At 46.0% G+C, this 246,502-nt stretch overlaps 21 protein-coding genes, 4 non-coding genes and 3 pseudogenes across 51 annotated transcripts; 12 read left to right on the top strand and 16 right to left on the bottom strand.

Moving 5' to 3' along the window:
* The first annotated feature begins 2,267 nt into the window (after nt 1–2,267).
* On the top strand, nt 2,268–13,193 carry LOC118080949 (uncharacterized). Of its 3 annotated transcripts, none has more exons than XM_088662685.1 (3): nt 2,268–2,774; nt 5,398–5,488; nt 7,356–13,193. In XM_088662685.1, the coding sequence occupies exons 1-3, from the start codon at nt 2,715–2,717 to the stop codon at nt 8,720–8,722; spliced, it is 1,518 nt and encodes a 505-aa protein (XP_088518811.1). In that variant the 5' UTR covers nt 2,268–2,714; the 3' UTR covers nt 8,723–13,193. The 3 variants fall into 3 exon arrangements, with proteins under 3 accessions (XP_088518811.1, XP_088518812.1, XP_034962893.1); XM_088662686.1 differs by having other exon boundaries at nt 2,268–2,987; nt 5,202–5,488; XM_035107002.3 differs by having other exon boundaries at nt 2,270–2,987.
* Nucleotides 13,194–13,958: 765 nt separating this feature from the next.
* LOC118080947 (histone H2A-like) lies at nt 13,959–14,689 on the bottom strand. Its single transcript, XM_035106999.2, has one exon. The coding sequence runs from the start codon at nt 14,687–14,689 to the stop codon at nt 14,213–14,215; it is 477 nt and encodes a 158-aa protein (XP_034962890.1). The 3' UTR covers nt 13,959–14,212.
* Nucleotides 14,690–17,924: 3,235 nt separating this feature from the next.
* On the top strand, nt 17,925–18,398 carry LOC118080948 (histone H2A-like). Its single transcript, XM_035107000.2, has one exon. The coding sequence runs from the start codon at nt 17,925–17,927 to the stop codon at nt 18,396–18,398; it is 474 nt and encodes a 157-aa protein (XP_034962891.1).
* A 4,738-nt stretch (nt 18,399–23,136) lies between these two features.
* On the bottom strand, nt 23,137–23,720 carry LOC118080945 (histone H2A-like). The gene has a single exon (XM_035106998.2). The coding sequence runs from the start codon at nt 23,608–23,610 to the stop codon at nt 23,137–23,139; it is 474 nt and encodes a 157-aa protein (XP_034962889.1). The 5' UTR covers nt 23,611–23,720.
* A 2,801-nt stretch (nt 23,721–26,521) lies between these two features.
* LOC118080939 (E3 ubiquitin-protein ligase TRIM39-like) lies at nt 26,522–35,810 on the bottom strand. Its single transcript, XM_035106987.3, has 8 exons — nt 34,109–35,810; nt 33,216–33,314; nt 31,100–31,288; nt 30,449–30,471; nt 29,883–29,980; nt 29,337–29,366; nt 28,191–28,232; nt 26,522–27,611 (listed from the first exon to the last, which is right to left on the bottom strand). The coding sequence occupies exons 1-8, from the start codon at nt 34,550–34,552 to the stop codon at nt 27,091–27,093; spliced, it is 1,446 nt and encodes a 481-aa protein (XP_034962878.2). The 5' UTR covers nt 34,553–35,810; the 3' UTR covers nt 26,522–27,090.
* Nucleotides 35,039–35,147, bottom strand: LOC118081619 (U2 spliceosomal RNA; annotated as a pseudogene).
* A 2,163-nt stretch (nt 35,811–37,973) lies between the features above and the next one.
* Nucleotides 37,974–49,273, bottom strand: LOC132591600 (E3 ubiquitin-protein ligase TRIM11-like). Its single transcript, XM_060270855.2, has 7 exons — nt 47,713–49,273; nt 46,387–46,482; nt 43,794–43,964; nt 43,199–43,221; nt 42,560–42,666; nt 39,768–39,803; nt 37,974–39,316 (listed from the first exon to the last, which is right to left on the bottom strand). Exons 1-7 carry the CDS (start codon nt 48,589–48,591, stop codon nt 38,799–38,801), a joined length of 1,830 nt encoding a protein of 609 aa, XP_060126838.2. The 5' UTR covers nt 48,592–49,273; the 3' UTR covers nt 37,974–38,798.
* On the bottom strand, nt 48,695–48,805 carry LOC118081617 (U2 spliceosomal RNA; annotated as a pseudogene).
* Nucleotides 49,274–50,907: 1,634 nt separating the features above from the next.
* On the bottom strand, nt 50,908–61,494 carry LOC132591599 (E3 ubiquitin-protein ligase TRIM39). 4 transcript variants are annotated; one of them, XM_060270851.2, is made up of 8 exons: nt 59,786–61,494; nt 59,335–59,424; nt 57,355–57,537; nt 56,682–56,704; nt 55,377–55,483; nt 54,414–54,482; nt 53,529–53,585; nt 50,908–52,946 (listed from the first exon to the last, which is right to left on the bottom strand). In XM_060270851.2, the coding sequence occupies exons 1-8, from the start codon at nt 60,227–60,229 to the stop codon at nt 52,426–52,428; spliced, it is 1,494 nt and encodes a 497-aa protein (XP_060126834.1). In that variant the 5' UTR covers nt 60,230–61,494; the 3' UTR covers nt 50,908–52,425. The 4 variants fall into 4 exon arrangements, with proteins under 4 accessions (XP_060126834.1, XP_060126836.1, XP_060126835.1 ...); XM_060270853.2 differs by having other exon boundaries at nt 53,544–53,585; XM_060270852.2 differs by having other exon boundaries at nt 54,414–54,479.
* Nucleotides 61,495–62,525: 1,031 nt separating this feature from the next.
* Nucleotides 62,526–76,375, bottom strand: LOC118080098 (E3 ubiquitin-protein ligase TRIM39-like). The gene is made up of 7 exons (XM_035105027.3): nt 75,956–76,375; nt 74,536–74,631; nt 72,456–72,686; nt 69,362–69,384; nt 67,419–67,537; nt 65,571–65,627; nt 62,526–63,698 (listed from the first exon to the last, which is right to left on the bottom strand). The coding sequence occupies exons 1-7, from the start codon at nt 76,373–76,375 to the stop codon at nt 63,181–63,183; spliced, it is 1,464 nt and encodes a 487-aa protein (XP_034960918.3). The 3' UTR covers nt 62,526–63,180.
* LOC118080936 (zinc finger protein RFP) lies at nt 76,297–89,864 on the top strand. Of its 5 annotated transcripts, none has more exons than XM_035106983.3 (8): nt 76,297–76,434; nt 80,937–81,372; nt 81,961–82,056; nt 84,251–84,481; nt 85,768–85,790; nt 86,482–86,600; nt 87,881–87,910; nt 88,228–89,864. In XM_035106983.3, the coding sequence occupies exons 2-8, from the start codon at nt 80,950–80,952 to the stop codon at nt 88,734–88,736; spliced, it is 1,431 nt and encodes a 476-aa protein (XP_034962874.1). In that variant the 5' UTR covers nt 76,297–76,434; nt 80,937–80,949; the 3' UTR covers nt 88,737–89,864. The 5 variants fall into 5 exon arrangements, with proteins under 5 accessions (XP_034962874.1, XP_034962873.1, XP_060126837.1 ...); XM_035106982.3 differs by lacking the exon at nt 76,297–76,434 and adding an exon at nt 78,240–78,394; XM_035106984.3 differs by lacking the exon at nt 76,297–76,434 and adding an exon at nt 78,318–78,510.
* A 953-nt stretch (nt 89,865–90,817) lies between these two features.
* Nucleotides 90,818–105,392, bottom strand: LOC118080940 (butyrophilin subfamily 2 member A2). Of its 11 annotated transcripts, none has more exons than XM_060270864.2 (9): nt 105,210–105,392; nt 105,078–105,134; nt 100,929–100,998; nt 99,676–99,821; nt 98,907–99,188; nt 97,079–97,183; nt 94,921–94,941; nt 93,862–93,894; nt 90,818–92,372 (listed from the first exon to the last, which is right to left on the bottom strand). In XM_060270864.2, exons 4-9 carry the CDS (start codon nt 99,740–99,742, stop codon nt 91,858–91,860), a joined length of 1,023 nt encoding a protein of 340 aa, XP_060126847.1. In that variant the 5' UTR covers nt 99,743–99,821; nt 100,929–100,998; nt 105,078–105,134; nt 105,210–105,392; the 3' UTR covers nt 90,818–91,857. The 11 variants fall into 11 exon arrangements, with proteins under 11 accessions (XP_060126847.1, XP_088519487.1, XP_088519486.1 ...); XM_088663361.1 differs by having other exon boundaries at nt 105,083–105,134; XM_088663360.1 differs by having other exon boundaries at nt 105,285–105,392.
* A 936-nt stretch (nt 105,393–106,328) lies between these two features.
* On the bottom strand, nt 106,329–118,441 carry LOC148687010 (vespryn-like). 2 transcript variants are annotated; one of them, XM_088663383.1, is made up of 5 exons: nt 118,299–118,441; nt 115,337–115,437; nt 114,711–114,806; nt 112,599–112,619; nt 106,329–107,632 (listed from the first exon to the last, which is right to left on the bottom strand). In XM_088663383.1, exons 2-5 carry the CDS (start codon nt 115,410–115,412, stop codon nt 107,148–107,150), a joined length of 678 nt encoding a protein of 225 aa, XP_088519509.1. In that variant the 5' UTR covers nt 115,413–115,437; nt 118,299–118,441; the 3' UTR covers nt 106,329–107,147. The 2 variants fall into 2 exon arrangements, with proteins under 2 accessions (XP_088519509.1, XP_088519510.1); XM_088663384.1 differs by having other exon boundaries at nt 117,516–118,377.
* Nucleotides 118,442–122,912: 4,471 nt separating this feature from the next.
* LOC148687009 (uncharacterized) lies at nt 122,913–123,890 on the top strand. Its single transcript, XM_088663370.1, has one exon. It carries the CDS (start codon nt 122,913–122,915, stop codon nt 123,888–123,890), a length of 978 nt encoding a protein of 325 aa, XP_088519496.1.
* A 4,177-nt stretch (nt 123,891–128,067) lies between these two features.
* Nucleotides 128,068–128,990, bottom strand: LOC118080944 (histone H1t-like). The gene has a single exon (XM_035106997.3). It carries the CDS (start codon nt 128,925–128,927, stop codon nt 128,298–128,300), a length of 630 nt encoding a protein of 209 aa, XP_034962888.1. The 5' UTR covers nt 128,928–128,990; the 3' UTR covers nt 128,068–128,297.
* A 1,978-nt stretch (nt 128,991–130,968) lies between these two features.
* On the bottom strand, nt 130,969–131,041 carry TRNAV-CAC (transfer RNA valine (anticodon CAC)). Its single transcript has one exon. It is a non-coding gene; the product is annotated as a tRNA-Val (tRNA).
* Nucleotides 131,042–133,012: 1,971 nt separating this feature from the next.
* RACK1 (receptor for activated C kinase 1) lies at nt 133,013–143,413 on the top strand. Its single transcript, XM_035106995.3, has 8 exons — nt 133,013–133,217; nt 135,158–135,329; nt 136,190–136,337; nt 137,046–137,141; nt 137,776–137,886; nt 140,331–140,471; nt 141,872–141,982; nt 143,269–143,413. Exons 1-8 carry the CDS (start codon nt 133,109–133,111, stop codon nt 143,332–143,334), a joined length of 954 nt encoding a protein of 317 aa, XP_034962886.1. The 5' UTR covers nt 133,013–133,108; the 3' UTR covers nt 143,335–143,413.
* LOC118081632 (small nucleolar RNA SNORD95) lies at nt 140,000–140,070 on the top strand. Its single transcript, XR_004692099.1, has one exon. It is a non-coding gene; the product is annotated as a small nucleolar RNA SNORD95 (small nucleolar RNA).
* A 2,493-nt stretch (nt 143,414–145,906) lies between the features above and the next one.
* Nucleotides 145,907–157,028, bottom strand: TRIM41 (tripartite motif containing 41). The gene is made up of 6 exons (XM_060270846.2): nt 154,371–157,028; nt 152,991–153,086; nt 152,355–152,585; nt 151,687–151,709; nt 148,877–149,004; nt 145,907–147,787 (listed from the first exon to the last, which is right to left on the bottom strand). The coding sequence occupies exons 1-6, from the start codon at nt 155,328–155,330 to the stop codon at nt 147,264–147,266; spliced, it is 1,962 nt and encodes a 653-aa protein (XP_060126829.1). The 5' UTR covers nt 155,331–157,028; the 3' UTR covers nt 145,907–147,263.
* A 316-nt stretch (nt 157,029–157,344) lies between these two features.
* On the top strand, nt 157,345–157,417 carry TRNAV-CAC (transfer RNA valine (anticodon CAC)). Its single transcript has one exon. It is a non-coding gene; the product is annotated as a tRNA-Val (tRNA).
* A 671-nt stretch (nt 157,418–158,088) lies between these two features.
* Nucleotides 158,089–158,161, top strand: TRNAK-CUU (transfer RNA lysine (anticodon CUU)). The gene has a single exon. It is a non-coding gene; the product is annotated as a tRNA-Lys (tRNA).
* Nucleotides 158,162–160,500: 2,339 nt separating this feature from the next.
* LOC118080937 (uncharacterized) lies at nt 160,501–167,108 on the top strand. 3 transcript variants are annotated; one of them, XM_088663350.1, is made up of 3 exons: nt 160,501–160,621; nt 162,601–163,746; nt 166,615–167,108. In XM_088663350.1, the coding sequence occupies exons 1-2, from the start codon at nt 160,612–160,614 to the stop codon at nt 163,716–163,718; spliced, it is 1,128 nt and encodes a 375-aa protein (XP_088519476.1). In that variant the 5' UTR covers nt 160,501–160,611; the 3' UTR covers nt 163,719–163,746; nt 166,615–167,108. The 3 variants fall into 3 exon arrangements, with proteins under 3 accessions (XP_088519476.1, XP_060126851.2, XP_034962877.2); XM_060270868.2 differs by having other exon boundaries at nt 166,611–167,108; XM_035106986.2 differs by lacking the exon at nt 166,615–167,108 and having other exon boundaries at nt 162,601–165,601.
* A 48-nt stretch (nt 167,109–167,156) lies between these two features.
* LOC118080097 (zinc finger protein RFP-like) lies at nt 167,157–180,870 on the bottom strand. The gene is made up of 7 exons (XM_035105026.3): nt 180,357–180,870; nt 177,373–177,468; nt 176,257–176,487; nt 174,582–174,604; nt 172,794–172,912; nt 171,696–171,752; nt 167,157–168,650 (listed from the first exon to the last, which is right to left on the bottom strand). Exons 1-7 carry the CDS (start codon nt 180,780–180,782, stop codon nt 168,133–168,135), a joined length of 1,470 nt encoding a protein of 489 aa, XP_034960917.3. The 5' UTR covers nt 180,783–180,870; the 3' UTR covers nt 167,157–168,132.
* A 4,559-nt stretch (nt 180,871–185,429) lies between these two features.
* Nucleotides 185,430–199,389, bottom strand: LOC132591598 (E3 ubiquitin-protein ligase TRIM39). The gene is made up of 7 exons (XM_060270850.2): nt 198,837–199,389; nt 197,074–197,169; nt 196,581–196,799; nt 194,892–194,914; nt 193,437–193,552; nt 192,323–192,442; nt 185,430–187,157 (listed from the first exon to the last, which is right to left on the bottom strand). The coding sequence occupies exons 1-7, from the start codon at nt 199,251–199,253 to the stop codon at nt 186,649–186,651; spliced, it is 1,500 nt and encodes a 499-aa protein (XP_060126833.1). The 5' UTR covers nt 199,254–199,389; the 3' UTR covers nt 185,430–186,648.
* A 2,191-nt stretch (nt 199,390–201,580) lies between these two features.
* On the top strand, nt 201,581–216,121 carry LOC118080935 (zinc finger protein RFP-like). 2 transcript variants are annotated; one of them, XM_088663341.1, is made up of 8 exons: nt 201,581–202,003; nt 209,583–209,678; nt 210,897–211,127; nt 211,594–211,616; nt 213,386–213,501; nt 214,228–214,260; nt 214,644–215,096; nt 215,994–216,121. In XM_088663341.1, exons 1-8 carry the CDS (start codon nt 201,581–201,583, stop codon nt 216,071–216,073), a joined length of 1,455 nt encoding a protein of 484 aa, XP_088519467.1. In that variant the 3' UTR covers nt 216,074–216,121. The 2 variants fall into 2 exon arrangements, with proteins under 2 accessions (XP_088519467.1, XP_034962871.3); XM_035106980.3 differs by having other exon boundaries at nt 214,644–216,121.
* On the bottom strand, nt 203,069–203,865 carry LOC148687008 (endogenous retrovirus group PABLB member 1 Env polyprotein-like; annotated as a pseudogene).
* A 2,164-nt stretch (nt 216,122–218,285) lies between the features above and the next one.
* On the top strand, nt 218,286–232,353 carry LOC148687007 (zinc finger protein RFP-like). The gene is made up of 7 exons (XM_088663337.1): nt 218,286–218,733; nt 221,545–221,640; nt 223,211–223,441; nt 224,735–224,757; nt 225,162–225,286; nt 227,396–227,452; nt 229,341–232,353. The coding sequence occupies exons 1-7, from the start codon at nt 218,314–218,316 to the stop codon at nt 229,856–229,858; spliced, it is 1,470 nt and encodes a 489-aa protein (XP_088519463.1). The 5' UTR covers nt 218,286–218,313; the 3' UTR covers nt 229,859–232,353.
* A 1,683-nt stretch (nt 232,354–234,036) lies between these two features.
* On the top strand, nt 234,037–245,274 carry LOC118080096 (E3 ubiquitin-protein ligase TRIM15). 4 transcript variants are annotated; one of them, XM_088663326.1, is made up of 8 exons: nt 234,037–235,099; nt 237,904–237,999; nt 239,025–239,255; nt 240,778–240,897; nt 241,130–241,152; nt 242,393–242,508; nt 243,598–243,654; nt 243,894–245,274. In XM_088663326.1, exons 1-8 carry the CDS (start codon nt 234,176–234,178, stop codon nt 244,472–244,474), a joined length of 2,148 nt encoding a protein of 715 aa, XP_088519452.1. In that variant the 5' UTR covers nt 234,037–234,175; the 3' UTR covers nt 244,475–245,274. The 4 variants fall into 4 exon arrangements, with proteins under 4 accessions (XP_088519452.1, XP_060126994.2, XP_088519454.1 ...); XM_060271011.2 differs by having other exon boundaries at nt 243,891–245,274; XM_088663328.1 differs by lacking the exon at nt 240,778–240,897.
* The last annotated feature ends 1,228 nt before the right edge of the window (nt 245,275–246,502 follow it).

Raw genomic sequence — 246,502 nt, 5'->3', positions numbered from 1 at the left:
GGTTAGGGGTGGTGCTACGTCAGAGAAGTGGTAGATTTGTCCTTTGCAAAAGGGTTTGGAGGTGGCAGCGGTGAAGAGACCTTGTCAGACGGGTCTGCCTGGATGGGTCTGTTTGCGTGAAGAGGGCTCTTGTTGACACACCCGCCTCTTCTTTGAGAATGGCCTGGAGCATCTTTTGTTTTGTGGGATGCAAGAACCAGCTGTTCCTACCTAGACACATTATAACAAACAGCCTCCACACTGGGGGGCGCCTGTGAACCATGCAGACCCAAACAACCCCACCCTCCTTCCTTGGTATCATTTACTGGTATCTTCTAAGCATTTCTGCGTAAGCATTTCTGTACTGAAAATTCAGACAAAAAGCTTCACATCCCCCACGGCTGCCAGATGAACATGGCACTACAAGACCCATCATCCCTAAGGTAGGTGGTGTTGAAGTCCAGTAACACCCCGAAGCCTACAGGTAGGGGAGAATTCCTCTCCCATGAGTGATGGGATGATTGGTGGGAGAATTTGTCTCGGAGCTAAACATTTATCGCCTGCTACTCCTGTCAAAGGCACAGCTACTGCAGCCAGTTGAAAGCCACACGGGAGTGTGGTGTGTTGCTTGGCATCTGTGAGCTTTGGGAGACTTGAAAAGAAGAGACTTGAGAAGGAGATAGGATAGCCCATCTTCCAGTATCACAAGGCCTGTCACATGAAAGATGGAGCAAGCTCGTTCTTTCCTCTCCGGAGGGCAGGATTTGAACCAATGGCTTCAAGTTACAAGAAAAAAGATTCCGACTAAACATCAGAATGGTCAGAGCTGTTCAAAAGTGGAATGGACTCTTTTTTCAGGTGGTGGACTTACCTTCCTTGAAGGTTTTTAAAGCAGAGGTTGGATGGCCATCCATCATGCATATACAGTTGAACCTTGGATCCCAAATGCCTTGTGAGTTGAACGTTTTGGCTCCTGAACGCCGCAAACCTGGAAGTGAGTGTTCTGGTATGTGAACGTTCTTTGGAACCCAAACGCCTGACGCAACTTATGCAACTTCCAGTTGGCTACAGAAACTTCCTGCAGCCAATCGGAAACCGCACCTTGGTTTTCAAACGTTTTGGAAATCGAATGGACTTCCAGAACGGATTCCTTTCAACTTCCGAGGCACCACTGTACTTTAGTTCAGAATCCAGCATTGGAGAGGGTTGGATATTTAGATTACCTTCCAGTTGTCTTCCATCTCGCCAATTTTATGATTCTATGGAAGAGTGTACCTTGGGGGGTAAAGTCAAACCGCTGGAGAGTCACAGCGCCTGCTGTGGCTGTAGAGACTGATGTAGGAGAGACATGTTTTGTTGAAGGTGGGGCAGATGAAGGTATCCAGTTGTGCCGCTGCAGATGCCCCATGGCGTTTCTTCTCTCTGGGCTCCTCCCAGCAGTCATTCCTCCTCTGGTCACTGCTGTGGATGCCTGACCCATGGTGACAGGGCACAGTCATGATGCCTAAGTGTAGCAGGAAGAACTGCATCGCAGGCAGGGCCGGATTTAGGTCTGATGAGGCCCTAAGCTACTGAAGGCCCTAAGCTACTTTATATGTCCAGCCGTCCTTTGTCAACAACAAAGGGTCACTGTTTTTGGTGTTGAATATACCGTATGCTATAAGGTAATTTGTGGGACGCGGGTGGCGCTGTGGGTTAAGCCACAGAGCCTAGGGCTTGCCGCTCAGAAGGTCGGCGGTTCGAATCCCTGTGAGGGGGTTGCTCGGTCCCTGCTCCTGCCAACCTAGCAGTTCGAAAGCACCTCAAAGTGCAAGTAGATAAAAAGGTACCGCTACAGTGGGAAGGTAGGCATTTCCGTGTGCTGCTCTGGTTCGCCGGAAGCAACTTTGTCATGCTGGCCACATGACCTGGAAGCTATACGCCGGCTCCCTCGGCCAATAACGCGAGATGAGCGCCGCAACCCCAGAGTCAGTGATGACTGGACCTAATGGTCAGGGGTCCCTTTACCTTATAAGGTAATTTATGGACCTAACAGGTATCTAAAGCCATTTGCACATGTTGCCATGCAACCAGTCCATGCAGAATGTAGGCACCCTATATCTAGAAAGAGCAAACCTGTGATATTTTAGGGAGCAGGCTAGCTTACTATATGTAGCTTTTATTTGTTTTTTATCTTATATTTTGGAAATGTACACCCAGGGTGTTTTTTTTTTTTTGGCCCCCAAGAGAGTGGGGCCCTAAGCTATAGCTTAGATTTATAGGTAAATCCGGCACTGATCGCAGGCACAGTCTTGGTGAAGAAGCCGACCCAGAATAACAACTCCCAGAAGCAGGCGGGCTTTAGGACCCTGAGGGGAGCTGACACGTAAGAGATCTTCGGGCGCAGCCGCCACAGGAAGAGGATCTCCTCGGCCCCGTGGCTCTCGGAGGAGGGTGTGCTGCCGATCCTGGATTCGTGTCTCTTCTTGCACGCTGCACGCGCGTTTCCTGCGTGCATTTGCAGAATCCGCGAGACCTCCAGGAAGTGGGGGATCCCAGGAGATCCCAGTCTTCTCTGCTGCTTACAAGGCGGAGGAATCGTGCGGGGGGTGGGCGGATTTAAGAAACCCAACTTTGCCCGGAGAGCCGAGCCGATCCTGGGGGTGAATCTGAGATCTTTTCATCTCCCAGATGGAGCGACCAGGATGATTCCTGTGGTCCGCAGCTTGCGATAAAGGAGCCTGGCGCCTCCCTGAATGCAAACGGGAGGATGGGATAAGGAAGACGCCGACAAGGCTGGATCAAGTGGGAATCCGTAGGCGGAAGGTGGCTCGAGATCTGGATGGTTTGCAGTAGATCGGCAAGGGCTTCCAGCGCTCGGTCGTCCCATCAGCAGTGAAGAAATGATATTCTCCACCTAAACATAAATTCCTGAACTGCGGGGGGGAGGGGGATTCCTGCGTTAAATTCAGCTCCGGCTCAATTCCTTTCTGGCCCTGGAAATAAATTATTGCTGCTCAGAACACAAGGTAACTCCACCGGCGCCCTTAAGCCGCTTTGGATTATAGCTCCCATTGTCCCTGACCTTTGGGAATGCAGGCTGGGTCGTAGTTTGAAGTATCAGAAGCCCCACACTGGCTGCCCCTGCCCTAGAGCAAGGTTTCCCAAACTTTGGTCTGCAGCTGTTTCTGGACTACAATTCCCATCACCCCGACCCCTGGTCCTGCTAGCTAAGGATGATGGGAGTTGTAGTCCCAAAAAAACCAACCACAGTTGGCGACCCACCTTTGGGAAAACCCCGCCCTGGAGGCATGCCTTTTGCATCTGGCTCTGGTTGGAAGCTCTTGGTCTTCTAGGTAAAAATAAATAGGATATTAGACAAACCGGAAGACTGACTGCCTCTGATTTAGCTATATATTGTCTGCAGCTGCAGCCAGTGGCAAGTCTCCAAAGTCCTGGCACTGTGGGACTCCAGTTCCCATCAGCCACAGGCAACGTAGCCAGTGACCAGGGACGGTGGACGTTGTTGCCCCCAGCTATCCTCCCCCCTCATCCCTGCCATAGCCAGGTCCCAAGCCTTCTCAGGCTAGCGGCCTGAAATCCTGAGGTCCCTGGGATTAAACCTAAGACCTCCTCCACCGCAGAGGAGTGGCCACCTTCCCCAATCCCAGCCCAATCCTGTGCATGTTTCTTTTGGAGCAAGTGCCAATGAGTTCAGCGAGACTGACTTCCCAGGAAGCTTGTTTAAGGGTCGCTATTTTAAGTTGGCAGCCGCCTGCACAATTTCCTAGAAATGGGTCCAACACAGACTTCTTCTGCACTATACCATTACTGTAAACCAGCGTCATGACACTTGAAAGGCTGTGGTTTACCCCCAAGAATGCTGGGAACTGGAAACAGTGTTGTTTAACCCCAGGGAACTCTGGGAATAATGTCTCTGCAGGTGGAATAGGGGTCTTCTACCTGCCTCACTAGGGACGCAGGTGGCGCTATGGTCTAAACCAGAGCCTAGGGCTTGCCGATCAGAAGGTCGCCGGTTCAAATCCCCATGAGGGGGTGAGCTCCCGTTGCTCGGTCCCTGCTCCTGCCAACCTAGCAGTTCGAAAGCACGTCAAAGTGCAAGTAGATAAATAGGTACCGCTCCGGTGGGAAGGTAAGTGCCGTTTCTGTGCACTGCTCTGGTTCGCCAGAAGCGTCTGTCATGCTGGCCACATGACCCGGAAACTGTACGCCGGCTCCCTTGGCCAATAAAGTGAGATGAGCGTCGCAAGCCCAGAGTCGTCCGCGACTGGACTTAACGGTCACGGGTCCCTTTACCTGCCTCACTAAGCCAATGGCTCATCCAATGGCCTGTGGGGAGGTTTGCCAGCAGGCTGGAGCACAACAGTTGCCCCGCTGCACTTCCCAGTGACTGGTAGTCAGAGGCATGCAATGACACTCGGCACCTTTAACAAACTACATTTCCCAGAATTCTTCGGGGGGAAGCCATTAATCTTTTTTTGAACGGAATGATACTGCTTTAAATGTACAGTACAGATGGGGATGTGGTGTTGCTGTGGGGTCTGGTGGGCATTAAAATAGCGGATAAACCACAATGCCTGGCACTGTTCAGAGCGCTGGGTAGATCTGCTCTGATGCCCAAGGATGTGAGGCACATTGCCCCTGCTCAGTATGGTCATACAGAGTATGTGAGTGTCTCCAGTCTCTTGATGATTTTGGTTCCATTTTTCTGGAGCTTTTTCAGCTCTACCAGGAAACCAAGCTGTAATTCCTGCATTCGAATCATAGAGTTGGAAAGGGACCACACGGGTCATCTAGTCCAACCCCCTGCAATGCAGGATTCTTTTGCTCGAACCCACGACCCTGAGATTGAGAATCTCATGCTCCACCAACTGGATGACGTTTGAGGTCCCTTCCAACTCTACAATCCTATGAAAATCTGTTCCAGACCCTACTCTGCTCAGCACATGCTTGGATGATTATCATCTTTTTTATTTATTATTATTATTATTATTATTATTATTATTATTATTATTATTATTGATACACCAAAAGGGGGGGGGACAAAAATACAAATCTAAACAGTGATAAAGACAGTATGAATTACAAATCAATAAAGCAAAAAGTGGTCCTTGAACTATAGACCCGACCTCCCGTCTATTCCTTATTTCAGTTATATATTACAGTATTTGTTGCCAGTACCCACTTTTATCATAGATTAACTAATTATTGGTTTATCTTAGGTCTCATATCTTTCTTAAAGCTACTACTGAAATTATTCAGATGCTGGGAGGATGATTATAATCTTTGGAGCTTCTCATCTTGTAAAGGCAGCATCTTGGCGCAGTAGGAGCGGCAGGCCTTGTTGGGATCTGCCAGCCCCTGGCGGTTGCCTTTGTTCTGGCTTCTCTTTCCTGATTAGGTTCTCCTTTCTTAAAGCCTAAGGTGAGGTTGAGGATGGAGAGAGAAGATGAAACGTGGAACCTCCAGGACCCTGAGAAAGAGGAGATGCCAAGGAATAGCAGCTCAGGTAAGGACTCGGACAGAAAAACTAAACAGAAGAGTATTTCAATGGCAACCATGTGAGTCATAAGTTTGATTTCATCAGGTGGGAGGTGGATGTGCTTTGCTGGCTTTTGCGTCCCTTCTGTCTGGTGTGCTTTTGAAGTACAGTCGTACCTCGGAAGTCGAACAGAATCCGCTCCATAAGTCAGTTCGACTTCCAAAACGTTTGAAAACCAAGGCGTGGCTTCCAGTTGGCTGCAGGAAGCTCCTGCCGCCAATCAGAAGCCGCGTCGGACGTTCGGGTTCCAAAGAATGTTTGCAATCCGGAACTATCACTTCCGGGTTTGCAGCGTTCGGGAGGCGTTCAGAAGGCGTTCGTCAACCAAGGTATGACTGTATATCTAAACTAGGTATCCTCTGCCCACAATAAGTTGCTCGTTTCACAAAGCAGGAGAATAAGCTAGCGTTTTTGTTTATATTTGTAACTCTCGCATAGCTATTGAGAGACTTAAAAGATGCGTGCCTAGGTACATGTTCATAGAATTAAAAGAGGGTAGGGATTTTTTCTTTCTTTTTTTAGTTTATTAGATTTGAGAATGAGGGTGTGTGACCAAGAAGAGCCTTCAAGGGCTGCTGTGAAGGGTGTGCATGCGAAACTGATAAACAAGGCAGTTTCCACTTCCTTCTCAGGCTTCCAAGAACATACCAGTCCGGCCCTAGCTTGTGCAAACTCTTGTAGTGCAAACTCTGGGATGTTTTCAGCTTTTGAGAGATTAAACCAACATGTCAAGGTCGGTTTTTACTCTCAACGGCTGGCAAAACACAAAAGAATTTCAGCATTTCCTGCTACAAGCAGGAAATCTCTCTCTTTTTAATTCTATCCTATTCAATGTAAAACAACAACAAAATCCTGGACCTACAGAAGTAGCCTGGCCTTTTCCATGACTGCAAGTTTCAAACGTGGAAATTCTCCTTGTACAGGAGGAAGCATTCAAATATTTGGGAGGGAGGGCAGGATCCAGGGCCTGAGCTTAACTGGGGGGGAAATTGAGATAGGGCTGAAAAGTAGAAGCATAGCTGGATGGCACTGTGCTACAGTTAGAAAATTGGGGGGGGGGGGGCAGCAGGGGACAAAGAAGGGAGAGTGGTGGATAGGTGGCAAAAGAGTGGGAATAGGGTGAGGAGCAACAATAGGTTATTTTCTGATTGATTAAGATCAGGCATCCCCAGACTTCGGCCCTCCAGATGTTTTGGACTAAATAAATTTAAGGAACTGCAGAAAGAGGGAAAAGGAAGTCGAGTTTTGAAATGTTAGAAGAATTGTAAAATTATTGAAATGTCAAAAACTGAAAATCATTTTTTAAAAACCATGCACTGCGTGAAAAAAACCCTTTCTTTTAGAGGCCCCACCTAATCAGCAGGATAAGGTCCAGTTGTAGAATGAGGCATAGCTGCCAAGTTTTCCCTTTTCTCGCGAGGAAGCCTATTCAGCATAAGGGAAAATCCCTTAAAATAAGGGATAACTTGGCAGCTATGGAATGAGGTGACCATTTCTATTGAGTTGCAATATAAATAATAATAATATAAATAATAATAATAATATAAATAAACAAATGCCACTGAACACTGAACCTGGCCTAAAATGCAAGTAAAGTCCATTTCTGGAAATGAGGAGGTCTGTAGCTTAGCCAGAGAGAGGCTACTTGGCCTGTACCTTCAGCCTCAAGCATCTCCTGCTCAGGCCAAAGCTGGTGTGAGGCTCTTCCCCACTGAGGCTCCTGGGACCCACTGCCTAAAAGACATGGAGCTCCATCGCCAGAATCTCCCCTAGTACAAAACAGCTAATTCCTGGTGTTCCCAAAACAGTCTCTCTTGTCTTTCCTCTTCTCCAGAAAGCGATCAGATGGTGTCAGCAGCTCTCGCCGCCGCCACAGCTGCCGTGGCTGCCATCACGACCGTCGTGGGGGTCCAGTCGCGCATCTTTGCACGGCTGGCAACACGCCGGAAGCTTCTGCCGCGAGGGCGCGACGACCTGGCCGAGCTGGAGGAGATGGTGGAGAACGCTGCATCGGTGCGCCTCCGAGCGGTGGTGGAGTCGAGCATCGACTCTCTGAAGGCTATGATGTGCTCGTGCCTCTTCCAGTCGCCGGCTGTCCTGGCTGGCCTGATTGACGAGCTCTACATCATGGAGAGGGCCTTCTGGGTGCAGCCGGGCCGCTCCGAATGGTGGGAGAAAGTGGTCCTGCCCCACTGGGACGACCATCTCTGGCGAGAGAACTTCCGGATGAGCAGGAGGACCTTCACGGAGCTGTGCGATCGGCTGAGGCCCGTCCTCGAGCGGCAGACCACCAACATGCGCGCTCCGATCACCGTCGAGAAGCAGCTGGCCATCGCCGTCTGGAAGCTGGCCACCCCGGATAGCTATCGCTCGGTGGCCGAGTGCTTTGGGGTGGGCCGCTCCACGGTCTCCAGGATCGTCATGGAAGTCTGCCAAGCGCTCTACGACGTCTACCACCACGTGGTCCAGCTGGCCGGTGCCCAGGAGGTGATGAAAGGCTTCGCTGCCAAGGGCTTCCCTCACTGCATCGGGGTCCTCGACGCCACCCACATCCCCATCATCGCCCCGGCGCACAGAGCCACCGAGTACATCAACAGCAAAGGCTACTACTCCATGGTCCTGCAGGTTCTGGTGGACCACAGAGGCAGGTTCACGGACGTCTATGCAGGGCGCTCCGGGAAGCTTCCCGGCGCCCGGATTTTCCGTGGGTCGCCCATCTTCCGCGCCATGAACCAAGGCACATTTGGTCCCAGCGTGACCATGGACATGGGGGGCGAGCAGCTGAAGCCGGTGATCCTCGGAGACCCCGCTTACCCGCTGCTGGCCTGGCTGATGACTCCGTACGGCGGGCACTTGGATGCCCGCCAACAGTGGTTCAACAACGCCCTCGCCAGCTGCCACGCGGTGGCAGAGTCCGCCTTCGAGCGCCTTCGGGGCCGCTGGCGCTGCCTGCTCTCCCGCCTGGACGTGAGGGAGCGCTACGCCCCCCGGGTCATTGTGGCCTGCTGCATCCTGCACAACATTTGCGAGACCAGAGGGGAGCCTCTCCAGGAAGGCTGGCAGGAAGTGGTCAGATCCGTCTCGCGGTCTTACCAGCAGCCAGAAAGGCAGCCAGTGTACGCAGCCAACCCCCGAGCGCGGGAGATCAGGGATCTTTTGAGCACGTACATGGAAAGGAAAGAGCAGGGGAAGTCGGACTGAATCTGTTGCTTTCCCCTAAAGGAACCCTCATGGCAGGTCTTGGGAAGAACGGGCCTTCTCTGCAGTGGCTCCCCGTCTGTGGAATGCTCTCCCCAGGGAAGTTCGCCTGCCGCCTTCATTATACACTTTTAGGCGCCAGCCAAAATTGTTCCTTTTGTTGACCTGATCAACATACTTATACCCTTTTAAAATGCAACTCTTTTTTGGGCGGGTGTTATTGGGTCATTGTTTTTATTTTGATTTTATATATTGTGATCTTTGCTGTGAGACCTCCGGGCATAGGGCGGTATATAAATTCAATAAATAAATAAGAAAGAAAGAAATAAGAAGAGACCCTCTCTTCTGTCCCCATATGAAATAAAAATAAATAGCCTCTTTTGACGTCAGCTATGAAATATGTGGGTCCCGGCTGGCTCTTATGTAGAGGGAAAGGATGTCATAGCATAATGGCTGAACACCTGTGCTACAAATTTGAGAGTTGCCCTCTCCTCTCTTGTAATGAGTCCACTCAGGTAACCTAGACAAGCTTCTCTCTCTCTCTCTCTCTCTCTCTCTCTCTCTCTCCCTCCCTCCCTCCCTCCCTCCCTCTCTGTCACCTCTGCTATTTGCAGCCTGCCTTGCAGGCTTGTTGTAAGAATTGCAAATGTATGTGAAAGGTTTGAATACGAGTACAGTGGCACTTTGGTTCTCAAACTTAATCAATTCTGGAAGTCAGTTCCAAAACCAAAGCGTCCCAAAACCAAGGTGTGCTTTCCCCTATAAAATAATGCAAAACGGATTAATCTGCTCCAAACAACCCCTAAAACAGCAATTTAACATTAATTTTACTATCTAATGAGACCATTGATCCATAAATGAAAGCAAGAACCAATGCAGTGTACTATAAAATAAATAAGACAGTATTGTAGATGATAAAAATTTAAAAATAAAAAATTATTACCTGCACTGATGATAGTCATTGTTTGGATGGGTTTGGTTTTTTTAAAAAATCCATTTCCGCAGTCACACAATCAATCAATCAATCAATCAATCAGTAGCTGAACTGGGTTCCACATAGTCACAAAAACAAATTAACTGAAAATGCCTCAAAAACAAAAATGCAAAATAAATTGCAAAACAAAAGCGCCAAACTTAATCTGTTCCGAAAGTCCGTTTGACTTCTGAAATGTTTAAAAACCAAGGTGCAGCTTCTTATTGGTGCCCCGAAACAATAGCCGAGAGCAACATCAGATGTTCAGCTTCCGAAAAACATTCGAAAACTGGAACACTTCCGGGTTTTCAGCGTTTGGGAACCAAGGTACCACTGTACAGCATGGATATTCCTATAATTATACAAAGCTGACAAGAGGAAGCAAATTGGGGGGAGGGAGGGGGGAGGGCAAGCAATCTGTGGCAATCGATGCCCCCCTCGATATTCCCAAAGTAACTTCACCTGCAATTGTCAAAACTTTTTTCCACAGGTAGACACTGTGCCACCAATTGCAGAGGCCCGTGTGGCAGGAACAAGTCTGTTTAATTAGGGGTTGGATGAGATTAACTTCACATATACCCAATATGTATTACCTCACCATTATCAATTATGTTTAAAGTAAAAATTAAGTTCAATTGACTCATTTTCTCCTCCCTTAGCCCACTCCCCACCACACATAAAAATTAATGTGGGGACCCTAATATTCCAACCTACCTCGCAGTGTCATTAGAATTTCTAAGAGAACGTATCAGTGTGTTTTCAGCAATCTGTTGTTGTCGTTTAGTCATTTAGTCGTGTCCGACTCTTTGTGACCCCATGGACCAGAGCACGCCAGGCACTCCTGTCTTGCACTACCTCCCGCAGTTTGGTCAAACTCATGTTCGTAGCTTCGAGAACACTGTCCAACCATCTCGTCCTCTGTCGTCCCCTTCTCCTTGTGCCAACATCAGGGTCTTTTCCAGGGAGTCTTCTATTCTCATGAGGTGACCAAAGTATTGGAGCCTCAGCCTCAGGATCTGTCCTTCCAGTGAGCACTCGGGGCTGATTTCCTTCAGAATTGATAGGTTTGATCTTCTTGCAGTCCATGGGACTCTCAAGAGTCTCCTCCAGCACCATAATTCAAAAGCATTAATTCTTCGGCGATCAGTCTTCTTTATGGTCCAGCTCTCACTTCCATACATCACTACTGGGAAAACCATAGCTTTAACTACCGTATATCGACCTTTGTCGGCAAGTGATGTCTCTGCTTTTTAAGATGCCGTCTAGGTTTGTCATTTCTTTTCTCCCAAGAAGCAGGCATCTTTTAATTTATTGACTGCTGTCACCATCTGCAGTGATCATGGAGCCCAAGCAATCTGTAGTGCTGTATAAATGTTTAGAGTTATCATTATTAAAATCTACTCAAGGTTGTGAGCTCTCGTTGCCCAAGACTCCATTCCTTTGAGGGCTCCAAGTGTCTGGAACTAAGGAGGCAGAACATTTATACCTCTCCCCGTACTGGAATTTGCTGGAAAGAAATCCCATCGAGGTAAAGTAACATCTTCCCCACATCTCCCTTAAAAGAGGCGCTCCTTATGATCATTTTGAAAAAAGGGGGGGGGAACGAGGGGAAAGCTGTAGTGGATGTATGGAAAATACGGGAAGGAGAAAAGGCAGAGGGGCAGTGTGGTGTAGTGGTTAGAGTGCTGGGCTAGGACCTGGGAAGCCAGGGTTCAAATCCCCACTCAGCCATTTAACTCGGGGGGGGGGAGGTCGGACCTTGAGGTAGACTAAGCTATGCTGACACCTAGATAGGGTTGCTGCATTTGGTCAGCTTTTCCATCTGAGATTGAGCTGAGGACCATTGTACAGAAGCTGCTGCTTTTCAGCATGGTAATGCAGAGATGGGAAAGCCATACCTATTGGATTTTTTTGCCTGTGGAGGAGCTAATTCAGAGACTTAATCTTCACTTATTTATCTGCATTATTATTATTATTATTATTATTATTATTATTATTATTTATATACAACCCTTCAATCAGAAGACCACAGACACTTTACACCACACAACTACATAACATAATATCAATGCAACGTAGAAATCAAAACAGTTATATTAATACATTTATAACGGTAATATTTGCATATATTACCTGATTTGCCATAGAGGCTGCTGCTTCCCTGTCTTCTACCATCCACCTTGTTTATTAGGATTGTTTGCTGTTCAGCGAAAGACACCTGCCTGCTCCTGTCCCTTTAAAGCGGCCTGGTGTGCAGAAACCAGCAAATGAAGCTTTTCATGGTATGAGGATGAAACATCATCTCCTGCTCATTGCTGCAGATCAACAACAAAAGTGAAAGCTGTGGCCACTGGGATTGTGACTCTGCCTTACAGCAAGCAGGTGACACACCCGTGTCCTGAATAGGTGTCTTGTTTTAAGGTGCGGCAATCAACTCTGTGCAAGGTCTTTGCAAGCGGTTGTAGACAAAACAGTGGAAGCTCCATTGTGTAGATCAGTAAGTGCCCATGGCTAGGAGTCCGTCTACGTCAGGACCTCTTGGCCTCTATGGGATGTGGGCTAGATCAGCTTTCGCCAACCTGGTGCCCTCCAGAGGCTTTAGCTGATGGGAGCTACAGCCCCCAAACATCTGGAGGGCTCACCAGATTGGTGAAAGTTGATCTAGTCCACATCCCAGGGTGAGGCCACCAGTCCAATCTGCCTAGAGATTCTTAAGGAGCCTGTGATTCTGGACTGCAGGTGCAATTTTTAAAACTGCTTGTATTATCTGGTGCTGGCAAGGCTCTTTCAACCTTTCCAAAGAGATACTTCTGCCTTTTGGCCACTAGGTGGCAACCACATACACATTTCTTGCAGTATTTCCATACTACTGTACAGTATAGGAAAGGCTTGACCTGTTGGGTTTCTGCCAGCCACACAGCTGTTAGAGGCTAAAGATCCCTGGCCACGTGCCCAAAGGCTAAATTGTGCTTTTGCTAGTACTACTACTACTACTACTACTAAATAATAATAATAATAATAATAATAATAATAATAATAATAATAATAATATTTTTTATTATTTATACCCCAACCACCTGGCTGCATTTCCCCAGCCACTCTGAAAATCTCCCAGAAGAATAGTAAAAATACAATAAAACATCAAACATTAAAAACTTCCCTAAACAGGACTGCCTTCAGATGTCTTCTAAAAGTCAGGTACTGTAGTTGTTTATTTCCTTGACATCTAAAGGGAGGGTGTTCCACAGGGAGGAAGTGACTACTAAGAAGGCCCTCTTTCCATTCTTCATCCTGCTGAGATATGGAGCCCAGATGAAATTATGTACCGGTACTTAAAGGTCTGGACTGGCAACCGACTTACTAGAGAGGCTAGCCAGTCTAGTTAAGTTTTAGAGTTACGCTGTTTACTGGGTAATGTTTTCATAGGATTGTATATAAATCTCAAAAGTTGTACATTTTCCTCCAAAGCTAAAAATTAATAAAGTACTGAAATATTTCTGAGCTGTTGTGTTTTCTTATGCCACTAGACCCCCCCCCAGGGGTGGGGAAGAGATGAAACCACTGACAAGTACAGGGTGAGTCCTTTAAAAGGGGCCCCGTGGATACAGAGTACACATGTTCCACGGGGCCTCCTTAAAAAGACTCACCCTGTATAAGATACATGGCTTCTCCTAGACAGAGGTGAAGCTTGTCAGTTCTACTTTGGTGAATGTTTGGATTCTCACAGAATGCTGATCCAAAACAGTGACCTGAGGCTGGGGGCAGGGAAATCGATAACACTTGTTCAACCTGTGTATTTGTTACCAGAAGAGCTTGTCTTTCCCCACAATACCCTCTTAGTTTACTCCAAGCTGTCACTGTTTCAGCAACCTGCAAAAGGGGTGGGTTGGGTTGAGAGGCCTTGCTGCTGCTGCTGCTGCTGCTGCTGCTGCTGCTGCTGCTGCTGCTGCTGCTGCTGCTGCTGCTACAAAGTGAGTCAGAACCCTTTTCAAATCCCCCAAGTGTACAGTTGGACAATAGCGCAGGGCACTGGAGGCAGTGCCTTTTGGTGCAAGTTGGTATACAAAATAGTTGGAAAGCTGCTAGTATAACTGACTGCAGGCTGTATCCGACCATACAGCTAGCTTCACCAGTTAGATAAGAAATCATCAGATAGTGACCCATTTTTGAGTTATGCAACAGTTTTCCTAAAACATGGGGTGCTGGTGCTCATATGGATGTATGGTGCATGCAAGCATTGGTCCCCAATATTGCTAATGAGTCACAAAAAGTTGGGATTTAAGTGTCTAACCAAAGCAAGGGATGCGACCAGCTTAAATGTGATTTTATATCCTAAAATGACCCTGAAACCTAATTTCCCAGGAGTCTTAAAAATCAACGGGCCAATTGTCCAAGTTAACACCTGAATTTATTTACGATAGTGGTTTCGTTCTTCTAGGAGCGTCGTGGGTGGCTCTGAAAAGAGCCTTTGGGTCTGGGTATTTGGTCGCCCTGGGCAGGACTATTTTGCCATTTGCTCTTTACTGAACTGCAACGGGCGCGGTGCTGGCCTTAAGGGCCACTTTGGTGCCTTTGGCCGCCTTGGTCAGGGGCTTGGACGCGGCCTTGGCGCTGGCCGCGCTATGCAGAGCTTCGGTCTTCTTGGGCAGCAAGACGGCGTGGATGTTGGGCAAGACTCCGCCCTGCGCGATGGTCACTCCGCCCAGCAGCTTGTTCAACTCCTCGTCGTTGCGCACCGCCAGCTGCAGGTGCCGAGGGACGATGCGGCTCTTCTTGTTGTCCCTGGCTGCGTTGCCGGCCAGCTCCAGGATTTCTGCACTGAGGTACTCGAGCACAGCGGCCAAATAAACGGGCGCTCCGCCGCCGATGCGCTCGGCGTAGTTTCCCTTGCGCAACAGCCGATGGACTCTGCCCACGGGAAACTGCAGGCCGGCCCTGGAAGAGCGGGACTTGGCCTTGGCCCGCGCCTTGCCGCCTGTCTTGCCGCGACCGGACATCTTCAAAACCTCCTGACTTCTATCTCGACCAAAGAACGAAAGGAATGCAGGTGCTTGGAGTGCTTGGAGCCTTTTATACGTTTCTTGACCTAGCTGCGATTGGTCGAAGACGAACAGGCCAATAAAAGAAAGGATTCTATTTCTAAACCAATGGGCGACGAGTGCGCGCGGGTGTGGTCCTGGGAGAGGGGAACGGTATATATTTATTGTAGAAGAAAAGAACAAATACTGTCTATCTCTGCTTTCTGTTCACCCGACCCTTCCCGTACAGTTTTCTAATGGAAATATTGATGCTCGTGGGTTGTTGTGTTTTTTGGGGTTTTTTTACCCATACGATGTTTTGTGAGAACGGGATATTTTGCTAGTTTCTCCCGTCTATACAGTTTCTAGCAGATTCCTTTGCTTCTACATTTCCAGCGCGTGAAAGCTACAACGGTCCGCCAAGAAACCTGTTACGCAGTTTACGTTAGACAATTCCCTGCGATACTTCGTAAAAGTGCACCTCTAACCTCTAGTCTAGGACTAAACAGGCCCAGGCTGCGGTAGAGAAAGCAGAGGGGGGCGGGGTTTGATGCTCCTGAGCAGTTGGCGGAAATGGCTGCCAAGCGCTTCAGATTTTCCCGCCTTTTCCCCTCCCCGGCACCTCGCTCGCCTGCCTGAGGGAAATGTTGAGCCGCTCAAAAAGACACTTATTAGAGACGTTGTAAATGTAATTAGTCTTGACGTTCACATAGACAAAAGAAGGTTACCAATACCAACAAATAACATCTCATTTTAATCTTTTCGTTTAAAATATAATCCCTGTGCGACATAGTTACCTTTCATGAACTCAAATTATATTTCAAAAACTGTTGGTTTTCCGTAATAATTACCCATATGTATAATCTTATAAGGGGATGAGGAGCCACCTTCTCCTCACAGCAGTCTTCATGGCAACTTTTTTTTATAAAAAAACAACTAAGAAGTATATTCCGGCAGCAGCTTTTTTTGCACTGTAGTCCCACATTTATCTTACATTTTTTTAATTTACAGATGTTAAGGATTTACAGATTGTGTGTCCTCTTACCTGTGAGTAAGCCACTGAATATAGTGGGACACACATAGGATATACCACTTCTTCCAGGTATCCGAGGAAATAGGAACATCATACTGAACTGCGTTTGTGTTATATTTTGGGTGCAGTGCTTCATTTTTAGATTTGATTCTATTTTTAAAAATGTGCACAGAAATATTCTGGGCATTTGTATTAGGTGGCAAATAAATTGAAATAATAATAATATTACTCTGTATGTATATAGTGCTTCTGATTTGGTTATCTCACAAGCGCAGCCTTAAATTGTTCCTGGTTAGTTCACTGAGAGTCTGAAACCTGGAAAAAGACTTCAGATCTATGTCATTTTATTCATTCATTCATTCATTCATTTGATTTATATACTGCCCTTCATCATAAGATCTAAAGGCGGTTCTTGCCAACTAATGTCAGAGAGGCAGATTGAGCATGATTTTTGTTAATTTCTGTAGCAGTCAAAGGTTTTACAGTAGCAGCAAAACAATTTTAGGAATTTCTGCATTCACTTCACATCAGGACCGGACTGAGATGTCATCCACTGTATTTTCCAGACAATTCCAACATTTTTTGTCGTTTAGTCGTGTCCGATTCTTCGTGACCCCATGGACCATAGCACGCCAGGCACTCCTGTCTTCCACTGCCTCCCGCAGTTTGGTCAGACTCATGTTCATAGCTTCGAGAACACTGTCCAACCATCTCGTCCTCTGTCGTCCCCTTCTCCCCAAACCCAACATCTGGGTCTTTATTAGCCATCGCCATAAAGAGTCCCTAGCTATTATTGTATTCATATTACTATCCACTATCAAGTCTATTTCATGTACCAATTGCCAAATCCGCACAATACCATAGAACCACAGAACATCCTGGCTTCCTTTCACCTTTCAATCATCCCTTTTTTTTTGTAAACATTTTTGACACCACACAAAATCCTTCTTCTGTTCCTGGATGTTCAAATTAACGCCTGAAGTTTTGTTGGCAGATTCCGCCCCGCCCCCCTTTGGTACTTATCCCGTCCTTTACTCAGTGGGAACAGTCTGGCTTAAATACATGCATGCATTGACCTTTGTTACTAACTTTTAGACCAATCTGCAGAACCTACTTTTTAAAAATCCAATGTGTATTAATCATCAGGATGAATAGTAAACAGAAACCGGAGTTTGTGTATGTGCATAAAAAGGCTGACATCAAGGCACCTTTCCCCGCCTCTCCCTTCGCCTTTGCTGTTGTTACAGAAGAGCTTTGTAAACACAGCTTGTCCCTTCGTTTTGTGACATTTTGGCTTCTCCTAATAAATGCATTGTGGAATCATGCACTGAAACGTGCAAAGCTGTGGCAAAACAAAATCAATTTCAAAGAATCCACGATCCCCGCGTCCATACCACACATACCAGATGACGCATCTCAAGTATGTTCTCGCTAGGGAAACTTTTTTTTGTTTTGCTCAGACGTCTTTTGCATTGGTAGTCGCAGTTATAAATTGCCTCCAGGTTTTATTTTATCTTTCCTTTCCTGATTCCACTTTGGTACGCAAATATATTTGCCCTTCAAACAGCGCGGGGAACACAAGATTGATCGGAGTAAAGATAATAATCTCCTATCTGAGATTATAAATCACTGCGAACCACCTCCAGTGCGCGGAAGCAAGAAGAAACAGAAAATTAAAAGGATTGGTTTGGGTTGCTGCGTGAAAACAGCCAATGAGGCAGTCTACATTAAATATATTATAAATTAATATGATATCCAGCTTTCACGCGTTGGAAATGTATAACCAAAGGAATCGGTTAGAACCTCTATACACAGGGGAAACTTGCAAAATAGGCCCGTTCTCACAAAACATCGTAGGGGTAAAAACAAAAACAAAAAACAACCCACGAGCATCAATATTTCCATTAGAAACCATTCGGGAAGGGTCTAACGAATAGAAAGCAGAGAGAGACAGTATTTGTCCTTTCTTCTACAATAAATATATACCGTTCCCCTCTCCCAGGACCACACCCGCGCGCACTCGTCTCCCATTGGTTTAGAAATAGAATCCTTTTTTCTATTGGCCTGTATGTCGTCGGCCAATCGCAGCTAGGTCAAGAAACGTATAAAAGGCTCCAAGCACTCCAAGCACCTGCATTCCTTTCGTTCTTTGGTCGAGATAGAAGTCAGGAGGTTTTGAAGATGTCTGGTCGCGGCAAGACAGGTGGCAAGGCGCGAGCCAAGGCAAAGTCCCGCTCTTCCAGAGCCGGCCTGCAGTTTCCCGTGGGCAGAGTCCATCGGCTGCTGCGCAAGGGAAACTACGCCGAGCGCATCGGCGGCGGAGCGCCCGTTTATTTGGCCGCTGTGCTCGAGTACCTCAGCGCAGAGATCCTAGAGCTGGCCGGCAACGCAGCCAGGGACAACAAGAAGAGCCGCATCATCCCGCGCCACTTGCAGCTGGCGGTACGCAACGACGAGGAGTTGAACAAACTGCTGGGCGGAGTGACCATAGCGCAGGGCGGAGTCTTGCCCAACATCCACGCCGTCTTGCTGCCCAAGAAGACCGAAGCTCTGCATAGCGCGGCCAGCGCCAAGGCTGCGCCCAAGCCCCTGACCAAGACCGCCAAAGGCACCAAAGTGGCCCCCAAGCCCAGCACCGCGCCCGTTGCGGTGTAGTGAGGCCAAAAGGCCAAATAGCCCGGACCAGGGCCGCTGACAAAATACCCAGACCCAAAGGCTCTTTTCAGAGCCACCCACAACGCTCCTAGAAGAACGGAAGCACTACCGCCGAAAATATAATTAAACCTCTCCGCTCGCTCGGACACTTCCCCCATTGCTTCGAAAACGCCTCCCAAATGTTGGCTGAGGCTCCCTGTCATTTTACGCCTTTCTTAAAAACACCTTAAGGCTGCTGCTGCTGGTCACAAATTTATACACACACACCCCTGCTTGGTCGGCATACTTTAATCCCATGCGAATGGAAATCCAACTTTTCATCTGACTGCCCGCTTGCACAGAAGATTATTACATCTTATTGAGTCCATGACAGCTATTTTCTGCTGGCATCCAGAATACATCAGTATGAGCAATAGGACCCCATGTTCTGTGAAAAGCAATGCATAACCCCAATCGGGCACTAAACAACCCAATCCCCTAAATTTGCAGCCTGTAGCCAGGAATACTTAGTAGCTTTCCAACTTTTCATTTTGTATACCAACCTCGCAAAAATACACTGGCAATACACTGGCTCCAGTGTTCTGCCCTGTTTTTCCACTTGCGGTTCGAGGACCCGCCCCCCCGCAAGAAATAAAGACACAGTGACACGTGGTATTAAGGTTAATGGGTAGAATAAGGCCACAACTTTATTGGTTAAAGCAAGTGAGTGGTATTGGCTTAGGCATTGGACTCCCTAGCAAGCGTGACTCCACCCCGCTCGGCGGGGGGTCATATCAGGTTAACACCCCAAGGAGCCTGTTGATGCAAATACAACTGAAAGCTCCCCCTGGTGCCACCGGGGTCATGCCATGGCCCTAGCCACCCGCAGGGCGTAGGACGGGATCCACGACCGCTGGATCCCTTAAGGCACGGGTGTCAAACACAAGGCCCGGGGGCCAAATCCGGCCCGCCAGACCTCGTCATGTGGCCCGCCGAGCGCCCCAGCCAGCGGGACCCAGCAGTGGGACCTTGCTGCTGAAGCGCCGCGCCGACAAACAGCTGGGGCCGGGGGGGGGGTAGAAAGGCAGCTGGAGCAGCGCTGCGTAGAGTGCCCCGAGCCACAGCAGGAGAAGGAGGAGGCAGCTTGCCGGGTCGGTGCCCGGCAGCGCCGCACGGAGAGTCCCGAGCCTCTGCGACACAGCAGTGCTCTGTAGCACTTTGAATCCTCCTCCTCCTGCCACGGCTCGGCGCCTGGAAACAGCTGCTGCTGCTGCTGAAGCACAGACAAAGCACCCAGCAGTGCCGCGTGGAGGAGGAGGAGGATTCAAAGTGCTACAGAGCACTGCTGCGTCCCAGAGGCTCGGGACTCTCCGCACGGCGCTGCCGGGCACCGACCCGGCAAGCCGCTGCCTCCTCCTCCTCTTGCCTCACCTCCTCCTCCTCCTGCCGCGGCTCAGCCTCATGAACGTGAGCTCAGCAGCGGCTCAGCCTCACGAAGTGTAACTCTGAGGCTTTACGCACTTCTCCTAAAACGGACACCCGCTGCCTCACGCTGCACGGGAAATGCTTTTTGCCCCTGGGTCCCTTCGCGCTCTTTTCTGGCGCTGAATCAAGGCGGCGACCCCCCCTCCCTTTCTTTCTTCCTCTCTCTCGTTCTTATTCTTTCTTTCCCTCTCCTTCCTTCCTTCTTTATCTCTGTCTTTTCTCCCTCTTTCTTTTTCTTTCCTTCTTTATTCCTTCTTTCCTACTCTTCCTCTCTCCCTCCTGCTGCCTCTTTTCTTTCTTTCTTCCTTACTTCCTTCCTTTCTTCCTTCCGTCCTTCCCAACTTTCTTCCTCTCCCTCATTCTTATTCTTTCTTTCCCTCTACTTCCTTCCTTCTTTCTCCCTTTCCGTCTTCTCTCCCTCTTTCTTTTTCTTTCCTTCTTTATTCCCTTCCTTATTTCCTACTCTTCTTTCTCTCCCCTCTTTCCTTCCTTCCTCTCTCCCTCCCACTCCCTCTTTCCTTCCTTCCTTCCTTCCTCCCCTCCCCTCCCTCTCCCTCTCCTCAGAAACATAGGATGCTGCTTTATACTTCTGGCCCTTAAACCCTGGAACCAGGAGAGCAGCTTCAGTGAGTCAACCTCAGCCAGTCCCTTGGTGAAGGGTGGTGGCTCACTGGCAGAACATCTGTCCTGCATGCAGAAGGACCCCAGCATCTCCAGGTACTAGTAGCTCTGCAAAGGTCCTGCATGAAACCCTAGCGAGCCTCCACCACCCAGTGCAGTTACCAAAAATCATTTTTCAATAAATTGTACAATAATTGTACATTTGAATATCTACTTGCCATTATTCTGACTATGTTTCTGCTTTCAGAGCTAGTTATTACTTACATTATTACAAAAACAGTAATAATTGAATGCAGTGACAATAATTTATGATAATAAAGAGTGGACACATAGTCCTACAGATACAACCGGCCCTTTGAGGGTGACCAAACTGCTGATGCGGCCCCCGATGAATTTGAGTTTGACACCCCTGCCTTAAGGGGATACCCCTATACGAGGAGGGTTGGATGATGGCCACAACCAGTCCTCGAACACACCAGACAACTCCATATTCCATTGCCTACCGCCAAATACCGAAGAAGAAGTTGTGACGAATTGCTACGAGGTAGGCGAAAAAACCAAGAGGCCGGTGCCAATTAGCCAATTGGAGAAAAAACTCCTACCCGGACCCTTTGGGCCACCAAAGGCGACCCAAAGGCGACCAACCGAAGTCCATAGCAAGGTCAAAATGTACCTGACTAAGGGACGACCTAAAGGGCGGGTGGGTGGGAGATCCGATGAGGTGCAGGGGCGAGAAGGGGCGATCTGGAGCCTGCCGCGCTATTTTAAAGACCTCTTAGCCCCGCCCCCCCAGCTGGCCCTATTGGCCAGCCCTAAGCGCGGCAGGTAAAGGTGGAGCAGGGGGCGGACCCCGCCCCCTGCTTGCTGCGTAGAGCGGGTCCCGCCCGCAAATTCCCCCCTCTCTGAAGAGGAGGGGTCTTGCTCCAGAATGCTAGATCTGGGAGATGTGGAACTAGCATCAATACATTGCTATATATATCCCTGCATTTATACAGGTATCTACTTAAAGTTAGGCCCCAATCAGAAAGGATATGGTGTTGCCACAACTATTATGCAGTGCACTTGAGAGCATACAAATAACGGAAAGTGATGGGAGGAGGGCCCCAAATAAATATTTAAGAAGCTTACGTTTTTCTTTGCTCTGGGCTCCGTATTACCCAGTCTGCCCCTAGCCTGGACTTGCCTCTAATGTGGATTTGCTCTGTTCTTCCATAAGCAAATCTGACGAAGGGTCCAAATAGTGTGCATCCACACCTAGTGCTGTTTGAAAATTGAAAGTGCATGAAGCATGGCTCTCTAACTACCTAAATGTATTTTGATTCGGTTGTCTGTGCACTGTGCTGTGAGGGCTTTGCCTCAGGGAGGCATTACTGGTAGGTAGCGATAATTTTGCGGGGTGGGCGCTGGGCTGTGGGTGTTGCTATGGAATCTGTCAAAACGATAGGTGGAATTGCAGTGGGTCTTGATAGGGGATCTGGGCTCTGAAATCAGATCTGTTTTCTGCCTTGGGGGACATAGTTCAGCAGAATCCGTGTTTATCAGGACTGCGAGGGTGGGAGAATAGCATTTTTTGATGCCAGTTCCAGTAGTTTGATTACCACTTTCATGGCAGTTGCTTTTGCTGGGGAGATAAGTTTTCCATTATTCATACTGCTGATATATGGAGCCCAGATGTATTTGAAGGCTCTGAATTGGACTTCAAAACTTTACCATTCCTCTGTCTGTAGCATGGCTAGCTGTATGTCACCCAGTCATATTGCAGAGGAAGGATAAAGCTTTAACAAACAACAGGGGTGGGGAAGAGATGAAACCACTGACAAGTACTGTATAAGACACTTGGGTCCTCTTAGATAGAGATGAGTTTGTCAGTTCTGCTTTGGTGAATCTTTGGATTCTCACAGGATGCCGATTCAAAATATTGGAAGCGGGGGTGGGGGGGGGAAAGCAGGGCAATATATAGCACCTGCACTACCTGTGTTTTGGTACCAGAACTAATATTGTATTTCACCACAATCCCCTCTTTTTGCCAATTATTTCTTTATTGTTTTTCTAAGTTATTAACACCCCATAAATTCCTCTTGGTTCACTCCAAGCTGTCACTGTTTCAGCAACCTAGGAAGGGGGCTGGGTGTGTTTAATGCTTTGGCATTGCTGCTGCTGGTAAGTCCTTTAAAAAATACGATTCATAACTTTTTGCAAATCCTCCAGTGTCCTAGCATTATGTAGCAGGTGGAGAACAGTGCAGAGCCTTGGAGTGTCTTTTGGTACGAATTGGTTTACAAAAGAAAAATGCGGACAGCTACTAGAATCATTGGCTGCAGGCTGTATCTCTGCTTCACCAAGCAGGGGATAAAGTCCTTGGTCGTCGTGGTGCTTTTATAGATGTGCTGTGGGTGGCAGGAAATAGCTATCAGGGGCACAAAAAGGTCGATTGCCATTCAAGGTGTTTTTAAGAAAGGCGTAAAATGACAGGGAGCCTCAGCTAACATTTGGGAGGAGTTTTCGAAGCAATGGAGAGCCGAGAGGTTTAATTATATTTTTGGCGGCAGTGTTTCAGTTCTTCTAGGAGCGTTGTGGGTGGCTCTGAAAAGAGCCTTTGGGTCTGGGTATTTTGTCAGCGGCCCTGGTCCGGGCTATTGGCCTTTTGGCCTCACTACACTGCAACGGGCGCGGTGCTGGCCTTGAGGGCCACTTTGGTGCCTTTGGCGGCCTTGGTCAGGGGTTTGGGAGCAGCCTTAGCGCTGGCCGCGCTATGCAGAGCTTCGGTCTTCTTGGGCAGCAAGACGGCGTGGATGTTGGGCAAGACTCCGCCCTGCGCTATGGTCACTCCGCCCAGCAGTTTGTTCAACTCCTCGTCGTTGCGCACCGCCAGCTGCAAGTGGCGCGGGATGATGCGGCTCTTCTTGTTGTCCCTGGCTGCGTTGCCGGCCAGCTCTAGGATCTCTGCGCTGAGGTACTCGAGCACAGCGGCCAAATAAACGGGAGCTCCGCCGCCGATGCGCTCGGCGTAGTTTCCCTTGCGCAGCAGCCGATGGACTCTGCCCACGGGAAACTGCAGGCCGGCCCTGGAAGAGCGGGACTTGGCCTTGGCCCGCGCCTTGCCACCTGTCTTGCCGCGACCAGACATCTTCAAAACCTCCTGACTTCTATCTCGACCAAAGAACGAAAGGAATGCAGGTGCTTGGAGTGCTTTGAGCCTTTTATACGTTTCTTGAGCTAGCTGCGATTGGTCGAAGACATACAGGCCAATAGAAAAAAGGATTCTATTTCTAAACCAATGGGCGACGAGTGCGCGCGGGTGTGGTTCTGGGAGAGGGGAACGGAATATATTAATTGTAGAAGAAAGGACAAATATTGTCTCTCTCTGCTTTCTGTTCACCCGACCCTTCCCGTACAGTTTTCTAATGGAAATACTGATGCTCGTGGGTTGTTGTGCCCCCCCCCATACGATGTTTTGTGAGAGCTGGGGATATTTTGCAAGTTTCTCCCGCCTATACAGTTCCTAGCAGATTCCTTTGCTTCTACATTTCCAGCGCGTCGGCCAAGAAACCTGTTACGCAGTTTACGTTAGACATTCCCTGCGATACTTCGTAAAAGTGCCCTTCTGGACTCCAAGGCTAAATAGGTGCAGGCTGCGGTGGAGAAAGCAGAGGGAAGAGTTTGGATTTGGATTTGATATCCCGCTTTATCACTACCCGAAGGAGTCTCAAAGCAGCTAACAGTCTCCTTTCCCCTCCTCCCCCACAACAGACACCCTGTGAGGGGGGCGGGGCTTGACGTTTCTGTGCACTTGGGAAAAATGGCAACCAAGCGCTTCAACGGGTTGAAAGGATTAGACACATGCGAGTTCTCTCTGTACTAGGAGAGCGGAAATAATGTAAATGCTGCACAAAAGTAAAATAAAAATAAAAACATTAGGAGATCAGGATTCTGTTGAGAGTAGGGTTGAGAGATGGAGTCTTCAAAGCAGTGTGATGAGTGTGAGGCGTCCCTTTCCTGAAGCTGGAGGGAACAGGGGAGAGGGAAGGATTTGGCCTCTTTCAATGCTGGGCTTTGCCAGTACTTGAAAGCAGCAATAATCCCTCTTCCTGCTTCCTAGTGCCTTCAAAGCATGGGGTGGAGAATCATAGAATCTTAAGAGAATGAAGTGACCCCCATGGGTCATCTAGTCCAACCCCCTGCAATGCAGGAATCTCAGCTAAAGCATCCATGACAGATTGCCATCCAACAGAAGGCTGACCTTTCTGCCTACCTGCAGATCTTTTGCATGTGCCTAAGAAACTAATGGCTGGCTATTGGAGTCACTCAGAGTGTGTGGGCACTTGGACTTGTGTGGAAGGGGTGTATGTCATAGATTAGAAGATGGTTCTGTTACCAGAATCTTTAGAGAGCCCGAAATCCACTAGATGAGATAATTAGCTCTTTTGCTCAGCGTTACTCTGGATTGCTGCCAATATCTTCTCTTGCAGGTTTGCAGAAAAGTCCCACTGGCCATGGCTTGAACAATGAAGATTTCTCAAAAACTATTGAGGGCAAGCAAGCTAAGGAACAAGAGTGCCCTGCAACAGGCTCATAAACATACTTCTAGCCTTCACAAAGCCAGGCTGCGTAATCTGAGATGGGTTGATGAGCTTCTGATCTTGAAGAAAGTGCGGGTGTTTTCCCCCCATGAAGAAGTGACCCACTGTGATAGTCTGAAAAGGAAACATCCCCGTGTTTCGTACTGGAGAGCAACCGTTACCACTCCAGGGTCAAGGCTCATGGGCAGAAAAGTCTTAGTGGAGCTGTGCACCCAGTAATCGCCACCATTAAAGGAGATGGCCCAGATCCCCTCACTGGGCACATGCGATTCGGCCCCTTCTCTATTGTAAACAACCTACGTAGCTTCTTGCAGTTTCTGGAAATCTCACACAGATTAATATACACAAGCTGTTTCTGTAAATGAATGATCTTTATACAACATGTGCCTCATTGCTACAAAAGGGAACACAGGATTTAGGAAGGTGTGGGTGGTTCCCCCGCAGAGGGCACCAAGCCAAGGGGTTGAAAAAAACAATAAGGCATTATTGTGGAAATAAGAAATACTTAGTGGGTGGCATCAAATGTTATTCTTGTTCAGGGTGCCATATTACCAAAGTCCATCCCTGGACAGACCCTGGTTAGCGCGCCTGCAACCCCATGAATTGCACACCACTCACGCAGATTCGGGTGACGTGTAACAATACATTGAAAGTAATATACATAAGATACTTAAAACAATACAAAATAGTGACAGTAGCCTAAAAGATATATAATATTCCACTAGACGTTTCGTAGCACTCTTCCATTTTGCAGCTTGGTCAACTGCCCAATATTCAAAATAATAAAACTTTTCTTTTTTAAGTGGGAGGGACAGGAGATTGGGGCGTCACACAAAATACCTGGGGGTCAGGACGCTGGGCCAGGCCTAGGCAAACTCTGCCCTCCAGTTGTTTTGGGATTACAACTCCCATCATCCCTAGCTAACAGGACCAGTGGTCAGGAATGATGGGAGTTGTAGTCCCAAAACATCTGGAGGCCCGAGTTTGCCTATGCCTGTGGGCCTGGGCTAACCCCAAACAATACTCCACCTTAAACACATGTATCTTAAAACAAAATATTGGCACCAACATTGCACAATGTTAAAGTGTTCCTTTACTCACAGGCATTTCAGGGGACAGGATGGGATGGTTTTAAACATAGCCCTAGTTAATTGGTAAGACTAGTTTTGTTATTTTGCTGGAGTGGTGGTTTTTTTTTAAAAAAAAAATAATTCTTACACTATGAACATTATCTGTATGTATCATTTTTGTTCAGTATGGTACTTAAAAAAAAGCTTTTAGGTTGCCTTCAATCTTTAAAGAAAAGCAACAGAACAAACTAAAATTATCCTAACAGAAGTGCAGCATAAAAATTAGTTGAGTCAAAACGAAGGTTAAAGGATTTTTTTAAAAAAAACTTTATTAAAGTTTAAAAAAACTTTATTAAGATTAATGAAATGATTGAAAGACTGCAATGGCTACATCAAATCACAGGTTTATTAAAAGTAAAATCCTACAGTTCTACGCTAACAAACAGTACAGTTAATATAGGGGAAGACTAAGGGTCAAAAATAGACAATATTTGTTTTAGCATTCAAAATGCAGGTTTGTAAAGCTGCAAAATGCTGAGAGGAGAAGCTAATGATTACTGTATTAGAATCCCAAAAAAGGTGGTGGGGGATTTAACCCTTTCCTCCTTTGCTTTGGTCCTGAGTATAATCCCTCCTCTGAAGCTTCTATTTGCATTGGGAGGAAATCCCCCATTGGCACCACTAAGAGGGTGCAACAGTAAAGGAACATTATTTGCAATATTATAGTGCTTCTTTGCTGTACTGAATTATAAAGCAATCATCTGCAGAGTCAACCCAAAACACCTTGGTCCTTTGTTGAAGGAGAATGTGGGACAGCAGCCTGGGATGGAAACTGCAGCCTATGCAGACTTTCAAAGACAATGTGCACAGAAATGATATCCGCTGCTCTATGGGACTAACATCTGGACTCGTCTGAGCACCCAGGAAAGGCAAAGCAAAGGTCAAGGACCATGTGCTTTAGTAGCACAGCTGGAGGCAAGCTGATGGATCTACAATCCGGAAAAAGGGGAAAACTTCCTCCTCTTCAAAATCAATTGACTCGAAAATAAAGAGGCGGGTCTTATCTTCAGCATCATAAAAAGCCACAGTCCCTGCTTCGTAGTTCAACGAAACTTGGATTTGTGTTGGGCCCTCTTCTGGGTCCAAATAGGTAGGTGGTGAAGTCAGAGCTTTGAACTGATCATTGCGGCGAAAGCCCACTGCCCAGATCCCTTCATCAGGTTCAAAATTAATTTCTCTATCCCTCTCCACAGACTCTCTGGCTACGCCCACAGCCCAATGATTGACACCCTCAACATCCACTGTCCAATAATGTTTCCCTGAGCTGAATCCCCGCATTCCAAGTAGACAGCGGGCGTATTCAAACCTAATTGAACTGTAGGGGTAGTCCTGGCGTACATTTCCCCACCATACTGATTTTCCATCTGAAGACACAATATATCGGGGATGGGCTGTTTCCGGATCAAACACCACGTTTTCTGAAACACAACAGGAAGCAGAGTGGTAAAACACAGCAAACAAGACAAGCGCTTAACAGAATCCGTAACTTCCGTAAGGTAGTGCTCGCAAATTGCACATATTCTTTAGGAGGAGAGGAATGGAGAACCAAAGTAGGCCAATTCATACAATCAAATTTGCATGGCGAGGATACAGGGTGAGAGTTGCAAGCTGGAGACTGTGTGTGCAGAAACAAAGATGAAATTTACATTCGCTGCTTCACCCACTTCTGCCTCTGTCCCCACCATGGCATGTGGCCCTTGGAAGGCTGCTTAGAAGAGAATGTGGCCCTTGAGCTGGAAAATGGTTAATGTAACCCTTTCCACAACACTATTTCCCCCCTTGAGCTATTTACTTGCTGGGGTGGTGGTGGTTTAGACTTGAGTGACAGCGCAGGGACTAACTTGCTTCCTCCGCCCCTCAGCACTGCTGCCAGGGCCTCAGTCCAGTTGGATCTCCCCCTGCAGCAACTTTTATCTCAAGAGAGAAACATCAGGACATCAAATGCGGAAACTCTCCAACACCTGGCCTGTTTTCGCTCTCCGGAAATAGCAGCTTACTTCTTTTCCATTTTGATTTCACCGTGTTGGCATGAACATAGTCTAGGAGTAGAAAAGAGAATAGGGTAAAACGTCCACTGTAAGGCTAACAAAAGAGACCTTGCAGCCTGCTTAATCATGCACCAATAAATTTTGTTGCTAATTAAACTACAGTCATACCTCTAGCTATGTATGCTTCAGGTTGTGTACAACATGGGGTACGTACGCGCCGAACCCGAAAGTAACTGAACGGGTTACTCCCGGGTTCGGCGATTCGCGCATGCGCAGACACGCCAAATGAAGTCACGTGTGTGCGCAGAAGCGCCAAATCGCGTGGGGAGCATGCACAGATTCGGCACTTCAGGGTAAGTACTGCTCTGGATGCATACCGGGCTGTACAAGAATCATTCACAATAATTATTGACTAATGCATGAATCATGTTCTTAAGGCTAACTGTCAGATGAACAACTGTTGTTTCTTTGCCTCCTTTCCAGGGGGCAGGAGAGGCATGGCATGCATTTGTTTAATTCGCCCCATTTGACGACCCAGTGTTGTTAGACCTGCAAACTTATCATCAAAAACTATCATCAACGGTCAGGGAAAGACCCCTAGGCTCTGGCAAAAGAAAAAGAGGAGCCATAAATGAGGACAAGAGTTACGCTCAGGGCAAGAATGTACGTTACTCGTATGTAGGTCATTGGGTTAACTGCCCAAAGGTAGTAGTAAAGCAGGCAGTTTGTCATGGGATGGGCCAAGCGAGGGGACAGTCTCATTTTGTTGAATAGCTTGGAACTCGGGGATGGGACACCTGGAGCCTTCCGGAAGTTGCTAGATTCCCATCACCACTGGCCACCCAAATATTTATCCCCATGCTCTCCCAATTTCCCTCCGTCTGAAAGCAGGCACCTGCGGCTCAGAAGCAGTGCCCAACCATGCCAGCCACTGGGGCCTGGCTTTCATATCCCACGGAAGGTTCTAGACCAGGCACCCCCAAACTGCGGCCCTCCAGATGTTTTGGGACTACAACTCCCATCATCCCTAGCTAACAGGACCAGTGGTCAGGGATGATGGGAATTGTAGTCCCAAAACAGCTGGAGGGGCGAGTTCAGGGATGCCTGATCTAGACCAAATGCTTCTCTCCCATTCCGGGATGGATGCAAACTCACCTGCTCTCAGACTGGCCGGTTTTGGATGTTCTGGGGAGAGAAAGGTGAAAGGGAAACTCAGACAAAGTTTCAGATACCATATATGTTAAAAGAGTTCACTACTGTATATACCGGTGTGTGTGAATGCTCTTCATTTTTGGAGGGAGAAACCAGAAAAGCTGCAATATTTAACCGCGGTCCCAATCATGCAGGTAAGATTTTAGCTAGTCATGCTGGGAGTTAAGGGGATACTTGTTTAATATTTACTGCTTCGTTCCCTATGACGGAAAGCAGTCTCGGAAAGAAAGTTTGAGTCTCCCAATACTGAGTAGTAGCTTTGGTTAAGCTGTCTTGTTATTGTGACTCACTACTCTGAATAACTCTACAGACTTTTTATACGGATCTGCTCTAATTACTTGAGGGTTAACCACAAACACATATCAAGACCTGGCTTTGTGAACTGCCAATGTTGACTCCCATATATATAACTCTGCAGTGTCCCTTTTGAGCCTGAGCCTGACTGTCTCATGTCATTGTTATTATCCTAGGTAAAACATAATCTGTTACCTGAAAGCTGACGCTGCACCAGCTGTAGTTTTTCATTAAGCAACTCAACTTTCTTATTCAGATCAGCTTTGGGTTTCCCAGATATTTCTATGTTGCATCTGGAAAGAACATATGACTTAAAATAAAGCATTGCCCTGTATTGCTCCCCGATTCCTTTCCTGTTGAATGAACTAGCAATTGCTTCACTTTCATGGCATAATCTAGGGGTGCCCAAACTTTTTTCAAAGAGGGCCAGATTTGCTGAAGGCCGACCAAAAATTAAAGTTGTTGAGCTTTTTTTTAAAAAAAATTGCCGCAAGACATATACTACCACGGGGGCCGAATTAGGCCCCCAAAATAGACCTTGGGCAAACCTGGCATAATCAGCTGCCCGAGATGGCGGCCTCGATCTGCCTAATGGCAGGACTGTCCCAATCTTCCAAATAGCTCAGTTGGTTAGAGCATGGTGCTGATAACCTCAAGGTTGTCAGTTCAATCCCCATATGACACAGTTGCATATTCCTGCATTGCAAGGGGTGGATCCTTTCCAACTCTACAATTCTACGATTCTGTAAACAGGGTCTTACCTGCTCAGCAAGGGATCCATATCCTGGGGAAAAAGATAAATCGATCAGATCCACTTTTCAAAGTTCATTACAGTTCATTAAGTACTAACTCTTAATGCATTTTGCACATTTACAGCCCACCTTCCTTTCAAGACGGAACAATGAAAACGGGACAGACCATCAACACTATAGGAAAAAAAGAAGAGCAATATTATGGGTTGTATTCAAATAGTCTACCAAGAGTAGACCCATTGAAATTAACGAACAAGTTGACCATGTTCATGAGCTCCAGTGGGTCTACTCTGAGTAGGATTTAGCACGGACTACCACCCTATGGCTCCTCCAGTGTCAAAAAGGGGGGTGAGGGGAAGAGAACAAGATTCAAAAACATGAAAGTCTCTCTCTCTCTTTTGCATTATCGCTATCAGTTTCTGCTTCTTCGTATTTGCCATCAAATTTATCATGGGCTTCTAAAAAAATGAAGGTTAGACTGGACTGAAACAAATCTGCTGTACCCTTTTCACATATCATAGTCCAACAATTTTTTAAAATTTTTCCCCATTTTTTGTTTGTTTGTTGGGGAGGGGAACAACAACAAAAAAGGCTTCGGGAGAGGAATGTCCACCCACCCCTAATTTCCCTGGGCTTTCACATCTACTAGTACGATCCTACCTGCAGGAGTTCAAAGGCAGACTTCAGGCACTTCTCCTCTACCTCTTTAATCAGTTTGGCGAGATGAGAGCTGCGCTCTGAGAATTCACTGGCTATTTTGTCGATTGACTGCATGAGCTCTGCACAGTTTCCCACAACTTGTAGTTCCCAGTTTCCCGCAACTTGATCCCTGATGCTTCCCAGACGATTCTGCAAAGAGCAGAGGACAAGAGAGACCAAATTGAGTGTGCTGTTGTGATTCCATCCCCGGGGGGCAGTTGTGCTTAATTTCACCAGGGCTTAATTCACTCCACCATAACAAGTAGGAGGTGTAACCTAATGCAAAGGTCCAGAGAAGAACATTACTTCCTCCTGTTTTTCAATCCACATATTTCCAACGTTGTCCCACTATCTTATCTGATACCTTCAGTTAAGCTATACTAGTAATAATAAAGGTAAAGGTAATAAAGGTAAAAAGTGGAAGGGCGTGTGGATCCAGAATTGGCCTCCACAGTCACTTACGGACCCATTGTTAAAACCGTGTTTATGGAAGACAATCTTACTTGGATACGAGTGATCGCCAAAGAAGAAGAAAAAGAAGACTAGTAATAATCCTATATAATAATGTGCAAGTGTCTCTGCGTCCAGATTCCCTGTTTCCCTGTGTCCGCGCTACTGCGCATGTGCCCCACGGACACAGGGATTGGACGCAGAGACAATATCTCGGTCGCCACGCCCAGGACACTCTCATGCGGTGCCGGAGGCTGTGCTAGCGGGCCGCTCCAACGCCGGCCTCCATGGGCGCCTAGAGGATCCCCGCCCCCTGCCGCCACTGTCCCGGCTTTGGCCCCGAGACAGCCATGGGCGCCCCCAGAGCCACCTTCGTCACCAGCCTCCGTTGTTCTGGCGAAGGAAGGAGGCGGAGGCGGTAGCAGCAGCAGCGGGAGCAGCCCGGCCCGAGCGTGCCTCACCTTCCCTCTGCCCGTCCTGAGCTCCTCGCCCTCAGGGGGCCGGCGTCCATGGGCGCCTAGAGGATGTGGAGCAGCGACGGAGGAGCCCGTGAGAGGAGCGGCGAGGCCGCGGCCTTCCCTCCCTCTCTGCGCTCGGCCACGGGGCACAACACGAGAGCGAGCACAGAGAGAGAGGTAAGGCCACATATCTTCTAGCGCCTGAAACACACTAGTAATAATAATAAAAAAAATTATATCCCGCCCATCTGGCTGGGTTTCCCTAGACACTCTGGCCATAGCTGCCAAGTTTTCCCTTTTCTCGCGAGGAAGCCTATTCAGCATATGGGAAAATCCCTTAACAAAAGGGATAACTTAGCAGCTATGACTCTGGCCGGCTCCCAATCGAATATTAAAAACACAATACCTAGGAGGTGTCAACTCCTAGGGGTTTTCACCCCCCAAGAAAGGATTTCAGGGGGCTGCCCCCACCCCAAAGTTGATGGGCATTGCCATTCAAATGTGTGTGTGTGTACTGCGTCATGTGATCAATTATGCAGGGCGAGGCTTACCTGTCCCCCCTCCAATGTTTTGTTCAAGTTGGCACCCCCACCAGTGAAAGGTCTTTAGCTACACATTTTGCTCCAGAAATCTATAATGTAACCATATTCACTACTGAAATCCTGTGTTCATCCATCTCTATATCTTAAATGTTACGAAAGCATTTTGTAGGTGCCTTGATTCACTTCAGCTTATGTTGTACAGACCTATCTGCATTTAGCTGTGATTTGCTGTTAGTCCCATGCATCCATTGCCCATATAACCTTGAACATTTTTTATTTTCCCTTAGCCGCACAATGATTTATCAACTATACGCCTATATGAATATACACAGGTTATTTTAGTCATTTTAGTCCCATGAGAGCACACAGATATCCAGGGCTCCTGAACTTGATGCCCTCCACATGTTTGGGATGGCAACTTCCTGTGAATCTCAGATGAAGATCGGTTTATACATTTAAAAAACAACAACAACAACACCTACTCCTCTAACTGGCCTGAGAGGAGCTGCAGTCCAGAATAATAATACTACCTTTATTGTCAATGTACAACCTGTGTACAATAAAATTAAGTGAGCACAAAAAGGAGGCAGCTACGTTCAGTGGATGGCAAACCAGGAGCCTGCCTACCTTCATTTCCTGAATTTCTCTCTGACTGCACACTTCAATCCCCTTCAAAATTTCATCTCTCTCCTCCTTCAAGGTTGTTAGGCAACTTTGGAGCTGATCCTTAAAGATAAAAATTGGCATTCAGCGCTTATACCATTAATTAAAAGATTTAGAAACCACTCTTTCACTAAAGAGCTCTCACAGTAGTATACAAGTAAAACTGTAAATAAAATCCTGGGGATGGTGGCACCTGAAGACCAGCATTATCTGGAGCAGACATAAGCAAACTCGGCACTCCAGATGTTTTGGGACTACAACTCCCTCCCCCCCCCCATGTTTTTAATTAATTTTATAAACATCTATTAGAAACAAAACACTACATCCACAAATACAAAACAGGAAAAAACAGAAACAAATAAACAACAACAACAAAAATGCAAAATTTCATAAACTTAACCTCTTTTCTAATCATTTTAAGGTGACATCCTCAAGCCACCCTTACTGCGATTCACTGCAAATCCTCTTTAGCAATTTCTATTTCTTAATCTATTATCATATTTTCTATCTATACTTATTTTTAATTCTAAACCATTATCTATCATTTTATCATATTTTCCTTGATCCTAAAAGAAATTCCTAAACTACAGCATTATATGTATTTTGAGATCCCTTTCATACTAATTAATATTACAATACTTCTTCAAATAAACTTTAAAACTCTTCCAATCTTCTTCCACCTACAATTCCCATCATCCCTGACCAATGGTCCTGTTAGCTCGGAATGATGGGAGTTGTAGTCCCAAAAACATCTGGAAGGCCGAGTTTGCCTATGCCTGATCAGGAGGGTCACCCTTTCCCCAACCCCTTCGTGCTCCAAATTCTCCCCAAACGAAGGGCGATATCGCTTACGGTACCTTAGCATCCTGGGAAGCCTCGTTGATGGGGAGGGTGGCGTGCGCTTTGTGCGCCCGGGATTCCCTGCAGACCAGGCAGATGAAGGCGCGGTCCTCTTGGCAGAAGAGCCGGAGGGCTTCGTAGTGCTTCCCGCACAACTTCGGCGCTTTCTTCTTGGACTCCCCTTGGGCTAGGCTTAGGCGCTGCTGGCGGAGGCGCTGTATCGCTTCGGCCATATTCGCCAAGTGCCTGTTGGGCCGGAGGTTGCCCCGGGGAAAAGCTATCCTGCACTGGGGGCAAGAGGAGAGGTCGCGGCCCGGCCCCTCCGGGCACTGGGCGATGCAGGGTCGGCAAAAGCTGTGCCCGCAGTCGATGATCATCACCGGGTCGCGGAAGTAATCCAAGCAGATGGAGCAAGTCGCTTCGTCCTGGAGAGTTATGGAGGGGTCTCCGGCAGCGGCCATGGGTGTGCCTCCTTGCGCGCAAAATGCGCGGTCTGGGCAACGCGGGAGAAAGAGAGTCCCGCCCCGCAGCGGCAGAGGTAAATATGGGGTCCAAAGACGGAGGATCCCTACTGTCTTCGCAGCCTGGATCCCTGCAAACCGAGGAGAAACGGAAAGGAGGACACGGGCGAAAGCGTAGACGCGGCACAACACCGAGACGAGCAAGACGCCAATCGGTCTGAAGGGGGCGTGGCGCTGAAGAGAATTGGGGCGAGGGGACAAAAAAAACAGAATACAGTAATGCACTTTTCAGGAAACGACTCACACCCATGAAGATATGCTAATGGTAGTGCTTAAATGCCCTTTGATTGCACCACTTGTCTTTCTTACATTTGCAAGGTGGCATGTATCCGCCCTTCATCCGAAGATTTTACAATATAAAACCATGGGCGTGGGGGGAAATAGCATAGTAACGACTAAACGCAATGACCCGCCCACCCAAAGTTTGAAAGGTCAAAGGTTGTATTTGTATTTATTGTTTAGCAGAGGACATGCCAGTTATTAAACTGGTAAGAGCAGATCCTACGTTTGATCTTGGCCAAAAAGCAGAAAATCTTCTCCCTTTAACCCTCACAACAATGGCAACACTCTGCCACGTGGGGATGGGAACCCAACCGTGTCCAAATTTTAAGAAGTGGTACCTGTGTTTGCCTTTTTCCTGCTCTCTGCTTCCTCTTTCTTAATCAGTTTGGGATCCAGTTGACTAGAGGACCAGGAGTGATGGGTGTCTGGGATCTTGTTAGGATATGTTTTATTTATATACTGCTTTTCACCCCCAAAACTCCCAAAAGTAGTGAACAACATTAAAACATGCTAATACAAAAGAAATATACTGTTTTGAATTGGGGGAGGGAGGAGCAGACTCCCCATAATTCCTTGATTTAGGAAAAGTTTATCAGGGGTGTCCAAACTTTTTCAAAGAGAGCCAGATTTGATGAAGTGAACGTGTGATGGCTGACCAAAGTTGTTGACCTTTTTTTAGGATTGAAGTTGAGCTCTCTTTTTTAGGATTTTACCCCAGGAAATAAACTGCCACAGGGGCTGGATTAGGCCAGTGAGCTGGATTAGACCCCCGAAACGGACTTGGGACATGTCTGGTTAAAATTATCACGATTTGATTAAACATTGTGAAATACATGGAGGAGACCGTCTGGATTTAATTATGCTAATGAGCTATTAAGTAAAGGTAAAGGGACCCCTGACCATGAGGTCCAGTCATGACCAACTCTGGGGTTGCGGCGCTCATCTCGTGTTATTGGCCGAGGGAGCCGGCGTACAGCTTCCAGGTCATGTGGCCAGCATGACAAAGCTGCTTCTGGCGAACCAGAGCAGCACACGGAAACGCCATTTACCTTCCCGCTGTAGCGGTACCTATTTATCTACTTACACTTTGACGTGCTTTCGAACTGCTAGGTTGGAAGGAGCAGGGACCGAGCAACCTGCAGATTTAAACCTCCGCCCTTCTGATTGGCAAGCCCTAGGCTCTGGCTAATGGGCCATTAGCGCTAATGTGCCATTTGCAGGGGACAAAGGGATGTTTCATCTGATCTTTGCTCTCTTATAGTGTGAAATGCTCTGGCAGCTTTTAGCCTGGAGCAGTTTGAACTGAAGGGATCTGATAGATTATTTTAGTTTTAGTTACAGGTAGGTAGCCGTGTTGGTCTGAGTCGAAACAAAATTAAATTACAAAATTAAAAAATTCCTTCAGTAGCACCTTAAAGACCAACTAAGTTTTTATTTTGGTATGAGCTTTCGTGTGTGTGTGCGTGTGCATGCACACGAAAGCTCATACCAAAATAAAAACTTAGTTGGTCTTTAAGGTGCTACTGAAGGAATTTTTTATTATGATTTTAGTTAGTAACCATTACGCTCAAGAATGACAGTAAAGGACTTCTTTCTGTATTGAATTGTTTCCTGTGATTTATTACTTCTGTCTGTATTGAATTGTCTGTCTGACCAAACTGTGGGAGGCAGTGGAAGACAGGAGTGCCTGGCGTGCTCTGGTCCATGGGGTCACGAAGAGTCAGACATGACTAAACAACAACTGTATTAAATTGTTTCCTGTGATTTATTTTTACACTCCTTCGCCAGACATGGGACTCCTATGCTACCGGTATTGGAAGCTGTGTGATACTCTGGTACAAAGGGGCCTGATACTTGGAAACCTGGTACTGAACCCAAGGGAATAGGAGTTTTGGTTGGCTAGGGAAACAGGTCTTTGGGGCTCTGACAATCCCCAACAGGTTCTGATTGAACCCAACACAGACGATTCAGGTTACAGACTCCGCTAACTCAGAAGTAGTACCTCGGGTTCAGAACTTTGCTTCAGAATGAGAACAGAAATTGCGCGGCGGCAGCGGGAGGCCCCATTAGCTAAAGTGGTACCTCAGGTTAAGAACAGTTTCAGGTTAAGAACGGACCTACAGAACGAATTAAGTTCTTAACCCGAGGTACCACTGTAATTGAGATCTATGGGGGGCACCAAATTTTGGCCCTGCTCAAGGTGCCAGATTACCAAGGTCCTCCCATGATGCTAGTCCTCATTGTCTCAAAAGGGTACCCAGACCACTGCCCAATTTAGGGGGCGCAATATGTTTCCCCACCCAGGGCACCAAGCTGAGGGGGTGCAAAATAGTAATAAATAAATAAGGAATTATTGTGGAAATAAATATTTAGGGGGCTGGTACCAAATTTTGTCCTCACTCAGGGCGCCAAAGCCAACATGAAAAAAATATGGTATTCCACTAGCAGTATCCCAGCACTCCTCCATATCCAGCAGGGGTCGAACTGGGGTTGCACTTAGCAGCATGCTCAACTGCCCAATGTTCAAATAATAAAACATTTCTTAAAAAGAGGGAAGGGCGAGACAATGGACAAGAGGTGGGGCCTCACACAAAATACAATACTCCATCTTGAAAACATGTACCTTAAAACAAAATATTGGCACCAACATTGTCATTTTTCTGGCACAATGGTAAGATGTTCCTGTAGTTGCAAGCATTTCATGGGATGTGAGGTGATGATAGGCCTGGTTAATTGGCTAGCCTGGTTTTGTTATTTTTCTGGGGTGGTGGGTTTCATAGTTAATTCTTACACTATGACTATGAATGTTCAGTGTGGTTCTTTTTTAAAAAAGAAAAAGGGTTAGGATGGGATGGCTTTCAACATAGGCCTGGTTAATTGGTTAGTGTACTTTTGGGGGGGATGGTAGTTTTTTAAAAAAATAATTCTTACGCTATGAACATTATCTGTATAATTTTTGTTCAGTATGGAATTTTTAAAAAGTTTTTAGGATGCCTTTAATCTGTTAAGAAAAGCAATTTAATAAACTAAACATATAACAGAACTGCAGCATAAAAAATTAGTTGAGTCAAAACAAAGGTTAAAAGGAATTTTTTATAACTTTATTGACAGATTAATGAAATTAGTGAAAGACTGCAACGGTGACATCAAATCACAGGTTTATTAAACGTAAAAAGCTAAAGAAAGAAACCTGAGGAGTTACATGCTAATAAATAGTAAAGTTAATATAAACTAAGGATCAAAACCAGACAAAATATGGCCTTGCATTTAGCATGGAGGATTTTAAAACTGCAAAATGCTGAGTGAGGGAAGAAGCTGATGATTATGAGAATCACAAAATTCGGTGGAGGATTTAACCCTTTCCTCCTTTGCTATGGTCCCAAGGAAAATCCCTCTGAAGCTGCTACTTGCATTGGCAAGAAATTCCCCATCGGCACCACCAAGAGGGTGCAAAATTAAAGAAACATTATATGCAATATTATTGTGCTCCTTTGCTGTACTGAATTATAAAGTAATCGTCTGCACAGTCAAACCAAAACACCTTTGTCTTATGCTGAAGGGAGAAGCAGGGACTGGAGCATGGGATGGAAACTGTAGCCTGTACAGCAGAGCTTTCCAGAATTTCCATATTGGTGACATGCTTTTAGACATGCATCATTTCACGACACAATAATTCAGTTTTACTAGCAAAGCACAGGTTAAACCGCTTCCCAGTCCCGGGAGGAGCGCGGGGAGCGTTTGCGCGACACACCTGCACACTGCAGCTGACACACTAATGTGCCACTACACAGTTTGGAAAGCTCTTCTGTACAGACTTCCAAAGACAATGTGCATAGAATGGATATTTTCGGCACTAACATCAAGCACCCAGAAAAGGCAAAGCACAGGCCAAGGACCATGTGCTTTAAGAGTACAGCTGGAGGCAAGTTGATGAATTGACGATCCGGAAAAAAGGAAAAACTACCTCCCCTTCAAAATCAATTGACCGGAAAATAAAGAGGCGGGTCTTATCTTCAGCATCATAAAAAGCCACAGACCCTGCTTCATAGTTCAACTTAACTTGGATCTGTGTTGGGACATCTTCTGTTTCCAAAGGGGTAGGAGGTGAAGTCAGAGCCTTCAACTGATCATTGCTAAACCCCACTGCCCAGATCCCCTCATCAGGTTCAAGATCAATTTTTCTATCCCTCTCCACAGACTCTTTGGCTACGCCCACAGCCCAATGGTCGACATCCTCAACATCCACCGTCCAATAATGTTTCCCAGAGTAGAATCCTCGCATTCCTAGTACACAGCGAGTGTATTCAAACCTATTTGAACTGTAGGGGTAGTCCTGACGGACCTTTCCCCACCATACTGATTTTCTATCTGAAGACACAATATATCGGGGATGGGCTGTTTCCGGATCAAACACCACGTTTTCTGAAACACAACAGGAAGCAGGATGGTAAAGCAAACAAGACAAACACTTAACAGAATCAGTTACTTCCATAAGGTAGCCTACCGAGCTCGCAAATTGCATGCATTCTTTAGAAGGGGAGAAATGCAGAACCAATTAGGCCAATTCATACAGCCAAATTTGCATGGCGAGAATACAAGCCACATGCAGGGTGAGAGTTGCAAGCTGGAGACTGCGTGTGCAGAAACAAAGATGAAATTTACATTCCCTGCTTCACCCACTTTTCCTTCTGGCCCCACACACCATGGCATGTGGCCCTTGGAAGGCTGTTTAGAAGAGAATGTGGCCCTTGAGCTGGAAAATGATTAATTTAACCCTTTCCACACACCATGTCCCCCAATCTAAGTCCCCCCTCAGCTATTTACTTGCTGGGGTGGCGGCGGCCTGTTTTTGCTCTCCAGAAAAGAAGCTTACCCTTTATCCATTTCGCCGTGTTGGAATGAGAACGGTCTAGGAGTGAAAGAGAGAAAAAGGTAAAATATCCGCTGTAAGGCTAACAGAAGAGACCTTGCAGCATGTTTAATCATATACGAATGAAGCTTTGTTGTTAATTAAACTACAAAGAGCGAACACCCTTTCCCCCTCATTCAAGGTGCACGAGTTGCACAAGGAGGACTCCATAGAAATGGATAAGAATGTCCCCACTATTAGAGATTGGCAAGAGAAATTAATTAGCTATATTGATCTGGCCAAATTGACAAATTCGATAAGGGGTGGTTCAAATAAAAAGTTTAATAATAATTGGGAAAAATTCGGAATATATTTGAAAGAACTTGGGTTTAAAACGAATATCTCGTAGAATTCCAAGAGGAAAATAAATGGAAGCAGTAGGAAAGTTAAAAACTTTGAAGCCAGGGAGGAAGTGAAGGGGAAGTCGATCTGGAAAAGAAGATGTGAATATTGATATTGAAATGAAGACGTAGAAGTTAGGCTGACAAATAAGGTAGAAGATAGGGTAAGTTTTATTTGAATGTCTTTGGTTGTTTATTTGTGTATTTCTTTTGTTGTTGTGTATTTTTGTTGGTATTTTAGTTGAATATGTTTTGTTTTATATTTATTTTAAATTCAATAAAGGCTATTTTAAAATTTTTAAAAAGAAGAAGAAAAGAAATGGATAAGAATGAGGAACTGGCCAGATTGACAATCCACTGATGTGATAATGATCTCAGGTGACCCTTCTCACCCCCACTTCATGAGTCTAACAGAAAGCTTTGCAAGGGGAATCACAAGGCTAGACTCACAGCTAATCACCAGGCCTTGCAAGGTGCTCAGTATGTCATATATAATTTGAAAGGTGTCAGTCCTGCACGAAAAATTATCTTACTTCGTTACAATCCAAACTCTGGGGAAGGGTTATATAGTTCAGTGACAGATCATTTGCCCTGCATGCAGGAAAGTCTTGGAATCTGGGAGAGACTCCTCCCTGAAACCCCAGAGCTGCTGCCAGCCAGTGCAGACAATATTGAGCTAGATCAGGCACGTCCAACAGGTAGACAGTGATCTACCAGTAGGTTACTGGTAGATCACTGGCTCCCCCCCCAAGAAGCTCTTTTTTAATGTTTAAAAATAGCTTTATTGAAGTTAAAATGCATATACAAAATAGAACGTTAAACTAAACAACAATAACAAACATTAATGGTAAATAATATCAGTTAACCAAATAGCAAAATAGCAAAATAATGATTACAAAATATAAACAAAAAATTAAAGAGACAAAAATGAAACCCAAATATATATGAATCATAGTAAATCATAATAAATCATAAATAAATTATAAATAAATCATATATAAATGTGTATGTATATATATATATATATATATATATATATATATATATATATATATACACATACATCATATATAAATCATAATTTAACAAAACTTTGGCTCCCCTAAAAAAAGTTCAACATCTTTGCCCCTCACCCCCCAAAATGGGGCTTTCCTCCTTCCTAACAAATTCTGTGAGTAGATCTGTCTCTTGGGAGTTGGCCACCCCTGAGCTAGATGGACTAATGGTCCAAGTCAGTAGAAGGCAGCTTCTGATGTTTTCTACACATCTTCTCAGAAGAATGCCCTGTCTAGTTCATTGGGCCTACTCCGAGGTATTAAGAGTTAGACTACAGTCTAACTCTCTCCTGTTGAAAATCTCCTCTCGGTCAGTCCTAAATATACATTTTCGCTGTTTCTTTGCCTCCTTTCCAGGGGGCAGGAGAGGCATGGCATGCATTCGTTTATTTCACCCCATTTGATGACCCAGTGTTGTTAGACCCGCAAACTTATCGTCAAAAAACAAATGTCAATGGTCAGGAAAAGACCCCTAAGCTCTTTGCCGACTGAGGTGCTGTGGTACACCACCAGCATTCAAAAACACAACAGTCACCCCATTCCTCTTTGATCAGTTAATTTCAGTCTAACACGCACGTCTCAACATGCACATGAGGCCAAACACCTCCCAGTTTCCCTCCATCTGAAAACAGTCTTAGCAGCAGTGCCCAAGCATGCCAGCCACTGGGGCCCAGCTTTCATATCTCATGGAAGGTTCTAGACCAAATGCTTGTTTCCCATTCCAGGATGGATGCAAATTCACCTGGTCAGTTTTGGAGGTGGGGAGAGAAAGGTGGAGAGGAAACTCAGACAAAGTTTCAGATACCATCTATGTTAGAAGAGTTCACATTTGATGTATACTCTATATACCGGTGTGTGTGTGTGTGTGTGTGTGTGTGTGTGTGTGTGTGAATACTTTTCATTTTTGGAGGGAGAAACCAGAAAGGCTGCAATATTTAACTGTGGTCCCAATAGTGCAGGTAAGATTTTAGCTGGTCATGCTGGGAGTTAAGGGGATACTTGTTTAATATTTACTGCTTCGTTCCCTATGAGGGAAAGCAGTCTCGGAAAGAAAGTCTGAGTCTCCCAATACTGAGTAGTAGCTTCGGTTGAGCTCTCCTGTTATTGCAACTCAGTACTCTGAATAATTCTACAGACTTTTTATAAGGTTCTGCTCTAATTACTTCAGGATTAACCACAGACACAGATCAAGACCTGGCTTTGTGAACTGCCAATACTGATATGCACTGTGTGAGGTGGGGAAGGACTCCCATATATATACGGTAACTCTGCTGTGGAAAATTCTGTCTCTTGGGGGGGGGGGGCGAGCCTGACTGACTCATATGATTGTTATTATCCTAGTTAAAACATAATCTGTTACCTGAAAGCTGACGCAACTTGGTCTGCACCAGCTGTAGTTTTTCATCACGCAACTTAACTTTCTTATTCAGATCAGCTTTGGGTTCCCCAGATATTTCTATGTCGCATCTGGAAAGAACATATGACTTAAAATAAAGCATTGTCTTATACTTCTCCTTGATTCCTTTCCTGTTGAATACAGTAATTGGTAATTGCTTCACATTCATGCCATAATCAGATGCCTGAGATGGCGGCCTTAATCTGCCTAATGGCAGGACTGTCCCAATCTTGCAAAATAGCTCAGCTGGTCAGAGGATGGGGCTGATAATCCCAAGGTTGCATGTTCATTCCCCATATGACACAGCTAGGGTTGCCAGACTCAATAGAGGACAGGACTTGTGTGCCTTTAATTGCCCTGCTCTCTTTTGAGTCTGGATACCTTAAAGAGAAACCAGCAGACCCTTCGCTTGGAAATTAAACAAAGGGTCTGCTGGGTCCTCTTAAGGTTTCCAGACACAAAAGAGAGCAGGGCAATTAAAGGCACAGAAGTCCTGTCCTCTATTGAGTCTGGCAACCCTAGACACAGCTGCATATTCCTGCATTGCAGCGGGTGGGTCCTTTCCAACTCTACAATTCTACGATTCTGTAAACAGGGGCTTACCTGCTCAGCAAGGGATCCATATCCTGGGGGAAAAGATAAATCGATCAGCCCCACTTTTCAAAGTTGATTACAGTTCATTAAGTACCAACTCTTAATGCATTTTGCACATTTACAGCCCACCTTCCTTTCAAGACGGAACAATGAAAACAGGACAGACCATCAACACCCTAGTAAAAAAGAAGACCATTATTATGGGTTGTATTCAAATAGCGTCTACCAAGAGTAGACCTATTGAAATTAACAAACCTAAGTTGACCATATTCATTAACTCTAGTGGGTCTACTCTGAGTAGGATTAGGACTGACTATGACCCTATGGCTCCTCCAGTGTCAAAAGGGGAGGGGGGGAGAGAACACAAAAGTCTCATTTTTTTGTGTTATCGCTATCAGATTCTGCTTCTTCATATTTGCCATCACACCTGTAAAAAAACACACACAAAGGTTTGTCTGGACTGAAACAAATCTACAGTATGCTTTTCACATGTCGAAGTCCAACATTTTTTTGTTGCGGAGGGGTACACAAAAAAATAATAATGAGAGGAATGTCGATCCACCCAATTTCCCCCGGGCTTTCACATCTAGTAGTACAATCTCACCTGCAGGAGTTCAAAGGCAGACTGCAGACACTTCTCCTCTACCTCTTTAATCAGCTCGGCGAGATGAGAACTGCGGTTTGAGAATTCTCTGGCTATTTTGTCGATTTCTTCAAGTGCTTCTAGCAGTTCCCGCTTTCCCACAATTTGATTCCTGATGTTTTCCACACCTTTCTGCCAAGAACAGAGGACGAAAGACACCGAATTCAGTATGCTGTTGTGATTCCATCCTCAGGGAAACAGAGGCAGTTGTGCTTAGTTTCACCAGGCCTTAGTCATTCCACCATAACAGAAAGTGTCACCTAACAAAACGGTCGGTGAGGTCGGCATTTTTCCAGTGGTTTTTTTTTTAGGGGGGCTTTCCCAAAGGCATCTGTTCGGTCACTGTGAGAATAGAATGCGCACTCCCAGCAGCCAGCTTGGGGTCATCTCTTTCTGATTCATTCCCAACCCCCCCCCCCATTAGTCTCCTGGCGATAACCTTTCACCCACTTCTTTGCTCTTACTTTTTTAAAAATATATATATATTTTTATTGAGAATTTTTTTATAAAGAAAAAGAACAATGACATATCTTCCCATAATCAAACATTCAAATCATCCACACAAGAAAAAAGAAAACAAAAAATATGTACAAATCAAGATGATAATCAATTCTAACTTAATTTCACTCATGGACTTCCTCGTGCCCCCTGTTTAGCGGTTCATTGCATATCCTTTCACGCAGGTTCTATTCATATTTTATATCTATAATTACCATTACCCCATTTTCTTTAATCTTTAACATCCATTATATAATTCTAATCTATATTTTAAAAACCTCTCCCTTAATTCTCAACCTGCAACATACACAATTGCTTATATTTCTCTTCATATATCAATTTTACAATATTTTTTTATAATACACTCAAAATTTCTTCCATTCTTCTTCCGTCTTCTCCTCTCCCCGGTCGCGTAGTCTTCCAGTCAGGTCATCAAGTTCCATATAGTCCAACATTTTCATTTGCCATTCCTCTACTGTAGGTATCTTCGGTGTCTTACAGTATTTTGCTAACAATATTCTAGCTGCAGTTGTGGCATATAGAAACAGATTGGTATCTTTAATAGGCAATTATTTTCCCACCATGCCCAATAGAAAGGATTCTGGTTTCTTTGCTCTTCTTTGCTCTTCCTGACCTGGACAAGAACATTACTTCCTCCTGTTTTGCAAACCACGTATTTCCAACCTTGTCCCACTATCTTATCTGATTCCTTCAGTTAAGCTATACAGTCATACCTTGGTTTTCAAATGCCTTGGGAGTCGAACGAAGCATTTGTTCTGGTTTTCGAATGTTCTTTGGAACCCGAAAGTCCTGCAGCCTATCGGAAGTTGTGCCTTGGTTCCCGAACATTTTGGAAGTCAAACGTTTGACTTCCAAAGTAACACAGTAAAATATTTGAGGGGGCTGGGCATTGCCATTCAAATGGTATGTGTGCACTGCCTCATGTGATCAATTATGTGGGACGGAGCTTAACTGTCCCCCCTCCAATATTTTATTCAAGTTGACACCCCTGCCAGCGAAAGATCTTTAGCTACGCATTTTGCTCCAGAAATCTATAATGTAACCATATTCACTTCTGAAATCCTGTGTTCATCCATTTCTATATCTGAAATGTTAACAAAGCATTTTGTAGGAGCCTTGATACACTTCAGCTTATGTTGTACGGGCCTACCTGTATTTAGCTGTGATTTGTTCTTAGTCTCGTGAATCCATGCCCATATATCCTTGAGCATTCTTGATATCCCCTTAGTCATACAATGATTTATCAACTATACACCTATATGAATATACACGGATTATTTTAGTCCCATAAGAGCCCACACAGGTATTCAGGGCTCCTGAACTTGATGTCCTCCACATGTTTTGGATGACAACTCCCTGTGATCCTCAGATGAATCATAGAATCATAGAGTTGGAAGAGACCACAAGGGCCATCCAGTCCAACCCCCTGCCAAGCAGGAAACACCATCAAAGCATTCTTGACATATGCCTGTCAAGCCTCTGCTTAAAGATCTCCAAAGAAGGAGACTCCACCACACTCCTTGGTAGCAAACTCCACTGCCGAACAGCTCTTACTGTCAGGAAGTTATTCCTAATGTTTAGGTGGAATCTTCTTTCTTATAGTTTGAATCCATTGCTCTGTGTCCGCTTCTCTGGAGCAGCAGAAAACAACCTTTCTCCCTCCTCTATATGACATCCTTTTATATATTTGAACATGGCTATCATATCACCCCTTAACCTTCTCTTCTCCACGCTAAACATACCCAGCTCCCTAAGCCGTTCCTCATAAGGCATCGTTTCCAGGCCTTTGACCATTTTGGTTGCCCTCTTCTGGACACCTTCCAGCTTGTCAGTATCCTTCTTGAACTGTGGTGCCCAGAACTGGACACAGTACTCCAGGTGAGGTCTGACCAGAGCAGAAGGTTGATATATATATTTTAATAACAACAACAACAACTTCTCTACCGAGCTTGAGAGGAGCTGCAGTCCAGAACATCTGGAGAGCACAAAAAGGAGGCAGCTGCATTCAGTGGATGGCAAACTGAGAGCTGCCTACCTTTGATTCCTGATTTTTTTTCTCAGTGTAACTTTTCTGCTTCATAATATCATCTCTCTCCTTCTTCAAGGTTGTTAACCAACTTTGGAGCTGATCCTAAAAGAAAAAGAAAAAATGCACTCAGCGCTCCCAGTACAATTAAAAGTGTTGGTGCTGACCTTTAAGGCCTAAACAGCCTCGGTCCAGTATACCTGAAGGAGTGTCTCCACCCCCATCGTTCAGCCCGGACACTGAGGTCCAGCACCGAGGGCCTTCTGGCAGTTCCCCCACTGAGAGAAGTGAGCTTACAGGGAACCAGGCAGAGGGCCTTCTCAGTAGTGGCACCCGCCCTGTGGAACGCCCTCCCATCAGATGTCAAGGAGATAAACAACTATACGACTTTTAGAATACATCTGAAGGCAACTCTGAACGTGCCAGCCAGTGGGGGAGTTTCATGCTCTGGCACCGGGGGCGGGGCTGACGCCCGTTCTGGGGGTGGACGCAGCTCCCAGAGGGGCAGGACACATGTTCCGGGGGTGGGGCACACGTTCCAGGGCTGTGGCAGGCCTCCCGGAGGGCCGTGGCGCGCCTCCCAGGGGTGGGGTTGCATCTCCCGGAGGGCCGTGGCATGCCTCCGGGGGCGTGACACGCCCCTACCTTCCTACGCCCCTGGTTCCAGCCCCCACACAACCAGACTTGGCCCAGTCCGGGAGCCACACAGGTGTCCAGCGATCCACCTCCTGTGGAGCTGTGGGCACGCTAATGCATCAGCAGAGTAACAGCAAGAAGCAAGGCTGTAGAGGCATTGGCATCACAAAAGTTCTTTATTTACAACAAATAAAAAACAACAACAACATGGCTAGTGTGAGCAGCAGCTTCACACGTCTGCTCTGTCCGAAAGCAGCAAACAAAGAGAAGAACACAAAAGCACACAGGATGGAAGTACAGTGTATGAGTTCTGTTCCCACACTCCTATCAGGAATGTCAACAGTGGATGCAACAGCAATGGAGATGCAACAGCAATGGAGAATGAAAATACTAACAAACCCTGTTTAGGGAAGTTTTTAATGTTTGATCTTTTACCGTATTTTTAATGTTCTTTTGGAAGCCACCGGGAGTGGCTGGGGAAACCCAGCCAGATGGGCGGGGTGTAAATAATAAATTATTATAATAAATTATTACTATTATTATAATATTTTGATTTAATCAAAGGGTTTAGAAACCACTTTTTCACTAAATAAAAGCTTGGAGATGTTGGCACCTGAAGACCAACAGTATCTGGAGGGTCATTTCCCCCTTCCCTTTAGTCCTCAAAATTCTCCAAAAACGAACGGCAATTTCGCTTACCTTAGCATCCTGGGCAGCCTCGTCGATGGGGAGGACGGCGTGCGCTTTGTGCGCCCGGGATTCCCTGCAGACCAGGCAAATGAAGGCGCGGTCCTCTTGGCAGAAGAGCCGGAGGGCTTCGTAGTGCTTCCCGCACAACTTCGGCGCTTCCTTCTTGGGCTCCCCTTCGGCCAGGGAGAGGCGCTGCAGGCGGAGGCGCTGTATCGCTTCGGCCATATTCGCCAAGTGCCTGTTGGGCTGGAGGTTGCCCCGGGGAAAAGCTATCCTGCACTGGGGGCAAGAGGAGAGGTCGCGGCCCGGCCCCTCCGGGCACTGGGCGATGCAGGGTCGGCAAAAGCTGTGCCCGCAGTCGATGATCATCACCGGGTCGCGGAAGTAATCCAAGCAGATGGAGCAAGTCGCTTCGTCCTGGAGAGTTATGGAGGGGTCTCCGGCAGCGGCCATGGGTCTGCCTACTTGCGCGCAAAATGCGCGGTCTGGGCAACGCGGGAGAAAGAGAATCCCGCCCCGCCGGGGTATAGGTAAATTTGGGGTCCAAAGACGGAGGATCCCTACTGTCTTCGCAGCCTGGATCCCTGCAAACCGAGGATCCCTGCAAACCGAGGAGGAACGGAAAGGAGGACACGGGCGAAAGCGAAAGCGAGGACGCAGCGCAACACGGAGACGAGCCAATCGGTCTGAAGGGGGCGTGGCGCTGAAACGAAGTGGGAAAGTGCCGCGAGGGGACAGAAAACAGAATACAGTACTGTACTGTAATGCACTTTTCAGGAAATGACTCACACCCTTGAAGGTATGCCTGATGGTAGTGCTTACTTGCGCTTTGATTGCACCACTTGTCTTTCTTACTTTTGCATCTCGTTTTTCCCTTAAAGGCGGCATTTATTAAAACTCTACTCCACCCTTCATCCGAAGATTTTGCAATATAAAACCTCGAAAAAATAATATAGCATAGTAATGACTAAAAGCAATGACCCGCCCACCCAAAGTTTGACAGGTCAAAGGTTGTATTTATTGTTTAGCAGAGGACATGCCAGTTATTAAACTGGTAAGAACAGATACCAGTTTGATCTTGGCCAAAAGGCAGAAAAGCTTCTCCCCTTAACCCTCACAACAACCCTGTTTGGTAGGTTTAGGCTGAGCAGCCATGGCAACACTCTGGCACGTGGGGATGGGAACCCAACCGTGTCCAAATTTTAAGAAGTGGTACCTGTGTTTGCCTTTTTAAGGTCTTAGTTATATAATAAATGTTCATAAATGTATAAGGCAAACACGTACATAAAAATATAAAACCAGTACATAAAAATATAAACCAATGACTGAAAGAAGGCTGATCGCCAAAGAATTGATGCTTTTGAATTATGGTGTTGGAGGAGACTCTCGAGAGTCCCATCTCCCATGGACTGCAAGAAGATCAAACCTATCCATTCTGAAGGAAATCAGCCTTGAGTGCTCACTGGAAGGACAGATCCTAAAGCTGAGGCTCCAATATTTTGGCCACATCATGAGATGAGAAGACTCCCTGGAAAAGAGTCTCCTCCAGCACCATCATTCAAAAGCATCAATTCTGTCAGTGCCAGATTTAGGGTTGTTTGGTGGTTCCTGAGGAGGCACAAAATTGTGATAAGGAATACGGTGGTACCTCAGGTTACAGATGCTTCAGGTTACAGACTCTGCTAACTCAGCAATAGTACCTCGGGTTCAGAACTTTGCTTCAGGATGAGAACAGAAATCGCGCGACGGCAGCGTGAGGCCCCATTAGCTAAAGTGGTACCTCAGGTCAAGAACAGTTTCAGGTTAAGAACGGACCTCCAGAACGAATTAAGTTCTTAACCCGAGGTACCACTGTAATTGAGATCTATGGGGGGGCACCAATTTTTTGTTAGAGATATCAAAGTGCCTACGTGCAAAAAGGCAGCTCTCCACTTCAGACAATTAACTTTGGGCAGAAAGCCAGTATCTGCTTGCTCTCTCTGTGCATGGTAACAAGAGCCTTAGTAACAACTCTGTGATTGGATAAGGAGTTCCTAAAAGATAAGCTCTTGTGTGGTGTTATGTGAGTGAGTGAGTGAGTACAGTGAGTGAGGAAAGGATTTGTTTTATTTCATTTACTTTATGATGTTTTGTACAAAGCAATTTCTGGATACAGTTTGTTCAATAAATCCTGTATATAGTTATCCTGTGTCCAGACATCTAGTCATTGCACTACAGCCAGAAGCGTCCGGAAAACCTGCGCGAGCTCTGCTGTGTCCAGGTATATGTTATTCCTGGCACTAAAACTCTAATAATTTTGGTCCTGCTCAAGGTACCAGATTGCCAAAGTCCTACCATGCTGCTAGTCTTCATTGTCCCAAAGGGTACACAGACCAGTGCCCAAATTAGGGGGTGCGAGATGTTCCCCCGCACAGGACACCAAGTTGAGGGGGTGCAAAATAGTAATACGGAATTATTGTGGAAATTTAGGGGGCTGGTACCAAATTTTGTCCTCACTCAGGGCGCCAAAGTCCATCCTTGGTGAGAACAGCTACAACTCCTGGAATCTTCTGCTCGTGCAGATTAAGATGGTGTGTAATATAGTACATTGAAAATAAAATACATTAAATATTCAATCAAAACAATAAAAAAGTGACAGGAACTTTGAGTAGCCAACCTGAGAAATATATGGTATTCCACTAGCAGTATCCCATCACCCCTCCATTTCCAGCAGGGGTCTAACTGGGGTTGCACTTAGCAGCATGCTCAACTGCCCAATGTTCAAATAATAAAACATTTATTAAAAGGGGGTGAGGGACAGGAGATTGGAGCCTCACACAAAATACCTGGGGGGTCAGGACCATGTGCTAACCCCTAACCATACCCCACCTTTTACACATATATCTTAAAACAAAATATTGGCACCAACATTGTCATTTTTCTGCCACAATGCCAAGTTCCTTTAGTTGCAGGCATTTCATGGGATGTGAGGGGGTGATTTTAAATATAGGCCTGGTTAATTGGCTAGCCTGGTGTTGTTATTTTTCTGGGGTGGTGGTTTTTTTAAAGTTAATTTTTATGCTATGAATATGAATGTTCAGTATGGTTCCTTTTTAAAAAAAGAAAAAGTTTTTTTGACGCCTTTAACCTTTAAAAAGCAATTGAATAAACCAAAAATATCGTAACAGAACCGCAAAATAAAAATTAAATGAGTCATAACAAAGGTTAATTTTTTAAATAACTTTATTGACGGATTAACGAAATGATTGAAAGACTGCAATGGCAACATCAAATCACAGGTTTATTAAATGTAAAAAGCTAAAGAAAAAAACCTGAGGAGTTACATGCTAATAAACAGTATAGTTAATATAAGCTAAGGGTCAAAACCAGACAAAATATGGCTTTGCCTTTAGCATGCAGGTTTTTAAAACTGCAAAATGCTGTGAGGAAAGAAGCTGATGATTATTAGAATGACAAAAGGTGGTGGGGGATTTAACCCTTTCCTTCTTTGCTTTGGTCCCAAGTATAATCCCTCCTCTGAAGCAGCTATTTGCATTGGGAGGAAATCCCCCATTGGCACCACCAAGAGTTGCAAAATTAAAGGAACATTATTTGTAATATTACAGTGCTTCTTTGCTGTACTGAATTAAAAAGCAATCATCTGCACAGTCAAACCAAAACACCTTGGTCCTTTGTTGAAGGGGAATGTGGGACAGCAGCATGGGATGGAAACAGACAGGCTAACCCCAAACAATACTCCACCTTAAACACATGTATCTTAAAACAAAATATTGGCACCAACATTGCACAATGTTAAAGTGTTCCTTTACTCACAGGCATTTCAGGAGAAAGGTGGGGATGGTTTTAAACATAGCCCTGGTTAATTGGTGAGCCTAGTTTTGTTATTTTGCTGGGGTGGTGGGTTTTTTTTTAAAAAAATTATTCTTACACTATGAACATTATCATCTGTATGTATCGTTTTTGTTCAGCATGGTACTTTAAAAAAAGCTTTTAGGTTGCCTTGAATCTTTTAAGAAAAGCAACAGAATAAACTAAAATTATCCTAACAGAAGTGCAGCATAAAAATTAGTTGGGTCAAAACAAAGGTTAAAGGATTTTTTTTTAAAAAAAAACTTTATTGAAAGATTAATGAAATGATTGAAAGACTGCAATGGCTACATCAAATAACAGGTTTATTAAAAGTAAAATCCTACAGTTCTACGCTAACAAATAGTAGTTAATATAGGGGAAGACTAAGGGTCAAAAATAGAAAATATATTGTTTAGCATTCAAAATGCAGGTTTGTAAAGCTGCAAAATGCTGAGAGGAGAAGCTAATGATTGCTGTATTAGAATCCCAAAAAAGGTGGTGGGGGATTTAACCCTTTCCTCCTTTGCTTTGGTCCTGAGTATAATCCCTCCTCTGAAGCTGCTATTTGCATTGGGAGGAAATCCCCCATTGGCACCACTAAGAGGGTGCAACAGTAAAGGAACATTATTTGCAATATTATAGTGCTTCTTTGCTGTACTGAATTATAAAGCAATCATCTGCAGAGTCAACCCAAAACACCTTGGTCCTTTGTTGAAGGAGAATGTGGGACAGCAGCCTGGGATGGAAACTGCAGCCTGTGCAGACTTCCAAAGACAATGTGCACAGAAATGATATCCGCTGCTCTATGGAACTAACATTTGGACTCGTCTGAGGACCCAGGAAAGGCAAAGCACAGGTCAAGGACCATGTGCTTTAGTAGCACAGCTGGAGGCAAACTGATGGATCTACAATCCGGAAAAAGGGGAAAACTTCCTCCCCTTCAAAATCAATTGACTCGAAAATAAAGAGGCGGGTCTTATCTTCAGCATCATAAAAAGCCACAGTCCCTGCTTCGTAGTTCAACGAAACTTGGATTTGTGTTGGGCCCTCTTCTGGGTCCAAATAGGTAGGTGGTGAAGTCAGAGCTTTGAACTGATCATTGCGGCTAAAGCCCACTGCCCAGATCCCTTCATCAGGTTCAAAATTAATTTCTCTATCCCTCTCCACAGACTCTCTGGCTACGCCCACAGCCCAATGGTTGACACCCTCAACATCCACCGTCCAATAATGTTTCCCTGAGCTGAATCCCCACATTCCAAGTAGACAGCGGGCGTATTCAAACCTAATTGAACTGTAGGGGTAGTCCTGGCGGACCTTTCCCCACCATACTGATTTTCCATCAGAAGACACAATATATCGGGGATGGGCTGTTTCCGGATCAAACACCACGTTTTCTGAAACACAACAGGAAGCAGAGTGGTAAAACACAGCAAACAAGACAAACGCTTAACAGAATCCGTAACTTCCGTAAGGTAGTGCTCGCAAATTGCACATATTCTTTAGGAGGAGAGGAATGCACAACCAAAGTAGGCCAATTCATACAATCAAATTTGCATGGCGAGGATACAGGGTGAGAGTTGCAAGCTGGAGACTGTGTGTGCAGAAACAAAGATGAAATTTACATTCACCCACTTCTGCCTCTGGCCCCCCACACCATGGCACGTGGCCCTTGGAAGGCTGTTTAGAAGAGAATGTGGCCCTTGAGCTAGAAATGTAACCTTTTCCACAACACCATTTTCTCCAATCTAAGTCCCCCTTGAGCTATTTACTTGCTGGGGGGTGGTGGTGGTTTAGACTGGAGTGACAGCACAGGGACTAACTTGCTTCCTCCGCCCCTCAGCACTGCTGCCAGGGCCTCAGTCCAGTTGGATCTCCCCCTGCAGCAGCTTTTATCTCAAGAGAGAAACGTCAGGACATCAAATGCTGGAACTCCCCAACCCCTGGCCTGTTTTTGCTCTCCAGAACTAGAAGCTTACCTCTTTTCCATTTACCTCTTTTCCATTTTGATTTCACCGTGTTGGCATCAACATAGTCTAGGAGGAGAAAAGAGAATAGGGTAAAACGTCCACTGTAAGGCTAACAGAAGAGACCCTGCAGCCTGTTTAATCATGCACCAATGAAATTTTGTTGCTAATTAAACTACAGTCATACCTCTAGTTACGTATGCTTCAGGTTGTGTACGACACGGGGTACGTACGCGCTGAACCCGGAAGTAACTGAATGTGTTACTCCCGGGTTCAGCGATTCGAGCATGTGCAGACACGCCGAATGAAGTCACGTGTGTGTGCAGAAGCGCCAAATCGCGCAGGGAGCATGCGCAGATTCGGCTCTTCAGGGTAAGTACTGCTCTGGATGCATACGGAGCTGTACAAGAATCATTCACAATAATTATTGACTAATGCATGAATCATGTTCTTAAGGCTAACTGTCAGATGAACAACTGTTGTTTCTTTGCCTCCTTTCCAGGGGGCAGGAGAGGCATGGCATGCATTTGTTTAATTCGCCCCATTTGACGACCCAGTGTTGTTAGACCTGCAAACCTATCATCAAAAACTATCATCAACGGTCAGGGAAAGACCCCTAGGCTCTGGCAAAAGAAAAAGAGGAGACATAAATGAGGACAAGAGTTACGCTCAGGGCAAGAGTGTACGTTACTCGTATGCAGGTCATTGGGTTAACTGCCCAAAGGTAGTAGCAAAGCAGGCAGTTTGTCAAGGGATGGGCCAAGCGAGGGGACAGTCTCATTTTGTTGAATAGCTTGGAACTCAGGGATGGGACACCTGGAGCCTTCCGGAAGTTGCTAGATTCCCATTAACCACTGGCCACCCAAATATTTATCCCCATGCTCTCCCATTTTTTACCTGCGTCACATACTGGATAGTGAAAATCAGAAGTATATCTGTGCTGATTGAGCTGCTGTGGCACACCTGCTGGATTCAAAAACACAACAGTCACCCCATTCCTCTCTGATCAGTTAATATCAGTCTAACACGCACGTCTCAACATGCACATGAGGCCAAACAAAAGGCCTGGCAGGCTGCCTCTCCCAATTTCCCTCCGTCTGAAAGCAGGCACCTGCTGCTCAGAAGCAGTGCCCAACCATGCCAGCCACTGGGGCCTGGCTTTCATATCCCACGGAAGGTTCTAGACCAGGCATCCCCAAACTCGGCCCTCCAGATGTTTTGGGACTACAACTCCCATCATCCCTAGCTAACAGGACCAGTGGTTAGGGATGATGGGAATTGTAGTCCCAAAACAGCCTTTCTCTCCCATCGGACTGGCCAGTTTTGGATGTTCTGGGGAGAGAAAGGTGGAAGGTGAAACTCAGACAAAGTTTCAGATACCATATATGTTAAAAGAGTTCACTACTGTATATACCGGTGTGTGTGAATGCTCTTCATTTTTGGAGGGAGAAAACCAGAAAAGCTGCAATATTTAACCGCGGTCCCAATCGTGCAGGTAAGATTTTAGCTGGTCATGCTGGGAGTTAAGGGGATACTTGTTTAATATTTACTGCTTCGTTCCCTATGAGGGAAAGCAGTCTCGGAAAGAAAGTCCGAGTCTCCCAATACTGAGTAGTAGCTTTGGTTAAGCTGTCTTTGTTATTGTGACTCACTACTCCGAATAACTCTACAGACTTTTTATACGGATCTGCTCTAATTACTTGAGGGTTAAACACAGACACAGATCAAGACCTGGCTTTGTGAACTGCCAATATTGATATGCACAATGGGGATTCCCATATATATAACTCTGTAGTGTCCCTTTTGAGCTTGACTGACTTATGTGATTATTATTATCCTAGGTAAAACATAATCTGTTACCTGAAAGCTGACGCAACTTGGTCTGCACCAGCTGTAGTTTTTCATTAAGCAACTCAACTTTCTTATTCAGATCAGCTTTGGGTTTCCCAGATATTTCTATGTTGCATCTGGAAAGAACATATGACTTAAAATAAAGCATTGCCCTGTATTGCTCCCCGATTCCTTTCCTGTTGAATGAACTAGCAATTGCTTCACTTTCATGGCATAATCTAGGGGTGCCCAAACTTTTTTCAAAGAGGGCCAGATTTGCTGAAGGCCGACCAAAGATTAAAGTTGTTGAGCTTTTTTAAACAATTCCCCCCGCCAAGGTACTTGGAAACCTGGTACTGAACCCAAGTATAAGAGCTGCTGGAGGGTTAACAGCTCTGCTATGATGCCTGGGGCTGGGAGGAGGGAGCAAGGGGGAGTTCCTACATCCGGGAATCTGTCTTTGTTCTCTGTATACTGTTGTTGGTTTCGTTTTTCAACCGGGGCAGCCATGGAATGCTGCAGTCCCGGGAAGGTGATTTATGCTTGTAAATAAAGACTTTAGCTTAGAAGAAGAAGCTGTCTTGTTCTGATTTATCAGTGTGCTTGCTCCTGCATGTCTACACACCTTCACACTGCAAAAGAAAGAGGACTGCATTGTTTTGCCAATACAAACAGAGCTGTGCAGATAAGGAAGCGCACTGGACTTTTGTAATGATTCGGCAAAGCCTTAATGAGGCAATTAAACCTCATTAAATCATCATACAAGGGCTTTTTTAGGATTGAGGTTGCTGAGCTTTTTTAAGGATTTTGCCCCAGGACATATACTGCCACGGGGGTCGAATTAGGCCCCCAAAATGGACTTTGGACAAACCTGGCATAATCAGCTGCCCGAGATGGCGGCCTTAATCTGCCTAATGGCAGGACTGCCCCAATCTTGCAAAATAGCTCAGTTGGTTAGAGCAGGGGTAGGCAAGCTAAGGCCCGTGGGCTGGATGCGGCCCAGTCGCCTTCTCAATCTGGCCCGTGGGCAGCCTGGGAATCAGCATGTTTTTACATGAGTAGAATGTGTCCTTTTATTTAAAATGCATCTCTGGGTTATTTGTGGGGTATAGGAATTCGTTCATCCCCCCCCAAAAAAAATATAGTCTGGCCCACCACATGGTTTGAGGGATGGTGGATGGCTGAAAAAGGTTGCTGACCCCTGGGTTAGAGCACGGTGCTGATACTCCCAAGATTGCAGGTTCAATCCCCATATGACACAGCTGCATATTCCTGCATTGCAGGGGGTGGATCCTTACCAACTCTACAATTCTACGATTCTGTAAACGGGCTTACCTGCTCAGCAAGGGATCCATATCCTGGGTGAAAAGATAAACCAATCAGCCCCACTTTTCAAAGTTTATTACAGTTCATTAAGTACTAACTCTTAATGCATTTTGCACATTTCCAGCCCACTTTCCTTTCAAGATGAAAACAGGACAGACCATCAACACTATAGTAAAAAAAGAAGAGCAATATTATAGGTTGTATTCAAATCGTCTACCGAGAGAAGACCCATTGAAATTAACGAACAAGTTGACCATGTTCATGAGCTCCAGTGGGTCTACTCTGAGTTGGATTTAGCACGGACTACCACCCTATGGCTCCTCCAGTGTCAAAAAGGGGGGTGAGGGGAAGAGAACAAGATTCAAAAACACGAAAGTCTCTCTCTCTCTCTCTCTCTCTCTCTCTCTCTCTCTCTGTGTTGCATTTTCGCCATCAGTTTCTGCTTCTTCGTATTTGCCATCAAATTTATCATGGACTTCTAAAAAAAATGAAGGTTCAGCTGGACTGAAACAAATCTGTTGTACCATTTTCACATGTCATAGTCCAACAATTTTTTAAAAATTTTTCCCCATTTTTTGTTTGTTTGTTGGGGAGGGGAACAACAACAAAAAAGGCTTCGGGAGAGGAATGTCCGTCCACCCCTAATTTCCCTGGGCTTTCACATCTACTAGTGCAATCTTACCTGCAGGAGTTCAAAGGCAGACTTCAGGCACTTCTCCTCTACCTCTTTAATCAGTTTGGCGAGATGAGAGCTGCGCTCTGAGAATTCACTGGCTATTTTGTCGATTGACTCCATGATCTCTGCACACGCAAGTAGCAGTTCCCAGTTTCCCGCAACTTGATCCCTGATGCTTCCCACACGATTCTGCAAAGAGCAGAGGACAAGAGAGACCAAATTCAGTGTGCTGTTGTGATTCCATCTCCAGGGAAAAAGGCACAAACGGGGGGGAAAGAGCCAGTTGTGCTTAGTTTCACCAGGGCTTATTCACTCCACCATAACAAGTAGGAGGTGTAACCTAGTGCAAAGGTCAGTAGGGTGGACATTTTCCCCCAGTGCTTTTGGGGGGGGGGCGCCTTCCCAAAGGCATCTGCATCCCAAGGCCAGCTTTCTGATTCATTCCCAAACCCCCCATTAGTCTCCTGGCAATAGCCTTTCGCCCACTTGTTTGCTATTACTGACCTGGAGAAGAACATTACTTCCTCCTGTTTTTCAATCCACATTTTTCCAAGGTTGTCCCACTATCTTATCTGATACCTTCAGTTAAGCTATACTAGTAATAATAAAGGTAAAGGTAATAAAGGTAACAAGGGTAAAAATAATAAAGGTAAAAAGTGGAAGGACGTGTGGATCCAGAATTGGCCTCCATATTCACTTACGGACCCATTGTTAAAACCGTGTTTATGGAAGACAATATTACTCGGATATGAGTGATCGCCAAAGAAGAAGAAGAAAAATAAGAAGACTAGTAATAATAATAATAATTTATTTATATCCCACCCATCTGGCTGTGTTTCCCTAGACACTCTGGCCGGCTCCCAATCGAATATTAAAAACACAATACATAGGAGGTGTCAACTCCTAGGGGTTTTCACCCCCCAAGAAAGTACAGTGGTACCTCGGTTTACAACACAATTGCTTCCGGAAGTCTGTACAGGTTACATAGGAAGTCTGTAACCTGAAGCGTACTTAACCTGAAGCGAACTTTCCCACTGAAAGTAATGGAAAGTGGATTAATCCGTTCCAGACGGTCCGTGGAGTACTCAACCTGAAGCATACATAACCCGAGGTATGAGTGTATTTGGTTCCGGCAGTCCGTACTTAACCTGATGCATACTTAACCTGAAGCGAACTTTCCAATTGAAAGTAATGGAAAGTGGATTAATCCGTTCCAGACAGGTCCGTGGAGTACTTAAACTGAAAATACTCAAACCAAGGCATACTTAAACCAAGGTATGACTGTATTTCAGGGGGCTATCCCCACCCCAAAGTTGATGGGCATTGCATTCAAATGGGTGTGTGTGCACTGCGTCATGTGATCAATTATGCAGGGCGAGGCTTACCTGTCCCCCCTCCAATGTTTTATTCAAGTTGGCACCCCCACCAGCGAAAGGTCTTTAGCTATGCATTTTGCTCCAGAAATCTATAATGTAACCATATTCACTTCTGAAATCCTGTGTTCATCCATCTCTATATCTTAAATGTTACGAAAGCGTTTTGTAGGTGCCTTGATACACTTCAGCTTATTTTGTACGGACCTATCTGCATTTAGCTGTGATTTGTTGTTAGTCCCATGCATCCATGCCCATATAACCTTGAACATTCTTGAGTTTCCCTTAGTCGTACAATGTATAGCATTGTATATGAATATACACAGGTTATTTTAGTCATTTTAGTCCGATGAGAGCACACACAGATATTCAGGGCTCCGGAACTTGATGCGCTCCACATGTTTGGGATGACAACTCCCTGTGAGTCTCAGATGAAGATCGATATATACATTTAAATAACAAGAACAACTCCTCTAACCAGCCTGAGAGAGCTGCAGTCCAGAATAATAATACTACCTTTATTGTCAATGTACAACCTGTGTACAATAAAATTAACTGAGCACAAAAAGGAGGCAGCTACGTTCAGTGGATGGCAAACCAGGAGCCTGCCTACCTTCATTTCTCTCTCACTGCACCCTTCAATCCTCTTCAAAATTTCATCTCTCTCCTTCTTCAAGGTTGTTAGGCAACTTTGGAGCTGATCCTAAAAGGAAAAAAAAGGCATTCAGCGCTTATACCATTTATTAAAAGATTTAGAAACCACTCTTTCACTAAGAGCTCTCATAGTAGTATACAAGTAAAACTGTAAATAAAATCCTGGGGATGGTGGCACCTGAAGACCAGCATTATCTGGAGCAGACATAAGCAAACCCGGCCCTCCAGATCCTTTGGGACTACAATTCCCATCATCCCTGACCAATGGTCCTGTTAGCTAGGTATGATGGGAGTTGTAGTCCCAAAACATCTGGAGCGCCGAGTTTGCCTATGCCTGATCAGGAGGGTCACCCTTTCCCCAACCCCTTCGTGCTCCAAATTCTCTCCAAACGAAGGGCGATTTCGCTTACCTTAGCATCCTGGGCAGCCTCGTCGATGGGGAGGGTGGCGTGCGCTTTGTGCGCCCGGGATTCCCTGCAGACCAGGCAGATGAAGGCGCGGTCCTCTTGGCAGAAGAGCCGGAGGGCTTCGTAGTGCTTCCCGCACAACTTCGGCGCTTCCTTCTTGGGCTCCCCTTCGGCTAGGCTTAGGCACTGCAGGCGGAGGCGCTGTATCGCTTCGGCCATATTCGCCAAGTGCCTGTTGGGCCGGAGGTTGCCCCGGGGAAAAGCTATCCTGCACTGGGGGCAAGAGGAGAGGTCGCGGCCCGGCCCCTCCGGGCACTGGGAGATGCAGGCTCGGCAAAAGCTGTGCCCGCAGTCGATGATCATCACCGGGTCGCGGAAGTAATCCAAGCAGATGGAGCAAGTCACTTCGTCCTGGAGAGTTATGGAGGGGTCTCCGGCGGCGGCCATGGGTGTGCCTCCTTGCGCGCAAAATGCGCGGTCTGGTCAACGCGGGAGAAAGAGAGTCCCGCCCCGCAGCGGCAGAGGTAAATTTGGGGTCCAAAGACGGAGGATCCCTACTGTCTTCGCAGCCTGGATCCCTGCAAACCGAGGAGGAACGGAAAGGAGGACACGGGCGAAAGCGAAAGCGTGGACGCAGCACAACACGGAGACGAGCAAGACGCCAATCGGTCTGAAGGGGGCGTGGCGCGTGCCGCGAGGGGACAGAAAACAGAGTAATGAACTTTTCAGGAAATGACTCACACCCATGAAGATATGCCTGATGATAGTGCTTAATCGCGCTTTGATTGCACCACTTGTCTTTCTTACTTTTGCATCTCGCTTTTCCCTTAAAGGCGGCATAAAAATACACTATAAACCAATGACTGAAAGAAGGCTGATCGCCAAAGAATTGATGCTTTTGAATTATGGTGTTGGAGGAGACTCTCTAGAGTCCCATGGACTGCAAGAAGATCAAACTTACTTATCCATTCTGAAGGAAAACAGCCCTGAGTGCTCACTGGAAGGACAGATCCTAAAGCTGAGGCTCCAATATTTTGGCCACATCAGGAGATGAGAAGACTCCCTGGAAAAGAGTCTCCTCCAGCACCATCATTCAAAAGCATCAATTCTGTCAGTGCCAGATTTAGGGTTGCTTGGTGGTTCCTGAGGAGGCACAAAATTGTGATAAGGAATACGGTGGTACCTCAGGTTACAGACTCTGCTAACTCAGAAATAGTACCTCGGGTTAAGAACTTTGCTTCAGGATGAGAACAGAAATCGCATGGCGTCGTCGTAAGGCCCCATTAGCTAAAGTGGTACCTCAGGTTAAGAACAGTTTCAGGTTAAGAACGGACTTCCAGAACGAATTAAGTTCTTAACCCGAGGTACCACTGTAATTGAGACCAATTTTTTGTTAGAGATATCAAAGTGCCTACGTGCAAAAAGGCAGCTCTCCACTTCAGACAATTAACTTTGGGCAGAAAGCCAATATCTGCTCTCTCTCTGTGCATGGTAACAAGAGCCTTAGTAACAACTCTTGTGATTGGATAAGGAGTTCCTAAAAGCTCTGTGTGGTGTTATGTGAGTGAGTGAGTATAGTGTGGAGAAAAACTGTAACAGGTGGTTGTGTGAGAGAGGGACAGAGAAGAAAGGATTTGTTTTATTTCATTTACTTTATGACGTTTTGTACATAGCAATTTCTGGATACAGTTTGTTCAATAAATCCTGTATATAGTTATCCTGCGTCCAGACGTCTACTCATTGCACTACAGCCAGAAGCTTCCGGAAAACTTGCGCGAACTCTGCTGTGTCCAGGTGTATGTTATTCCTGGCACTAAAACTCTTAATAATTTTGGCCCTGCTCAAGGTGCCAGATTACCAAAGTCCTCCCATGCTGCTAGTCTTCATTGTCCCAAACGGGTACACAGACCAGTGCCCAAATTAGGGGGTGCGAGATGTTCCCCCGCACAGGACACTAAGTTGAGGGGGTGCAATATAGTAATATGGAATTATTGTGCAAATTTAGGGGGCTGGTACCAAATTTTGTCCTCACTCAGGGCGCCAAAGTCCATCCTTGGTGAGAACAGCTACAACTGCTGGAATCTTCTGCTCGTGCAGATTAGGATGGTGTGTAATATAGTACATTGAAAATAAAATACATTAAATATTCAATCAAAACAATAAAAAGTGACAGGAACTTTGAGTAGCCAACCTGAAAAATATATGGTATTCCACTAGCAGTATCCCAGCACCCCTCCATTTCCAGCAGGGGTCTAACTGGGGTTGCACTTAGCAGCATGCTCAACTGCCCAATGTTCAAATAATAAAACATTTATTAAAAGGGGGTGAGGGACAGGAGATTGGAGCCTCACACAAAATACCTGGGGGTCAGGACCATGTGCTAACCCCTAACCATACCCCATCTTTTACACATATATCTTAAAACAAAATATTGGCACCAACATTGTCATTTTTCTGCCACAATGCTAAGAAGTTCCTTTAGTTGCAGGCATTTCATGGGATGTGAGGGGATGATTTTAAATATAGGCCTGGTTAATTGGCTAGCCTGCTTTTGTTATTTTTCTGGGGTGGTGGTTTTTTTAAAGTTAATTTTTATGCTATGAATATGAATGTTCAGTATGGTTCCTTTTTAAAAAAGAAAAAAATGTTTTTTGATGCCTTTAACCTTTTAAAAGCAATTGAATACTGTAAACCAAAAATATCGTAACAGAACCGCAAAATAAAAAATGAGTCATAACAAAGGTTAATTTTTTTATAACTTTATTGATGGATTAACGATATGATTGAAAGACTGCAATGGCAACATCAAATCACAGGTTTATTAAATGTAAAAAGCTAAAGAAAAAAACCTGAGGAGTTACATGCTAATAAACAGTATAGTTGAGTTTGACCAAACTGCAGGAGGCAATGGAAGACAGGAGTGCCTGGTGTGCTCTGGTCCATGGGGTCACGAAGAGTGAAGAGTCAGACAGGACTAAATGACTCAACAACAACAAAAGGGTGATGATTATTAGAATGACAAAAGGTGGCGGGAGATTTAACCCTTTCCTTCTTTGCTTTGGTCCCAAGTATAATCCCTCCTCTGAAGCAGCTATTTGCATTGGGAGGAAATCCCCCATTGGCACCACCAAGAGTTGCAAAATTAAAGGAACATTATTTGCAATATTATAGTGCTTCTTTGCTGTACTGAATTAAAAAGCAATCATCTGCACAGTCAAACCAAAACACCTTGGTCCTTTGGTCCTTTGTTGAAGGGGAATGTGGGACAGCAGCATGGGATGGAAACATACATCCAAAGACAATGTGCACAGAAATGATATCCACTCCTCTTTGGGACTAACATCTGGACTTGTCTGAGCACGCAGACAAGGCAAAGCACAGGCCAAGGACCATGTGCTTTAAGAGCACAGCTGGAGGGGAGTTGATGAATCTACAATCCGGAAAAAGGGGAAAACTTCCTCCCCTTCAAAATCAATTGACTTGAAAATAAAGAGGCGGGTCCTATCTTCAGCATCATAAAAAGCCACAGTCCCTGCTTCATAGTTCAAAGAAACTTGGATCTCTATTGGATCCTCTTCTGGTTCCAAAATGGTAGGAGGTGAAGTCAGAGCTTTGTACTGATCATAACTAAAGCCCAACGCCCAGATCCCTTCATCAGGTTCAAAATCAATTTCTCTATCCCTCTCCACAGACTCTCTGGCTACGCCTACAGCCCAATGGTCAACATCTTCGACATCCACCGTCCAATAATGTTTCCCAGAGCTGAATCCCTGCGTTCCAAGCACACAGCGAGCGTATTGAAATCTCTTTGGATTGTAGGGGTAGTCCTGACGGACATCTCCCCACCATACTGATTTTCCATCAGAAGACACAACATACCGGGGATGGGCTGTTTCCAGATCCAACACCACATTTTCTGAAAGAGAACCAGAAGCAGGGCAAGACAAACGCTTAACAGAATCAGTTACTTCCGTAAGGTAGCGTACCGAGCTCGCAAATTGCATGCATTCTTTAGAAGGGGAGAAATGCAGAACCAATTAGGCCAATTCATACAATCAAATTGGCATGGTGAGGATACAGGGGCACATGCAGGGTGAGAGTTGAAAGCTGGAGACTGCGTGTGCAGAAACAAAAATGAAATTTACATTTGCTGCTTCACCCACTTCTGCCTCTGGCAGGGGCAAAACTTGGATTTATTTCACCAGGGCCAAAGGCTCAGTTTGACTGGGGGACTGGGAGTCTCAATGGTGCCCCTCCGAAGGCTTCATCTCGGGCAAAAACCCTGGCTAGCCCCCCTGTATGGCTCTGCCTCTGGCACCACCCAGCATGGCCTGTGGCCCTAGGAAGGCTGTCTTGAGAGAAAAGAAGGGGGGTTTTGTACGCAACAACAGCAGCAAGGATGCTGCTTGCCAAGGGGTAGAAAGGAGATAAAATCCCATCAAAAGAGGAGTGGCAAGTAAAACTGCTTGAATAAATGGAACTAGCGAAAATGACGGAAAAGATCAGGGATCAACCGACCCAAAAGTTTAAAAAGGAATGGGAGATTTATAGGCTATATTTAAAAGAACATTGTCCCCATATTAAAACTTTAGAATGCTTGTTTGTTTATTATATTCAGTGGATATAAGGAATAGCAGGTAAAAAGGTAAAGGGACCCCTGACCATTAGGTCCAGTCGTGACTGACTCTGGGGTTGCGCGCTCATCTCGCATTATTGGCCGAGGGAGCTGGTGTATAGCTTCTAGGTCATGTGGCCAGCATGACAAAGCTGCTTCTGGCAAACCAAAGCAGCACATGGAAACGCCGTTTACCTTCCCGCTGTTTATCTACTTGCATTTTGACGTGCTTTCGAACTGCTAGGTTGGCAGGAGCAGGGACCGAACAACGGGAGCTCACCCCGTCACAGGGATTCGAACCGCCTACCTTCTGATCAGCAAGCCCTAGGCTCAGTGGTTTAACCACAGCGCCACCTGGGTCCCTTAAGGAATAGCAAGTTAGGTGTAAATATTAAGGGAAACGATATACAAATGGTTGGAAATAAATTTTAAATTTTCTTTCTCATTTTTCTTTTCTTTTTCTTTTCTCCTTCTTTGGTATTTATGGTTTGTATTTGTATAAGGATTATAATATTTGTTTTATATGTTTGTGTTTTTTACAAAACTTAAATTTATAAAACTTAAGTTTTACAAAACTTAAATAAAATAACCGTAAAAAAATCAAAACTTTAGAATGCTTTGAATAACTCTCGGAACTCCGTAAGGGATATAATGCAGGCTATGTTTATTGAAAAATAGAGGAAAGTAACAAGGAAACAAAGAACCCACACCAAGGAAGTCAGAAGTCGATGGCTGAAATATTTTTGTGTTTTCGCATTGCACTGTTTTATTTCATTTTTGTTATTTGTGAGTTATGTGCTGTGTGTTTTTGTGTGTGTGTTTTTTGTGTGTGCAGTTTATAAACCATTTTTTTATTTTTAAGGAAGGCTGTCTTGAAGAGTATGTGGCCCTTGAGCTGGAAAATGGTTAATGTAACCCTTTCCACAACACCATTTCCCCCAATCTAAGTCCCCCTTGAGCTATTTACTTGCTGGGGGTGGTGGTGGTTTAGACTGGAGTGACAGCACAGGGACTAACTCGCTTCCTCCGCCCCTCAGCACTGCTGCGAGGGCCTCAGTCCAGTTGGATCTCCCCCTGCAGCAACTTTTATCTCAAGAGAGAAACATCAGGACATCAAATGCTGGAACTCTCCAACACCTGGCCTGTTTTCGCTCTCCAGAACTAGAAGCTTACCTCTTTTCCATTTTGAGTTGACCTTGTTGGACTGAGAACAGTTGGGCTCAGAACAGTCTAGGAGGAGAAGAGAGAGCAAGGTAAAACACCCACCATAAGGCTAACAGAAGGGACCTTGCAGCCTGTTTAACCACGCACCAATGAAGCATTGTTGTTAACTACAATAACCATTCACAATAATTATCAACTAACGCATGAATCATGTTCTTAAGGCTAACTGACAGATGAACAACATCTATGATATGACGAATGATTCTGTTAAAGTGAGGGCAGCCGTAGTGGTAAGAATGATAAAACAGGGTGATCAAGTGAATTCTGGGTAGCAAAGAGTGAACACCCTTTCCCCCCCACACTTACGGTAAGGTGCATGAGTTGTATAATGGGGACTTGATAGCAATAGAGAAGAATAGAGATTATTCTCTCCTCCACCCCCGATGTCATAATGATGTCAGGCGACCCTTTCCCCCCTCCCCCCACTTCATGGGTCTAACAGAGAGCTTTGCAAGGGGCTTCACTAGGCCAGAATCTCAGCTAATCGCCAGGCCTTGCAAGGTGCTCAGCAAAGCTGCCTTTTTTTTAAGAGTTCTTTGCGCAGGGCTTCTCAGGCACTGCTGATTAGCTTTCAAACCCCTTTTCGACTGAGCCTGGTCATTATCTGCCCTGCTCTTGATGGCGGGTGCAGAGAAGACGCTCACGGCATAGATGGGGAGGCCTGGTGCAGGAGATTGGACGAGATTACCCTCATGGTCCCTGTCTGTACAGGGGGAGAGAAAGGGTTAATAGGTAGACCAATAGAAAAGCCCAGAGGCGGAGCCTACCTGCTTTTAAAAGGCTTAGCCAGAGGTTTAGAGAGTTGGAAATAGACAGTTAGTTCGGTTGGTTTCTTGTGGGTGGGAAGCATAGGAGTCAGAGTGGGTTAGAGACAGAGGGAAGACAGAGAGAGTCAATCTGATTACAGTGGTACCTCTGGATGCAAACGGGATCCATTCTGGAGCCCTGTACGCACCCAGAGCAGTACTTACCCTGAAGCACCGAATCTGCGCATGCTCCCTGTGTGATTCTGCACGACATAATTCGGCACGTTTGCGCATGTGCGAATCGCCGAACCCGGAAGTAACCAAACTTCTGGGTTTGGCGCATATGTAACCCGTGTTGTACGCAACCCACACAATTCGTATCTAGAGATATGACTGTGCAGTAGGGTGATGACTTTTGCATTTTTTTTCTCAAAAATTATTTCCTGTAGCACAAATGGATGAACTTCTGCCTATTAATGACTAAAATGAGGTATAGTCCATTCAAATATTTAAAAAGGTTACGCACAAACAGTTTTTAATTTTTTTGTATGCCGTTTTACCATTTCATAAAATTGTATTAACAATTCTATATATATTTCGTATCAAATTTGGACACAACACCACATTCCACAATGGGGAGTGTTCTTAGCAACATAGGGTATACAAATGTCACACCTGCGCAAGGTAAAAGCCCCTTTTTGGGACCTCAAAACTCAGCCAGCAGACCCTGCTGGGCATGCTGGGAAAAGAACCTACAGGAGAGGTAGCAAAACATCATCCTCTAGCGGCGTCTATACTGTTACTGCAGCTGAAAAAAACGCTTCCTTGTGTGTTTGATGACCCTAGTTGCCCCTGGTCTTAGTCAGACCTTTTATCTAACCCACCAAACCACACAAGCACAAAGTCACTCGCTTTTTCTAGTAATGAGCACCATGGGGAAAAGCGACGCTGCTGGCATCACTCTGCTACGCTTCTCTTAAAGGTACAAAGCTGCTGGCCATAAGGGCCTGTTTCATTCCTGCAATCCGATTTAGGGTTCTCTCATACAAACCTCTGACTCTCCTCAGAGAACTCGTCAAAGATGCACTTTCTTGAGAGAATTGCCTGAGCCTTTCCTTCATGTCTGTAGAAGCAGGTGTAGCTGGAAACTGAAACTTCTCTGTCTCACATCTAGTGGGAGAAAGCGAGATATTCAAAGGACCACCCTCAATCTATTTGTACAGTCCCTTATTTTAACTGCCACCTTTTTTGCTTCACAAAGGCTCGCTAGCAGCCTCATCCGCCACTTGATAGCATAGGGGTGCTATGATGGTAAAAAGTTTAATTTCGGCCTCATAGTTAATGGGATAAAGGTGAATGCTTAAGTGTAGGAGCCTTATAGCTGTGGCCCCTTCAGCAAGCTTTTGAGTTCTCCAGTAATCTTTGGCCATTTCTAGATTACCTGCTTATTGAGCATACATACATGCCGATTTGCTTCAAAGGAGATTGGATGACATTGGCTATTTAATGAGCTTTCATCCCAATTCGTTTACAGGGAAGTGAAGTCAAAGCAAGCATCACTCCACACTTTATAAGTACATCTCCCTGTCCTTATCTCAATAAAAGTCTGATCTTTTGAGGAAGCAGCTACATTGTGCAAAACCTTGCAATCAAATTGCCGGTATGTGACTGAAGTAGCATCAGTCTGGAAAGCACTTTTAATCAAGCAAGAAGTTATGCTAAGCAACAGATTGGGCACCGGGAGAAGACGGGGTAGGCAAGGAAAAACAAAGCACAAAAATTGTGCTAGATCTTGTAGTCACGTCGACTGAGGTCCGGTGGATGGTGAACTAGGCAGAGAATCGATTACTTATTCATCCCAGAATCCTAGGTGTAGCTGTACCTGCTATCTGTAGCACCTGGGAGAGTTCCAAGGTGGAGACTGCAGGCTGAATAAGGTCTCTTCTTGGTGCCACGGGGATCAGGTTACATTCCTAGGAGTCTGGGATGAAGTAATGATAGGACTCAGCAAATACAGTGGTACCTCTAGTTACGAACTTAATTCGTTCCAGAGGTCCGTTCTTAACCTGAAACTGTTCTTAACTAGAGGCGTGCTTTCGCTAATACGGCACGCGATTTCCGTTCTCATCCTGGGGCATTAACTTGAAGTAATTATTCCGGGTTAGCGGAGTTTGTAACCTGAAGCATTTGTAACTCAAGGTACCACTGTAAAACATTTTAGTGTGTTGTAAAGTGCAATATACAAATGTGACACTGGATGGCGACAGTGCGGTGTTTTTTAATTTTTTTTTTTAAAAAGCATTTTCACAGGATTTTTAAAAAAGAAATATGTGTGTAAATTCCACCATGGCTTCTTTACCTAGTTCAACATCCAAAATTTTAATCCCTGTTTTTGCTTACACAAAGGCACCACTGTTTCTTTTTACTTCTGTGCTCCGCATAAAAAGGAACCCTGAGTTGCATGCCACAAGGGCTGTATATCCTCAGATATGATGAGACGGAGGTCTCAAGAGTGGCATTAGGCTCCCCAAGCCTGGGGATCCCCTAAATCAGAGGTGACAAACCTCTGCCCTGCCATTGCATGTAGCTGTTGAAAACGGAGAGCACTCAGGCCTGCTGGGAGATGGGGATGACGACTCACAGTCATCGCAAAAGAGATAAAGAGCCCTGGAACTCTGGGTCCTCCCTTTGGGCTAGGCTCTATGTGTTTGGTTTTACTAATCAGGACTCCCTTGTCAATCCCAATTTAAGACCTATAGGAATAAAATAAGAGGGTGATGTATTCAAAATTATTGGGGAGTGGGACTGAGGGCAGGAAGGCCCTTAATGAAATCCAAAAGCCCTGCCCCACTGACTTGCCCATTGTGGTCCAATGATGGTTCCCTGCAGCCTCAAAACAGTAGCTAAGATGCCATTAAAAGGGTTGTTGGGGAGGGGAAAGAGGGCCACAAGTAAGCCAAGCATTGTTACAGAGCAAAAGCAGAAGGCAGGTACCTGTCCAGTATGCTTCCGATACCCTAGAAGTGAAAAGAGCAAAGACAATTTAGCTACATTTTGCACACGGTATAATTTCAATTTAATGGGTGACATCCAATGTTAATAATACTCAGCCATTGGTTTCAATGGGTCTGCTCAGAGATTGACTTTGCAGGACGTCAACTATATATACCGTGTTTCCCACATTTTAAGACACCGTCTTATAATTTTTTTACTCAAGAAAATAAGCCTATGGCTTATTTTCGGTGTGTGTGTGTGTGTGTGTCTTAGTATGGTTCCTGCCTCCTCCTGCCGCGACCGGTGTTGCTGCTGCTGGGCTGGCAGCACCCTGCGAAGGCAGGAGAAGCCGGCCAGACCGCTGGGGGGGTGGGGTAGAAAAAAGTTCGGAGTGCGTCCCAATGGCAGCACTCCTCATGCGCCACAAAAGCTACCAAACAACTGGGGGGGGGAGCTTAGAAAGGCGGCCGCTCCTCATGCACCTGATGGCAGCGCTCCTCATGCACCACAAAAAGGACGCAGAAAGCCGGCAAACAACTGGAGGGGGCTAAAAAGCAGTGAAGCGGCGGCCGCAGCTTTAAATGGCTCACTAGGGCTGCCGAGGCTAGATCGCGCCTTCTGTCCCGCGCCTGCGCTGCGTGCCAGGTTTTGCCCGATCCGTCGGGGAGCAGGGAGCGCTCAGAATCCGGTGAGGGGGTCTTTCTTCCTATTCGGGCGCCCGAGCATCGCCGCTCGAGAGGCCGGAGGCTCTCGGCGGGGTGGTCTGGAGGAGCGATCGCGAGCTCTTGGCTGGCTGGCTGGCTTTCTTTTTGTTGCTCACGGAAGGCGGAAGGGGCCAGCAGGGCTCCCGCCACCGTCAGTCGCCCCGCCGCCCCTCTGCCTCGGGCCATGCAGCCCACAACGTTCCGGCAGCGCGGCTCCCGCTGCCGTCAGTAACCCCGGCGGCGCGGAAGGGCTAGCGGACCTCCGGCCGCCGCTCTGCCTTGGGCCATGCGGCCCACAATGTTCTGGCGGCGCAGAAGGGGCCAGCAGGGCTCCCGCTGCCGTCAGTCGCCCCGGCGGCGTGGAAGGGCCAGCGGACCTCCGGCCGCCGCTCTGCCTTGGGCCATGAGGCCCACAATGTTCTGCCGGCGCGGAGGGGCCAGCAAGGCTCCCGCCGCCGCTCTGCCTCTGGCCATGCGGCCCACAACATTCTGGCGGCGTGAAGGGGGCCAGCAGGGCTCCCGACGCCGAGAGGTTTCCCCGTCCGGGCGCTCGGCCCAAGTGGAAAAAAGTCCTGGGAAGAGCGGGGAGGCTCCCAGCGTGGCTCGCCTGGCGACGGGCTCAATTCATGCACCCCCTCCCATCTGGTCTCAAGCCTCTCTGAGGCTCTAAAAGAAAGCAATATGGTACGTCTTATTTTCGGGGTATGTCTAATATTTCGCGAATGCATAAAGACCCTGCCATGGCTTACTTTCTGACTACGTATTAAAAAAGGGGAAACACGGTATATATACTGTGTATATATATATATATATATATATATATATATATATATATATATATATATGAACTATTGTTTGTCTCTTTGCTATGTTCCAATGCCCTTTTATTGATTTTACACTGCTTTGTGCGGCTTATACTGCTTTGTGCGGCTTTGTATTAATTTCTGTGCTAGGCTGCTACTGCATTGATTGTTTTATCCAATTATATTTGTTTTTAATTTATTTTAAGTTGTGAACTGTGTAGAGTGCAGTTAATTGGGTGGTATGTAGTTACAAAAAAATGGATGAACAACGCTAGGGTCGGGGAAAAGCCGGGTCAATTTCACCAGCATACTTGGATCTCCAATTGTAAACTTACCCTACATGACTTCACAATGGAGAACTGAGGTCACGAGCACACTATCATTAAAGCACACAGCTTCAACCAAAGAATCCTGGAAACTGTAAGCTAGTTTCCTCCCTATGGCATATATCTAGCTAAACTCGAAGTCCCTAAGCACTGGAGGGCCTTGGGCTGATGTCATGGCCTCCCCTCAGCTGGCAGATGCAGCAGTTGTGCTATCGTATAATAGAAGGGCAAGGAATGTCAGTTATATGACAGTCATCAAAGTCTCTTGTCAGTCATAGAAACCTCTTGTCTTCAGTGCCAAGATTACAACTGCTGAATTTACATGGTTCAGCATTCCATCAATTACCTCATCCATTTCAGTCTGCTTTACATAACTTGGTTTGCATTTTATGTTTGTATATAAAGGGTAGGAATAAAGTGATAATCAATTACAAAATAACTTGACAGTCACATGTCCACTAGCTTCTTTGGCTTCAAAAAACATGGGATTATAGCCAACGCTATAGTCCAGAGGTCGGCAACCTTCGGCCCATGGGCCGTATCCAGCCCACGGAGGCCGTTTATCCGGCCCATGGGCTGCCCGTGAACCGAGCCGCCTGCTTGGCGAGTCCCCCGTACGCTGCGCTAAACCGGTGCAGCATGGCGTGGGGACTCATCAAGTGGCACCGGAAATGGCGCCTGTGCCAAAAATCGCATTTGCGCATGCCCAGACGCCGAAAATCGCTTAGCGCAGGCACCATTTCTGCCATCTGTGCAGCCGCAGAAGCGATTTCCAGTGCTGTGGACATGCGCAGATGCCATTTCTGGCGTCACGCTGTGCCCGTCCGGCCCATGGCCGGATAACCTTGTCAGCGCCTGCTATAGTCATTCTACCCTTTGCTGTTGTTCAAGAGACATGAGACTTTGAAAGTGGTGTCATTTCACACACACACACACACACATACCCCTTTGCAATTCCAACTCATTCTGAGAAGGATGAGGGATGCCTACGCAATGAGAGCAACTTACTTGCAAAAAAATCAACCATCAGTGGCCATTTTTCTTATTAAACCATTACGTATTATCACACATGCAGTGAGTTGCTGGCCAGCCGCCTCTGCCAACCAATTTGTGCTGGCTATGAATCAATATCGGATTGGAATACCAGCTCCTAAAAATTCATTTGCTGCTTGGCCACCCTTATCTGCCATCTCAACAATCAAGTCACCGATGCAGGATATTTCTGTCATGAACACATTCTGGTTCAGAATACTAGACCTACCTCCAAGAATTCATCTGCTGATTGATTGCCCTTCTTTTCTATCTCACCAATCAGATCGCTGATGTAGGATATTTCATCCTCAAATTTGTTTGCATAATCTTTTCTTCTCTTCTCCACCTCTCTTTTTATGTCTTCCAACCTCGCCAGCTGGCGTTGCTCTTGTTCCTCCAAAAACTGTCGCTGGTGTTGGAATTCAGACACAATCTCCTCCCTCTTGGCTTCTGCCTCTTTCTACAAATGACAATGGGATGTTCTAACAGATTGCCCAATCCAGATCCTAATCATATCACATTGGAATACATATCACGTACTCAGTGGGCGGTTTTCCTGGAAAAATAGGTGCGGGTACTCACCATGAAATTGTTATAGCGTCACACTTTTTAACAACAACAAAAAGAGGTGCCGGTACTGCGTACCCCCCTGGGGGGGAAAGCACTGCACGTACTTGGAATTAATCAATTAATCAATTAAAGTCTCTTTCAGGTGTTCACATCAGATGTTAAGAAAACATATGAGGAGGGTGTTAAATGAGCACACCAGCCATTCATTGAACAGAAACTAAAATGGGATATAGGAGAACATTAAAATATTTCAACTCCTGTGACTGTAATTTTTAAACTTACGGAAGACGGAAAGGGAGAAAGAAGGAAGGAAGTAGAGAGGGAAAGAAAGAATAAGAATGAGGGAGAGGAAGAAAGATGAGAAGGACGGAAGGACGGAAGGAAGGAAGGAAGGAAGGAAGGAAGGAAGGAAGAAAAGAGGGAGCAGGAGGGAGAGAGGAAGGAAAGAGGGGAGAGAAGGAAAGAAAAAGAAAGAGGGAGAGAAGACGGAAAGGGAGAAAGAAGGAAGGAAGTAGAGAGGGAAAGAAAGAATAAGAATGAGGGAGAGGAAGGAAGGAAGGAAGGAAGGAAGGAAGGAAGGAAGGAAGGAAGGAAGGAAGGAAGGAAGGAAGAAAAGAGGGAGCAGGAGGGAGAGAGGAAGGAAAGAGGGGAGAGAAAGAAGAGTAGGAAAGAAGGAAGGGAATAAAGAAGGAAAGAAAAAGAAAGACGGAGAGAAGACAGAGATAAAGAAGGAAGGAAGGAGAAGGAAAGAAAGAATAAGAACGAGAGAGAGGAAGAAAGAAAGGGAAGGGGGGGGGTCGCCACCTTGATTCAGCGCCAGAAAAGAGCGCGAAGGGACCCAGGGGCAAAAAGCATTTCCCGTGCAGCATGAGGCAGCGGGAGTCCGTTTTAGCAGACGTGTGTAAAGCCTCACAGTTGCACGTTCATGAGGCTGAGCCGCTGCTGAGCTCACGTTCATGAGGCTGAGCCGCGGCAGGAGGAGGAGGAGGTGAGGCAAGAGGTGGAGGAGGCGGCTTGTCGGGTCGGTGCCCGGCAGCACCGTACGGAGAGTGCCGAGCCTCTGCGACGCAGCAGTGCTCTGTAGCACTTTGAATCCTCCTCCTCCACGCGATGCTGCTGGGTGCTTTGTCTGTGCTGCAGCAGCAGCAGCAGCCGTTTCCAGGCGCCGAGCCGTGGCAGGAGGAGGAGGATTCAAAGTGCTACAGAGCACTGCTGCGTCGCAGAGGCTCGGGACTCTTCATGCGGCACTGCTGGGCACTGACCCGGCAAGCTGCCTCCTCCTTCTCCTGCTGTGGCTCAGGGCGCTCCACGCAGCGCTGCTCCGGCCGCCTTTCTACCCCCCCCCCAGGCCCCAGCTGTTTGTCGGCGCTTTGTCAGCGCGGCGCTTCAGCAGCAAGGTCCCGCTGGCTGGGGCGCTCGGCGGGCCACATGACGAGGTCTGGCGGGCCGGATTTGGCCCGCGGACCTTGAGTTTGACACCCGTGCCTTATAGGGTTGCCACACTCAATAGAAGACAGGACTTCTGTGCCTTTAATTGCCCTGCTCTCTTTTGAGTCTGGAAACCCTAAAGAGAAACCAGCAGACCCTTTGCTTGGAAATTAAACAAAGGGTCTGCTGGTTTCTCTTGTAAGGTTTCCAGACTCAAAAGAGAGCAGGTCAATTAAAGGCACAGAAGTCCTGTCCTCTATTGAGTCTGGCAACCCTAATGCCTTAAAAGGAGGAGTCGTGCCAATTCTTACCAATAGCTCCTGGCATGGCTTCTCACCATTTGATTTAACCGACAGAATCTTGTTTCTTTCTTTTTTCAGTTCCTTTAGATGTCCAAGTAGTATACCCTAAGGACAGACAATGGATGATACGGTAGATTTAAAGTTTCTGCAGACTGAGAATGTTTTATTTGCAACAAGCAGCAGACTTGAAAATGTTTAGGGTGGGGCAGAGGGAGCCTGCAGCTGACCAGAAGTGGCTGGGCTCTCAACTTCCATCAGCGGCAGTGGCACAGGTCCGAGTAGGGTTGCCAGACTCAATAGAGGACAGGACCTTTGTGCCTTTAATTGCCTTGCTCTCTTTTGAGTCTGGAAACCTTAAAGAGAAACCAGCAGACCCTTTGCTTGGAAATTAAACAAAGGGTCTGCTGGTTTCTCTTTAAGGTTTCCAGACTCAAAAGAGAGCAGGGCAATTAAAGGCACAGAAGTCCTGTCTTCTATTGAGTCTGGCAACCCTAGGTCCGGGAGAAGTGGCCAAAACACACCCAACTCCCACACCCTCCACACAAAAAGCAGGACGGTGCTTAAAACACACACCACACAATACTGGGGATCCATCCAGGCTCTTTTATAAAGTCTGGATTTTTTTTTAAAAAAAAAAAGTTGTCCTTTTTTAAAATTAGCACTTCATGTGGCAACCTGCAAAAAAATATATATCCAGAAAACGAAAAGGCAACCATTTCACTATAAATGCTATGTGCAAGGAAGACCCTGAGACAGAAACAGCTGTGGCTGCTTAAGACAGGAATTGCCAGCCTTTGGGGGCCAATGGACACCTTGGAATTTTGAGGAAAAATTACTGTAAACCCCAGTCACAAAATGGCTGCCAGACTTGAAAGAGGATGGCCCACAAAATGGTGGGGGGAGGCTGCCCACTACTGGGGGCGAAGGGTGGGTCTCTCTGGAAGTACCAAAGATCAACCTTGGCAGAGAGCTCCGTGAACCACTATCACGTGACGTTTCAAACAGGATTGGCACAGTGTGGTTTGAAGCTAACCCTGATTGTAGATTTGAAACACCAGCTCTGAAAAGAGGAGAAATATACTAAGTAAGCTATCTGAAGAAGTGTGCATGCACACGAAAGCCCATACCAATGACAAACTTAGTTGGTCTCTAAGGTGCTACTGGAAGGAATTTATTTTTTATTTTGTTTCGACTAAGTGAAGTGTTCACCTTCTTCTGGGGGGGGGGCGCTACTCACCTGTGACCCTCAAGGTGCTGCTACGCTACAACTCCCATCACCCCTGGCTGGGTTTAATGGGAGTTGGGCTCAAAACACTTGGAAGTCCACAGGTTCCCTTTCCCTGTTGTATATCATCGTTATATCACAACTGCACCAGCCATACACATCACGCTACTGCATTCTTTGCTAAAATGCACCAAGTCATTTTACCTTGTAATCTGCAGCAGCTGTTTCTGCAGAAATAACACGGTGGTTTCTGTGAGCCTTGGATCTCTCGCAGAACATACAAATAAGGGTATTTTCTGTTTTGCAGAAGAGACTCAGAGGCTTCCTGTGCTCCTTGCACATTTTCTCCCTTCCTGGACTTTGCTCCAGCTGCAGGCGGAGCTGCTTAGCTGCTTCCACCATGTTCGCCAGGCGCCGGTTGGGTTTTAGGCTTTGCCAGGAAGCTTTTCTTCTGCAATCCGGGCAGCAAATGGAAGCTCCCGATCTTTTCCAATACTTAGTGATGCAGGATCGGCAAAAGTCGTGCTGGCACTCCGTGATCATTACTGGATCCTTGAAATAATCCAGACAAATGGAACAAGTGACTTCATCCTGAAGGTGTTTTGCAGGATCCGCGGTAGCCATGATCGCCGAAGCAGCAACAGCAGCAGCTGTTTTCCGGGAGCTGGAGGAGAAAAGGGAAGGTGAGTTTCGCTTTCGTGTTCCTGCAATCGGGCGTCTCTTTTCCCCAGGCAGACTCACAAGCAGGAAGCCTGGGCGAAGAGGAAGGAGTACGTTTATGTATTTTGACCCTAGTTAGCAGATTACTAATTAACTCAAAAGTATGAAGTCGCTTTATTGGGTCACAGCTGCTGGCCAGGTTTCAGTCAATAGTACTCTCTTGCAAGATGCAGCCCAAACACTTTCTCCGTTTGAAATATCTAGCATTGTGATAGTGGTGAAGGAAAAAAACTGCAAAGCTTGCTTCGTTAGCACCGTTATGTATCTTTAAGCGCCAGGCGGTGAAGGGACAGGATCTCGCTCCCGCTCTCCATGGGCTGAGTGTAGCTTTGCAGTTTGGGCCAGCGAGTCTGGCTGTTAACCAGAAGGTTGGTGCACAAGGGACGGCTGTGGGCAGGATTCCTACATTGCAGGGGGTTAGACCAGATGACCCTTGGGGGTCCCCCTTCCAACTCTTCAATTCTGTGACTCAATCAAAATAATATAAAATAGTGGCAAGATTTCAAAGTGGCCAACCTGGGGGGGGGGTAGTTCTACTAGCAGACTCCTAGCACTCCTCCATTTACAGCAAGGGTCTTGCAGGGATTGACCTCTGAAGCATGCTCAACCGTCCCATATTCAAAGTAATATATTAAATAAATTTGAAAAGGGAAAGGACAGAAGAGTGTGCCTTCACACAAATACTCCTATCTTGAAAACATGCATCTTAAAACAAAATATTGCCACCCACACTGTTATTTTTCTGGCGCAATTTTAAGATGTTCCTTTACTCGCAGGCATTTCGTAACGTGAGGGGGGTGATATAGGCCTGGTTAAGTGGTTGTCCTGGTTGCGTTATTTTGCTGGGATGGTGACTTAAAAAAATTATTATTATTACGCTATGAACATTTTCTTTATCATTTTTGATCACAATGGTTCTTTTGATCTACAATTTATCTATAATGTTTAGCATGCATGGAATCTTTTAAAGAATCCTTGTTAAAATTCATCTTGTTTGCTTTCGCCCAGTTGTCTAATCTGTTAAGGTCATTTTGAAGTGTGATCCTGTCCTCTGGGGTATTAGCCACCCCTCCCAATTTGGTGTCATCTGCAAACTTGCTCAGGATGCCCTCAAGCCCATCATCCAAGTCATTGATGAAGATGTTGACTAAGACTGGGCCCAAGACAGAACCCTGTGGCACCCCACTAGTCACTTCTCTCTAGGATGAAGAGGAGCCACTGATGGGCACCCTTTGGGTCGGTCAGTCAGCCAGTTACAAATCCACTGAATGGTAGCATTGTCTAGCCCACATTTTACCAGCTTCTTTACAAGAATATCATGGGGCACCTTGTCAAAGGCCTTGTTACTATTCGTTCCGCACCCTTCCCAAGCTCCTGCGCCTTTAAGTGTTTCCCGGCAGGCAGGAAAAGAATAGTCCAGTAGTATTTGCCAGCATTGTATATCCAGGGTGGGGTAAAGTGCACCTGAACACCCCCCCCCATGCCTCTTAAACACATTTATTTATTTAAAGTATTTCAGGAAAAGCTTGCAAAGCAGTGGGCATAAAATTGCTGCAAGCAACACCGATATAACGACGACGACGACGATCAGAAAACAGCTGTTTGCTTTCTTCTCCCTTAAGGAAACCACCTGGTGGTTGTGGCAGCAAACCCAGCTCATTTCCTTATTTCCAGTTTTTTTAAACGCCCCGCTCCCTTTTTTTCTGTTGGTTGGTTATAATCCAGATGGGTGCCTTATTGGAGAGCTGACGCAGCCGGCAGAGATCTCCCATTGGGAGCGCTGTGCGGGGCGGAGTTAGGCCGCTGCTGAGCTCTCTCCTTATGCTGGGCCGGGCCGGGCTTTTGCCTTGCAGGTCGGCTGATGATTCCCGGGGGTCGGACGCTGTATTTTAGCAGGCGAGAGCAAGAGGGGAGCAGAGCAAGGTAGGTGGGCGGGCGGGCGGGTGGAGAGAGAGCTGCAGGCGACATGGGCGGAGATGGGGCAGCTGAAAAGCCATGGAAGGAACCCCGGGAGGTCCGAAGCGTGGTCTGCTTAAGAGGTTTTGCTTTTCTAATTTAAACTGGTGGCAGTGTGGCGTAGTGGTTAGAGCGCTGGGGGGGGGTAGGTTCAGAAAAGAGCAGCCAGAATGATCAAGGGGGTGGAGGAGTGACTCCCCTAACAAGGAAAAGCTGCAACGTTCGGGGCTTTTTAGTGCAGAGAAAAGGTGACGTGAAAGAAGCATTTAAAATTGTTAATGGCACGGAAAAATGTTTTTCTCCCTCTCGCACAGCTCTAGAACTCGTGGGCATCCCGAGAAAGAAGGTTCAGGTCCAGCTTTAGGATTGGTCACTGTTTGGAGCCGTCACAGTGTTTCAGCCTCGCCTACCTCGCAGGGTTGTTGTGAGGTTAAAATGGGGGCATAGCTGCCAAGTTTTCCCTTTTCTCACGAGGAAGCCTATTCAGCATAAGGGAAAATCCCTGTAAAAAAGGGATAACTTGGCAGCTATGAATGGGGGTGGGATGGGAGAGAGGAAGCACGTGTGTCACCTTGTGCCCATTGGAGGAAGGTGGGGTCAAAAAGTACTATAAATTAATAAAACAATTAAGGGGGGGAGGCTTGTCTAAGGGATACACATTGTGTGGGTTTTTCCTCTATTGAAGCATCCCTGTAGAAAAACTATAGACTGCAAATGCGCCATGCATTTAAAGTATATCCCCCCCCAAAAAAAATAGAATCATGGGAACTGTAGTTTACCCCTCACAGAACTACAATTTATTAAACTACATTTCCCACCATTCTTTTGGGGAAAAGAAATAGGCAATGTGTGTGCTTTAAATGCAAGGGGTGTACACCTAGAAACAAATTGTATTGGGCCACAAATAAACCAAATGAATAATAATGTTTTCCTATAATAATAACGTTTTGGCATTTTTGTAGTTTTTGCTTGGTGTAAATGCTGCAAGACAGATTCAAAGTAATTAAGACAGGCTCAACCCTTGACAATAACTTCATCAGCCCAGTAGTTTGCAACAAAGAAGGAAAAGGAACCAACTTTGTTCCACTTTATGAAAGCGTTCCTGCCAGGGTATTTAGACTCATCCATCCTCTTCTACTCCCCCAAGCCCAGGAAAATAATTATTTAGTGCTCAAATTTAGTGCTGGGGGGGGGGCGTTCCCTGGGAAAGGAGCAGGCCTAGAGGAAAACTGCTCAGTGTGGATGAGGCCTTATTAGAGGCAGTTCTGCCAGTTTATAATCCGCCTTTAACCGTTTGCAGATGGCTTTAGTGTTAATGACTTCGGGTACTTTCGGATGGCGGCTTTGCATTGCAAATGAGAATATTCAGATATTGCACCTAGGTTATTGGCAGCAATGTTTTAAGCAACATCAGATTTCCTCCTTAAAAGTTAAATTTGGATTAAAGGGAAGTGGGCTGGCAATTATATGCTGATGTTGCATAACAATTTGTTGTATGTTTTTATGCCGATGTTGTATGAACTCTGTAGTACCCGCCCCCCCCCCATAAACACCCATCCTTCATCCTTAAACAGCATACAGTATGATAGGGCACATTGGGCTGCAACCCTGTACTGTACACACAATAGGATCAGGTTGCTTGAATAAATCTTTAATAGTGCGTCCTTCATCAGTATGGCCAACCTGCTGAATGCAGCGAGAGTCTGCATTTATTTTACAATTATTGTCATAAAACTTGTAAGCGGCTTACAAAAAGAATAAAGTAATAAGCAGTAAAAAAGTGTAAAAGCAATTAAAGGTAAAGGGACCCCTGACCAGTCGTGGCCGACTCTGAGGTTGCGTGCTCATCTCGCATTATTGGCCAAGGGAGCCAGCGTATAGCTTCCAGGCCATGTGGCCAGCATGACAAAGCCGCTTCTGGCAAACCAGAGCAGCACACGGAAACACCGTTTACCTTCCCGCTGTAGCGGTTCTTATTTATCTACTTGCATTTTGACGTGCTTTTGAACTGCTAGGTTGGCAGGAGCTGGGACCAAGCAACGGGAGCTCACCCCGTCACAGGGATTTGAACCGCCGACCTTCTGATCAGCAAGCCCTAGGCTCAGTGGTTTAACCACAGCGCCACCTGGGTCGGTGCAATTATTACACTTAAAAAAAACAAAAAACTTAAATCAACAGTAAGCTAAAAACCAGATTAAAGCACATGTCAACTTTCTGCATGTCAGGATAGGCTTCCCCAAACAAATATGTTCTGAGCAAGTACCGAAAAGTGAAGGCGCCTGCCTGATGTCAATAATTTGCTCCGTTAAATGTTTCAGGGAAACTATTCAACACATACGTTTGTCCCTCTAAGAGTTAAAACCACCTTCAAACACAGCTGTTGGAACTTCCCATCACTCCCTCCATCGCAATCTAGTTCTCCCATAAGGCAACCACTTCCTGGTTGCAGAAAGGAGACGCCCCTCTCTGTAAGCAAAGGAAAACTAAACTTTGTTCCTCTGCGTTGCAGCTAGAAGACGCCAATGGCTGCGCCGAACCCAGAGAAAAGCCTCCAGGATGAAGCCACCTGTTCCATCTGCCTGGATTATTTCCAGAACCCGATGATGGTCATCGACTGTGGGCACAACTTCTGCCGGGACTGCATTGCCCAGTGCTGTGAAGGGTCCATTGCCAACGTGTTCTCCTGCCCGCAGTGCAGAAAACCCTTCCCTTGGCAGAACCTGCGGCCAAACAGGCACCTGTGGAATATCGTTGAGCTGGCCATGCAGTTCAGCATGCGGCGAGCCAAGGAGTCGGGAGAACAGAAGCTCTGCAAGAAACACCAGGAGCCCCTGAAGCTCTTCTGCGAATACGATCAAACGTCCATCTGCGTGGTTTGTGACCGGTCCAAGCTGCATAAATATCACAATGTGATTCCTATAGAGGAGGCTGCTCAGGTTTACCAGGTAACGTGGGTGGCTGAGAGGGGCTCGTAATTTTGGGGGGGGGAGGGGGGAGATTTTCAATCATGTTTTTCATACAGTGATTGCTAAAAACAATAATGTTTGATTCCCAAGGGAGGGTCAGTTAACAGCCGAGCTTGTTGCCAAGGTGACAAAATGAAGGTTACAAATGCAAAGGATAAGTGAAGGGTTGATATAATTATGTACAAAGTGGAGGCACTGCTTATCTCTTGGCTACTGCAAACTTTTTCAGTTGCTGATTAATGGGAATTTAGATGAAGAAAAAAACTTTAAAACCTGCCTGGTGTTTGAGCACCACAAATACAGAAAAAGGAACGGCATCTATTGTATCTCAGCGAGTGGGTGGCTGGAAGAAAGCCGGTCTTATTTGAAGATTGTGTGTGAAATATGCCAGAGGAGCGGTTTTAGATTAGTTTAATACAGCATGGAATGCAAATTAGCAATCTGATGGTATTTAGATGTTGTTCCAGCACTGAGCTTAAATAATTTTCTCTCGCATGTACTGTAGCTGCTTATTTGAGAAGGACATGGTGAATGGCTCAAAAACTGTGTTATTTGCATCTGTCTTAGGAGAAAATACACCACTGCTTGCAAACTTTGAAAGAAGAGAGAGACAAGATTTTATCATTTAAATTAGATGCAGAGAAGCCAAGCCAGGATCTGCTGGTAAGTGCAAGCACAATCGGAAGTTGGTTTTTAATTTGTATATGGTGTTTCTACATTTCTGTGTTGGGAATTTCAGCTTTGCATGTGTTATCCATGCAGAGTGCCAGTTTTTAAAACCCCAAGACTACCAGTTTATCACCTTTAGCTGTTTGATCCAATTCAGTAAAGTGTACACCTGGAATTGATGTGAGTTCAGTTCAGGTTTTGTATAACAGCAATTAATCAATTTGTATACAGGAGAGAATCTTTTGAGTATCTATTTTTATTAATGTTTAACTGTTTGGCGTTTTATTATGTTTTTGTATGTGCTGGAATCTGCCCAGAGTGGCTGGTAAAACCCAGCCAGATGGGTGGGGTACAAATAATACTATTATTATTATTGCTACTTTTAATAATACATGCATATATACACTCTCACAAGACATATAGATTGCCTAAGGTGAGCAATAATAGTACTTAAACTTTTCTTGTTACAAAGTCTAGATCAGGCATCCCCAAACTTCGGCCCTCCAGATGTTTTGGACTACAATTCCCATCATCCCTGACCACTGGTCCTGTTAGCTAAGGATGATGGGAGTTGTAGGCCAAAACATCTGGAGGGCCACAGTTTGGGGATGCCTGGTTTAGATTCTTAAGATTTCAGGAACGGATTAAATTCGTAAGTCGAGGCACCACTGTACTATGTTATGGTTTCTAAACATCCCCACAACTTTTATCTATGTTAAAGCTTGTTCATGCTCACTAAATAACATTCCCTATACTTTCGTAATATGCTTGCTTGGAGACATACACATTTCATCTGGATAATGCCGATTCTCAATTTGCTTTGATGAACCCATCCTGACATTAGTACATCGGCTTATGATTCTTCTTATCGTGACAGCCATATAACCACCTCATCATGTTTGGAGATTCCATCATCCAAAACTTACAGGCCGCTGAGAAGATGAGCAAAACTTTCAGTACCTTTATCACTCACCTCACATGACAAATTTCAGCTAAATGGGGGTTTCCCAAACTTGGTTCCCCAGCTGTTTTTGGGCTACAACTCCCATCATCCCTAGGCAGCAGGACCAGTGTTCAGGGATGATGGGAATGGTAGTCCAGAAACGGCTAGAGACCCAAGTTTGGGAAACCCTGGGCTAAACTTTAACCTCAGACATTAGAGTTATAAGTTCCAACGTGGTTCTGTGTTTTATAAAAAAAAAAACCTTTCAACCTGGTGCATTAAGTTGATACCTGTTGCCCCCCCCCAAGTGTTATGAGCATGCTTCATGCACCTGTGAACTAGCCCTTGGCAGCTGGATTCTGAAAGTAGCGACTTTACAAGAGCATCTAATTATAATCTGTTCGATGAGTTTCAGTTTCAGCTGGTGTTTCACAACACCAGCTTCTCTTTCTGCAAAAGAAGACATGGCAACACACATCTACAACTCGGTGCAACACCATTTTGCTTTATATCAGGGGTCCCCAAACTACGGCCCCCGGGCCGGATGCGGCCCAATCGGCCTTCCAATCCGGCCCGCGACGACTCCCGCCGCCCGCTGCCGCCGCCCGCTCTCACGGCGCGCGGCGCAGCGACGATCTAAAAAATCGGCAAAAAATCGCCGAAAATCCTTTGTGCGCATGCGTATGGGCCTCTCCCGACCCGGAAGAGGTCATTTCTGGTGCACTTCCGGGTCGGGGGAGGCCCATACGCATGCGCACAAGCGATTTTTGGCGATTTTTTTCCCGTGCGTGTGCGCATGCGCACGGGCGCGCACTCCCCCGCCCTCCGGCCCGCTGCGCGCGCACTCCCCTGCCCTCCGGCCCAGCGCGCGGTCGGCGCGGCGGGCACCGGCCCGCCGCGCAGAAAGTCTGGGGACCCCTGCTTTATATGCAATGGAAGCAGCCTGGGGAACAGCTGGATTTTGACATTGCAAAGCAGGTGAAAGGACCTTTTAGCCCTGCAGGGGTTGCTGAGCTACACTTTCCATCAACCAGCGGGCCAGGGATGTTGGGGGTTATAGTTCAGCGACTTCTGGCAGGCCAAAGGACGCCCGTGCCTCTCGCAGAGACATTTGATAGCGCGCTGGAACACACAAAATGGCGCGTTGTGTGTCAAGGTGCTTTCCAATGGGTGGGTAAGAAATATTATGAATTAAAAAACAGTGTCGCCGTCCCCCTCCCCACTGTTTGCACCTGTCCCAATCAGGCAGAAACCGAAGCCGAGAGGCAGAAGCTTATGTTGGAATTTCAGCAGCTCCACCAGTTTCTAGAGAAAGAAGAACAACTCTTGTTAACCCAGCTGCAGAAGCTGGAGATAGAGATAGAGAAGAAGAAGGAAGAGCATGCAGCTAAATTTTCCGAGGAGATTTCCCATATCAGCACCCTAATTGGCGAGCTGGAGCAGAAGGGTCAGGAGCCGCCAGGTGGGCTGATGCAGGTAACACTGTAAATCAATAAATGCCATTATTTAAGGGCCGTAGCACAGTGATAGCACATGCAGAAGAAAGTCTCGGGTTCAGCTCCCGGCATCTCTGTGCCGGAGGGGAGGCTTTGCCTGAAATCTTGGGAGAGCTGCTGCCAGTCAGAGTAGCCAATACTGAGCTAGATGGACCAATGGCCTGATATGTTCCTTGTTATTTCCCATTTTGTTGCATCCTCCTCATTTGGCCTTCTCGCTCCTCTCGCCGCATTCCTCCAGTGGCGCATCGTTGCGGGGTTAACACCTTTCCTGATCTCTGGAAGCCCAGTATTTTGAACCTGGGGGGAAAGATGACCTGAGTTTCTGCTGGTGTTGTGTGTCCAAAGCAGGGCCTTCTTCCCCCTCAGCAGAGCAAGATCTTAGCCTGTACTGTGTGGTTTGTTGGCATCCATCTGCCTCGAGAGACAATGGAGTGCGTCTCCGGGGGGTGAAGTCAAACGGCTGTATTAGTTACCTCCCTGGGATACAAGCCTGGGCAGGGTGTATGAAGGTCCTGGGCTGCCTAGACGACAAGATCCCCCCACTCTCAGCCTCATGGATGCTGTTGAAAGGAAAGCAGAGCAATACATTTGGCACCTGCTTGGCTGCAGGAGTTGCCAGAAGGAGGTGTACAAGGTGACTTAGGGACTCCACTCCGGATTTGTGTAGGGTTTACTCCAGGGGGTCAGCAACCTAAGGCCCATGGGCCACAAGCAGCCCACAGGGGTCATTTAACCGGCCCATGAGCCGCCTCCAAACCGAGCCACTAGGTGAGCCCCCACGCGCTGTGCTAAACCGGTGCGGCACGGGGACTCGCTTCCGCAGTGCCGGAAATTGCGGGCTCACGTGCGAGCGCAATCTGGCCAACAGAGGGATGGATCTCTGCTGGAGTGAAGCGGCCCGGGCGAGGTAAAGCTTGCCGACCCCTGGTTTACTCCTTAGGCTTCTCTTCTCCCAAAGATATCCCGCAAGGCATTAGGTATTGTGCTATGCATCCACAAAAAGACTTGAATTGGTTTGTTAATGCCGCCAAACTGAAACGAATGCTTTGCGGGTTGAAAGCAAAATGAGCTGGGAAGGTAGCAGGTAGTTGATGCAGCAACCTTTTGTCTAGGCCTGGTCAGTCCCTGGATTAGGGGCCACCAGGGAAACCTATGAATGCCGTTTCGAGTTTTATGATGTAAGCAAAGGATATAAGATGAACCCCTGTAGAAATTAATTGGACAACCTAACCTCTCTGTCTTGTCTCCTCTTTTTCTCGCTAGGATATTGGAAGTATCTTCAACAGGTATGAGGCCGTTCTTCCTGTTGCCATTTCTCCACCCTTCACAGAAGGCCATTCTAGTAATGTTCTGCATGCGTGCCAGGATCAAAAGCAGTATGTCTGAGTGGGAGAGTGTGATTTTCAGTCCTGGTCCTGGTGGCAGGCTTTTCAAAACCATCTGCTAAGGAGGGAATGCTGTACTACGTAGGCCTTTTTTATATATACAACATTTTTTATTAATTTTTTTCCCAGTTTGTACATCTCAAAATAAACATTTTACATCATGCCATGAAACAATGGACTTAACCTCCTTCGCTTTTCATGATTCTTCTTGCTCTCTTATTCTATAAGTTAAACCTACTGCTTCCGCAAATTCTATCATCTTAAAGTTGCCAACCTTCCTTACTAGAGATCTTGCTCACTTTCCATCTTTGGGCTTGGACTACGTCGGCTGTTGGTCTGATCCACCGGGATGCTTCTTGCATCCTTCCCCTTCTACCTAGATTTCTCTGAATTTTCACTAGCATGTGCCCCTACCCCACACCCTACCCCACACCCAAAGTTGCAAATCCATTGGCCAATGTCCTAGTTCACCTTCGTTCAGCTTGGCCAGCTGTTTACAGTATGTAGATACATTCTGCGCCTGATGTTCTGAGAAGCTGCGGGTTTAATAAAGATTTCTTTTCCTGCGGCTTCCTGTTTGTTAAACCTCTAGGTGCAAGAGGGGCAAATTTCAGTTTCCTACTCCACCTGATTCTTCGGAGCTCAGTACAATGGTTCAGGAATTCTCCAAAGAGAGTGCTTCACTGCAGGGCAAACTGAGGAAATTCAGAGGTACTAAATGGGTTTCTGAAGCTGATCGCTGGGGTGGGAATTTTACTATTGTTCTTATTTAGCTCTTTATCTAGGCAATCAGTGAATGCTTGTGCAAATCACATTGCACCTTTGTATAATACCTATCATTAAAATACAGGGGGCTGGATTCAGAATAACTTGGTGATTCTTTAATAATAATAATAATTATTATTATTATTATTATTTATACCCTGCCCTCCCCAGTGAGGGCTGGGCTCAGGGGAGCTAACACCAAATATAAATTACAATAAAACGTAATAGAAAACAACGACAACAACAAACAGTTAATTAAAATACGGCTTAAAATGCAGCCACATTTTAGTAATAGCCCATAAATCAAGACCATAAAGGGAGGAAACATCAGATATTCACCTGAGCCAGCTGTCCATGCTGGTCCTACATGGGCCAGCAAAAAAGCCAAGGGAAAATTTATATACCAAATCCCATATATGGGTTCAGAGTGAGTCTAAGCCAAAGGCCAGACAGAAGAGCTCCATCTTGCAGGCCCTGTGGAAAGATGTCCTGCAGGGCCCTGGTCTCTTGTGATGGACCGTTCCACCAAGTCGGGGCCAGTGCTGAAAGGCCCTGGCCCTAGTTGAAACCAATCTAACCTCCTTGAGGCTTGGGACCTCCAAAGTGTTGTTATTTATGGACCTTAAGGTCCTCCGTGGGGCATACCAGGAGAGACGGTCCTGTAGGTACAAGGGTCCTAAGCCGCATAGGGCTTTAAAGGCCAAAACCAGCACTTTAAATCTAATCCTGTACTCCACCAGGAGACAGTGCAGCTGGTAAAGCACTGGATGAATGATCCCGCGGCAAGGACCCCGTAAGGAGCCTCGCCACGGCATTCTGCACCCGCTGGAGTTTTAGTGATTGAAATTGTTGGGATTAGTTTGTGATGACTAACTTGTCCCTTTGATTTCAAGGATCTTAATGTCCTGGATCCATCCCAGTGGTATAAAACTCTGTGCATGGTTGTTAGGGTTACAATATTGTGAGCCTGATGGTTTTATTGCTATCTAATAATAATAATAATAATAATAATAATAATAATAATAATAATAGTTTCATTGCTGTAAATGTGTGCTCCAAGGCTTGATGCTTACAAAGGAGAGAGAAATGTGTAATACTCCTAAGGCTTTAGAATGGTGCATGTAAATTGATGGTGTATTAATATACAAAGTTCATTTGTTGCTAAATATAACACATTAATGAATCACAGAAGTTTGCATATGCTTATCCGCCTTTTCTTCCTCTAGAGACTTTGGATGAACAAAAGTGGATAAATGGTAAGTCCCTACAGATTCTGGATATCTCACGGTAAAGATAGATTCATGCTTTTTTTATTTTAAAAAAGAAAAGAGGCAGCGGGGCCTGGGCAACCTGTGGTTTTCCATATATTGTTGGACCATAACTCTCTTCGTTCCCAGCCATGCTGGCTGAGACTGATGCGAGTCTCATATCAGGAGGAACGCTCAATAAAGAGGCCGCCTTCAGAAATGACCACCCGCAGCAGATGAACAGTTACTTGTTTTTTACATTGGTCTTTGGGAAGGGTTCTTGGAGCTTGGCTCCATGCCTGACCGTTGCATTTGATCTCTTGCAGAGAACGTGAAACTGGACCCCATGACGGCTCACCCTCGATTCATTGTGTTTGATGGCCAGAAAGCTGTTGCATGGGGATCTGTCCGCCAGGAGCTGCCCTACAGCACCGGGCGATTTGACCCCACCCGCTGCGTGCTTGGCTGTCAGGGATTCACGTCCGGGAAGCACCATTGGACAGTAGATGTGAGCAAGGGAACTTTCTGGGCTGTGGGTGTAGCCAAAGAATCTGTGAAGAGGAAAGGACAGCTGAATATGGTCCCTGAGGAGGGAATCATGGCTGTGGGTTTTAACAACGGCCAGTACAAAACCTTAACGTCGCCCCCGACTGTTCTGAACCCAAGTAAACACCCCCAAAAGATTCAAATCCGTTTGGACTATGAAGGAGGAACGGTGGGGTTTTTTGATGCGGAAGAAAAGAAGCGCCTTGTTCTCTTCAGTGTCAAATTTGTGTCCAAAATATTTCCTTTCTTCCGAGTTGGGGACATGAACACTGTGCTCCGCCTGTGTTAAATTATATCTGTTCTCCTGTTGGACTTGGGTCTTTGGCCCTTCCAACAGTGAAGTAGTGTCAACAGAACTCTCTGGCTGTAACACACAATACTGAGCTTCAGCGCGGTTAATACGGCGGCGGCTTTTGACGTGCCTTAATTCTGTGATCAGGTTACTATATATTCTGAATGGAAACTGGAGCCTAGGCTTAAAGAATGTGGGAGGCCCAAATGCATACACCATGCAGCCCCAAACTTCGGCCCTCCAGATGTTTTGAACTACAATTCCCATCATATCTGACCACTGGTCCTGTTAGCTTAGGGATCATGGGAGTTGTAGGCCAAAACATCTGGAGGGCCGCAGTTTGGGGGTGCCTGCCATAAACCATTTAAAACTACTTCGTAGGTATAGCTTCTAGTATGTTTTAGCAACCTCTTTGTCTCTCCCGGCTATATTTGCTCTCATTTGGATACAGATTCCAAAGTACAACATTTGTAGCCCTCATATCAGCTGCGAGTGGTACATCTCTTTTAAACTGCAGCCTCTCAGAAATACACAGAAATGGTGATTAGACAAGAATGGAGATCCAGCTTGTGGACATATTGTGAAAAATGGGAACTGAAAGTGTGTGTCTGTGTAGGTACAAAATCGATATGAGGTGTGTGTGTGTACAGGTATTTTGCATTTGAATATTTGTGCCCAAATGAAAGCAGTATTGCAAGATACAGCCAGTAGTTAACGGTTGAGTGCAGTCAATTTATCCAAGCCAAGCTGAGACCAAGAAAGACGATGAAAATGGATAAGAAAAGTGGTGTTTTGTAATTTTAACATGGTATATACAGGGATACAGGAGATCACCTTGGTTTTCAATTGAGATCTGTTTAGGATGCCTTGTTAATGTACCTTGCAATTTTTTACATTCTGGAAAATATTTTTTTTTAAAATTGCAGACTTTTAAAAAAAAGTAGAGTAAAAGTTTATCCAAATCTGCGCATTTTAATAATTCTTTTTACTTTTACTTTTTTATATAGAATGCTGGAATGAAAAAGCACAGATGACAGGAAATGTTTAGGTACTGGGTTGTCAGAATTATTTGCTCAGCCCTGTACCTGTTTGCCAAAACTTAATAAATGCTGACATCTCCTTAAATACGTTGCCGTCCTTTACTCTATAAATACAATATTGGTCAACTTAAAAAACCATTCTGCAACCTTCTATAATCAGCTCCATTTCATTTGGAGGCTGTTTCAGTTCTTGCCACAGTTAAAACACTTGCCATTTTCTCTTTCCTTGAGTGGTTCAGTCTATAACTCGCAAATGCCAATCCAGAGGAAACTTGATGGATGTTTGCTGCAGTTTGGTGGCAAACAGCGGGTTTTCCCAGGGGAAAGCAGCAGTGTGGGTATGCCCATGGTTAGAGTCTTCCAGTGTAGGTAAAGGTAAAGGGACCCCTAACCATTAGGTCCAGTTGCGGACAACTCGGGTTGCGGCACTCATCTCGCTTTACTGGCCGAGGGAGCCGGCGTACGGCTTCTGGGTCATGTGACCAGCATGACTAAGCTGCTTCTGGTGAGCCAGAGCAGTGCACGGAAAAGCCGTTTACCTTTCTGCCGGAGTGGTACCTATTTATCTACTTGCACTTTGACGTGCTTCCGAACTGCTAGGTTGGCAGGAGCTGGGACCGAGCAATGGGAGCTCACCCCGTTGTGAGGATTCAAACCGCCGACCTTCTGATCAGCAAGCCCTAGGCTCTGTGGTTTAACCCACAGCGCCACCCATGTCCCTATAATGTAGGCTTAAAGGTAAAGGGACCCCTGACCATTAGGTCCAGTCGTGACCGACTCTGGGGTTGCGCGCTCATCTCGCATTATTGGCCGAGGGAGCCGGCGTATAGTTTCCAGATCATGTGGCCAGCATGACAAAGCCACTTCTGGCGAACCAGAGCAGCACACGGAAACGCCGTTTACCTTCCCGCTATAGCGGTTCCTATTTATCTACTTGCATTTTGATGTGCTTTCGAACTGCTAGGTTGGCTTAAGAGTACTTAAATGAATTAGGTAATTAATGGAACACGGAACCATGTATACCGAGTAGATCTCACCTTAGCACTTGAAGAGGCTTTTATTTATGTTCATTTAAACAAATATTCAATAATAACGACACAAAAGCAGCATGAGACCTGCAAGCCAACTTCCACTAAAATCTTGGACATAATTACTTTAGGCAATTCAAGAATGCCACAATATCATTGTCTGCCTTCTCATTTCTCTGGTCCCCGTATGACTCTCAGTAGGTCTTGTTGTGTTTGGTCAAACAAATTGCTTCAAAGTCAAAACTACCCCCACACAGTGAATCCAGTCAGTGAAGGAGATTTGAACTGGTAAACACCAAGGGTGCTCTTGAATGCTTTTACCCGCATGCAATCCAGGGGGAGGCCAACCCACAAATATTCTTCCTTGGCTATCGCATTTGAAGGCAGTGGCGCATAATCAGAGCAACGCTTCCTTCCGTGGTTAACACTTGCTCCGATATTGCTGCTGGTGACATCACAGAGCGAAGGTTGTCCCCTGGTTTTGATTGCCTGGTTTATTCATGCTCAAGGACACCTTGCATTTCAGAGAGTGCCAGCTTCATCCTGTCCATTTGCTCCTCTGCGAAGGGATAGCAGTTCGCTAGCTGCCCATGCTTTTCCTGCTGAATTTTGATGATGGCGGTGATTTTATTTGTATGACTCCCACCCAGCTTGCTTGCCCCAGACACTCTAGGCCAGGCATCCCCAAACTTCGGCCCTCCAGATGTTTTGGACTACAATTCCCATCTTCCCCGACCACTGGTCCTGTTAGCTAGGGATCATGGGAGTTGTAGGCCAAAACATCTGGAGGGCCACAGTTTGGGGATGCCGGCTCTAGGCGGCTCCCCACAAAATATTAAAAAGCACAGTAAAACATAAAATGATAGATGCACACACACCACCCCCGGTGCATAAGCAGCGGCTGGATGCCCACCTCTCAGGGATGCTGTAGTAACAGATACCCGTGCAGATACCAGCAGGGGGTTCAACTAGATGACTTCTGAGGTGCCTTCCAAGTCCGCTGTGTCATGGGGGCCTTGCTTGCGCATTAACCCTCACACAAAGAAGGTCTCAGGGGCACACTCGAAGCCAGCATCCCACCCCGACTTGCAGGAAAGGGAAGACCTCCTCCCCGTTGAAAGCAGCGGAGGGGAAAGTGAAGATGGGTGTCTTGTGGTTGACGTCATGAAACGCCACTTGCCCCATCTCGTAGTCCAAGTAAACTCCAAGTTTCCTGGGTCTCTTCCTCAAAGACAGGGGGGTCTCGGGGACGGTGAGAGCTTGGTACTGGATCCGGCACTTCTCCATGGCCCAGATCCCTTCGCTGGGGTCAAGGCTGAGGCACTCCTTCCTCCTCACGGAACCCCTTGCCAACCCCACGGCCCAGTACCCCTCCTCGCCCACCTCGACTTCCCAGTAGTGCCTTCCTGAGGAAAAGCCCTCGCTTCCCAAAATGCAGCGCTCAACGCTGAATCTCAGGGGGCTGTCAGGCAGGGTGTGCCACGTGAAGCCTTGTATGACGTTCTTCTGGTCCGCAGACAGGATGATCTCGTCGTGCGCTGTGTCCGGATCCAGGGTTACATTTGCTGCAGGATGGAGAAGATGAGAAGGAGGGAGATCACGGAAGGAAGGAGGGCAATATCAGTGTTAACCAGACAGTGTTGCGGCTGAGGGCCAGCATAACCAGTTGCACTGGAACATGCTATCTGCCTGCCACCTCCTTGACTTATTGGAATATTCTAGAAAGAACTTGAGAATTGGTCTTGAACAGGTTGCTAGGCAACAGAAAAATCTCGGCAGCAACAGGTGCCTTTATTAAGGGCATGTGGTCAATAAAGGTCAGAGTCAGTGTGTAAATGAACAAAGTTGTGAATGAGCAATTGAATCTCAGAACTGGATGGCTAGAGGAGAAGGAATTATGTTGTTTTATTTGACCAGTGTAAATTTGTGTAAATAATAAATATTTTCTTTAAGAAAAAACTCTGCTGCAAGTTTGAATTAAAAGAATACACCCAAGAGGAGATGCTCATGTGTCAACATTATGCACAAGTAATACTATCTGGAAGGGATACGGGTGGCACTGTGGTTTAAACCACTGAGCCTCTTGGGCTTGCCAATCAGAAGGTCAGCAGTTCGAATCCCTGTGACGGGGTGAGCTCCCGTTGCTCTGTCCCAGTTTCTGCCAAGAAGTGCAAGTAGATAAATGGGCACCGCTCTGGCGGGAACTTAACTGTCAGGGGTCTTTTACCTTTACCTATACCTTTTAATACTATCTGGCAGTAAAGTGGAGGAATTGCTTTCCCCCCTAGAGATTTGAAATTTATCCACAGCAGCAGTGTTTCCTTACATTGATTCATTCATTTCATAAGGTTGATACACTGCTTGATTGTAAAATAATATCAATAATAAATAAATAAATAAATAAATAAATAATCCCTCAGGGGTTTATGAAAAGAAGGAAACAATAAAATCTTTAATCAAAACTTATCTGAGCATTAAAACAATTGAAACCAGCAGCAAACTAAAAACACACCAGCATTCCAATATCTGAGTGGGCTTGTCTAAACAAAATTGTTTTTGCCAGGGATATCAACAGGCAGGGAGTTTCAAAGTCCAGGTGCCGCCACACTAATATATAATTTATTTCAGATGCAAAACAGGTATTCTGTGGCACCAATAACAATTAATGGAGGACAAGGTTTGTAAAACGCGTAGAGGTTTTCTTGTTTTTTTTTTAAAAAAAACCAAATCAAGTGTATATAAATCTTGATAAACAAACAAACAAAGATTCTGGCAACCGTTGAGAATCCTTCTGAAGTCACTATTAAAAAATGTGACCCGAATGGATAACCAGACTCCCATCACATGGTGAGTCCTAAATCTCACCACGGGAAAGATATTCACCTCACAGGTGCCCCTTCCCTGCCCCCACTCTCTATGGAGTAAAAACCGCACCATGGTAATTTTATTGCACCCTAAATTAGTGTCAAAAATTCAGCATCAGGGAGTGGCGACAGATTTCATGCCTGAAATAATGCATTGTGACACGCATACGAAAACAGGAGAGCCGTTTACCTTTTTTGATTGGCATCACCAAGTTCCTCCAACCTAAAAGCAACCACACAACGACAAATCAACATTGGCATGGAAAATCTTGATCTTGGGTGCTTTGCACATAAAAAGAACACCAATACTATTTCAGTGCTGACAGCTATGTAGGCCTGGCACAAGACAAGGGGCCACCTCAGAGAGATGTACTGACTTCAGCCTTCTCTTCTGGTGTGCTGACCCTCCTCTGAGGCCTGTTCTGAATAGTTTTTGGTGCCATTAAATGGTATGGGCCCTTCTACGCTCTCCTGGGTTATTTTGCCTCAGAATAGGTCACTGGACATTGTACAGGGAGTGCCTGTGCTTTGTGGCAGTTATGGGAACTGTAGTTTACTCCTCAAGAGCTTCAATTCCCAGCACCATTAAACAAACCACAGTTCGCAGGATTCTATGGGGAAAACAATGTTGAATATGTTTTAAATCTATGGTGTGGATGTAAAATCTTGTGCATTGGGAGAGTCCCCTCCTATAATTCAAACTTTTTTTTTTTTAAGGAACTGAGGCTAAATGCCTCAATTTTATGAATTTCACCTGTTCTTGGAAACATGGAGAAAAAACACCCAGTGTCCTGTTAGTGTAGAGTTGGCAGTTTTGCTACCTAACAAGCCTTATTCTAAACTGGGGGAAGTTTTTTGAAATATTTTTTACGGTGGAAATTCTGAATCAATTATTTTTACCCACTCAAGTTGTTTGCGTTGTTTCAGCCATCAGTTTTTGCTATTGGCTTTAACTGAACCAAATATTTACGTCTACAGTACTTAAAAAAAAACACCCTAATTTTAATAAAATATTCTTCCCTCCGTTTTTAAGGCCACAATCCATTACAGAGTCAGTGCAATTCTATGCACAATTACTAGGGAGTAAAGCCAAGTGAAACCAGTGGGATTTCTATCTGATTAAGCAACAAGAAATGTACTCTTAGGCATGGTTAAGTTGATTGAAATTAATGGACTTAAGACCGCCTCCCTCTGCACAGGACTGCGGCCTAAATGTGTTTTTCTTCTCAAAAGAGGGAGAATGACTTACTCAGTTCTGCATAAAGCTTTCCTAGAAGAGAAAGGAAAGAAGAAATAATTATAACTGCTGTAAACATTTGAGTGTACAATATTGCCATCCGTTTTTTCTGGTCCGAGTAAGGTGTGCTGATTTTCCTCTGGTATTATGATTAATTAAGAGCAAGACTGAAGCAGATGGGACCTTTTCTTTTTGGCGATGCAAATTATGTCTGGAGGCAACAATGTGGATTAGGCCCACACTGGGGGCCAGGAGTTAAAGCCATGGCTTCTCATTCTGGGGACCCTGCATAGGCTGCTTTTCAACAAACAAAACCAGCACTTAGGGCCAGAGCTACTGTATGTAGGCTGGGCCTGAGACCACCTACAGTCAAAGAAGACAATCCTGGCCTAGATCAGGGGTGGGAAGTATTATTGGCCCAACGGGCCTGATCTTTATCTCCCGCCACTGCCACCCACCTGTAAAAGTTGGTCTGTGGGGATGGGGGGGGAGAGAAAGAGTATAAGTAGGACTGAATACCCCATTGAATCCTTCTATCTACTGGGTTTGGGTCAGCGAGGGAGTTCCCAATGGGGAACCCTTGTGCGCTCCAACCAATCCAGCCACATGTCCACCTGTCTCACACTTTATACCTGAAGGAGCGTCTCCACCCCCATCGTTCTGCCCGGACACTGAGGTCCAGCACCGAGGGCCTTCTGGCGGTTCCCTCGTTGTGAGAAGCCAAGTTGCAGGGAACTAGACAGAGGGCCTTCTCGGTAGTGGCGCCCGCCCTGTGGAACGCCCTCCCATCTGATGTCAAAGAGAAAAACAACTACCAGACGTTTAGAAGACATCTGAAGGCAGCCCTGTTTAGGGAGGCTTTTAATGTTTAAAAGATTACTGTATTTTATTTTTCTGTTGTAAGCCGCCCAGAGTGGCTGGGGAAACCGAGCCAGATGGGCAGGGTATAAATAAATAAATTATTATTATTATTATTATTATTATTATTATTATTATTATTATTACTTTATATCACATATGATGTCAGTTGTGGGGAGGTGAGCATTGTTTGGAGGAGAAATGGGGAGGCCTGGTGGGGCAAATCTGGCCTGTGGGTCAGACATTTCCCCATCCCTGGTCCAGATGCCCTGACTGGAAACAAAGCAGAATGTCTGCTCTGAAACATTTGCAGATGCCAACAGTCCTAAAGTGGGGTCTCGTGTAACTGCCCCAATAGCATCGCGAGCACAAATCACAAATGAACAAACAATTAGATGGATACTCGCTTCCTCCCAAATCTAACCTCTGTGCAAGCAAATCAGGACGAATGCTGAATAAACAGGTTGTCTGGAGGAGAGCTGTGAAGACACACCCGTCCGGAGGCTAGAAAAGAATTTTGTAAGCCTCTCCCTGGGGTGCAGGTGGCGCTGTGGGTTAAACCACAGAGCCTAGGGCTTGCCGATCAGAAGGTCGGTGGTTCGAATCCCTGCGACGGGTGAGCTCCCATTGCTCGGTCCTTGCTCTTGCCAACCTAGCAGTTCTAAAGCACGTCAAAGTGCAAGTAGACAAATAGGCACCGCTCTGGCGGGAAGGTAAACGGCATTTCCGTGCGCTGCTCTGGTTCGCCAGAAACGGCTTGTGATGCTGGCCACATGACCTGGAAGCTGTATGTCGGCTCCCTCGGCCAGTAAAGCAAGATGAGCGCCGCAACCCCAGAGTCGTCCATGACTGGACCTAACAGTCAGAGGTCCCTTAAAGCCTCTCCCTAACAAGAACAGAACTGTAACCCACATGTTTAGAATCACAGTATTGTGGAGTAGGAAGGTATCCCAAGGATCATCTAGTCTAGTCCAATGTTTCCCAAACTTGGGTCTCCAGCTGTTTTTGAACTACAAATCCCCCTGACCACTGGACCACTGGACCTGCTGGCTAGGACCATTAGTCCAGTGGTCAGGGGAAACTGTAGTTCAAAAACAGCTGGAGACCCAAATTTGGGAAACACTGATATAGTCCAAACCCCTGCAATGCAGGAATCTTTTGTCGAACATGGGGCTTGAACCCACAACCCTGAGCTTGAGAGTCTGATGATCTACAGACTGAGCTAGAAGATGCTACACAGTGCACCTGGTATCAAAAGCACATAATGACACCATTTACACACTGGGCATGAGGCAGCTTCCTATCTACTCACTGTTTATATTAAACAGGTAAAGGAGGAGGAGAATGAAGCCGAGCAAAGCCATGAGGGAGACACACAAGCCAGCTATCCACTGAGAGATCTTTGGGAAAAAGTCATCTGTGAAAACAAAGCAAATTACCAATAATGTTATAAACCGGGTTTCTGAATCAAATAAAAGGAAAACAGACGCCGAAGATTTGGCAGTGCCTCCCCCTCCCCACCGCTGTTGCGTTCTCCATGTTTAATTCCCCTTCTGACCATGCTGCAGGAATTTTTATAGGCTTCTGAGCTGCATGCTGGTTCTGCACACTTGAGTCACTGAATATTGCCCTCCCTATCCTCCAAGCACTGAACTTTTAATAAGCCTCCTGTTCTGCAGGAAATTCCTGATCCTGAGAGGAGCTTAAAATGCGCCCCTGCTGTTGCAGTAAGAGCTCGCCATTGCCTAGATCCTGAATTGATAGTGATTTTAATTTAACGTATTATAATATAGCACTTCTTCCTATCCTCTAAATAAATAAAATTGGGTCCCTGTGTCTTCCCCACTCCCTTCATGGATCAATGCCTTGTCGTGGCGAAGGGGCTTGAATAACTCAGAGAAGCTATGAGCTATGCCATGCTGGGCCACCCAAGATGGACAGGTCATAGTGGAGAGTTTTGACTAAACGTGATCCACCTGGAGAAGGAACTGGCAAGCCACTCCAGTATCCCTGCCAAGAAAACTCCATGGACAAAGACAACAGGCATATGAATTATGGTGCTGGAGGAGACTCTTGAGAGTCCCATGGACTGCAAGAAGATCAAACCTATCCATTCTTAAGGAAATCAGCCCTGTGTGCTCACTGGAAGGACAGATCGTGAAGTTGAGGCTCCAAGTTGAGGCTTCTCATGAGAAGAGAAGACTCCCTGGAAAAGACCCTGATGCTGGGAAAGATTGAGGGCACTAGGAGAAGGGGACGACAGAGGACGAGATGGTTGGACAGTGTTCTCGAAGCTACGAACATGAGTTTGACCAAACTGCGGGAGGCAGTGGAAGACAGGAGTGCCTGGCGTGCTATGGTCCATGGGGTCACGAAGAGTCAGACACGACTAAACGACTAAACAACAACAGACTTCCCCATCTCTCTCCCTCTCTTCCTGTTGATCAGGCTTCCTTAAACTTGGCCCTCCAGATGTTTTGGGACCACAATTCCCATCATCCCTGACCACTGGTCCTGCTAGCTAGGGATCATGGGAGTTGTAGGCCAAAAACATCTGGAGGGACGAGTTTGAGGAAGTCAGCTGTTGATGAAAAGTAACATGGAGCTGAGAAAGTGGTGCAGCAATAAAATTGCTAGCACATTTGCAAAGCTCAGCAGCTTCCAGTATGGTTTCAAACTGGATGGGAGACTAGATCAGATGACCATCAAGGTCCTTTCCAGCTCTACAATTCTACGGTCTTGTGAAATCATCTTGGTGTACATTTCAACAGCGAATTTAATCTGCCACTGTCCCTAGTGACCTAGTTGGGAAGAGAGCCTGCTAGAAGTTCTCACTGGTTCTCTTCTCGAGTTCCTTCTCTTTAGAATACGTTGGTGTCAACGCTGGTTGACTTGAGACGTCTCCCCTCACTCGTTCACTACACATCACTTGAGGATCTAAGGCTGTGTATACCTTCGAAGCACATTCAAAGCGCATCCTTTCCCTCAAAGGATTCTGGGCACTGTAGTTTAGCCCTGACCCTTAACCAACTACATTTCCCAGAATTATTTGAAGGAAAGTATGTATTTTGAAGGCATACTTTGTACAAAGCCACAGCCCCAAAATACAGAACCGTTATCAAGAATTCTGGACAGCTTACCTGCTATATGAATAGTTGATTCCTTTTCCTGGTTGAGGAAGCTGTTCCGGACCACACAGGTTAGGCTATGATTTGAACTTCCTGTTAGGATGATGTCGTTCTGCGCCTCAAACAACCCATTGCCCTCCATGGAAATTTTTTGTCCCAGTGAAGGCAAATGCCTTCCATTGGGATCTCTCCATAGGATCTCAGGCTTTGGGTACCAACCACTGGATCGGCAAACTATTCGGATCCCTTGGTCCTGATAGCCTTTGATGGAAATAAGGGGAGCAGGGCCTGTTGCTGAATTGGGAACAAACAGAAATAGTGGAATAATTCGAAGTCTTTCCGGAATCTATTCAAAAGAAGCTTTAAAAACCCAGCAATAACAACTGTTTCTTTAAACCACTTTGAGGTTTTCTTTTCTTATAATCAGTCAGTATAGTTTATGAAATAAATAAAGTGGTATCAGAGTGCTCTAAATGTATGGCATGGTTGTGACTTAATAATCTTCCCCAAGACCTGGGTTTGACCACAGCTGGATCCTGAGTTAGATGGACCTAAATATGCCACAACAACTTACAATTTCATGGTACTTTTGGTACGTATGAGAAGCCTGTATCTAGGCTGCTGGTAGATTTTTTATTTATTTATTTATTTATTATTATTATTATTATTATTATTATTATTATTATTATTATTATTATTTGCTCCCTTCAGAGAAAAATAAGACACTTTAGCCACGAACAATTACATTTCTGTGAGAGATACTACGTAGTGAGAGACTTACCAGGGTCCACATTATTTACAGTTGGAATAACAAAGAAAATGGTGAGAATGAACAGAAAGAAACACATTTCTGGGTCACAAGAGAAGATGGGAGCTTCCCTTTTCTTTCTTTTCTGGCCTCCGGGGATAAATCAAATGGTTCAAACCCTGGAGAGAGAGAGAGAGAGAGAGAGAGAGAGAGAGAGAGAGAGAGAGAGAGAGAGAGAGAGAGAGAGAGGGAGAGGGAGAGAGAGGGAGATTTACAAACTGGTTCTCTCTGTTTTCATAAAGTTTTGTAACTTAAGGTGCAAGCTTGCGGAATGGTCCATGATGACCACAAGAAGATGCTGGGAAGATGTTACTTTGGGATTAGCTCAAGGATGGGGAGCCTCAGGTCCCCCAGGAGCTGAATATGGCCCTCCATGCCTCTCTATCTGGCCCTTGGTGCTCTTCCAATAGATCAGCCTTTACTAATTTACTTTACAGCAGTCACGAAATTAAAAGACGCCTGCTTCTTGGGAGAAAAGCAATGACAAACCTAGACAGCATCTTAAAAAGCAGAGACATCACCTTGCCAACAAAGGTCCGTATAGTTAAAGCTATGGTTTTCCCAGTAGTGATGTATGGAAGTGAGAGCTGGACCATAAAGAAGGCTGATCGCCGAAGAATTGATGCTTTTGAATTATGGTGCTGGAGGAGACTCTTGAGAGTCCCATGGACTGCTAGAAGATCAAACCTATCCATTCTGAAGGAAATCAGCCCTGAGTGCTCACTGGAAGGACAGATCCTGAAGCTGAGGCTCCAATACTTTGGCCACCTCATGAGAAGAGAAGAATCATTGGAAAAGACCCTGATGTTGGGAAAGATTGAGGGCACTAGGAGAAGGGGGACGACAGAGGACGAGATGGTTGGACACTGTTCTCGAAGCTACGAACATGAGTTTGACCAAACTGCGGGAGGCAGTGCAAGACAGGAGTGCCTGGCGTGCTATGGTCCATGGGGTCACGAAGAGTCGGACACGACTAAACGACTAAACAACAACAACAACAACAACAACAATTTGGTTCCCTCCAGATGTTTTGAGCAACTACTGCCATCAGTCCCATCCAGCTCACATGCTGGGGCTGATGGCAGTTGCAGTCCAAAGCACCCAGGGGGCACCAGGTCGGCGACTGCTGTGATAGGCTTTTGTGATGGTTTGCAAGAGGACTCTCTTCCCATTTGCTTTGCCTCCCTGACACCTGCAGTCAAACAGGATTTTGAAATTAGAAATACCTTTGGCTGTGTTTACTCTGCATTAGGGCTGCCATACATCCAGGATTCAGGCAGCAGAAAGGTGGAAAACCTGGATGTTTAGCAAGAAAGGTTTTTTTAAAAAAATAAAATAAAAATGCTTTACAAATCAAAGAAAAGCCCCAAAACAGTCAACATCTCCCCAAGAAAGCTGAACCATTTTGTCCTGATTGTCACTTTTAGGAATATGGCACCCTTGCTCTGCATCCAAGGCACTGGTCTGAGAAGTGGCATAAAGCACATTAGCCGCAATCCTCATCTATCCTGTCATAGAATCATAGAATCATAGAGTTGGAAGAGACCACAAGGGCCATCCAGTCCCACCCCCTGCCAAGCAGGAAACACCATCAAAGCTTTCTTGACATATGCCTGTCAAGCCTCTGCTTAAAGACCTCCAAAGAAGGAGACTCCACCACACTCCTTGGTAGCAAATTCCACTGCCGAACAGCTCTTACTGTCAGGAAGTTCTTCCTAATGTTTAGGTGGAATCTTCTTTCTTGTAGCTTGAATCCATTGCTCTGTGTCCGCTTCTCTGGAGCAGCAGAAAACAACCTTTCTCCCTCCTCTATATGACATCCTTTCATATATTTGAACATGGCTATCATATCACCCCTTAACCTTCTCTTCTCCAGGCTAAACATACCCAGCTCCCTAAGCCGTTCCTCATAAGGCATCGTTTCCAGGCTTTTGACCATTTTGGTTGCCCTCCTCTGGACACGTTCCAGTTCGTCAGTATCCTTCTTGAACTGTGGTGCCCGGAACTGGACACAGTACTCGAGGTGAGGTCTGACCAGAGCAGAATACAGTGGTACTATTACTTCCCTAGATCTAGATGCTATACTCCTATTGATGCAGCCCAGAATTGCATTGGCTTTTTTAGCTGCTGCATCACACTGCTGACTCATGTCAAGTTTGTGGTCTACCAAGACTCCTAGATCCTTTTCACATGTACTGCTCTCAAGCCAGGTGTCACCCATCCTGTATTTGTGCCTTTCATTTTTTCTGCCCCAGTGTAGTACCTTACATTTCTCCTTGTTAAAATTCATCTTGTTTGCTTTGGCCCAGTTGTCTAATCTGTTAAGGTTATTTTGAAGTGTGATCCTGTCCTCTGGGGTATTAGCCACCGCTCCCAATTTGGTGTCGTCTGCAAACTTGCTCAGGATGCCCTCAAGCCCATCATCCAAGTCATTGATAAAGATGTTGAATAAGACTGGGCCCAAGACAGAACCCTGTGGCACCCCAGTAGTCACTACTCTCCAGGATGAGAGTCCTTTGGAACGAATCACTGTTACTCCACAGGATGCAACCTTGGCATTATCAGCACCATGCTCTAACCAACTGAGCTCTTACTTTCCCTTCTATCTTCCATCAAGCTATTATTTATTTTTAAAGATGTGTTTTCAAGCCATCCAAAGTCAAAAGCCCTTTTAAAGTTGAAATCCTTTAACCACAGAGCAAGCCTTGCTCCCGTGCTGGATTCGACAGGACTTTGAACACACACCTCTCTGTCGTGGAGCTGTTAGTTCCACTTAGTTCCACTGTAATCATTGAGATTTAAGAGTGTTTAACTTAGGCTGTTTACTATCTAATTACAGGTAGGTAGCCGTGTTGGTCTGGATCGAAGTAAAATAAAAAAATTCCTTCAGTAGCACCTTAAAGACCAACTAAGTTTTTATTTTGGTATGAGCTTTCGTGTGCATGCACACTTCTTCAGATACAGTGAAATGGAAGTTTCCAGGCACTTATGTAGAGAAGGGGTGGGGAGGGGTGGGGATGGGGAGGGGGGATCACTCAGAAGGGTGGTGGAAATGGGTGATTGACTGACTGATAGCTGTTGATGACCGCAAACGACTGCAAATGGTTTTGCATGAAAAAGCAAGGGTTGAGATGGCTGAAGATCGCTTATCATGTATAATGAGATAAGAACCCGATATCTCTGTTCAAACCAGGTCCCTCCATGGTTTTGAGCTTGGTGATAAGTTGCAATTCAGCAACTTCTCTTTCCAGTCTATTTCTGAAATTCTTTTGTAGTAAGACAGCTACTTTGAGATCTTGTATAGAATGTCCTGGGAGATTGAAGTGTTCTCCTACTGGTTTTTCTGTCTTCTGGTTCCTGATGTCAGATTTATGTCCATTTATCCTTTGGCGTAGGGTTTGGCCTGTTTGTCCAATATAGAGAGCTGAAGGGCACTGTTGGCATTTGATGGCATACACAATGTTAGAGGATGAGCAATTAAATAGTCCTGAGATGGTATGTTGGATGTTGTTGGGGCCAGTAATGGTGTTGTCTGGGTGTATGTGGCAGCAAAGTTGGCATCTGGGTTTATTGCAGGCTCTGGTACCAGTGTCCATGTTAAGTCTGGTGGTTGTATTATTGTGGGTGAGGAGTTGTTTAAGATTGGGTGGCTGTCTGTAGGCAATGAAAGGTCTTCCTCCCAGAGCTTGAGAAAGGGAGCGGTCATTGTCCAGGAGAGGCTGTAGATCTCTGATGATGCGTTGTACTGTTTTAGCTTGGGAGCTGTATGTGATGACTAGTGGTGTTCTGTTATTTTCTTTTTTGGGTCTGTCTTGCAGCAGGTTCTCTCTAGGTATCTGTCTGGCTCTGTTGATCAACAGAGCCAGACAGATACCTAGAGAGAACCTGCTGCAAGACAGACCCAAAAAAGAAAATAACAGAACACCACTAGTCATCACATACAGCTCCCAAGCTAAAACAGTACAACGCATCATCAGAGATCTACAGCCTCTCCTGGACAATGACCGCTCCCTTTCTCAAGCTCTGGGAGGAAGACCTTTCATTGCCTACAGACAGCCACCCAATCTTAAACAACTCCTCACCCACAATAATACAACCACCAGACTTAACATGGACACTGGTACCAGAGCCTGCAATAAACCCAGATGCCAACTTTGCTGCCACATACACCCAGACAACACCATTACTGGCCCCAACAACATCCAACATACCATCTCAGGACTATTTAATTGCTCATCCTCTAACATTGTGTATGCCATCAAATGCCAACAGTGCCCTTCAGCTCTCTATATTGGACAAACAGGCCAAACCCTACGCCAAAGGATAAATGGACATAAATCTGACATCAGGAACCAGAAGACAGAAAAACCAGTAGGAGAACACTTCAATCTCCCAGGACATTCTATACAAGATCTCAAAGTAGCTGTCTTACTACAAAAGAATTTCAGAAATAGACTGGAAAGAGAAGTTGCTGAATTGCAACTTATCACCAAGCTCAAAACCATGGAGGGACCTGGTTTGAACAGAGATATCGGGTTCTTATCTCATTATACATGATAAGCGATCTTCAGCCATCTCAACCCTTGCTTTTTCATGCAAAACCATTTGCAGTCGTTTGCGGTCATCAACAGCTATCAGTCAGTCAATCACCCATTTCCACCACCCTTCTGAGTGATCCCCCCTCCCCATCCCCACCCCTCCCCACCCCTTCTCTACATAAGTGCCTGGAAACTTCCATTTCACTGTATCTGAAGAAGTGTGCATGCACACGAAAGCTCATACCAAAATAAAAACTTAGTTGGTCTTTAAGGTGCTACTGAAGGAATTTTTTTATTTTACTATCTAATGTATTAGTTTTATATAAAGCTCTCCCGTCAATAATTGAAGTGCTACAGTAATAACATGAGTTTGACCGAACATGAGTTTGACCAAACTGCGGGAGGCAGTGGAAGACAGGAGTGCCTGGCGTGCTATGGTCCAAGGGGTCACGAAGAGTCGGACATGACTAAACGACTAAACAACAACACAGTAATAAAATATTTACATATCTATCATCCATCCATCCATCTAATCATGTCATTAAAGGGTCTAACAAAACAGATATATTAAAGGTTTAAAACAAAACATTTCAGTTCCCCTCTTTCTTTAGCTGCTCTGGTGTGAAAACGGTTCACATCAATGTAGCCAGGAATGCAGAAACCGAAACATTTCACCTCAAAACTTTTAAATAACTCTTTAATGTTAGTCACTGCAATAGATATATGGTTTTAGGGATTAACTACATATTTTTCGGTCCATAGCAAATTTGCCTGAATGTTCTTTTGTTGCTTTAAAGCTGACCTGCTGCAAAATCATGCTATAGCACTTTCTTTTACCTTACATGTGAATAATATTTGTCACCGATGTCCCAGGTTGCCTTCAGCTTCCATCTCCTGAAAACCAAAGAATTCTGAGTGATTCTTTTCCTCTCGAATCTCCCCTAAGTTAGAAGGCCCTTTTTTTCTTACAACATCACAGCTGGACTTCAGCAATCAATGGAAAGATGAAAGAGGTTCCAACCGTTCTTATCAGTCAGCTGGTACCTGTCAGTCATTTCCACGTTGGATGGTCCTCAAGCCAAGCTAATGTGAGGTGGAGAAAGAGAGGGGGATCTCTTTTTGTAAGGAACGCAGCCCCAAATCTCCTTGTCTGACCGATGTTACGTTATTCTTCTAAGGTTCCCCATCTGTCTCCGTCTTATCAGCTGCCAGCAGATGACAGACGAAACGGGAAGAAGGCCAAGTTTCGAGCCCACGTCATCCGCAGCTAATCACCAGCAGTCAACAGTCTACTCCCAAAATGTTTACAGAAACCACAGCATACGTACTTTGTTTGTATGCCTATGGAATCATGGAATCCTAGAGTTGGAAGGGACCACAGGGGTCATCCAGTCCAACCCCCTGCAATGCAGGATTTTTTTGCCCAAGGTGAGGCTGTAACTGATTGTCCAGAAGCATTGCCTTACTTTGCATAATGATTACTCTAGGTTGGAAATGGACAGCAGTTTTAAGAGCTGAAGATGGAATGAGAGAGAGGCATTGTCCTTTTTGTCTCAAGGGTTAAACAGGTTTGGCAGGTATCTGAAGCAATACACAAAGAAACCCTCTGCAAACCTGTTTATGAGAGATGACTTATGGCAGTGGTGAGGAATCTTTGGTCTTGGCCTGCTGAAGGGTCCAATGTGGCCTGTGAGGCTCTTTCCCTAAAACCACACCTAACTGTCAATCAGCTAATATCATTGTGTGATGTCAGCTGATGGATGGGACTTGGTCCTGCATTGGCTGCGCCCGCCAGCTCCCTATAGGGAACTGACACACACAGAGAAAGCAGAAGACTTTAATCCTGCACTCATCAGCTGATGAGCAAAACGTTGAATCCATTCACCTGTCAAAGCTCGTCAGCAGTGATGGTGGTGGTGGAAGATCAGGATCTGGCCCACTGCGCCAAGAAAATTCCCTGTTCCTGGTGAACAGGGTATCAAAAACGATGCCTGTTTCTCACACCACCTTCAACTCTACAACATTTGAATCTGAAAGGTTGGAGTTGAGGAATTTCAGCCATACCGTTCCCCATAAAGCCAGAGACTCTTTTTTTTTAATTAAGAAACTTTATTATTATATTTTGGTAATACAGAAAAAAACAGGAGGAGGAGGAGGAGGAGGAGGAGGAGGAGGAGGAGGAGGAGGAGGAGGAGGAGGAGGAGGAGGAGGAGGAGGAGATACAATCCCCAAACCCTTGAAAACAAACATTACATACTTATTATCTAGAATACCCACCTACCCACCCGCAGCTTACCTCCGCCACAATTTGACTTCTTTAAATCTCTATCTCCACGTTTATCTTTGCATTCTCCAAATATATCATTCTTTGTGCATCTAATATTGCTTTTCTTTTCCAATTCATACATATACTTTACATTTTTATTCTAGGCATATTAGCACATCTTTCTTATAACAATATTTTAACATGTAGTCTTCGAAACATTTGCATTCCTTTTTTAATTTTTGATTTGCTTGATATCTTATAACTGATGTTAGCTTTTCCAGTTCTAAATATTCATTTAATTTGCAAATCCACTCCTCTTTTGAGGGCAAGATTTGAGATTTCCATTTACAGTAGAAGCAATCACTACCCTAACTGCTGTAATTGCATTTGGAAAAATATTTTTTTCACTTGCGGTATATCTTTCCCAATCAGACCTAGGAGATATGACTCTGGTTTTTTTTTTTAACAATTGGGATTTTCAACATTTTCTTTAATTCCTCATGTATTACTCCCCAAAATTTCTTCATCTCCTCACAACCCCACCACATGTGTATTGTTGTTCCTGCATCTTTACCACATAAAGCCAGAGACTCTTAAATCCTTAAAAATGCATGGTGTGGCTCTGGCGGGCAATTCTCCGCTCACTCTCTCAAGTCGTGCAGGCGGAGTGAAACACCTCCACCCAGATAGAAGAAAGCATAAACTACCTCTCCATTGCGGGGAACATTTTTCTTAATGACTTTACCAGCCATGTAAAAAGTCACGGTGTCTTTATCACAGTCCAGAAGAACCCCAATGGTTCCAGAGCCTTGGGGAGGTGGGTGGGGGTCGCTTTCCCGACGCCGAAGCCAAAATAAACCTTCCTGCACAATCCCCTCCTCTGGGGTAAGGGAGAGGTAGACATCCCTTTTCACACCCTGCCGCGCTACCCCGACCGCCCATTCCCTCTGGTTTTCGTACACCACTTCCCAGCAATGCTTCCCAGATTTAAACCCTGGAGAGCCCAGCACGGCAGGGCTTTTAGTGAACCTCCTGGGGTTGGGAGGCACGGCGTGGTCCACACCTTCCGATGTCACTGTCTTCCGGTCGTTAGACACAACAAGTGCCGGGTGGGCAGTGTCCGGGTGTTATGTACTGAGCTGAATCCTAGAACAATAGGATTCAGAATCAGCGGGAGCTACCCAATCCAACTCCAGGTGGAAGTGAATCCGCAACCTGATTGGCCTGCTGGAGCAGCCAATCAGGCGGCTGGCAGAAGTGAATCTGCTACCTGATTGGCCTGTAGGAGCAGCCAATCAGGCTGCAGGCAGAAGTCAATCCACAATATAATTGGCCCACAGGTGTAGCCCTGAAGTAGCCAATCACGCAAGGCCCATTGTGTAAATAATGTATATAAGCAGATGGTTTTGGGAAAAGAGCCATTCGTCTTCTCTTCTCCTCCTTGATGACTATGAGCTGAATAAAGAGCATGAAATTCACTCTCGACTCCGAGTATATTTCACTGGCGACGAGGATGGGATCCTGCTGAGCTGACCGCCACCACGCACTGCACCGCAGCACCGCCACCTGCTGCACCGCTGCATCGCACCGTGCATCCAGGCTTCAGCTCCAGGACCCAAGGAACCCAGAATGGCAACCGACAGCAGCTTCTCGCCATTCAAACCAGCATCAGGAGACTGGGAAGGGTACGCCGCCCGTTTCAACTTCCTCCTGCAAGCGAAAGAAGTCACCAACGATGCCATGAAGAGGGCGACATTCTTCAGCGTCTGTGGAGAGGAGACGTTTGAAATCGCCCGGGCTCTCCTTGCACCTAGAGATGTCGCTACCGTCTCTTACAAAACAATAATGGAACGGCTGAAGGAGCACTTCTCACCACAGCCCTCGGTGGTAGCTTGCCGAAATGCCTTCTACGCAAAGCGGCAAGCCCCGGGGGAAACCATAACTGGGTTTGTGACCTCCCTCCGCCAAGCCGCCCGGTTATGCAACTTCTCAGAATTGGAGAACATGCTTCGTGACCGCCTCGTCGGTGGCCTGAGGGACGAGATGTTGCAACGACGCCTCTACGCCAAAAAAGACCTCACGTTCCAGATTGCTCTGGAGGAAGCCCTGGCAACCGAAGCCGCCGAGAGGTCAACGCAAGAGGCACGACCGGCCCCGCCATCCCAACCGAGGGTCTACCACGAAGACCTCACCGACGAATCCGAATCTGACAGGGAGGAAGTACACCGAGTACAGCGGCGCACTCAAGCAGCACACACACCACAGCAGCCTCGACGAGAAGGAGGGAACTGTGCAAGCTGCGGGGAGAACCACGAGAGGAGGACCTGTCGTTTCCGCAACGCAGAGTGCAGGCAGTGCAGAAAATTGGGACACATCGCCCGGGTGTGTCGGGCTCGACTCACCCGTCGACAAGCATCAGATGACCGACCCAGGAGCCCCAGGTCACACGGCACCATGCACCAAGGCAACTCAACGGAGATCACGGACTACCAGGTATTCCAGTTGCCCCATCCCAGCACAGAGAAAATTTATATAGAGGTACAGATAGAGGGAGCCCCATGCCGCATGGAGCTGGACACGGGTTCAACTCTATCCATAATCTCGGCCCGAACATTAAGGGAACTGTGCCCTAATGGGGGTCCCAAACTAAGGCCGGCCCCATTCACCCTCCGGGACTTCCAGAAACGTAAGGTCCCTACTATGGGGGTGGGGACCTTCAGGGTGCAATATCGAGGGCGAAAGCAACAATTGGACTTGCTGGTAGTTAAGGGCCCCTACGTTAGCTTACTGGGACTGGCATGGTTTGGACCTCTGGGGCTAGCCGTTACCGGGGTGAACCGCACTAGCTTACAAGTGGACGTGGACGCCATATGCAAAGAGTTTCCAGGGGTTTTCGATGGGGCATTGGGACGATATACAGGACCCCCCATTGCCCTACAGCTAGACCCCGCTGTACGACCCATCAGGCACAAGGCCCGCCGGGTCCCGTTCGCCCTGAAACCCCGCATAGACGAGGAATTGGACCGGCTCGTGGAGCAAGGAGTGCTGGAGCCGGTGCCCAACGCCCCCTGGGAAACTCCAATTGTCACACCCGTCAAGCCTAACGGTTCGGTCCGCATCTGTGCAGACTACAAATGCACCATAAACAAGGCTCTCACGGCCCATGCATACCCAGTGCCAGTGGTCAGCCATGTCCTCGCCACCCTGGCTGGGTCAAAAATCTTTGGCAAACTGGACTTGGCCCAAGCGTATCAACAGTTGCCTGTGGACGAAGCCACAGCAGAGGCTCAGACGATTGTGACGCACAGAGGGGCATTCAGAGTAAAGCGGCTGCAATTTGGCGTTAGCGTGGCACCAGGCATATTCCAGAATCTAATGGACTCTCTCCTTAAAGGGATTCCTGGCGTCACCCCCTTCTTCGATGATGTACTGATCGCCGGGCCCACACCAGAGGAATTTGAGGACCGCCTCCGCTCCGTCCTGCACCGTTTCCAGACGGCGGGCCTCAAGGTGAAACGGGAAAAGTGTTTACTGGGAGTGCCGCAGGTGGACTTTCTGGGATTTAAGGTGGACGCAGAAGGGGTCCATCCAACCGGTGACAAGGTACGGGCCATTTGTGAGGCCCCAGCGCCCAAGAGCAAGTCCGAACTTCAGTCATTCTTGGGACTATTGAACTTTTACCATGCCTTCCTTCCCCATAAGGCAGCGGTAGCGGAGCCCCTACACAGACTCCTAGATAAAAGGGCCCCTTGGGTGTGGGGCCAGCGACAAAGGGCCGCATTCCAGGCAGTCAAGGACTTGCTCGTCTCGAACTCGGTCTTAGCACACTTCGACGAGAGGCTGCCAGTGGTGCTGGCATGCGACGCCTCTCCCTATGGCATCGGCGCTGTCCTGGGACACCAACTCCCGGATGGAAGAGAGGTGCCGGTGGCATACTTCTCCCAGACGCTTGCTGCAGCCGAACGAAACTACTCACAGATTGACAAGGAGGGTCTGGCAATCGTGAAGGGCGTAAAAAAATTCCATGATTTCTTGTACGGGCGGCCCTTTACCATAGTGACTGACCACAAGCCGTTGCTTGGCCTGTTTGCCCCTGAGAAGCAGACCCCCCAAGTGTTGTCTCCACGTGTCCTCAGGTGGTCAATTTTCCTTGCCGGCTACCAGTATGCACTAATCCACCGCCCTGGGAAGGCGATGGGCCACGCAGACGCCCTCAGCAGGCTACCACTACCAGAAACAGGCCCCGACCCAGCGCCTGCGCAAGAGGTTATGACCCTGGAGCTGCTTCCCGACCGACCCATTCAGGCACAAGAAGTTGCGCACCATTCCACAAAAGATAGGGTCATCTCCCGGGTCCTGGACTGGGTGTGGCGAGGATGGCCCAGCAGCAGCCCCGGGCCAGAATTCGCTGGCTACACAAACCGCAAACATGAACTGTCGGCCCACAAGGGGTGCCTGTTATGGGGAAGCAGGGTTGTTGTTCCCCAGCCCCTCCGCAAAAGGGTCCTCACAGCCCTACACGAGACACACCCAGGGGTAGTGAGGATGAAGGCCCTTGCCAGGAGTTATGTGTGGTGGCCGGGGATTGACAGAGAGATAGAGGCCTGGGTCCAACACTGCCAGACCTGCCAAGAATCCCGCCCGGATCCCCCAAGGGCCCCAGTCCAGCCCTGGGAGTCCGCCCGACATCCATGGTCACGCTTGCACGTGGACTTCGCTGGCCCCTTCCAGGGAAAAACATTCTTCATAGTGGTGGATTCCTACACCAAATGGCTGGAGGTCGCACTGGTACCATCCACTTCTACGGCGGCAGCCATCCGGGTACTACGTAAGCTGTTTGCGACCCACGGGCTCCCTGACACTCTCGTCTCGGACAATGGAACCGCATTCACGTCAGAGGAGTTCCAGACCTTCACAGCGCAGAACGCCATCCGCCACATCCGCTCAGCACCATTCCACCCTGCCACCAATGGCCAAGCGGAGCGCATGGTGCGGACCACCAAGGACAGCCTCCGCCGCATGACACAAGGGGACTGGGAATACCGCCTTGCCGCATTTCTTCTAGCACAGCACAGCACCCCAAGCACAACGACGGGCCGGAGCCCAGCTGAATTACTAATGGGCCGGCGCCTTGCAACTAGACTGGACCGACTTCACCCCGACAGAGCTCAGGATGAGGTAGTGGTGGGGAAAGGCAGGAACCCCCGGACATTTGTGGCCCAGGACCCAGTGTATGCAAAGAATTTTGGGGCAGGCCCAGCATGGGTACCCGCCACAGTCACCAAGGTGACCGGTCCCGTGTCGTACGAGGTACTAACGGAAGGGGGGCAATGTTGGCGCCGCCACTGTGACCAGCTACGGCGACGATTCCCAGGAGGAACCCGGGAGGAGAGCGGGACAGAGGGGTCCCAAGGGGACAGCAGGGCAGTGAGGCCTGTAGAGCGAGAGGGGTGGGCAGGGGAAGCAGAAGCAGTAGGCACAGAGGGGCGCCCCGAGGCTGGAAGGACACCGGAACCAGAGCTACAACCTAGTGGTTCAGTGGCGCCAGACCAGACAGCCCCGGCACAGCCAGCAGCCTCGGAACACGAGCCAGAACCAGAACCCCTGACCAAGGAACACCCCAGGCCACAACGCACACGGAGGCGGCCAGCAGACCTTGGGGACTACGAATGCAACTTCCCGAGCAGGACTGGAACTTAGAGGGGAGGGGTGTTATGTACTGAGCTGAATCCTAGAACAATAGGATTCAGAATCAGCGGGAGCTACCCAATCCAACTCCAGGTGGAAGTGAATCCGCAACCTGATTGGCCTGCTGGAGCAGCCAATCAGGCGGCTGGCAGAAGTGAATCTGCTACCTGATTGGCCTGTAGGAGCAGCCAATCAGGCTGCAGGCAGAAGTCAATCCACAATATAATTGGCCCACAGGTGTAGCCCTGAAGTAGCCAATCACGCAAGGCCCATTGTGTAAATAATGTATATAAGCAGATGGTTTTGGGAAAAGAGCCATTCGTCTTCTCTTCTCCTCCTTGATGACTATGAGCTGAATAAAGAGCATGAAATTCACTCTCGACTCCGAGTATATTTCACCGGGTCAAAGGTCACTTTAGCTGCAACTGGGGGGGGGAGAGAGAACATCAAAGCATCATGGGCCCAACCAAGTCCTTGCAGAGGAGGGGTTGGGCCAAGCCTAATCCCCCCACCGGCTGTGTACACACCATCTATTTAAAGTAAATAATACTAATAATAATAATAATAATAATAATAATAATAATAATAATGTATTATTTATGCCCCGCCCATCTGGCTTGGTTTCCCCAGCCACTCTGGGCGGCTTCCAACGAAAGATTAAAAATACATTAAAACATCAGTCATAAAAAACTTCTCTACACAGGTGTCTTCTAAACGTCAGATAGTTGTTTATTTCTTTGACATCTGATGGGAGGGTGTTCCACAGGGTGGGTGCCACCACTGAGAAGGCCCTCTGCCTGGTTCCCTGTAACCTCGCTTCTCGCAGTGAGGGAACCGCCAGAAGGCCCTTGCGCTGGACCTCAGCATCTTGGGTGAACGAATTCTGGGAATGGTAGTTTGCCCCATCACAGCTCTGTAATTTCCCGCACTCTCAGCAAATTACAATTTTTTATTTTACTTCGACCCAGACCAACACGGCTACCTACCTTTAACCAGACTTAATTTGTGTGTGAGAGTTTTGGCTAGAAGCTTCTCTTGTTCTGCACTGGACCCAGAGTTATGGCTTGGGGATCTCCCTGGGAACCAAATACGCAGGCAAGACCAGTAGAGTGCTGATGCTTTGAGCCCCTCCATCTTATGATCAGGTTGTGTATATACAGGGCAGCTGTCTATCAGCTCCATCTGGTACGCAGGCTGAGACCCTACCTGCCCGCAGAGTGGTGCATGCTCTAGTTATCTCTTGCTTGGACTACTGCAATGCGCTCTACGTGGGGCTACCTCTGAAGGTGACCCGGAAACTACAACTCATCCAGAATGTGGCAGCTAGACTGGTGACTGGGAGCAGCCGCCGAGACCACAGAACACCGGTCCTGAAAGACCTACATTTGCTCCCAGTACGTTTCTGAGCACAATTCAAAGTGTTGGTGGTGACCTTTAAAGCCCTAAACGGCCTCGGTCCAGCATACCTGAAGGAGCGTCTCCACCCCCATCGTTCTGCCCGGACACTGAGGTCCAGTGCCGAGGGCCTTCTGGCGGTTCCCTCACTGTGAGAAGCCAAGTTACAGGGAACCAGGCAGAGGGCCTTCTCGGTAGTGGCACCCGCCCTGAGGAACGTCCTCCCACCAGATGTCAAAGAGAAAAACAACTACCAGACTTTTAGAGGACATCTGAAGGCAGCCCTGTTTAGGGAAGCTAAATTAATACTTCTGTTGGAAGCCGCCCAGAGTGGCTGGGAAAACCCAGCCAGATGGGCAGGGTATGTATGTATGTATGTATGTATGTATGTATGTATGTATGTATGTATGAATAAATAAATAATAAAACCATAAATCTTAAAGACACCACATTCTTTGTTGACCTTCATTCCAAGAAAACGGAACCCTGCCTGGCTAAGCATAGGCACCCCTGGAGTCTTTTGCCGCTTGGAGGTTGGGGTACTCACAAGAGCACATTTCTGTGATGGTCCCTTCAGCAGAGGTGCTGCATCTGACACCCTTGAGTGCTGCTGGACTACATGCTGGCTGGGTTTGATGGGGCTTGTAGTCCAACTTTTGGAGGGTAGCTGTATCCCAACCTCTGAATTTAACACAGCTAGGGGCTAGGGCTCTCATATGTCTGGAATTTCCTGGACATAGCAGTCAGAACAGTGCCCAGGTAGAAATCGCTGAAATGTCCGGGAAAATCCGGACATATCGCAACTGATGTCAAAAGCCTAGATTTTGGTGAATTTCCTTTAAAATAGTTCGAAAACTTCACTTTTCTTATTTTTGATATTCCCCCCCCCCCACAAAAGCTCAACTTTGTCAAAACTTTTGTGTCCAGAGCCTCACTTTTTGAAATGTGTCAACCCTAACAAAGCCCCAAAGTGCCTTGCAACATCGCCAGCTTTCAATGCCCAGGGCTTTTCTAGCATTATTTCCCAATTCAGCCAGAATGACTTTTAGAAAGTTGCATCATCATCATCATAATCATCATTCCAACCCTCGTCCCACAGTCTTATTTTACTCATCATTTACCTCGGTAGCATCCCTTTGGTAGTGAAGCCAGGACTTTCCCACCACCTCTCTGCTCCGCGAGAAAGCACAGCATTAGCCACAGGATACAATAGAATCCTAGGGAGGCACAAAGGGGGAAAGATAAGGAAACAAAAAACAAGATGCTTCCATAAATAGAGCCAACACGGAGTAGTGGTTAGGGTCTTGGACTAGAACCTGGGAGGCCAGGGTTCAAATCCCCACTCGGCCATAAAGCACACTGGGTGAACTTGGGTCTGTCTCTATTGCTCAGCCTACCGCACCTCACAGAGTTGCTGTGAGGAGAAGGTGGGATATAAATGTAATAATAATAATAATAAACTAGGATGCAATGGGGAGTTTATTGTGGTACTTCTGTGTCCTTTATACAGGATGTTCGGTATTTTGCAGAGAGCTTTATGGTCTTTGCTGTGTTTGACCTCAGAGCATCCTTGCAAGGTAATTTTCCTCTATATTACCAGACCTGCCAAGGAACACATTGGGTTTAAGCCAACCCTGACTGACTTGGATGATGGCCCGAATCTACAAATGTAGGTCCAGCCTTGCCTTATGATATCCAACGGGTTCTGAGAGAAAACGAATACAGTAGCAGCAGTTGTAGCCATTACCTTTGAGCGTCGGCTGAACACTGCTTCTCGTTGGAAAGTTCCGGAAGCTCATCCGAGAGACCAGAGAAAACGACATGGCTGCCAGGGCCTCTTCCTTCTCACTGAGGGTGGCCACAAAGTAATAAAAACAAATGAAATATAATAAATATTTGTTTTTGTTTTTGTTTTAAAAAAATACAATCAATAGAGACTTTTAGGGGGGAAGTTGTTACTGGTTTGTTACATTGGAATCAACACAAAAACACAAAGCAGTAACCATGGAGCTATTAGATATGATGCATTTAACTGTATATCTCTATAGGTTTGTACGGCAATTATATATTTCATACTCATGGAATTCGGGGGGGTGGACAGTATTAAAAACCAAAAGAAATACTCTTTGTCCAGCTGTTAATCCCACTGTGAGTGGGAGATTGCGATCAGGACTACACTGATAATAGGATCCATGGAGCGGAAGGTGGGAAGTCTAGAGATTCGGAGAAATCTCTCAATATGGATATTTTATTTTGTACATTCATACCTCAGAAGTCAAATGTAATCTGTTCCGGAAGTCCATTCGACTTCCAAAACATTCAGAAACCAAGGTACGGCTTCCGATTGGCTGCAGGAAGCTCCTGCAGCCAATCGGAAGCCGTGTAAGCCGCGTCGGACGTTCGGGTTCCAAAAGAACGTTCGCAAACCGGAACACTCATTTCCAGGCTTGCGGCTGGAACGTTTGACTCTCAAGGCATTCGGCTTCTGAGGTACGACTGTTTTATTATAATTCTACACTTGTAAAAACAAATAAAAATATTTTGAAAGGCATCAGGACTACACTGCAATGGGAGAGGAGCATAAACCAGTGCTATTTTCATAGAAAAAGAGGTGCTAGAACTCACCGTGAATGCCTCCCTTGTTCTGTTAAAACGGCGCCCACCTGAGAGGTGCTGGAACTGAGCTCTGGCTGAGAAAAAGCCCTATGTAAACCCTTTCCATTGCTGTTCTTTTAATTAAACCACCTCCACAAAAGCTATTATTTACCTCATGGAGCAAAGCCTACAAAAACCTGTATTATACTTCCCTCCCCAGTTTCTCTATCTCGGTAGTGGTGCCCGCCCTTCAGATGTCAAGGAAATAAGCAGCTATCCTATTTTTAAAAGACATCTGAAGGCAGCCCTGTTTAGGGAAGTTTGTAATATTTAATGCTGTATTGTTTTAACACTTGATTGGGAGCCGCCCAGAGTGCCTGGGAAGACTCAGCCAGATGGGCAGGGTACAAATAAATTATTATTATTATTATTATTATTATTATTATTATTATTATTATTATTATTATCTCCAGCATGCAGGAGGACCTCTTTCAAGGCCATGCAAGACCCTTGAGCAAAACAAGAGAACTGAAATCCAGAAAGGTGTCCTTTCCTCTGGCCGGCCAACGACACAATCTCTTGCACAAGGTCTTGAGGTGCACAAGCCAACACACAGCCTCTTTTTTTCTGTTTTCTTTTTAAGGCCTTCCATAATGAAGCTTGCTAGCAGAAGACATGCACTAGGTCATACCACTTGTCTTCCACTAGCCCTTGCACCACAACTCACAGAATTGCAGCACTTCCACAATTTATTCAGTTTATGTATCACAGTTTCATGGAGATCAAGGGGGGGAGCTGAAAACTAGGGTGGGTGTAGGATTTCCAGCTGTGAACCCTTTTAATTTGGGGTCAATAAAAAGTCCAAAAGAACCAAGTTAGGCAAGTCAAGACTTGTTTTAATCATCAGGGATCACGATTTACGGTGAAGAAGCAGTCTCACATTTTCAATCAGCATAGCATTCAGGTGGCAGATCATCACATCCTGACATATGTTTGGAAAGGCATACCGCTTAATTTTTATTTTCGACAAAATTTCGACATGTTTCTGCACAAAGTAAAGGTAATTGTGCTGGGCCGCGAGATTTGTGAATGAGAAATGTTCAAAATGTTCAAAAAGCCAAATTCTGGTAAGCTGTTAGTTTTTGGATTTCAGCCATCATCATTGACAGATTTTTTAAGCCATGTAACCCATTCCGCAATGAAATGAAACACATGAAATATTCCTCTTGGCATCATATGATCCTGTACAAGATGCTCAATAGATGTTGCATTGCATTTCACAAGCAATTGTTCCAGCAATCAACACTTATACCCACATCGTAATGGCTTACCTTGTTTTCCAGAAAGAAATGTATTTTTATTTGCGCTGACAGTGCCCAGAGTATTCCAGGGAGCTGGCAGGACTTCTCTGTGGTTAATGACTGGAGCTCACTTCGCTGAGGGCTTTTAAATGATCCAGCAAGGATATGGCAAATCTTCCAACAAGGATGTGGGGACTCATCTTACCCTTTCCTAAATTGCAAAACAACCTGTGGAGCCTGTTCTATAGCCCTCTCCAAGTGGCTTATAGGGGAGCTAGTAAGTAGAAGTTTATTCTTTCTTTTTGAATTCTATAAGTTTTAGCTGATGCAAGTTCAGGAAACGTTGCAAGCCACCAGGAAAGACTTCATTTAGGAAGAGAACGTCTTTTTTTAAGCCGTTGTACCACATATTGAGAAATGATATTGTTGCACACTCAGGTGGTAAGAAGTTCTTGCAGGGGTCAGCAAACTTTTTCAGCAGGGGGCCGGTCCACTGTCCCTCAGACCTTGTGGGGGGCCAGACTATATTTTGGAAAAAAAAAAAAGAACGAATTCCTATGCCCCACAAATAATCCGGAGATGCATTTTAAATAAAAGGACACATTCTACTCATGTAAAAACATGCTGATTCCCGGACCGTCTGCGGGCCAGATTTAGAAGGCGATTGGGCCGCATCTGGCCCCCGGACCTTAGTTTGGGGCCCCTGTTCTAGAAAGTGTGCTGCCTGGAATTGGGGTTCCTTTAGAAGAAAAAGCACCGGACACTTGAGGCACTTAATATACAAATGTACAGGGAGAGGATAAGTGTTCCTACCTTGTAGATGATCTGCTGTCTCCCGCCAGACTCCCAGAGACAGAGAGAGCTGTTCACAAGCTGTCTTTAGGTCTGTCTAACTCACTGTCTGTTCCCAGAAGTGCCCCAAATGCCATTTCTGCACAGCCCAGGGTTGGACGCCTCCCTCATCATTACCACTCCCAACCTCTGAAGGCTTTCATATTTAAAACACAAGAGAGAACTTCAGTTTCGGTCCCATTGATGGAGCCATCCTGGCAATGAACCAGCAAGCTGCTCAACAAAGGCAATTGTTTGTGCCAGTATCACTTACGCTTCCATGGGGCCCAGGAAGTGACGCACAACAATCAAAAAGGACAATGAGACGTACAACTGGTTCCAACACACGTTGTACCTATTGAAGCTTTTCTTTTTTTCTTTTTACAAATAGGAGAGAGAGAAACGTCATCAGCTGACTTTTTAGCAAGAATAGCATGCCATCGAGCCTGACGTCAACATTAATTGCTTTGCGTTACATTGATCAATGATGTAAGCCAGGGGTCCCCAGACTTACCGGCGTTTGGGCCGGTTCCCACCGCGCCGATAGCGCGGCGGGCCGGAGGGCGGGGGAGCGCGCGCCTGTGCGGGCTGGCGGGCGGGGGAGTGCGCGCCCGTGCACATGCTCACGGGCGCTTACTGGCGTGGCGGCGCGCTTCCAGGGTGGGGAAAGCGCCGAAAATCCGTTGTGCGCATGCGCATGGGCCTCCCCCGACCCGGAAGTGCACCAGAAATGACTTCTTCCGGGTCGGGAGAGGCCCATACGCATGCGCACAAAGGATTTTCGGCGCTTTTTTCCCAACCCGGAAGAGCGCTGCCACGCTGCGCGCCGTAAGAGCGGGCGGCGGGCGGCGGCGGGGGTTGTCGCGGGCCGGATTGGCAGGCTAATTGGGCCGCATCCGGCCCCTGGGCCGTAGTCTGGGGACCCCTGATGTAAGCCTTACAAAAATTATATGGGCAGTCCATACATCCAAGTAGGTATTAGAGTGATGATTATACACTATGCAGTCAAACATATAAAGGGCAGGGAGACCTTCAGAACACCAAGAAGTACTTGGGCTTGCCCTTGAAGATTATTATTATTATTATTATTTCTGACTTTTAGAAGACATCTGAAGGCAGCCCTGTACAGGGAGGTTTTTAATGTTTGAGGTTCTTAGTTTTTTAACATTTTGTTGGAAGCCACCTAGAGCAGGCATCCCCAAACTGCGGCCCTCCAGATGTTTTGGCCTACAACTCCCATGATCCCTAGCTAACAGGACCAGTGGTCGGGCATGATGGGAATTGTAGTCCAAAACATCTGGAGGGCCGAAGTTTGGGGATGCCTGACCCAGAGTGTCTGGGGCAGGCCAGTCAGATGGACTGTTTAAGAGCTGTTCGGCAGTGGAATTTGCTACCAAGGAGTGTGGTGGAGTCTCCTTCTTTGGAGGTCTTTAAGCAGAGGCTTGACAGGCATATGTCAAGAATGCTTTGATGGTGTTTCCTGCTTGGCAGGGTGTTGGACTGGATGGCCCTTGTGGTCTCTTCCAACTCTATGATTCTATGTTGTTGTTGTTGAAACATCAATTGGTCAAAAACGCTGTGGTCAGATTCCTGGCTGATATTCCGTCGGGGGTTTTTATTATTATAAAAACTATTAATTGTTGAATATTGAAAATAACGAACGGAACACCCCCCCTCCCCCCTTCTTTACACAACCTGAAGGCATAGTTCAGATCTAAATAATAAGAGTAAAGATCCTATAAGCACTGAGGTGGAGAGAGTCTGAAAGTTCCTGGAGTCAATATAAAGGAAGATGTTGATGCAGCCCAATATTACAGAAAGCAGCAGGTACTGTTTCTCTGCAGAGTTTTCGCTTGTGTGCTGGATGAATGGCCACCAGTCCACCATGAAAGTCTCTCAGGTTTTTTGCCCTCCATTTCTTGCCTTTGTCTGGTGGTTTCTAGGCCTGGGTCCCAGAGGTTTTTCTTTCGTCCTGCTGCTTTTGCTGGGAAAACCCCTGGTTTGCTCATGACTCGAAATTGATGTCAACACGCAGAAAACTAGATTGATACCCACCCACCCCGATTCAGCAGTAAACGGCAGGTTCTCTCAGGGAAAGAGGCGGGGAAAACGTCTCAGATCCATACCTAGAAATCCACAAGTATGGATGAGCCCTGAGACAAAGATTAACAGAAAGAAAGCAGAAAAAACATAAGTAAAAGGATTGCAGGGATGGAGTATCTCCTGTGAGGAAAAGTTACAATGCTTGGGTCTTCTTACTTTAGGGGCAAAGGTGAAGAAGCGGGGACATGACAGAGGTATATCAAATCATACATGATGTGGAGAAAAGGGACAGATATTTTTTTTCCCTTTCTCCCTGATCATACTAGGACCTAAGGTGATCTTTCTTACATAATTCTAGAATGCAAAGTATTTGATTAAGCTCATTATTGTGAGATTCAAGACAGACGAAAGGAAGTACACACTAAAGGAAGTGCAGCACACAGCTAAACTCTAGATTTCGCTTCCGCAAGATGCAGCAATGGCCGCCAACTTGGACAGCTCATACCCTCCTACATTTCTCTGATGAAAACCCATTCCATAATGATAAGTTTGCTATTTATACCCCACACATCTTACTGGGTTGCCCCGGCCACTCTGGGCAGCTTCCAACATATATAAAAACATAACAAAACATTAAACTTATATATATATATATATATATATATATATATATATATATATATATATATATATATATGCAGGATTGTCTTCAGACGGCTTGGGGGTAGGATATCCCCATACCCTCCAACATTTCTCCAATGAAAATAAGGACAGCCTAAGGGAAAGTGAGACATTCCGGGATCAAATCAGAAACCGGGACGTTTTCTCTAAATCATGGGCATCCCTGGAAAATAGGGGGGTCTGGATTTGGAGGGTCTGATAGCTTTCAAAAGGGAATAGACACATGCATGCAGGGTAAAGCTATGAGTGGCTACTAGCTGCAATGGCTGTGCTACATTACAAGAACACAAGCTTCTGAATATTCATTTCTGTGATTCACAAATGGGGAGTGGACTGTTGCTTGTGGGCTTCCCATAGGGATCCAAAGGGCCACAGTGAAAACAGGATACTTGACTAGGATACTCCGGGAGTTTCTTTTTATGTTCTTCTGACATTAGAAGCCTTCTACTGTGTCAGACTTTTTAACCATCTAGTTCAATATATTCTGCAAGGCAGCTCTCCAGTGGTCTTCTGGCCATGATTCTTTAAGGGGGAGTTGCCAGAGACTGAACTCCACCCAGATCCAATAGGTTTTTTTTTGTTTTCCTCCAAGGAAGAAATCCCTCTCCCGTTTTATAACCCTTATCTAGTCCTGAACACACCAAAAGCCTAACTAAAGTAAGCGAGGCTTCTGCAGAGCTCAGTTACTGAACCATGTGATAGTTCTGTAGGAAGCCTGGTCACATGGTTGCATCACAGAACAACATTGTGATGACACAACTCACAGAAATAAGGCAGGGTACATCCCATAGATGTACTCCTTTTTAAATACGATCATCAACCTCCCCCTTTTTATTTTGATTATCATCGTCTTGTCACCCTGATCAATGGACCAAGCGGAATAGTAAATGTGGGTTAGGGGTTGTGGGGTTGTACCTGCTAGTCCCATCCCTGACCTCCATTAGTTGATTCTGCTCTTCTGTGCTGAGTCAATGTGTCTACCACATGCATATGCAAAGACCCCGTGAAGAAGAGATGGACCCACTCACGCAGATCAGCATCAGGACCAGCGGTCAAAATGTTGTATCTCACACATGCCTGCCCCTTGTCTTGGCCAACTTAACAGGGCTTATAATTCCTTTACAGCACCTTGAGGGGCCCTGTGTGGCGCTCCAGATACTGTTGGCCAAAAGCTCCCATCACTCCGATCATTGTCTCTGCCGGCTTGGACTGGTGGAGTTCCATCAACATTTGGGGGTGCTACTGGTTCCCTAGCCCTGTTTCAGAAGGCAACAATGGGATGGAACATTTGTAAAAAGCCTGCTCTGGAGAATGTGAGCTGCTGGGAAATGGAGGCTCTTTAGCTTCCCTTCCCATTCACACCATGCCTCCTTTGAGCAGCAGGCAGGAGAGGCCATTGTTAAGGGAAAAGGCCAGTGGGGCTGTTTCTTGCAGCTCTGGTGGCCTCTCTGGTGTGTAGTGCCTTCCATCAGCTCCGACTGTTAGTCCAAATTAATAATAAAGTAGGTGCTCTTGCTTTTTGCGGTTTTACGAAGTAGCAATCTAGTATTGAAAAGAAAAGGAAAAAAAGCTTTTCCTGACATGGAGATGTCTAGTGGGGGAAAGTATAACCTGCTAAATTTCCATGCCAGGTCTACTTTTTTTTTAATAGGACAAGGGGGATGAGGTAGTGAGGCAAGTTTATGAAAGGTGAGTTCTCAAGAACAGAATGGAGGAAGGTGATTGGCTGTTGGGAACAGAAGCAGGCTGGGATTGATTCCGTTCCATCTATAAATACTTCGGACAGGAGTCATGCGAGTCAGTCTCATCAGAGGCTCCATGCAGTGAGTAACAGAGTACCAAAGAAGGGCAGCAACCCCACAAGAAGTGACAATGACTGAGGTTATGATGCCTGTAGGAACACAGGCCCCAGTTCCTAGGAGAAGGAGGCCAGGTCAGGGCAAGAGAGGAGCGACTCGTTTTCTCGAAAGGTCGTCGATAATTACGAGGTCAATGCAAAGGAAGAGAAGCTTGATTCCTCGTAAGACCATCAAGTCCCTCCCTAATATCTCAGGGCTCATTGTCCAAGCGATTGCCGCAAGTGTGTCGGACAACGGCCTCACCTTCAAAGAGCTGAAGGAAGTGCTCAGCGCCAAGGGCTACAATGTGAGGAGGCAAAGCCCCAGAATTCAGAGGAAAATGCACGCCTTGGTGTTGAAAGGCGCCGTGGTGCGCATGACTCACGGCGATGGCTCCAAGTTTTTCGTCATCAGGAAGCACCAGAGCAAGGCCAGCAAAATGTTTGAAAGCCCCAAAAGGACTGCAGGGGCGAGGAAAGTCCGAGTTGGGCGAAGGTACGGCACCAGCACTGGCACAAAAACAAAAGGAGCAGCGGAGCACGCCAAGAGCTGTGCTGGTAAGACGGGAGAGGCTCGCCAGAAACTCCGAATTCCCAACAGGAGGAAACGATGCCCCAGGAAAAATGCCCGGAGGTCGCAGAGGCTTGCCCAAAAAGCTGCTTCTAGCACATCTGATAACTTGGGTAGAAAAGCTGAAGGTCGGCACTATTCCGGCAGGAGACCTACATCTGCTTTGAAGACCACCATGAACCTCAGGAGCAGGGCTGCATCTGCGGAGAAATCAAAAAGGGCTAGCAGCAAAAGCGCTTCGGAAAGGTCAAGGTCTTCTAAGAACAACAGCACAGCCTGCCCGAAAGGTGTGGGAAAGCTCCACAGCAAGGAAACAGCCAGTGCAAAGAAAACAAGATTCTGCAAGAGCAGAGATGTTTCCTCTGCTAAAGAACAAAACCCCAAGGGGAAAGCTGCGTTTCCCCCGCGAAGGCCCAAGCGCAGAGCTAGGCGAGGGAGATAGTGGTACCAAAGCCCAAGGCAGGAAGGGCCTTAGAAAGGTTGCATTTTGCTAATATAGATGTGTGTCTTTTTTCAGAACTACGTAAAATTCAATAAAGATGACTAGTAAGCCTGCAATATTGATTTTACTGTCTTATGAGCCAGAGTATTTTATCTATTCATAGGTTTCGATTCAAAGCCATGGCCACTTCTTAAGAGCTCCCCGGATCAGGCCAAAGGTCCATAGAGTCCAGTTCCCTGTTCTCACTGCAGCCCCACAGATGCCTGCAGACCTTCCAAGTGTCCGTTTCTCCCAGGGACAGTCCCGGATTTACAGAAGCCGTCCCGGTTTCTGATTTGATCCCAGAATGTCCCTCTTTTCCTTAGGACGTCCCTATTTTCGCCTGATAAATATTGGAGGGCATGGAAGGACGTCTCTATTTTCATCGGAGAAATGTTGGATGGTATGGAGTCAAGTGACCTCCGAGCCAAGGAGATAAGTAACTATACAACCTTTAGAAGACATCTGAAGTAAGCACTGTATAAGGAAGGGTTTTTTTTAAAAAAAAAAGAAGTTTAATGTTTTATTCTATTTTTATATACCATACGTTAGAAGCTGCCCAGAGTGGCTGGAGCAACATAGTCAGATGTGCAGGAAGAAAATAATAATAATAATAATAATAATAATAATAATAATAATAATAATTCAATAGGATGCCCCTATTTTCACCAGAGAAATGTTGGAGGGTATGAAAATCTCTCTCTCTCTCCCTCTCCCTCTCTCTCTCCCTTGCCCTCACTTTCTACTGGACAGACCAGTCCCATGCAAACCCCTTCCTCTCACACTTCTGTCTCAAATGCCCCCCCCCGACAACCATGTTTGTCTAGGGGCAGGTGGCAGCCCTACGGTTAGCCCACACCATTTTGCGGTCCTGTCTCCCCTCCTCCTCCTCTTTCAGAAGTGGCAGCCATTTTGTGCTATGCCACACGCTCCACAGCAGCCATTTTGTGGCTGCCGCCCATTGCGCTCTCTTGACATTCCAAATGGGCACACTGGCCCTAAAAGCTTGGGGCTTACCATCTATCAGTACTGAGTTTCCGTGCTTTTATTATTGCAAGGAATGCCCCTCTGCCCCCACTGTTAAACATGCCACAGGTTTAACAATGGCAGCTGTTTGCGGGAAGGAAACGGAGGGAACACATCCACTCAGATTGCTTGTTTGAAAGCAATGAGCTATAACGGTGTTTAAGGGTTCCTGAGTTTCAGGGATTTGCTGCGAATCCTTCCAACACATCCTTCTTGCCCTGTGTATTGGAGGTGCCGGCAACTTCCTTGGCTGGTTGCAATAGCACAGGTACCTTCTAAGTGAGTTCGGTGAAATGAGAGAGGTGAATATTTTCCCCGATACTGAGGAATACTCCCTGTTGCTATCAGTGTGTGCACATTTCTGCCATTGTAGCAAAATGGTTAGAGCAATGGTCAGCAAACTTTTTCAGCAGTGGGCCGTTCCACTGTCCCTCAGACTTTGTGGGGGGCTGGGCTATAATGGGGGGGGAATGAACAAATTCCTATGCCCCACAAATAACCCAGAGATGCATTTTAAATAAAAGGACACATTCTACTCATGTAAAAACACGCTGATTCCCGGACCGTCCGCAGGCCGCATTTAGAAGGCGATTGGGCCAGATCCAGCCCCTGGGCCTTAGTTTGCCTACCCATGGGTTCGAGTGTCAAAGACCTGGGAGACCATGGTTTGGATCAACAGCCATGATGCTCGCTGGGCCATTCCACAAGTTAGCAAGGCTAACCTCATAGTTACACGAAACTGAGTGACTTGAAACATTGGCCCATTCCTGTGGAATATTCTTCCAACAGAGATTCAGCAAGCGCCTTCTGATTTAACCTTTAAACATACGCTGAAAACTTTTCTATCCCACCAAGCTTCTGCAGACAATTAAGAAAATATATTCCTGCAATAGCTGAAGATCTCTGGTTTTAAATTTCTAGGGTTTTTTTTAAAAAAAATCGTATATGTGCATGGTTATTGTAATCTGCTTTGGGTTTTTTTAAAAAAATGAAAAGCAGTACACTGTGTAAATGACTTTACAGTATAAATAAATATATGAACACAGATTTGATAGTTCTCACTGGGAATAATATGCCCTTTTTTCCTTACTGGATAAATCAGAATCTCGTTCCTTATTGGTTTACAGGCCTTGACCAATCAGATTTAGGCAGGCTTATTCCCTCCCTGCCCCACTTCAGTCTATGAATGAGATCACAAGGTGCTTTTGCTGTAGAGCAGGATGGAAAGCAGAATTGTGTCTGCTCGTGGCAAGACTAGTGGGGAAATGAGAGTCAAGACAAGGACTCAGTCCACAAGGGCAAGGTTGCAGTTTCCAGTGGTTAGAGTACACAGGCTGCTTCAGAAAGGGAAGTATGCAAAGCAAATTGGAGCAGGAGCCCCTGTCTCTGGCTGCAGTCCTGGAATACCTCCGTGCTGAAATCCTGGAGCTGGCTGGCTAAAGGTAGTAAATTATCCTACACCACATCCAGCTTGTTGTGCAGAATGATGAGGAGCTGCAGAAACTGGTAGAAGGAGTTGCCATTGTGCTGGGTGGTGTTCAAGCTTTGCTACCATCAACAAAACTGAAAACAAGCAGTGGCGAAGCTGCTGGATCTTCCAGTGCGACAGTAAAATCCGGTTGTGTCCCTGTCAAAGGACAATGAAGACATTTCTCTGCATGATGTCAGAAAAACTAGAGGCTCTTTTCAAAGCCAATCCAAAACTTTCTACGAGCTGGAACAGAAGTAGTGTTGAAGACTCATTTTTCATAACTGATGAGTGAAAAGTCCATTTAGCTGCAATTGTCCACTCACTTGCTTGGAAGTTCCATTGAAATATTTGCTTGTATGTACTGTATAGGATTCTGCTGCTGCACGTGTTTCATATTTTATGGATATTGTAGAGTTGGAAGGGATCACAAGGGCCATCCATTCCAACCCCCTGTGATACAGAAATTTTCGCCCAACATGGGGCTCAAACCCATGACCCTAAGATCAAGAGTCTCATGCTCTACCAGCTGAGCTAAACCTTGTAGTTAATTATAAAATATTTGGAACAAAAGCACAGCACTAATAACTTAGTCTCCTCCCCACTTCTCTAATTGTATTTTTTTACTTTTCTCTACAGCTATAGGGAATGACCATTTTCAAAAGGTTGTGGCTTGGAGTGGATTTTTTGGTTGTCAGAAATAAAGACAGTGGGTCTTAATTTCATGGGTGTAGCCACGGAGGGCAGGGGGGACATCCCTCCCCAAGCCAAGTAAATAAAAAAATACTTAAAAGTAGATATTCTAGCAAGATTTTCAGATTTTTCTGAGCACTTGGGGGGGGGGGTCAAAAGACCATAATTTAAAACAGTTGTTCAGACATTTCATTCCAAATCTGCTAGAGGATGACTGGTGGGTGTCCTGCCTCCCATCCCCCAACATAAATCCTGGCTGTGCCCATGCTTCATATTACAATGTTGTGCTGAGATTTTGATTTATATTTAAATGTACAAATCACTATTTTGTTAAAACTGAATTGAGCTGAAGCATCTCTGTAACCCAGACCTTAGTTTAACAGGCATAAATTGAAATAAAAAAATTCCTTCAGTAGCACCTTAAAGACCAACTAAGTTTTTATTTTGGTATGAGCTTTTGTGTGCATGCACTGTCAGATACACTGAAACAGAATCAACCAGACCCTTATGTATATTCAGAGGGTGGGGGGGTGGGCTGATAGGAGTGGTGAACCTGTTGATGGCTAGGTTCACCACTCCTATTAGCCCATCACCCATGCCCACCCTCTGAATATACATAAGGGTCTGGTTGATTCTGTTTCAGTGTATCTGAAAGTGTGCATGCACACGAAAGCTCATACCAAAATAAAAACTTAGTTGGTCCTTAAGGTGCTACTGAAGGAATTTTTTTATTTTGCTTTGACTCAGACCAACACGGCTACCTACGGTACCTGTAACTACGGTAGGCATAAATTGGATAGTGGCTCTCTGTTTTTTTTTTTCATTTGGTAGAATGTGTAAAAGTAATGCAATAGACAAGGTATTTTTATGGATTAATACTAGATTAGCCAAACTTTCAGTGTTTTAGGTCCCGAGTTTCCACACCACAGCACTCTCGGTTTTTATTACCTGTACCATCATCCTATTTAACCTTTCGATTACACCTAATCTAAAACTACCGAAGCGATAAATCCAGATGTCAGGAGACAAGCAGCACTAATAGGCAAAGCACTTCAGAGGTCTTTAAGCAGCGCGCTTTTAATCTGGAAATGCAGCAGCTCTTTCAGCGAGTCTTGAGTGGCTCTTAAAAGAGCCTTTTTAAAGATATTAAAGTAAACTGCTGGGCTTTCTTTGTACAGTATTTAAGAACCTTTCACCGTTGAATGCTTGTTGAGCTGCCGTCTCCTGACAGGGACGGCTGTCTTTCTACTACTTCGGACACCTTTTGGTTTAGAAACTGCCGGCTGTTTCTTCGCCTTCTTTCTCGGATCCCTGCTAGCCGACGCTGGCCTTTTGTTGGCAGCCGCCGTTTTCTTCACTTTCCTCGTTTCAGGCTTGGCAGATTTCTTCGGCAGGGCTTTCCCGCCATGCTTGAAGGATCCCGAAGCGCCGCTGCCGGTTAAGCGGATCAAGACCCCATTCGATACCAGTTTATGCAGCTCCCGTTTGAGGTGGCTATTTTTGTTCCTGTTCAGGTTGTACCCTCCTTCCCTGAGGAATTTCTTCAAGGCTGCCAGCGACACGCCTTTCCGCGAGCTGGAGCCCTCGAAAGCCTTCAGGATAAGCTGAGATAAAGGGCCGGAAAGGCGCTTCTTTCCTCTCCCAGAGGATTCGGAAGTGGACGGTTCAGGAATAGTTGCAGACGGAGGGGCGCTCGAACCTTCTGCCTCGGAGTGAAGCACGGAGCTTCCCTGCCGGCTTCCTTGACGCCTTCCCTGCCGGCTTCCTTGACGCCTTCCCTGCCGGGATCCCTGCCGGCTTCCGCGAACCATCCTTCCACCCTCCCGCGAGGGCAGCGCGCTGCCAGCTGTCCGGAGCGCCACTGAGAAATAAACCGGGCATCAGGGTATATATAGTGTGGTGAGGCTGACGTAAAAGAACAAATTTGCATATGTCCGTCTCTTCTCCCCCACCCCCCCGCCTTCCTTCTGTCACACCGTTGGAGACGATCTTAATAGTTACAGTTTTCACTCAGGTCCGATATGGAACTCGCCGACTATGCCTAGCTTCAATATTACCACCGCGGTGCGGGCGGGGGGAGGGAGAAGAGAGGGGGAGTGTTTTTATTGTTATTTTTACTATCTCGTATCTAATCATTTAAATGTGCTGGTTGGTTGGGGTCTTTTTGGGGGGGTACCCCCCGCACTTCCCAGGTGCGAGGAAGCACAGGAGGCGTCTAAGGGGGAATGGACGAAGGTAACATTCAGCTAACGCTTAGAACAGGTAGTCGCCGAGCTGTATGAGAGCTCCTGAAATTTGATTCCGCGATGATGGAGCTGCATGCATACTTAATTGGTAGCCCCTTTGTATTAGGCATTCCGTCCCCACACGTTAATTATTGGGCAAATGCTGCATGAAAACTACCTACAGTGCTATCCTGCACATATTCGAAGAAGGTCCCACCGAGTGCAACGGATTTATTGTTTATTTAAAACGTTATAATGCAAGAGGGGCAAGTCTCTCAAGGTGGCTTCCAGAAAACACTCATCTGCAATAGCCAGAAATCAAAAATATTAATACGCATGTGAACCATAAAGCATCCAGCCTGGTGGCAGGACTTTAGAAGGGGCATCATTTCCAGGGCAACAAGGTAAACTGCCTTATACTTAGTTGGGCCACTGGTCTTTATTGCTCCAAATTATGAACACTGGCTGGCAGCAGCTCTGCAGGTTACTGCGATGTGGACTTGGAGGCTTAAACCACATATAATTTGTACCTTCATGTCCTGGAAATAAAATGGGGTGGGGGGGGGGAGGAGAGAGAAGCCACCTTTTTTTAGCTTGAAAATTACTGATGGGGTACTTGTTGTCCACCATATGTTGTTGGACTCCGAGTCTCCAACATTTACTTGTTTATCCTATATTTTATTCCGTGAAATGCCCTGAAAACTTATGATTAAGGGTGGCATATAAATCTAATAAAATAAAATCCCTATCAGCCCCAACCATCATGGCCAATGTTGAGGGATTGAAGAGAGTTGTAGTCTGGGGTTTCATCCAGACCCATCTTTATTGCAAGAGGCGCAGGTGGCCAAGGGTATATTTTATCAGTTTGGGTTGGTAAGATAGCTATGGCTATTTCTGGAACAGGGATAGTCTGACTACTGTTGTCAATGCACTGGAAATCTCCAGACTGGGTTACTGCAATGTGCTGCATGCAGGACTGCCCTTCAGGGTGACCCAGAAGCTGAAACTGGGGGGGGGGGGGATTGTCTAGCAACATCTGGAGAATCCCATATTCCCCATCCCCATTCTAGACCAGAGTTTAATGAATAACGTAGCCTTTCAGCACAGTCCTCTACAACTACTCTAAAGTAAATCCTATTGATTTCAATGAAGTTTTATCTTCATTGAGTAAATGGGACTTACAAAATATGAATACAGTAGTACTGTTAGAATACGGTTGTCTGAACAATGAGTGATCACCTGAATGAATGGGCATACCTGCCAGATTGGATATAATATTCAAACTTGATTGTGAACAAGCAATAAACCTACAGGTGAAAGTTTGTATGATTTTATGTGTCTTTTTAACAAAAATAAAAAAAAATCAAGTCACACACTTTATTTAGTTTTCTCTGAACTTCTCCAAAATTTAATGGGCTTGCAAGATGCAAGCATTTCATTTCTCAGTATCAGCACAAAATCCTACAGTACTTTGAAACAAAACAGACTTATTTTGTTGGTTAATGAATTTACAAATAAATACCAATGGGAGGTGGGAGATAAAACAGACTATTTTTAACTTATCAATTCAATTGGAGTTTTGATCTGCAGTCTCCATTAATGTAGAAGGAAGGTAAAAATGTAAGGCTGTTTCTGCCCGGTTTCGAACCAGGGACCTTTCGCGTGTGAGGCGGACGTGATAACCACTACACTACAGAAACTCAGCTGTATGCCTTCTCTGAGCTACTGTGGCTGATTGGGAAAGCATGACTGGTATGAAAGCCATGGCAGTCAAAAGGAATCTGCTGACACATCATTCTTGGGTCTGAGTCACTCTAGTCTCAGTGGGGGTTATTGCCTGTCATTACTGCCACTGCTAAGACCTTCAGGCTATAAATTGAACTTAGTGAGTGTATAGGATTGCAGGCAGAGTTTACCGGTATTCTCCCAGCAGCTCAACAGCATCTGCAACCTCTGAATCCACAGCAGCAACATGCATAGATTTGTGTGCAAAAATGTACAGCATTTAGGTTCTCAAGAAGAGGGACTGTATATTGGTTCAGGTCATAACCTCCAGCCAGTTGCCAAAGGGAAAACACCATGGAGTGATCCTTTGGGGAATCTGAGCCAGATCCCCATAAACTCTGCTGTGCTGGAGGGTAGCAAGAGACTTAGCAACAGGAAAATATTACAGTACTGTATTGCTGTTCTTGATATTATATTGAATATGTGATTTCAGCATTTTTACATTGCATTTCTGTTGCTTTTCACTATAGGCCACTATGAGGGTTGTTTTAATAGAAAAACAGGGAATAACTATTAAATCCCCATCATCAATATTTCATGGAAAAATCAGCAAATGCAAGTTAGCAATTGGGGAAGGGGTGGAAAAGAAGGGGGAGATGGACGTCAACCGGTTGTTGTATCTAGCTTTGAAAGAAGGAGCTATGATTCTATCAATAAAGGATATTAAGTGGGTCCAATGGTCACACCCTGTACAGAGAAGTGAGGAGCAGATGGGGCTCATCAACCTGGGAAGGCTTGTGGGATATTTTCAGGAGACGAAAAGGCGAAAGAGTAAACCCGACACAAATCTGGAGTGGAGTCCTTAAGATGGTTGGATGGCATCTTGTACCCCTCCTTCCAGCAACTCCTGCAGCCAAGCTGGTGCCAAACGTATTGCTGTGGTTTCCTTTCAACCACATCAGCAAGGGGAGGGGGGTGGTCTTGTCATCTGGGCAGCCCAGGACCTCCATACACACTGTTCAGGCTTGTGCCCTGGAAAGGTCACATTGCTGCTGCTTGTGCAGCCGTTTGACTTCACCCCTGGAGGCACAACTTAATCGTTTCTCAAGATATATGGATGCCAACAACATCAGCTTTCACAAACCTGGTGCTCCAACTGGATAGCTCAGTCGGTTGAGGACAAGACACTTAATCCCAGGGTTGTGGGTTTTGAGCCCCATGTTGGGCGAGATTCCTAGGTGAAAAATTTCTGCATTGCAGGGGGCTGGACTAGATGATCCTCATGGACAATTCCAACTCTACTATGATTCCAGGTGTTTTGGACTACAGCTCTCAATAGTTAAGGGTCCAAAAACATCTGGAGAGTACAAAGTTGGTGACGGATGTAGTACATCAAGGCATTTATAATGGAAATGAATGCCATCTGCCTAAGACTTCTGTGGAATTTTGATTATGATTTTAATGGATCTCCTGGGAATACTAAACTAGACTTGTATTTAACAACGGGCCTGGTTGCCATATGCAACATGGATTTTCACGCGGGAGAATGAAGTAGCTTGCAAGGGACAAACAGATTGATTTTTCCCTCAAGTCTACAGCCAGCAGGGAAACATGGACGGAGAAGTTTCGTCGCAAGATATCGCGAGATGTAAAGCGCCAGGGCGCCGCCATATTGGCTGCTGGTGGGGAAGCGGCTGCGGCAAACAATATTTTGTAAGAAGCGTGCCGCCGCGTCTTGTACTTATGGATTCGCAGCATTGCGCGTCGCAATTTGCCTCCGCGAGGCTGAGGGAGCGGGGCCCAGCGCAAGGCGCTCTGTCGGGTCGTTCGTACGGTTGACGTGAGGGCCGCCATGTTGCTGTACGTCGGCGCCGCCGCCGCGAGAGGGCGCCGGGAGAGGTTATTTCCGCTTCCGGAAGAGGCCGCCGCTTCCTTTCTCTCCCTGGGCCTCAGCGAGCTGGCAGGTCCGGGCTAAGGGCCGCCGGTGAATCCGCCTCCATCCTCCGCCTGCCGCGGGAGCTCGAGCCTTCTCAGCCGCCGCCATGACGGAGCAGATGACCCTGCGTGGCACCCTGAAGGGCCACAACGGCTGGGTGACCCAGATCGCCACCACCCCTCAGTTCCCGGACATGATCCTCTCCGCTTCACGCGGTAACGGAGGGCCGGGCCGGGAAACGCCAACTTGCGAGGCGGCGCGGGGGACGCGGGGAGGAAAGCGTGGAACGGGATGGGAGAGACCACCGTGTAATGCGGGTGGGAAGGAGAAGCGCTCAGTTGTTGCGTGTGAGGTGAAGGATGGGACCATGCAGCCCCATCTACATGTAATTGGGAATGGGGCATAAGGAAAGAGACAATCACGTGTTAGGCAGTGTGAGGGTCTGGGGAGGCTCCTAGGCCCATAGGGTTTTTTATGGGGGGCGATTAAAGTAAGAGGATAGGGGAAACCAAATGAATAGCAAGGGGTCAGCCACAGAATCATATGAGTGGGAAGGAACCACGAGGGTCATCTAGTCCAACCCCCTGCAATGCAAGAATATTTTGTCCAATGTGGGGCTCGAACCCACAACCCTGAGATATAAGCGTCGCATGCTGTACTGACTAGGCCGTCTGAGCAGATTCAGGCAGAAAATGAGGTGTACAGTATGTAGCAAGGCCCACCTGCTTCTCTTTCTTCCTAGCCCTGATGATTAAATTTGACACTAGTCTGCTGATCTTCATGAGGTCTGAAGACATGTCCTGCAATTATGATGGGGCAGGAGAGGATCTGTTCTCGAAAGGGAGCTTTCGGCCTTCGAAGCCAATCAAAAGTGGCCAGGAGCAAGCCTGCAATTCAGGAATGAGGCTCTACAGCTGATCATTCATACTTGTGGGTTAGAGGGGAAGGGCAGTGAATTTCCACCCATTAATTAACAGCTCTTGCTTAGGAAGGCTGATTTCGGACTTTAATTTCTGTACTGTTAGTTTATACCCCACCTTTACTCCAACACACTCAAGTTGGTGTGTGTGGCAGCCTGTTTAGTGTCACACTTTGTAGGGCAGGTGAGGCTAAACAATTCTGTCGCTGGCCCTGTGAGCTATGTTGCTTAGTGGGGATTTGAACCCTGGGGTCTCTCTGGTCCCAGTCTGACATGCTAACCCAGGGGGGGGGTAGCCAAAGTGGTACTCTCCAGATGTTGTTGGACTACAGTTCCCATGATCCCTAGTGGTTGGTCCTGCTGTTGGTTGGCACCTCATGGGTGTTCTCTGCTCTTAACTGCTATACCAGGCATTACATCCTTAGCACATTGTTTGAAGGGTGGTTGCTTTCTGAGCCTAGATTATGCCAGAGAAGGAGCAAGCAACCTATTTGGTGATGTGAGCCAATACTAACCGAGGATAGCTTTCTCTGTGATATTAGTGCACAGGTGGATGTCTAAAAGGGGTTAGTACTGGGGTATTACAAAGGATACCTCGTATTTGGATCTAGATGCTGAGACCTACAGTTAATTCCTGGTAAAGCTGTAAAAGCTGGGTCATAATTGTGTGTATTTGAAGGCAATCTCTGGTTTGAGAGGACTTTTCTCTCCAAGGGAATTGTGGTTAGGAACTGCATCTTTATCATGTGGTTTCAAGTGAGGGCATGTTAAGAGTTTGCAGGAAGCCTTGGCTAGTCCGGTCTTCACTGAGATGGTAAAGCAGAGTCTGGATTGTAACACTTCAGAATGCAAGTGGGGGCTGGTATAACTTGAGTGCTCCTCCAGCCACACACTTCCCTTCACATGGAAAGCTAGATGTTGGGGAGAAGTATTATAACCTAGCCATCTCCCTGAAATGCTAGCTTTCTGTGTGCAGAAAAGTGTTTGGCAAGGTGGCGCATTCAGCTAGGCAAGTGCCCACCTCCAGTCTGAAGTGGTACAGTCCAGGCATGACTTTACTCCCTCACTAGGAACTTGGTCACAGTGGAGTATGGGATTTTAGGTGCAGCAGCCTGATTCAGGGAATGAGTAGTAAAGGAATGGGATGCCTCTTCCCCCCCCCCCCCCCGGGTAATATCTATCTCAGTTTTGAGAAAATCTGTGGAAGAACCATTTGCTATTTTTCCCCTTTTACAGACAAGACGATCATTATGTGGAAGCTGACTCGAGATGAAACCAACTACGGGATCCCCCAGAGAGCCCTTCGGGGCCACTCCCACTTTGTCAGCGATGTGGTTATCTCCTCAGATGGGCAGTTTGCCCTCTCTGGCTCATGGGACGGCACGCTGCGCCTCTGGGATCTTACCACGTGAGTGTAGATTGGGGAAACAGGGTCTGTGTTCATTGAAAAGGATTGTCCTCAGCAGATTGATTATATGTTTCACTCTGCCAAGTTATCCCGTGGCTTCCCATTTTCTTCTAGGTTTTTATTCCAAGTACGGTTTCCTGTTTTTATCACTGGTTGCTTTGGGATCAGGGTTTTTTGAGCTTGCTTCCTCCTGTCCCGATGATTAGATCTGACACATAATCTACAGACTCCACTGGGGTTTGATGATACGTCCTGCAATTATGATGGGACACTACAGGAGAGACTGAGAAAATGGAAGCTTTTTTATTGGAAAGGGGAAGGGAAGGGGAAATCAGTTGGAAGGGGACATCTGTTTCTGGCGGGTTTTTGGAATTCCACATTTCCCCATACAGGACATTTCAGGTTGCCCTTGTCATGGTTCCGCAGTGAGGGTGCTGAGAAATTCTCAGATCCTTCATGCCCCTTTCATTTCCCAAAGTTTGGGGAATGGACTCGGTTCAGTGTAGATCAAAGGGGAAACCTTGTTGCTGGTTGGTTAGTTGCTCACCCTATGAGAGCTACACAAGGTGGTAGGAGAAGCTCTGCTTCCCTCTATTTAGCACTCATTGGCTACTGAAATTGGAGTCAGGGACGTGGTCCTGTCCCATCTCCCGGAAAAGTTCCATTGAAGCAGGAGATCCTCTTTGAAAATTAACCTTAAGGGCCCTAGGAGGAGATCAAAACCAGAAGGGGAGGGTCTTTGCAAGGGAAGGGGGTTACAGGAGATAGCATGGCAAGGCAGGGGGAAAAGATTTGGTCTGAGGGGCTTTTCCTTTCCTGTGTTGCACTGGGTTTGTAATGAAATGACATCTCCCTTTCAGAGGCACCACCACCCGGCGTTTTGTGGGCCACACCAAGGATGTGCTGAGTGTGGCTTTCTCTTCTGACAACCGCCAGATTGTCTCAGGGTCCAGGGACAAAACCATCAAACTCTGGAATACCCTGGGAGTCTGCAAGTACACTGTGCAGGTGAGCCTCCCCTCCCTCTCAGATCTGGGCACTGAATACCACTAAAGTTCACCTCCCTTTGTTTTAGATTTTTAAAATATATATCACCCAATCAACTGTGTCTTGTGTGTGGGTCACAAATATAAAATAAATCAAATACAATAAACAGTCTTTTAAAAGCAACACCATGATATAATTTAAATGAAGCACCAAATGTATAAAAGCCTTGGTGTGCCTTTAGCAGCTGTTTGTCCAGACAGTTGTTGCAGGTGCTCAGAAAAGGGAAAACTTCCACTGCTCGATTTACGCTTGTGGAGAAAAGACGGGTTGGATCCTGCTTCGGTCTGTGATTTACATAGAAGTAACATTTTTATCCCACCCTTTCAGTGTCCATCTCATCCTTCTAGAGGGCTGGAGCTGCAACGCTAAAAGCCTGATTTCTAGTACAAACTAAGCACGCTAGTAAGTCGGTGCCCCATGCAGCTTACAAGCAGGAGGTGGAGGTGGAGATAACAGAAGGCAGGGAAGAATGGAGCCAAAGAGAATGGGGAAGACATGTGGAAATGTAGTTAGATGTGCTCAGGCTTCCTTACCCGGTATTGCTAAGGAGTTAGAACTAGGCGGTGAAGCATGTGCTTAAATGTTAATTTTCAGAATGGTGGTTTCTCTGTAACAACCTGTTACCAGCTTGTACTGAGAGCTGTCATACCTTCTTTTTTCCCTACTCAGGACGAGAGCCATTCGGAGTGGGTGTCCTGTGTGCGCTTCTCCCCCAACAGCAGCAACCCCATCATTGTCTCCTGTGGCTGGGACAAGCTCGTGAAGGTGAGTCGAATATCAGCCTTAATCCTCAAATCTCTGTCTAGGGCCTCCCCCTGGAAGTGTCTAAATGATGCACAAGCATTCTCTTTCCTGTCCTCTCTTGATAATCTGGAACCAGCCCTTCAGATCTTCTGGTAAGGAGGGGCAGGACTTTGGGGTGCACTGGAATATCGTCACCTCTCTATTCATCTAGTGAAGCAAAAGTCCTAAAGCCAAGGTGTGGGAGGGGTGTTGGAGGGAGAATTGGGGCCACAGGGGTCCATCAGATTTGCAGCAGCTTGTAAACAGTAGGGTGTTCTCTTGTCCTCTTAGCATAGGCGACTCAATGTGTAATACAGTCTCTTCGTCGGTGCCCCGATTGGAGCAGGAGTAGAATTCTGCTTAGGCAGTCTTGCAAAGAGAGGAGATATGTTGGAGGACTGCTCTTCACTAAATAGGCCTGCATCAAACAGCCATGTTTTATTATGTATCAGACGTTCAGTTATACTTCTATTACACAGGCACCGGTTTTGTTAGGCAGGCTGTAAATTACCCGAAGGGGTGGGATGCTTTTCAACAATCTCTGGATCAGGAATTTGATCACACAGCTAGAGCATCAGCGAATCAGTTTTGAGTTTCTACTCTCCCCATCTTGCAGGTGTGGAACTTGGCTAACTGCAAGCTGAAGACCAACCACATTGGGCACACTGGCTACTTGAACACAGTGACAGTCTCGCCCGACGGCTCCCTGTGTGCTTCAGGTGGCAAGGTAAGTCTCTGTGGCAAGCCTCCCCTCAAGAGGTTGAACCCGTGCAAACGTACTGTATAGCCGTGTGCCTAAAGCTTACTTGCTCAGACAAGCTTTCCCCAGTAAGTCATATTACCTCCACACACAAACATCAAATTGGATTGTGTATGAATTCATTATTATTATTATTCATTCATTCACTCATTCATTCATTTTATTTATACATACCCCGCCCATCTGGCTGGGTTTCCCCAGCCACTCTGGGCGGCTTCCAATAGAATATTAAAATACAATAATCTATTAAACATTAAAAGCTTCCCTAAACAGGGCTGCCTTCAGATGTTTTCTAAAAATCTGGTAGTTGTTTTTCTCTTTGACATCTGGTGGGAGGACGTTCCACAGGGCGGGTGCCACTACCGAGAAGGCCCTCTGCCTGGTTCCCTGAAGTATGGTTTTGCATTGATTTATTTTCTTCGTTGCGTTTTATAAATTCTGCGTTATACATTGCTTTAGATACTTTCAATACAAAGCAGTGTAACTATTTATTTGTTAATAATAAACCAGACGGGGTGGAGAGGAACTACTTTTCTTCTTTCCCTACACTTCTGCTTATCTGGTAAATCAGTAAGCCTTCCACTATAAACTGGCCAGGTGTATGGTTTATTAGGGGGAGAGAGAGAGAGAGAGACACCAAAAGAAACCTGGGCAGTCGTTGTGAACGACTTAGCTCAAGGTACTTGGGAGTTAGCTCATGTGTGTCGTGTTCTCGCTAGAAGCATCTAACCTAGACTTGTAAATAAGTTACTAGTCCGCTAGGGTGGCTAGTATCATGCATTTCCATGCTTGTCATGGAGGGAGGGGGAAGCCCTCTTCCATTTCCAGTAAGGAAATCCAGGATTCTAGCTCCAAAATGAAATGCATTCTTCCTTTTCACCAGCCTTCTAATTGCTGACAGAGGGGAGTTGGAGCTGAGGGTCTGTCTTTCTTACCTGCACACCTCCTACAACAGGAACACAGGGAGCTGCCTTATACAGAGTCAGACCATTGGTCTATCTCGCACAGTGTCATGTATGCTGAGTGGCAGCAGCTCTTCAGGCAATGGTTCTTTTTCGGCCCTAACTGGAAGATACTGGGTACTGATCCTAGGAGCTTCTGCATGAGAGCAGGTGCTGTACCACTGGGCTATGCCGTTTCCCTGAATCGATGGAGAGCCTCAGGCTTGGGGGCCAAATATGGTCCTCTGGATCCTCCCCAGGCCCCACTTGCCACTGCCATTTATCTGCTAAGCGTGGTCCTCTCTGTGGTGAGGAAATGGGTGTCTCTGCGTAGCAGGTAGCGGTTACAGAAACAAGGCACAGCTTTTTCAGCTCTTCTAAGTATCGATCGGGGGGGGGGGGCTTTTTCCAGCCCAAGGAACACTGTCCCTTCTTCTGATACATACCCTGTTTTCCCCAAAATAAGACATACCAATAAAATAAGCCATAGCAGGATTTCTAAGCATTTGCGCAATATAAGTCATACCCCCCAAATAAGACATGGTGATAGGCGCAGTTCTGGAGGGTGCCAAGGAAGAGGCGAGGCTGGACGCGTAATAAAAATAAGACATCCCCTGAAAATAAGCCGTAGTGTGTCTTCTTGAGGAAAAATAAATATAAGACAGTGTCTTATTTTCGGGAAAACATAGTAGAGAGTATGGCATCAAAACTGTTAAAAACAGTTCTGGAGTTTGTATTGTGGACATATCCTCAGAATAGACTGCAGAAATAACTTTCTGATTAAAAGCAATCTAGGAGCAGAGGAAGCTTCTCCAGCTAATTCAGAATTGTAGAGTTGGAAGGGATCCCAGGGGTCATCTAGTCCAACCCCCCACCATGCCAGAAGCATCAGTTAAAGCATCCATGACAGATGGCTATCCAACCTCTGCTTTAAAACCTTCAGGGAAGGAGGAAATCTCATTTGGGGGAGGTTTTCTGGGATGCTTGATCTACATGAAATTATGCTTTTAGAATGGAGCATGTGAGCAAGATGGCTTGAAAGGTGCTGCCCCCTTTTCTTCTGCCTAGCTCAGCGCTCTTGCCTGCTTAGTGACATTTAGCACTTTACCATCCTGTCGAGATCTAGTCAGAAAATCCTGACTGCTGTGATGAAACATACATGCCATCTGACTTACTACCATGCTGATACTCAGAGGCTGTTTCTGAGCTGTCAAACATTGGGTGGGGGGAGATCTGTTGCTTTGGAGAAAGGTTCCTCCCCCCCCTCCCCCGGACAATTTCTGTTGGAGGGATAGGGTGTGCATGAATTAACAAGTTCAATGCCACAGCTTTTTAGCGGCCTTGAGTAAGTGCTGGGAGGAATGGGGAGGCTTGGACACATTACGATTCACAGCCTATTGCCCTTTTCCATTGCAAAATCATTCTGGACTTGGGGGCTTTAAATCCAATGTCTGCTTTCTTCCACCGCAGGACGGCCAGGCTATGCTGTGGGACTTGAACGAAGGCAAGCACCTGTACACCCTGGATGGTGGAGACATCATCAACGCCTTATGCTTCAGCCCCAACCGCTACTGGCTGTGTGCAGCCACTGGACCCAGCATCAAGATATGGGTAAGTTAAGAGCTTGGTGTTGGCTGTTGAAGGTTTGGGAAGAATGCACGAGGTTAGCTCTTCTCCCAGCTTGGGTCTTGTTTTCCTTATCAGAATTAAATTGGTGTTCCCTTCCTTGACATTTCTTCCTTGGCAGTCCTGGGAGAGCTGTGTTAGGCTCCTGCAGCTGAAGTTCCTTGAATTTATACTTTGAGCTTCTGAGATCTCAGCAGGCCAGAGCAGGATGTTCAGGGGTCAGGCTGGCATAGCTCCTTATATGGTAAAAAGAAACTTAAGTTATGCAAAGCATTGTACACAAATTAATTGGTATGGGCTGCGGAATGTGCCTTTCTTTGGCAGGTAATGACCATTTCAAGGCTAAATGTGGTTTACCCATTCTGCCATCTAAAGAGCAAAGGGCCTTTCTCAATATCTAATATCTTAATCTCTATCTTAATATCTAAAATCAGATTCAGTTGCCTGGATGTCTGCTGCTCCCTGCAACTCCCTTCTCATTTTTGAACAGAAGATGCAAATCTAATTGTGGTTGAATGTGTTTGCATACTTCTATTCCAAGTTGAAATCTGAACTGCCATGGTGGTAGAGGATACAGAGATTCTTACTTATGAAGACATAGCCTCTCTGGTAAGAGATCTGGTACTTGGCAAGCAGGCAGATAGTAGCAGTGACGATATTCAGGGGGTTGGACTAGATGACTGTTAGGGCCCTCCCAACTCTACAATTATGTGAAGCCAAGAAGCAGCAACAGCTACCAATGGCAATGGAAGGGAGTGCATTGTGAGTAGTGATTTCAGGCTTGAAAGCGAGGGGTCTGACGTGCTGTGATGAAACACACTATGCCGTCTGATTTTGCTTCCGTGCGGAAAACCAGAGGCTGTTTCTGAGCCTGTTGCCCAAACTACATACAGCATGCAAATGGCAGGTGGAAATTGAACAAACTGTTTGGCGTAGAAGTCGGCAACTGACCATCTAACCCAGGGGTGTCTAAACTTTTTTCAAAGAGGGCCATATTGGATGAAGTGAAGATGTGTGAGGGCCGACCAAGGTTGTTGACCTTTATTTAGGGTTGGGGTTGTTGAGTTTTTAGGATTTTACCCCAGGAAATAAACTGACCGACCCCGAAACAGACTTTGGACATGCCTGATCTAACCCATGGGTAGGCAAACTAAAGCCTGGGGGCCACATCCTGCCCAATCATCTTCTAAAACCAGCCTGTGGACAGTCTGTCCTTTTATTTAAAATGCATCTCTGGGTTATTTGTGGGGCTTAGGAATTCGTTCATCCCCCCCCCCAAAAAAAATATAGTCTGGCCCCCCCACAAGGTCTGAGGGACAGTGGACCAGCCCCCTGCTGAAAAAGTTTGCTGACCCCTGATCTAACCCCTGCTTTCTTAACATCAGGACCTGGAAGGCAAGATCATTGTGGATGAGCTCAAGCAAGAAGTGATCAGCACCAGCAGCAAGGCGGAGCCACCCCAGTGCACCTCATTGGCCTGGTCTGCTGACGGACAGGTAAGAACTGGGCTGTACAATCAATCAATCAATATTGCAGTCAAAGTCTAGACAGAAAAGTTTAACAACAGCAACATATGCCACAACCACAAGAATTGGATGTACGGTAATTAAACATCCCCTATAAACTTATTTACATTAAAAATTATACTCCTTCAGCTAAAATCTGTATTCCGGAGGTTAAAATCGGTACTCATTCGCCGGCCATCACTGTCACCACAGCCTGTCTTGTCCTCGTTGCTCTTAAACAGCATTTTGGAGCAGGCTGTGCAAGATGCCCAAAGGGCCATGCAGGAAGTTAAAAAGAGCTGCTGCTTCCTCCAGCCAAGGGAGAAGTGGGAAAGCGGGATTTGTCCAAGTCTGCATTTTTGAGCTTCCACCTTTGCCATACAGGGCTTGTGACATGTTTGGGTTTTCTTGAGGAACCAGAACCTTTCACCCCAACTGCAGCTGACAGTGTCTTCCTGATCAGCACTTGAAGGACACCCAAGGGAAGAGGTGTTAGCAGGGCTGTGGCTAATCCTGGTTTCCCGGGCTCCTAAAAATTTGACACCGACACAGAGTTTTTTCCCCAGTCAAATTTGTTACATATAAAATACATAGATACACTGCCCAAGAAGACTGCCAATAATTTGAGCTGACAGATAAACGGTGTATTAAAGTATGCAAGTTGTGGAGTTTGAAGGAATGACAGCTGACCTTTCAAGGTGGGAATATTCAGGAGTGAGTTTCCCCCTGGTAAATTTTTCATTTCTCATTTACAACTCCAGTTACAAAGCAGGAAGTGATAGAATTTTATCCCTTCTGGTCTTCCCGTGGACCGGATGCTTCTCATCTCCCAATACAATAAAAAGTGAACACCTTGGGTTTGTCACAATCTGCTGTTCATTCATTCAAGCCATTTTTACCCTACTATTCAGCCATAAGCAACTGTCAGAGCAGCTTGCAGATCACTAAGGAAGACTTTGTAAGCCTGGGGGCAGGAGCTACCTAAAAAGAAAGGACACTAAAGGAGAATGTGATTGGTAATGATCTTGGTTACATGTGTCTAGAGAAACTCAAGCAGAGCAGGTTCCAGAAATTGCTGTGCCAATGTGGGGTAGCCCTGCCTCTTCTCTCTCCCCCATCCCTTTCTGCTGCATCCTGAGGAACCTGGCTTCTCAGCAAAGTCCCCCCGTTGACTTTCTATCCAACAGTAGGTTTATGCAAAGTGCTTGTTGCTCCCTTGTCAAAAAGCTGTCACCCAATCACTTCCTAACACTGTTTCTCCCTCTCTGTTCCATCAGACTCTGTTTGCCGGCTACACCGATAACCTTGTTCGCGTCTGGCAGGTCACCATTGGGACCAGATGAGAGAGTGCAGCTGACCACAAGGCACAGACTTATAATTATGTACAAAACAGAAACAATAAACTTTTTGTGCTGAACGTTATCTCTGGGTCCTGCTTCTCCCCCCCCCCCAGATATACCTGGAAAATGAGAATTGCTATTCACTTACCTGTTTTTTACAGGCTTCTCTCCCAACCCACTGCTGTATTAACACTCAGCTGTTGGAAGCTCCCATAGCTTCAACCAGGAATAAATAAAACGCCTTGTCCCCTTCGATCAGGAATGACAAACCTGTGTGCCAGGGGCAACCCAGAAATTGCAGGAATAGGTCAAAGACCCCTGCAAGCCTCAGCCTGATCTCAGCCTGATGGGGTGATAAAATCCTCTACAGAACTCTTTAGAGATGAAGAGATGAGGAGTAAAAAGCAGCATATTCCCCACCAGGGTGGATTTGATTTAAATCACTAGTCAGTAAGACTTGCTTTAAATCATTTTTTTTACAGAAAGACTTCATTTTTGGAGTACTGTAGTAAATTTTCAGAGTAGTTTTTACAGTTATATCAAACATTACTGATTTGGTTAAACTATTAGAAATACATAGATAATTATGAAATTATTGTCAGGTTTAATAAGTTAACTGCTTGTATTTGGATAACTTCTGTACTTTAACGGAAGGAGAAAAAAAATCATTTCCTTAATTACAATTTAAACAATTTAACTAAAACAAAAACATTATAGCATGTTTGCGGCGCTCATCTCGTGTTATTGGCCGAGGGAGCTGGCGTACAGCTTCCAGGTCATGTGGCCAGCATGACAAAGCCGCTTCTGGCGAACGGAAATTTTATTTATCTACTTGCACTTTGACATGCTTTTGAACTGCTAGGTTGGCAGGAGCTGGGACCGAGCAACGGGAGCTCGCCCCCGTCGCGGGGATTGGAACCGTCGACTTTCTGATCAACAAGCCCTAGGCTCTGTGGTTTAACCCACAGCACCACCCGCGTCCCTCTGTAGTCATTACTGGGCCTTTAAAAAAAGAATCTGGTCTCTGTTATGTATTAATTTCTGCAGTTTCAGCTGCCTTTGAGGGTTCTTGTCAGGCAGAATGTGAACGTTTTGATATGGCAATTGTCGATATTTTCTGAAATCTCCCTCATTAACATGAGTAGTCACTCTGGCATCAGAGTGATTAAAAACTTTAGAAAGGTGTTTTTTTGAGAGAGAGGTGGGGGAGACATGTAAAAATGCACTCTGGCTATTGGCATACGTGTCAGGGGATTGTTGCGGCTACTCTCTAGTAAAGACACTCCAGTCCGCTCTGTCTTTCATAGTTTTACAGTGCAGAGATATCAGAAAACATGACTGCCTGGTCTGATTCAGAACATGGCAATGGCTGCTTCCGGCTCTTCAGCCAGCATAAAAGCCTGGGCACCCCAAAGCACCTCCCCCCCCCAGCCGTGTGTGGGCGTGCGCCTCAGTTCGGGTGCCAGAAGGGGCCACGTTCCTTCTCCCGTCCTTCGGCAATGCACCTCGCTGCACTGTCCTTCCTCCTCTGGCCAGCTGGGTTGGTGCCTAGGCTCTGAGATGTCTTGAGAGCCATTCCCTCCTCCTGACCCGCTGCCCTGACCCGCTGCTCGTGCTGTCACTGGGCGAAGTGCTGGTCAGGATGACTCGGGGAGGGTCCCTGTTTAGGGATTTCCTAGTCCAATCCAGCAGTCAGGTCTATGCTCACACAGTGCCTGTCAGATCACTAGCTTGGAAGAAGAAACAGAGGGATCCATGGTGACAATGCCAATGATGTGGTTAGGGCTAAAAGCACATGGCTCAGGTATCTACTGACAGCTAGAAAGATACGTTTTCCAAGAAAGCAGGTCCCAGTTCCAGATAAGGCTGGGAGACAATATAGTGCAGCAGTCCGACTTACCGATGGCCTCGGTCCAGTATACCTGAAGGAGCGTCTCCACCTCTATCGTTCTGCCCGGACACTGAGGTCCAGCGCAGAGGGCCTTCTGGCGGTTCCCTCACTGCGAGAAGCAAAGCTACAGGGAACCAGGCAGAGGGCCTTCTCGGTAGTGGCACCCGCCCTGTGGAACGCCCACCCAGCTGCCCAGAGTGGCTGGGGAAACCCGGCCAGATGGGCGGGGTATAAATAAATTATTATTATTATTATAACCCATCAAGAGGTCAGAGAGATAAACAACTACCTGACATATAGAAAATACCTAAAGGCAGCCTTGTTTAGGGAAGTTTTTAATCTGTGATATTTGATGTATTTTAATGTTTGTTGGAAGCCACCCAGAGTGGCAGGGGAAGCCCAGCCAGATGGGCAAGGTAAAAATAATATTTTTATTACCATATAGAATACATTCTCTCTCTCTCTCTCTCTCCCTCTCTCTCTGTGTGTGTGTGTGTGTGTGTGTGAGAGAGAGAGAGAGAGAGGTGTTGCCATATTTCAAAGAGTAAAAACCAGCATACACCGAGCTTTTCTTAGGAAGACCCAGAGGTTATGGCAACTCTTAAGAGAGAAAGAACACACTACTACACCATGCCATTTCTCCCCATCCATTTTCAATATTTGAACAGACCAAAACAACAAGACTTCACTTTTAGAATTGTATTTATTTACTCAACTTTCCCCAAAAAACTAGATCTCCATTGTAAGTCTTTTTTTACATATATAGCGAAAAATAGTTCAAAAGGAGCTCTGTAATGCCAAAAAGAATTGAGGGGGCGGGGGAACCAACACATAACAGCTGGCACAGCTAAGGCCGCCAGTGTCTTGCAGTCAGGAGAGAAGAGAGTCCACACTGCAGATCCTGGGGCGTGACAGGGAAAAGCAATTAAAAATAAGTTAATTAAGTCCTACAAGGGTGAGGGGGTGTGTGTGAGGCAGCAGTGATGAAGTTCGATCACCAAAGCTCCTAGTGGGATTACATTCACCCCAAGAGCCACAGAACTCCAATGGTGCCCCGGAAAACAACAACAGCCCTCGGATCTGTCATTTCTCCACCCCCACCTCCAAAATGGCCTTTATATCTATATTTCTATCACACTAGTAGTATTGATGAATTCCTCCCTCCAGGTAAAAGAGATGGAGATAACATAAAGGAAAGAGGGACAAACTGGGGCATCCAAACCACACCTGGAGCAGAGGAGCAAAACTGGCTCCTATGCATTCCTTAAAAATAAAATGAAATCTGATGTGTGTGTAAACACAGAGAAAAGATGCAAAACAGGAGATCATCAGGAGAGAAGACACTGAGGAAGTTGAACCAGGAGGGACAATTATGTGTAGAGTTTAATTTAGATGTACTCACCACCATTAAGTGGTTTCAGGAGGTCACTGGTGCCTTGGGACGGCAAGGCAGGGCGGCAGGGGGGGGGGAGGGAGAGAGAATGAACTGATTGGCAGCATGGATTGGATACAGCTCCAATCTTGTCTTGTCTGGGCACCAGAAGTTAACACAATCCACAAGACCCGAGTGCCTGGCGTAAGACAGTTCAAGTGTCTTTGGAATGTCAAAGATGAGCCTCCGACTACTCAGCTACCACTGTGCCATTTTGGATTCCACCAAGCACGCAGTCAGAGAACCATGCTGAATGAGATCCAGGGCACAGAGATCTTGGAGGACAGGAGGAAAGAGAACCCTACATATGAAGGGGGAAGAGAAAGAGATTCTTGCTAGGGTGGAAGTGAGCTACAGGAGGGAATTAAAAATTCATCTGGCCGAGCACCAAAAAAAGGTTTATCTGTGCAATAATCATGTATAGAAGTGGGGGTGGGAATCCCTGCTCAGAGCGAACCCACAAAAAGACAGCAAGGTAAGGAATCCTCCAAGGTCCAACACTGAAACAGACCAGGGATCTTATCAGGGACAATCAGCTGTGACAGGAGGATTTATCGCTAGGGAGGGGGTTGCATTCAGCTACGTGCAAGAGAAACAGCAGCAACCGTATCAATTGCAGATTTTGATGCGGGTCCCCTTAGAAAGAATGCGGAAGAAGGGGAAGATGCGCTCGCGGAACGAGGCGTTGAAGGTATAGATATGGCCCATGCTCTCGGCATTGTAGAAGCTTAGCTGGCCCCGTTCATAGTCCAGGTAGACGCAGAAGCGGCGGAGCTTCTCGGATGGGGAGAGGGAGGTCTGCTCAGTGGTTGTCAGAGCCTGGTACTTCTTGCCGTTGGTCCCCACGCACCAGATCTCGCGCTTCTGGTGGGAGCCACTGCTGCTGGGCTTCTCTTTGCGCCGGGCCGATTCGCGGGCCACCCCCACGGCCCAACCCCGCCGGCCCCCCACCTCCACTTCCCAGTAGTGGCGGCCATAGGTGAAACCCTGCATAGCCAGAACGCAGTAGTCGGAGTCGAAGCGCTTGGGGCTGTCAGGCAGGTCCCGCCAGCGCTCTCCGAGCCGGACGCAGAGGCAATCCGAGGAAAGGGTGAGGCGCGGGTGGGCCGTCTCGGGGTCCAGAATCAAATCAGCTGCAGGCAAGAGAGGGAGGGGGGGAAAGCAGATAAAAAAACAAAATGTCAAAAGAGGAGGTTGCACATTTGGTTCCTTATACATTTAGTAGGGCCCAAGCACGGAATTCCTTCGATTCGCAGCCTGCCCTATCCAAATGGCTCAGGGCAGGTTAATAGCAAAGTTACTCTCAAGAGTTGAATGGAATCATGTCCTTAAGAAGGGCTCTGGCATGGCACTGACCACATCTCACAGAACAGGACAGTTGGTTGGCCTCTGCTCATTCCCATACAACATAGTGGATGTCTTATGAGAGCAGAATCACAGCATAAAAAGTGGTTTTCCAGAATTTCACTAGTTCATACAGAATGTGGAGGGGAAATAAATAAAGACATAGCCCTAGCACACCAGCCTATTGGTCAGCTGCCTACTCAGGCCAACTCTGATATGTCAGTGTATGAAATTCTGATGATGAGTGGAAACAAACTCCTATCTATATTGGTGTTCCCAGAACTTTCCCCTCTCTTCAGTGCATCTGAATGAATGAATGTTTATCGCTACAGCCAAACAGTCAGCACAGCAAAACCAGAATTTCAGTACAAACACCAAAACGGTCAAAGTGGAATTCACCAGCCAACATGCCAATTAAAAAGATCTAAAATATGTACTTCAGTACATCTTTCCCAGAACCTCCTTGTACGGAGTCTCCCACGTACACCACAAACAGTTCTTCCCCCACTCACAGCTCGCTGGCAATTCCCAACCTCCCTCTTCTCCCTGCTCAACAGTTTATAAGCCCCTCTAAGCAAGGGCATCTCTGCAGAATCAGCTGCTTCCTGCAATTTGTTAAGGCAACTGCACAAAAGCCAATTCCTAACCTCCATGAAGCATGGGATAGACAGCAGCCCTACACGAGGCAAAAGAAAGCCCATCCACATCCCTTAAGCAGCTGCTTCAATTGACTACAGGACATAGCTGCCAAGTTTTCCCTTTTCTCGCGAGGAAGCCTATTCAGCATAAGGGAAAATCCCTTTAAAAAAGGGATAACTTGGCAGCTATGCTACAGGAGCAGGGAACACAGCAGCAAGGAGGAGCCAGGCACCTTTTACCTTGAGGGACTTGGCAGAAGATCTTCTCCATCTTCTTCATTAAGACGTCTATAAGGAAGTAGTTTCGATATTTCTTTCCTGCATCCACTGGCACCATCTCTGGATCCTGGAACTTAATGTTCTCACACCTGGCAAGTTGATAATTTAGAGCACAAATACGTTAAAGGTGGGCTTGGCAACCAGGGGATAAAGCATTGGGTCAGAAGAAGGGAACACGGCCGCCCACAGCACAATGGGACATGGGGCTATTCCTAGCTCAGCTCTTCCAACCTCCTCCATATTGCTGCAGTAGCACCTAACAGTCCACTTCAACCCTCTGCTTTTAACACAAGAACACTGCACACTGAGAGGGAACAGAAGCAAGGAGATTAAGTTAACAAAGAGGTGAGACGACAAGGTGGCATTTCACACTTTTTGGTCCTCACCTTCAAGAACAAGGTTCAATGAATTCTGCCAAGATTCCAAGCTTACTTCTCATACACTATGCTCTCCGTAACAAGCTCAGATATTGATCCATAGATTTGTGAACTTGTTAACAGTTTTGCAGCAAAAAAAATGAGAACATAAGAAGAGCCCTTCTGGATCAGACCAAAGGCCCATCTAGTCCAGCATCTGGACATCACAGTGGACCATCACAATGCCCCAGGAAGGTCCACAAGCAGAACCTGAATGCAACAGCCCCCTCCCCACTTGCTGTGTCTGCAGCTCCTGGCAACTGGTATTCAAAGACTTGGAGGTTAGGGGAGGGGAACCTCAGGTCTAGGGGAGCCAGACTGTTAGGCAAAGTACCAGGGTGGATTTGATTTAAATCACTAGTCATCAAGACTTGTTTTAAATCATACTTTTTTTTACAGAAAGGCATTCCTGCCAGTATAATCTTAATATTTACAATGAGATGAAGGTTTCGTTTTTGGAATAATAAATTTTCAGAGTAGTTTTTTACAGTTATATCAAAAATTTCTGATTTGGTTATACTATTAGAAATACATAAACAGATACAGTATATTCCTGCGTATAAGACTACTTTTTAACCCAGGAAAATCTTCTCAAAAGTCACGGGTCGTCTTACACGCCGGGTCGTATTTCTTATATGGCGAGTATATCCCAAACACTATATTTTAACTGGAAAAGTTGGGGGTCGTCTTATACGCCCAGTCGTCTTACACGCCGGAATATATGGTAATTATGAAATTATTGTCAGGTTTAATAAGTTAACTGTTTATATTTGGACAACATTTCTGCTGTACTTTATTGGAAGGAGAAAAATAACCATTTATTTAACTAAATTTATTTAATAAATCCTTATTTCCTGATGGCCTTTGGATTATAATGTAACTTAAATAGAAAACTATCTTTAGAAAGATTTTTTCCTCCAAAAGCATTTTATTTTAAAAATCCAATTTAAATTAAAAAAAATTGATTCAAATAAAAAATCTGATTAAAATTTTAAAAAATCTGACGTTTTTTTAAATCATTTATTTTTATCCACCCTGCAAAGTACTGTGACTTTGAAAACATACACCAGTTCATGGGGCCTTATTTCCAGCAGTTTGATAGCAAGCAGTCACCTCCACTTTTCTTTCAGCTCCTTCTAGAAACATTTTTGTTTAGACAAGCGTACCACTGATGTATTTTTCCCGTGTTTTTAGTTTAGCACATATTGAAATAGCTGTTGTTTTTTTTACTGATAATCTTACTGTTTTATTCTTTTTGTAAACTCCTTTGAGGGTTTTTATAAAAACAAAAAAACACAAGCAGTAAATAAATTCTACGAAATGAATAAATAAAACAAAATGTTAGTGGTGCCAGGAAATGTCTCGGGATAGCTTACACAAACACCTGTCTGTTGACTCAAAGGGGAAATTATTGGGTAAGATGTTACTATGTGTTTTAACAAAGCTTCTGAATAGCCACACTGTAGACATTTAGCCTTTCAAGTTACTCTGCCTTCCCTTGATTTAGGAGAGTGAAACACAATTATAGACTTCAATTCAGTGTTAGAAACTGAGATATGAAAGCTAGGAGCTATGGTAAATGGCACATTAAACCTCGGTTATGGGCGCAATTGAATGTCTAGGCACGCTTTTTTATAACAATACAAAGCTGAAAATGAATGAACTGCAGCTAAAATATTTTGTTCATTTTTTACATGGTCTAGTCCTTCCCCTGCCCACCCCCCTAATATTATTAAGACGGTCTCTTATAGAGACTTCAGAGAGTACCTGGAAGTGGGGAGGCAGTATAAGGCCCTCCTTTCCTTCCACTCTGCAGTTTTAATCTGAAATCTTAGGTGCAGTGCTGCACCCGCAGCTCAGAAACTGCTCGCGCTCATGAAATTCCCTGTCGCAAAATGCGCTTAGAACAATGGGAGTTTCAAACACTGCTTCAATTAGACTAAGTCAGTGAAAAACATTTTATGTAGATCTGGATTTTATGATGCAGTAGCAGCTATGCCACACTTCACCAAAATACTGCAGCAGTTCCAAGGGCTAACCACCCCCAAACCTGCTTTGCTTCAAGGTTGGTGCATGATGTGCCTTTAGATTATTTCCTCAAACGTGTTTTTCCCTGGGGATGGGCAGTTGATGACAAAAATTGGAGAACCTCGGCTCAGAAAGCAGAGGCTACCTTAAGATGGCCTTGAGACACCAGTGCCAGAGTTTTATGGACTATGGGAGCAGCAGATCTCTTATCATTCATGCAATTTTCAAATGAGCATATGGAAAACTACCAAATATCTCAAGGCCTTTCAGATACACACAGGATAACCGTCAAGGAGAAATGGAAAGCAAAAACCAAGTTCAACCAACCTGACTAAAGTGCCTTTGAAGTCCTAGAAAAAGAGAAAAAGAAAAAGGTCAGAAAGACAGGCAAATGTGGGGGAAACAAAATGTAAGAGTCTGTAGCCACTTAAGATGAAGATTTGATCTCTTCCAGTCCTACTGAGAGGGCACATGCAGCAGTGACTTCCTAGTACAAGGAAGAGCTGAATGTTCATACATAACCCCTAGGAGGACTGAATATAATGATTATTTGCCCAGGGAATTTATGAAGTCAACACCCTTAGAATCTCCAAATCTTCAACATTATTGTTTCCTGCACAGGGTGGTCTTATTCATGGTGGTGGTCTTACATAGACTTTATAAGCAGAGAAAGAATAGTGTTATCTTCCAGACATCACTGGACTCCATCAGTCTGCCAGCATGGCCAACAGTCAGAAATGATGGGAGTTGTAGTCAAGCAACATATGAAAGGCCACAGATTCCCCACCCCTGCATTGGAATCATCAAAGACAAGTCTGTCTCATGGAATTAGAGCTACTCGAATTCCATATAGCAAACTCACACTTAAAAAACACAATCCTACACTAAACTCTTTGTGTCCAGGATTTGTACGACTTGTAAACCACTGTGGCCCCACAGCTGGGCAGATTCTTGGCCACTGGTCACCCAGGCAACTAGAAAAGGGAATCATTCACCTTGATCATCTGCAAGCCATTCTGCTTGCTCTTGTCCTCCGCTTCTGCAATGAGGCGGCTGAGGGCGGCACCTTGCTCCTCCAGGTGGGAGACGTTGTTACTCTGGCTGGCAAGCAGCACCTCATAGCGGTCCTCCAGCTGGTGCAGCATCAGCGCCTGCTCCCCAATGAGGAACTGGTGCAGCCGCTCAAAGTCTGCCTCAAAGTCTTTCATATCGAGCTTCATCTTGTTCTACAGGAGGATAGAAAAGGGTGAGGAAAGCAAGCGTAAAGGTGGCGAAGCACAGTGGAATTATGCACCTCTTTTCTTAGCAGGAAAGGCCCCTTATAAGCTACAGAATTCACATAGGCATGGAGTCACAGTACTATCCATGGGAACAAAGCAACCAGTCCACAAACATTAATCAATGGGAAGCATTTTTTAAAAAATATGAAATAGTAACTTTAATGTAACTTAGAAAAAATGTGGATGAGAGGTACTATCTTAGACATTTCCCCCCTTTCTCTCATGGGTAAGAAAAATGCCTCTTCCAATATTCCACCTGCTGCAACATGTGCATCCATCATCTGAAAAAAACCCAAGCTCTTTCTTCTTTTCAGGTGGTTTGCGGGAGGATAGAATAAGATTGTCACTTACCCTGAGGTCTGCTATTTTCTCCTGTTCGACCGACTTCTGCTTCATAACGGTCTCCAGTTTCTTCTTCAGTGGCTCCAAGTGACCTTGAAGTTTGGCCTGAAAAATAAAATACTAGAACCTTGGAGAAACAGCCATTCAAGTTGCTTCAGTGTCTAAATTCTAAAGACACTGCAAATAGAATAAATGGTGCAATTACATTTTACAAAGCTTCCTATTCATACATAAGGAGTAGGAGCTTGGGAATAAACCTATCTTGTTACTCAAACACATTTTCACTTTTTAAAAAAGAGTGTATATCATGCCTCCACTTTTCATATCATTGCTTTCTGGCCACCTATTTGTCACACTTGGATGCAACTGGTATAAACAGTTGTAGCCTCCACACAGCAGCTTCCACAAATCCTGAAAATCTCAGCTATTGTTTAGAAAAGGGAGCACAAATTTCTAGCCCCTATAGTTTAAGGATTTTTTTTGGGGGGGGGGGTTAAACTGGAAAAGTTTATTGCCTGTTTTTAAGTAAAGGAGCTGAAATCAGATAGTGTCCAATAGAAAATTTTTGCTTAATGTATCTCTCATTCCTCTGTTCTGCCCCTCAGGGTCTTACTGACCTAGCTGCATGAAGAAATACATACAAATGCATCATGTTGAAGGAGATTGAGCTTTCTGTACTCCACATCAATGTTTACAGATGGAAAGCAAAGTGCAAAATTTAGCTTCTAGAAGTAGTGATAAAACTACAAAAAAGCTACATGCAGCATTAAAAAAAAAGTTTAACACACATCTGCATGCCACTCGCAAGTGGCATACCGAAGTTTGTGCCACTGGGGTGCATAAAGTGAAACATAAAATTCATGCATTCTTCATACAGGTTTCCTAGATATATAACTAGATGTTAGGCGCAAAATACAAATGAAATGCTTTGAAGAGTAATAGAAGTTAAACAATAGAACATTTATCCCTTGCTATTGTTTCTTGCTGCATGTCAGCAATTATCATACTAATCAACTGACTGCAATTGTTACGGAAGAAAACCCCTAAAGTGCCAATCCAAAAATAAAAAAGATTTTATGAATATAAGGCTGCCTTAAATGGACACACCCTAGGTCCATCTAGTCCAATATTGTCAACTCTGACAAGAAGCAACTCAGTCAGCGGACTATCCGAGCCTTGCTACATAAAATGCTTTCACTAGAAATGTTAGGATTTGAACCTGGGATGTTTTGCATAAGTTCTAGCACAGGCCTATACCCCTTGCCTCTTTGCCAGTAGCACGACACACACAACAAATGTTCCCCTAAGCAAGAGGGCACACACTAGAGGTTCAGACTGTAATCTTTTGTTCAGTCCTAACATTCACATTGCCCCCAGCCTCCTGCATACCTTGTATTCTTGCACAACCTCTTCCAGCGGCATGACGCTGTGGTGCTTATGGGCTCGTGATTCTCTGCACACAACACAGATGGGCTCCTCATCTGCCTCACAGAAAAGCTTGAGGGGCTCCTGGTGCTTCTCGCACAGGGTTCGCTCAGCACTCAGAGCTCGTCCCGCTACTGACACAGAAGGTGATCCAGATGAATCCCCTGCTGCCGCCAGCTCCACGGCCTCCGTGGATGCCACCACCGAGTTGAACGGCTGCGGGTGCATCTGGCGGATGATCTGCACCATATTGGCTAGCTGAAGGTTGGGGCGGAAGCTGCGGCGAGGGAACACCTTGCGGCACTGGGGGCAGCTAAAAGCCGGGCGCATCTGGGGGGTCGGTGGGGTTGCTGGCACAGTATACTCATCCTCCGGCTCCTCTTCCTCATCCATAACCTCCTCATCGTCATAATTGTCGAACAGCAAATCGTTCCCCATGTCATCGTCCCACATCTCGTCCGACCCGGGGCCCTGGGTCCAGTATGCTCTCTCATCTTCATCATCCCACACGTCATCCTCTTCGTCGTCGAACTCCTCCTCTCTGGACACGGCATCCTCCTCCTCCTCTTCCATGTCCCCGCCATCATCCAAGTAGTCGTTGTCCTCGAGGTCGTCTTCGTCGTCGTCGGCGTCCTCCTCCGGCCCCAGGTCGTCGACCCCTCCGTCATCCGCGCCCGCGTCGGAGCCGGGCCCGTACCCTCCGTCCGAGCCGGAGGCGCCCGCGTCGTCCCCTTCCTCCGAGCCCGAGCCCCACAGCTGAGTGATGCACACGCGGCAGAAGTTGTGGCCGCAGCCGATGGACACCGGGTCGATGAAGTAGTCCAGGCAGATGGCGCACACGGCCTCCTCGTGGAGGGTAGCCACCGGGTTGGGGGCGGCCCGGGAGCTGCTACTTGCGGGCGCTGCCGCCGCCGCCGCCGCCATGGGGACCCCGAATTCCTCCCAGTCGCCCCACACACTTCCCTAACCGCCCCTTTTGAAGGGAGGCACCTTCCTCCCGCTCACAAGGCCGCTCCCCTCTGCACTGCTGAGCAACCCCCACGCCCGGCCCTTCTCCTCACGGGGCCTCAGAAATGGGGGCGCCGCCCGAGGAGCACCCCCCTCCCCCACCCCACCTGGTCGCAGGCCCAACCGCCCGAGGCCCTTCCGGGCTCCACCGCCCCGCCGTGAAACAAGAAGCCGCCTCGGCACGCGCAGAGAACGCCCGAGCGCGCGCTCCACTCTCGCCGCCGAACTGGCAACACCGAGGCGCCACCGCCGCCTGTGTCTCTATGGCGGTTAAATGTTCCTCGGCGCCGGAAGAGAGGGGCGGGGCTACGGCGCCGTTCTAGCAACCCCGGGGGGTTTCTATGATGCGGCGTGGGAGGGGGCGTGGAGGCCTTTCTACCCGCAGCCGAATCCTCTGAGCTCAACCGAGTGCCCGGCTGGCTTCGCGGCGCTTGTTTTACTTATCGAGTTCCAGGTTCAGAGAGACGCGAAGCCACCGCTCTAGCGTTACTGCGGCCGCTAAACAGGAAGGCCCTTTTATCCTTCGAAGAAATGCGCCGGAAACCGAAAGCCGCTCTACGTTGTTTGCGTCTCCATGGTCGCCGAGGGTGCCGCTTGCGAGATTGGCGGTTGAGGCGGGGTTGCTGCCGTTCTTGAAAGGGAAGTGGGTGTAGATTGGGTGAAAGAGCCACTGGGCGGGTTTCTGGTCCCAGGAAAGGCTTAGGCTGCTTGCGCCCAGAAGGACCCATATACAGTATTGGGACTGGGCACCAGCTGGGCTCCTGGGAGGGTCGCCACAGAGATGGACTTGAATGCAGATTTCCAGAAGGAATTTTCTGAGTAGGGATAAAAAGTGCACCAGCCTTGCGATTATGGCCGCAACAGTTGCAAGGAAGGAAGGAAAAGACGAGTGATAAATCGAGTATTTCAGGGTAGCTGAGCGGTATCACGCAGCAGATGCAAAATGCCAAAGATGTACCAGAAAGGAGAGGAGTCGCATACCAGAAAGAGCAAGATCTTGTTTCATGTGAAATAGTTAATTTTTGCTGAGTTTTCAAATTTACAAGAACAACGCTGTCAAGATGCAGGATGCAGCCGAGGAGAGGCTTTTAAGTGGACAGCTTGAGTAGAGTAGGCCTTTGTTGCATGCAACCAGATGAGTGCTTTGTGTAGGGGGAGTTGTGGCTGCAGATTTAAGACAGCCCCTGATTTGTAATATTTAAGCTGTTCTGCATCAGTTCAGCCTGCAATAGGGACAGAATATGACAGAACTACACTGCACTATAAACCACTGTCATCTAGTGACTTCACTAGGGCTCCAGCAGACAAATAGGATCACTTCCAGCATCAGCTTTTCTCCCTCCTTCCTCTACCTGCCCCCCCCCCAAACCCTGCCACCAATGGTCATGATTCACCATGCAATCCCACAATGGCTTTTTCAAACCATTGATGTCCAGTGAATTCAGGCAGGCAATTAATTCTCTAGGACGGCTTCTGATTTTGTGCTGAGCTTTCCCTTTTCCATCCCTAAAATAACTGTGTTCTTAGGGTGTTCCTAAGGACAAAATAACAAAGAGGCTTGTGTTACCTTAAACATTGACAACATACCATTTCATTTGATTAAATATTATCCCAGTATGCAAATTCACAATGTGTTTTTATTTCGCTACATGTTTTAACTGACTTACAAACGCCAGGATGTCTGTGTTATCAACACTTTTTCTGTGTGCGAATTACCACTGCTAATGTGTAAAATTGCAATGCAATGTAAGATCTCAGGCGCTGATGCTTTTCACTTATGTTTTTGTTCAGAACATTATGAATCCCTTCTACTGATCAGCTTTGTTCCCATGTAAAGATGCAACAGCAAAATTTCCAAAACCTTTTTTGTTAAGCCTTTCTTTCTATTTTCAGAGTATTGTAGCGTATATGAAAAGTTGGTAGCCAGCTGGTTTCTGTAGTGTAGTGGTTATCACGTTCGCCTCACACGCGAAAGGTCCCCGGTTCGAAACCGGGCAGAAACAGCAATTGATTTTTTTCCCCCTCCTCTTCCGCAGACTTTCCAAAAAACTTCTCTTCTTTGTCTATTTTGTTTTTTTGCAGTTGTTAACACTGCCCACTTTATAAATAGCTTTTTCCACAAAAATATCCATCCGGATACACACAATGGGAATATACGTAAGTCACATCCTTAAACGTGCAAATCTTCAGAATAAGGTGACGTTTGTAGTGGCAGTGAGAAATCTAATAGTAAGTGCTTTTTTGTGAATCTTTGTACTTTTGTCTATTTACTGTATTCATTTTCCCCGATTTGAACTGTAAAATGATGATTTTCTTGAGTCAAAATGAGAGTACCCCTAAAGATTTTTTTAAAGAAAAAAACACTTCTAATAGTTAATAATAAATTGTGAGTACATGATAAAAACAACGGAAAATAATTTGGGATGTTTGAGAAATGGGACTTTACTATTTTCTATGAGAGGCAACTCGTTTAATTCTTATTTTTAAACCACCAAACAATGTGTCATATGCATATTTGAGGCATTGCTTAATTCCTGCACACTAGAGTAATATGCTAAGCTAGTATTGTCTGTATGATTCGCAGTGAGCGACATATTTAATTCTATGTTGAAAAAGTTCCGAGAGGGCAGAAATTGCATATTAACTAGACTAGTTGCAGCCAAAAACAGCAGCCGCCCGGCTAGCTCAGTCGGTAGAGCATGAGACTCTTAATCTCAGGGTCGTGGGTTCGAGCCCCACGTTGGGCGCAGATTTTTGCTTGCTGGGAACAAATCCCCAAAATGACCAGTGGCCTCGGCAATTGTGACAGCTGCAAGCTTTTGGGGCCCCAAAAAAACGTGTTTCTTAAATCTATACAGCACTGTACATTCAAGTGGAGCTTACAGTTGGAAGGAAACGCAAAACACCCAGCCACCCGCTTTTCACTCCTAAATTGCTATTATTATTTTTCACTATGGAGCTCATACAAGAAAGTTCACGTGCCTATGTTTTCCCATCTGCGAATCATATGTACGGGGTTTTATTGTGTCTTTTGCTAAGTGAAGAGGAGGTGATAAAGAGGGGCGCTGTCCCTGGTCCCCATTTTTGCATTTTTCTTTTGCAAACCACCCCCGTTTTTCCAGCTCATTTCAGTCGGTTTCCACCAGGTTTTAGCATTATTTGCCCGAGCCCAGGATGGGAGCATACATGGGCGTACCCAGGATCAAAACTAGGGGGGCAAGGGGAGGGGCCAAGGCACGGAAGGGGAGGGGCCACAAAGTGGGCGGGAACAGCGAACAAAGTGGGCGGGAACAGATGCTTTTAAAATGTTCTTAAAATAGAACATTTGATGAGCGTATCTGCTGGTGGCTTAAGGTTTGCGGATTGCAATAGATGTGTGTGGTAGAGAAGGACATATGTTAATGCAAGACGAGTAAAGACAGAGCACAGCATATATATACTGTATATAGCAACTCCGTTGGGAAAACGGTCTCTGCTAGGATTATATGGGCTGCGGGAGGTTGTGTGGCGGCCAGCCTGATCGCAAACGGGTTACCTCTTACTACGTAACAAGACACGTATCGAAGTATTGTCGCACCGCAGCATCCCTTGGAACAAACCTGCCCCTTTATCCCTAATTGATGTCTCACAAAAAGATAGCCGCGGTTCTGCCGACGGCGTCTTAATTATTTTGCTTTGGGTCTGACAACCGCGTTGCAAAAAGCGGGGATGTCTACCGGGAGGAAAGGAAATACGGGGCTTTGGGGGAAGGAGGCAGGAAAAGGTCTGCGTAGAGATAATGGAGGGGGCGGTGGAAATCCCGCCAGTCTCGCTGGAGAACCTGCGCATCCCTGCAGTGCATCTGTTGAGTCAGCCCCGCCGCGTTCATCGAGGCCGATTCCGAATCCGTGCGCGCTGTGCACACAACCGTCGCCTTGCAAACCCTGAGCCCGCTTGAAATGAAGGCACTGCAGGCAGGCACAGGCAATGATCGAGCAGCTTTCGAGAGGGGGGCGGGTGCCCAGTACCGTATTTGTGGGGGGTGGGGAGAAGGAAGTGGGTGGGATGGGAGAAGCCCTCTCACCGCGTTGCTGCAAAGGAGGCGCGGGCTCTGAGAGCGGAACTCAAATCCGCAGCGCCTTGTTGCAGGGAGGAAGCCTTTTGGCAGCACTCCTGACGCTGTAGGCTGTGCGAGGAGGAGCGTGGGTTCCCCGCTCCCTGGTTCCCCGCCGCGCTTGGCCTTGCCTGAGGGCGCGCCGGGGAGCTGGAGGGAGGGTGCGGCGCGGCGCGGCGGGAATGGCGAACTCGCGCTCCGCCGGGCTGTGCTCCGCCTCTGCCCACCAGCCCTGCTTCTAGAGTAGGGCAGCTGCCCTAACTTGCCGTATGGTGGGTACGCCCTTGGGAGCATATGCGTAACCAGTACCAGCACGCAGGCTTGGAGCATGCGAACAATAGAGAAGAGTGCCCTTTAAGCACGTGCAGAGTGGATCTCGAACACCGAGCAGCACTCACATTCAGGGCACACGGGAAAGTGAGTTCACCTGCAGGTCTGCTCCCTACAAAAGTGTTGGACCTTCTTCCCACATTTCCCCCACCCGTTTCAATTAAGCACCATAGAATCATAGAATCATAGAATCATAGAATCATAGAGTTGGAAGAGACCACAAGGGCCATCCAGTCCAACCCCCTGCCAAGCAGGAGGTTGGACTGGATGGCCCTTGTGGTCTCTTCCAACTCTATGATTCTATGATTCTATGATTCTATGATTCTATGGTGCTTAATTGAAACGGGTGGGGGAAATGTGGGAAGAAGGTCCAACACTTTTGTAGGGAGCAGACCTGCAGGTGAACTCACTTTCCCGTGTGCCCTGAATGTGAGTGCTGCTCGGTGTTCGAGATCCACTCTGCACGTGCTTAAAGGGCACTCTTCTCTATTGTTCGCATGCCACTTTCCAACGAGTCTCCAAAGCAACGAGCCGGGGGAGGGGAGGAAAGTGTCCAGTCCACGCCGAACTACAATTCCCAGAATGCCTCGAGAGCGATGCTCTCCTCTTTGCCCACCAGGACTGCATTTCCCATGGTGCTTAGCGGGGGCAGTACAAAAGGCCACAGGAATGCGGTCGAAGTCTGGCTCCGGGTTGGGTGTTTGCTCCTCTGCGCTGGACCCCTGCTTCTCCCCAGGATAAAACCCAAGCAGACGCATATGTATATATTTAGGAATGGACACCGGTAAGTGCATGAGGCAAGTTTGTGGGTGCCCCCCCCCCGGCCAAAAAGAAAAAAAGAAAACTGATGGTAATCCGGTTATTGCTGGAGTATTTTTGCAGGCGACTCTTGAGGCAGCAGGGCCAGCCAAGGGTTGCAGATTTCATATCAACGGCAAACACAGAACCCCGCGTCTTAAAACGTCTACCAGGAGACTTAAAATGCACGTCATTTCGCTACTATTTGCCAACTTTCCTTGTCCAGCCTTTGCTGGCCTTTTGATGCCCCAGAAACGCCTCCTGTGACCACGCTGTTGAGATGTTTTTACTTTAATTTTGAGTTTATCTTTGCCTAATCTCAAGACCCATGCTTGTAATTAATTTGGACTAAGGATCCTTCCATGGCTGTGCCTTTGGTGATGTGTACCCCGGTTAGAATCCTTGGTTCACCTATAGATGTGTTATACTGTAGTAACAAATACCCAGCCTTATTATTCATCACATTAGAAAAAATACGCTGATCCCAGTACTGTAGTAATTTTCAAGGGACAAGGCAGTTTGAAGGATGTGCCTCTGACAGTGCAGCCTTAGACGTGTCTGCTCATAAGTAAGTTCAACTTAGTTCAGTGGGGCTTGTTCCCAGGTGGGTATAGCCCACCCAGTCCCAGGTGGACTGTAGCCTAAAAGCAGAAAATAGGTAAGGAGGCTATTGGACTAATCAAAAGCGGGCAAGCTTTATGAGTAACGCAAAGCTCCTAATCAGCCAGAACAAAAAAGTAGCACAGTGAGTGTCTGAACTAAATGTGTCGGCAGGTAAGAAGTTTCTAAAATGGGGGTTTGTAAGTAAACTGTGTTTAAGATTCCCATTTTCATCCAAAAGGGCACATTGGGGAGAGTCTGTTTTGGGTCCTTAAGTGGCAAGATTTCATACACATTCAGTTGCACCAGCCTTTCAGCTAAATACTTAAGGGGGCAGTTGGGAAAATGACCTAGTAGCCAAGAAGGGCTGCGCTTGCAGCTGGTTATCCAAGGATGCCTGCTGGAGACAGGCCTTTTGAGTGCCTTGAGAGCAGAGGACAGTTCATTGGGAATTCACACTTTAGCAAACACTAGAGCATCAGCACAGGGCACTTGTCGGGCTTCTCATTAGTACTGGAGAGTCCACTTTCAACGCACTTGGAAAAAAATATTATCTCGGCCTCTTAAAAATAAAAAGCAAATCACAATATGTATCACACTAGTGATGCTGAGTGTACATCTGGAAAGTGTAGTTAGGTCAAAGTATAATTAACCGAGGCAGAGCCCTCTGCTTCCGCTCATCCCTTTCCCCTTTCCCCCCCTTTCTCAACTGGCCCTCTTGTTGTTTCCCTACAGTTGATTCCCTTAACTCAGTTCAGGGGGTGCAGGGAGATAGTGACTTCAAATCACTGCAAAAAGCTTGCAGAGAGCTCTGTGCCCATCAGCTGGTAGGTGGGAAGTCCATGTCCGGCTTCTGCAGGAATGGCATGTGCGCATGAGTTCCCTGCGAGGAGCACATGTGTACAGCCAAACCGAGCAGGCTTGCATTGGCTGCCCATCAGCTGGCAGGCGGGCAGTTCAAGCCTGGGCTTTGCAGGGATTGGCAGACTTTTTATGGGAAGGCCTGGCGGGCCAAATTTGGCCTGCAAACCAGTGGTTTCCCACCCCACTTGTGGATTATGATTTGCTATGGTGGAGGGAAGGCAAGATGGGGGATTTAATAGTGTGTCTAGAAACTGAGGTGCAAGGAGTAAAAAAAAAAAAATCTCTGCAAGAGAGGATTTTTTTTTATGCAGGTAAAATCTGACTATTTCCTAATGGCCATAGAGTTGAGCACCTCGGCACAATCTCGACTTCTCAAGTCCTCCTTGAAAGTTCATTATCTTTTTCTGGTTTGTAACACCCGCTCCTGCTCTTCAGCTACACTCCCAGTAGCTTGTGGCCTCATTGCGGAGAGGGAATGACTGATGGCAATCTTTCTTCCAGCCGGTGAAGATTGGATCAAGAGAGAAAATGAGGAGGAACCTCCCCGGCAAGCGGATGCTGAACAATTACACGAGACGTTATCGGAAGGGAGCGAGGATTTTCTCGATTCCGAGCAGCCCGAAGCCCGCAAAAGAGGCCTGGAAACCTGCCGGGACACATTTGCGGGGGACCTCTGCTTTGACTACAAGAACGGCCCTCCAAGAATGCACGCGAACGACCGGCCGTTCAAATGTGATGTGTGCGAGAAAAGCTTCCGTCACAGCTCCAGCTTGCTGACCCACCGGAGGCTCCACACGGGGGAGAAGCCGTACAAATGCACCGACTGCGGGAAGAGCTTCAACACGAGCTCTGCGCTCATTGTGCACCGCAGAACGCACACCGGGGAGAAGTCCTACGTCTGCTCGGACTGCGGCAGGTGCTTCAGCGAAGGCTCGGTGCTCATCAAGCACTGGCGCATCCACACGGGTGAGAAGCCCTACAAGTGCGCCATCTGCGGGAGGGGTTTCCGGCAGAGCTCACAGCTGCGCGCCCACGAGAGGACACACACGGGCGAGAAGCCCTACGAGTGCCGGGACTGCGGCAAGTGCTTCAGCACCAGCTCGAACCTCTCGGCCCACCAGAGGACGCACACGGGCGAGAAGCCCTACATCTGCGCCGAGTGCGACCGGCGCTTCGGCCACAAGTCACACCTCATCTCCCACCAGAAGACACACACGGAGAAGCTGCACGCTTGCCCCGACTGCCCTGCCAGCTTCCGCATGACCCACCAGCTGCTGGTCCACCGCAAGTCCCACCAGGAAGACCGGCGCTACAAGTGCCTGCTCTGTGGGAAGACCTTCAGCTACAGCTCGGCTCTGCTGGCGCACCAGCGGATGCACACGGGGGACAGGCCCTTCAAGTGCCTCGAGTGCGGCAGGAGCTTCATCCGCAACTCAGACTTGAACAAGCACCAGAGGATCCACACGGGGGAGAAGCCCTATGAGTGCCCAGAGTGCGGGAAGAGGTTCAACCAGAGCTCGCACCTGGTCAGCCACCGGAGGGTCCACTTCAAAAGCGCCACCAAAAACCCGGGCGTGAACGGCGGCGCTCTGGCTGAGCAAGAAGTCGAGTCTTCCTGAAGGCCGCTTTCTGCAAGGAACTGCTTCTGTAAGTTATGGAGGCTGTAATCTGGCTTTCTTCTGAAAGAGGTTTGCACGGTGGGACTCTCAAGCAAGACTGTGTGTGTAGAGTACCGTGCGCTGGAAAAACGAAAGTTTTTGCACCAAGGCAGTTAGGAAAGGAGAGTTCTGCGGCATTGGGTACCTTATGTTGACATGCATTTCTGTTTTGCAGGTCCTAGAAAAGGGCAGAGAGAGATGCAGGATGCAGAGGCTTATGCCCTCTGCCTCTTGGAAATCTTGCTCAGCCGTTCTGCCTTCTGGAAACGTGTGGGCAGTGTCTGTCTTTGCTGTCATAAGAACTAGAAACTTGGGCATGCAGTGCTTTTAAAAAATGGATTGCTGAAATCAGTGCGCTGGCCTGTGTCCTTGTGCGAGTGCAGAATATACTCTAGATTACACCATAACATGTCAAACAGAGGTGGGGAATCATATTTTTTTCAGCCCAAGGGTTATGTTCCCTCTTGTGCAGTCTGTCAGGAACCCCATGCTGGTGGTGGGAGGAGCCAGAGGAAAGAGTGGGCGGAGCGACAGATGTGCTTTTCACAGTTCAGGGACCCATTGAACCCTCGACACTCAAGAAATGCATGGTGCAGGATTGGTGTGGAGGTTCCCACTCAATTCAAGACAACTGCAGTAGAACAGTTGGACTGGAACTAAACTTAAATTAGCCGCGCTTTAGTCCCATTGAAGTCCATGGGGCAGGTTAGCCGTGGCATCACTTAGTTTGGATGCCAACTCAGCCTTTGAAATTTCTTGGTGGTGGGGGAGAGAAGGGAAGGTTGATCTTCAAATCCCAGGAGGTACACAGAAACCAAGAGCTGTTTTTACACTGGAATGAGCTCCTTTTCTCTTAGTGTTTTAGTGTGTATCTGAAGAAGTGTGCATGCACACAAAAGCTCAGACCAATAACAAACTTGGTTGGTCTCTAAGGTGCTACTGGAAGGATTTTTGTTTGTTTCTACTACCGCAGGCCAACACGGCTACCTACCTGGAACTACCCCTTTTCTGTGGTTCCTGTTTGATGTTGGCAATGCTAGGCAGTTGCATATGAGATGGGACATGCTCCAACCAGCTTCTAATTGCCACCTTCCATTGTCTTGTATCTTAAGAGAGGAGTACAGTAGTCTAACAAGGAAGAAGAACTGTACTTTTAAACAAAAGAAACAAGTGGCTATGTTTTGTTACTCGGTCATGAAATAAAACCAAGGGATGACTAGATGACCTTTAGGTCTCTTCCAACTCTGGTTCTATGACTTGGAAAGTAGGAAACAAATACAGTGGTACCTCTACTTACGAATAACTCTACTTACGAATGTTTCTACTTGCAAACAGAGCTCTGTCCGCCATCTTGGATGCGGTTTAGATAGGATTTTTTCTATTTACGAATTTTTAGATAGGGTTGCTTCGACTTACAATTTTTTTTCTCCCAATGCATTCCTATGGGATTCGACTTGCAATTTTTTTTTACTTACGAATGTGCGTTCGGAACGCATTGAATTCGTAAGTAGAGGTACCATTGTAATCGCCCACCCGTCCCAAGAAACCATGGCCATCGCTTAATAATTCCTGTAGAATGTGTGTGTGTGTGTGTGTGTGTATATATATATATATCTTTATCTATATATACAGCCGAATTCAACTAACCTGTTCACTAGCAGACACCAGCACAAGGAACGGCTAGCACAAGGACACTTTTCCCTCGACACACACCAAGGGTCAGGGGCACCCCCAGAACAGCGTGCAAGGTTTTTTAAAAAATCTTCTCTGGCACAGTTAGTAAAGTAAGCCAAACTTTTTGCTGTTGTATTACTCTGCTTAATAATTTTTTTAAATAGTTTAAAGTATTTTAGTACACCTTTCCTTGCTCTAAGAACTGGACTACAGCGAGCCTGTTTATCAGTCAGTTTTAAAACACACAGTTGTGTCCTTACAAAAGCACACGTTTAGAGATACGGTATTGGGGTACAGCAAACTTTTTAAAGCAGGGATGGGAAACTCGCGGCCCTCAAAGCATTGGCAGGACTGTAACTCTCATCATCCCTGCTCATTTGCCACGGTGGCTAGGGCCGATCTGAGTTGGGAGTCCAACAACATGGTATCTGATCGTCAAATATCCGAAGGGCTGTCACATTGATGATGAAGCAAGCCTTCTCCTGCTCCAGAGGTTAGGACCCAAAGCAATGGGATCATGTGGCAAGAAGGGAATTCCAACTAATCATTAGGAATAAGCTTTCTGACAGTCAGACCCGTTCAAAAGTGGAGCAGGTTCCCTCGGAAGGTTGGGGAGTCGCCTTCAAGGTTTTTAAGCAGAGGTTGGATGGCCATCTGTGAGGGATTATTTAGCTGTGATTTCTGTGTTGCAGGGGGCTGGACTTGAGGATCTTTGAGTGCCCATTCTCACCCTATATGTGGAAAGCAACAAGTTCCCCACCCCTGCATTTATGTGGCTTTTTAAAAAAAGCGTGAACAGAAATATTGCAGAGAGCTTCTCAAAGCATCTAGCTGCGTTGGAAGCAAGGCTTTTATTCTACAAAAAAAGTGGGGGGGGGGTACAGATCAAAGGCTTGGCACAATTTACATGAGGCTCAGACCCTCTTGACCAATCCCTAACAATGCCCCCCTGCCATCAGATACTATTTCTAGGGCAGCCATCCCCAAACTCTGTCCTCCAGCTGTTTTGGGACTACAATTCCCATCATCCCTGACCACTGGTCCTGTTAGCTAGGGATGATGGGAGTTGTAGTCCCAAAACAGCTGGAGGGCCGAGTTTGGGGGTGCCTGTTCTAGGATACCTTTCAGGTTAAGGTGCTTTATCTACATTCTTTCAGTAATTAATTATTCCTCTTTTAGACAGGTCGAGGGATAGCAGCTTGTGGAAGGACCAAGCTCCTAGCCTGAGCTCTCTGAACAAGGTGCTTTTGAGCTCAGCACTCTTGCACTGCATCCAGCTGAGAACAGACCCATTGAAATCCATGTGCCTTGTTAGTTATGTCCATTCGTTTCAACGGGCCTACTCTTGAGTATGATACATTGGATACAACTCCAGGCATTTTAACTACAGTACCACAATACAGCTGGGTATGGCTCACAGCTGTATGGTTTTATAAGCTGCACACTTGAGGACCAATTTGCAACTGCATTCAACAAGAAGTTTGAACAGCAAGAGAAGTCTGAAATGGGACATGGGCTTGGATTCTCACGTACCTATTCTGAGTAAAGCAAACTTCATGCTTCCTTGCAATGTACATGAATGCTGGAGACGCCAAAATTCCCACCAGTTCCAACACTGAAATAAGCCCCGCCTGTAATAATAAAAACCGGGTCCCTTTTCCATTTGACCATAACCCACACTTTTCTCTTGATACCTTCTATGGACACATACACGCTACTGACAAGAACGTTATAACCATTTATTTTTGGTTATGAATTGTTAATTCACTTTAACAGGACGCGGTAAAGATTTGGTTGCAGAAACCCTACCCGGCTGCCCTGCTTTCATTGTCCTCAAACCCCTCAATTGTGAAGAACCCTACAAATCACCCTTAACGTGCTAAATCCAGCCAAACAGAACATCTTTCAGAAGGTCAATGCTACGTTACTGTCACTGCATTGCAGCTGAGGTTTAAACTCTTCGCAGAAGCAAACTGGGAGTACAGGCCACTATGAAGGACCTTAGTGAGCTAATTCACCCTCATGGCTCAGTAGGTTACATCTAGTAATTTATTTCCTAGATGGGATGTGGTGCTGCCCCTTTCCCATTTGCTCTCGCCCAAATTTTGTATGCACTATTTTTAACAGCAAGAAGATCGTACTTTAGTCTGGGGCTGCATTAAATATGAATGCTGCTCCTCTGGTGCAGGCTAGTTGCAAGAAGTCCACTGTTCCCAGCCAAGCTAGCAGTACTAAGTATAGCAAGCAGCCTTCATCAAGCTGGCTCCCTCCATATGCTTTGGACTACAATTCCCATAAGCCCCAGGCAGCTGATATATTGAGGGTTTCATGCTGGCAAAGGCTGGCCCAGAATACATGGGAATGTGTAGTATAATCCACACACAAAAACCCACACCCGTCACCACCTTGTTCCCTTCCTGTGTGGCTACATTATCCTATTCTACGCATAACAGAAACTTCCAATAATTTTATAGCTTTTCAGATGGCCTACAGATCTAGTTGGCAGTAAATTCTCGCGCAATTTTTCTAGCAGTGTTCACATTGAAACTGGAGTCTCTCACCAGTGTCTTATAGATGCCTGGAAACATACAGATTTGCAATACATTTGGTGGGGGGCAGGAAGTGAATGAGCACAGGATGCTTTTTCTCCACTCGTAGGCCAAACAACATCAACTTCCATTACTCCAAAGTGCATGTAAATTTAGGGACACAGTCTGAGCCGGGATCGGAGCCCTACCCACATCCAGGGATGAATTATTTCCCCTGCAAAGTGGCTGGATGGGAAGGTGAAGATCAAGTCTTCGTTCTCTGCATCAAAAAAGGTCACCTGACCTGCTTCATAGTCTAGACGCACTTGGATTCTTTTGTAGGCCTTTCTTAGGGGCAGCGAGGTTGGAGGGGATGTCAAAGCTCTGTAATGATTGGCTCCCAAATGCTCCAAAGCCCAGACCCCATGTCCAGGCCGGAAATTGAGTTTCCTCTTCCTTTTCACAGACACTCGGGCTACACCCACAGCCCAACTTCCACCTGCCTCCACCTCAACCACCCAGGAGTGCTTCCCCGAGGCAAACCCTTCGCAGCCCAGCACACAGGGGTACACGTTAAGCTGGTTCCGAGAGCTGGCACATTTCTGACGGGTGTCTCCCAACCACACACTTTTCCCATCCTCAGAAAGGATGAGGGACGGGCCTGCTGTGCTCGGATCCAGGGTCACACTGGCTGTAAATAGAGAAGAGAGGAACAGAGGGTTAAGGCGTGCCACTAACATCTCCTGTTTACCTCAAGGTGGCATGTGAGCCTTACGGTGGCTGTTCTGAACCACTTGCCCAAAGGAGTGCTCTTGGGAGTATACCGAAGGGTGCCGAAGGGTGCCAAAAATGCCAGAGTGAGAAAATACAATTACAATGTACAGAGTAGGAAGGGATCACGAGGGTCATCTAGTCCAACCCCCTGCAATGCAGTAATTTTTGCCTACAACCTACAACTCTGAGATTAAGAGTCTCATGGTCTACCAACTGAGCTATCCCTCTGTGTGTTCAGTCCCAGTGCTTTATTAAATAAAGGTTTAAGCTTAAAGTCTGCCAGGTCTCCTAGCCATTAGACATTTAGGGTGGGCACCACAGCAAAGAGATGGATTATCTGCACCCAAGCACACACACATACATTATTTATACACTTTGTCTAGGACTTCCCAACGCTTCACCTGCCCAGAGGAGGGTATGGGTGGCAAATATCCAAGTTTTACAGATTGTTCCTCTTTTCTGGGCTCAGAGCCCAGCACCCCAAGCTTCCCAGATAAGGGTAACGTATCAAAGCAAATCTATTAGCTCATATCAAAGCAAGTGAATATATGAGCTCATTGCTACAGCAACTACAGATTAGTTGTGGGTTTATCTTGACTACCAAGATGGCATAAGCAAAACCTCCGGAACAGTTCCCCTTTGGGTTCAACACAGTGGCTTCCAGTCTCAGCTAACCTCCCTGGCCAATCCACCATTGGGGGAAAAAGAATTGGGATTCAGAACTGCAGTGGGTGAGGCTAAATAGGTAAGAGAGAACAACTCAATATTGCAACTGGAATGAATTGAAGGCTGAGACACAGTAAAAGGACTGTGGATAAAAAATCAAGGCAACTAGTGAAGCAAGAAGGGTTCCATGCAACTACCAGTATATCACTGTGTGCACAGAATGACTTCCGTGAGTACAGTAGAACTGCCTGTCTCTCTCCACCACTCACAGCACCCCAAAATCTGCTCTGTAGTGTGGTGAAAACTCAGAGCAGGTTTTTTGGGGGGAGTCAAAGGGTAAAGGGGAGCTCTGTTGTGCTTGTGGCAACTGTTCTGTACATGCAGTGATTTAGTTGGCTACAACCAGAAAATCTAGTCGCACATCACAGTATGTTACAAATAACATCTTGCAATGCTCCCTGCAGCCCACCTACTTGAAACCTAAAAGATTCCTGACCCAGAACTCTAGGTTTCTCAGCAGTTACTAGCAACTAGGTCTGTTAGCATCAGTGGTCAATTCAGTCACTCCTCCCCCCCCCCCAAAAAAGAGAGGAATATAACCTCCCCCACTTCTCCCTTTTAAAGTCACCTGAGGCAAAAGCAAACCTTCCCACTTTGTTTACCCACAATTAATGTCAAAACAAACGTCACTTGGCACCTCTCCCAGTCTTGCGGTGTCAGCACTCACTGCGCCAGGAACGCAAGGGAGAAACGTGCTAAGAGGAAGGCACGCTTGGCAAATCCACACCGTGATCAACTCCCGCCTGGAAACCAATGTCCCCACTGTGGAAGGACGTGTGGATCCAGAATTGGCCTCCACAGTCACTTACGGACCCATTGTTAAAATCGTGTTTATGGAAGACAATCTTACTCGGCTAAGAGTGATCGCCAAAGAAAGAAGAAGCGCCAGGAAACAATGCCTTATCAGCCAAGGCCTCGCGCACCTGCGCAGCCTTCTCTGTACAGTACAGCAAATCTTTCACAATGCTTTCTGCTGCCGTCACCCATTAGCTCAACCTGGGGTTCACTGAACCCTGTTGTCTTTCAGGCCTGGCAGAGATAAGACTGACAGGAGCCACATTTAATCTGACTGCACCCACTGGCCATTCAAAGCTAGGAACCAGCGTGGCGGGGGTGGGGAAGTTCTGGCCCAGGCCCCAAATGCAGCCCGACAAACTTCTCTACCTGGCCTTTGCGACTCTTCCCCAAGCCACGGGCCCTGCTTTGTGTTTATACTTTGAAAAGTGCGAGTGGCGAGGAAAGTAGCCATCTTGTTTTTAATGCCATGGGGCCCCAACATTGTGTACTTGAGCTTTGTCAAGTGCCCCTGCTCATACCCTCCAACATTTCTCTGATGAAAATATTCTTATTCTTACGGTATTATTATTCCCTGCCCATCTGACTGGGTTGCCCCAGCCACTCTGCGTGGCTTCCAACATATATAAAAACACAAGAAAACCTTAAACATTAAAAGAAACAACCCTTCCCTATACAGGGCTGTCTTCAGATAACCCTCGGGGGTTGGATAACCCTCCAACATTTCTCCAATAAAAATAGGGGGGTGGGGGGGGAGAGGGACATTTCAGGATCAAATCAGAAACCGGGATGGCTTCTGTAAATCCGGGACTGTCCCTGGGAAACAGGGGCACTTGGGAGGGTCTGTAAGCTTCTGGGGAGAAGGGAGGCATCCATATGCAGCGGCATGGAAAGGCAGCGACACTCAGCGGAGGAGGACCAAGCAAAATAGATGCAGCCACTATCTTAATGTCCTTGATGGAAGAAGGCACAAAGGGGCAGACGGCAGCTTGTTCAGGGACTCCTCCGCCCTGGCCCTGCTCCCACAGTAGCTAGTGCTTTTCACAACAGCACACACCACAAGAATGTATTTGTATTTCCTGCAAAGTTCCTTCCTTCCCTGCCGCAGATGTTTATCCTTGCTTAGCAAAGATATGTGTGAGCCCCAAATGTGTGTTGCTGTAGGGCTGCATTCAACTTACTTTTACTCAGAGTTGATCCATTGAAATTAATGACTGTGTGACTGACCAAAAGCTAGCTGCATGCAACCCCATAACCACTTTTTCAGCCAGAGAACAGATTACATGGGGGAAGCTCTTCTTTCTTTAGACGAAGCATTTTTATACCGTTTTGCTCTGGTTTTATTAGTTTTTTATTCCATGGGCCACCACACAGATTATATTTTATTTTTATATAGTCGGATCATTAATATTATCGTTTTCTGAATTGTTTTTCTACACACCTATTTCTAAAGACTTCTTATCGTCTTCTTTCTCTTGGAGTTCAAGTAATAAAGACTCTAGAGAAAAGGGGGAAAATAATAATAATAATAATAATAATAATAATAATAATAATAATAATAAATTTTATTTATACCCCGCCCTCCCCAGCCAGGACCGGGCTCAGGGTGGCTAACACCAAATATAAAACAGTTAATTAAAATACAGCTTAAAAACAAGATTAAATACAACATTTAAAATGCAGCCTCATCAGAAAAGGAAAAAGGGGGAGGGGATCAAGTTGATTCCTGGCCTTTACAACTCTGTCTTACAGGCCTGCGGAAAGAAATCAAATCCCGCAGGGCTCTAGTCTCATGAGACAGAGCGTTCCACCAGGCCGGAGCCAATGTTGAAAAGGCCCTGGCTCTGGTTGAGACTAATCTGACTTCCTTAGGGCCTGGGATCTCTAAGGTGTTGCTATTTACGGACCTTAAGGTCCTCCATGGGGCATACGCATGGAGAGGCGGTCCTGTAGGTACGAGGGTCCTAGGCCATGAAGGGCTTTAAAGCTCAAAACCAGCAGCTTAAATTTTGGATTATGCGGAATGCTTTATCTGAGTGGATGTAGCAACCGAGTAATTTTGTTGTTCCCTCAAGGGGACAATGACAATAAAGATATCTTATCTTAAATCTGACCCTGTACTCCACCGGGAGCCAGTGCATAATATGACATAAGGCTTCCTATTTCATACTAAATATTGGAGAAAGAAGCTGAAGTTCAGAGACAGAAGGAGAATCTAGAATCCTACGTGTCAAATACCAGGGACTGAGGTGCAGAATCAATGTGCAAAATTATTATTCTCCCTTTGCCTAAGGTTCCTGATGGAAAACAGATTTCTCTGTACTGTTTAATGTTGATACTCAAGTATAGGAGGTTTAGGAGAGTCTTTTCTGCACACTTCTCTCAGTTCTTTATTCTCCCCACTGACAAAACCAGATACATTCCGAATACACTGAAGGAGGAAAGTGTAGGACCGTCAGGAGAAAAACCCAGTAAGAAAGTTGGAAAGGCCACAGCAAGAAATGATAGAGAAACAGGACTTTGGCCAATTGTCCTTTACCTTTGACTCTTTTCAGGGTTTCTACTAGGGAAATGTTTTTCTGAGCAAATGCACTGAGCTTCTCTCTTTGGTCTGGAGAAATATCCTCCAAAGGCAAATGAAATGGTCTCTTCTTAGACCTAGCAGAGGAAAACTCAAACTGAAATTATTCTGGATTAAGGAGCAGACACAGCCTAGGAACTAGGTTTTCTGTAGGCTTCCCTTGCTGCACCTTATCAAAATGCTTTCTGGCATCCAATGCTCTTTTGATCGGACTTCTTACCATCAATCCCTTTTCCACTGTCTTGATCAGTTCCTCTGATCTGTTCTTGTCATCTCCCACATTTCTTCCCTTTTCTGCTCTCTGCATTGACTCTTAGGGCTCACCCATACTTTCTTCTGCTCCTTCCAGGCACAGTCTGAGCTTTAAAGCTCCATGTCTGAGCGACCTTTTTTTTCTTTTTTGCTCCAGAGCTTTCACCACAAAAAAACTGCTCTTTAATGCTTCTTTTTAATTATTTTTCTATTATTTTCTATTATCTTAATTAGTTCTCCTTTGTTCTTTTTTCTCTTTATATTTTTTTATATAATTGTGTTTTGTAAGGATAATGAGTATTCTATTTTATATTTTCTCTCTCTTTTTCTTCGATATAATGCATTTTATTATCTTTTTATAACATGCTTGGATTTTAGTGCTCAGTGTGTTAAAAACCTTCAATAAAATCATTTTAAAAGTTCTTTAGCTTCTCAACTTTTCTCTCTTTCACTCTTTTAAATCATTTCCTATTCCTTTTTCTCTATCTCATCCTTTCTCTCTTTCCTATTTCCTTTCTCTTTTTTGCCTTTAGATTAATGTTTTAGTTTGTACAAAAAAAAATTCGATAATTATCCTTGTATTTTTCTTTTTAAACCCTAATAAAAATCTATTTGAAAAAAGAAAGCCCACTCTTTAAAGTTCACTTGGAAGAAATAGCAACCCACGGAAAGCCCAAACTGACATTTGCTCCAACTGAGAGCTAAAGAGCGGCTTTCACAGGGGAAGTTCCAGGACAAAAAAAGGGGAAATGCTTGGACAGAGAGCTTTTAAGCAGAGACCTGCGCCTGGAAAGTGTGGTGTGGATAAGCCCTTCACACATCCTGTTTATTTAAACTTCTTCTGGCACTGCGGAACTGAAAGCTGAAGAACACCAGAGCAAAGAGATGGCTAGCCTAGCCCCAATCACTGGCCACAAAAGAAGTCGCTGTAGGGAACTTACTTCCTATCCTTCCGGAAATCTACTCAGCTCTGGGACTGCAGAGCCAAAGAGAAGCCTACTCTTCCACCATCCATCAGCCAGGGGACTCAGGACTGCTAGATTGTGTGGGTTTGTGCATAAGTATCACAATCTATTGTAAGCATCCTTTAGGGTCATTTCACGCTACATCTGCTGTGCCCCAACTCCAGCCTGTTCTTCGTTGATTCGTCACCATTTCAAGTCTTTACCGACCAACATCCAACCAGCTCCTTTTGTTTTCAGCAGAGCCAATGCACATATTTAGCCGTAAGTTATCATGCATTCAGTGCTCAGATGATGGACCTAGAATTATAGCGTTGCAGAGCTGGAAGGGAGGGTCATCTAGTCCACCCACCCACCCACCCCGGCAATGCAGGAATCTTTTTGCCCGATGCAGGGCTTGAACCCACAAACCCAGAGATTAAGAGTATCATGCTCTACCAACGGAGCTATCCCAGGACCCAGGACATGCACATATGAAGTCAGTCCTCAAATCCTTTATAGGAGGAGGAGATGGAAAGGACCATGTACATACCTGCTCAAAGTGTCCTTGACATTCTAGAAGGGTGAAAAAGTAGAGGAAAATGAAATTCGCATGATGGACATAAAATCCTTTCCAAGGCCGTTCAGCTTCCTTCGGCTAATCTTAAGAGCAGACATGCTGATGATCACAAAATCCATATTTAAGCAACCCCTTTATCAGGCCAACCCAAACATCATATGGTAGCTGCAAGCTTTCAAGGTCTCCAGAACTCTTCTTCAGGCTAGATGGTAAAACATAGCAAGGAGGAAGCGTGGGAAGGGAATGGCGTGGGAAGGGAATATGAAAGAAACCTTTCGAGATGAAACATGGAAGGAAGTTGGAGACATGCAAATGAGGGTCTCTGATAAGTGCTAAATGGGCTTAGGGTTATACCAAGGCCCTCCAGGAAGGAAATTCATTTTGTCAGGTTTTTTTATGGACCAATATGGCTACGCTTACTTTTTCCATATTACTGAAACATAGAACCTGACAATCTATTAACCAGAGCCATGTTAGCAGCAGTGGCTTGCATATACCTGGCAATGCTGCCATATAACACTAACTCTTAGACAACCAAATTTTGAACTGAAACAGTATCTTGTAAAATCTTAAAGACAACGTGAAACAGTTGAATTAGAATTCTGCAAGAAGTTCAATACCATCACTTGTGGATTTAATCAAGACAAAGGTTTGCTATCACACATGTGTTATTAGCTTTCCAATGCTAACCATAATCTGTGCTACCCTGTTTCCCTGAAAATAAGACATACCCATAAAATAAGCCGTAGCAGGATTTCTAAGCATTTGCACAATATAAGCCATCCCCCCAAAATAAGACATAGTGATAGGCGCAGTTCTGGAGGGCACCAAGGAAGAGGCTAGGCTGGATGCGTAATAAAAATAAGACATCCCCTGAAAATAAGCCATAGTGTGTCTTCTTGAGGAAAAATAAATACAGTATAAGACAGTGTCTTACATAGCTGCCAAGTCTCCTGTATTCCCCGGGAAACCCCCATTTTTCCAGCAGTTTCCCGCTGGCAGCCCGGATTTTAAAAAACCCCGTAAATCCCCCGGATTCTTACTGGCCTGGGGAGGCTCCTTCTGCGCATGTCTGGAGTCTCTGGACATGCGCAGAAGCGATTTCTGGCTCTGCAGCCATTTTTGAAATGGGCAGAGCATGCGTAGAAGCAACTTCCGGTGCTGCTCTGCCCAGTTCCAAAATGGCCGCAGCGCGACTTCCGGTGCTGCGCCGCGCCGATCCCAGATTTTTCAATCTGGGAGTTGGTACCTATGATGTCTTATTTTGGGGGAAACACAGTATCTATTGCTTTCTTGTGAATGGCTCCCTAACTACAGATGTCAAAACTATAATTCAGCAATTACCACCAATCTGCTGCTGTAAAAGCTTTAAAGTGTGCTCATTTAACATATTTAAGCTCTCATTATCACAGACTGTAAATTTTGCACCTCACTGCCATTTCACTTACAATTTTCTCATTTATATATCTGCTGACTAAGATTTCACTTCACGCCTCTGATGAAGTCTGCAAAAGCTTATGCCCCAATATATTTTCTTTGCCTATAAAATAACCCACGAATTTTATTATCGCCCACCAAATCTGGGACTTGCAGGACTCCACATACTTTAGTCTTGAGTCAAAACCTCTTGACAAATTCATGTTCTCACCTGCAGGAATTCATTATCCGGCTGCCTACATTTCTCCTCCATCTCATTGATCAGGTCCTCAAGGACAGAAACTGCCTTAGAGAATTTGGCAACATTTTCCTCCTGCCCATTCTTAATCTCCAGCTCTAGCTCATTCAGTTGATCCAGAATGGGCTGTTCCAGTTCTTCAAGAAATTGATGCAACAGCTCAAATGCAGATGCTACTCTCCTTCTTTCAGCACCCAACTTTTCCTGTAATTAAAAGACCAGAGGAGGAAGGGTAAAGTACTAACAATGCAGTCCTGTAAACACTTAGGCCTGGATAGAATGGACCATATACTGCCTTTTGAATGTGCCCCTATATAAAATACTTCATGTCACATACACGTACGTCCAAGCAAGTGTGGGAAACAATTCAGGGTGGCTTATGCATTGGCTTCCACTGAAGCAATGATCAGACCACGCGCACACTAAGCTTCCTGCTTTAGCAATGCTGCAACACCGGGTTCTCTGGGCAAGCGAGAAGTCTCTTCACCCCCATTCACTTTAGCTATGAACTAATTTGATATGAACTAGAAGAAGGGGACGACAGAGGACAAGATGGTTGGACAGTGTTCTCGAAGCTACCAACATGAGTCTGACCAAACTGCAGGAGGCAGTGGAAGACAGGAGTGCCTGGCGTGCTCTGGTCCATGGTGTCACGAAGAGTCAGGCACAACTAAACGTACGTGAGCCATTTAGGAAAAATGCTACATAAATGCCAGATTTTCTTATATATTTCGAACATTGTTCAAGGTACAGAATGAGGGATGGGGTGGGGTTTTTTTTTTGCACCAAATACTTGTGAGTATAAGATGTGACCATTTGTATGTTGCAACAGCAGCCAGAATAGGCCACACTGATAAATAAGAACTCCTACATATCACAAAAGACTGCAAGGTCAGAACTGAAGTACTGTACCATGATTAAGAAATCACTTAGTCCCAGAGCAGTTTGTGAACAAATGCAGGAAGATAATGAAAATCATCGTCAATCTTCCCAGTGGATATTATTCATTCCACAACTAACTTTCAAGATTGTTCTCACAACCCCCGCCCCGCAAAGTTTGGGTTAGCGCTCATTAAAAGAGGGACTTACCAGATTTTCTTCAGTTGTCCTCTTACCGGCCTGTTTAAGCTCCTCCAGGTTCTCTCTCTCTTGCTTAAGACTCTGTGATTGAGTCTGAATTTGTTCCTGGGGAAAAAAACTTATTTTCACTAGGACAGAAAGATCAGATGCTATTCATACTATTAACAACGGTATGAATGTTTTATTTTAAAAAGTAAATTCTGATTAGTGGCAAGCGGCTTTTGCACTGCAGTCTACAGACTGCAGCACGGGTGGCGCTGTGGGTTAAACCACAGAGCCTAGGGCTTGCTGATCAGAAGGTCAGCGGTTCGAATCCCCGCGATGGGGTGAGCTCCCGTTGTTCAGTCCCAGCTCCTGCCAACCTAGCAGTTCGAAAGCACGTCAAAGTGCAAGTAGATAAATAGGTACCGCTACAGCGGGAAGGTAAACGCCGTTTCCGTACACTGCTCTGGTTCGCCAGAAGCAGCTTTATCATTCTGGCCACATGACCTGGAAGCTGTACGCCGGCTCCCTCAGCCAGTAAAGCAAGATGAGCGCCACAACCCCAGAGTCAGTCACGACTGGACCTAATGGTCAGGGGTCCCTTTACCTTTACCTACAGATCTAATGCATCTGCTGGCTGTGTACACCAAAAGCACATTCAAAGCATATTCATTCCTTCAAAATTCTGGGTTCTGTCGTTTGTTTTTAGGGCTGCTGGAAATTGTAACTCTGTGATTGGTAAACTACAGCACCCAGAATTCTTTGAGGGAAAGGATGCAGACGCTGTACATTTGAAGCACACGCCTTCCCTCAGAGCTTCAACGTTTAATAAACTACAATGGTCCAGAGTTTTTAGAGGAAACAAGCATGATTTAAAGGCACACACCCAAAGTTATTGCCGAATTCTTCACGAGGAACTGCTTCACTAAAAGGAAAGACGAACTCAAACCTGCTTATGTCCACAGTGCTCTTGGCTGGAAGTTGTTTGGAAAAGTCCCACCAAAAGAAAACCTACAGAGAGACTCTAAAATAATTCAGCAGAAGTCAGCTTTCTCAGTGAGGAAGTGCAAAGCAGAGGGAAGGAGCCTCACCAACTCCTCGCTCAATCAGGGCCAGCTGAGCAATTAATTAGCCTCTCCCAGAAACAGCTGGGAAGGGAGAAGGGGAGTCTAAGGATTTTTTTAAAATTACTTTTTAAAGTTGTGTGTCTTTGTTTCTCAATTTGATCCTTTTGCATGGTTTTGTATGTATTTCTGTGTTTTCTGTGTTTTGCCTTGCAGTTATTTTCGTTGATCACAGTTTGCTCATTACTTATTGCAATTGTTAAGAGTGAATTTCTGCTTAATTATCACTTGCCGATATTTTAAGAGTTACTTTTATTGCGTGCAATTTTAACCTAATAGATAACTGAGTATTACTTTATTTGATATTATTATTATTATTAAATTATTATTAAATTTGTATACCGTCCTATACCCGCAGCTCTCAGGGCAGTTACAACATAAAATCGCAATATAAAAACACAAAACTGAAACAACCCAACCGCCCCCCTCCAACAAATTTAAAACGGGCATTGGATGTTGTTCCATTTTAAAGTTATGCTTTATTATGACTGTTTGCACTGGATCAGGTTATTGTAAGGTGTGTGGAGTTTGTTGCAAACCACCTTAGAAAACCACCATAGAAAAGTGGTATACAAATCAAAAGTGACATGAAAATGAACGTTATCATTTTGGACTTTCTTCGTGGAAATCGACTCTTAATACTAAATCCCCTGGAATTTCTGCTGTGTGCATTTTCCACCAGTAAACGTGTACAAACCATGCATTTACAGCACATCCTGTCCTCAGACCTTAGGAACGGTGGTTTGTAGCTCTGCAAGGTGCAAACCACAGTCCCCAGGATTTGGGGGGGGGGAGGTGTGTGTGGTTAAAATATATATAGCATGCGCACAATCCAATTTGCCACCAACACTGTCCCAGTCAGGAAGGTTAGCTGCCAGTACAAATCCAAATGAAACCTGGGTCATGGACGGGTGAAGAAATACCAAAGAATCTACAGAGGCTGTTTATGTATGCTACCACAGCTGCTAGAATGTTATTCGCCCAAAAGTGGAAAGAAGAAGGCATACCAATGAAGGAAGAATGGATAATTCAAGATGATACAAGTATGCCGAAATGGCAAAACTTACCCTGAAGATCAGGCATCAAGAAGAGAAGAAATGTAAGCAAGATTGGGGGGGGGGGAATAATGTTAAGGAACATTGTAAATATGTTAAAACATTAGCAGGATTGATGTAGCATTTTGTGCCAGATTTACATACGGTACTGTATTAGCTAAACAAGCTATAGCTTAGGGCCCCTCTCTTGGGGTCCCCCCAAAAAATTAAACGGGAAAAAACCTGGATGTACATTTCCAAAATATAAGATAAAAAACAAATTAAATAAAACCTGCACTACAGCAAAAGTGTTTTGTGTTGTGTAGGCTCCTATGATGTAAGTGATGGGCCCCGCATGCTCCCTAAAATATCACTGGTTTGCTCATTTCTATATACAGTATATGGTGACTACATTCTACATGGACTGGTGGCATGGCAACATGTGCAAATGGCTTTAGATACCTATTAGATCCACAAATTACCATACAGCATATATTCAACACAAAAGACAGCGGCAATTTGTTGTTGACAAAGGACAGCTGGACATATAAAGGGCCCCATTACCTTCAGTAGCTTTGGGCCTCATCCAACCTAAATCCGTCCCGGAACATTTATGAAGTATTTTGATAATTTAGCTAAAAATAAGAACCGAAAACGAATTGGATAAAAGTAATTCTATGCAAGGGAAAATAAATGTGAAACTTGGAAATGTGGGGTTTGGGGGGAAGTCAGACAAGATGAATTTGGTGTTAAGATGAATGGGGGAAAATGTTGATTTAAAAAATCTTGGAACATATTTAAAGATATATATAAAAAAGCAAGATACCTGGGTCATGGGCAACTGCCTTCTTACCTTATAGTCCAGGGCAGCCTCCTTGACAGGGAGCACTGCATGAGCTCTGTGCTCCCTGGATCTATCGCAGACCACGCAGATCAGGCTCTGGTCATCTTGGCAGAAGAGTTTCAGAGGTTCCCGGTGCTTCTCGCACCTGCCCATCATCCCTCCCGGCGCTTCTTCCATCTGGCTCTTGAACCGCTTGGCAATCTCCACCATCTCCGCCAGTTCCCGGTTAGGCCTGAAATCTTTCCTGCAAGACCTCCTGCGGCAGTGAGGGCAGGAGAAGCGGGTCCTGGCGTCCTCGCAGCACTGGCTGATGCAGGCCAGGCAGAAGTTGTGCCCGCAGTCTATGGACACCGGGTCTTGGAAATACTCCAAGCAGATGGAGCAAACGGCAGCCTTTTGCAAGCCTTGCATGGGATCCTCCTCCCCTGCATCCATGTCGAGCTGCGCCTGCAAGCACACGGAGGTGGGAACCAAAGTTGTGAGTCTTTGCCTGCAGGATCAAAGGGAGCAACTTCCTTCTCTAATCCGATTGGCTGTTGTGCAAAGGGGCAGCATTTTTTTAAAAAAAATATTTTCATTAAATATTTTCTTGGTTTACAAAAGTCCATGCCTTGTCTCTCTCTCTTTTTAGCTTGTGCAGTCCTTACAAATCAGTTACATTTGTTGTGAGACCTTAGTGTTGAGTACAGATAAAGTTGGGGAAGAGAGAGGGAGGAGAGGAGGGGTGAGGTGGTGAGGCTTATATTATTTTATATAGTGTAGGTGTGGGGGTTTGTTATATATGTGTGTGTGTCTATCTGTCTATCTATCTATCTACAGCGTGTGTGTATATAATTTTTATTAAATTTTCTGTTTTCCAATTCAAAATACTCATTTTGCATCCTTAAGATATCAATAATAATAATAAGAATAATAATTAATAGTAATAATAATTTATTATTTATACCCCGCCCATCTGGCCAGGTCTTCCCTGCCACTCTGGGCGGCTTCCAACACACATCAAACTACATTAAAATATCACAGACTAAAAACTTCCTTAAACTGCCTTTAGGTATTTTCTAAATGTCAAGTAGCAATGACTTCCCTTCTTCTCTGATTTTACATATCATAAATCCCTGCACATTTTACAAAAACTATACCATTCAGTATTCCATTATTGCAGCCATCAAAACTTATTTACACTGTTGAATTTATTTTAATGCTGCCAGTGTTTTTAGCTACAGGTAGGTAGCCGTGTTGGTCTGAGTCGAAGCAAAATAAAAAAAATCCTTCAGTAGCACCTTAAAGACCAACTAAGTTTTTATTTTGGTATGAGCTTTCGTGTGCATGCACACTTCTTCAGATAGACTTGAAACAGAAGTGTCAGACCCTTATATATATACAGAGGGTGGTGGGGGTGGGTGGGAATGGGTGATGGGCTGTACATTAGCTGTACAGTACACAATTATTTCCCATATATTCAATAAACGTTTTCCAATCTTCTTTATCCTATGTTCTTCTTGTTCTTTTATTATATCTGCTAAGTCTGCAAGTTTTACATATTTAAGTTGCCATTCGTCTTTGGTTGGGACCTCACTCGTTTTTCATTTTGGGGCTTACCTGTGGGGTTTTGCGTCAGCGCCAACTGGGTAGGTTCTTGTTATGCATTGAAGTTCTCACCCTAGCCACCAGGGGTATTGTATATATAGTTTTCACTCAGGTCCAGGTCAGTTAATTTAGGCAGGAAGCCCTGGGCTGCTGTTTGCAAGGAGGCAGGTCAGAACATCAAAAGCAGCGTGCAATTCTAGTGCAGACAATTCTGTGGTGTCTGTAACGGAACATTTGAAATGGCTGCAAGGGTAGTTTGCACGACACTTGACTTTTATTTGGTGCACTCAATTGTTTCTCTAGAGAAAGGAGATTTTTATTTACTGCTGCGCAGAGAGAGGCATGAACAGTTAAGAGTAACGGAACATGCAAATCTCCATCAGTTGGCCGCTTCTACCCAAGCTTCTACCCATGGATCTGCACATCAACAGCAACACACACTGTTCGATCACTGTATTATTGCTCCGGCCCTGCCAAATGAATTATTTTATTTATTTATTTCAATTTTTTATCATCTTTTTTCCCCTCCAAGGAGCTGATACATGCTTCTCCCATTCCTTATTTATTTTCCACAACACTGTGAGGTAGGTTAAGGCTGCAAGTTAGTGACTGGAGCAAGTGTGAGCCGAGTGGGGATTTGAACCCTGGTCTCTGTAGGTCCTAGTCCAACACTCTAACCACTACACCACACTGGTTCATGTGCGTAACAAGGGGTTTTTTTTTGTTTGGGGGGGGGCAGAGCCGATGTGATTGGTCAGTTAGTTAAGTATTTTTATTGTTTTCTTGATCTGGGAGGAGCAGCTGCTTCCCCCCCCCCCGGCTACGCCCATGCAGTGGTTCAGGAGGAAAACAACAACATTTGTCTAGGAAATCAGGAAGAACACCAGGCTGCAAACCTCCTCTAACACCTAGCTTTCTCTATGCAGGAAAACTTTTTTATTTTATTTTATATTTATTTTATTTGCTTTAGCAATCAGACCTGAGTCTGTTAAGAACTTGGGTGGGAGATCTCCTGGAGATATGGCACCTTAGGCTTTACGATGGAAGAAAGGTGGGGTATAAATGTAGGGAAATAAATTAAGGAGAGCTCCCAGCTCATTAAGAAACCAATTTCCCCCACACCTGTGAGGGTACTATCACTTTAAGTGAACCAGATGAGCCTGGAACAGGCCTTAGGGTAGGAGAATGATTCAGCGATAGAGAAGCTATGGCTTCCTTTAAACATAGATGACCCATTTGTTGTTATTATTATTTTTAAAAGCAGTTTCATAAAGTTTGTCTTATGTTTATGAACATCTGGACTTCTGCAAGTTATTACGGTAATAGAATAGCAGAGTGCCTGCTGCTCTTGAGAGCTAGGTCAAAGAAAGAGAGTGCAAGCCTGGACAAAAGTATTTATGGTGTAGCTCTAGCATCACCATCAAGTTTATTTCTACGCTGCTTTTCCAAATTCTGCTCCAAGCAGCTCATGACAACCGTCATGGAAGAGGCAGAGGCACTTGTAAAGGGACCTGCAAAACCTCACCATTTTTATTAGGCAACAATCCTCATAACACACTATTCAGGACCACCAGTGAATGTCAAGATACTATACCACTGAAAAAGCATTTCCATCTTGTTGCCTCTCGTTTTCTTATCGGCTTAAGTAAAGCGTGCCAAGGGCTGACTGACCTTCATCAGAAGACTGGGGGCTGGCTTCAAAGCCATCAGAACAATAATTTCATTGGACGCCCAGACATTCTTCATGTAACAAGATAACACTGGCAGAGAAGTGCGATATTCTGCACGGGACAAATCTGTAACTTTGCTTAAAGATATGTGTTGCTATGGCTTTGTGTAGTACATAGGAGCATGTCTTGAGGATGCATAGAAGCAGCCAGTGAGGATGGTTTAAGTCAGGGGTCTCCAAACTAAGGCCCGGCCCGATCACCTTCTAAATCCGGCCCGCGGACGGTCTGGGAATCAGTGTGTTTTTACATGAGTAGAATGTGTCCTTTTATTTAAAATGCATCTCTGGTTTGTGGGGCCTGCCTGGTGTTTTTACATGAGTAGAATGTGTCCTTTTATTTAAAATACATCTCTGGGTTATTTGTGGGGCATAGGAATTCGTTCATTTTTTCCCCAAAATATAGTCCAGCCCCCCACAAGGTCGGAGGGACAGTGGACCAGCCCCCTCCTGAAAAAGTTTGCTGACCCCTGGTTTGTTTCTGTCATAATTGCATTCCTTCCTGTAATATTATTAAAGCTATGTGTACCCTTTGTTTGGGGGTTCCAGCTTTTCGGAGATATCCACTGTGGTCTCTAGATTTACTCTTCAGCAATAAATTTGAACTCTTTCCACGCGCTGAGTTTGTCTTCTTTTGGCTGAAGGGTCATCGTTCTTATCCCACCATCCTTTGTAGGGTAACACAAGTTCAAAAGAGGTTTTAGCAGTTCTCATTTTTATATGTAACCCGCCATGAGTCCCTTCAGGAAAAAGGCAGGATATATATAAATACTGTTGTGAGGGTGTTTTTTTGGGGGGGTTAGGCTGTATGGGGCCCGAGTCCCTTCCAATTCCTGGATCTAGCGAGGATTACATTGCTGGCATAGCCAGGCTAGCTTCCTGGTATGGTAGTGGCTTAAGTGCGAGTCGTTAAAATAACAAAGGAAGTGGCTTTGTGCCAGAGGACAAATAGTGCCCCCCCTCCTCACCTGGCTGGTAATTTAGAAGGACTAAAGACTAAAGACACTGTTGTATGAGTTGGAAGCTAGGAGAAGGCAAGCTGAAGCCTGTGAGGGAGAGACATGCTTGATTTCTGCTGGAATCCAAGGCTGTGGTTATGGGAGAAGCAAAACTTTATGGGGCGTTAATGCTGTGAGACCTGTAGAACTCGAAGTAGCAGGGTTGCCCAAAACAAGTTTTTGCGCAAAAACATAATCAGTCCACAGCCTCAGCCACCACTGCATCACCAAAAGTGGAGTGTTTTGTGCACAGGACAAGAAGTTTGAATGTAATAGTGTAGCCACAGTGCGGGAAGAAGGGTTTCTGTGGAATAAGTGTGCATGCTCCACCCCACTGCCAAGGGTGGATGGCGATGGAGGCAACCAGAAAAGCAGACTATTTAGAACTAGGAAGAATGAATGGGAAAACTGGGGTTTTCAGGAGTCTTCCCCCAAGTTAAACCAAAGGTAAAAAGTACCTGTGGGAATGGCCAACGCCGGACCAAACTAAAAATGGAACAACTAGATCCACACTTAAGAGTGTGGATCAGCCCCAATTTTTCATTTTCCCATGATCAGCCTGGCAGCAGATCATTTTATTTTCCCATTTCCTAACTGGCCAGTCGATCAACCAATCTCTGCCTTCCAGGAAGGGTTTTAAAAGCAGGCATAAGAAAATGATAGGCTTCTGCTCACCTCCATGCTATGAAAAGCTTCTCATGCCTGCAGATCAAACTGTAGTAGTTCATCGCGCATGAAAGCAGGCTAGATGAATATTAAATGCACCCAAACTTGAATGAAAACAGATTCATATTGTTTATTCTGAATAAAATCAGAGCGGCTTGAAAAAATGTTGCGCTTCAATAGTATCCATTTCCAAGTTCTTGAGGGAGTCCGTCCGTTCCACCACCAATTTCTACACACAGCCACAGTCCAGTTTTCTCACCCTTTCCTCCATCCACCCAGTTAGCAGGCCATGTGTAAGGGAATGAACCCTGGTAAAAAGTAGGGGAGGGGCGATATGGGGTCATCCCCACCCCAGAAAAGGGAGAAAGAGGGGAAGGTGTATTTCTCACACTGCCTGCTTGCTTGGTCCTCCCTCATTTTGTCTTGTCCTTTTTGTCTTGTCCTTGCCAGCCAGGCAGCCATCAGCAGCAGTCTCTGTGACATCATTTTTTTAAAAAGCAACTTTTTACAGGCACCTGCTGGTCTTCTTTCTGTGAGGCCCAGAGGCACCCTGCAGAATTAAATGGGAGGTGGGAATCAACTGTGGAGAGCTTTGTTCTGGCTGCATTGCGCTCACAGTGAAGCGTTGTTGTTTTTCAAAGGAAGGTGTTGTGGGTACTGACTCATGGCACCAGCCATCTGCAGCGAGGGGCAGGGGATGTGCCTAGCAGCCCAGGCCTAACGGTGCCACTCCTTTAATATAAAACCTCCAGACGGTGTTGTACTACAATTCCCATCAGCCTCTGCCAGCAGTCAGGGGTGATGGAAGTTGCAGTCTAGCAACATCTAAAGCAGGCATCACCAAACTGCAGCCCTCCAGATGTTTTGGCCTACAACTCCCATGATCCCTAGCTAACAGGACCAGTGGTTGGGAAAGATGGGAATTGTAGTCCAAAACATTTGGAGGGCCGAAGTTTGGGGATGCCTGATCTAAACGGCACCATGTTGGCTATCTCGACCTTATATGATGCGTGTATTCTTTTAACATCGGCTGTGTTTAAAAGAGTTGAAATCAGTACAACGTTTGTGTAATTTAAAACTGATATGCACAATACAATTTGCTAGGCGGTTTTTTGGGGGCACAAAATGTCGATTTTTTGCTGAAGGAAATTTGGGATTTGCTTCACACTAGGATCCTTGCCTTGCAAGTGGGACATGGCCTGTAAAGCCACTCTTCCTGTGCCGTAGAGAAGACAGCTACCCAAACCTAGACAAGCGATTTTTTGCATGTGTGTTACTCAGTCTCGCTGCAGTTAGCCCAATACACTGACATCAAAACTCGCTGCTAAATCCTCAGCTCGGTTCCAGGCCAGACCCAGAGCCAAGGGAAGATTCTCTCCTGACTGAACATCGCTGGTGAGAAAACGTAGATTAACACTGATGTATCGGCATCAAAAAATGCCACTCGTTCCTCTTCATAGTCCAGAAATACCCAGACTCTCCTGGGGCAGTTGCGCGATGGCAAGATAGTCGGTGGATAGGTAAGAGCTTCAAGGAGATCCCCACTTTGTTGTAGAGCCCATATCTGCTCCTCGGGGCTAGGGGTGATCTGTCCTTTCCTTTCAACAGATTCTTTTGCAAAGCCCACGGCCCAGTGCTTCCCACTGGCCACTTCGACTTCCCAATAATGCCTCCCCGACGTGAGTCCCTCGCAGCCCAGCACACAGGGGTAAGTATCAAATCTCTCGGGGTTGTCATCTACATCCTGCCATGCATCTCCGAGTCTCACACTCTTCTGATCCGCTGAGAGGACGAGGAAGGGGTTTGCAGTGTCTCGATCCAGAGTCACGTTCACTTGGGAGGGAGGGAGGAAAAAGAGTGTGTGTGTGTTACAGACAGAACTGGTTCCCTAATATAATGCATCTGTGTATGTTATTTTCTCTAATACAGTGGTACCTCTGGTTGCGGACACGATCTGTTCCTGTGCCATTCGCACCCCGAAAAGTCCGTAACCAGAGCGCGCTTCTGCACATGTGTGAAGCGCAATAGAGCGCTTCTGTGCATGCAGCGAAACCCGGAAGTAAACACTTCCGGGTTTGCCGTGTTCTTAACCCGAAAAAAATGCAACATGAAGCGTTCACTAGAAGAGGTATGACTGTACTGTATTTTTATGCACGCTTTCCCCCGATATACATATTTTTGTGACACATTATTTGTTGCTATGGAAAACTGCACTGGAACATTAAAAGAAGAATGAGTTTCAAAAGGTAGCTGTTTTGATTTGTCCGAAAAAAATTACACTTCACTTGGGAAGACAGGCGAACTAATACCAGTGTATTGGAAGAAGCAAAGATCACCAGTTTCAAAGCAATGATTCTTCAACTTCATTGGCATGGTCATGTTGTCTTCCAAAGCAACTACTCTATTCCGAACTTAAAAATGGAAAGCATAATGCTGGTGGTCAACAAAAGAGATTTAAAGACTATCTCAAGCAAAATCTTTAAAAATGTAGTATAAACACCGACAGCTGGGAAACACTGGCCTGAGAGCGCTCCAATTGGAGAACAGCCTTTACCAAAGGCGTCATGGGCTTTGAAGAAACTCGATCTCAGGACGCAAGGGAGAAACGTGCGAAGAGGAAGACATGCTTGGCAAATCCACACCGTGATCAACTCCTGTCCGGAAGCCAATATCCCCACTGAGGAAGGACATGTGGATCCAGAATTGGCCCCCACAGTCCCTTACGGACTCATTGTTAAAACCGTGTTCATGGAAGACAATCTTACTCAGCTACGAGTGATCGCCAAAGAAGAATTATTATTCCAGAGTCAGAGAGTGAAGAAGAGGAAGAAGATAAAGATTTAAGTAAAGAACCCGACCAAGACTAGATAAAATCTTATCTTCCTGATATTAGGAAGTAAAATGGCATCATTGAAGATACATACTTGGAATGTACATGGATTGAATAACAAAGTGAAAAGAAATAAAATTGATCATATTTTGAAGAAGAAAAATTTGGATATAATCTGTCTTCAGGAAACACATGTGGCGAAAAAACACAATTATATTCTTAGAAATAAAAGGTTGGGTAAAGAATTTATAAATTCAGTAGAAAATAAAAAGAGAGGAGTGGTTTTGTATATAAAAGACAAATTGGATCCAAATCTGATGTTTAAAGATGAAGAAGGAAGAGTGATAGCGGTCCAAATATCGACCCAAGGAGAAAAAATGCTGGTGGTGGGAATCTATGCACCGAATGAGAACAAAGCGGAATTTTACAAGAATTTGGAAGAAAGGTTAGCAGAGTATATGGACCAAAAGATAGTGCTTATGGGCGATTTCAATGGAGTGACAGTACCAGAATTGGATAGGACAAAGAAAAGGAAGAATGAAGGCAAGTTACCAAAATCCTTCTTTGAATTGGTAGAAAACCTGGGCCTAGTGGATATTTGGAGGTTAAAGCATCCTACGCTTAAACAGTTTACATTCTTTTCAGAACCAAATCAAAGTTCTGGAAGAATTGATCATATATGGATCTCCAAAGAACTAGTACCCAGGGTGAGTAAAATAGAGATAATACCACGAACATTATCAGATCACAATTCAATATTTATGGAAATGAAAAGCAAAGATCAGAATTCCTTTAGGTGGAGAATGAATGAGGAGCTTTTCGAAGATAAAGAGGTGGTAGTAAAAGCTAAGAATATCCTGAAAGATTATTTTCATTGGAATCTACATAAAGACACTGGACTTGATATGGTATGGGACGCAAGTAAAGCAGTAATGAGAGGCTTTCTAATACAGCAAAATAGTTTCCTGAAACGAAAGAAAGAAAAGAAGAAGGAGGAAATCCTGAAGTGTCTCATGGAAAATGAGAAAAACCTGATAGATAAACCAGAGAATCAACAAATCAAACATAACATAAAGATGTTACAGACACAATTCTCTATGTTGATCAGTCAGGAGATAGAATGGAAAATAAAGCAGATGAGACAAAAAAATTTTGAATCAGCGAACAAAACAGGAAAATTATTGGCATGGCAATTAAGGAAACGTCAAAATCAAAATATGATAGTGAAGATAAATATGGAAGGAAAAGTGACTGAGGAGCCAAAGGAAATAAAGAAAGCCTTTCAAAAGTTTTACAAAGAGTTGTATTGTAAAAAGAAAGAAGAGGAGAAGAAGATCAGTGATTATTTAAGCAAACATGGACTGAAACAAATCCCAGAAGAGGAAAGAAAGAAACTTAATAATAGGATAACAAGGCAAGAAGTACATCAGGCAATAACGAGAATGAAAGTAGGAAAAGCCCCAGGACCAGATGGATTATCAGCAAAATACTATAAAGTTTTAAACGGACAGCTGATACCGATTTTAGAAGAAGTGATGAATGATATTCTTGCAGGAGGAAAGATCCCAAATACATGGAAGGAAGCGTATATTACATTGATTCCAAAACCAGGAGCGGATGGCTTAGAAGTCAGAAATTATAGACCAATTTCTTTATTGAACAACGATTATAAGCTTTTTGCAGACATTATGTCCAAGAGATTGAAAGAAGTTTTGAATGAAATGATACATAAGGATCAAGCTGGTTTTCTTCCTGGTAGACAGTTAAAGGACAACGTCAGACATATAATAGATGTAATAGAATATCTGGAAACCAAGATAGATAAGCCAGCAGTATTAATGTTTGTGGATGCAGAGAAAGCATTTGACAATATATCTTGGCAGTTTATGAAGAAAAATCTGGAATCGATGGTTGGCAAAGATTCTTTTTTGAATGGGATTGAGGCAATATATTCAGAACAAAAAGCAAGATTGATAATTAATAACACATTAACGGAATATTTTGACATCACAAAAGGAACTAGACAGGGGTGTCCCTTATCCCCTTTATTATTCATCATGGTCCTGGAAGTACTATTGAATAGATTAAGAGATCTTTCAACTATTAGAGGAATTAAAGTAGGTGCAAAGCAATTTAAAGTGAAAGCCTTCGCGGATGATTTGGTCTTAACTCTAGAAAATCCTAATGAAAGTGTTGCAGCGGCTATAGAAGAAATTGAGAAATTTGGACAATTAGCAGGATTTAAATTAAATAGACAGAAAACAAAGGTGATGGCAATGAATATGACGAAAGAGGAAAAGCAAGAGCTACATCTAAAATATGGTTTTGATGTGGCAAAAAAAGTAAAATACCTTGGAATATGGATGACAGCAAAGAACATTAACTTATATAGTGACAATTATGAACCAGTATGGAGAGAAATAAAGAAAGACCTGGAAAGGTGGACTAATATGAACATGTCATTCTTAGGAAGAATAGCAGCAATTAAGATGAATATCCTACCTAAAATGTTATTCTTATTTCAAACTATACCTGTGGTGAAGGGTACAAGACAATTTCAAGAATGGCAAAAGATTTTGTCAAGATTTCTCTGGCAGGGGAAAAAACCTAGAATAAAACATAAAATCTTGGTAGACAGAAAAGAAAGAGGTGGTTTCTCCCTGCCAGATTTAAGACTTTATTATGAAGCGTCTTGTATGTGTTGGATTAAAGAGTGGATAACGTTGAAGAATACTGACCTGCTAGATTTGGAAGGTTTTAACAATAGATTTGGGTGGCATGCATATTTATGTTATGACAAAAAGAAGTCTCATACTGGGTTTACCAATCATGTGATAAGAAGATCTCTGTACGAGGTGTGGGAAAGAAATAAAATGCTGTTAGAGACCAAAAAACCATGGTGGGTTTCACCAGCAGAGGTATTAACAGTGAAGAAAGTAAATATGGAGGGGAGGTGGGCCACTTATGAGGAAATTTTGATAAGAACTGATAAAGGATGGAGACTTAAACCCTATGAAGAAATTAAAGGAGTTTTAACAGGATGGATACAATACCATCAAATAAATGATGTTCTTAGGGAAGACAGGAAAATAGGTTTTGAGGACAAAAGGTCCAAATTCCAAATAGAAGTGCTAGAAGGCAAAACAAAGCTTCTGTCAAAAATGTACAATTTGTTATTAGAATGGTATACGAAGGATGAGTTGACAAAAGAAGTGATGATCAAGTGGGCAAAAGATTTTGGGCACAATATTGATTATGACGCGTGGTTGAAATTATGGACTCAAACGTTGAGATTTACAGCATGTACTGCTTTGAAAGAAAATGTGTATAAGATGATGTATAGATGGTATTTAACACCAGTTAAATTAGCCAAAATGTATAGAATGAGTGACAAAACTTGCTGGAAATGTAAAGAGAGAGATGGTGAATTTTATCATATGTGGTGGACATGCGATAAGGTAAAAAGATTTTGGGAGATGTTATATAATGAGCTGAAAAAGATGTTTAGATATACTTTCCCAAAAAAACCTGAAGCATTTTTACTAGGAATAATGGGAGGAGAGATTAGAAAAGAAGATCAAGTATTGTTTATGTATGCGACAACCGCGGCTAGGACTTTGTTAGCCCAAAAATGGAAATTACAAGAAATTCCAACGATTGAGGAGTGGCAGATTAAAATGATGGACTATGCTGAACTCGCAAGGATGACTTGCAAGATCCGCGACCAGGGGGAGACAAGGTTTCAAAAAGACTGGAGTAAATATGTGGATTATATGGAGAAAAATTGTAGATCTTTAAAAACACTTGCAGGATTGAAATAAATCCTACGAATTGACCAAACAGTTAAAAAGGAACTGCAAAAATGTAGTAAACAAGAAACCCGCATGAAGGGAGGGGGGGAAGTCGTAGCTCGGCAGAGCAAAATGTTAGATGAAAATTTATAATGTTGTGTATAAAAGAATGTTTTTTTTTTATTATTTTAATTGGATAAATTGGAAATTGAATAAAAATTTATTTAAAAAAAAAAAAAGAAGAATTATTATTCCAGAAAGTCCTAATTAAGTAGATTTGCCTTTCCCTGGGAACTGAATTAAAAATCTCCCCTGTCCCTACGGCTGCAACATACTCAGAAATTGTGTAACCGTTACTGAGCCCCAAAACTACTGACCTCTTGTGCCTCTTTTCTTCACTTCGGCATAAGGCAACTCAAATAATCTTGTCCTGCCTTTCCGGACTCCTAGTTCCTCTTTTGACAAATATATGCTCTCCAGTTCAACTGACACAGCAGCTAGAGTAAGAGAGGAGAAAAATGGAGATTAGATTCCACAAAGCTGGTGCGCTTGGGCCAGTGGTTTTCAGAATTATACATTCAAGGAACTCTTCCCCCTTCAAATTATATAATGAGGAGCTCTGGTGTGACTGCCAAAGAGAAACATGATCTAGGGCAGGGGTGGGCAGCAGGTAGACAGGGCACTGGTAGAGCTCAGGGTATTTTGAAGTGGATCAGCAAGAGTTGTTTATTGACTCTAGGTTGTCCATATTTTGCAAGACGGATTCAAGAGCATATGGGAAAATTTAGCTTTACAAAATTATTTTTTTATTATTATTTATTAAATTTGCATGCTGCCCTATATCCTGTAGACCTCAGGGCTGTTCACATTAAATTACAACATGAAAAACACAAAATACATAAAGTGGATCTGTTGCCCTGGTGCTCCAAATTCACTTTTTTAAAAAAGACTTTTTGCAGTTAGGAAAGTAATGGGGAAACGCATCGAGAAGTATGGGATGGACAAATACCGGTACCCTGGCAGGGCAGGCTGGTTCTGTCAGCGTGCCCACCTCTCCATTCCCCTGACTTATCACTGCGCTGTCCAGGTATAAAGCAGCAATAGTGCTGGTCAAAAGGGTGGTACTACGGCATTGCTCCACCATGTGGGCCACTCCTGATCACCAGCTGGGGACCCGATGTCAGTGGCGAACTTTGGGCTTTCAAATTTCAGCGCGCCCTGTGCATCACCAAAATACCCTCCCTGCCTGCTTCCTTGTTGTAGCGCCTCCTGCAGCATCCTCTTGGCTCGGCACCCAGTGCAGGTGAACTGATCACGGTCCCCTAAATCGCCCTTTGCAATAAGCCAGGAGTACAACTTATCTTGTCGTTAAGTTGCTTTGAGACTATATATATATATATACACATATATACCAACGAATGTTAAAAATTACTATTTTACTGTTTCTAATGATAATAATTCCTCCCTTCCCTCCCACCCCCACCTTGGCACCTTTGAATTTCTTTAAGATCTCTTCCAGGTGCATCCTTTTCTCGGAAAACACATTCAGCCTCTTTTCCAGATCTTGAGAGCAGCCCACTGGTTTCTGGGTCTTCTGATCATCGCATCTGGAAGGGGAAAAGGCTCTCCTTAACCAAGGGCTTGGGAATTCTCTAACCCATGTTCCTTGCCTCTGCCTCCAGCTTGGGAGTTAGTGATTCCCAGAATAATAATAATAATAATAATATAATAATAATAATAATAATAATAATAATAAATTTTTATTTATACCCCTTCCTCCCCAGTCAAAATCTGGCTCAGGGCAGCTAACACCAATAAAATTACAATAAGACACAAAAGAAAAGAAAACAATAAATTAATATACAGATTAAAATACAATATTAAAATTTAAAATGCAGCCTCATTTTAAGTAGTCCATAAATCAAAACCATGAGGGAGGAAAACACAGGGGTCAGACTGAATCCAACTCAAAGGCCAGGCGGAACAGCTCTGTCTTGCAGGCCCTGCGGAAAGATGACAAATCCCGTAGGGCCCTGGTCTCCTGTGAAAGAGCGTTCCACCAAGTTGGGGCCAATACTGAAAAGGCCCTGGCCCTAGTTGAGGCCCATCTAGCCACCTTATTGCTCGGGATCTCCAGAATATTGTTGTTTGTGGACCTTGAGGTCCTCTGCAGGGCATACCAAGAGGGGCATACCAGCATATCCGCCCCACCCCCAAACCAGTGATTGTGTGTAAAGTGGATCAAGGCCTCGCATAGTGGTTTGACAGGTAGTGTGTTCATAATGAAAGTTGTGATAAGCCACCTAGAGAATATTGTGGATGGGCATAAATGTAAATAAGCAAGTGGAGATTTATAAAGCCAGCATGGTGGATGAAGGGGAGAGCAGAGAAAGGGAGTGAAGGAAATTCTCTCTTTGGCTCACCCCTCCCATGGTGATGTCTCCCCATGCCCAGTATCTCCTCAGCTGAGTTTCCCCAGCCACTCTGGGCAGCTCCCAACAGATTAAAAACAGAATAAAACATCAAATATTAAAAACTTCCCTAAACAGGGCTACCTTCAGATGTCTTCTAAAAGTCAGATAGTTGTTTATTTCCTTGACAATCTGATGGGAGGGCGTTCCAAAGGGCAGGTGCCACCACCAAGAAGGCCCTCTGCCTGGTTCCCTGTAACTTTGCTTCTCGCAGGGAGGGAACCGCCAGAAGGCCCTTGGCGCTGGACCTCAGTGTCCGGGCTGAGCAATGGGGGTGGAGATGCTCCTTCTGGTAAGGTATCTCTTTGCTCCCCTCCTCCCTCCATCCTATCTACTGTGTCATGTCCCACCAACCGGAGAAAAGGTACATCCTTGGAGAAGGAAGCAGAGTCAATGTGACCCTTGCACCTTGCACAGATCCTGCAACCTTCATGCCTGTCTTTAATACTGGTCTGAATGCATGAGAGAACCGTACCTGCTCAAGGTGTTTTTGAGATCCTAGAGATGGGAGAGAGAACAGAAAGTTAGATCAGGCTAATCAGACATACATAGCCCATTGTTCCACATTGTTCAAGTTCCATATTCCTGCATTGCAGGGGGTTGGAAAATATGACCCTCTTGGTCCCTTCCAGCTCCACAATTCTCTGATTTTAAGAATTTCTACTCTTAACTTCTCTCATTGCAAGGTCTCTCCGGATACTTTGCCTGAAGCAGAGGGACAATGCTTGCATCTTTTCTCTGCTTAAGCGTCTTAATATTTATTCCCAGGTGAAAACACACTTTAAATACTTGTAACGTCATCTGTTTGCAGTCGTTACTTCTGCCCTGCCAGTCCTTTTTCTCCCATCTTCCTTTTGTTATTTCCCCCCCAAAGGCTTTTTTATTTTGAAAAGTAAATAAATAAAAAGGTTTTCATCTGTTCAAACAACAAAGAGATAAAAGAAATAACAATGAGTACTAACCATCTCTCTCTCTCTCTCTTTGGCACGTTCATCAGCTGGCCAAACTCTGACATCACTCTGATGCAAGGTGATTGACAAGTTGGAAACCCCACCCACTTTTCATGCAGCCTCCAGGAGTATGGGGAAAATAATGACCCGGCCCACTGGACAGATCCCCTACTCCTGCTTTAGAGAGTCTATGGTGTTTTTGTAATATTTGCTTTTCTTAAGCAAGACGAATGCCTCGTGCAACGAAAAACTCACTAGATGAAAGCGTCTAGTGATTCTTTGCTGCCTCGCAAGACGATTTTTGGGGCCTTTTTTATTATTGCTGTCTGCCCTTTGTTTCCGCAAGACGAAAATTTTCGTAAGACGGCACGACCCACGGAACAAATTATTTTCTTCTTGCGAGGTACCACTGTATACAGGAAGAGCCTGAAGGTGCTGTTGCTAAACATCAAATCTGCAGAGAGATCCTGCAACCGCAACATGCTTTCAGTCCCTCAATTGAAGTCACATGCTCACTGTTAGAATCATAAAATCGTAGTCACCTAGTCCAACTCCCTGCAGTGCAGAAAATCTCAACACTTGGTTTCCCATCCGATTTGAAACCATAGCGAACCCTTCTTAGCTTTGTGCTAGCAGTTTTGTTGCTACACCGCTGATTTGCCAATGTTGTGTGACTAGCCCTTGAATTGGCTCCCTCCAGGAAATTCAAGCGAGAACACTAAGCCACATGTGAAGACCAAAAAAAGCCCAGTTCACTGCTCCATTCTAGATCATCAGACCTTTTCCAGCCCCGTACATGGTAGTGAGTTAGGTCCTGAATACAAGCAGGAGCTGTCCTCCAAATAAACATGTGGGAGGACAATTCCCCCCATGCTAGATCTAGATTTACCCCATGCCTGTCTAAATTTAGTAGCCCTGAGGCCCCAGAGCAGGGGTAGGCAACCTAAGGCCCGGGTGCCGGATGTGGCCCAATCGCCTTCTCAATCCGGCCTGCAGATGGTATGGGAATCAGCGTGTTTTTACATGAGTAGAATGTGGCCTTTTATTTAAAATGCATCTCTGGGTTATTTGTGGAGCATAGGCATTCATTCATTCCCCCCCCCCCAAAAAAATATAGTCCGGCCCACCACATGGTCTGAGGGACGGTGGACCAGCCCATGGCTGAAAAAGGTTGCTGACCCCTGTCCCAGAGGAAGGATCCCTGCTCTCCTTACCTTGAGGAATTCACTCACAGGTTGCTTACATCTCTCTTCCACATCACGGACAAGGTCATGAAGGTTGGAAATCTCTGATGTGGCGGTCTTCTCCTCCATTATCACTTCCTTCTGCAGCTGTTCTAGCCTGGCCAGCAGGAATTCTTCTTGATCCTCTAGAAACTGATGGAGCTGCTCAAATTCAGACACAATCTTCTTCCCTTCGGAGTCTAACCTTTCCTGCAAAGAGCAGGTCAAAAGGAAGGCAGGGAAGGTCAACAGAAAATGTTACGGTATAGAGTTGTGGCATTATCACCTGAACCACCGACTTTCCCCATCACTCAGCATTCACAGAGGAAAAGCACTACTTGCTGATATTTTTCTTGTTATGCACCTATTAAAGACACAGAAGCCGGGGGGGGGATGGGCAACTTGGACTGCTTTCATCCACCTGGCAGCCCTCCACATGTTTTAAACTCCAATCAGGTGTTAAGTCTGAGAACTGCTGACTTACCAGACGTTTCAAGCTTCTTCTCGCTTCAGCTAATTTCAGGGCCTGGAGTTCCTCTGTCTTTTGCTTCCAGATCTTCAGTTGCATCTGAAAGTGTTCCTTTTCAACAGAGAAATTATAAGCAGGCTTTTGGGGCATGGAGGTGGGAGTGGGGAACCTAGTAGCCTATAGTAACATAGGAAGGGGGAAGTGCTTTTTGTTTTTATTATGTATTTTGTGTTTTTATGTTGTGAACCGCCCTGAGATCTATGGATAAAGGGTGCTATACAAATTTAGTAGTAGTAGTAGTAGTAGTAATTTATTATTTATACCCTGCCCATAATAATAATAATATATTATTTATACCCCGCCCCAGCCACTCTGGGCGGCTTCCAACAAAACATTAAAATACAGAAATCCAACAAACATTAAAAGCGTCCCTAAACAGGGCTGCCTTCAGATGTCCTCTAAAAGTCTGGTAGTTGTTGTTCTCTTTGACATCTGGTGGGAGGGTGGGTGCCACTACGAAGAAGGCCCTCTGCCTGGTTCCCTGTAACTTGGCTTCTCACAGCGAGGGAACCGCCAGAAGGCCCTTGGCACTGGACCTCATGAACAATGGGGTTGGAGACGCTCCTTCAGGTATACAACAACAACAACAACAACAACAACGGGGAGGTAACTTATGAGTCTGAGCAACCTGTGTGGGGCTTAGTAAGTCACATAATTCTCACTTGAAATAATCAGCAAAAGGGATAACGTGCTTCCTGCCAGTTCTACATATGGCAAGAGTCAACACACTTGAATAACTTGACCACATTCATGGCATGTATTTAAATTGCTATTATCACTTTAAACAGTCAAGGCTTCCCTGAAAGAATTATGGGAACTGTAGTTTGTTAAGGGCACTGAGAGCTCCCCTCGCAGAACTACACTTCCCAGAGCAGCTGAAGAATCAGCCCCCCTTCACAGAGTGCTCTGGGGATTGTAGCTCTGTGAGGGAAATGGGGGGGGGGTCTCCTAACACTTCTCAGCACCCTCAACAAACTACGTCTCCTAGAATTCTTCGGGGGAAGGTGTGACTGCTTAAAGCGGCGCCATAGCACTTTAAATGTGTGGTATGAATGTGACCATAGTCATGTTCATTAATTTCAAGGGGTCTACGCTGAGTAAATCACATGTAAGAAGCTACCTTATACCAAGCCCATCTAGCTGTGTATTGTTCACACGAGCGTTCACACGTATTGTTCACACGATCGTTCCTCAACCTTAGGCCCTTCATATGTTGTTGGACTATAACTCCCATCATCCCTAGCTAGCAGGACCAGTGGTCAGGGATGATGGGAGTTTTAGTCCAACAACAAGGTAGAGAAAGGCTGGTTTACACCGACCAACCCATAGCAGCTCCCCAAAGGCAGGAAACATTCCCTGTCTCCCCTGGAGATACTAGGGATTGAACCATGGATGTTCTGCAAGCGGTCCAGATACTCCACCCTGCCTGAGCTACGCCCCTTTCCCCAAAACCAGGGGTCAGCAACCTTTTTCAGCTGTGGGCCACTCCACCATCCCTCAGACCATGTGGTGGGCTGGACTATTTTTTTTTGGGGTGGTGGTGGTGAACGAATTCCTATGACCCACAAATAACCCAGAGATGCATTTTAAATAAAAGCACACATTCTACTCATGTAAAAGCAAGCTGATTCCTGGAGCGTCCGCAGGCCGGATTGAGAAGGCGATTGGGCTGCATCCGGCCCACGGGCCTTAGCTTGCCTACCCCTGCCCTAAACTACCTTGTAATCCTGAGCAGCTTCTTCTATCGGAACGACAGTGTGATTTTGATGCTCGTTGGAAATAGTGCACACCAAGCAGATGGGCATCTTGTCGTCTTTGCAGAAGACCTTGAGGTGTTCCAAGTGCTTCTCACAGACTCTCCCCTCTTCCAGTGCTTTGGCAGCTTCCAGATTCAAGCATTTGACTATCTCCACGATTCTCGCCAGATGCTGGTTCTCTCTGAAGCTCTTTTGGTGGCTGCTTTCCCCACACCGGGGGCAGGACACGCCAGTCTCCTGCCCCCACCAGCACTGAGTGATGCAGGCCTGGCAGAAGTTGTGCCCACAATGTACAGACACCGGCTCTTTGAAATACTCCAGGCAGATGGAGCAGGAAGCTTCCTTGCTCAGGTTTCCTAAGAGAGCGTTTGCGTCCATGATTCCCTAGTCAGAAGTGAAGTTTCACTTTCCTCTGCTCGCTTGGGCGAGTCATTAACTGGCTCCAGCTCCCGGATTGGCTGAGATGACATCAGGCTGCCTTGGAGACAGTAAATTCCTGTGAACTGTAATAAGGAAGTCGGATTGACGTTGAGTCCAAGTATTATTTTGCCAAAACAAATTAAGGCTTAATACTGAAGGCAGGCCCCAAACAGCAGTGGAGTCTGCTTTTAATGTTTCAGTAAGGAGCTTCCAGAGCTTTCTGATCAACATTTTTGGTGTGCGCTTGTGTCTGTAAGCTATTTTTATTTATTTCAATTAAAGCTTGAAAACACACACAAAGAAAACACAGTATACAGAAATAAACATAAAATACCAAGCATTTTTAACCTAAAAAGCAGAAGAAAAGAGATAAAGGAAATGAAAAAACCTCCACCCAGAGAGGAGTGCTGGGCTGCAACGCACTAAGGTTGCCCCCCTCAAAAAATTGCAGCCAGGGCTATGGACCCCCTGGCATCCCCCATATCACAAAAAATTGTGTTTTAGATATTGCAAAAGAAGCTGGACAGCTTCGATAGCCATTGTGGAATGACACTTCCATCCGACTACTGTACACCCAATGACCCACAACTGGGATTGCTTCAGTAATATTTCCCTTTTGGGTGATGCCTCTGTACCTGTTGTGCTATTGTTTGCTTGCTTGCTTGCTTGTTGGTGTTGGTGTGCATGCATTTTAAAATTAGTTTTTATTGAAGTTATTTTTTTGTGATACAAACCAAACAAATAACCTACGTATGGCGTCCCTGCTTTCAAATCATAGTCTTTTGAGCACTGTTTGTTTGCATTCAGTATGAGACACTATTTTCCTAGGGTTGGGGGGGGATAATGATTGTTGTCAGGGCCGGATTTAGGTTTGATGAGGCCCTAAGTTGTCCCGTTGTCCTTTGTCAACAACAAATTGTCGCTATTTTTGTGTTGAATATACTGTATGCTATATGGTAATTTATGGACCTAATACCGGTAGGTATCGAAAACCATTTGCACATAACAAATAGGAGGCTACACAACACAAAACACTGTTGCTGTCTGTAGGATTTATTTTATTTGTTTTTTATCTTATATTTTGGAAATGTACATCCATTTCCCCCCCTTTAATTATTATTTTTTGGGGGGCCCCCAAGAGAGTGGGACCCTAAGGAGCTATAGCTTGTTCAGCTTATATGTAAATCCGGCAATAACAACAATTTGCTGTTGGGTATTGCAGTCCGGCCCTTTCACGGATCACTGCATTGTCGTGGCGAAGGGGCTTGAATAACTCGAAGAAGCTATGAGCTATGCCATGCAGGGCCACCCAAGATGGACAGGTCATAGTGGAGAGTTTTGACTAAACGTGATCCACGTGGATCAGGAACTGGCAAGCTACTCCAGTATCCCTGCCAAGAAAAATCCATGGACAAAGACAACAGGCAGATAGAAGTTATGAGGAGACTCTTGAGAGCCCCATGGACTGCTAGAAGATCAAACCTATCCATTCTGAAGGAAATCAGCCCTGAGTGCTCACTGGAAGGACAGATTGTGAAGCTGAGGCTCTAGTACTTTGGCCACCTCATGAGAAGAGAGGACTCCCTGGAAAAGACCCTGATGTTGGGAAAGATGGAGGGCACAAGGAGAAGGGGACGATAGAGGACAAGATGGTTGGACAGTGTTCTTGAAGCCGCCAACATGAGTCTGACTAAACTGCGGGAGGCAGTGGAAGACAGGAGTGCCTGGCGTGCTCTGGTCCATGGGGTCACGAAGAGTCGGACACGACTAAACGACTAAACAACAACAACATTGCAGTCCGAAACAGCTTCAGGATGCCAGGTTGGTGGAGCGCAGAAGCGCAGATTTGTTATTATCTCCTTTTTATCTAATTCGTTTGAAACTGAAAATCAATAAAACACAAATGGGGGGAAAAAGCCACCCACTTTTCAGAAGACGCATAGAGAGGACTGGGCTGGAAACCAGCTATTTCCCATAACGCGGCCTTCCCCATCCTTGTGCCCTGCAGACGTTTCGGACTACAATACCCATCACGCGTGCACGCTGGCAGGGGCTGATGGGTACTGTAGTCCGAAACGTCTGCAGGGCACAAGGTTAGTGGAGCGCAGAAGCGCAGATGCTCCGGCGCCTCTTGGGCGCGCAGAGCGTTACGCTCCCCAACTGGAGGAGTCCTCAGTCCTAATCCTCTCCCTGGCTCGGCCTCTCAGCCTGAGCTACGGAGCGCCATTGAGCCCGGAGGACCAGGCACTGCTACTGTTTCTGCTATTGCCGCCGCCGCCGCCGCCATGGAGAACCCGGTGGAGAGCCTGCACAAAGAAGCCACTTGCTCCATCTGCCTGGAGTACTTCCGCGACCCGGTCTCCATCCCTTGCGGGCACAGCTTCTGCAGGTCGTGCATCGCGCAGTGCTGGAAGGAGCGCAGCACCGACTTCTCGTGCCCTCAGTGCCGGGTGGTGTCCCTGCAGAGGAATTTCAGGCCCAACCGCGAGCTGGGCAACGTGGTGGAGATCGCCAAGAGGCTGGGCTCCGGCGCCGAGCAGGAGGAGCCGGGAGGCGGCGGCGGGAGGCAGGTGTGCGAGAAGCACCGCGAGGCGCTGAAGCTCTTCTGCAGCGAGGAGGAAGACCTCATCTGCTGCATCTGCCGGGAGTCCCGAGCGCACAGGAGCCACGCTGTGTTCCCCGTGGAGGAAGCGGCCCAGGATTATAAGGTGAATAGTGGGGGGCACACGCGCGCACACTTGACTGGTGCTATTTGGCGCCCTATTGGGGCACCCCCTCCTCAGAATGGTGGAACATAGGAAAGTGCCTCCCACCCAGTGCTGGATTTACTTATAAGCTAAACAAGCTATAGCTTAGGCCCCCAAAAATTTGAAGGAAAAACAAACAAACCTGGATGTACATTTCCAAAATATAAGATATAAAATAAAATAAAATAAAACCTACATACAGCAAATGAAACAAGAAGTCAACAAGGAATGCATTTAAGGAATATTTGAGAAACAATAACATAAAAGAAACCCCTTTGGAAGAGCTAGACTGAACCTTGTACAGTATATTATAAATCTATATTACAAATGTTTAAATATATGAATAAGTAAGGGGAAGGTAATATGTATACAAAACTGTGTGAAAACATCCAAATAATAGACAAAATACAGCAAGTTTAATTGGAAGTCATTTTAAAATTAAGGCAAGAGAATATAAGTTGGAAAGTGATAGAATAATTGGTTTTATGTTCATTGTTTTGTTATTTGTTACTGGAACGTATAATTTATGTTTGTAAGTATATGTATGTAATTTGTTTGTATGTAATTTGTTTGCAATATAATTTTTAAATAATAAAGATCTATACATAAAAAACACTACATACAGCAACAGTGTTTTGTGTTGTTGTGTAGGCTCCTATGTGTCGGAGAACCAGCCGACTCTTAGGTGCGAGGAAATCATGAGACGAGAGTCAGGAGTTTCAGATAGAGAGCATGAGCAGAGTGCTGAGCGAAGTGCGCTGAGCAGAGTGCTGACTGCCTCTCAGCCTCAGCTCCTTTATTATGGATGGTTTCCTTGTAAAAAACATTAACCTTTAACCTATACATGACTCATGCAAACAAGGAAGATGTGTAAACAGACAGGCTGGCGCCAGTGGTCACTTGATTGATTACCCCCAATAAACCTGTGCCTTACACAGAGAACTCCATTTGTACATTCCCACAGAGTGTTTCCTGTGTACATTCCCACATCACCTCTTTCTTTTTATTTTTAAGCAACAGGGTAAATTAACACGTGGGAAGCCAGATAGGGAGTCGCTGATACCTCGCAATGAAGGCTCCACGTGAAATTCCAGTGGAGGGGCGTGCAGCCTGAAACCAGGTCATGCATTGACCAAAGAGGGAGGGTAAACATTGAATGCAGCAACATAACATAACCAAGCCACAGGCTAATCCCATAACCGTCAAAAGTGTTTTCCTGATCCAGGCACCGTTAGGCAACCAAGACAGCAGCCATTCCCATGGATCAAAACCCACGGCAGGTTGCAAGGGCTGTGCAGCCACCAAGTTCTCCATTTCTTGTATAGTATGAGTAATGTTAGGACCATTATCTTGCACATACATGCAACAATGACTATGTATTAAGGCACATACGCCTCTTTTCGAGGCTAAAATCACATCCTGTAATTCTGTATTGATCAATTTCATGCCTTTAACTGTGTCATTGAACAAAGCCTCTGTCCAGTTAGCTAAGTGATGCAAATCTCTATAATTCATTTTGCTACTCCTAATAATGGCAAAATACTACGAGCTATCTGAGTATCAGTATATTGTGTTATAGGGGCATTGACTTCGTGTTTATTGCGCAAGCGGGTGCGAGGAAGAGCATCTAACTTATACACCAGTGGTATCACTACCCCTAGAGTGCAAGTCCCTGAAAAAGCAGAGGGAATCTCTTTGTATGCATTCTTACCACACAAAAGCCACAGATTTGATTGTAACACGCATGTGGATCTCCAACTCTTCTTCATCCAATCAAACCATGAATAAAAAGCACGGCATGTAGCCTGTTGGTAATATGTCATGTATCTGGTAACATTATTAATTGTTACCTTGGGCCTACCGCTTTGGGTAGTGACGTTAAGAAAACAAGAGCTACCATTAACATATAAGTCCAATTACAATAAGGATAATGACCTAAAAATCTGCTACTATCGTGATTAAAACGAAAACATCGTGGAGCTACTTCTAATAATGATAATATAACAGGGGGTGAACTAATACGATTATCTCTCATATTATTACTAATTCTAAAAGAATCATTAATAGGAATACCATGCAGTAATATCCCCTGAATGACTTGACTGTGAGGGAATATGTAAGCAAATCCAACAATCAGAATAGTTAAGCAATTTCGCAAACTGAGAAATATCCTGTACATAGGTATTATTATTCCATATGGAATGATAAGAGTCATGTCTTTGATACTTCTGTAAAATGGCAGCACGCCTAGAGCGATTATGGCTTGCAGATCGAATAAATGGAAGGTGATCTTGACGGAGTGCAGCCATATTTAGAGCACGATGCCGCCAGGTGCAATGGTGTTTCAGACCGGGTGACAGGTGCTGTCCTCCAGAAAGAGTGTAGAAAGGTCTGCCTCCTCCCTCAGCGGCATCTGCGACTGAATGGGCTGAAGAAGAAGCTGTAGATGATTGCCAGGGTCGTACACAGCGTGCTGGCACCCACAGAGGGTCCCCATCGATGGCATATCCATGTCCCCAGGCAATCAGCAGTACAAGGCCACGCCATGCTGGATCCGGATGTTTCCTGAAAGACACAAGGGAGCGAGGCAGCTCCTCCTCTTTTCTAAAATGTAATTCTGCAGGAGTATGCTGCTTATTATGCGGGTATAAAAGATAAAAAAGCACTTGATGCACAATATAAGATATTTCCGCAATAGGAGCGTTCTTTCCACTAAGTTGTGGAAAAAGCAGAGATTTAAAAGTTGAATGCTCAGCAATTGCTTGTCCTGTAGAATTAAAAGGAATACCATGAGTTAATTTCACATTCCACAATGTACAGAAATCAGAAAATCGCTTAGAAATATACGCAGGGCCATTATCCGTTTTGATGCTGCTAGGCTTTCCCATGACCGAAAAACAGCGCAGAGTGTGCTGTATTACGTGCCTGGCTGTCTCCCCTTTTAAGGGCGTCGCCCAGATGAAGCCCAAAGACGTGTCCACCGTGAGGTGCAGTCTTGAAAAAAGAGGCTAACAACGGGGTGAGAGTGACATCCATTTGCCAAATTGAGAGAGGGGCAATCCCTCTGGGATTGACAGCATCAAAAGGAAACATGGTAGGGGCTTTAGAACAAGAAAAACATTGCGAGACAATGTCTCGTGCCTGAGAAATTGATGTTTGAAAAGACTTGGCTAGAACCCTGGCAGATTGATGAAAGGTGGCATGGCTCAGCAGAGGGTCAAAAAACAAAGAAAAGACCTGCTCTTGCTTCAAAGCAGCATCTGCTACAGCATCTTGTAGCAGACGCTGCAAAGAGAGAAACAATTGCAACAAAATCATCATCCAGAGCAGGATAATGTATGCCACTGACAAGAATGTCAAAAATCTGGAGACATACTGAATATCAACAATCAGGTTAAACTTCACATTCTGAAACAGATCAAAAGCCAAAATCACCACAGCCAATTCAGAACGCTGAGCGGATTCCTGCTCCGTTGTAAATCTTGTCTTCCAGGCCCCCTCCTCCCTCCACACAACCACCCCCCTTGTCTTGGTCCCATCTGTGAAGAGGGTGAGAGCAAAGGGGATAGGGGAGGGGGAGCACAGGGAACGGAGGTAATAGGAGACAGAGGAAAGAAAGATCAATGCCACAGCACATTGTCTTCCCTTGATAACAACGTCCATAACAGCTGCTGGAGAAGTATGTACGTTCTGCAGTGATGCATGGGGCAAGTGTAGCCATTCAACAAGACAAACGCGAGACTGAGAAAATTCTGCAGGCTGGTAGAGAACAGCTGTGGGCAGCAATTTTGTGGCAAAAACAGCCAATGACAATAGTCCTGTGGAATCCAGGCGATCCACCATAGATTTTTGCAAATGGTGATTAATCGTTGCCAGGGCTGATTCCATATCCAGTATGATGTCTGCCGGTTGCTTATGTCCTTTCAGGGCATTGTACAAAGGTGATAGTACACACGTTGGCAAGTCTATGTATGATTTTGCCCAATTCGAATGTCCTAACAGCAGTTGTAGATCCACCAGCCAGAGTACCGCTGGAAAATGCAGCTGCAGTATCAGGGGTGCTGCTGCTTGTTGCGTATCCTTGTGTTCCAGGTATGTGATAGGCAGGGTGCGTTGAATTTTTTCCAGGGCGATTTTAAGCCCTGCAGAGGTGAGATCCTCTGTCAGCTGGTGCACCCATGTTTCAGGAATGTCTTTAGCGGCAAGCAATTTTGCTGTGTGGGATTCAGAGCCGATTGATTGACAGGCTTTTAACATGTCGGCTATTGCCACATCAGGTGTAGCCACCAGCGGGCGCAAAGATTGTTTACAGTCTTCATTGGCATTATCAAAGGCTAATTGTCTGATGATTACTCCTTGCGCTGCTGTATCTTGAACCTGGCGTCTAAGGGTATTGTACAGTCTATTTATGAAAGCGCCATAAGGTTCAGTGGGTCCTTGCTGCACGCTCCCCCATCGCTCCCCTTTTTTTAACTTCACAGGAGGAACAGACATCAAAGCCTCCTGGGCAGCTGAAATTGTGGCGTCCCAGTACTGAGGATCCAGAGCCAATTGCTGCGCAGTTGTTAAAAAATTCCCAGCTCCTGTGAGACCATCCAGGACGTCTCCAGGTGTTAACATAACAGGGGGAGGGAGGGGGGGTGCCCCTGCTGCCAAGGCTGCAACGGCATTGGCATGTGCTGCCTGTGCAGCATTATTCAAATTTGTTTGGATATCATGGACCCGGCGTTGACAAGCCCAGGTCCAACTTTGCATAAAAATTATCATTTGATTTGGCTTGAGCACTGTTCTAGCCAGTAATTTAATATCCTCTGGCAATAATTGCTGTTGAAAAATAGTGCCAAAGAGACCAAGAGTATACGGGGAATGCAATCCATTGTCTCTTACTGACTGATACAATTCTTTGATGTATCGGAGTTGAAATTGCTCGTGCCGTGGTGCCCCGCCCCCAGGTCCCGCAGGCACAATCACAGTAGACTCAAAAGCCAGCAAAGGAGCTGCTGCTTTAAGAGATTCCTGGAGCTTTGTAGTATTCCCCCCCTCCTGCTTCACAGTGGGCATGGTACTTTGAAATGCAGGCAAAACCTGAGAGACATAAGCTGGAGGGGGTGGGGTGGCAGACAAAGAAAGTTGCTGTTTTCCTGGCGGAGTTAAATTAGGTGGGTCCGGACCAGGAGGGATGGGGGCAGGCAATGCCGGAGAAACAGAAGGCTTCAGTGGGGGAGGCATGCATGCGGGTGGTGCAGAGGGGAGGCTTGAAGCAGCTGCCAGAAAGATATTCTTTGGCATGACTAGTGCCAAGCATGCTCTTATTTTCCCCCACGTAATTAAGACACGTACTCCAATGCTGGGATGAGCATGAAAATGTTCACCAAGTTTGTCCCAAAAATCTAATTCCCAAGTTCCATCCTCCGGAAACCATGGACAGTGCTCATAAGCAGTATGAATAAAAGTAATAAGATCGTCTTCTGAGGCATGCTGATTGTTAGAAGTCAGCAGGTATTTTAAGTCTTTAAGAAAACGTTTCTGTGGCACAGAAAGCGAAGTGCCCATTGTAAATGCAGGAAGAGAAAAATAAGCAATAGCTGGGAGCCAACTCACCGGGGATCCTAAGATGAGGTAGACGTCTGAACCCTTGCCGGGCGGGTGAGTAGCTGATGCAGGACCACGACGTGCGTCCTTTCAACAATGGCGTAGAACTTTTTAGCCTCACACGGGGCACCACTTGTCGGAGAACCAGCCGACTCTTAGGTGCGAGGAAATCATGAGACGAGAGTCAGGAGTTTCAGATAGAGAGCATGAGCAGAGTGCTGAGCGAAGTGCGCTGACTGCCTCTCAGCCTCAGCTCCTTTATTATGGATGGTTTCCTTGTAAAAAACATTAACCTTTAACCTATACATGACTCATGCAAACAAGGAAGATGTGTAAACAGACAGGCTGGCGCCAGTGGTCACTTGATTGATTACCCCCAATAAACCTGTGCCTTACACAGAGAACTCCATTTGTACATTCCCACAGAGTGTTTCCTGTGTACATTCCCACACCTATGATGTAAGTAATAGGCCCCGCCTGCTTGCTAAAATATCACTGGTTTTCTCTTTTCTAGATATAGGGTGCCTACATTCTGCATGGACTGGTGACATGGTAACATGTGCAAATGGCTTTAGATACCTATTCAGTCCATAAGTTACCATATAGCATATATTCAACACAAAAAACAGCGACAATTTGTTGTTGACAAAGGACAGCTGGACATATAAAGGGCCCAATTACCTTCAGTAGCTTAGGGCCTCATCAAATCTAAATCCGGCCCTGCTCCCACCAAGTCAGAAGCATTGGTCCATTTTGCTTGGTAATGACAGTGGTTCTCCAGGATTTCAGGATGGAGTTTCAGCCTAGGGCTGCCACATTTCAAAAAAGTAAAAACCAGGACACCCTGAGCTGTTGACTCCCAAATTGTTAATTTTTTTAAAAAAAATGCCGAAAAACCACAATTTTTCTATTATTATTATTATTATTATTTGAATTTATATACCGCCCTATACCTGGGGGTCTCAGGGTGGTTCACACAATAAAATCAAGATATAAAATCAAATACATAATAAAAATAAAAACAACAACCCAATAGCTCCCCCCTCCAAATTGCATTCTCTAAGATCCAGGACAGCGCACTGCCTTTTGGAAATTCCCCAGACGTTGATTCTGCAGACATATGGCAGCCCTAGTCTCAACCAACTTTACCATGGATGGTTACCCGTAATGAATGCTTTACTTGAGATTCCTGGAATAGATGGCCCTTGGGGTCCATTCCAATTCTAGATTTGTATGATTCTACCTGGAGATGTCGGGGATTGAACTTGGGTCCTTCTGCTTGCAAGGCAGATGCTCTACCACCAAGCCACGGACAGGCCCATTCTTGTTGCGGTATAACAGGCATCCCCAAACTTCAGCCCTCCAGATGTCTTGGACTACAACTCCCATCTTCCCTGACCACTGTCCTGTTAGCTAGGTATCATGGGAGTTGTAGGCCAAAACATCTGGAGGGCCGCAGGTTGGGGATGCCTGCGGTACAACCTTGCATAGACACTGAACCTCAGAGGAAGGAAGCCGTTATTATCATAATAGTGAAAACGCTGATAATAATAATGCAACATTATGGTGTTGATGATGATGACATTGAGACCAACCTACCAATATTATTAGTGCTAGTAGCAGCAACTGTAGTATTGTTCCTTCCCATCTGAAGAATCTTGTCGGTTAGTCCCCTCCCCCCTTGCCTTTGAAACTATGTGTGATGTTGAAAGTATGTTTGAAGTTGGAGAAATAAAATGCTGGGTTAATGCCATAATATTTTATTTCCATTGCTCCATAATCTGGGTGGGTTTCTTTTGTTCCCGTGTTGATTATGGAATATCAGTAATTTTTTTTTGTATTTCACTATCGGTTAAATTGGATGTAACCTGTTGCTTGTGTGTGAAGCAACATGGGGCATTAGTTACTAACGACAACACTATTTCAAAATAAGTTTCTATTTGTTTAGAAAGAAATCCAGAGCCGTCTGCAGAGCTTAAAGGAAGAGAAAGAGAAACTCCTGGGGTTAAAACTGGCTGGAGAAAATAGACACCAGGAATATCTGGTTAGTATAGAATCCTGTGGTATAGCCTAGCAAGGAATGTGGGCATTAGTTTATCTTTATTTAATGTGCTTTTACATCCTGGAACTTGAAGATATAATCCAGGGCTTTAATCAGCAGACCAAGCAGGAAACAGTGATGGCCGCCAACTTGGAAGGCTTTAAAAGTGGGCTAACAAAATTCACGTAGGATAAGACTATCAGTGGTTGGCATCACTAGGGAACAGGGAGGATATATAGACCTTGTAGTGTTCCAAATGCAGCTCTTTTCCCATGGCAACATTTCACTACACGTATAAGGAGGGCCATGCTGGATCAGACAAAAGACCTATCCTTTCTACCAGGCAGGTTCTCTGATGTTCTACGGTAGTTGCTTCTGAATTTTAGCTTTTCATTTTGTTGCTTTGATTATATTTGCATTTTGATCTGTGCAATCCCCTGCCCCAAATGCAGATGACACCAAATTGAGAGGGGTAGTTAATGCCATGGAAGACAGAATCAGGGTTCAAGATGACCTTAACAGATTGGAGAACTATTGGGCCCAAACTAACAAAATGAATTTGAATAGGGACAAATTTAAGATTCTACACTTACGGTAAGCAGAAAGAACCAGCTGCACAAATATAAGATAGGGGACACCTGGCTTACTAGCAGTACATGTGAAACGGATGTAGGGGTCTTAATAGACCATTAGCTGAACATGAGTCAACAGTGTGATGCAGCAGCAAAAAAAGAAAAGAAAAAAGAAAGGCTAATGCTATTCTAGGCTGGATCAACAGAAGTATTGTGTCCAGATCAAGGGAAGTAATCTCTGTTCTGCCTTAGTCAGACCACACCTGGATTACAGTGTCCAGTTCTGGGTACCACAATTTAAGAGGGATGTTGACAAGCTGGGACATGTGCAGAGGAGGGCAACCAGAATGATCAAGGGTCTAGAAACAAGGCCTTCTGAGGAACAGTTGAGGGAGTTGGGTATGTTTAGCCTGGAAAAGAGGAGACTGAGAGGAGATATGATAGCCATCTTCAAATATCTACCGGTAAGGCGCTCTCATGTTGTGCCTTCAAATTGCGCTGCTGACTTTTAAAAATCAAAACTTAGTATATTTTGGTTTTCCAAAAGAGTTCCAGTATTTCAGATTAATTTCTGCTTATTTGAGGGGTGTTTGCTGATCTTCCCAATGCCCTGACCCATCTTTCTCCCACTTTCCTCCCTATGTTACAGAAGCAAACAGAAGCCGAGAGGCAGAAATTGATGTCCGAATTTGAGCTGGTGCATCACTTTCTGGAGGAGCAAGAAAAACTCCTGCTGCATCAGCTGAATGAGCTGGAGAAGGAGATTATGAAGCATCAGAAAGAACATGGGGGAAAGTTTTCTGATGAGATTGTCTCTCTCAGTGCCCTGATAGATGAGATAGAAGAAAAATGCACACAGCCAGACAGCGAATTCTTGCAGGTGAGATGAGGTGGTTGTTGGGTGGGGTAGAACTGAAAAAAGGACACAACAAACTGAAGAATAAGCCTAAAGCTGTCCTTAACATAACCAAATCCTTATACTTATTGCCCAGTAAGTAATACACAGGGTCCAGCTGAGTGTATGGTACTTCATGCAGACCAGAAAAGAGCTATACAAATAGCAAACACTATTGTTAGAGGTATCTTTCTACTGCAGTTGGAATGGCTTGCTCAGTAATGCCTGTCTCCCTGTCTCAGCAACTGAATGCATAATTTCATTCCAGTTAACTCATTTCCCCACTGCCCTGCTTTCTTCTCCCAACGATTAGAAGGTGCGCAGTTTCTAAACTACGCTGTCTCTGTTTCTCAGATATAAGTGGCTATAATGAGAATCTCCTGTTATGCTCATGTTGATGCAGAGTTCCTGTCTTTCTCTTCCCTGTCCACCTACGCTCCTCTCTCTCTAGGATATCAGAAGCACCTTGGGCAGGTATGTGGCACTGACATCCACTGAAGGCATGCATTTGCATATATATATATATATATGCCCTCAAGATTGTGCTGCTTCATTCCGGTTTGCAGATAGTTTGCTTTTTCAAAATATTAAAGCTGTGGTATACTGTGACAGACCATCTTGCCCAGAGATGGGGAACCAGGTGTTGCTGGACTCCAGCTCCCATCAGGCCCAGCCTGTGTACCTAACTGTCGGGGATGATGGGAGTTGTAGTCCAGCAACATCTGCAGGACAACATGTTCCACCATCCCTGATCTAACCAGGACTGTCAACTCTGAATGTGAAGGGTTGCCCAGGATCTCAGGCAGAGTTCTTTCCCGCGATTGCCACCTGCGACCCTTTAAGTGGAGATGCCATGGGCTGGGCCGGGTCTTTTGTACATGTGGATCTCTGGCCCTTCCCACTTTTGTTAGCAGCTCCTCCCAGTCTCCAAGCTGAGATGGGCTTTCTATTTCTTCCATATTCATACACACTTTGGATACTCTTGGACTTTGGTTTGTATCACTGTGATGCGGGTGGCGCTGTGGTCTGTACCGACCGGAAGGTTGGTGGTTTGAATCCCTGCGGCGGGGTGAGGTCCCGTTGCTCGGTCCCTGCTCCTGCTAACCTAGCAGTTTGAAAGCACGTCAAAGTGCAAGTAGATAAATAGGTACCGCTGCAGCGGGAAGGTAAATTGCGTTTCCGTGCGCTCTGGTTTCCGTCACTGTGTCCCGCTGCGCCAGAAGCAGTTTAGTCATGCTGGCCACATGACCCGGAAAACTCTCTGTGGACAAACGCTGGCACCCTCGGCCTGAAAGCAAGATGAATGCCGCAACCTCATGGTCGCCTTTGACTGGACTTAACCGTCCAGGAGTCCTTTACCTTTTTTTACCTTCCAGGATGCCTTTTTAAACAATGGACAGAGGCACTGTGCTCTCTCTTAACAGCTTCACAAAAGACTGTTGTGGGGAGTCCAGGATATGCTTTTCCTGGCATAGCAATAATAACAAGCAAAATGTGGGATTTAGTCTCTTATGTGGCCTTTTGCAAAATCACATTGAACAGAATAGTCATAAGACCAATGAATGCACTGAAGAAAAACATTTCCCCAGGTACAAAATCCTGCAATATCACTTATCAGAAAATAGGATGCTCTTACAGAGAAACTGCAGTCATCTCACTGCTTCTCCCAGGGAGCTAAATGTACTCATACTGTACAGCTCCACCTCTGAGAGACACATACTACTATTTCACCTGTTTTATCACAGGGCCAGCTTCCAGGGCTGAATCTTGGATCAGCACTGACTCAGATTTAAGTACAACTTTTGCCTATAAAACGGGATGCAGGTGGCGCTGTGGATTAAACCACAGAGCTTGGGCTTGCCAATCATAAGGTCGTCGGTTCGAATCCCCGCAACGGGATGAGCTCCCATTGTTCGGTCCAGCTCCTGCCAACCTAGCAGTTCGAAAGCACGTCAAAAGTGCAAGTAGATAAACAGGTACCGCTCCGGCAGGAAGGTAAACGGCATTTCTGTGTGCTGCTCTGGTTCGCCAGAAGCGGCTTTGTCATGCTGGCCACATGACCTGGAAGCTGTACGCCGGCTCCCTCGGCTAATAAAGCAAGATGAGTGCCGCAAACCCAGAGTCGTCCGCAACTGGACCTAACGGTCAGGGGTCCCTTTACCTTGCCTGTAAAACCAAGTGTCACGCAGCCTTAATTGGGCATCTGCAGAATGGGGGGGAAACTGACACATTTCTTTTCCAAGGTTTGACAAGGAGCCCTTTCAGTCACCTGAAGAGATGCCATCCAAGGTGGAAAAAAGACTCGGTGAATTATCGGAGAAAAACAGCGTGCTCACAAATATCCTGAACAACTTCAAAGGTACCGATGATCTGCTTTAAAAGTTGCAAGTAGAACTTGGGGCTAAAGGGTGCAATGTAAAGCGCTCCTGTTCAGGATTCCTGTCAGCCACGCCCACTTCCAGAATACTCCAGGCTGCCCACCCCCAGTTTTCCATCCCCCACAAAAAAAGACATTCAGCATTCCGTGGCCATGAGTACCATACCTCACTGGGCTGTTTTTTGGTGTGGGAGTGCCCCATTAATTCACCTGCCCCCTCTCACTATCCCTTGAAACATTGGATTTCCTCCTGAGCTTGTTGATGCCTCCCCTGTTATTTTGTCTCCCCTATGTTTCTTAGTCACCTTATTTGGGTTGAAGTTCTGTCAGTTCTTGTCAGCTGAGTTTGCTACCAGAGTGAATGATCGAAAAAGTATAAATCCATTCTCAGTTGGAAGGTATTTTTAAAAGTATGTATTGCAAAGTGTCAAAAAGTGCATTCTGTGTGCATTTATTTTTAGATCCTTTCTGAGCTTTTCACAGATATGACTGAGTTTATTATTCAGTCTACCTTAATTTCTCTTTTTCTGGCAATCCTGTCCATTCCCTTTCAACTACCCGCAAAGTATTTGCAGCAGAAAATATAGTACCTGCTTGCAGCCAGGAGAGTGAGAGAGGATAATGAAACCCACTTTTCTGAGAATATATAAATGAAATTAGAAATTGATCGCTGTTTGAAAATCACGTATGTCTCCTCTCATCCCTTAGACACTCTGCCATCAGAACTGGGGACAGAATGGGGTAAGCAACTGGTGGAAAACATTTGTGAGATAAGTTAGTTCATTCATGTTTGGTTCTGGAAAGAAGTAGTTGATACGGAGAGGTCTGAACTTAACTGGATCAGTTTGATTGCGACAGATAAATCTTGGAGGTATTGTTGTTAATGTTGTCATTGTCAACATCATTAAATTTATTGCCTGCCCCTCACTAGCAGGTTCCATATCAAAAAATAATAATAAAGCAAAGTGGAGTCAAAAGAATGGGCAGGGGTGGGGGGGCTTCTGAAAGAACACATCTCATTTGTCAAATGCGCTCTGTACCTAAACTACACCAATTTGGAATTAGCTGACAAAAATATAAACTGTTCCTTTATCCCAGCATATTTTCTCTCTCTCTCTCTGCAGTCAACATAACCCTTGACACAGACACAGCAAACCCCCAAATCATCATCTCTGAGGATCGAAAAAGTGCGAGATGGGACGTCACCAGGACAGACGTGCCCCACAATCCTAAGCGATTTAAGTCCTCTTGCTGCGTGCTGGGCTGCGAAGGATTCACTTCCGGGAGACATTACTGGGAGGTCAATGTGGAAGATGGGGGCATTTGGGCTGTGGGGGTAGCCCGGGCCTCTGTGAGGAGGAAGATAGAGCTCAAGCTGACCCCGGAGGAAGGGATCTGGGCCTTGCAAGGGGATTTTGGTCAATACCAGGCTCTCACTACCCCTGTGACACCTCTGTCCCCCATCTGCACCCCTAGGAGAATCCGGGTATTTCTGGACTATGAAAGGGGACAGGTGGAATTTCTTAATGCTGACACAAAGGACTCTGTCTTCATTTTCCCATCGGCTTCATTCTCTGGTGAGAGAGTTTTCCCCTTTTTTAAGGTGCTGCTTGCCCAGCTGACACTTGATGGCTGATGGGTCCCTCCCTCAAGATCACGTAAGGCAGATTAGTTGCTTCTTAATGCCGCTGTTCCAAGTCCATTACATTGTACTTGAAATCAGGAAGGGTAAAAGTTGGAGTAGACCTACCCTTCCAATGCATGCTGATGAACGGTTATGATTAATCCACACGATTGGTTGCCAAGCACAGCACCATCACTTGGTGGTGGTACTTACTCCAGATTTAATTCACGGAGATCACAAGGGTGCAGTTTTTTGCATGCGGCATTATACATGGGTGGTGCCAAAGTAAAGTTAAGGCTAGAGTGGGTTCAAAACACTTGGCTTCAATAAAAGAGGAGGTCGCTGCTTGTGTGTGTGGATGCAGAGAGGGTCTCCGTCAAATCACTCAACGCTGTGCCAGTTCTTATCACAAGAGTCACTGTTGTAGCAAGAACTTGAGTTTGCCAACCAAGGCTGAGCCTGACTAACCCAGTCAGACCATCTAGCTCAGTATTGTCAACACGGACAGGCAGCAACTCTCCTGAGTTTCAGGCACAGGGGGCATTCCCAGCTTTATCTGGAAGTGCAAATAAATGAACCTTTAGCCCTTCTCTGAAACTACTTTCACCAAAGACAGCTCCTTGGATTTCCTATGTTGCTGCATTAAAGTTGTTGTTGTTGTTGTTGTTAATGATGATGTTGATGTATTTAATTTTGTAAACCGCCTCCTATGCCCACAGACAGATGAGCGGGATAAAAATTAATAAACTCAAATGAAGTAGTAATGAAGGACAGAATACCTTCGATTCTGACGGGCTGAAACCCCCCCTCCCCCTTTCTTCTGCTAAGCATGCCTTACTTTGCCCCCCAGGAACAGATTTTGACTGGTTTGTGTCGTCGTGTAAAATGAGAATAATCACTAGTCTCTCGTCCATCATTGTTGTCAGGTAAATAAACGCGGACACCAATAAAATACCACGTGCAGCTAATGAGATCAAATCTTTTATTATTCTTTGGCGAATACTGGGAAGGTAGAGGAAAGAGGAAGTAATACGGTAGGCGCAATCCTATTGCCATTGCCCCGCTGGAGGAATCCTCTTCAGAGGAGTGAACATTATGGAGGAACAGGTGGTCTGGGGTCAGTGAGACAGATCGGGGTTGCTGCGCTCCAGCCTCCTACACGGAGACAGCCCTGGCTCAGAATCAGAGGTGGAAGCTGGGCCGTTTCCAAGCCCCGGAGAGCACCAGCTGCTATGTGTGCAAGCCCATTCCACTGCCTGATGCCAGAGTGTCTGCTTGAAATCCAGGGTCTCTGGAGGAGTAGAGGGCTATGCCTCATGAGTAGACCAAGCTCCTCAAGCAACATAGCTGCCTCCTAGGCTAAGGGCGATGCTCTTCAGCTCCAGACAGAGCTCTGGAACAACATTGTTGCAGGTTCTTGGACCACATTCACACCATACATTTAAAGCACATGTGATCCCACTTTAAACCATCATGGCTCCCCCCCCAAGCATTCTGGGAGCTGCAGTTTAAGGATGCTGAGAGTTGTTAGGAGGCCCCTATTCCCCTTACTGAGCTACAATTCTCAGAGTGGTTTAACAATCAAACACAGGAGTGTAGCTCTAGTCCAACCCCCTGCTTTGCAGGAATCTTCTGTCCAGTGTTGGGGCTAGAACCCACGACCCTGAGATTAAGTCATCCCTGCATTGCAGGGGGTTGGACTAGATGACCTAGGGGACCCCTTCCAACTGTACAATTCTACGCGTCTATTCTATGATGATTCCAATAGCTCCATGCGAAGCAGTCAAGGATTTAAAAGTCGTGTCTTTGTCATCTATAAGCAGTGTTTTTTTCTAAAAAAAATGTTTGGGGGTACTCTCTTTGTGACTCAAGGAAATCACCATGTTATAGTTCAAATCGGGGGAAATAAAGACAGTAAATGGACAAAAGTACAAAGATTCACAAAACGTTTAGGGGTATGCGTACCCCCAGAAAAAAGCACTGTCTATAAGAACACAAGCTTTGATAGTCTTTTGAGCAGCCTCAGTCACTTCAAAACAATTTCGCAGAGGAACAGGGCCGGATTTAGGCTTGATGAGGCCCTAAGCTACTGAAGGTAATTGCGCCCTTTATATGTCCAGCTGTCCTTTGTCAACAACAAATTGTCGCTGGTTTTTTTGGGTTGAATATATGCTATATGGTAATTTATGCACCTACAGTAAAAGGTATCTAAAGCCATTTGCACATGTTGCCATGCAACCAGTCCATGCAGAATATATGGTAAAGGGACCCCTGACCATTAGGTCCAGTCGTGACCGACTGGAGTTGCGGCGCTCATCTCGCTCTTGGCCGAGGGAGCCGGCGTACGGCTTCCAGGTCATGTGGTCAGCATGACAAAGCCACTTCTGGCGAACCAGAGCAGCACACGGAAACACTGTTTACCTTCCCGCTGTAGCGGTCCCTATTTATCTACTTACACTTTGACGTGCTTTTGAACTTCTAGGTTGGCAGGAGCTGGAACCGAGCTCACCTTCTGATTGGCAAGCCCTAGGCTCTGGTTTAACCCACAGGGCCACCCGCGTCCCCAGAATATACGGCAGGCACCCTATATATATAGAAATGAGCAAACCAGTAATATTTTAGGGAGCAGGCTAGCAGGCGGGTCCCATGACTTACATCACAGGAGCCTACACAACAACACAAAACACTGTTGCTGTATGTAGGTTTTATTTTATTTGTTTTTTATCTTATATTTTGGAAATGGATATCCAGTTTTCCCCCCTTTAAATTTTCTGGGGCCCCCAAGAGAGTGAGTCCCTAAGCTATATAGCTTGTTTAGCTTATACGTAAATCCAGCATTGCAGAGGAGTAACCCGCGCGTTTGCGCATTTTTGAAAAAAATAAATGCGTTTGCTGAACTCCAGCTCCCATCAGCCCCTGCTCAGCACGGCCAATGCTCAGGGATGCTGGGAGTTGTGGTCCAGCATCCGAGTGCGGCGGGTGGGAGTGGAGGAGTCCTTCCCCCCCCCCGCCCCGCTCCATCCTTGCGCAATGTTTTGCCTGGGTCTCTGGGCCCTGCGCAGCCAATGCGGCTCCCGCAGGAAGCCACGTGGAGCCGCCCCAGCCCTCCCCACGGGCCGCCCCCTTCCTCCTCCTCCTCCCCGTCCTCCTCCTGCCATCGCCGGGCAGCCATGGCCACCGAGAGCCCCCTGGAAATTCTGCAGCGGGAGATCACCTGCTCCATCTGCCTGAGCTACTTCAAGGAGCCCGTGTCCATCGAGTGCGGCCACAACTTCTGCCAGGCGTGCATCGCGCAGTGCTGGGGCAAGGCGGACGCCGAGACCACGTCGTGCCCGCAGTGCCGCCGCTGGTCGCGCAAGAGGAGCTTCAGGCCCAACCGGGAGCTGGGCAACGTGGTGGAGATAGCGAAGCGGCTCCGGCTGGACGCGGCCGCCACGCTGGCCGGCCAGCGGCTGTGCGAGAAGCACCAGGAGCCACTCAAGCTCTTCTGCGAGGAGGACGAGACGCCCGTCTGCGTCATCTGCAGGGAGTCCCGGGCGCACAAAGCGCACCCCATGCTCCCCATCGAGGAGGCGGCGCAGGACTACAAGGTGATGGCCGTCGGTGGGTGGGTGGCTGGGTGGCGGCAGAAATTGGGGTGGGAGCAGCCCACCGCCTTATTCCCAATAATAATAATAATAATAATAATAATAATAATAATAATAATATACCCTGCCCATCTTGTTGGGTTTCCCCAGCCACTCTGGACGGCTTCCAACAAAAATTAAAATACAATAATTATTCCTTTATTCCTGCATGGCAGCGGGTTGGGCTAGATCAGGCATGTCCAAAGTCCATTTCGGGGGCCTAATCTGGCCCGCCGATTGGTTTAATCCCCCCCCGTGGCAATTTATTTCCTGGGAGAAAATCCTAAAAATAAACCAACCTCAACAACTTAAATCAGGCATCCCCAAACTTCAGCCCTCCAGATGTTTTGGACTACAGTTCCCATCATCCCTGACCACTGGTCCTGTTAGCTAGGGATCATGGGAGTTGTAGGCCAAAATATCTGGAGGGCCGCAGTTTTGGGGGGGGGTGCCTGACTTAAATCCTTAAAAAAGTTCAACAACTTCAACCCTAAAAAAACACACCAAAACAACCTCAACCCTAAAGAAAGCTCAACAACTTGGGGGTGAAATCATAAAGAAACACAACTTCAATCCTAAAAAAGGTCAACAACTTTGGTTGGCCCTCATGGCCCTTCACTTCATCAAATCTGGCCCTCCTTGAAAAAAGTTTGGACACCACTGGGCTAGATGGTCCTCAGGGTCCCTTCCAACTCTTGGTTTCTGTGGCGATCCTCTGCTTAGTCATGCACACCAGGCGCCAGCAGACTTGAGGCTTTTCTGATCTGCTTGGCATGTGTTTTTGTTCTGTGCCAGCTAGATGGGAAGGTTATGCAGGTAGAAGTAAAGTTTCCGGGGGGGGGGGCATGTTTGGATGTGTTAAGGAAAAACCAGGAAGGTTCTTGGGCGCCTTAAAGATGACCAAATTAATGATGCGCATGACTTCTTGAAAACTAGGGCCTGCTTCATCAGGTCTGACCTCACAATCCCTCACTCGTCCACACACAGGGCACCTGAGAATCTCACTCTATGCATCTGATGACGTGGACTATGGTCACGAAAGCTTGTGACATCATTAAGGCAGGTTTTGGGAACGTTTGGCCCTCCAGATGTTGCTGAATGGCAATCTATGGCTAGGGGAGCTGGGAGCTGTAGTTCAGCAACATCTGGAGGGCCAAAGGTTCCCAAAACCTGCTTTAAGGTGCTATTTGATTATTCCTTGTTCTTCGTTTCTGGATATGTTTTCCTGAGCGCTGACTTCTATCTTCTGACTTCTGTCGTGTGATCATATTATAAAGTAGCTGTGCTCTGTGATACAGATCAAGCGCTGCTAGGAGTTGTTTCTTTTTGTTTCCCAGTATATTTTTTACCAATTAGAAAATTAGGTGTGGTGTAAGGGAATTTTTATTCTGCAAGTGTGGCCCAGCGAAAAAAGTTTGAGAACCACAGCTGGTTTAGCAGTTTACTCTTGAGTCTCTGTGACTCAAATCTGTCTTCAGGTCTCTCTCACAGCAAGCAATTTCCAGTCTCCTTTTTCAGGTGGTAACATTCTTGTTCAGTGTTTTGCATTTGCAAGGCAAATCATCACCTTTCTCCCAGTTCTGTGTTCAGAGGAATGAGAGTGGGAGACTCACTTATCCAAGGATGTGATGAATCACGCTGCTACAAGATAAGAGATATCACTAGCTGCAGCTTCATACTCCCCACAGCTTCACGGGGGGGGGGGGAGATAAATCCTTTTATGTCCAGCATACACATAACAAACCATTTCCTTAACATGGGTCCCTTCCAACTGTGTGATGCCATGAAAAACATGGAGGGGGTGGAAGATTCTCTAGACTGGATGCACAGCTCTCTCTAACATTCAGTCTTCCCAGTCTTTGACAGATCCTTTGAAAGAGGTCAAGGAACAGAACATTTCAGGCCAAAGCCAACTTCACTTCCCAGTTTGTTTCTTCTTGTTTTGTCCTGTTGCTTCTTCGTCTGGTGTACATACGTCAGTTCTGAGACATAACATGCACAGTTAGTCTGGGTTGTTTTGACGCTTTAAACAGCTGATTACACTGTTTGATTTCTTACATCTCTCTCTCCCCCCCCCCCCCCGGGTGTTTATAAAATTTCTATGCTGCTTGCTTGGTGGAAAGCTGAGCTAGAATTATTTTCAAAAATTAATCCATTTTGAAAATAATTGAGTAGTGATAAGCCTGAAATTTGTGTGGAGTCTGGGGCAGATCAGTGACAGTTGGAGATTCAAATGCAACAAGCAAATACAGTTGTACCTTGGAAGTCGAACGGAATCCATTCCCGGAAGCCTGTTCGACTTCCAAAATGTTTGGAAACCAAAGTGCGGCTTCTGATTGGCTGGAGGAAGCTCCTGCAGCCAATTGGAAGCCCTGTCGGACATTAGGCTTCCAAAAATAGTTCATGAACCAGACCAGCCACTTCTGGCTTTGCAGCATTCGGAAGCCAAAACGTTTGAGAACTAAACTGTTTGAAAACCAAGGCACGACTGTACATGACTTGCCTTATGACTTATAGGCCATAATTTGAATAGCATTTAGAATGATCTTCCTAAAATGGAAATTGCAGAATGCCCCCCAAAAGTATACATTTCCTACAAAAGAGACACAAGACTCTTGATTCCCGAGTATGCTGAAACTATGCCATAATTTAAAAAATGGCTGGAGTACTCTGCGCTAGGGGGAAGTAAGTTGTCTAAGCAGAAAGTTAAGTGACTATCACAACATACATGAGAAAAAGGGTATGTACATTACTTTCAGATTTATCTTTTGTCAGAAACAAGTTGCCACCCATGTGAAAGCTCTGACAGAAAGGAGGGAGAAGCTGAAGGAATTAAAAGAAGATTTGGAGTGCAGAAGGCAGGCTGATCAGGTGAGAAGTTGTCTACAAGAAGGACTGGGAAGGAAATTGTGACAAGGGTTTGAATTGCAAATTAGGGTATTTTGCACCAGAAGATTTTCAGTCCACTGTGGAAAACCCAAGAGGGTGGTCTAACTTAGCAAGTTTATTTTACCTGTGTTTAGTAAACAAAGCTGTAAACTTTGAAACTCCCCAGCTTGCCTAATGTTTGTATTTGCAAGTGCGTTCATTGTTGCGAATGAACTTATGAAACAGATTCCCAGCCCCCTGTGGTAAAAAAGCACTGGGGGTGGGGGAACTCTTTTGGATAAATTTCAAGGGAAATTTATCTGCACCACATCACTGGAGAAAGAGAAAGCCTGTTTCTTCTGGTGTTGAAGTAGGCAGCTACCTTAATAAACTGGATCTCATTTCTCTTATATGTAGTGAACCATTTTCTGTTCAGTCTGCTTGTACCTATGATTCAGTTAGACTGAACCTGTCATCTCCAGCGACTTGGTACACTTAGCACAGTGGTACAGAAGGTCCCTGGTTCAACCTCTTTCATCTCCAGTATGTCCCCTGCTGCCAGTCAGTGTGGAGAATATTGAACTGGTTTAATAATAATAATAATAATAATAATATAATAATAATAATAATAATAATAATAATAATAATAATAATAATAATTTATTATTTATACCCCGCCCATCTGGCTGGGTTTCCCCAGCCACTCTGGGCGGCTTCCAACCAAATATTAAAAACAGTACAGCATCAAACAATAAAACTTCCCTAAAACAGTTGTCTTCTAAAAGTAAAATAGTTGCTTATTGCCTTGATATCTGCTGGGAGGGCGTTCTACAGGGCGGGTGCCACTACCGAGAAGGCCCTCTGTCTGGTTCCCTGTAACCTCACTTCTCACAATAAGGGAACCTCCAGAAGGCCCTCGGTGCTGGATCTTGGTGTCCGGGCTGAATGATGGGGGTGGAGACGCCCCTTCAGGTATACAGGACCGAGGCCGTTTAGGGCTTTAAAGGTCAGTACCAACACTTTGAATTGTGCTTGGAAATGTACTGGGAGCCAGTGTAGATCTCTCAGGACCGGTGTTATGTGGTCCCGGCGGCCACTCCCAGTCACTAGTCTAGCTGCCGCATTCTGGATTAATTGCAGTTTCTGGGTCACCTTCAAAGGTAGCCCCACGTAGAGCGCATTGCGGTAGTCCAAGCGGGAGATAACCAGAGCATGCTCCACTCTGGCGAGACAGTCTGCAAGCAGGTAGGGTCTCAGATTGTGTACCAGATGGAGCTGGTAGACAGCCGCCCTGGACACAGAATTAACCTGTGCCTCCATGGACAGCTGTGAGTCCAAAATGACTCCCAGGCTGCGCACCTGGTCCTTCAGGGGCACAGTTACCCCATTCAGGACCAGGGTCCGACCAATAGTCTGACTCTCTGAAACAATGGAAACTGCCTTACGTTATATTCCTATGAGCAGGTACCCAACCCTGGTTAGGGTACCAATGTGAGAGCACCAGGGATATTTGTATGTCCACCTCCTTGTGCTGTTTCACCATCCCAGCTGGCCCTTCTCCTGCTTCTTACAGGATGATGTACAAAGTGAGAAGCAGAAGGTGGAGTCTGAATTTAATCAGATCCACGAGTTCATGGAAAAAATTGAGCGCTTCCTGGTTATCATGCTGAAGAAGTTTGACAAGGAGATTGTGCATAGGAGAGACGTAGAATCCAGTAGGTTCTCAGGGGAGATTGATCGCCTCGATGCCTTGATCAGCGAAGTTGAGGACAAGTGCCAGCAGCCTGCCAGTGAATTCCTGCAGGTGAGACTCTCTGGAGGGCTTCTTGCCTCTCCTGGGTTTGAACGCTAAAGCCAAAAATGCAGAAACAGCCACCTTAAAAGAAAAGATGAGATGTGCCGCACTTTGTTTCATTTGTGTTGTATGCACTGAAACTTCCTTGGTTTGTGACATTTGCCAGGAGAGGGGTTTGAGGAGTGCAACCCTTCTCATTCTCCTTGATCGCTCGATGGTTTTTGGATACTGTTGACCATGGTATCCTTCTAGAGCCGTGGTTCCCAACAACGGGGCAATTTGATTTTGATTTTTAATTTTTGTTAAATAATATTAAGTTTCCATTTCATAATACATCCATATTGCTCACATTAAATTTTTGCTCATATGAGCTGATCGACTCCCCCCTCCCCCCCACCTTGTGGCTACCATAATTCCTATCTATTTCATTGCATTTGTACCTCTTCCTCCTTACATTTCATCCATTTCAATTTTTTTACATTTTAAATAAATATAAAAATGTATAAATCATAAACATTACAAGTCTTCTTAAGTCAATCTTGCTAGTGTTGTTAATTGTTTACAATTGTCTTTCAAATATTGTCTAAATTTACTCCATTTTTTGCAAAGGGGGAAAGCTCCATTTTTGAGGATCAGCTCAAAGTTGTGCAGCTTCTATTGCAAAGGGGGAAAGCCCTGTTTTGGGGGGATCCGCTCAAAGTTGTGCAGCTTCTTTTGCAAATGGGGAAAGCACTTTTTTGGGGGGATCAGCTCACAGCTGTGCAGCTTTTTTGCAAAGGTGAAAAAATCCTGTTTTTATGGAGTTCAACTCACAGATCTGCAGCTTCTTTAGGAAAGGAAAGGAAAGGGAGCCATTTCTACAGTTTCCAGACAGATAATTTAATCAGCCAGTCACATGTTGATGGGGAAACACAACAGTGGAGGCCTGGGCAAGGGAGCTAGCTGCTCTTATCTCCCTCCCAATCTCCTGCAATCAGCTGCTGAGCGGGTTCTCTTTCCCTCTTACTAGCCTTTAGCTCCTTCTTAAAAAAAAAAAAAGCACGACCCACTTTTCACCCCTGGGCAATTCGGCTCCAGGGACCATGCATTCGCTCCATAAGACACACAGACATTTCCTCTTACTTTTTAGGAGGAAAAAAGTGTGTCTTATGGAGCGAAAAATACGTTAAATACTTATTCTATAACAAATATTTTCGGAGTCGTGCGCTTTCCATTTGCTCCCTAATTTCCAAGCCTTTCAGCCCATATTTATGGCATTATAAATGTGAGAATGATCTTTTTCTTTTCTTCCCTTGCCTCCAGGACATCAGGAACATTTTGAGCAGGTAGGTAACACTTTTGCAAATCTCACTTTTTATCGGTGTAGGAAAAACCGAGAAAGCTTTCTTCAAATCCATTCTAATCAAACCCTAGCTTATCCCTGACTCTTTGGCCCTCGTGCCCTTAAATGCCTTCCCTCCAAACACAGTAATTCCACATTTTCTCCCCCTTCCTGTCCCAGGGCCATATGTGCAAAGCTTACCCTTTTGTGGCATAGGGTCCTATGTCAAAACAAGCTTTCCACATTCCCTAAGCAGTGGAACTTTCCCAACAAAAGTTAGAATGTTTACGAACATTCTGTAACATCACAACATTGCTGTTTGTGAAAGAGGGCTTGCAGCTCTTAAATGCTCTAATAGTATGGAAGATGCTGGGCCACAATGTAACGCTTTCATGTTTCCCATTCTAGATGTAAAGACGGACAGATTTCACAGATGGTGGAAGTTGCTTCCTCTCCGACTGAGCTGGAAAAGAAACTTGGGCATTTCAGTCTGAAAAATATTGTTATCAAGGAGGCACTGGAGAAATGTCGAGGTACTGAGAAGGACAAATGATAGCTTATGACCCCGTAAAATAACTTGAGAATTTCCATACTTTGGGCTGAATTTCCGTACTGTACATTTCTGCAACCAATGTTCTCTGTCCACTAGCGCAAGGGCGACTTTTAATGTTGTGCAACAGAAGAATCCCAGTGCAACAGCTGTGCTAGCAGAAATGTACAGTCATACCTCGACATCCGAACGCTTTGACTTCCGAAGGTTTTGACTTCCGAAGTTGACAACCCCGGAAGTCTTTTCGTGGCGCGTGCGGTCGGCGCATGCCCCAACTGCGCGCTTCGACAACCGAAAACCTCGACTTACGAAGACAGCCGTGGAACGGATCGTCTTCGCAAGTCAGGGTACCACTGTATTGTGCGAGTTGCATGATCTGTTCTGCAACGACGTTACCAGCAACCTGCTGGTGCATTTTGCTGGTGCGAAAGACTTCACCAGTGGAGCAAGTATACTTCTAAGTGACTTTAGCTTAGTGCTATGTGGGATACAACTTCCTTTTGTCTTCCAATCCAACAATGCAGTGTGCATACATGTGAACATGAGCAATGCGGGTTCTGCTTGAAGAAAAAAGTGCCAATTTTATGTCCAGAATAACCTCAGTAAATATATGATTGGTTGAAAGCAAGTAATGGGGTAGGAGTAAGAGCAGTGGAGAGGTGGGTGAAGTGGAGAAGAAGAACAACAGAAATTGAGTTTTTTGGCAAGAGCCATGAAAGGGCTTTGCAGAGCACTTCAGCACTGTCTGTTGTCTCCTACGTCCCATGCTTATTACCTGCACCTTTTCCCCCCTTTCACAGCTGATATGAAACAGGAGACCTCTTGTTTTGGGGCATACACAAGCTTTCCCCCTTGGCCAGATCACCTATCACTCTGCTTATAGCAGCTACACCGATGCACATTATTTAATGAAAGCTATAGAATGCATTGGGACGCGGGTGGCGCTGTGGGTTAAACCACAGAGCCTAGGGCTTGCCAATCAGAAGGTCGGCAGTTCGAATCCCTGCGACTGGGTGAGCTCCCGATGCTCGGTCCCAGTTCCTGCCCACCTATCAGTTCGAAAGCATGTCCAAGTGCAAGTAGATAAATAGGTACCGCTCCAGTGGGAAGGTAAATTCCGTTTCCGTGCGCTGCTCTGGTTTGCCAGAAGCGGCTTAGACATGCTGGCCACATGACCCGGAAGTACGCCGGCTCTCTTGGCGTACTGGCCACATGTAATAATAATAATAATAATAATAATTTATTATTTATACCCCGCCCATCTGGCCGGGTTCCCCCAGCCACTCTGGGCGGCTTCCAAAAAAACAGAAATTCTAAAATACAGAAATCCATCAAACATTAAAAGCTTCCCTAAACAGGGCTGCCTTGAGATGCCTTCTAAAGGTCTGGTAATTGTTCTCTTTGACCTCTAGTGGGAGGGCATTCCACAGGGTGGGTGCCACTACCGAGAAGGCCCTCTGCCTGGTTCCCTGTAACTTGGCTTCTCGTAATGAGGGAACCGCCAGAAGGCCCTCGGAGCTGGACCTCAGTGTCCGGGCAGAACGATGGGGGTGGAGACGCTCCTTCAGGTATACCGGACCGAGGCCGTTTAGTACACCGGCTCTCTCGGCCAGTAAAGCGAGATGAGCGCTGCAACCCCAGAGTTGTCCATGCCTGGACCTAATGGTCAGGGGTCCCTTTACCTATAGAATACATTCTGTGATACACCTTTTTCCTCTCAGTAGCTGGAGCATGTCCATCAGCCTTCTGTGGCAGGTCACCTGCTGATTCACCTGCTTTGTGGTTTCTGGTTTTTCAGCAGAGTGCCACTGCATATTTTCCCTGAAGCAGTTGTCTTGCATCCATGAGGGCTAGAAACTTGAAAAAAGAAATATGGTAATAGGCATGCTTAAGCACCACTCTTAAGTACCAGATTCTGTAGCTCTCACAGCCTACCCAGTTTCCCCACTGAAGTGACATTACATAAAATAATTCCATCTCTTGCACCACGAGCCTTTCCCCCGCCTCCTTACTGAGATTATATCTAATGCTTCACCTTTTTTTAGTAGCAAGAGTAAATATTCCTGATTCTTAAACCCTTCTCTCTTTCTAGAGACAATGATATCTGAATTGGCAAAAGCAAGGACAATGGAAGCATCAGCTAAAAGGAGTAAGTTGTGTTTTTTTTGGGGGGGGGGGAACCGGGATAGTCACTTTCCAAGAAGCTGAGAGTAATGTTGATTTGGGGCCTCTTTTATCCAACTCTGAGAAATGGCTTCACATGGTGAGGGATGATGGTATTTATGGCTCCATCCTGTACAGCAATAATTTCAAAGGAAAAAAGGAGGGCGTTGAACAGCTTCAGTCACCTAACCCTCTATGCTCCCCCTGCCCTTCTTTCCTTGCCTCCAGAGGGTGGAAGGAATATGTCACCACAACAACACACAGCCCAAGTCCTTATTGTGAGGAAAAGTAAACATAGGAAATTGTTGCTCTTGTCCATGACTTAGGACCTGGAGTTTGGGGGTGCAGTATGTATCTGGGGATCCCTAAGATTTTTCCTAGCCCCCCCCCTCATCAAATAAGTGGTCTTTCCACTTTAGGGTAGGAGAAATTGAGGCCTTGTATTCTTGGGCTTCCCCATTGCTATTGCTGATGCCACAATCCCATTAAAGGAGGTTGCAGCTAGGCAAAAGATCATTTTCCAGACAAATGCTTCACTTATGGGATGCTGTACATGTCAAATTCAATCCTAGGCACCTCCACTTATTAATATCGCCAATTATTATTTATTTGTCGCATTTTTGCACTAGTGTGTCTCATGGCGACTTGCCCAATAAAAATTGAAATAACAAACCAGGCATTAAAACAGCAATAAACAAAAGCTGAAATACATTTCAAGTGGCAAATCGTACCCACCCTACTTAAAGGATGAGTACAGAAAATGCCAACCACCCTCCCACTGAGAAATCAAAAGTCTTGTCTAAAACCAGGCATTGATGGTGCCAAGAGTGTTTCCCCAGGAAGAACATTTTGAATGGAAAGCCACCACAAAAAAGGCCCAGTTAAAAGCTAGGGTAGCAAATGTTGCAAATTGCTGCTACCAGTCAGAGTAGACAATATTGGTCTAGATATGCTGGCCCAAACTCTCTCAGCTTCATGGTTGAGCAAGGATTTGAACCAAAACACCTAGTCCTAATCTAATAACACTAATCTAATACAAGACAGGGGAATGTGTTGCCCTCAAAATGTTCCTGGACTCCACTCCAGCTACCATCAGTCTCAACCCGTATGGCCAATGGCCAGGGATGCTGGGAGTTGTAGCCCAGCAATATTTGAAGGGCAACATCCTCCCAAGCCTTTCTCTACCAGTGTTTCCCAAACTTGGGTCTCCAGCTGTTATTGGACTACAACTCCCATCATTCCGTAGCTAACCGGGCCAGTGGGCTGATGGGAATTGTAGTCCAAAAATAGCTGGAGACCCAAGTTTCGGAAACCCTTCCCTAACCATTACAACACACTGGCTCTCTTTAATGGCTTGGCAATTGCCAGTTCCCCGCTGCATCAAATTGACACAGGGCTTTTACCAGCTTCCTGTTGTATGGAACTGGTAGTCATTCAGGTCAGTGGAGATTGGGGCCCAGACTGTAGCACTCTTGACAAAGTAAAAACTTTGTTCTTTCCATCTTCATTGATTGGTTGGTTGGTTGATAATACCTCTTACATGCCAGACTGGCTTAAGCAGTTTACAAGTATGAAATCAAGCTCACAATATCCACAGGTAATGAAAATGCACATTTAAAACAATTCCATCAAAATTTATTAAAAACATCCATAATCAAACAAGCTCATTAAAAAGTGTAACCATTAAAACAGTTAAATGAGCAATCAAAACAATTAGATCAACTGGTCTACATTTTAATTCTTTTGTTTCCTTTTATTTCGTTTGAGACCTTGCTCTAGCTTGCATTGGGCTTTCCCAGATCTGATTGTAAAAACCTGTCTTTCCTCTTTGTCAAGCTCTTCTGATTGCTTTCCGTTTGTCTGTTTCTCCTCAGTAAGCGTCACTCTCGACCCCAACACAGCTCATCCCCTCCTTGTGGTGAGTGAAGACAGGAAACGTGTGAATCGTGGAGACACGGTTCAGCCACTGCCCGACAACCCTGAGAGATTTGACTCCACTCTGATTCTCCTGGGCAGTGAAAGGTTCAGCTCAGGGGTACATTATTGGGAGGTGGAGGTGGGTAATGGGCAAAACTGGGCCCTTGGCGTGGTCAAGGAGTCTGTGACGAGGAAGGGACCTATTGTCACTTGCCCCAATGAAGGCGTCTGGGCTTTGGGGCTCTGCGGGAATGAGTACAAGGCTTTCACTTCATCCGAGAATTGCCTGACCCTAGATGAAGCCCCGGAGAAAATCCAGGTATTTGTGCATTATGAAAGGGGTTGGGTGGCATTTTTTGACGCCGGTTATATGTCCCTCCTTTTTATTTTCCAGTCAGCTAATTTCTGTGGGGAGAGAATTTGTCCTTTCTTTAAATTGTGGGGCCTAACTACAGAGCTTAGAATGTGCCCCTGAAAACAGCCTCTGCAATATGTTTCTGCGATTCCATTCCATTCGTAATTTTGTACAGAAATTGGCAAATAATTTTCATCTTGAAAGGATTTTAACTTTTAACTCCATGAAGAGAAGGAGCCTTCATTTGTGGAAGAAGAGTTGCACCTTCCATGAGCGCAAGCTCCTCCTATTCACAGCTAAAAAGTTAGGCTCGAAATCCAGTTTTAAAAATAAGTAAAGGAGCAAGTTTCTTCCTGTCCCAAACCTTTTTAATTTAAAAGAAAACAACCTCCAGGTTTACATAATTCTAGAGAGAGACAGAGCATTTTGCATCATAAGTGCATCACATTTAAGTGCAGGCTGAATATTATTAATACATTTCTATACACTTTTATATTGTATTATCTCAGCTAGCATTCATATTTCTACTTGCATCCTCATCATCCTTCCTCACCAATCTTTTTGGCTGGGGCTGATAGGCGTCAAAGTCCGACATCTCGAGGGCCGCAAGTTCCCACTCTGGATTTAAGCTATGGTTTGCTTAACAAGCCATGAGTAAATTGCAAGTTGCCTCATAGACAGACAAACCATGGCTTGTTTCTCCAGAGTTTGGTTCGTTTGCTAGTTGCTCTGGCCTCATTCCTTTGAAGCTCGGCGAGTGTCTGGGGTGGAATGGCCAAACAGTTCACAGTTAAGGAAGTGTGGGTTCACATTTAACAAGATGCCACAGTCAAAACAAACCAAGGTTCATAAGCCAGCAGCAAGCTCTGCTTTTAGATTGTAGTTTGTTGACAATAAGCACACTATTCAGGCTCTGTGTAGGCTTCACACATAATGCTCAGCCACAGTTTAATAAACAATAGTTTAGCTCGGTCGTAAACCAGACCTTGCGTATGTATAAATAAATACACACTTGTTTGTTCCCTGCAATCCAGACATCCTCCCTCAGTGCCCTGTCTGCGCTCCAGGAATGCTCCCCTCCCCCAACTCTCCGGCAGCCGTACTTCTGGCACTTAGAAAACAAGCTTCTTTGCTCCAGCTAGGAAGCTTATGTCTAACAGAAGTGTGCTCTGTGGCGCTGGTCTTCAGCTGGTGGGTTGCGGCCCTATCTAAGGTGGGTCGCGAAAGGAGCACCACCTCCATGCTAATATATGGTTAAAGATTAAGAAGTGAGTCCCCAAATGTATGCTGCAGTGAAAATTGTGGTCCTGGGGCTGAAAAGGTTGAAGATACCTGCTCTAAGGAACGTCGCTGTGTTTGCCTTACTTGCCCTGCATCCAATGGATGGCCACCCGCCTCAGCAGTGGTGACCAGCGCAACACCTACTTCTCCCATGTCAACACCATCGGATGACCTTTTACATGCTTCTTATTGCCAGTTTGTGAAATAGATGCCGCTGTACCACTTCAGCGTATGAACACTTCTCCTACCCCATTTATTTTATTGTTATTTGTTTCTTAAAAAGGAAGGCTTTCGCTTTTTCCATCTCACTGGCATGCTGGGGATCATGGAATTGTAGGGTTGCAAGGGACCCCAGAGCCATCAACTCCAAGCCCCTGCAATGCAGGAATGTCAACTCAGTCATTCAAGACACAATGACCATCCAGACTCTGCTTAAAAGCCTCCAGGGAAGGAGAGTTCACCACCTCTTCTGGGAGTCTGTTCCACTGTCAAAACAACTCTTCCTGCCAGGAAGATCTTCCCAGTGTTTAGTCGGAATCTCCTTTCTTGGCAGCTAGTTAGCGGAAAGTGGTATGTATAACCCTTGCACCTTAGGAGCTGATGTAACTGAGTGCTTTTCTAATAACTGAAATCCCAGTAACTTGCCCCCATTGGTCTGGATGTGTGGGGGACATCCTGGCATCTTAGTTATGTTTGAAGTAGATACATACTGCATTGAAACAGAACGAAGACTTGAAAGATGCAAAGATTAAAATGCAGTAGGTGTTCCCTACCTTGATGGATAAACCCAGAAGAGTAAGGAGGGATGTACGGAGTAGTCCTTGGCTATATTTTCACTGCATAGTTATGGCTTTCCAGGAGGATCCCTGGAATTTGTAGATTTTCCACAACAGAATTTGGAAATATCCATTCCCACCATCAGGATTCCTTGTGAGAACAGCACAGTGGCTAATCTGGCCTGGTTCAGGTTTACCAAAGCAGCCACAGCTTCAATCCATAAACCAGATAAACCAGAGTTTTTGCACTTAGGTTGTTTTTAGGTCCTTTGTTTTCACTGCAGCAAAACAGGTTTAAGGGGGGGGGAATTTGCTGGATTATGGCTCCACTTCTTCCACACTTACCTGGGAGTAACTCCTGTCAAGCATAGGACTTTCTTCTTAGTAAACATGTATAGGATTGCACTGTTAAGTGATTTAGAAATGACTCCTATGCTGACACATCTGCACTTTTGGAAGATGTATTTTCTTTTTTGTTAAGGTTCAACAGATTTGCATATATTTTGATCCAGAAAACTGTCGTATCATTGCATTAAAATTCCTTTTGTGAACAGAGAAGATTCTTGTGTTTTTTTGTTTGTTTCTTGTGTAATAGGTGCATTCCAGCTGGAAAAAAGCCCTGTGTAATAGCTTTTAAAGACCTTCACTACCCCTTTCCACAATCTACTTATCAACTAGACCAGAGGGGGGGGGAATGGGATGTGACGTGACACACCTGTCCTGTGTGTTCCTCCAAATGTTGCTGGATAACAACTCTCCTCATCCCTGATCATTGGCCATGGTGGCTGAGGCTGTGGGAGTTGTAGTTCAGCAACATCTCGAGGGCCACAGGTTTACTGCAGTGATCTCTGCATGAAATAGTTCTGATGTATGGGTCATAATGTGTGATTATCATATGTGGGCCACTCCCCTATGAAAAAAAGGTTCAGCGTTTGGGGCTATTCAATTTAGAGAAAAGGGGAGTAAGAGGTGACACGATAGAGGTAAATAACACATTTTAAGTGGTGTTGAAGTAAATTGTCTAAATGTGAGAATAAATATATTGCACAAATACATAATTATTCGTCTTTTTTTCCTTTCAGTTAATTAAAATAAAGAATAATTGTCTTCTTTAAAAAAATATAATTTAAGTTTGTGAAAGTGTTCTGTTATATATCCCCTAATAATACACCTGGATTGACCGGATCTTGACTTTTATCATTCCAGTATTTGATAAACAAGCTCTATTCACAACGTCCTCCTTCAACTGGCCTTCCCTTACCCTTATTAAGTTTGTCTGCTTAAGCCATTTCCCATACCTAAGAAAACCATATGTCAATAGAACATAATCTGGGATTTTTTCAGTGTTGCCAGATTAGCATCCTAGCTGTCTTTCTTAAATGAACTACAATTTTCAGGTCACCCTCCAGTATTACACCTCCAACCATGATCATTAATGGGTCCTTTGGAAGATCATACCCAAGAATATGACGGGTCATTTCTATGTCCTGGGTCATGCTACAGATTCTAAACCCTATTCCCCAAAGCATCAGCACTACACAAATTTGAAAGGAGTGGAGAATTGTGAATGCAATAAATAAGAGGTGTTAAATCTTTTATACATGGACTGATCTTTGAGAATTGCTGGTAAAATATGGGATGGATTAAGAATGTAGACCTTGGCTCTAGCTTGAGCAACTGTAAATAGCTCAATAACAGTTTGATCTCCAGTCTCTCAGGTCAAAGTCCAATTCTACTGCCAGTTTTGCTGACTTAACATTAAAGCCTCTGGCTAAAGTTCAGCTAAGAATGGAGGCTGCTAGTGCATACTAAGAGTTGATCCTGATCTCATCCTGATCCTGAACTCTTCAGTGTGTGCCAATCTCATGTGGTCTAACTGTCCTCATTTGCCAGGGACAATCCCTATTTTCTGAAGCCTAATTTTCATAAAACTACTTTGCCTCTGGGTTTATTATTATTATTATTATTAGGTTATATGATTTTGTTGTTCTTTAGAAGGGAGGGAAACTCAAGAAAGTGCTTGCTTGCTTAACATTCCCCCTATTTTAAAAACAACAGCTGTCGGCTGAACACACCCGCGACCCTCCAAGACTACAACTCCCATCATCCCTGAGCATTCGCCATCCTGGCGAGTTGAATGCCCGCATGACGTCGGCGCGCACGCTGTACGCTGCGCAAGATTCTACAGCGGGCCGTTGCGTTTGCCGCCCGGAGCCCAGTGCGCGAAGGGTTACGGCCGTAACGTCTCCCGGCTTCCCCCTCGCTTCCGCTCAGCGCCTCGCGGCCTAGCCAATCGGGTCGCGCGTCCGCCGGAAGGGAGGCACGCGCGTCGTCGGCGTCCTCGCGGGCAGGCAGGCTGGAGCTCGGCTGGGCTGGCGTCATGAGCGGCGGCGGCGGCGGGATGTCGGCGGAACAGCAGCTCCAGCAGCGGCTCCTCCGCAGCCGCCTGAGAGGCGCTCAGCACCCGGGCCTGGCGGTGGGCGGCCCGCTCCCGCCGCCGCTGTTGCCTCCGCTGCCGCCGCAGTCCGTCCTGTCGCCGCCGTCGCCGCCGGACTCCCCTCCGCCCGGCACGACCCCGGCCGAGATTCCCGCGGGCCCGCGCTGCCCGAGCGAGACGTGGTGCTCGCTGTGCCGCGTCTACTGCCCGGACCCGGTGTGCCTCCCGTGCGGCCACAACTTCTGCACGGCCTGCATCGGGCAGCGTCTCGGGGAGCCCAAGATCAACATCTCCTGCCTGGAGTGCGGCGCCACCGCCCGCAAGAGGAACCTGCGGCCCATCAAGCCGCCGCCGCTCCTGGCCAGCCTGGTGGTGGACAGGCCCAAGAGGCAGAGGCTCGACTCCGGGCCTGGAGGGGCAGTCGCGCTGCCGGCGGCGCCCGTGGTGGTAGCGCCGCCGCCGCCGCTGCCTCAGCAGCACCAACAGCAGCAGCAGCCGCCGATGACAGTAGCCTCTGCGGCGCCGGTATGTGCACCGGCACCACCGGTGGCAGCAGCAGCAGCAGCGCCTCCGCCGCCCCCGCCGCTGCTGTCGCTGACGCCGACGCCGCCCACCCCGCCGTCGCCCGTAGCTCCATCGGCTGCAGCATCGGCGGTAGACTTGGCGACATCACCCCCGCTGCCGAGAAGGTTGTCCGCAGGAGGATCCGGGGAGGGCGCTGGAGGGAAGCTGTGCGAGAAGCACCGGGATGTGCTGCAGTTCTTCTGCGAGGAGGACCAGGCGCCCATCTGCGCGCAGTGCGATCGGTCCCAGGAGCACCGGGCGCACGCCGTCTTCCACGTCGAGAGGGCAGCCCGAGACTACAGGGTAAGGGAGGGAAGGGGGCGACCTCTCTGAAACAAGAAATTAGGGACCCAGGTGGCGCTGTGGGTTAATGCACAGAGTCTAGGGCTTGCTGATCAGAAGGTCGGCGGTTCGAATCCCTGCAATGGGGTGAGCTCCTGTTGCTCGGTCCCAGCTCCTGCCCACCTAGCAGTTCAAAAGCACATCAAAGTGCAAGTAGATAAATAGGGACCGCTCCGGCGGGAAGGTAAACGGCGTTTCCGTGCCCTGCTCTGGTTCGCCAGAAGCGGCTTTGTCATGCTGGCCACATGACCCGGAAGCTGTCTGTGGACAAACGCTGGCTCCCTTGGCCTATAGAGCGAGATGAATGCCGCAACCCCAGAGTCGGACACGACTGGACCTGATGGTCAGGGGCTCCTTTACCTTTACCTTTAAAGCGAGCAGGAGAAGGGTAGTGCTGCTGGCCCATTCAACTCCCATCCCCTGCCAGAATTTGTTATTAGGGCATTGCCGTTGTTAGCACAAACAAAACGGCACATGGGACGGGGTTATTGAATTCTTGTAGCAAAACGTTTATACGTCTGGCTTCTTTGGCTGTCGAAAACATTATGCTGCAATAATTTGACATCGCTGGTTTTTTGGTTTTTAATGATTGACTGCATCCTTCATGGGTTCAGAGAGAGCTTGAGTGATGCTTAAAATGGTCAATTTATATTCTGTACTTGCTACTTTTTAAAATCTTTCCTCATCTTTTAATAGCAGGACATTTTTGTAAAATAAAGTAATAACGGCGGTAAAATAATGCTATTCATTGTTCTCTGGCTGTTTTATGCCTGACCCCAGAAGTATCTCTTACTGTTTGGGAAAAATGTTTCCTTCTTATAAGATAGGTTTATTCTGGATAAAGAATTATGCTTACATACACCTTTAAACTTCCAGCTTTCTGGTTCCTTTTGTATCTTGAGTGAAAATTATGTTCAAATATTGTTGGCATGGGTCTTTTCTTGCGATAACGATCACATACGGTAGTTGTGAGTCTATGTAGCATTACAAGCTGTGATCTTCTGAGAAAATACTTGGCTGTAGGATGGAGAAATAATTGGGTTAGAGGGTGTGTGAAGGGCTCTTTAGTCATCAGATTTCTAGCTTATTTTGGCATCTCTGGTTTCTACAGGACATAAAATCAGCTGGAAGAACTGTGGATCTTTAGCTTTATATTGAGAACAGGATTCCAAATCTAGGTGCCTAGCAACCTCTGAGAAAAAAACCATGTCAATGCATTTATCAATAGAGGATTAGAGACCATTCAGCTTGATTCTTTTGTATTCATGAAAGTGTCAAGTTACCTGCTCCTTGTTTCTTATTCTTAAGGTCCAGTGCAGTGTCAATGGCCTGTCAACTGATGGAAGTTTCTGAATAGTAATGTTCCCCTCTTTGTGTCATATTCCCTGTTTATAGACCTAGAAGCTTGGATTACTTATGAATAGGAACAGTAACATCTACCACAAGTGGACTCAGAAAAACAAACACAAACTTTTCTAACCTATTCCATCCTATGCATTCTTGCTTGAAAATAAATTCTACTGCTTTCCCCCATCTCTTTTTGAGAGCTTTTCTCATATTTTCTCTTGTGCCATTTATCATATTGAGTTGAAAAAAGGGGGTGTTCTTGCCACAGTGTTGAGTTTCTTAGTTTGTGCTTTGGGGAATTCACATTAGTGAGCTTCTGATAACTCTTTTGCTCTCAACTCCTTCAGGCTCAATAATTTTAACACCACAAATTATTCAATAAACAATAGCTTCATCTTTGTGTGCCCCTGCTCTCCAGCTGTCAAATTCTAACAGAAAATTCTGTGTCCCAGATACCGAAAAACTGCCCCACCCAAATTTAAGTGATAGCTGGGTCAGCTAAGGAGAACTTGCTGGCCTCTAAGAGCCCAAGCATATTGTTAGTGTTGATTTAAGTCTTAGCATGCACATCTAGCTTTTATACCTGCAGAATCAGCATATTGAGGTTATTTTAAAGAACCAAGTATTTAGCCTTGTGGTTGAAAAGATAAGCAGGAAAATAAATGGTCAGTTATAAAGTCTGGAACACCACAGGGATGCCAGGCAGGACTCCTAGTTGTAAGGAAAGGAGTAGGGCTTCAGTATTTCCCTTCCCAAGACTAGCAGAAGTGTTAACAATGCAATACATTCAGCATATAGATTTATTTTTTCTTGCTATGGAGTGCACACCACTGTATGGGGCTGTTGAACAAACCCAAACCTTGCTCCCCAGAATGGGAAAAGGCTTCCGGGTGCAGGTTGCCTTCTCTTTCTCATGACAAGAGTTAAGGTAAAGGTAAAGCGACCCCTGGCCATTAGGTCCAGTCGTGACCGACTGGGGTTGCAGCACTCATCTCGTGTTATTGGCCGAGGGAGCCGGCGTACAGCTTCCAGGTCATGTGGCCAGCATGACAAAGCCGCTTCTGGCGAACCAGAGCAGCACACAGAAACGCCATTTACCTTCCCGCTTGGAGCGGTCCCTATTTATCTACTTGCACTTTGACGTGCTTTCGAACTGCTAGGTTGGCAGGAGCTGGGACCAAGCAACGGGAGCTCACCCCGTCGCAGGGATTCGAACCGCCAACCTTCTGATCGGCAAGCCCTAGGCTCTGTGGTTTAACCCACAGTGCCACCCGTGTCCCGCATGACAGAGTTACCTTAAGGCAAAAAAGCCTCTTGCCCTACTGAACTATATTTATATATCTATACTAAAACAAACTCCCGTGCTCTTGATACCTCTAATTCCCTCCCTCCATCTCAAGCCACTTCTGTTTTCTCAGGAGAGGGTTCTGGCACAACTAGAGATCCTGAAGCAGGAGAAGAACACACTGTGGAGCCAGAAGCTGACTGGAGAGAAGAAAATTCAGGATTACATGGTAGGTACCTGTTGCCATTGGTGATCAGGAACAGAGGCATTGGGGCTTCAGGGGTGGTGGGTGTTGTTTGGCTGTGTTACTCACCACCCTGCCCCCAAATCCCATTTTTTCTACAGGTTCTAAAAGCTGTAAGCTTTTCCAGCCATTCTACAGTGTCATAATAGGCAGTGCTAACTTGTGTAATTAGCAAATTATGCTGTGTCAATGGGCCTAATTTGCATAGGATTTTTTCCCAACACAATTTTTTCTAGAAAACCCACATCGCAAAATGTGGCCAAGATCAGGAATAACACATTACCTTGCTTCCCATAGAAAAATGTAGATAAGTTGTTTCTGTTGTAAAAACAATACTTTTTATATCTGAGTGTTTGCCTGAAGAGGCAGTCACTATTTTGTTCGTGATGTTTGTCTCTTTTGGTGGCTTGTTGTGTGATAGCTAGCTGATGGTCCTAAATAAATATTTTGATTTCATCCTGCAGAGCAAGCTATCCATGGTTGGGTCCCATACGGTGGACAAGTGGGATGTTTGTCCTGGATAACAGTCCTCAAGCGGGGTGCTGAGCATTTTCCTGTTTCTGCTGCAGCCTCCTCTTGCAGCCTTATCCTCCAACCAGGCTGGCTATTTTGCCAAGTCCAGGGACTGAAGAAGCTGGGTTGCAGATGCTATACAACAGAACATGCTTCTAAATTCCTCCAGGTCCACCTGGAGGGAGATGGAGGCCGTTCCAGGGGATGATGGGGTAGTGGTAGGGAGAAGGGAGGGAAGTGTTGCAGACGCCTGGTGGTTTTAGATAATGCCTCCTGCCCCCCGCCCCCCATCCCCAGCTACTCCCTGGTCATTTTTATTTTGCCTGCCTTGTCATAGTCTATTCTGGCCCCATATCTACTGCGTCTGCGCTGTCCCTTGTGCTGGTTCGTAATGCAGTCTTGTTTGGTTGCTGTGTTCTTAGGGCTGTAATGACGATCTTTTTCTTGTGCACCCACAAAGGACTCTCTAACTCCTATTTTACCTGTGGCCATTACAGGAAACAGTCCAAGCAGAGAGACAGGAGATCATATCTGAATTTGAGCGCCTCCACCAGTTTCTCAAAGATGAGGAGCAGCACCTGCTCACCCAGCTAGAAGAGCTCGATAAAGAGATAGAGAAGCGGAAAGACGAAATGGTTACCAAACTCTCAGAAGAGCTTTCCCGTCTCGGTGATGTGATTGCTGAGATGGAGGTGAAATGTAAGCAACCAGCAAGTGAATTTTTGCAGGTGAGATTTTGCAGTCAACAGAGACCTCTTTCTCTGGCCTGGAGCAGAGACTAGCAGTGGGTTAAGGGGGCTCCCGGCACTGGCGCTCTAAAGAGCCTGCAAGTATCTGAAAACGGGAGTTGCTGCTTCCTTGCCAGCACAGGTGTTTAGAGCTTAGACCTTATCCCTGCTGGAACTGGCAGCAAACTGTTTTGTGTACAGGATGCTGGCGGGGCACGAGCCTCCTGGAGGCAGCAGCACATGTGCTGTTATACTGGATATCGGGGTCTCTTTCCTACGTGGACCCCCATCAGCTGCCCCGCATGCCTAAGTGCTACGATTGTCCCCCCCTGCGCAGGTGGCAGGGCTGTTCTTTAGGAACCAAAGCCAGTTGGGAGGGGAAGGAGGAGCTCCATGGCTCTAGCTTATGGAGAGCTGTGAAACGGCCATTCCGAGGGGGGGGGGGAAGCATCCCTCTGATCTCGGCTTGCCTTCTTTTAGAGCACCCTTTGGCTTTTGCAAAGGACAGTTGGGACGCTGTAGCTCCTCCCCTTGCGGAATGCTATGACTCTGCTGTTGGCAGATGTACTTCCAGGTCCTTTAGCCTGACCTGAAGGCTGTTGAGAAGCTGGCCTGGATGACCCCGTTCCTTCAGGTTCATGTCGGGACACATCGGGTATGGCTGCCATGCAGACCTCTAGTACGTACAGTCCTGTTCATATGGGTTCTCTCTCTTAAGGGTGTTTTGGGGACTCGGAGCACTGCTGTGGCTGTGGGACTGGAGCAAACGTCACTCTGAGCTTTCAGTCTCTGGAATAATGCTGATGACTGCATGCCGCGGGGATACCGGGGGAGGGACGCCGCTTGTGTTTATGTCCAGCGAGCGGGGTTTATTTACTTACTTGTTTGGAGGAAAACAAAAGGGGCTTGTGGAGTTTGTGTGCCTGCAAAAAAGCCTGCATTTTCTGGGATCTCCTTAGGGTCTTCCTGTGGTCCACTCTGCGGTGAACGTCATTTGTAGCTATTCCAAGGATGTGAGGCTGGTTTGTTTGTTTTTTAAAAAAATACCGAGCAGCACCTCCTGCGCACTTGATCCCTTGGCACAGAATCTTTTTTTTTCTCCTTTAATTACTTTGAAACCAGCTCTCTGATCACAAGCAAGAAGGACACGATTTTAGGTAACCTGTGGCGTGCAGAGAGTCACTACAGGTGATGATGAAGAGTGCAACGCAGTGATCGCGGGTTGGGGAGATTGCGGAGGCTCTGCCGGGGCCTGTGCTCTTGGGAGCGGGACGCCGTTGCCTCTGCTGAGGTGCACCCCCTCTCCAGCGGTGATGCGGTGTGCCTGTCGGGACAGCAGCGCACTTAGAGGTCGTGTGGGTGGCATGGCTGAGGGAAGGAGCCAGCGGCTCCAGGCAAAAGGCAAGCCGGTGGGCAGGCCCCGGAGGGGGCGAGAAGCCAGCCTGTTCACCGGCAGGACGGGGTGGGAGGACAGTTCGGGAAGGAGAAGGCTGCTAAAAACTAGGGCAGCCCTTCTCCTCAGAGAAACAGTTGCAGCACCAGGGAGACCACCGTGCCACGAAGGCTCCCGTGTGTAACCAGAGCACCCCCCACCTCTCCTGTCTTGGAGCTAACACCAGACGTTCCACCTCTAGGATCCCAGGTAAGAGCCTGAGGGCAACTGGGGGGGCAGGCTACTTACCCCCTGCCTTGTAAAGCAGCAGAGGCTAGAACAAAGCTTCCACCCCTCCTGCCTTTGATAGCACTCTCGGAAGTCCTCTGCAGCCTGAGATGGGGGGTTGCAGAGGCAGGCTCCCCTTTTAGCTTGTGACTCGCTCCTAGTGCAAAGCATTGTGGGACTTAGCTCCTTTCTCTCTCTCTCTCTTTCTCTCTAGGACATTAAAAAAACAATGAGCAGGTATGTGGCAATTTATTGTGTCCCCCCTCCCCCCCACCTCAAAAATGCCATTTGGTAGCATTCCTATTCCTCAAACTGCTGATAGCATGCAGGCCAAGGAAAGTGTTGCACTTGTTGCTCATCCAGAGCACCAGGGCAGTAGAGTAGTGTTCAAGGGCATCCAGGGCAGTAGAGCAGAGTTCAAGGCAGCCTTTAGATTCCTCTGCTTCCAGGGAATCAAAACGGCCGTTCATCCTACCTTAGGAACATTTGCAACCGGAAACAGCTCTTCGGCTCATTTGTCACGGGTAGGGAATCCGTGGCCCTCCACATGGTTGTGGGATTCCAGCTTCTCTCTCCATCTTGCTTGTGTGGCCACTGGTCTGGGATGATGGGAATTGGAGCTCAACAACATCTGGGCAGCCACAGGTTCCCTATATTCTAAGTGACGGAGCTGGAACAAAGCTTGGGAAGGGGGGGGCAGCTTCACTCTGTAGCTTGTCACATAAAACTGCATCCCTTCAGTCCCCAGACCAGCTCATAGCATGTTGGTACCTGAAGTGGGAAATACAAATGACACAGACATATATTAAAATGGAGCACAGCTCACCACAGTACAAGCCTCACAGATTCAGTTGGGAGCTGTGGCAGAGCTTGCGCAGGAGAACTGTCTGGTGTGGAGGAAGTTTGTCCCCTGCTCTGCTCCATTCACGGCACCCAAAATCTGCTGCTTGAGGCATTTGCCTCGTTGCAAATTTGAAATGGTCCTTTGCAAATGTTGAGACCAAAGACCAGGCATCCCCAAACTTCGGCCCTCCAGATGTTATGGCCTACAATTCCCATCATCCCTGACCACTGGTCCTGCTAGCTAGGGATCATGGGAGTTGTAGGCCAAAACATCTGGAGGGCCGCAGTTTGGGGATGCCTGCCAAAGACAATGGTAAAAGAGAAATCTAGAATTGCAAAATTTCACACTGATAGCATTTGATTTAGTGAGATATATTACTTAATCATTTCCTCGAACCAGTAAAAGCGTCTTGTGGCCAGAAAAGACCAGCCTGTACATTGGATTCCAACTCCCATCAGCCCCGGCCAGCATGACCAGTGGTCCGGGATGTTGGAAACTGTAGTCCAAAACATTGGGAGGATGCCAAGTTGGGGAAGGCTTGGCTAGACCATTATGGCCTTTGAAGAGGAATGCAGGTCATGGTTGACGGGACTATTTACACTAGGCGTTTCTCTTTCTGCTTTCAAAATGTAGGTGTGCACCAGGGCATTTCCAGCCATCCGAAGAAGCTTCTCCTAAGCTCGAAGAGAGGCTGGATAACTTCACACGGAAAGGGATGCTTCTGAAGGAAACACTAAATAGATTCCAAGGTACAGGAAAAAAGAGCTGAAGAGAATGCGGAACTTCTAGCGCCTGGCTCTTTACCATCTGAAAATAACCTAAATTCTAATGAGTGTCTTCCGCTTTTCATTTAAAAAAATTGACACTCTGCATTGAAATCCAGTTCAGATAGAAGTCCTCACATAACTTTGGGAGGCATTGTGACTCTGGATTGTGTAGAGCAAGGGTAGGCAACCTAAGGGCCGTGGGCTGGACACCTTCTCAATCTGACCCGCAGACAGTCCGGGAATCAGCGTGTTTTTACATGAGTAGAATGTGTGCTTTTATTTAAAATGCATCTCTGGGTTATTTGTGGGGCATAGGAATTCGTTCACCCCCCCCCCCAAATAGTCCGGCCCACCACATGGTCTGAGGGACGGTAGACCGGCCCATGGCTGAAAAGGTTGCTGGCCCCTGGTGTAGAGGCACAAGGAAAGATGGGGTTTCACCAGGAGCTGTCTAAGGACACTTTACTCTGAACTGAAAGTCATGAATTCATTGCATGGCCCTAAGCTGAACCACTCTTTCAGCCTTCGGACCTCACTCCTTCCAGTTGCTGCAGCTTAGCATTTAACTTGGTTTTGGTAAGGGTTACTTACAGCAAAGACAAACTGCTTTATAAATTGAGGTTCTTCTCTACAGTATTTGTACCATGATGTTGTTATGGCAAAATGGGAGCTCTGTATTCTTGCCAAGGAGTTGTGATCTCAGTCCTGGAGGGCAGTGATGGCAGAAAATGATAGGAAAAGACTGCAAGTTGTGTTTAATGGGAAGCTAACAAAAGAGAGAAAGGGAAGGTTCAATGATGGTAGACTTTTTTGCAGAAGCAGGATGCAGGAATCACTTGGCTGCTGAATTCCATTCCATCTCTTAAAGCAAGCTGCACCCACATTAGTAACTATCATCTGGAAATGATGTTTGAGCGCACTGACTTCTAACATGAGAAACCCAGGATGAAATAGTCATCTAATGAGGCCACTCAGTGGCCTTGGGCAAGTTACTTTCTGAATTGTGAGAGGCTAAGGTATTTCTTTAAGAGACATTTTGCTGGGAGGAAAAACTACCTTTTCTTTCTCTAGATAATGTGACGTCTGTCGTGGAGAAAGGAGAGACTGTGAAAACACTGAATGACAAAGGTGAGTTTTCATAGCAGTGGGCCTGAACCCTGTGCTCTTTGTTTGCCCGCCAGATGTTTAGGACTTCAGCTCCCATCAGATCTAGCCATTATAGCACTACAGATGTAGTAAAAAATGGAGAGGTGTGCACAAGTGGGAGGCGTGGGGCACCTTTACATTGTGGAACAAAACTTGTTTGTGGGATGGCCCCACCCCTCACTTCCTCAGACTGAAAACGGCTTGCCTTATGCCTACAGCAGATGCGGCTCTCTATCCGGATGTACCAGGTGCTTTTCTACCATTGGACCGAAGGAACGCAGGATGCGAAGAACTCCAGGAGAGGCTTCCCGCCTTAGACTACGTCCCCGACGCACCCAAAAGATTGGATTCCAGAGCTTTGGTTCTGGGCTGTGATGGGTTTACCTCTGGGAGGTACTTCTGGGAGTTGGAAGTGGGCGATGGGGAATTCTGGGCAGTCGGGGTTACCCGAGACCCTTCAAAGAAGAAAGGCATGCTGGGGTTCAGCCCAGAGGAGGGGATCTGGGCTGTGGGGTTGTGGAAGGGCCAACACTGGGCTCTCACGTCTCCTGTGACTCCCCTGTCCTTGAGCAAGCCCCCGAGGAGGATCCGAGTGTCCCTGGACTATGTGGGGGAGTGTGTGACCTTTACGGATGCAGACACTGACAGCCTCATATTCACTTTCCCACCGGCCTCTTTTAATGGGGCCCGTACCCACCCCTTGCTGTGGGTGGTGGGGTTCCCCGCTCATTCTGTATTTCTGAGGCACATGGGAGTGAAATATCCAGCCGGGGTCCACGAGATGGATATCCTGAGTCCATGACTTTAACTTCTTTCCATGGACCCGGTGTAAGGGGTGGGGTGGGGTGGGGAGATGTCTAACTGGCCAAAGCAGAGAACCAAGCTCTTTGGGAGCAAGAAAGTCTGTGTGTTTTACCTCCGTGTGATCTTTGGAGAATAGGAGGAGGTGGCAGAACTGTTCTCCTTGCACCAAGGCCTTATGATGTTGCCCTATGGAATAGCACAAGGACTGTGAATGACGAAGACTGTAGGCCTTGAAAAATAGTATCGCTGTTAGGACATGCTTCATTATACAAAGGATTGTCAAGACTCCTCTTCCTAGTGATAGGTTCGAGCTTGTTCAGTTTGTGGGGGGGAACTTTCAGATATTAAAAATGGAAATTTTAACTGCCTTTTCAGTTTGTTCATATTTAACATTTATTTATTTTCTTTTAAAAGCAACTGCATTTTAGCTTTAATACTTAGCAGCTGATTTATATTCCATTGAATATATTCCATTGAAGACTGAACACTTCATCCATAAAATTTTTGCTTCCTATCCTTTGCCACCCTAGCACCGAGGTGATGATCCTGAATTGGGCATCCTCGGATGTGGCAGATCTGTTTGTGGATAGCTTTTAATCCATTCTCTAGGGCAGATTGATCTCTTTCCTCCCACTGGTTCATTCTGAAGCTCAATTTCACTCCTGCATTACTCAGTTGGTACAAATCCTCCACACAATAACACTAAACTGGGTGTTCCAATTTTCCTAAAGGTGACAAATACATAGAGTCTAAACATTGTACAAAGAATCTTAGGGCAAGAGTTGAGATGGCTACATTTTTTTTAAAAAAAATCCAAACATGTAGTGTTCTTCAAAACATTTCACGCTGTCTGCTTTTGGAATGTCTCTCTTTTCTGAATGGGTGTTTCCTTTGTGAACATGGCACTTATTGGACACAGCATGATTTTAGAGTGAATGGGATCCAGTTTTAAAGGAGTGCCATGCTTTTTTGTATATCACAGGAAAAAAATAAGCCTGTTTTAATAAAGTTGCCTTCCCAGTAACAGGAAAACGGTGTGAAAATGATCCAAAGTAGCTTAATGCGTATACATGGCTTTTTTTAAAAAGCACTTCAGCAATCCTTATTCCACCCTCCCCTTGCTGAGCATCAGGAGAGTAGAGGGCAAAATTAGGTATTGTAAAACTTTCATTCTAGTGCCCACGTAGATGGTAAAATTTCCTTGGTGGTACCTTGGTTCTCAAATGGCTTACCTGTCAAACAAATCGGCTCCCAAACGCCGCAAACCCAGAAGTGAGTGTTCTGGTTTGTGAATGTTTTTCGGAAGCCGAATGTCCGACGTGGCTTCCGATTGAGTGCAGGAAGCTCCTGCAGCCAATCGGAAGCCGCGCCTTGGTTTTCGAATAGTTTTGGGAGATGAATGGACTCCCGGAACGGATTAAGTTCAAGAACCAAGGTACCACTGTAATGATTTCTGTGACGTTTAAGAGTTGGAAAGAAATCACAGTCTGTTGGACTTCTTTTCTCCTTAGGCTTTCCCAGCCTGCTTGTTACAGCAAAGCAGCGCCCATGTTTATAAACCCATATTTCCCCTGTGGTGAAAGGCCTAAAGGTCCAGTCGTGTCCGACTCTGGGGTTGCGGCGCTCATCTCGCTCTATAGGCGGAGGGAGCCGGTGTTTGTCCGCAGACAACTTCCGGGTCATGTGGCCAGCATGACAAAGCTGCTTCTGGCGAACCAGAGCAGCGCACGGAAACACTGTTTACCTTCCCGCCGGAGCGGTCCCTATTTATCTACTTGCACTTTGATGTGCTTTTGAACTGCTAGGTGGGCAGGAGCTGGGACCGAGCAACAGGAGCTCACCCCGTTGCTGGGATTCGAACCGCCGACCTTCTGATCAGCAAGTCCTAGACTCTGGTTTAACCCACAGCGCCACCTGGGTCCCTGGTGAAAGGCCTAGTTTTCACAAATTACATTGTTCCTTCATGCGTCTTCCTCTAATGCGCAGGGATCAAACAGTAGGCGGGGTTTGGGGGCGGTGGGGGTGG

This window comes from Zootoca vivipara, chromosome 2, assembly GCF_965207765.1.
Source record: "Zootoca vivipara chromosome 2, rZooViv2.hap1.1, whole genome shotgun sequence".
NCBI classification, from domain to species: domain Eukaryota; kingdom Metazoa; phylum Chordata; class Lepidosauria; order Squamata; family Lacertidae; genus Zootoca; species Zootoca vivipara.
The sequence above is the reverse complement of the archived record's forward strand: the minus strand, read 5'-3'. Positions and strand labels throughout refer to the sequence as shown.

Bases quoted from the DNA above. Each gene is read 5' to 3' on its own strand.
- LOC118080096 (XM_060271011.2), top strand. From the start codon at position 234,176: ATGAGCGGCGGCGGCGGCGGGATGTCGGCGGAACAGCAGCTCCAGCAG. The intron at 238,000-239,024 runs GTAGGTACCTGT...TGGCCATTACAG, and splicing joins AGAAAATTCAGGATTACATG to GAAACAGTCCAAGCAGAGAG. The intron at 239,256-240,777 runs GTGAGATTTTGC...CCTTCTCCTCAG, and splicing joins CAGCAAGTGAATTTTTGCAG to AGAAACAGTTGCAGCACCAG.
- LOC132591600 (XM_060270855.2), bottom strand. From the start codon at position 48,591: ATGCCGCCTTTAAGGGAAAAACGAGATGCAAAAGTAAGAAAGACAAGT. The intron at 39,804-42,559 runs GTAACAGATTAT...TTTCACTCCTAG, and splicing joins CAAGTTGCGTCAGCTTTCAG to ACCGTTCTCATTCCAACACG. The intron at 39,317-39,767 runs GTAAGCTTCTTT...GTTGTGTTTCAG, and splicing joins CACGGCGAAATGGATAAAGG to AAAACGTGGTGTTTGATCCG.
- TRIM41 (XM_060270846.2), bottom strand. From the start codon at position 155,330: ATGGCGGCGGCGGCGGCGGCAGCGCCCGCAAGTAGCAGCTCCCGGGCC. The intron at 152,586-152,990 runs GTAAGTGACAAT...ATCCTCCTGTAG, and splicing joins AGAAAATAGCAGACCTCAGG to AACAAGATGAAGCTCGATAT. The intron at 149,005-151,686 runs GTTGGTTGAACT...TCAACTTGCCAG, and splicing joins TTCAAAGGCACTTTAGTCAG to GTGTGAGAACATTAAGTTCC.
- LOC118080947 (XM_035106999.2), bottom strand. From the start codon at position 14,689: ATGTCCGGTCGCGGCAAGACAGGCGGCAAGGCGCGGGCCAAGGCCAAG.
- RACK1 (XM_035106995.3), top strand. From the start codon at position 133,109: ATGACGGAGCAGATGACCCTGCGTGGCACCCTGAAGGGCCACAACGGC. The intron at 133,218-135,157 runs GTAACGGAGGGC...CCCCTTTTACAG, and splicing joins GATCCTCTCCGCTTCACGCG to ACAAGACGATCATTATGTGG. The intron at 136,338-137,045 runs GTGAGCCTCCCC...TTCCCTACTCAG, and splicing joins TCTGCAAGTACACTGTGCAG to GACGAGAGCCATTCGGAGTG.
- LOC148687007 (XM_088663337.1), top strand. From the start codon at position 218,314: ATGGCCACCGAGAGCCCCCTGGAAATTCTGCAGCGGGAGATCACCTGC. The intron at 224,758-225,161 runs GTAGGTAACACT...TTCCCATTCTAG, and splicing joins ATCAGGAACATTTTGAGCAG to ATGTAAAGACGGACAGATTT. The intron at 227,453-229,340 runs GTAAGTTGTGTT...GTTTCTCCTCAG, and splicing joins GGAAGCATCAGCTAAAAGGA to TAAGCGTCACTCTCGACCCC.
- LOC118080940 (XM_088663358.1), bottom strand. From the start codon at position 99,742: ATGTGTTTCTTTCTGTTCATTCTCACCATTTTCTTTGTTATTCCAACT. The intron at 99,189-99,675 runs GTAAGTCTCTCA...TTCCCAATTCAG, and splicing joins TGTAAATAATGTGGACCCTG to CAACAGGCCCTGCTCCCCTT. The intron at 92,373-93,861 runs GTAAACGGCTCT...TCCATCCTGCAG, and splicing joins GGTGATGCCAATCAAAAAAG to CAAATGTAACCCTGGATCCG.
- LOC118080949 (XM_088662685.1), top strand. From the start codon at position 2,715: ATGCAAACGGGAGGATGGGATAAGGAAGACGCCGACAAGGCTGGATCA. The intron at 2,775-5,397 runs TAGGCGGAAGGT...CCTTTCTTAAAG, and splicing joins CTGGATCAAGTGGGAATCCG to CCTAAGGTGAGGTTGAGGAT. The intron at 5,489-7,355 runs GTAAGGACTCGG...CCTCTTCTCCAG, and splicing joins GCCAAGGAATAGCAGCTCAG to AAAGCGATCAGATGGTGTCA.
- LOC148687009 (XM_088663370.1), top strand. From the start codon at position 122,913: ATGACTGAGGTTATGATGCCTGTAGGAACACAGGCCCCAGTTCCTAGG.
- LOC132591599 (XM_060270851.2), bottom strand. From the start codon at position 60,229: ATGGCCGCCGCCGGAGACCCCTCCATAACTCTCCAGGACGAAGTGACT. The intron at 56,705-57,354 runs GTAAGATTGCAC...CTTTTCACCCAG, and splicing joins CTGCCTTTGAACTCCTGCAG to GATATGGATCCCTTGCTGAG. The intron at 53,586-54,413 runs GTAAAAAATGGG...TTCTCCTCCTAG, and splicing joins CTATCCAGTATGTGACGCAG to ACTATGTTGATGCCAACACG.
- LOC148687010 (XM_088663383.1), bottom strand. From the start codon at position 115,412: ATGTCGTTTTCTCTGGTCTCTCGGATGAGCTTCCGGAACTTTCCAACG. The intron at 114,807-115,336 runs GTAATGGCTACA...GTGCCTCCCTAG, and splicing joins TGTTCAGCCGACGCTCAAAG to GATTCTATTGTATCCTGTGG. The intron at 107,633-112,598 runs ACCCGGTGAAAT...TCAGTACATAAC, and splicing joins TGCAGCTAAAGTGACCTTTG to ACCCGGACACTGCCCACCCG.
- LOC132591598 (XM_060270850.2), bottom strand. From the start codon at position 199,253: ATGGACGCAAACGCTCTCTTAGGAAACCTGAGCAAGGAAGCTTCCTGC. The intron at 193,553-194,891 runs GTACGGTTCTCT...TTCCCCTTCCAG, and splicing joins CTCAAAAACACCTTGAGCAG to ATGCGATGATCAGAAGACCC. The intron at 192,443-193,436 runs GTGCCAAGGTGG...CTCTTACTCTAG, and splicing joins GATCTTAAAGAAATTCAAAG to CTGCTGTGTCAGTTGAACTG.
- LOC118080948 (XM_035107000.2), top strand. From the start codon at position 17,925: ATGTCTGGTCGCGGCAAGACAGGTGGCAAGGCGCGAGCCAAGGCAAAG.
- LOC118080097 (XM_035105026.3), bottom strand. From the start codon at position 180,782: ATGGATGCAGGGGAGGAGGATCCCATGCAAGGCTTGCAAAAGGCTGCC. The intron at 177,469-180,356 runs GTAAGAAGGCAG...TTTTTTCCCCAG, and splicing joins AGGCTGCCCTGGACTATAAG to GAACAAATTCAGACTCAATC. The intron at 174,605-176,256 runs GTGAGAACATGA...TCACCCTTCTAG, and splicing joins CGGATAATGAATTCCTGCAG to AATGTCAAGGACACTTTGAG.
- LOC118080936 (XM_035106983.3), top strand. From the start codon at position 80,950: ATGGCTGCGCCGAACCCAGAGAAAAGCCTCCAGGATGAAGCCACCTGT. The intron at 82,057-84,250 runs GTAAGTGCAAGC...TGTCCCAATCAG, and splicing joins AGCCAAGCCAGGATCTGCTG to GCAGAAACCGAAGCCGAGAG. The intron at 84,482-85,767 runs GTAACACTGTAA...TTTTCTCGCTAG, and splicing joins CGCCAGGTGGGCTGATGCAG to GATATTGGAAGTATCTTCAA.
- LOC118080939 (XM_035106987.3), bottom strand. From the start codon at position 34,552: ATGGCCGCTGCCGGAGACCCCTCCATAACTCTCCAGGACGAAGCGACT. The intron at 30,472-31,099 runs GTAGGATCGTAC...CTTTTTCCCCAG, and splicing joins CTGCCTTTGAACTCCTGCAG to GATATGGATCCCTTGCTGAG. The intron at 28,233-29,336 runs GTGAGTTTGCAT...TTCTACTCCTAG, and splicing joins ACCGGCCAGTCTGAGAGCAG to ACTATGTTCATGCCAACACG.
- LOC118080945 (XM_035106998.2), bottom strand. From the start codon at position 23,610: ATGTCTGGTCGCGGCAAGACAGGTGGCAAGGCGCGGGCCAAGGCCAAG.
- LOC118080098 (XM_035105027.3), bottom strand. From the start codon at position 76,375: ATGGCTACCGCGGATCCTGCAAAACACCTTCAGGATGAAGTCACTTGT. The intron at 74,632-75,955 runs GTAAAATGACTT...GTCTGTCCTTAG, and splicing joins CAGCTGCTGCAGATTACAAG to GGTATACTACTTGGACATCT. The intron at 65,628-67,418 runs GTTTGTATGAGA...TTCTCCTCCTAG, and splicing joins TTCTCTGAGGAGAGTCAGAG to ACTGTTCTGAGCCCAACTGT.
- LOC118080935 (XM_088663341.1), top strand. From the start codon at position 201,581: ATGGAGAACCCGGTGGAGAGCCTGCACAAAGAAGCCACTTGCTCCATC. The intron at 202,004-209,582 runs GTGAATAGTGGG...CTATTTGTTTAG, and splicing joins AAGCGGCCCAGGATTATAAG to AAAGAAATCCAGAGCCGTCT. The intron at 214,261-214,643 runs GTAAGCAACTGG...CTCTCTCTGCAG, and splicing joins AGAACTGGGGACAGAATGGG to TCAACATAACCCTTGACACA.
- LOC118080944 (XM_035106997.3), bottom strand. From the start codon at position 128,927: ATGGTTCGCGGAAGCCGGCAGGGATCCCGGCAGGGAAGGCGTCAAGGA.